Genomic DNA, 288,358 nt, shown 5'->3' with positions numbered 1-288,358 from the left:
CCGGCAAACTTTAACAAAATAATTCAATCGATCAAGCAGTCAGTTACCGTACAAGGCTGCATCAAATCGTGTCTAGGGAGGGTTACTTTTTACTTCCTGAAACCACTGACCCCACTTCCTCTGCGATTTCACAAAACAGCCTGCATACCACACACGGGCCATCCATCACCAGCGCAGACAAGATCAAATGAAACACCCTCCGTGCACACACGTCAGAGCAAGAAAGTAATTTTGTGCACCATGATTAACGGCCTGCACTTTGGGAGTGTATCGTTTAGATTGTTTTCATGTGGTCTTATCTCACAATTCTAACTGTTGGTACACCGAGGCTATTCAGAGATGTGCACAGTAAAGGTGTCGCCATGAAATACTGAGGTCAAGCAAAAATCTAAAACAAAAAATGAACTTCTACTATAAGGACAGCTGCATTGTATGTGGCTTATAATGACAAAGATGCTTCTGTGTTTCTCCAGGAAACTTGAGAGATATAAACACAGAAAAAAGTAGTACAGCACTTTCACTGGCGAAGTATAAACTTATTTAAATCTCTTGAGCTTGCTTGATTTAAAGGTTAGGGTGGATCTACATTCAGATATGACATCACAGAAGATTTTTGAGAATTTATTATGCTACAGTAATGGAATTAAAAAAACTCTTATTTTTTACCACATTAGAAGGATAGTGTGTTAATTAAGCACTATTAAAAAATGTGCAATCTTATCTGAAGGCGGTTTCCAGTTCCTATTCCCAAAAACAACCATTATGTCTGCACTATTAAAAGCAATAATTATTCTGAACATTGGATATTGAATCTGTGACCTACAGTAGCAATGTTCGTAAAAAGTCTGGGTTTCAGATGACTCAAAATTAAGAAAAAATATGATAAGCACAACAAATTTACCTGGCAAATTACTGACTGACTCCGAGTCACATGAAAGCTAAAGTTTTTTCACCCAAATTTACTGTATTCTATCAGTAGTCAGCATCCTCGTCAACGTAATAGCTGAACATCAGCTTTGATCCCTGTGAAACAGTCTACCCTCGTACTTCCTTCCTCAGACTCTGAAGATCAAGGACCTAATCAGTCCAAATATACCTTCCAGACAGCGGCCACATCTTTCTGTCAGTTACTGTCACTGCAAGTAACAGATCAGGACACTTTGTAAATCACTGTTAGACATCACACCTGTAATTCTGGAATCAAGTAAATAGCAGACAGTGTAAATACACTGATGCAGCATGACTGTTAATGAATCCCAGACATTTGTGCATACAGTGCTCATGTGCTGTGAAAATCGGATTGGAACCCTGAAGCATAAGGCTTTTAAAAAAAAACATTACCTTCTGCAATAATTCAACTTGTGAATCATTTTCTATAATATCTACATATATGTGTAATTGGTATAGCAAGTACAATAATTATTTGAACGAGTATCACATAACAGGCTTGCATGAGTACTTATTTTCCCCTTATCTGCGCCTGGAGATGGTTGCGTAAAAACTTACTTTCGCGAGCACAAAAGGGCAACGCCTGCAGAGAATGGAGTACACAGCCACTGACGTGCCGGCTGCCAGTAAAACAGCAGAATCCGCTTTTCCTCTCATTGCAAAGTGGCACTCAAGCTCTCTATGAATTCACTCACCAGCTCTACTACACTGCATTCAGAGGGAAACGATACAATAACAACTGAAGGTTTGAAGGCGAGCACCGTGTTCGGAATCTCAAAAGGGTGGAAAATACCATTCCCTTAACACGGCCCGTTCATTGCAATCCGCAGCAGAACAGACGGCGCAAAACACTAATGTTACAATTCAGAAACAGTCATTTTTAATACATCTTCAGAACAGCAGCTGAAAGCATGGACTGAATCTACTTTGTGTGCAGTATGTACACCTGAAACGAGTAATGGCGTTTCTCCTCTAGCTGTTTTTTTTATTTGAATGTTGCAGTTGATACACACTGTATCCTGGCAAACTATTACAAAGCTACAGCACTTTGGAAACCGATTAAAGTCACTTCATTGGCATTGGTAAACATTCTGCGTTTCCTCGTACTTTGTAAAAATCATTGAATTAATCTTGAACACAGTTGAAGGGCACATTTTAAATGGTGGTTTAAGCCTGGGATAAGGATAGGGTTAGAGTTTCCCTGAAATCTGTTCATGATAGATAGAATAGAAAGAGTGTTCCCATGGTGTTATGTTTAATTTTTGTTCTGGATGGGTCAATGTTGGACTGTGCCTTTAACTAGGCAAAATACAGCACACTAAAAAGCCTAATATACAAATCCTAATGCACTTTTCTTAAATCCCCCATGTGACTTACAACCTTAATGCTATTTCAAGTCAAATATTAACAATTCATTACCTTTCACTAAAACACATTTTTCATAACTGCATTTGAACAGCATGTGTACCTTGAATTCAAAATCTTCTGAAAAGAAGTGCTACACAACGTAGCAAGAGAGGAAAATGTTCAAATCAAATGACGCTATAGCCGTTATTATGTAATCTTACAAATCATGTAAGGGAATGCAGATTTAAAGGTCAGTGTTCCGATACAATTTCTGCATTGGGACAGCCTTATTGTAACTTATATTGAACTATACAGTAGAATGCAAAAGAACCCCCTCATTAGATCACCCTCATCTGGAACTTTCCAGGTGACCTAGAAGACTTCATGGTTTGAGGGGAAATCTTTTGTGATAGGAGAAAAGCAAAGTGGAGGCACTTCTCTTCTGACACGGCCTCCTGTGAAGACGCCACAGCTTTGCAACGACGCGTTTCCAAGAAAAAGAAGCAACCAGATTCATACCTTTGGTTGCCTGAGTGACTTCCCAGTTCAAAAGCCTGGGCTGCTAAATGAAAAGGGCTAAGGGCTAAATTTAAAAACGAGGTTAAAAAGTTAAAAGTTAAAAGGGGCTGTTCACTGTTGAATTCACAAAGAATATCACCATTGCTGTCAGAGCAACTGACTGCAAAATCACACACTGCCACATGAACGAAGCACAAAGGGAAAAAAGAAAGAACAGATAAAAAAGTTTCTTGTTTTAGCTTATTCTTCACTGTGTAGAATAAAGAGAGATGATCTATCTTTTGGAAGCAGAACTGTTTGGCCTGCAGCATAACGTTTTTGTTGCGTTTGACATACAACAGCTGCTATTTTTTCTTCTTGCTCTTTCTTCCCCCCCTCCCCATCAAGAGAAACGACATCCCCTGGACTTACACTTCACAGCGTGTATGAGGTCCTGAAGCTGCTGCCTGACCAGGGTGTTCAGCTTATCTTCAGATATGGACCCCTGAGACAGGTCCTGCAGCAGTCCAGCATCTAGACACATTAAGCACAGGCTGTCAACGCGAGCCTGCCAGAACACTGCAGGAAAGGAGAGTGAATGTGATTCCAAATAAAACGTTCTGCGTGCTTTACCTCCGCTGTCATTCAAGATGAACTCCACTGGGTTGCTAACACCTGTCGCTGAGCACTGAGGCATCACCAGGATGACTTTAGCCTTCTGTAGCCGTGGGTCTGTGGGCTCGATATCTGTAAAACTCTCAGGGAGAAGCTTTACATCTGTGAAGGAGATTGAGAGAAAAAGAAAGAGAATCAGTCTGCCTCAGTGATTCCAATGACTGGTGCTAATTATTTTGCCACACACAGTACCGTCTCCCAGGTGGTTGACTCACCCAGTTGTAGAAAAATTGATAAACTGGAGAATGAGAAAGAGAATTGTAAGTCAAATTGCAAATTGTGTGGAACCTGCCTCTAAGTACTGTATACTGTACATCATGTCTCCGTTTTAAAGGATAAAATAGTTTGCAAAATAGAACTCACACTAATCAGTAAAGTATGAGTGAACAGCAAAAATATATTTAGAGTGTATAAATCCTGTATTAAAACTCAGAACTGAATAAAATTCAGGCAAAGCTATGAGGTAACTTATTTATAACTGCTCAACTGCCGAGGCACCCTGGGAAAGCAGTGCGTCGATTTACTCCACTTTCTACAGGCTCTTCATTTTCAAGGTTGCGATAACTGGATAAAGATGATTTAAAGGGAGAACTGCAGTCCCAATTTCTCAGACCGGTTATTAAATCTCAGTGACAAAATAACATCATTGATGGTACTGAAAACTTTTACAAATCACGCATTAGGCACACAAATCGAAAAACATTTGTGAAGGGACTATAAAGTTGCCATTGTCGTCAAAATCCGCTGGTCTCGCCAGAGCGAGTTTGCGCAAACTGTGACATGAAGCGGCCCTTCCTGCTCACTAGTCACCGTCATGACTAATGTCATGTAATATGCAAGCGAATTAAGCACAGGTTGTGCAGCGGACATGCAGAAAGTTTCGATCTGCATGCAGAGTTAATAAGTGTCATTTAATATCAAAACCGTCTTGAAGTCAAGAGCAACATTTCTATTGGATTAAAATATTCATTACAATTCTATTGCTTCTTTACAATGTAACAGGGCCACTTCGCTTCACCAGAAGTTTTGATCCCTCCTTCAAATCGCAGAATATGGCGCTGCGCAGACCTGGAACTTGTGCCTGTTTTGTGATGTAAACTGGAACAGGTTTACCGTGGTTTGAAATGCACTCCTCAAAGCTGACTCTTTCTAACCCCCAAATATAAAAACAGTGGCAGTTCCCCTTTAATGGTAGTAACTGTGGGCTCATACTCTTGCACTCCATGTGTGAGAGGATCTCCTGCAGCTCTTCTCTGGCCTGGCTCACTCCACACACCCACACTCTGCCCGTGCTCAGCGTGCTCAGAGCTGCCATGTGGGCAATGGTGTAGCCAGAGGTCAGGTTCGCCATGATGACATCATCGTCGTCGGTCAGCAAGGCCTTCACAGAGTGAGCAGCCAGACTGCGGGACTTATCCTACACATTCAAAAAGAGAGGAGAATTTGTATTTGGAGATTTGCTCATTTCCCTGATGTTTTCTTATGTATAAAAAATAAAGTTGCTTGACGTTTTCCCATCAGCAGGAATGCCTGCTTCTGTAAGATGTCTTCGAAACAGGTCATGTGTTTTAAGGCAAGATAACAAAAGCCCTTACAAGACATTGATATCTTAGATAAAATGCACAGGAATTTCTTTAAAACAGCAGGGCGAGTGAGGGAGGTGATGAGGTGTTGAAGTGATTGCAGATGTTGGAGAATAAGGAGGCAAAGCTGCTGGATCAGACAGAAGGAGGGGGAATTAAAATACAGAACAATGTACAGTACAGAAAGGCACAGGTACAGTTTATGGTGTTTCAGATTGCTTCTGAGTCAACAGAATTGATATTTGGCACCTCTGCTCACTCTACCTGTGGAGAGTGGATGAAATTCAAGAAGTTTGAATACTTTTCAGGATGTCAACAATTAAAGAATCACAGGAGAGGAGAATATCTAGTAAAGACTACTTTGATGTCAGCAATACTATCGAGTGAAACCACTGTGACAATAAATAGGACATGATACAATAATAGAACTGTGTACCACATACAGTATCTATCACATAGCTAGCCAGTACACGTGCAAAGAGATAACTCAGACTGTGTTAACTTTCACAAACTGCAGACAAAAACATGTTTAGCATTTAATCCTGAAGGTGGACGTCACAGCACAGAGGAACGAGGCTGGCGATAATATGCCATTAAATTCACCCGAGTTTGTCTAAGCCAAAGCAGTAAAATGTACCCGGCTTTTAGATGTTTAATCCTCAATTTAACAATTTCACACAGCTTTTAAAGAGCTTTGCACTCACTGAGACAGAATTCATAAAACATCTGTGTGCCAATAAATGCCGAGTGGCTAAACACACTTGTGCTTTAAGAAAAATAAAGCAATTAAAACTCCCGGATGAAAGTTTTCTAAAACGGTCTTGTCTTGTGTGCATAGACTACATCTTTAATAATAATAATAATAATAATAATTGCTCACACTTATATAGTGTTTTTCTGGACACTCCACTCAAAGAGCTTTACAGGTAATGGGGACTCCCCTCCACCACCACCAATGTGCAGCCCCACCTGGATGATGCGACGGCAGCCATAGTGCGCCAGAACGCTCACCACACATCAGCTATCAGTGGGGAGGAGAGCAGAGTAATGAAGCCAATTCATAGATGGGCATTATTAGGAGGCCATGATTGATAAGGGCAAATGGGAAATTTGGCCAGGACACCAGGTTTACACCCCTACTCTTTTTGAGAAACGCCCTGGGATTTTTAATGACCACAGAGAGTCAGGACCTCGGTTTTACGTCTCATCCAAAGGACGGCGCCTGTTCACAGTATAGTGTCCCCTTCACTATACTGGGGCATTAGAACCCACATTGACCGCATGAGCGCCCCCTGCTGGCCCCACTAACACCTCTTCCAGCAGCAACCTTAGTTTTTCCCAGGAGGTCTCCCATCCAGGTACTGACCAGGCTCACACCTGCTGAGCTTCAGTGGGCTGCCAGTTGTGAGTTGCAGGGTGATATGGCTGCTGGCATATCAACTTTACTCACAAATGGTGCTAAGGGTTTGGAATTGCCACACAAACTGAACAACCTTTCCGCCTAATTCCAGTCTTTAATGACATTCCAGGCATTAATGAAAAGCACAGTGCTGTGGCAAAACCTACCTGAATAATGAGCTTGTACTCCGTTAAGAGCTTTGTCCTGTAAAGGTCAGCTTTGAGGTGTGGAGGAAAAACTAACAAATCCTGACAGTGAGGGTCCAGGCAGAAAGTTAATCCTCCGAGCTGGGAGATTGATTTCACCTCAGAAAATCCCTCTTTCTCCAAGGTGCAGCACACATCTTCAAGGCTGGTAATATAAATCACACAAGTTAAATCTCTTATTTCTTTCCAGGTGAAAGACAGTTTCATTCTGTAACCTTCCCCAATTCAAGAAAAGAAAAAAAAAAGAATTTACAAAGACATTTGTAAACAATAGAACAGTTCCTCTGCAGCTTACAAAAACACCCTAATATTGTCAATGTCCTCAAGAGAATCTGTACCTAATTACAAGAAAACAAGATCTGTTCCTATATATTTGATATGCCCTGGCTCACAGAACAGGCAGACCACATGATAAATATTAAGATTGGGAACACGAATTGCAAAACACGCAAGAAAATGAATTAATGTGTCCATCAATTATTAAATGGCATTGTGGTAATGTTTTCAAATAAATTTCCGATGTGATTTTTCTCTTTCAGCAGATATGTTAAAAAACAAAGAGAAGAGCACCAAAGCATGCACATCAGACATTTATTACAGTATTATAGTGGCTGTTTTATTTCCTTTGATCTTCTTTGTTATCTATAAAAGCCAGGTTTTGCTGTCTAAATTAATTATATGCACAATGATACATGAACAAAGCATTCTTTCTTCAGTCGTGTGCGTTCATTCATCAGTGTTCTGTGCCAGTGAATTCTTAGTCGGTCTTGATCTCCTGGTCATGCTGTAGATCAGGAGACAGAACTAGCTCTTTGACAAGCTTTTACGTTTCATTTTGTTTTGGTTTTTTTCTTCGAGAGACAAATGCCTTTTCTTCACCCAGCTGGCCCACAGAAGACTTTTTTGGCTTCTGTGCCACAACAACTAAACTTGTCCTCCAATATCCACATTAATTAAAAACCGTTGGATCGTTTGATAAAAATCAATTGCATTTGTACAATTTAACCATTACACTAATGAGAAACTGTATTACAAAATCAATTCTCATAAGGAATATTTAAAAATCTGCAGGACTGCTTAATCGCTGATGACCTGTATCTGTGATTCACTGTACTATAAAAAGTGATGGAAACTTGTATTTGAAAACACTGAAATTAAGCTACTAATGACTCCACGTTTCCACAGAAGAAATCTAATGGGACTATTACTCACTATGTGAGAAACCTAACGTGCTCCAGTAAAGTTGGCTAAAACGCATGTTCTGAGTCATGTCACTAGCCGACTGTGACTGGGATTCCCCTAGCAGCAGAAAAGGAATGGCTAAGCGCAGTTGGGGTCAGTGCCAGGCCGACTCCTACAGTTTCCCAGATGCCAGCAGGCGGGTGGTGATATTAACTACTCTTCCAGTGGGCTCAGGGCCTGTGACGTGTTGAGAGCTCCGTAGCAGCTTGGAGGAGCACTGTTCTTTCTTCCCCACAGGAAGTGTTGCTGTGATTCAAAATGGAAAGAACGAGCAAACTCCAAATTAGGTGGTTATATAATAAAGTAATTGGCCATTCCAAATTAAAAGAAAAATGAACTGCAACTTAACTGCAGTTACTCAGAGGCACATACAAAATAAGACAAATTTGCCACGGATTAAAAAGCCTTGAACATTATAGTGTTCATTTTTGTTCCAATGGAATCCAAATTTCAATATTCCGAAAAGCATTTTAATAAGTGCTCTCAGCCCCCACATACTCTTTCTGGACAAGAGATAGTAGGTAAATACAGTAGGACCCAGTTGTTGCCATGAACTCCAGAGAGCCGTGAAAGCACTTTCTCCTCAGACTTGAGAAGTAATGGCTGGAGAGAAACACGCTCAGCGGCACAACACAAATGACATTGTCTAGAGTGCAGCACATACCAGGTACACAAGACACAGAGCACTTACTGTAAATCCTAGGCTCAAACCTGTGTGAAAGTAATGACCTTACCGTTTATGACACTGGACTGGATAACATCTGACAGATTTTCAATAACGGCAGAGCCCATACAGCCCTGACTGAAATGGATCTCACATTTCATGAGTTTCGCATCACTCCTTAAAGGACGAAAACATGGCCCTGAAGGACAACTGGATCTGCTGCTCTCGCTCGGGAATGTGATTTCTAATGTTTCTCTTTTTCAACATTAATATCTAGTTGTTGATCCCAAGTAGGAACTATTCTTAATGTCCTGAAGGCCATTAAATTGCGTCAGTTGGGGTTAGTTAATAAGCTTGCTAGCTAAGAATGCCCCCTGCAAAGCACATAAAAAACAAGGCCTTTCCTGTCATCCGAATCCTGCTGACTCAAGCTCTGTAAAAACATTTATTTTGTAGCCAACATACATAAATGACTGGGGCTTAACAGAATTAATGTCTGCAGTGAGCATAAAACACGCTGTTCTTGACAGATCAGAGATCAGAGAGCGAACTCCTTTCTTAATTTAAACTTGTTCACAGCACTGAGATCCCAGCAACACACACACCTGCCAAAGCGTCAAGAGGTACTTTAGAAAAATAATTCTCAGATATGATTGATGATCCCCAGAGGACCAAGCAGGTGAAAATGGCCTCAGACTCAGGTAAGACTGTGAGTAAAAATAACCAACACAGAGAATGTACAAGATACTAACTGGAAAGCAAAATGCCTGCATGTGGTAGATAACTTGCTTTATGTTTGGTTAGAAATTATTACAAAGTCTGTTGTGTGATCAGCTAGCCTCTTTGAGGACTGGTGGCAGGCTATGTTAGGTTATTTTTAAGTACGCCCTCTCCCCAATTTACACAAGATTCAATTTGTGCAAGTTTGACTTCTTAGAAAGCTCCCATTGGTCCCATACTATTATTTTCTAGATAAGGAGAGTTCACATCACCTGCATAAAGAGCAGGTAGTGTGGTGAACAGTGCGGAGCTTAATGCTCTTTTATACTTAAACCGCGCTCCTCCTTCAAGTCAGTGTGATAACGTCTGCATATTATCTCACTCTGTCAGTGAATTATGTGAGTAACGCATATTGGAATCACTTCAGGGAAGCACCCAAGTGATGTTATTATTTGTACTATTTACTGTGTGCTTTATTTCCTGTTTAATTACAGAAACGCACAATCCAAGGTAATGAACAGTACAATTTTGGCTAAAAGCTCATTCTCATTTGTTTACGGTACTCAGCACTTTTAAGTGTACGCTATATTTGGTATTTCATTATTCTAATTACAGGGTTTAAAAACGTTTTTAATTCATTGGGATTTCATTATTCTCCCCCTATTTAAACAAGGTAATTTTCCAATCCTTTTCTCTCTAGCTCTCTCGCTGCATCTACTACATTCTCTCTCTTGCCCTCTGATACCCGTTAACCATTAAAGGAGAATAAACCCCAGAGAGCCTACAGTTCTGCTCTCCTGTCCCTCCTTCCTCTCTCCCCTACACAGCAAGGGCAAATATCACCAGTGGTAATTATCTGTATGCATTCACACAGTGGCTAAGGGCTGTTTCCGACTTGCGTACTGTAAGGTGAATGCATTTCTTCTCTGGGTTTTGCCTCGATGTCCTTTCTTTCTCCAATTTACCTCATGGTGATCCGTCTGTGTTTGCTAGGATGAGTTTGTTTCCCCGACCACCTGGCCACCTGCATTCAACATCAGTGCTTCAGTGCTGCTTCCTTAATCGCCTTGTGAAAACGCCAATGCTGTTTCGACTAATTAACCGTTCCGCCTCATCTCTTGGTTGTGTTCCCAATTTTCTAGTCTGATCTGTTACAGTTATCTTAAACAGTCCATTAAAAAACGAGAAAAAAAGAGAACTGATAAATAAGAGCACTGTGCGTTGTAATGTGAAAACTCCATTTACTTTAGTTAATGAGATGCTTTGACACTGTGGGTTTAAAACAGTGGTCCAAATTCGAATTGCTGTAAGTTACAAATACGGAAACAAAAAAATGTTTTTAGCGATATTATGCAAAAGACCAAATGAGCTCCCATTTAACATGCTACGTATGGCTGCCAGGAATGAGGACGCCGCAGTGGGGCATGCCTTTATGTACTGTAGGTCAATGAATGCAGAAAACATCATTACTGAAAAATTACTTTACCCTGCACCAAAACTCACCCACAGCTTGAACCGACCTGAATAACATTATTTAATGCATACGATACAGGACTAAGGCACACCTCCTTCAGAGCTGTGGCACGGCTTTTCACATCAATGATACAGGAAAATTCGCATTTTATATGCATCGTGATCGCTTCATTAAAATCGCCCTCTTGATCCTCAGAACCCAAAGTGTCTGTAGGTTTCTTGGTGTCGATTATTTCATCACTCTTTCATAGCAGTCATGACGTTTCTGCATGCACTGCATGAAAGTGTCTGAGGAGCGAGGGTGACAGTGAGACGAGAGGTGCACATTCATGCTCGTTTCTCTCAAAAGCACTGCTGCTCAAGACTCAACTTATATTTTATTGAATTTTCTGATGGACTTGGGCACGGGATTAAACTCATGAAATTAAGGAATTCAATGCGATTAGAAAACAGACACAAACGAGAGGGGGCTATGGCCTGCTTGGCAATTAGCACTTAACGGATCAGAGCCGTTTCTTGAAGAACGGATCTCCAGAAATGATGAGAAATGCCCATAAATGTTGTGAGTTCAGAGTAAAATGACTGAATACCAAGGTGTGGAGTAATAAATGTAGCCGTATATCACGTAATGCTAAATAAAAATAAATTACCTGGTTTTCATTGTGTTTACCCAGGCATACAGGGGGAGAGTGCTGGCTCTCTCTTGCTTTTTTCGCACAGACTCTGGTAGAATGTAGTCAATGGTGAGAAGATTGTGTTTAATTCGACATCGAGCCAGGGCAGCAGCAAGTTTAGTCCTGTATCTGTGCAGAAAGGGAATTGCAAACGAAAGAAAAATGACTTTGAGAAACACACGTAACAATAACGAACCCCACGGAGCACTTTCTCCAGGACGCAGCAGTGCACAGTGGGATTCACTACAAAGGCACTTCTACAGAAATGGAATGAGTTTTCCTCCACAAATAGTTTATTGACTCTGCAAAACCACAGTCTTGTTTACCAAGCGTTCAGTTTTCCATATACAGCACGTGTCGCACGTGTCTCCGAAATTCCAGTATATGGGCTCAATGTTTTGTTGGTTATATTCTCTAATATTGTTTCTTTGTTATTTGTACAATACAAAACGGTTGAGGCTTACCCCATGAATCTACCACAAAATCAAATTTCCAAATATTAACGATATAAAAAATGATTGATTTTTTTAGACTAGTCAGCATTCCTCAGTTTCATACTCATTCAATTGCATTGTAGGTAGAAAATTGATTCTGTGAAGGTTCTGTGCAGGGAGACATTTACTGGAGTAAATTCCACTTCCAATATCACAAATTGTATTTTGAGCTGAACGGTGCTGATTTTCTATCAGGGATTATGCAAGCCGTTTGTTTTTACTGGACTGAGGTAGCATTATGTGCCAGTGCTGTCATCACCACATGGACAGGATGGGATAGAAATCGCAGTTCTGGGAAACGGAGCGTGTGGAAAAGGTTGGCAGTGGAAACTGACCTCAGAAGACACTTTTCCACGTCTCTCACTTCCTCAATCTCCTCTTCCTCGGGGCACGCTCGCGGCAGGAATTTGCGATCCTGGAAGTCGTACAGCATGACCACCACCAGGCTGGTCAGGTCGTCAGGCTGGAAAAGAGAGTGGCACAAGTATAAGTCACGTGCGTACTGTACATGTGCGTAATATCGTTACAGCCCAGCTACTGTACGTGGCTGACCAGATTCAGATGCCACAGGGATTGAAAATGGGCAGTGTCCACTCTTTTCCACATGAAAAAACCCTCTCATCCCTTTACCCTCCTGTTTCCATCATTCAAGAGTTTGTCCATCAAAGATGAGGCCAAACCTTAAATGACTAAATGGGTTTCCATGCTGCAACCTGAAGATGCCACTCCGGTTGAACTGATGTGAAGAATATTTAAGCAGTCAACACATCAGATACTGAGTATTTATAAAAATGTGTCCTAAGACTAATGGACATTTGAGGCCCAGCTCCTAGGAAAATGTACTAAGCACTAGCACTACAGTACACTAAAGTATTATCATCAATTTCCCTACGGGATTAATAAAGTATTATCTATCTATCTACAGATGCACAAGAATAAGCATAGGGTATTTCTGGGGGGATCATATAATTATGGGTTCTTTTATTGTTTCTGAAGATATAAGCATAGACAAAAATCATCTATCAAAACCATACTTCAGCTGTTTTGGATTCCTCCAGTTTCATTTATTTTATCTGGGTGCGAGAGACGATACAGCTCATTTTTGTGCAATGTTGATCTACTGTGGATAAGCTTTATCTTAAATTCTCACAGTAGATGAAACACTGTTTTAAAATGGGAATTCTTCTTCAAACTAATACATTTACAAAGACCCAGTAATTCTGAGAACTTCATAAGCTTTCTTCTTGTCATTTGTATGGTCTTCGTCTCGCATTATGAAAGTACGTTATATTCCCTTTACTTTTTTACACAAATCAATTAACATTAAAACCCCATTACTTTCCTGACGTATTCTCACACAACATTATTGATAAATATACAACTGTAGGTAGCACTTTATAATTAGCATATTTGTATGTAAACAGGCAGAATCCAATCACCTCTTCATACTGTAGATATTTGATCATAGTCCAATATTATTATTAACAAAACTGTTGAAATACTACTTGAATAAATATCTATTACCTCTTAGACTATTACCGAGTACAACATGAATTACAGAACGCCATAATAAGGACCTTATCTATGATGAATTTTTGTTTTAATATCCGAGACAGTTTCCTAATTAAACTCAGGAGGGATATATTAATTATAGGATGAGTTTAATTATTCTTCCTTGGTGTACACACCAGAAGACAGTGATCACATTATTAGCAGATGGTATAATCACAACAGATCGCTATCACTCATCTGTAAAGGTAATGACACGGAACCGCGGTGTCTGATTAGTGCTTTCTTTACATTTTGTAGAAGTCATTAATTGAACAAAGCCATTTTCATTTTCTGCAATGATCTGTGTAGGTGTGTGACAGCGGTGTCTAACTGCAGTGAAACCTTGGCCCAGAGCACTGATACCGTTCTTTAATATGGGGTTAAACTAACAAAGCTTGCAAGGAGGCCATTCGGCTCATATAGCCCCGTCTGGGTTTCAGTCACTGATTCGGAGATCTGATTCGGCCATTTGATAAGATAAGATAAGATCACTTTATTGGCCATATACAATTTCTTGCATTTGGGATTCGTCTTTTCGCATACCCCAGCTCGCTCTCCATGAGACACACAGACAGGGAGAGAAGCTTGGGGTCAGAGCGCAGGGTCAGCCATTGTACAGCGCCCCTGGAGCAGTTGGGGTTAAGGGTCTTGCTCAGGAGCCCAACAGAGTAGGATTCCTCTGCTGGCCGCGGGATTGTAACCAGCAACCTTCCAGCCACAGCTGCCTGCTCCCAGTTTCATGTGCACTTCCCCTCGAGCATTTGTGCCCTCTGCTTCAGGCTTCCCTGCGCGTTCTGAAGAAGTCCACTGGAGCGACGCTGTCAGTGCCTCCGTGGATTTCAAATCAGCTCAAAGCAGGTTGCCTCACGGTCTTCTCTGTTCAAGGCTAAAACATGTTCAGCTGTTTTTGCCTGTCGGCGTAGAGACTTCGTTTTCAGACGGTACTGGGAGGCTCTCTTCTGGATAGATTCCAGAACAATACTAGAAAGTCTTATTAGTCTATTGTACTACTGTAGCGTGACATACATTGACTTGAATTCTGTGCTTCAAACTATAGATCCTAACCTTCCCTTGGCTTTTTATTGCCTAGAAAACAGAAAAAGATATTATTATAGGTATCTGCTTCTTCTTTTGATGGGTATGAATGTCAAATTCTGCACTTGTATAAATCCGTAGAAAGCAAATGGCATGTTTTAGGCTGGTGGTTGACTTAATCTAAACCCTCTAAAGCAATGAACAGAGTCTGGCTCAAATGCCAATGTGAGACTGGCTGGAAGAGGAACAGAAAGTCCATGAGGAGTTTTCCCATACAGTTACCAAACCTTACTCGAACTCGAACTTTATTGACTGTATTTAAAACTACTTGACGCAATAAAACAAAAACTAAAAAAATGGATCATAAACTGAAAATGTCATAGTCAATTTATCTTTGAGGATCAAAATAATAAAAAAAACATAATACAAAAATAGTACTTTCAAAATGCAGGCATAGCCACCATACAAGGTCTCTAAATGCTATAGAATCACCATATAGTTTTCACTACACAATCATCCATCTTTGGTCCTCGACAAAATATACCAGACTTGCATCTACTGTATGTTTTCAGTTTGAATCTTCTTTGTGCAGCAACAACATAATCCTAGGCCAAGAACAGCGCAACTTGCTAAGTCACCAAGCTGAGATCCAAGACCAGCACTGATCCAGGATGAACTGAGCATCCCTAAGCACACATAATGTTCCTCTTCCCTGTGTGCTCCTGCAGATAAAGGGTCTCCATGACTTTCACTGTGTCCCCTTACAGCCTCACTGTTTTCACTGTAAATCCCTAGTCTCCCACCATAAAGTGAACTGCTTCACCAAGCTCAAATAACCCTATTTTTTCCAATTTTGTATTTTTCAAACGAGAAGATACATTATTGCTTCTTTTATTCGAACTCGTTAATTCTGGGCTGTGCCAGGTCCTGCACCTCTCAGGATTATCTCCCAAGATCTTTTCATTTTTTCTTTTGGGAGAGAAATTAAAACTGCTATCTGCACTCTTGCTGCGCCCCTGCAAGAGTTACGATCTTTACTGGATACCGGGATATCTTCAAGGCTGAACTTTATAACACCTGGTGCAATAAAGGAGCAAAATGAATTTTAAAGAGCAGTTCATTGCATCTGAATTTATTGTTATGCTTTAAGGATGTAGAGTAACACCAACATAAACCTACTGACTATGAGCAGCGTACAGGTTTATAAAGGTTCGGTAGGCTTAATGGGATTATCTAAAGACATTTCTACGCCTCAGATAATCACACCCATGGCTTGTTTTACCTTACATTATGTCTTAATGAGTTTCATCTCAAGCAAAACTGTTTTCACATCTCATTTTATTTATGATTATTTCTAGAGTGTTGTTGCATTGGACATGCTGGAAAGGCCAGTTTAGTTTCATGTTTGTGGAGGGCCATTCATTCATTCTGAAGAAAAAAAACATACGCTGCGCAAAATCAATTATGGTTATCATTTTAAACATATGCTGATTCCAGTTTAGTTCCTGGATTAAATGCTATCTTGCTCCGAACCCAGTGTTTGACATTATTGCTGTGCATGCCACCCATTCACGGTTGATTAGCACACCTCCGTCTTCAACAATATTGCTGAACCACATTCTGAATGCAATACTGTATTTTTCCATTCTGATTTTTAAACCAATTGATCTCTCCAATAGATACAGTAAATATATATACGCATCAATCATATATTTCACATACCAGCCCGAAGCAATAATAATAATACATAAAAATTACAATATTTTTCCCCCCAGAGATTCTGTCTGCAAGGCTCAGCCCATAACCTAGCAGATGGTCTAGGTACACAGACAAATATGAAATAAACGGATTTTGGATTTATATCCTTCTCAGTGCGCAGGTTTGAAAGCTGCAGTTCATCACGAGTAACAAAAATATTTCTGGGCAGCCACAGGATAATTTCCACTCGCCACCGGCAACTGTAGGGCAGGACTGATAGAGAACACAATTCCTGATGTGGGGAAGAGGATCTGAGCCAAATCTTGTTGTGTTCCAAGCAATACCCTGCTCTGCTGCACAGTTCTGTGAGCACACTGAGGGCTCGCTACAGACTGCATACAGCAGAGTAATTAAGCACTACCTGGCACTTCTTAATACTAAACCTCACCTATATATTACAGCATTGAATATTTTTACGAAAATAAATGCTGCAAGACCATTATTCATATGTGGTTTTCATTTTGTTTACATATATTACAATTAATTTTAAATTTAAGACAACCTTTTACGAGGGTCTTTTTCAAAAGCTTTCTGGGAATCTAAATATATAATGTTGTATATATTTTCATTATCAAATGCACTGTTAAAATGCTAATGTTTTGTAAGGATTCTTCTAGCTATTGTTTACTTAGCTTTACTAGTACCCTTGATTACAACCTATTTAAATTAAATTCCGCTCCTAAAAGAGTTTTCAATTTACTCACAAATGTTCGAATTAAAAAGGGGCTGTTAGCGATTGTAGAGGTTGTATACATTATGAAAGATATTTGATTAAAAATAGCAGTCAGTCCTGACACAGGCTTGAGTACAAGCACGTTATACCAGTTAATACTAACACACCCCCACTGGGCAGTGAATACTCAGTGAGGTCACGAGGCTTCCTAATCAATAGGGAATCATTTGGAGAGGGAGAACAAAACAGACAATACCTTAAACTGCAAATATTGATGAAATATCCTTATAAACATAAAATAAAATACAAAGACTAATATTACTAATTTTTTTTAATTGCAAGCACCTCTGAAAGCCCCATACCTTATATTCTATCTTCTCCCCTACATCGCTAACATTAACGCAGTCAGAAGAAGGCACAAGGGGAATAGGACTTCATTCATAAACTAAATTACCATCCCCGTATGACACTTAACTGATGCCGAAAACACAGCCTTTGATTCTGATTGTCAGGCTGACAAAGGAAACTTTAATAGTTGCACAAATTTGAAAATACAGGTCCACCAGTGCACAGTACCTCACAGGTTTCAGTTTGTCACGAAGGAGCCAAGTCGGGGGGAGTAGGTTATACAAAGCTGTAATTTGTTTATAGTTTTTTTTGTTTTATTGCCTCATCCCTCCTGCTACACAGTATTATTTCTAATTTTACTGCTGTTCCTTGCTGTCTGTCTTTCGTATGTACTGTAACATGGTCACATACACTGCTGGCCATCTTCTGAAAAAGCCAACCTCAAAATTTAGGGAAAACTTTTCATCCAAGACCTCCGCTTTTTTAACACTTAACATATCTGCTCTCGGCGATTGTAGCTCTGCAAGGTGAGGTACAATAAGATCACCTGCCCACCCATTCATACTCCGACTCATGATCTCACAATCTTACTGTACGTGTGTTTGACCTACAGGTAAGCACACAACAATATTTTATCAGCTACAATCTACAATGGGCAAAGATTAAAACAATGCAAATATTTCTAAAGCAGAATTCATTTAATTTTATCATTAAAATAGTATTAATTAAATGTCAAATTATTAATAATAATAATCAAAATATCATCATCATCAAAATAGAAAATGATTAGATACAACTGAGGTTCAATTCAACAATGATGAGCTCAGCTGGAATAAAACCCAGCTAACCATGGGGGCACAGGAAGGACCTGGACTGGGAAGTTCTGCTCTAGGGATTCTTCACCCCTGTGTAATGAATGTGCTTGCAAAGTTAACACGGGCTTCGTACTCACAGCTCGTTCTACAGAAGCAGCCGTCGAATCATTCGCATGCAGTTCAAGATCCACCTCACAAGAACCTAGCGTATTACTTTGGAAAACGCAAAGAGGATCGCTTTTACAAGATGGACTGAAATGAAACCAATGCGTGGGGAGGTGTCATAAGCAAAGGAGCTGAATACCACTGGCTGTTGTGTGGAACTGTTTGCACCAGGGGCCCAGCTGTGCAGAGCAAATCACGATGTTATTTTTCTTGTGTCCCTGGGTAAATGGGGAGACTTAAGTAGCAGTTATTTAGCCATTTAGCAGAACACAATATGCACTTAATTCAGTTCCTTCTGCTGCACTGAAATAAGCGATTGTTTTCCGCCTCGGATTATGAATCGCGTGATGAAGTACCCGAGCTTTCTTTAGACCCGGGAGAACAAAGCTGCCATTTGAAGTCCAGGTGTTTCCCTGAGCGTTTCTGCCTCCCAGTGTTTACGGGATTTAATGTTCTTCTCATCTTTAAGGAGGGCAGAACTGTGAAAGGAAACAGCTGCTCACACCTAAGATACCTAAGGTACTTGGAGGGCCACACGCACATAACGCTCGTAACAGTCCCAAGGGACCCAGCACACACTTAATGTGAAAATGCAAACCCACAAGCATCCTTTATTTTAATTACATATACTGTACGTTATGGGCAAAGGGTTTTGAGGAGCTCTATCATTAACAAAGTAGACATTTTAGTTTACTTGTGCAGTTTCTCGGGGGTCATAGTTTGCATCTTTGAGGACCACAGATGACCTATAACAATGATCTGCAAGAAAAGCAACAGTACTCAACAGCAGAAGGGGTTCGTCCTGATGAGCACAGACCTGACAGAATTTATAACACCAAAGCTAGTCTGTTTGCATTAGGCTTAGGGTGAGTACACCACAAAAAAATGAGTCCTTAGTTAAATGCAGATGAGAAAAAGAGGTCATTCCTCAAACTTAGTAAGAAACCTAGAAAATAATTTTTTGAATGTTGCTCGTCATGTCTGGAAATCGCAGATTTGATATTCCTGCAAGTGCAAGAATAGTGGAAGCAGTCAGGGTTTGACAAAATAGGTTGTTTTGTACCATAACATAGAAAACCCGTTCGCAATTAGACGTCTTTTTCTTGTCACTGAACCTGCTTCTTGTTAAAATATCAGCCTGAGACTTATCATTAAAGAAACCGTTGGTACAATCCAATGTGGGATAAATTATGCTAAATTAATCCGTTGCATTATGCATCATAAAGACATGTTGCACGTCTTGGGACACATTACGCTTCTATTTTGTGTCCTGTAAAGGTATCAAAGTATGTTGAATGCAGTTTCCTCCCCTTGTTCCTGTTTCGATGAAGTGAGCCGAAGTAGAGCTGACAAATCTAGTATATACAGCTTTTGAAAATAAGGCAAAAGTAGATTAAAAGATGCTGACATTAAGAGTGGAATATCAGTATTGCACCTTAGTGCAATTGCACTTTAGTGAAACAAAGCAATGTGCCAAAGGCTGTGGTTCAATGCTTACGAGCTTCTTCCATTCACTTCTTGGTAGTATAACCTGATTAGGCTTCTCAGCTGGAGCAGGTTGTTCTATTGCAAATACTTTGCACAATAAAACAACAGACGGTGTCATACAGATTTCAAAACGGGGGGAAAAAAAAGCCTTAAAAGTATCCATCCCACTGGATGGGCTAAAAAGCCTCCTCTCGATTATAACCCTTCTCGTGTTTCAAACAATCACGAAAAGCAGAACATCCACCGGACTGCTTGTACTGCAGTGCTCATCTGCATACTCACAATTGATTGAGACAGGTAAAAGCAGCTGTCAATCATTATGTCTTCAAGTAAGTCCTGATCTGCAAAAGTAAGGAAAGCAAGTGTTAAAAAATGAACTAGAACTGAAAGCTGCAAAGAGAAAACATTACTGAGTGAGAGAAAGAAGTGTGCACATAGATCTTGTAGATGGTATACAAATGATGCAAAGGAATCCATGTGAAGGGACTGATCTTATTCTTATTTGTTTTCCAGGAGACATTTTTCAATTAGAGAAGACCGTTACACTTCATGGTTATCCAACATGTTATTATGCAATATTTCACATATTTATAACATGTGTAACATTATTTATAGTATTTTATAACAGTTTAAATACTGTTAAGGCTTCATGCCTTCCCGTATACCATAAACTAGGTCACAAAGTGCAGTCCTGCACTGAATTCCACTTAAATCTTTCTGAGACTACTGTAGGTATCCCAGAGGTACACAAAGAACAAGCCTGAAGTCTTTAATCTCCTGTTCCAGGCTTTACTAAGTTAATTGTGGTTATGAGTAATAACCAAAGTATTAATTACATGGTAATTACACAACTACTAAGATGATTTTGGCTAAATCCATCCAAGTATTGGCTACGGCTTCTGTAACGCTTGCCCAGAAGACATTAAAGAGTTTGTAAGAAGATCGACTTTAAAAAGACTGTTTCGCAACCTTCACATCACAAGAAATTATTATTGTGTCCCAGGCCAGTGGTTTGTATCCTTTCACCTCCGATTGAAGTTATTTGCTAGGTACTGTATTTATGACTTTTAAAAGCTCAGCTGGCAGCCATATAACATCCTAAAGCTTTTGCATTGACAACGCCCGGTTTGAAATCTTACTACTGGGATTTTCAGCCAAAGGTATTAGGAGGATAGCTTAATTCCAGTTCTGGAAGTGTATAACTGGTGAGCTTTCCGACATAGCTTCCATGATCATGCCAACAAGACCCAGACACCTCCTGCTCGGCAACGATCATCAGGTCTCTATTAAGCAGTGGAGGAGATGACAGCTGCACCCACAGCCAGGAAATCCATCTTGCGCTCCTGGGAGACCGGGACTTTAAATCATACATGACTGCACTTGTTTGGAGACACTGCTCTAGTGGAAAATCGAACAGTTAGACCGCATCGGTGCAGCTGCCAAACCTCTGTCGGCTAGGACATCCGATTGTCTTTCTTCTTTACAAATCCTGTTTGACAAGCTCTTACCTTTTAATTGTGTTTTTTTTTTCCCCCGTTTTCCTTTATGAGCTTCTTTCTTGTGTTGTTGGGGTTTTTTTTCTCTGTTCAAAAAAATCAGATCAAGGGCTTCCACTCAGAAACCGGACCGCAGTCGGCCGCTCCAGTCCTCGGCTGTGACTGAGGCTGTCCTCTGCCTCCTGACATGCATGGAGAAGGTGTCTGCTGTGATGGTTAACTGGCCAACTGACCAGCTGGGATATTTATCCCCCAAATCCTCGCTCAGATCAATCATTCACAAGAACATAACAAGGACACAAATGAGACGTGGGGCGTGCAGTCCATCGCACTAGATTGGCTGGATAATGAGCCAGAAATCCACAAGGCCATTTCTCATAGGATCCAGTGAGTTTCACCAACCTAGCAAGGGAGATGGGTCTAAACCTCTACAATCTCCTGTGTACAGACGTGTCTCCTGTCTTCTGTCGCCAGTATTCTTCAGCCTACTTTTCTCTTGTGTGTTTCCTCACCCTTGTTGCTGATCATGACCTGCTGTAGCTGATGCCCTTCAGGATCCTGAATACTTTAATCAAGTCAACACGTTTCAGCCATAAACATTTCAGTCCCCCTTTATCTGTCAGAATCTGGCTCTCCTTCACACCAGGAATTAGTGCCTTTTAAATATATTTCTAAAAGCATGGTGGTGACCAGGACTGAACAAAAATTTCCATTTGAGATCTAACCAGTACCTTGTAAATTCTCATATATCTACCTTTGATATAAATATCACATTCCTAATTAGAAAGCCAACAATTATGTTAGTCTTTCGTTTGCTTCCCCACAATCACACTCTCTATATGACGAAAGCAACAAGTTAACGTAAATCGTCATTTTTTTTCCATACGATAGTTTTTGTTCAATGCGACCCATGTTAAATTTAAACTGTGCATTCTGTTTTGCCTGATTGTAATGCCATCCATTCATTGACATTAAGTTTAATTTGCCATGTGTCTCTTCACATAAGTAAAACACGCAGCCTTTCTGTACAGCTTGTGCTGCTGATACAGTACCCTACTGTAACTCCATCTGTTATGGCTTTATAGAATATTACCCAGAATCTAGACCAGTGATGCAAACTGGGAAAGGCAGTAATCCTAAAACTGACCGCTGTGGTGCCTCTCAGGAGACTTCACTCCAGACGGAGGTGATTTCTTAATCCATGTGCGTACACCACCTTGGATTCTTATATTTCCGAATTCATAGTGGCACATCATCAAAAGCTTTCAGAAAGCCCCAATAAAGTACATTAATAGAAAAATGCACTGATGAAGATCTAGTCTAGTATTTCATCACAGTCCATGTTGTATTAATAAGTGCTGACGAGATCTAGAAGATAATTTTTGTTCAAGCTGAGTAATGTTCTGATTGTCTCTAAAAAGGTCTTCTATAACCTTGCATTCGAAACCTGAATGGTTTGTAATTTCTTAATTAAGTTTTTTTTTCTTTTTATCCATGGAATAACACCTGTAAACCTTATTAAACAACATCAACAAAAAATACTGGCAATGGTTACCTTTGATGTATCTACTCATGTTCACAATTGCCCTTATTGATATTTATTTAAGTGCTTTTCTAAATATCATCCTTAGCGACCAATGCGAGCTGTAATGCTTACGGATTGTGCTAACAATGGCTGCTAATAGATATCTCTGGGTATTATGTGAACATTTACATAAATTGTCATAATAAAGTTCAACATTTGCCTCAAGACAAGTTTCTTGTTTGATCAAATCTAATAACCTTATTTGCTCCATGTTTATATTTGTGAAACGTTCTGTTTCAATCGATTAGTACCTGTCTACGTCAACTCCTGTTTATTTTGAAGCACGGGAGAAAAAACCACAGGCAGAGAAGACATCAAAGCTGTCAAAACCTCTCTGACTAGGGCATGGGATACAGAAAACAGTTTAAAGAAGGGATAAGTGTCAAGTGATTCATGCCTTCCACATCAATAAACACTCCTTACAGTACACAGCAATAAGCAACTGCAATTATCAATTAACTTCATGATGAAATAAAAGCTTAACCAACACTAAAAATAAAGTAGGTCACCTGGTAAAGGTCATCATGTAAGAAATACTAAAGATTTACTGAGCAACACAGAGGGCAGAAAGCATTGCTACAAAATTTCAGCAATTCTTTTGCCTTCATTAAATACACATCAAGCTCCTTTTTTTAGTGTAAATGCCAAGTAATACACTGATGTCAGAATAATAAAAATATCTGAAGCTTATGTTCAGTGTTTAGGTATACTAAAAATAAATACAGTATAAGAAATGAGGAAAAGAAAAACAAACTCAGTTCTCTGCACATATTAAGACCCTTCACAGAGTCAAATATGTATTTTTGTGTGATTGACTGTGAGGTTGCTTTAAATGTTGTTAATAGGTCTATACTGTACGTTGTGAACCACTTTCTCAAAAGGCTTGTCAGGTTCGATAATCATTGCTGATCAAAACTTCATTTACATTGTGCATTTGAGTGTAAAAGTGTAGGATGGGAATAGAGCAAGATGGGGATGTTAATAATGCAAGGTGAATATCCTATAAACGTGGGCACAGTATAACACATTATGAGAAGGAAATAAAAAATGGCAAAAAGAGGGATTTGAATCTCACCCCATGCTCATCTAATAAAAGGGCTGCAGATGAAAGGTGAAGATCTGTGACTCTCTGAACCTTTTCCGCAGAACACAAATCAATGCCTCTGCTCCAACTGTGCCTTTGTAATTACAACATAAGTCACAGCACAGCAATCTTTACACTTTTATGGCTAAAATAATAGAATAACATTAGCTTAAAAAACAATCCAATATCACATACTGCCCAGGACGAACTTGAGCATAAGAAAAAATAAATGACTTCACTAAATTCCTCAGTAGTAGCGTCTGAAAGAATCAATCTCACCAAGTTTTATTCTTGCTTTCAGTCATCGCTAAGGGGTTCTCCCTTGAAAGAATAGCTTTGTGGTCGCTTGTTCAGTGGGAAATTTTATTCAGATTTCAAACAAAAAAACTCTGCTCCTGTCAACAACATGCCAACAGCCCATCTATAATAAGTGGAGAGCTTATTAAAATCTCATAATGCATCTCCGATGGAGTTCTGAGATAGAACACAGAAGTGATTTCAGCTATTCTGAAATGATCTGATCAGTGCAAACAAGCAGCGGCTCTGTGAATTATTAAATCAATGGGGAAAAGATTCATCTGGCTCTATAACCCTTCAGTTCAAAAATATATATTGGTTTGGTTCTCAATTTTCTTGGAACGTTCTAGGAAAATGGAACTTTTGCCCACAAAATAACCTTATTCAAAAGCCTTGCTTTCAAGAAGGCGAGCAGAAGAGGAACAACTCATTTCTTTCTTCGGAGCACACAAGCATACGTTCAAATGGGCAAATTCTAAATGCATGACTTGGAATCGGCATCTCTTCAGTTTAGCAAGAAAGCTCCACTTAAAACAGATCTAATTTCAACTCTTAGGCACGGTGTGATAATCCACAAGCAAAACCTATTTGAAATAAAATACACAAAACACCCTTTTCAGAGACGGGCATTTCTTCTTGAACAGAGGAAGAGATTTAGAGATTTCACTTTTCAATAAGAGTCTGACTACTTTACTAAGACTGCAGCAATTCCTTAATCGTGAAGGCATTATAGTACACTTATTTCTTAAGCTCCAACATGATTCCTTCTGAAATCAAAGCATGATAATTATTTATGAATTCTGCAGGTGTCTGACTGAGATAGGAGGTCTGCACTTTCCAAACACAGTGGACATACGTTTTGGCTTTATAAGGCATGGAAATGGCAACCACACAACTAGACCCACCCCAGGTGTGCCTGAGTGCATCGGTCATCAATGTGATTTTGAGAACAGCGTAAGGCACATGGTTGTGATTGTGGAGGTGCTCATTCCCATTTTAGAGGGAGTTGTCAGGGACCCATCACTGGGACAGGCGTATGGTCATGTCTGCCATTGGCTAACTGTCCAAAGACTTTTATTTTCGCTCAAGCCAAGACATCTAAGCCTAGGGGTATAGAATAAATTAGTATTTGACCTAGCTTAGGTGTCCTGACTGAAAAACAAAACATCAGGAACACAAGAAAGATGAAATCTTTGCTTGTAGCTTGATTGGTTGAGTTTGCCTGTAGGTACCGATTCATAATCCATGAAGCCATGTTCCCAGAGATACTAGAAAATCTATGTCAACCACATGGTCAGGTTGTTTGTAGAGACACCCACATCCCTTTGTGTAACAGGGTGTCTCCTGTTTTCACTCGTCTGAATAGCCTTTTGGTTTCTACCTGTACCTGTTGGCTGAAGTAAGTCCCCTGGTTTGACTCTGTCAAGATCAGAAACACTTGGGTTAAAACCACCTGCCGCCTTCACCAGTACGACAAAGTAGAAATGAAAACTTGTTGCAAAGGGGAAGGGGGCAGCAGGCCAACCAGGTTGTCTCAAGACACATTGAGGACTTTGCCAGGCTTGAATCAACGCCTTCTGCCTGCTGAGCCAAAACGTCCAGGTGAGTATATTAACATAGACTTCAGTGAAACTACAAGGTACTCCCCGCCATCTCTGTCTACAGAGAGTCCAGCTTCTTCCTCAGGATCCACACATGGCCAAACGAAGATCACCTTGGTCAGATTACACGAACACTGACCTGAATGGACAGTCACCTACACTGGTGCAGGCCCCTGCCCATATTATGAATGTAATGTCTGCGTTATCATGCTCAATTCAGCCAGATGCTGAGAGCCTCAAAACACAGGTTACCTCCGTGTGTCTCTGTCTCTACACAGGACGATTACATGTAAATGACATTTGGCATTACAAACACACCCCCCAGCCCGTTTCGCAGTGGGTGAAGAGGTTAAGTCTCACTGTACTCCCTCCTCAAGTCTAAAGAAAGTCACTTTCTTCAACCTGTCTCTTTGCTTCATGTATTTCTCTCTCCTAACAAAGGCGGTGAAGTGTAAGATGCTGGGACAGGTGAACGTTTTTTTCTGTTTATTCTGATATTCCCCAGAGGTAATGATGTTTCGTGCTAAAATCTGTCACACAACAAAATCTCATACGCAGTTATCAATTGACAGTTTTCAGTATTGTTCCTGTGATGAGCAGACAAAATGTTGGTGGTCTTTATAAGGGGCTTCTACAGCACAAAGAAATTTGATGTTGTACTTTGCTTTAGTTCTTTAGCAAGATAAAAAGTCATTGGCAACCAAGGCAAAAAAAGAGAGGCAAAAACAGAGAATCAGTTTGGTAAAAACATGGGAAATCTACAAAAATACTATATCAATTTAATTTAACCTGGTAAGCTTTCATAATAGAACCACAGCATCATCTATTTCTGCAGCACATCTGGAGATCTTACTGGTTGCTTAAAGGATTACAGTAATCCACTCACTTAACTTTTAACAGATAATAATAATATGTGTTCACTCAGATCATAAAAGTTTAAATATTTGCTGTTTTTTTGTTTTTTCCCTTAGAACAACATAGAAATAGAGCACACAGCACCACAGCAGTAAAACACGTACGATAGTGCAAGTTCTCAAACCTATCTGAGCTCCAATATTTAAAACAAAATGAATGGGGTAAAGGTTTTTTTCCGGGCTTCATTTTGAATTTCATGTACACTCATTACACAGGTGTTAAGATTTAACCTTAAAATAACCTTATCTGGGTCATCCTTAGTGAAGTACAGATGTATATTTGTGCACAGCTATAAAAGATGTACATGTAGACCACCTTAGTTTATTGTTTTTGTTATTAAGAACATTATTCTTCTTGTTTTTGCCAAGAATTAGATGTAAACTGCACTGCAAGAATCCTTTATATTCACTTTCAACTGAGAGAATATTATTCAAACTAGCAAGACTAGCTAGTGAAGCACTAGCACCTGAGAAAGAGGAGTGGGAAAGAGCAAACGTTGAAGGTTAATTTCTGTCACGTCACGTTCCCTCCAGAGTCTCCCTGGACTGGGTATTGCTTTTTTTTAATTAAAAACTACTCCTTGTAGTTTGTCGCTTTCTCATAGCTGTCTGATGAATATGTGCTAAAGTTATATTTTTTTCCATAAGGAAGACTCCAATCAAGAGCAGAACAAATGAGAATCATCAGATAATCAATACTGAATCTCACTGCCATTCAGTAATGGGGGTGCAGTTGAGGTTTCCAATGTGACACAGAGATAATGTTTATTCTGCAGCAAATAACAACCCCGCGGCTGGGTTTGGCTGACAGAGCTGTGGTTATCGATTGTGCATTGCAAAAGTGTATTGAGAAAGCAGAACGGACACAGTGCCTTGGAAAATGGCTCATTTTCTTGAAACAAATGCAGTGAATATTTTCCATTAAAACTCGAACGCTCAAACTGCATGCTTTTCTGGGTGAAAGAGAGTAACTGTCGGCAAAAACTGCAAGGAAAAAACAAAACCTAAATCTGAGTTCCTAACTGAATTTGAGAGGGATAAGACAAGATAAGATAAGCCAAAACTCTCCCACTTGTTTTAAATTATAATCATTTAATCATTACCAGCTTTTGCTATATATAACTCCTGCGTGTATTTCTGCACTCTGCACTTTCTACCTTGACCATCACGCACCTACTGTCCTCTGTGTTTATTGTTCTGTACGACCGGTTGTGTGTTGTTGTGCTATGTTGTGCATTTTGGTTGGCTGTGACTGTCATTATTATTTACCGTTTTGTAACGTACTGTGCACATTGTGTGGCGTTGCCTATTGTACTGTGCACATCTGGAGAGAACAGCGTGAAAAAGAATCTGAATGTACATTTATAGAAGGCAAATAAATTCCTCTTTCTCATTTTTTTGGTATTCATCCTGCCTCTACCCCATCTCCACCTTTGCAGCTGCCCTTTGGTTAACTCCTCTCTCTGAATGGGGGTTGAGCCTCCTCATCCTATGGCCAGGAGGCTCTTAACCCAACGGGTTGAAGCCAAAGCGTATTATTCTTAAATACTCAATAAACATCAGCAAAACAGCTGTTGTCCAACAGAAAGGAAGACAACCAGTACCAGTGTGGAGCAGTAGAAAAGAGCTCTGGACTCCAGAGTGAAAGGTCGTGGGTTCAAAAGCCAGGTAGGATCCTGCAGTTGTAGCACCTTCTAAAGAAATCTTTCCCAGCTTTGCACATCAGGAGTTGTGCAATGTTCACTGTTGTTCTTTTGCACGTTTTCAAACATTGTGATGTTCAAATGGAGTTTATGTACCATACGTCTTGCATTCCAAAACGGTCTGTGCAAAAACCACGCAAAACTGTTTCAGAAGATAGAGGCAAACCCCAATAATGCAAAGGTGGGAAGAATCTCTATTGAGGACTGAGCACCAGGCTGCAGGCAGAAGGAACCCCCCACACCACATGAGCCAATGAGCTGCTGCACAGGGAATGGCAGAGGGGTGTTGAACACCGAGAGACAGTGGTCTAAAGACCTGTATTTGCACGCAGAAGATTGGGATCGGCCAAAACTGGGTCTTGTAATCCTCCCGAACCTCTGTTACTAACTCCATTCAAATAATACTCCTTCAGAGAAGGCAATGCGTAAACGTACAGGAACAGCGCGGCAGTGTGCATAGTTTATCACAGACGTTGAGGGAGCAGGAATGAATTTGTCTCCTTCTGTACACTTTTCAAACTCACATGTGCCTTCGTGTGACACAGAAGTGTCAAGAAATCCGGCAACAGAGTAGCGTCGTTTTTGGTTTATTACTGAAGTGCCTTCATGGTCTCAAAGAGAAAAAAACATGCACGTCACCATCTCCTTTCACGCCAGCTTTCTCCCACTCCACCCCCTTCTGAACCTTTGCCTCTCACAGTACTGTACAACTTCCATACAGAACTTACTGAAGGGCAGCAGTGTGGAGCAGTGGAGAGGGTTCTGGACTTGTAATTAGAAGGTTGTAGGCTCAAATCTCATAGGAGACACTACTGTTGGAGTCTTACTTTGCCCGAATTGTAAAATAGTAAAACACCCACCTGCATACTGTATATAGGTGCAAATGCAAGTTGCCTTGGACAAAAGTGTCAGAAAAATAAATGTATAAAATTAAATTCTGAAATAGTGTGACAGTTCTGTTTTATATGCAATGTTTGCTTGGCCTTTGTTAAATTATCTAGTATATCTAGGCTCCAAAGACATGATGGAGTTTGATTTCATTAAGACTGTACAAAGTTCACAAGTTAGTCAAGTGTACTTGTGTTTTGTAGGGAACATGTTTAAATTAACTTGTGTTTCAGTAAGTCTATAATAAGAAGAGGTCGACAAGAAGATCTTACACATTAATAGGGGGCTTTCACAGCAAGCAGAGCTTTCAGCAACACAGAAATCACAGCCTGAAGTACATGAAAACCATGACAGACTATATTAACTCCTCCTGAGCTCTCTGCCTGGAAATCATGTGTGCACATCACTGCAATGAGCAATTCACTCACTTGTCCAACAGAAAGGAAGAAAATAGCCTGGGTCACAGCCCTGCCTATGTACTGTGCAATTATAAAGGGTTTTAATAAGAAAAGCTCTTGTGGAACCGAGTGTTGCAAGTCCAGTAAACTCCAGTCACTTACATTTCAGCGCGTTGAAGGCCAGCTCATGAGCATAATGCTGAGCGATTTCATTCTTCGCTTCAGGCACCGAGAAGCTGATCTGGTCGCCGTACCTCACCAGCCTTCGGTCAACGGGTTTCTCCACGTGGATGGTGAAGAAGATGGCCGCGGCGTGGACGTAGACGTAGTCCGGGTAGCCACCGCTTTCAGCTGAAACCGCAGGGCTCTTCTTGGAAGGATCCACCTTGTGAGAAATGGACAGGTCTCCGAAGCTGGAGATCTCCGCTCCGATCTCAGGACTCTGAGACCGGGGCTCCATGTTGCTCTCCGATCTGGGTCACAGCCGTTTTCGACTGAAATGACAAGATCGACGAAGAAGGTGAATGAATGCAGGCATTACAAGTCATATTGCCTTTCTTACTATTTCTTTCCAAAGGTGAAGGAGACACCTGCTAGTATCTGGGACACCTAAGGTTTGAATAGAAGGGTTAGCAATGCTCCCAATGTTGGCAAGTATGAATAAAGTCTGCAGGCTTGCCAGTAACTGTCCGAGAGATTAGGAAAAGCTGATCTGGCCTGTTGTGATCCCAGCTTCTTCCAGCCAGCCCTCAGAGCTCATAAGTCAGACTCTCCACATTGCTTTAAAAGGTACTTACTCAATGAAAGCCTAATAATATCCTAAAACATGAAGAAACTAGCAAATAGGATACTTCTTAGAATCTAGATGGCTTAAACTAGAAAACAAAAATTCTTAACGATTAGCACTGAACGTATGCTGCAGGCCACCTAATGCACACATGGGTTTAGTACATTGCCTTGCAATTGTGTTTACCTCTTTCCAATGACGTTCCATTTTGTTTAAGTACACATGATGAATATGCATTTTAATGACTATTTCTAACCAAAAATTGAAGGCTGGAAGTTAAACAGCGTATGGGTAAAATTAGTTACGTTTCAACACAACCTGCAAAGAAAAATCATAAAACTTAAGTATGTCGATTGCATACATATCCATCTCCTTTGTTATAGGACACCTAATAGAATTCAGGTGCACAAAACTATTGTCTGTGTCTGTGTCCAGTAATAGTGTTTTCCGGAACAAATACATCCATTTCCGTAAGGTCCCCTCGGTCAGGTAGTGAATGTCAAGCAAAGATTTAACCACGAAGACCAAGGAGCTTTCAAAACACGTCAGGGATAAAGCTGTAGAAAGGCAGAGATCAGGAGAAAGGTGTGAAAAAAAAAAAATCTCATTGTGCACAGTGAAATCAATCATTGTGAAGTGTGACAGACCACTCAGACACTGGCGAGGCCATGCTGAACAGCAGAGCAAGAACACTGTTTAGGGGACGCCACTGCGAGGCCCCCGGTGACTTCCGAGAAGCTACAGAGTTCAGTGGCTGTCAAAGGACAAAATATACAGCAATATCACACTCACTCCCCAGAGGTGGCCTATCTGGCAGAATGGCAAAATGCGAGTCTAACCACCTAAGCAATAACGCCAAATTGTGGCAAACAATTTTGCGAAACGACGAGACAAAATTAGAAGCCTTACACGTGGCACAAACCCAATCCAGTCTATTACCCAGTCAACCACATCCCCACAGCCAAGCTTGTCAAGACTGAAAATGGATGGGAGAGGAAAACCTGCTTCAGTCTGCTAAAGATCTCAGACTGGGACAGGAATTCGCCACTCAGCAGGACTGCGACCCCAAGCTACACTGGCGCAAGAAGAAGAAAGCGAAAGTCCTTCAGCGGCCCATTTACTAACTTGAATAATGACAGAAAATCTGTGTCAAGGCTTGAAAATGATTGCTATCCATCAGCAGTCCCCAGCCAGCCTGACGAAGCTTCGGCACGTCTGCGGAGAAGAACAGGTGAAAACTGCACCATCCTAATGGCAAAGAGACTTCCGGCAAGTATTGACTCAAGGGAATTAATAATTATTGAATGAGCATATTTTCATTTTGGACTTGACCGTCTTGGCTGACATTTAACTTCCTTCACTCTATTCTATTCAATCAAGCTGAGCAATCAAGTTTTGAGTAAAGATAATTTAAATATTATAATATTGTATACTGTAGTGTAATCCGGGACATCACTTTTGCAAGGCACTGCACTGTAATTAAAGTTTCCCTATAATTCACACCTTTAATTTACAGCACTGTTTAACAACAGAACACGGGTAATTTTGCTTGACTTTGCTCTCACCTTTAATAAATCTCAGGAAAAGTTAGATTAAAATGGGTTTTAAGTATGATTTAGTATGGCACTTCAGTTCCAGTGAAAGTAGAACTCTAATGTGTTGTTCATAAAACAATCATTTGCAGCTTCTCCATTATTTAAGCATGAGTGAAGATTGTGTGATTGGCCATTGTAAATAATGAATAGCTGAACTTGAAAGAGGTTGAGGTAGCGAAAACAACTGTCTCAGTCTAAGATGGTTTTTTCCATGGCTTTACACTAAAACACACAGACACACAAGGGTGATGGTACTTCCGGATGGAGAATGTCAATCTCAGACTTGGCTTATATTAGAAAGTCCAAATTTCAACCAGTAAAGCCTCTTAAAATCACATTTTCCAGCCATCCATAATTTGACCATGACAGAAAATTTCTTCTTCACTCAGCACTGCTGGGAAATCATTTGGAAATCCTTAAATAATAATGAAACACAATTTAGGAACCATTTCTGTACTCAAAGAGTTGTGGGTATTGGGAATACTCTCCCAGCCAGGTAGTTAAGAGCATCTGGACTGGATGAAATTTTAGATTTATTTAGCTACTAAACTGTAAATCAAAGTTTATGTAAAAGCAAAGAAGGCAAAGCTTCATAAGCTAAAGCGATAGAAAATGTTGTCAAAAAACATAATTATTTTTCCTTAGTAAAATCAATTTATAAAGGCAGACGACTGTAATTTCATTTTCTAGACAAAATGTATCTATCCATATATCTCAGAAGTCTCTGGGGAGAAAGTGACTCTCTATAGTACCACAAGTCATTACAGAGCAGTTCTTATTGAACCAATGCAATAAAAAAGTGATTTTTTTTTTTTACTCATGTCCAATTGTGTTGACAACCAATAAGCAGGACTAAACGGAGACTGAAAATGATTGTTTTCCCTTCTGATTATGGGAGTTTACTGGGCACAACAAGCTGCAAATTTTTTCGACACTTCAAGAAAGTTTGAAAAAGCAATTCATCACCACCCAGCCAGGAATATGACAGCAGGCAAGGTCAAAGCATTGTGGTTTGACAGCAGTGCAACCTATTTCGTACAGAAACTAAAAAAATGGTGTTTTAATATACATGGCAAGTTAAGAAGAGTGTGTAGAAGTAGTAACACTGGAGAGGGGTGAGAGGCCATGAGATTAAACACTACAACACAAATACTGAAGCTGACAAAATTAGAGAACTTTACAACCAGTCTAAATTACTTTAACTTCAAGCTTAGAAATCAACTGCATTTTTCTTTAAATTCAATTTAATTTAATTGCTGGATCTTTAAACTTAGTCTATAATGTCTATCTTTTTCTGGGGTCATCCCACACCAAGTCAGAGCACCCCAAGCATGGACCGGATGGTACTGTGTGCAAGTTTTAATTGGAATTCACTACAAACAACACGTTTCCTTTAAGAAGCAGAACACAAGTTAAAGTTCAAATACAAAGTGCAACAGTTTAGTTTACAGACTTTGTAAGTTATTTAGTTAATTCCCTGAAAAGCTTGACTACCACTTGCTAAAATAAGGAAAGACATCACTAAGAATTGATTGGCAAGTAATTGCCAAAAATGTATTATTATACAGTATCTCATAAACCATTAACATTACAATGGCAGGTAACTTCGTTAGAAGGGGTGGGCGCCCATGCTTAATTCTGTGAATTAATTTAGAGGATCCCAGGACTAACAATGCACAGTCATAAAGATACAGTGACATCATTCCCCATGACACTTTCCATGGCAGGGGGCTGGCCTTTTAGCATAGTGGGTTTGGCACATGTGTGGGCTTTCGAGGTCAGACTTTTTGAAGTACTGTAGCTTCATTAGCAGCAATATGAATCTGATGGACAATTGCCTATGCTTCATCGGTACGTGCCATTCCCTGTCCACTGGCTGCCTGAGTTAGCGCCCCACAGGTGCGTATGAACTGGAACACCGACAAAAGTGTAATCTGCACTTTTGTCCCACTCCTCCTCCGCCCGTCTGCACGTCAAAGTTTAATATTCCACATTTTAAAAATACAAACAGTTCTGCCGCTCATTTGTTACCTTTGTTATTCAGCTCCTGAACTTAAAAGAAGTCTTTGGCAAAGATGATCACAACTGTATTTAAGTGTTGCCACTAGTCTGGGAAAAACGGGGAAACATTTACACAGGAGGGCAGAGTCGTCCCTAACATTTGGCTCACTAGTTGAAAATCTACGCCTCCATGCCGGAGGTTCTGCACCAATTGGAGAAGAGCTGTGTCCCTCGCTGACAGCACTACATCTGCAAGAGCCTGAGAGGCTAGAGGGGCAGCCGAGCTGAAGAAGAGAGCCTCAGCCATTTAAGAGTTGCTCTGGTCAGTTATTTCCCGGCCACAGCCAGCCAGTGACATGACCCAGACTTCAACTGGCGCTTGGGCACCAGTCTTTACCAGTTGAGTCACTTAGTGCCTAAAAAGCTTGTGTCGACCCTCTAGAACTCAGACTGCAACATTATTAACTGGCTGAAACTCACACACACATCCATACATCCATTTCCGAACCACTTCTTCCAATCTGGGGCCAGAGGGGAGCTGGCAAGCAATGGGCACAAGGTGGGGTACACCCTGGAAGGGGTGCCAGTCCGTCGCCTGGCAAACACAGACACAGACGCGTCCGCACTCACACCAGGGCCATTTTTTCAGAAGCCAAATAACCTTCCAGTATATCTGGAAGCACCTGGAGGAAACCCACTGGGAAAGCAGGGACAACATACACACTCCACACAGATCACTGCGCCACCATGCCACCCACAATCACACACATAGCAAAAATCTGTGCCAGTCCCACCTGCTGCTCTCACAGGGAGGTATAAAACATGAATTCACACCTGAAGAAGGCTCCACAGCTGAAACGTCGTGTTTCTTGTCTTCTCTTTTCAGCCTAGAACAAACCTTTACTTGTTCCCTTGCAGCCAACACACGCTGACGCAGCTCCCACCTTGAACTAAAACACGAATGCTTTTTTTTTTTTAGAAAATAATATGTCTCATTTCATTGGATAATATCGGTTAGGCCACCAGCCCTACTCTGCATGTGACAGAATTATCCAAGCCAGACTCTTCCATGATAACGTATTTTACTGTCAGACTCTGGAAGACAGCTTTAGAGAAGTCATACTCCATATTTACCTTTGTTAACTTGCTTCAAAAAATGAACTGGCTTGCTATTTAAGAGATGTGCCACAAGTCTGCTGTAAATGAAAAGAAAAACATCTGGGAAAAGGTTGTGATGCTGTCTGGAGTCCCAGTAGGAGCAGCCTTCGGGTTATTTTGGTAGAGTGCTGTGTTGATCTAAGTTGCTGAGGCCTATATGCGAGCAAATTGGAATTTAACTTGTGCAAGTGGATTTGAAGCAACTTTTTCAAGGCAGAGTAACAACTTTCCCATACCTGTGTGTGCATAGCCATATATTTTGACATAGAAATTACTACGGACGTTAAAGTATACGTCATCAGCTGAAATCAAAGTACAACTATGTCACGTTTGCTCGCTTTATTAATTACCATACCAGTTAAATTACAATAGGGAAAATATTTACCGTTCCTAACCACTCTATTTATTTCCTTGTACCGTTTCATCGGTAAATATTGAATGCAGCCCTTATGAGAATAAACCGAAGGTATATCAGAAATGTCACGATTTTTCTACAGAAAAAATATTTGCATTTGTATTAGAATTTCTAAAGAATCCTACAGGTTATGTTGCTGTGGGTTCACCGGAGAATTACAGCACAGGAATCGCTTTTGTTCTGGTAGTATAGTTTTCAGATCCAAATACATTGCAGTTTGAATATGTCAGAAAACTTACATGACGATCCCTTTTCTAGTACACATAGTTGTTGCTTTAATTGGTCTTAAAAACAAGAATTGGTGGATTAAGAGATTCACACACTAGAAATGTTCAGACAATAACAAAACACTGGCTTACATATTGCTCAGAGTCGGACAGCTACCTGTAACTTGCACAACTCTTATTATTACTGACGTAGTGTTATCATTACAAAAATAAACTTTCGTCACAGCTGGAACAGTGAACACAAATGAGGCAGCTTTTTAACTTGAAGTCCCCTTTTCAGGTCTCTTTGCACGAGATTTTCCAAAGCCTTACCCAGACGCGTATCTTCAAAAAGATCTGAGAAGTTGACGCAACTCGGGTGCTTCAAGTGTCAGTAGCAGCACTTCTCATCGCGCTGAGCGGAGGCTCCGCTAGGCGCTGAAATAAATCACGGCCGAGCCGCTGCTCCTCTCGCAGGTGCCGGAGGGAAGGGACAACCAGCCCCGCCCCGCTCCCTTCGCCGCGCTGGACACGGTATTATTCAAATACAGACTGCTCCACTGCGCCCTGGGGTAGGAACAACGCCACGATGTCGGGCCACGCATGCTCGCGTGACAGAAGCCGTTCACTGAGTCCGGGTACTGGATTAAGTTTTGATTTCTGAAGTTATACCTGCTAGCCCTAGAAGAGGGTCCACAGTTATTTTGTAGGCTGAAGCAGTTCAACAGTTTTGGAAGCCCCCCCCCCCGTTTTTGCCTATTGGTACCGTCGAGCTTCCAGCGCTATGGAAACAGTCTACAAACCCAGCCCCCCCCCCTCTCCGTCATGTACGAGATGGGAGGGGCCTAAGGAAATAAAGTCTCTTAAGTTTCCAGTTGTTGTCTATTGAGTTTATCCTTGCAATCGTTACATTAAACTACAACATTTCAAAACAAATGCCGATGATCTTTGAAAAGCGTATGGATAACACAATTTAATGTTGTGTACCTGTATCTGTTGACTGAATGCCTAAATATGTAATTCGACAACATTAAAATCTATTTTAAAATAATCCAACAAAGAATAAGAGAATAATATATTCGCTTTGGCACTTTTCTTGAAAAACTCTCTCAATTTTACCAAAATTACCGAAAGCACAGCGCATCATATAGGCTACCATTCGATATTTTATTATTTGTATGAAGATACTACGACGAGCAAGACATTGTAAGCTTTATGTAAAACAAACTTTCATGTGGCTAGTTCACTGTCGCACATTCAAATCTTTGAAATAAGTGTAAATCCCTCCCTTCACAGAGACCTTTGATGCTCTTGAGTCAGATTCTCCAGCTATGTGGCATCTGACTCCCTGTGTTGCTGAACCATAGCTCCATAGCAACTCCTTGCATGGCCTTTCAATGGGCCTTGTTGAACAGTGATGTTAGTGCTTAACACCTCACCCTCCTTATCCAGTATTTGCTGTTTTTTATAAAGATTGCCCCATTACCCTTTGGAACAACAAGAGCAAGAAAAGTAACTGGGGAGACTTTCCAGTTTTGCACAGTATTCTGTGTTTGTCTGTGCCCTGGACAAATTAAAAAAAAAACAGTTTTTGTTCCAGTTCTAGACACTGAGTTTAATGTCTTTCTGTTAAAGCTCATTGGCTTATTCCCAAAGTTAAAATGCTTTTGTACACTAACTGTGAGCACTGTAGCAGGAGAGAGAGAGTCCTGATAAAGGTTTTAATTCAGTTTTCTTTCCAATCGCTGACCTCAGAATGACTGCCAAGACCACCAAAATGACTCGACTTCAGAGACAGAAAAAAACACAAAAGAAGAAGTATTTTTAAAATTCCTTTGCAAGTCCTTCACACAACACATATACTGTAGCTGTGTTATATTTATTCAAAGTTAGTCAAATAAATATGTTATCTTTTCCTTTGGAAACAGTGGTTGGGCGAAATATTTACAAACCACAAAAAATCATTCCAATTAGATTCACAATATATTCACCTCATTAAGACTCCATAGTCTAAATGTTGTTTATTTTTCTTTTGTTTCTACTTATCAGCAGTTATTTAAACTCTTCCTGCTCCCTTACAATATATTCACACAGAACTACTGGACATTAAAAAGTCTTCTGAATACATTTCAGAACTCAACTTTAGCTTCTAAAACTGGGCTTGCCAACCCGGCTTCTGCTGGCTTTCATTCTCAAAATAAATGTTCAATTTAAAGTGTTGTCAGCTCCTAACAGAGAAGCTGATTTCATATTCCTAATCATTATGCACAAAATTATCCACAGTCTCAGAACTCAGAAAAATGACATCTAATTTGCAAAGTATTAGGTGAAGAAACGTTTTGGTTAAGCACTTAAGAGCCCAGCTAGAAAGAAAACCAGATGATATCATGGTGCCTTGGACCAAAACTGTCCAACCCCAGTCGAAGACACTCATTTAACCATTAAAAGTCACTTATCATAGTTTTTGGCAACCCTGACTTCATCTAATAACATGTCGGGCAGCAGATCGACACACAGTTTAAGCAGAAGGTCAAAGTTGAATAGTTGTTTCAGAGTTGTTTCTCTTACTGGGCAACAGCTGTAATTGTACTAAAGTTCAAGTGTTACCATTCATCCTGGAGGGGTTAAGATTAAGGCTGGAAGTTGCAGTACCGATGAACTCCAAGCATTCCTGAAGAAATGTCCTGTGGGTCATGGTGAGCCACGGACACTATTTGGAGAGTAAGGGACAGTGATGAACAGCCTGTCAAAGAAACTGTCAGTGTCTGCATGTTGTCAGTGCATGCTGTGGTCACAGTAAAAACACCTGAACTTTGACAATGAACCTCAGTTGGAAAAGGTTCAGTGTATATCCTGTTGTTAAAAACACAATTGTGGGAGCTTCTGTACATTAGAAAATCTTGAACAAGCAGAATGAAATCTTTCCACAGACAATGAAGGATAGAAAGTTTGCGTACCTGTCAGGTGTACAAGATTTGCACCGATATAAACAATAAAAACAACACTGCCTTGTGTTCTGATGACTTCCTAACAGAATTATAAATCACTGGACATACTGTACTTAACATGGCCTGGCATACTGAAACGGCAATTGTAAAGCAAGAAGCATTACAGATATTAAAGCATATTCCTTTTTACAGAGAGTGTCAGCGGTGTAGAAATGCTCACAAAAGTTTATTACCCCTAATCCTTACAGGGATGTGCTAGTCACGGAGAGTGTTGCAGATTGTAGCATTTGCTTGCACCACATGAGCCATAACTAACTCGAAGTGTCATCCTTCCAGACTCAGTTTTATAGGGGTGGGTGGAAGGGATATAGTATCCCCTATATAGTATAGTAAGGGCTATAGCGCCTAGTATTAAGAAGCAGTAGTGGGGGTAAGTGGGAGGACTAGAATATTAAATCAGACACAATAATTAGCCTTCACCTTCACAGAAGGATTTTGTTTTTCCAATTCCAATTGACGGCTGCTGCTGTCATGTAAATTGCAAGCGCGGTTCAGCTAACAGATGTGTGCTGCTGCTCTCTGCTTTTGCCGAAGACGTAAAAAGCGAATAGGGCAGCAGTGCCTTTGTTCTGCCTTATTGACACGCATCGCCTGCCTGAGATCCTCACGAAGCGCAACACAAACAAACAAACATGGAGATACATCGCCGATCTTAATTGCGGGGACGGGCTGCAGGCTTTGTAAGCGGCGATGTTGTGACTTGACAGTTATTTGGCTTTCCTCTCTCGGCACGGTGCCGTCAAAGCTGCCTAGCGAGAGATGGAAGGGGCAAAGCTTGTTCACAGATTGCTCAAAGATGAAGTAACACGCAATGGGATTTTCATGGCTTATTTTTTAACGCTGTGACATAAAGCACAGAATCTGACCTACAGCAGAGGCAGAGAAGTTGTACAGCAAGAGGTTACAGGAGATCTTTGCCTGATGCCTATATTTAAAACAATATAAAGACACAGTTAAGACATGCTTTACATATAGTACTTACTATATACAGTATAAATACATACAGTATATCTAACTATATGTAACTATACTGAGAGGATATATTATCCAAAAACAAGTACTGACACTGTTACATGCACATTAATATTCACTGTACTTCTTTTGCTTATCAAAAGAATATTACTGGGTAACTTGTTGTTGAAAGTATATTTATAATAGAGTTAGTGCAGCATCCTTCTTTTATGATAGAAGTCTTTATTATAAATCTTTATCACAAAACTATAGAAGGGGTATCATGCCAGTCAGTACGTGTCATGTCAGTAGATGAACCACTTCACTGTTCAGATGACTGGATGCATGGGACAAGTCATTGCGTTGAGTTCTTTACAGAAATGCGCTGGAGTCGACAAAATTGGGTTGCCGTGCAGAACTGAGTGTTCAGAACTGATGGTTTGAGTTCTCAAGTCTGCAGGTCCACCTGACGCAACTCCTGGAGCACAGATGTGTATGACACTCTGGAGATAACTAGTTAGGAATGTGCCTTTAAATGCTAGACCCTTTGCACATTCCTTATCTTTTCTACCTTTGACATCAGTCACATTAATGTTGTTTTATGTGGGCATTAGACCAAGAAATTTATAATGCCTTAAATTGTAAGCCCCACATTTATACAAGACAGCCCATATAAACACAGTAGTAAATGACTAAAACAATAAAAGCCTGCAAATGTATCATGTTAGGGCCATGAAAAGCAAACTCGTGTCTAGACTCCTGGTAAGAACTTGAAGCAGCTATCTGCTAATCACAGGGCTCTAATGAGGCTCTAATGGGCCGTTCAGACATCAGGGGGAACAGCAAACTGTGTGATCAGGGTCTCTGCACTGCAATTACCTGAGTGACAGGGTTATTAAACCCAAGTTTAATTTGTGCAGCAAGGTGAAATAAAATGTTCAGGCATATTCTTAGTCATCCAAAACCTATTGATCACCTTTTTTTCAATATCCAGACAAACGTGTCAATTTTAGGTCATGAAAACAAAGAAAAATAACAAAGAAAACGCAGGGAAATTCAAAGGGAAGCTCTCCTTCCCTTATCTGATCAAGGGGTGCTGTGTGTGCACAAGCTGCACAAGCCAAAGAGTGACACCAGACGTTTGTCAGAATTCGAGAAGGGAAAGATCTTGTCAGTCATTATTAACCCTTTACCAAATATACCATGTTACACGAGAGAGGAGCTTGTTGCTGGGAAATACAGTTGTGTAAAACAGACAGAAAGAAAAACCTCAAACAGGGGTTGATGGAAACAGGAAAACCTCATCATGGGTGAAGCTTAAGACAGCGTACTGTAGCTACTTCAATCATGTCTTTCGGCTAGAGACATTTCTCCTCACCCCCGGGCACAATCCATCTGGAGCTTCTGTGGGATGAGCTTTGAAAGACACATTTGTCAAGATGGTTCCTGTATTTCCGTTGCTGTGCACCAGCCAAGTGAGAGACCTGGAACAGGAGAATTTCATTGCTCCAGGAGCCATTCAATCCTTCCTGGAGCCTTACAGCCCCATAAAGGGCTGACATAGAAGTAACAAAGGTCTGAAACTGAGGATATTGAGTCATGAAGCACAAGTAGCGGGTGAAAAAATTGAAAGAGACAAGCCAAAGCATTGTTCGGGTAAACCAATTAGCAATTTAACTCAGCTGCTTTTGATCAAAATGTGTATTCTTTGGAGCCACGTTGTCAATCTTAGCCAAAACGATCAAGTTCTCATTCATAACCTACCTGATAAAGTGCCAAATTGTCATAAAATGTGTTCTGTTTTTTTTTAATGAAGCTGACCACTCCTCCACACGGTGCGCTGCTGTGGTGACTGCAGATGCGCGGCTTACGAAAAAACAAAAGAAGGCAAATGATTGGGTTTTCGGAAACGATCGCTTTTTGGTCTTTGATCAGATGAGCCTCGTGGGAAAAGGGGAACAGGAACAGGAATGCCTACTCCCCATTTGTTTTGTCATGCAGGCAACAGGTTAAAAATCCGTTATTTCCTGCTTCGGTTGTGCAGAAAGAGGCAGATCATTCCAAGTGAAGCGTTGCACTTGTCTGGTCGCCTCCCTCAGCTGAGGAATTAGCATTCCTCCACAGAATGTGTCTGCCACCACAGGAAGCACATCTGTCACACCTGTCGTGGGAACCTGACAAAATCCCTCCTGAGAATTGCTTTCCCATCCTTACTACAACAGACTTAACCGCTGATGTAGAAGATGACCCTAATAAAAACGGTATAATTTTAAAGCCTAAACAAATAAAAGACCAGTTAAATGTGTTTGCATTTAAAAAAAAACTAGGTGTTTAAATGAACATGCATTTATTTGTGTACGAGACAGGGAATGCCAGAAATGCCTATCCATTTTGAACAGCAGTTAACAGCAGCTTTATCAGGGTTGTTCTGGGCACACCGTGAATTCATTCTGGTGAGGTTTTTTAAATTTGATGTGTTCACAGCACCGTCAGGAAGGTGTTTCATAGCCCACTGACTGCCAGCTCTGTGTGCTATTACTTCGCTCGCAAGCAACGCAGTAAAACCTCGAGACAGAAACGTGCTGTTGACTAGGAGAGGGAGCAGAGTGAAGGGACATTACACGTGATGTCAAGGCCATGCTCCTCTGCCTGGAGGCCTTTGCAAAAATACACTTTCATATAAATGCAAGGAAATATTTATGACATGTAGTGCTTGTAATGTTCAGTGCGATAAGAAGGGTGTGTGGAGTGGGCAGCAGGGTACAGACGCCTTCATGGTTGCCAGGGACTGTATACAGCGTATAAGCAAGCAGCTAAAACCAAACTGTGATTCACACAGTTGGACTGAGGATATATGACACGTTATAGTGTGACTAAGCAGAGTTAAGTCCTCTGGATTTTAACTGCAATGTCTGTAACCTTGTATTGCACATCTAGAAACATCCCACGTAATGCTGTGCATTGTATTGTGAATTAGTCATCCAGCAGTTTATCTTTTGTTACAGGTTTCGAATTCTAAAGACAGGATATTTGCAAGTAATCATTCATGAAAAACCTAAACAACTGACCTTAAAGAGCTTTTTGTGTGAAAGCAGGTCATTTAAAATTCTGTCATGTCTACTTGAGCACAAGCATGACCCCGAGGAGACTAGGGTCTGATTGCTGGGTGGAAGAAGTGTTTATCATGGAATAAGAAGCTGGAAGCAGAAACACACTGGATGACCAGTTACATAAACATTCAGAACCAGTTGCAGGGAATGTTGGGTAACACTTTAGTCTAGTTCTCAGGTTTAAATATATTTCCATGCACAATAGCTACCACTGGTTCCTTCAGTTTCCTGTTTCACTGTTCATTCTGAAAACTGCCTCCTGTACTAAGTTTTAAACGCACTTCCTGTAGTTTGTACTTGCGTCCTCTGGTTTGTGTTTGACTGGTGATTCACTGGGTTGACTTTGTCAATGCCTTTGGGTATATTAATACTTCGTTAATAAACCTAAGGTCCATTTATAAAAAGCATTTGTGCGCCAAGCACTGTTTAAGAACAGTGTAGCATAGATTAGTACAATTATTTGCTTCTATGTCTTATTCACCCATCAACGAAACTTAATCAGTCAGCACCTGTCATTGCAAGGATCCTGGAGTCCTCAATGATTAAACAGTCAAGACCACGGTTTTAACATCTCATCTCTGTTGCCAGTTGCCACACTGGGACACTGCCTTTTGGACATTTTGGTCCAGTGGGAAGAGAGCCACCTACTGGTCCACCAAAACACTTACAGCAGCGGCCTGGTTTTCCTTGGTCGCCCATCGTAGGAGTGACAAGGCCCAGCCATGCTTACCTTCTGGATCTGAATCTCAAGACCAAGCTAGAATTAGGTATTGTAACTTCCCCCACTGCTAGCCTATCTGCCCGTGCCAACCCATGTAGAGTTAAACCCTTATTGAGTTTTCAGACAGGCCAGCCAAGAGACACAAGTGGACATTGTAAGGGAATATAAATGCATTTGACCTCAAAGGCTAAAAGGCTAAAAAAAAGATCTGAAATCGGTATAAAGATAATGTTTTAGTGTCTATGCTGCATTACCTTTCAGGAGATAGATTCCATTGATTACAAATCAAATACTGGAATGGGGTGTGAAAATAGACACAGTAGGATTGAAGGATTAAGGGCTCAAAATACAATTAACAATGCAACACAATTTGAGGCCAATTGATCATTCTGAGTCCCGAGAGCACCAGGTCATTCACAATCACCTGTATCTGTTAACCCACTGTTTAGGCTCATGAGACACAGAATAACCTGAAGAAGACAATGTAAATCTCAGTGTAGAGAAAAGGATAAAGCTGAAAGTCCTTTGCTAACAACAGACTGAGAATTGATCAGTCAGCCTTGTCCTCTTCAATAATATGGGAAGTGCAAAGCTAAAACAGATGGAGATTGCGTCAGTTACATCTGTGATGAGGACACCTAGATTCTTGACTACATTCCATTAGAATGGGCACTGAAAGAAGGAGCTTTCATAAAGCCCACAATGATGTAATAACCTAATTTTTTTTTTCAAAATTGTGTGGGCACAACACAAAAACCTCCTGAGCAACAGATGTCCTTCAGAACTTGAGTGGACCGCCCAAGTCCGAGATCTCCAGAATCACAGGAGACTTTGAACAGCTGGCTCTTTAGCTGAGGGCCTTGTGACCCATTTAAAGTCGGACACTTTGAGTCTGGACAGGGGTTGGTGTTGCCCCTCATGTAAAAGAACTTTAATGTACAAGTTAGCTGTAATAGTCAGTCTCTCCTCTACTAGCCTGACACACCTCCTGCGCAGTCTGTCTTTATTGTATTCAAAGCTTCTGAGTGTCTAGTCCAGAGCAAAAGTTTTCCCGTTTCTTTGATGTTTGAAAAAAAAATGGACATTTTGTGGTGGTTTGTCTTTATATTTCCATTAAAAAAAAAACAGTTTAAAGGGATGTCTAATTTTACTCATTTTAACTCTCGACTGACCAGTACTGCAACAACTGGCCAAAAAGTCATATGCACATCAAGCATATTCCTAAAGTGGTCAAACTAGTTGTCTATAAGAACCTGAACATAATAAAAATTAATCAATGCTAAATAATTAATTTCTTCTGACAGAACACTGACTTTTGGACAAGGGTACTTTAGTTATCAGCACTGGTCACAAACCAACAGTAAAGCTGTCATTTCTGTGAAATACAATCAGCTCTTAACAGTGTTTTAAGTGATACTCTCAGACCAGTCTCGATGCAATGTATTCAGATCTAGAGTTTGCAATCAGAATTGATTAAAATGACTTACTAAAATGATCCTTATTACATCTCCGTTTATAAACCTGTAATGCTTTGGTCTGTTGTGGTTTGAAATACATTTTGAATGAGGTTGCAAATGGACTTACCTGTATTTTGAACCAAGCAGTTAAACAGGGCAAAGATCTTACTGCGATCTGGGATGTGTTAATTCAGTTATGCCTCACACTGGAAATCAACATGGTGTTCATAGACCATATCAATACAAATGGGTATAAGTAATCAGCAGGGTAAGACGTTTAAGTACACCAGGGTTCTGGAAAGATTTGAAATGACTTAATTAAGACAGTGTGAGGGGCTTTTGCAGGAGTAACCTGAAACTTTGACGTTAGTCAGGTGTCAGCTTCTGCAATTACAGCTAGTAGTAATACTTTTTATCAGCCATCCAGGAAATTGAAAGGAAACGCAAAACACCGAATCATTTCAATCCTAGCTGTAACATTATTGGAACCCTATATCTACACAGCAGATGTGTTGAGAATGTTTATTAATCTACAAGCATTTTGAAGAGCTTAATTAAGACATCTTTTGAATTTGTGCGTGGGACAAAAGGTGTTTTTTGAGGAAAGGAGACGTGCAAGTGAGATTTTCAAATTACGACAGATTATTAACACAGATGATACTGTATTCACACTGTCCTCAATTGGTAGGGCAGCTCTGTGCGATGCTAGACGCAACCACACAATCCCAGAAAACATTCCATACACAAGAAAGCAGCTGAGGGACAGATGGCAGACAGGAGAATCTTTTATCTTACGAATTTGAGCTAATGACACAGGGGAAGTCAGGTATGGAGTGGTGAATAGAAATTAGATGCTTGCTGTGACATCTCTTTATGTCTCTGGCTCACAAAGCTTGCTGCACCTCCGTGTAATGTACATAACTTTGTTGATAATGCTGTGTGTAATAAAGAGAAATCTGAATATTCAAAGGTATACAGTGTCTATGTATCTCAAGAAAACCCTGTCAGCACAAGTTTCAGAGTTTAGACATAAGATGAGTTCATGATATCCTGATGGCTGAGGAGTGTTCATCTCACAAAGGTTTTCACAGGCAAAATAATTCAAGGCTGCAAATTGGATTTTTTTTCACGTATTTTGCTTTTGTAACTGACTTACATGAACTGTAACTTTTTTTACTTACACTATAATGTATGGCTGTAAACAGTTGTAAGTAGAACCAATCTAAAATCTCAGGCAACCTTCGGGTCAGAAGAGAAAGCGCCTTGGCACTCAAGCGCAAAAAAAACAAAAATTTTGAAATATGGCTTCATATAACTGCGGCTGCACAGGTTCTTCTGTTTGTGAAGGTAATTTCCTTTTCAAACAGCTGTCGTATTTCAGCTGTACTGTAGCAGGGCTCAGCTCACTAACCAGTATGTCACAGCAGACTGGAGCAGGCCGCCCCCTGCTGGCCCTGAGTGGTAGTCACCAATGCCTGAAGCCAGCTATACCAGTGAAGTAACTAAAGTAACTAAAGAGCTCAACAACCCAGCCAGAGCAGCTCTCAAAGGGTCCTTGCTTTATTCATTTGTAATATTACATTCCACCCCAGCATACAATACAGTAGAGTTGCAGCATGGTGTGATAACAGAGAGTCCCCTGGGTTTTCCTATTTATAAACACTCCTGTTAAATATGGCCACTGTCTTTAATGTTCTGCAACATTTCAAGTAACAACTTTAACAAAGGTGGCCAACCTTTGTCTTAGAGAGCCACAATCCAGCAGCCTCTATGGATAATTATAATGATTTAATATGTCACCCTTAAACCATAATTGTTAAAACTTTTGGAAAACCCTTATTTTCACAGAATATGCAGGTACTGTAAATTGAGAACTAAAACATCGTAGAGATTATTTGAAATAAAAATATTAACCCCCGGGCTCTCAAGCACCACAGTTGACCATTCCTGATTTAATGGACCCAATTAAACTCTAACCTGCTCAAAGTGCGCGTGTCACACGTCTTTATACAAATTCCTAATGCAAGAAATTGTATAGGGCTAATAGACATTATTATTATTATTATTATTATAAGTTGTTAACAGTAACCTCTTAGATCTACTCCACTGCCCTGCCCCAACAGTACCAACAGTACTATAAGAAATGAAAAGAGCCTGTTTGGTAGCTAGTAGCTAATTAATAGATAGAGGACTGACTGAGGACCTTATCCGGCTGTGTACTGAAAGAAGCCAGCAGATTGTTCCACACTTCCACAACCCTTAGCGTAAAGACACTCCTCCTATTTCTGCTTCAAAATGCACTTCCACCTACTGTAGTTTCCGCTCGTGCCCTCTCGTTAGTGTTGCACCGTTCTTCGGCACGAAGACATGCTGCTGAGTCGACGCTGTCAGTGTCAGGTAAAATCAGTCTGCCTTTGAACCGCGGAAGCAGAGGCAAATGAGAGAAAACGAGACAGCAAGTGGTGTAAATAGTTAAGCGAACGTTACCTCCTCGTTTCCTGGGCTCTGTTAATACCACGCACTTGAATTTCCTCGCCCCTTTTCGAGGCTGCTGTCGCAGGGTTTCCATGACAGGAGACATTAGGAACTCAGGAACTCAGGAGGGGAGAAGAGGAGTGTCTCTCCATGCATCAAGGCTGCTGTCAATGTGATACTCAGCCATTGACAGAGCTGTCTGATTTCACTCCAGAGCCTCTACTGTGTGTATTACCAGGACAGAACTGATAGGAGTAGTGTTCATGAGCATCTACAGTCTTTATATTTATATATAACACAAGGTAGATTTTTTAAATGCACATAGTATATACCACATACTATACGTGCAATATTAGGCTTCTTTGAGCTGCTGGTGTAGCTGTAGCTAACGTTTTTCTGCCTGTAAAAGCTAATGGCATTTCACAATTAAAAATTAATGAAATAAAATGGGCTTTTACTTGAGCAGTTATCTAAAACATGGACAGCAAACTGTAGCTTAGGGCAAGAAGCAGGCATTTAACAATTGAAGATGCTAAACTAGGGCAGGCAGTTTAATTATATAGAGAGCTTTTTAAACCAAATAACACTTTCATCTGTAGTCAGGATTGGCGCTTGAATCCCTTCTAACAAAGGTCAGCTGTTCTTCAGGAGTTGATGCTACCTTGAAATACTGTACGTTATAGTGCTTCTACTTCACCATGTCTATTTCTACCGATACCCTAATTTCCTTTCTTTTTGAACACTTCTTGTTTTTGAACATAATATCACATAGGCGTAACAAAACAGTCTGGCCACCCAGCACAATCTGCTCCTCACCCTATCAGTGCTACACGTTTCCCATCACATAATGCCTGAACAGTCTGCACCTCAACGTTTTTCCATATAATGTCTAGAAAAACCAAGATGATGGCTGGGAAGAACTCAACATTTCAATGAGGCGCACAGCCACTGCCAAACAGATTTGTTTTCTGCCGCACTGTAGGACAGTCATCGAGTGCACCGGCTGTAAGCAGTGACCGTGCTTTCCTGGATAGATAGATAATACTTTATTAATCCCGTAGGGAAATTGATGGATCAGTGGACATAAAAAGACCAGTCTCCTAACACGGCCACATGTGGGCACTCCCAAAACAAGCGTAATTAAGTGTCCGCGGCGCCCTTCTGTCTCGTAGTACAGAAGGGACGACGAGAGCGTGTGCACGTCTGAGACAGGCGCTCGCCATTAAATTATATACACCATGATATGTCGTTAAAACGCAATCATTATTGCGGAATAATGCCGTGATGTTTTTCTCCATTCTTATCATCAGCTGGCTAGTTCAAGGTGTTTTTGGACTCTTGAAGTTCTCTGTGCAATTGAAACGCCACGTCCCGTACGTGCCTGAACCGCAGTACGGTAAACGGTTGATTATTCACTCAAGCGAATCAATATCCAGAAACCGAAGGGAGATAATCCACAAGAGGTCAGTATTGGACAAAGATTAGAGTTTGGAAAACGGATTTATTTTTTTAATCTTTTTTTTTAAAAAAAATAAAGCGGCCAGGGTGCTTCCTACCTTGCGCCCGTTGCTTGTCGGGATAGGCTCCAACTCCGTGCGACCATGAATCGCTAGAAGCGGTTAGTAAATGGATATATGGAAGAGAAATAAATACCTTTGAAAAAATTGCAGAAATAAAATTGTCTACAACTCTTAAAATATGTCCCCATGGATAGTGACCATTAAAAATTGTAATAGGTGTGAAAATGAGTATTATTACTTTTTTGGTGATGGTATTTGAAAATTGAATAACTATAACTTAATAAGTATAATTAAACGTGGTCATACAGAAAGATGTCAACACAGTCTATATACAGTACATTACACATTTTGCCTGCTTTCTGTATCTAAAGTTTCTACTTCACTTTTATTTAGTATTCTTTTTTTTATTCACAGACCCACATATCCCAAAATGTTCCCCCTTTTCTCCAGAAGACGACAGGTGTGGTTTCAGCGCCGCAGAGTTGTGCGGAATGAAAGTTAGCCAGATTGGACCATGAACTCCAGAACCAAGAGCTTCCTGGAGCCTATTAACCCTGTGCGCTTGCAGAAGATGCTGCAGAAGTCATTTACATTTAACTCGTGAATGTACATTTTTTCCATGGGTAATTTAGTCTGAGGACAAATTAGATAATTTGTTGAGTTACAGAATTGAATGGATAATCCATCCATTTATTTTCTACCTGCTTCGTCCAATTCATGGTCACCAGGGGACCCAGAGCTTCAGCAAGCAATGGGCACGAGAAGTATGTCTTTGAAACTAGAGTTCCCAGAGGTATCCCACACAGGACACAATTCAAGCAGGGCCCACCCCAGATCCAGAAGTGAACTCAGCACCCCCATGCAGCAAGACAGTTATGCTAACCACTGTTCCACCACCACCAATACAAGATCCTGAACCTTACTTCATGTCGCAATAATAATAATAATTAATAATAATAATAATTGCTTACACTTCTATAGCGCTTTTCTGGACACTCCACTCAAAGCGCTTTACAGGTAATGGGGACTCCCCTCCACCACCACCAATGTGCAGCATCCACCTGGATGATGCGATGGCAGCCATAGTGTGCCAGAACGCTCACCACACATCAGATATCAGTGGGGAGGAGAGCAGAGTAATGAAGCCAATTCATAGATGGGGATTATTAGGAGGCCATGATTGGTAAGGGCCAATGGGAAATTTGGCCAGAACGCCGAGGTTATACCCCTACTCTTTTCGAAAAAACGCCCAGGGATTTTTAATGACCACAGAAAGTCAGGACCTCGGTTTTACGTCTCATCCGAAGGACGGCACCTGTTTACAGTATAGTGTCCCCGTCACTATACTGGGGCATTAGGACCCACATGGACCGCAGGGTGAGCGCCCCCTGCTGGCCCCACTAAACCTCTTCTATATACATACTGTATACTATATAGCAATACTATATACATACTGCTGCGTGATGATATGGGAACAATAACCACTTCAGCAGGCAATAAATGCTCAGATCGCCTGTTCATTAAGTTTAAGTCTATTAAAATTCAAATCCTTTAAGAAGGGATACTGTGTTGTGTCTGTCGGTGCTTGTGTCTCTTGTTGTCTGTAAACCTTTCTTGCACGTTTCTGACCATTGTTACTCTCACATCTCTCTTATTAACACATAACAACAACAAAAGTAGCAAAACACCAGTTATTCTTATTTGATAACCACTAAAATACTAACTCCAATAATAGATTAGAATGATAATACTATACAGAGACAGCACCCCAGGAATTGAACACAGGGCCCCAGCTACCAAGCAGCAATGCATCAGGAGTTACAGGTAGGACCCTGTGCGTAGCTGTCTCCGGTGGCGTCTGGTCAGGATGTTATTAAGGTTCCGTATCAAACAAGCCCAAAACGCAATGCAAAGTCGTGGCCGAGAATGGAGTCCAAGCCAGCAAGGACAGAAGCGTCCTTCTGGAATAGGAAGTAGTAGAAAAGCTCGGCGAGGAAACCACGATAGTGAGCGAGGGTGAGGTGTTTGAAGAGGAAAGTGCGGTGTTAACCGGCGTGTGGACGTTTACGGTGAACAGTGCCCGTGAGAATGCGGGGGCGCCGGCGCGTTTGCGTGCGGTTCGTGACACGATGCTAACCACTGCCCAACCATAGCACTCCTGAAGTGTCATTTACAATAGTAACATCCTTAAAGCCTTAAAATGTATATCATCGTATCTTCAGGAGTCCCACAGTTGGTCGACAAAATAAAAATGCAACGAGGCAGCTGGGTGGACATGGGAAGTTTTTCACAGACTCCTTCCATCAGCTCCGATTTTAAAGCTGGTGATGGACAGACGGTCAATAGGGACAGGGGGACTGTCATATATAACATTACTGCGTATCAGTTCAGGGAACGGCAGCTGGACGGAGACGCAGAAAGGTCCCTCTTGACGTAGATGGAGCCTCTCTTTTGGTACTATACTGTGTTCAAATGTAGAGTGACGGTTTAGTGCTACTATAGGCAGGATTGGAATCTGTGGTGTTTGCGAGGGTGTTGTTTTTTTCGTGTTTGAAGAGTAGAGTACTATAGGTTTAAAAAAAATAAATCTTGGGCAAGTGAAAGGAGATGTTTTGTGATTTTTAATTTAATTTTGTTTTCCTGAACGAGAATAAATACAACTTGTAAATTGGACCCTACATCTGAAGGGATTTAATCTTTACAAATATGATTATGTAATAGAAAGGAAGATGAAAACCCTCTGATCCTTGATTTAGAGGGTTTGGGGATAAAGGTACTAAAATATCATATAACTACAGATCTGCTGTGGTCTCTTTCCTGAGTACACCTGATAACAGGTTGTTGACTTCAGGCTAACCAGAGTGCCCTGGGATTAGTGCCACACCTCCTGAACGCTGAGCAGTGACTAGTCATTGGAAAGGCTGTTAATGTCCTGATATCTGGAAGCCTGGGGGCCGAAACAGTTTGCTGTTTCTGTTTCATTCACCTGGGGAATCCAGTTAAACCTGATGTCACTTCAGTATGGCGGGGCCAGGGGTTGCCTAGCAACCGTTCCAATGATACGAGCGTGTGGGAGGGTATGGCTTTGAGACAGCACCTCTCTTTCAAAGGCCGGAGGAGTGGCTCTCATTGACTCAATGGGTATTTCTTTATTCTTTTTGCTACGTACAGTGTCTGCCTCTCAATGCTGACTGAAGCGATTGGCTGCAGTAAACATTCCATGTGCATTACTGCAACACACCTCAGACCTCACCTTTTAAAGAAACGTCCTCCAGCGAGGAGGCGTGAGGAGATGACGCCAAATTGAATTTCTGTCAGTCCTCTATGCTGTGTGTTTTTTTCCCACCATTTTGTAAGTCTTTCCTGGAACGTATACATTTAGTAAGAAACAGGATAGTTGCTGTTGTTTTTTGCTTTGTATTGTGTCAGATAAATATAAGACATAGTTACAACACAACATACAAGAATAAGTCAATAAATTAAGTGAATTTTACTTTCAATATTAGTTAAGGCCTCAGATGCTTTTGCAAGCCTGCAAACGCAAAGTCAAAACACAAAAATAAAGAAAAGGTTCGATTTTCACAATGGGTCAAGGTCTGCTGCAACATTTAGGACAATTCTAAGGTGCCCTCCAATTAGTGGAGGGTATGCAATGGATATGGAAGTGTCTTCCATATCCATTGCATACCCTGCCAGTAGCTAAAACACCAAAACATTTTTTTTCCGGTGCAGAAAAATCAAAGATTACTTTTTGATTGTTAAACAGAAATTTGGGGGAAAGTCAAATTGTAATCCCACTTTTCTGCTGTCTGATGTTTGAATACTCATTTGCTGAGTACCCTTTGCGTGTATCTTTTCTGGCACGCCTTCCTCCACCCCATCTTCACTCTTACAGCAGCCTCCCTGGCTCATTCCTCGAGGGTTGTGGCAGATATGACCTTACAACTAGGAATGTCATTTCCTCAGCCAGGAAAGTTAACACCAAATATTAAAATATTAAGTACCCTGTCCCTTTATATTCATCTTCTTGTCTCATTGCAATTAGTATTTGACCAAATTACTGAAATATTAGCTAGAGCACAATGAGATTTATATTTGTTTGCCAATCCAGCAGGATGACATGGGTATCGAAAGCTGCACTTAAATCTAGGAGGAGTGAGTATAAAATGAACCAGAGACAGAAGCCATCAGCAAATCATTAACTACATTAACAAAGGCTGTTTCAGTGCGGTGTCTTTGTCTACATCCCAAATGGAAAGTTACAAGATTAGATTAATTGCCACTGCCGGTTCCAAAATTGTGCTTAACAAATTGGAAATAGGATGGTAGTTGCTACATACTGGGAGGCTAAGGCTAATTTCATAGCACAGGTGTGAAAGAGGTTGACGCTGAGAGCACAGGTACAAGATCAGATTTCAGGGATGTAATGATGACGTTAGTAATGAATGGGTACTGGGTAAGGAAGCTATCTTTGAACTAGGGGTGTAGGAATTGGATAAAAGATACAGGATGTACAGTAGCTTGCATTATAGCCACCAACTCAGTCATATGTATATCTCATCCTCAGCAGTTAAAACTGAGAGAAGCCTAAGCCTATAAAAGCAGGAGTGGATGGCTGCATGGGATGAGGTCAAAAACCGGTTATTAATGCAATGTGTTTTGTTGTGAAAGAATAGCATGAATCTGTTATAGTGTTCAGTAGAGGCAGGAAAAGCAGACTGTTGGAACTGCTTCAGACATTTTATTAATGGCGGAGAGAAAGGCATTTGGAATTCCTGTTCAATTAGACTGGGAGAACGGAGGACGTGGCTGCATTAAGGCCGATGATGATGCGAAACGAGACACATTTCTGCTGGAGCCTGATTGTCAATGACCGCCACAGTTTCACGAGGACGTGCGTCCTCTCTAGAATTTCGTCCTGGCCAGAGCATTTTATTTCAAAATGAACACGCTGCGTTTTTCAACAACAATAATAGTTCAGTTATAGATGGTCTCTTTCTTGCATCATCACAGCATTTTACCAAGTTTCTATTTTTCTTTTATGCTTTTTTTAATTTACACTGTGCGTTTGCCTCGGGTATCATTTTTCCTGTCAGTAAAACCTTTGCATAATGAAAGTGGATGATAACGTTTTGGTAAATGTCATGCGACAGATGCTTCAAGCCTGATACGTGGAATTTTGCTCTACTGTTAATTATATCCCAAAAGCCTTGTTTCTTTACATTTCCTTTCTCTTCATCATTGAAGTCCAGCCTGTGGTTGTGCAACAGAAAAACGTATTCCATTAACTAATTTTCCGTGATTTACAAACGAACACTCCTGAAGACTGTAGGAGAGCTGAAAGAACTCTTCCAGAGTTGGGACCCACTGCTGTTGAAACAGATTGCGATCGTTCTGAAAAACTGTTTGACAGGTCTTTGAATAAATACACTCCCAGGAACCAAAAACACGGAGCAAACTGAATATGAGTCAAGACTTCTTTTTAACTATATTGTCATAGATCTCTTACATATTTATCTGTAACCGAAATGTCTGCTGAAGCAGTGACTTTCCTGTTTAAAGGTGAACCATGAGCACAAACATGCAGACCTAATTAAAACAAACACAAGACGGTTCACATTCAGGCTGGCCAGAGGGTCAACAAAGACAACATAAAAAAGCTAAAAAAATGACCAAGCTCACTGCTGTAAAAACAATATACACACACATGCAGTTTTAAAATGCTTTTATTGACTAACTTACCACTATACAGACAACAATCCTGAATAAGCTTTTAAAATAAAAAAAAACAATAGTTATAAGGCCTAAAGGTAAAGCACATTTTGGCAATGAGGCACACTACAATGTTTTATTTTCTTATACTATGCACATCTTGTTCGTTTAAGTATCTAGGAACCTATGTTTCAAGTTACAATACTACTCCTGTAGTGTAGATGAAATGGTTGAAATCAAGGTTGTTTGGAATAGAAAACCTGCTAGCTCTACAACCAGCATTCCTCTTAATTGAACCTACATATTATCTGAGCAGTGAAGCTCTCAGCCACATTAGGGTAACTGTGCTTCCATTTTGTGCACCAGAAAATCAAATGTCTGGAAAATACAGTCATATTTTATCCTCTTTAATAAACCCTTCAGCAACATGCGTATCTTTGTGAGCAATGTTGCTGAGCTCCTTTATGAGCTCAATTATGTTCTTCAGTCCTCTCTCCCCAGATAAATTTGAAGTGTTTAGCTTCATACACAGCACAGATAGATGGCAAAATCAATTTGACTTATTTAATCATTAGGAGGGGGAATACCACATCTTAGTTACACTACTGCATTTTCTGTACATTATTATAAAGCCTTTAAACAGGCCATAAGCACCGCATAAGGATCTAAGTTCCTGTTCTGACATTTCTGTCTTCTCAGGTAACATTGAAATAAACTGGTACAAGACAGTGGTGATTCACATGTGGCACTCAACCATTAAACAATGCCTGTGTTTTACCACTTATTTATATTTCATATTTTATGTTTCTGTACAGGCCCTCATTCCCTCAGTCGGTACAGTGTTTTGTCCTGGGATATGTCAGAGGCTGTTTTCCAAGGCTTTCTTTAAACACAAATGTTAGCCTTTGTCCAAAACAAAACAATTAAAAAAAAAACAATTCAACATAAAAAAACACCAATAAAACATACAATCCAAGACTTGCTTTCCCCCTTCGCTTACAAGTTTTAAAAATAATAAGTGAAACAAAAGAGCATTAGAAATCAAATAACAGCTGCAAAAGGATTTCAAGTTAAAAGCATTGCTTTGAGTTACCATTTGTGTAGCATTAAGGTTTGCTTTTAGTAAATTGCTTTAACAGTATGGCCCAGTTCGAGTGTACAGATAATGTGCAGTCTTTTCTGTGTTTGCCACTATTTGCCTGTCACTTGTTTGAGAGTGGATAGTGTATTGCTTACTAAAAAGTAGACCCATTATATGGGCAAACACACTACCATCCCAGCAGAGGAATCAAAAGAACATCAGTGTCATACAGCAGGTCAATCTGGACCATAATAGTCAAGACTTCTCTAAGCATTAAAGTCTCTTATATGAGTGAAGAACAGGCCACTAATTTTGCTCTCAGTAGTCCTCTTGGTAGACATTTTGCTCACTTGGAAAAAAAAAACAGCCCACTCCAGTAACACGCAGGTTGTGTTTGTGGTTGAGATGAGATACAAGACATTACACCATTACACAGAAGAGAACAGTATGAGTGCACTTCCATTTCAAGTCCTTCTCGTTTACCATCATTCCCGCCGAAACAAGCTAGCCAAAGTGTTCAAACATATCTTTGGAAATTTTTCACTGGATTCATTTAGCATGACATTGTCAGATGTCTTGCAAGAGCCAGCTGCGGACTGCACAAGAATGGAGTGTGCCTTTGTGAGAAAAACACGGAAAAACAATCAATAGACCCCATCCACTCATGATTTCAGATATGGTTTAGTCAAAGCTATCCGAGTTGTGGGCAAGAGGAGAAGTTTTTTCTTGGATTAGGATAAAATATATATTTATCAGTTAAAAGGAAAGGCAATCCCAAATGGTAAACAAAAAAAAAAGACTGAATGTATTTGTCATCATTGTGTCTTTGCAGCCATTTTGCTTGTACAGCATGGAGTGTCTGCCCCACCAGCAGCATCTGGGTGCAGCTATGCAGTGGAGGGGTCAAGTCCTGGCTCAGGGTATTCTGCTTGCAAAGAGTAAGCTTCCTATTCTGGGCTTGCCTCCTCCGATCTCCACTTAAAAAATAATAAGTCCAGCAAGCCCTCAGAAATTTTGTTTTGGTGACTTCCAAGTCTGTCAAAGATAACGCCTTCCAAGACATTTGTTAAAACACAAACAGCAAACCTAGATATGCATTCCATAAATCCAAAAGGTAAAATAAACAAGCTTTGTCCTCTGATCCAGCATGTTTTTAAATCCAGGTGGACAATACTCTTTTTATTCAATGAATTGATAACCGATTCTGTTAAAACAAATCCGACCTGAATCTATTTTGTATATTCACATTCAGGTGATAATGAATTTACTTCGTGATATTCTGAAATAATACAGGTAGGTGTTACAAAGTACGTATTCACCAGAGGGTCCTTCACCAGAGGCATATTTGAGCAGCCTTTTGCTTTTCTTTGTCTGGGATTTTACAAACCTGTCAGAGATGTCATTGTGCCTGCAGGGATTTCAATAAACAGAAGCTTTTCTCCCCTAAGTTGACATGTTTCTTGAGCCACTGTGCAGTTCTACAAACTCCGGTGATGTGTGTGGCATGAACCCCTCTGTATTTTGTACTTAATTCTGCGAACACATTTAGGGTCACAAGCAGTGCAAACCATGAAGAAACTTTAAACTTGCCATCTATATGAAAGTGATAGAATCTAAGGTCTACATGTACATATATTTTACCAATTTCACATTTTTATAACTACCAAAATATATTAAGAAAACTTAGTGCTAATATAAATCCTTCATCTGTATGACAGTATCCCTGTTGGGAAGCTGACCTCAACAGTATTTACTCCAGTAACCTTTGCTGTTTACATACACTGTATTGCTGTTGGTAAGAATAAGGTGTCCTGGCCGAAGTGCTCTCTGCCCTTGCACAGCGTGGATGCCGTGAGGTTCCCCCTAAATTCAATTGGGGGTGCAGTTCACTATTCTCACCCTGAGCTGTTGCGTAGTGGGGCTGCGTGTAAAATGTTTTGGAATCTGTCAGGATGAAATCATTATGCCAATGTAAATAGTCATTCTTTATAATCTTCCAGTCATTTTTAGCAACGTAAAAAGTGAAATACTTTTTTAATTTGTCAGCTTCCTTGCCATCCAAATTGTTACCTCTCAGTCGCCATATTTTTGCCAACCTGAAGCTTGTCCTTAGCCATTGGGTCATATTGGATTGGCGAAGTTTAAGCTGGAAGGTACTATGTTACATTACGTCTAAATCACGCAAGATGAAAGGCAATATTTCTCTAGAATTGCACTCGCTGTTATTGTTATTGCTGTTATAAGGCTCACAGGGCCTTTGAGAAATTTTCATTTCTTGTCCAAGGAGAAGGTTAATTTATCTCTGATACAATGATATACAGTAAATCCTGGGTTGCATGCAGTAAGTACATTGCAGGATCTCTGTAGCCCATCCCCAAAATGATTTGGTGCGAACTTCCCTGGGTCTTTTTCTGAGTTGCCAGAATTTTCAGAGCTCTTAACCTCCTCCTCTCCTCTCTAAAACCGTTACGAGTTGCACAACTAGAATGGAAGTATTTCCTTTCATTTTGTTTTTGGAATGCATTGTTTATCATAAAGAGCACACCCAAGGTGAAGGCACACCAGTGCTCGCAAGCATCACCAGTGGTTTCCTGCAGGATGGAGAAACTGGTTTTCTGCTTTCCAGGACAGGTTCATGTCTTCAGGTGCTGCTGTCTGTAGTTGTTTCTTTTACGTTTGCTCTCAAACACAAATCTAACACACCTCAAACATGAATAACAATAATAATAATAATATTAATATAAACAATAATAAGAATAATAAATGCATAGCTATAAACGTCCTCTTTTAAAGTTGCAGACGTAAATGCGTATGGACGGAAGATATCAATGCCTAGAAGTTAATAAAAGCCATTTCAAAGTGTTTCTATTAAAATTTTCTAGATAGAATATGAATATCAATAGGTTAACCTCATGAAAAATCCTTAAAATATAACTCTGTTCAATAGCTTTAAACTCTTTTTTTCTTTAGGAGTAAAGGCAAATAGCACGTTAAGTCTTCAGTAGTCTTCACTTTTTCACTTTAATTTTCGTCACAATTTTTTTTTTCTTTTCTTGAACAGGAGTCTCTTCTTTAAAAACCAAAAAAGAAAAAAAAAGAAAAAACCAGACGAAAAAAGGACATTCTCCGCGGAGTTCGCTCTTCATAAATACGAAAGTGTTCCTTCAGTGTTTTGGGAGGCGGGTCTTCAGTACGTCTGGTACACATCGTGGATGGGGACCTGGAAGGTGGCCGTGGGGAAAGCCTGAGGTACGTAGCTGGCGTAGCCTCCGTAGGCGGCGGCGGCGGCGGCGGCTGCGGCGTTCTTCTGCAGGGCCGCCAGCGTGGCGGTGGATGCGGGCGCCGCGATGGGTACGTAGCTCGCTCCGTACAGAGTGGTGGCGGGGATCCTCTGGATGTTGTGAGCCATCGTGTACACCGGGGTGATGGGGCGGCCCTGTGAGGGGGGAGTGAGTAAACACGTGGAGGACTTCATTGTGGTATCCTCTGTGCACAGGTATTTACATGTGAATTCTAACCCTCACCCTTCCTCTGACCCCTAACCCTAACCTCAAACTACACTTCAGAAAGTTGACTAGAGAGCCAGCAGCCATATCACCCTGAAGCTCACAACTGGCAGCCCACTGAAGCTAAGCGGGTGTGAGCCTGGTCTGTACCTGAATGGAAGACCTCCTGGGAAAAACTAAGGAGGTCTGGAAGAGGTGTTAGTGGGACCAGCAGGGGGCGCTCACCCTGCGGTCCATGTGGGTCCTAATGCCCCAGTATAGGGATGGGGACACTATACTGACTTGGTAGCGAGGTGCTGGATCCAAGTTTTACATTTGAATCTGAAACCCGAGTGTCTGCCTGTGTTGTTACCCACCTCCCACTGATTGCGTTAGGCTGCCTGGGAAATGGACACCTATTTGCTTTCATGCTCCGCAAAGAGCACAAATGCCAATTGCAGGGGTCAGCAGCCGCGCAGTGATCATTTCTAGCAATCCATTCCACATGTCAAAAGGGTCGGGAAGAGTCCGTACCTGAAATGGCGGGGGCGTGGAGACAGCCGGCATGACAGCGGCGGCGGTGGGGGCCGCCGAGGGGTCATGCTGGACTGCTATGGGGTTCATCAGGTGCTCCACTGCATGGATCTTCCCGTCCTCCATCAGCTTGGTGGCTGGGCCTGCAGAGAACACTGGGTACTGGGCGCCTAGTGTGGGCAGAGCCACTGGAAACACACAGACACCAGATTAGGTTGGCAAGAAAGAGCAGGTCCACAGTGTGGCAGGCAGTATGTATACTCAACGACAAAACTTTGCAAATGGTGCCCAGTACAAGAACTGTCTGCAGCTAAAGAACAAGTAAAGGTTTATTCCATGCTGACAAGAGAAGAAAAACACAGTTTCAGCTGTGGAGCCTTCTTTGTGTGTACGCTAGCTATAGTTTCTTGTTTGACACCCGAAGAAGGCTCGACAGCCGAAACGTTGTGTTTCTTTTCTTCTCTTTTCAGCAGGGAATGGAGCTTGTTCCTTTGCAGCCTACGCACGCTGACGCAGTACCCTACTGGAACTGTCTGCAGCTAGTTTTGAGGATCCCCACATTGTGAGGAATACACAATCCTTCACATCTGAGCTATAAATCTTACTTTAGCAGTGCAGTCTAATTGAGATGAAAAATGAATTAGGACTTAAATTAAAATATGTACAAGGAAGTGAGATCTAGATGACATATGGGATGTATTTTTAAGAAGTCTCAGTGTTGACAAAACATGCAAATAAAAAGGACCTAATGGAAAATTCAAGTTATCACCCAAACATGGCCATATTAGTATGAGTCAGCTTTGAGAACAACTGCTATGAGCTTAATACATTTAGCAGTGTCCAAATAAGCCTTGAGTTAATCCATTACTCAGCAAAAAAACACCACTGAGCAAACAGCAAGTCCTCCTACAGATACTAAAATTAATTCCCTTTAAAGGTCAATTGATTCTGGTGTTGACCAAAAGACGGAAGCACATGTTTTGTATGGGGATACTGATAACAACAGTCCAAGCTTGTACTAGGAGTGATTCCAAATGGAAATCCCATGATCACATACAATTGGGTTAAGTGAGACAGAATGGAAAGCTAGTGCCACCTAGACCCATTCCATTTACGAGGGAAGCATTCTAAAGTGTCTCAGAAACACTGAAAGACAATCAGCCCACCTAGGATCCCCAGATCAATAAAGAACAATATTAGCCAGAGAGAGATAGCCCAGAGGACAGATCAAATATAGGACAAAGTCAAAACAGACACATAACGGGAGAAAAAGAGAGGTTATGGATGTCTGAGTAAGGGCTAATGGATTCCTTAATGGATAAGGGATATTGTAGATAATGGATCACAACTAACTTGTGCCAGGTTTAATGCCCACTGGGTTGACTGCAGTCAGTTCCAGGCTGGGAACAAGCTCGTAGGGTTTCTCCTGCTGTTGCTTGGCCTTCCCTTCATGGTATCTGCTGTAGATGCCACGGCCTGCAGAGTATCCCCCCAGGTATGAGCCCCTGGGACCTGGGGCCCTATTCCCAGCTGCCCCGCGCCCTCTGCCCCTTACAGTACCTGCTTGAGATACAAACGAGACAGGGACGTGTTCAGAATCATAGCACTCACTTCCTAATCGGGGCGGTCATCGTGTGTGCAGTAGTGATACTGAACTTTCAGTTCCCTGATTGAAAGGAAATGCCTCCGTTTCAGGGGTAGCTTACATCATCTGCGCCTTCCCCTAATGCCCTGTCTCACTTGCCCCCCGTCCTGTTGTGTGAACTCTGTGCAATTTGTCAATCTCAGCGTTTCTGATTATCGTGTCCGTGGGACATCATAGTTCAGACGTTTGGTAGAACCTGACGCACGAACGTGTTGCATTTAATGCAATCACATCTTTAGGGTAGGAGTCAATAAGCAACATTTTTATTTAAAGAAAAAAACTTGAGACTTTGTCTCTTTAGATTATACTGCATGTAATGCTTTATAATTAGGGCTGAATAATTTGTCTTACACACTAAAAGGGAGGAAACAAATACATATCATGACTCTGGAGCCCTCTAATTGAGCTCTGTGCCCTGATGGCCTGTACTGTGCTGATATATTTTATGAACCCACTGTTCAGCAGAGAGTTATCTTTTGGGTTTATGCTGGTTTACTCCACAGGAGTATTAATTTAAACAGAACCACAGAGAGTGCACACAATAGGTTGCAGAGCAGGCAAGTGGAGACACAGAAGCAAAACACAGATATACAACTGCACTTGGATACTTAGCTACACACCTATGGTTATAACACTCTGTGTCTGACATTACTGCTGGCATCATTTATTTTAGACAACTTCTGCTGAGACCTACCATGCATTTTACTTTCTTATTTTTAAATGGGGAAAGAACCTCTACTTGTTCCTCTGCAGCTTGCACACTGACGCACCTCCCCGCTTAAACTTCATTTGTTTATGCATCTATTTTTGCCATTATGAATGGGGAAATTTGCTCTAGGTTAAGGTAAATTAGCAGCAACTGTGTGCCTATAAGGACTTTAGAATAACGCACAGCAATTCAGATTGTGCTGTGGTCTGAAGGAAAACAATAATGATCTAGAAGGGGCAATTGCGGGTTATCTCTGAGAGACACTGAGAAATTCTAGATGTCAAGTGGTAGATTTTGTCTTAGGAGCTTCAAACTAAAAATGTTTAAAAGGTTAAAAAACTTTGGTTGTCATTATACTGTATATATGCTCTGTTTTCTGCAAAATGTTGAAAGTATGGTTAACATTGTAAAGTTAATAGTGAGTAGGTGAGTAGATTTTCTTTCACAAATATGGTTACTAAAAGAAAACAGATTTTAGATGACCTTTGATCTTTTGTTTACATGTCCCATAGTACTAAGATGCTGTTACCGCCTAGGAAACAACAGCAGAAGGAAAACCGAAAAGGAGCTGAAGATGTTCAGCTGAATCATGGCCAGATTACATACAGAGGCACTGAATGTCAAATTGGTGATGTTACTACTATCAGGTGTATATCTTTTAATTAATGTGATAATGCCTGAACCACAATTTAAAAAGGAATAATTTACACAAACAGTAAACCGATTTTCCTATTGATTAAGTCAAAATGAGCTATTTTGAAGGGAAAAGAGTTAAAAACATGAGTTTCGTTGCTCGAAAGGTTTTCCCAGGCTTCAAGGAATCAACATGCTGATTACAAATCAGAAACCACTTTTAAAAGAAGGCATCACAAAAAATAGACTTTCCCTCAAAAACATGATTGGGATTTCTAACTTGGAAAAGCAATCAACTTCACCTTGGACTGTAACACAGCTGTTATATTATTCTAGTACAAGGAGTGGTTGTTTCAGGGTATCCCACAAAAACAAGCAACACCAAACATAGAATCAAACAGAAGAAGTCTAACCTTTAACAAAGTAATCTCTGTTGGGTCCTATCAGCGCGTTGTAAGGGTATCCGTAGTAGGCTAGTGTGTAAGGGTCGCACTGGTAAACGTAGTTGGCTTGTGGGGTTTCTTGCGTTGGCGTTACACCCTTTGCTGCTTTTTGGTATCGTGTGTATTGCTCCTTGTCCACCGGCTTGGCCAGAGTGACTTCAATGCAGGACCCCTCCACTTCCGATCCATTGAGTTTGTCCATGGCGTTGACGGCGTCGTCCCGGCCGGTGAAGTGCACAAAGGCATAGTCACGGATTTTCTTCACCCGCTCGACGCAGCCCGGGTTGAACTGGCTGAAGATCTTCCGGATGGTTTCCTCCGAGGTCTCGATCATGAGGTTCCGGACGTACAGGATCTTGACCGTCTCCATGACGTCCTCGTCCACATCGATCTCCGGCTCGGCCCAGTCCACGGCGATCTGGTGGCCCCAGAGCTGGATGCGGCCCGGCATGAGTTTCCTCCGGGCCATGGCGGCGGCCCGGTGGCTCTCGTACTCCACGAAGGCGAACCCCCGGTTCTTCATTTTGTCGGCCGCGCTCGCGTACACGATCACATCCAGGACGCCTTCCGTCACCTTGGAGATCTCCTCCAGGATCTCCTCGCGCTTCTTCGTCTTGGGGATGCCCCCGATGAACAGCCGGCAGTTGTCCACGCTGCTGCACACTCCCAGCAGCCTCCCGGGACGGATCTCGTAGTTGTTGAGCTCCCTGACGGCCCGCTTGGCCTCGTGCTTCTGCGTGTACATGACGAAGGCGTAGCCCCGGTTCTTGCCATCAAAGTCCATCATCAGCCGCATTTCGTAGATGCGCCCCACGGACTCGAACACGGGCACCAGCTCGTCCTCGTAGACGTCCCGGGGGATCTTGCCCACGAAGATCTCGCAGCCCCGCGGGGGGGAGGGTCCCTCCCAGCCCGGGGGGGGGCCGTATTTGCGCTGTCCGTTCTCTTGCACCATGCCGTACCCCGTGCGTTCCATCAGGGCCAGGAGGGCGCTCTCGTTGGGGGCTCCCGCCACCCCTTCCGGCACCTTGCACGCGGACTTGTTGGAGGAACTGTTACTCATGGCGGCAGCGGAGTCCTCAGCAGTCATTATGCCAAAACCATTCAATTTGTTCTGAGGCCTGCAGAAAGAACAGGGAGGGAAAACGGAAGGAGGTCACGTGGTGTTGTCCAGCAGCCTTTCTAATAGAAAGTGCACAAAAGGCTCATCCATAACCTGCGGCACGAAGTCATGGCGTACTTGTGGGATAATACACATCACCTAGCTAATTCAAGCTAAATCTGGGATCAGACAGAGCCGGTCACCACTTCGCAGGCTGGCCTCTACACATGAGTGCTGACATTCCAGGGAGGGGGATTTCATATACAGAATATCGTTGGTTGGGTAACACTTTCTAATGAGGTGCCCTAAACCTTTACCAATGAATATAATTGAAAGGCACACGCAGTAATTAATTCACGACAGGCTACAAATAGTTTGAAATACCACGCTTAAAGATCAAAGTGGGGAAAGGAAGAGCGCTACATACAAAAATGTCAAGTAACTGAAAGTTAATTTACCAAATATTATTATCTTGCATACTACAGCTTACTGATAGGACATTATGCAAGCTTGGTCTTAGTCTGATGTCTTACATAAATACAATGTTTAAAGCATGACTAAAAATCTAGCAGAAAACAGGTGTTCAGCATTGTGGACAATTAAGGAGTAACAGATTGAATGGGTTCTTGGTGTGTGAGGTAGGCAGCTGTTTCAGTTGTTGGAACAGTTTGGAAATCCAGGAGCCTTTATACAGAATTCATTATGTGTTTATTAGTGCTTATTTTAAAGTATAACTGAATGACTATCATCCAAAGGTTTACACTTAAAGCTGTGTGCGTTTTGCATTTTTCTGTAGCTGGCCCAGCCTGCTCTAGTGAAGCACTCTGTTCAAAGAAAGCTGTGCTTTATGCCTTTGTGCAAGCACACATCTCCTGCAGGTTCTGAAGGGCTACCTCACAGGTAGCATTAACAGCAACCTGATAGAAAAGAAATCGAGTTGCACCTGCAAGATGTCATAGTGTGACCTTCAAAGTAGGTTTCAAAGGCAAACAAACTTCACTGAGCAGACAGATTCCATTTTTTCAATTAATGATATAATGTAGTGGCCATATCGCTAGAACTCAACACAAAAACATGCATGCCGAAGAATGTTCCTTCTGTTATACAAACACTTGACAGGCACCTACAGTACTTACTATATCAATGTTTAATGTATTTCTCCTACGTTTTAGGTAACTGCCCGGAGTTGATAAAACAAGTCTTCAAAAGAGCTCAGTTCCAAATCCATTACATTGCAAGAATCAGTTTTTATGAGGTGAGAAGGTCTCTCTGGGTGGAACAGAATTATATGCCAATTCTTTTATATTGAGGTTTCTGTATAAATGTTTTTCAGATGTTGGCCTTCTAGGATATACTACTGGTAGAAGAAATTTCCCTTATCTGAAATGTCCCCTGAGCTTTTCTTATCTCAAATCACTTTATAGACTTATTGTGTGGAACCATGTGGTATGATTATTGACCTTTCCATTTTATGTACAGTATGTTGGGTAATAAAACCCTTTAAAAATACCTCTGTTTTGGTTTATTCCTATAATCCAGACCACACATCTAAAAACCTATCACTCACGAAAAGGTCTAAAGCTGACAAATATCAGCAAACATGTGACAGTCACCACAGTATGTTTTGTACAGTCAGCTGCGTAATTGCAAACCAAGCACTTACATTTAATAACTTTTACCACTAAGGTTTACGATGGAGCATTTTCACACTACAAGGATGAATCTGTAAAAGATTTACTGTCTCTTTCAGGAAATTATTTGTGATCTTAGGCAACACTTTATCTTAAATAGCTGATTCAGGACAATTCAGATGTCATTATTGCCTCACCCATTTCTGCTTAAAAAACTGTTGTTACAACAGTTACAAACAAGAAGAGACTATGTGGCTCAACTGGGTGTGCCTATCTGATCCGAGGATCTCATTCACACATTCCTTGAAAACAAATCGTGTGTCTGCTTCAATAATGTGACAGGGTAACTTGTTTCAGACCCCCACAACACTTTATGTCAAACCTGCCTCTAGTACTAAGTTTTAAATGCAGGTCCTTATATTTTGTTCTCGTGTCCCCTGGATTGTGTTTTGCTGTTGGTTCCTTATGTTGAATACCTATTATCAGTTCAGTTCTCCTCAAAATCTTATCTACTGAGGTCAAATAAGATCCAGTTCCTTCATCCTTCAGTGAAGGACATTCCTTTCAGTTTGTTATCCACCTGGAATCATATTGCCATACCGACAATTCTCTAGTTTAATTTTAATTATTGTTTCTGTTTCTTTACATAACTTCCATGTGTCTGTAGAAGAAAACATACTTGTACATATAATTAGTTTGGTTTTGTCAGCCTTTTTAAGAATGGGAGCTACATCTGTGCAATTTTCCAGTCAATGAGCACCACCCCTGTCTTGAGTGACAGTTGGAAGGGATTTATTAATTGCCAATGTATTCTGTATCATTAACAGAATGCACATCAGGTCATAGAGATTTGTTGATCTTAAGTGTTGCCACTACCTGTAACACATTAGCCTCTTCTATTAGAATATTATATAATATGCAGTTCCTCAGCTTGAGACATGTTCTCCATTTTTTCTTTTGAAAATACCTGACTCTCATTTAATATCCTGTAACAGTCATTTCCCTTTCCTTAAAATGTTTCCTATTAATTCCCAGATACTTTACTATATCCTCTTCTGTTCTTTCATTGTTATTTTGAAGAAAGGCCTTTAATATTTATTTTAACTTTCATTTATTTTAACTTTTATAATTTGATTATGACTTATGTACATGAATGATTGCGCTCAGTGCTTCGGATAGGATATGTTAAACTCTGTTTTCTACTTGTTATGCATCCTGTAATCTTCGTCTCATTCCTTTCTAGCTAGATTTCATAGCCTGATTTGCACAAGAATGTCCTGCTGATTAAACAAAACACCCCCAACACTTTTTTTTTCAATGCAAAAGATTAATACTTTCAAACAGAAATGCGTTGCATTTAGAATTCCATCTCCCAGAAAAGAAACAAATTAGGGTGGTAAGGTTCTGATGTGATGAGTGATGACATCAGCACTGTATCTGCGAATCTCACACAATTGACAAAAGTAGCAGATGACTGATTCATTTTCTTGATGGCCTTGCCATGCCACAATTCAATACTTAATACCAGAGGAGAAAAGGTACAGACTGGCACAAATACAAATAGTAAAGCACACAAAAGTTGGGAGTTTTGGAGATTTTACAAAATGCATTCTTGTCATGGAGTTATTGTCAGGAGGGGCACTGTGGTACTGTTTCATCTGCAATGAAACTGAAATGGCAGAGTGTCATAGTCTGAAGAGGAAAATTACTCCATCAGATGTCCAGGAAATCTCAAATTGTGCCTTGAGGAGGCTTCTTGTAAGATTAATATGGAAAAAACCTTTGTTAAAGAAGTAATTTGTTCTTCTGCAAAGCTAAGTAAAAGATCGGCCCTGTGCAGTTCTGATAAATGCAATCAGGGCTGCATGTCACTGTTAACCTTCAGGACGGCTGTGGAGATGATGTCGTCACCTGTGTTGGTACAGTCCCCTGGCTGTGATTAGCACCTTGGTAACAGCACCACGGCAACAATACCCTGTGTGACCTGAAGCGGGACAGATATCTCACTCCTACACACATCAGATGAAAGCCGTTTGCATAACCGTAGCAGCTGGAACTTGCACCGTCTGCAGCTCCTGAAAGGGATGAGGCAAGAGCCAAGAGATAAAAAAAAGGGGTTGTGTGGATGAGGGATGGGAGCTGGTAAAAACAGCATGTGACTCATCCCCTCTTGAAACCTGGGCTCAGAGTGTGTGTGGCTTTTTTCCAGCACTGTAGCATCTTCCATCCATCCGTCCATTTTCTAACTGCTTCTTCCAACTCCCAACGGGGAAACCAGAGCTATCCCAGCAAGCCATGGGGCCAAGGTGAGGCACACCCTAGATGGAAGGGCATGCACACACTCACACCTACAGTAGGGCTAGTTTCTCCCAGAAGCCAACTGACCTACCAGTATGTCATTTGGACTGCGGGAGTAAATTGGGAGCACCCGGGGGAAACACATGCAAACACAGGGATAAAAAAACTCCACACAGATAGCACCCCAGGGCCCCAGCGCCACTGCAGCACCTTTTGAATCCAAAGCAGTGGCAAAGCACTCAAAGGGACAACATGTTCTAATGAGGAATAACAATACCCCGCAAGCAAATGCCTTCAGGGACGTTTATTGAGGAGTTAGGCTGAGGGTCAACCGCCTGGCTGGAGAATAAAGAAGTTATAAGACCCAAATGCAGAGTGGGGGGTCAACCAAGGTGTAGCTGCAACAGTGGAGAGGAGGTGGAGGGGGGAAGCAGAGAGACAGACGCACGAAAAAAGAGAGGGGTAGTATAATCCCTGAGGTAATTCGAGCTGTTCAGGAAGTGATGTCACGGATGAATACGAGTTATGAGCAATGATAGCGCACCAGCTGCACTTCCCAGGCTACGATACTGCCACTGCGCACAAGGGAAGCACAACTTTGTCGCCATCATCCCACTCAAACTTTCATTAAAAACTCCATGAACTAACAGTCTTGCAACAAAACAAACAATGTACTGTACTGGAACATAAATGAGGGAATAATGGGAGATTGTTCAGAAACTACAACACATACACTTACTACGGTAGGTATGTACACACACTTACACAGTTACTAGGTATTCATGCACATTTACACAGTAGCCATGTAGGTATAGACAGACTTCTATACTAACTGTATTATAATAATAATAATAATAATAATAATAATAATAATAATAATAATAATAATAAACTTTATTTATAGAGCACCTTTCCTACAAATAGCAGCTTAAAGTGCTTTACAAACCAAGCATAAAAATAAAATCTTAAAATTAAGAGAAAATTTATACTTTCAGTTGTAAAGGAAAAAAACAGTAATACAGTAAAGCAACATAAATGTCAATGTCAAGATAAATTGCGTATTCACACACACTTACACACTACGTATTGACACATACACTAGCTATTCACACACATTTATATACTTACCAGGTATTTACACACACACACACAGAAACACAGCGATGAATTGCGAAACTTATCCACAGGCTCTGCAAATAAGGAAACTGTTTTTTTTGCATAGAACTTGTGGCTCCAAAACCAGGAAACACTTCAACAGCAGTTTCAGGAACTGTGAGAACTTTAAATGTATTTCCATTGAAACATGCCAGGATGAAGCTTCATACTAACAAAACCTTTTTCATTGGGTGCTCGGTACCCACTAGAATTCCGGTTCTGATATTTTATAAACACTTCTCTCCCAATTTTGTTTATATTTTAGTTAGCAGAGCGAGTATCCCAAACTTCTAAACAAGGAATCAATATGACTGATTGAGAGCCTCTCACTATAGAGTTTAAAAATCATGTACTATAGACTTTTAGTTGTTTTCCAGAAAGTGAACTTTCTCAAGGTTTATTTATGAATCACTGACAATGTAGGGCTGCCAGTCTGCCAGACTAAACAATCTACGTATTATGAGTAGATGTATATGTATAAAAAATGTTTTCTGGTATTGCAAGTAAATTTGTTTAATTTAGTCACAGGTAAAAGCAGTTGTATTCTGTGAACACAAAACAAAAGCTCCGTTTTTCTGTTCCCACTTAATGGAGGTCACAGTGTTCTTCATTCAAAGCACTGAAACCTATTCAGCTGTGATAACAACACAGTAGGAATTCAGAATAACATCTGAATGAAATTTGCAAAGTGATGGTCTGTCTTCTGTGTCGCTTTTATTTTTTCACTTTGTGGGTCAACAGTCTGACGTTTTTAAGAAAGAGGCTTTACCCTGTTTTTGTGCAGCCCTAAAGATTTTAATTCTGCACTTGCGGGTCTTGGTTGTCGACACACTCAAAAAACATTTTTAAAATTATGCAACCAATTCAGGATAATGCAAAACATAAGAGTCACTTTGGAAAGATGTACAGAATAGGTTTTTAAGGGAAAATTAGAAATATGCTAAGCATACATACATATGTTAAGCATAAACATTATTTGTTAAATGCCTTTGAGCAACCTTGCTGTGAAAAATATAAAATATAATAAAAATAAATTGAAATAAATGAAATATATAAAAATAAATTTAATTGAATACATGACATAGCAATGTCTAAGTATTAACAGCTGAAAGCGGCTGTTTACCTATAGCTGAGCTTTTCCATAACTTGAATAAGTGCAAACAATATTTGCAACTGCAGAATTCCTGCTATCAAATTATCTTTAAAAGAATATGACATATTGCTGAAGTGGGCATTAGGTTATTTTTTCCAAGGTCACAACAGTAGTGATTACGCTGTACAATGGCTGAATAAGCTGTCTTCGTATGGACTAAAGGTTATTAATAAGTCATCTTCAGTGAGGAGTATGAATGTGTGATGTTTGTCATATATTAACTTCAAAACACTAGAAAAAAATGTCAAGAGCTACCTACATCAAATCCAATATGACAATTCTGAGAAAGCTTAGGATATACAGTATGTTACACGGGCTAAATAAGATACAAATAAAAAAAACTGTGCCTCTATTGATATTCCAACTACAGTATTATTACCCTTGTGTGTGATAAACGCATAGACCAGCACCTCTTAACTGGTGTGCCTTTAGACGTTTATTTGTATTCTGAAAAATCCACTAGAAAATGCTAAATGAATAAATGAAGTATTTTTTATAATACTAGTTTGGGTGCACGTTCGGTATACATTGAACAAACCCCACGCTCTCACGCTGTACACGTAGGAATGCGAGCTGTTTGTCTGAGGTCGTCGGTCTTAAAATACGCAAGCAGACAACAGCGTGCTGAGCAGACTGCTCCTGAGCAGAAGATCCGTGTCGTATTGTAGTCAGTCCCTGGCAGGATATGGCCACTGTGCACTTCGAGGCAATACCAGATCAAACACTGAAATGCGTTTTGTTTATAATATTGATAACGACGTGCAGTATACAGTATACGCGGAATTGGAAACGCCGAGAAACACTGGCATAGATTCGATTTCACTCGAATAGACACAGTTTTAAAATGCTGGCCTCAGTAGAAGAGTTTTCATACGCGCAGCAAAACTTATCAGACTGAAATAGTCCGTCCATATCCTTTCAGAATCAGTGTGCTACCTGCGCGCAGAGCAGTTCTTATCCTACACAACCAATCTGCTTCTCAGCAAACTCTTGCAAAGCACTGAACTGAGTCAGCAGCCATGCAGTCATGTGGTCCGCGCAGGAAATTCTAAAAAGTCTTGTGCAATACGTACAGATACACCCAGCTCAGAGCTAGAATTATTGCCAGACCTGGCACATTGAAAACGCCCTAACCTCCCCTAGTTCCGTGACTAGTTCCTTGAAAAATCTGATCAGGCGTTAAATTTGTTCAGATTGTGGTGTGCTACGCTAGAGCGCGGTAAAAGCGAGGTAAAAATGTCGCGCAGCACTCAGAAATCATGACAAAAAACATGGAGAAGTCATTCTGAGGGATGTTGGCCAGCGGTGGAATGGATGAATTGTTTGACTAAGGGTCAGAAGAATTCAAGATCATCCCCTGGCTGACACCTTTTCCCAGCAGTGTGGTGTGCTAGGTTCAGTTCTGGACTCACTGGTGGGTTGTGTGGGTTCAAATCCCACCGAGACAGTGCTGTTGTCCCACTAAGTGAGCTACTGTACATCACCTGAATTGTTTGGGGAAAACAGCTGTATAAAGGGGTGAAGCTGCTTTGGATAACAATGTCAGCGAAATAAATCAGGAAGCATGATATAAGCCCAAAACCTCTCCCTCTTCAGAAATGCCTCCTACACCCTGTTGAAGGTGTTTCTGTTCGCAAGATCCTAATAGGCTTATTTTAAGGTCGGTGTACAGTACCTCACAGCCCATTGTTCGTGCTGCCTCAGTCTTCATTGTTTTACTGCTCTAAGACTATGGCCAACAATTGGAAAGTAACCCGAGCTGTTTGCTTTCGATCAATTGTCTGAGAGCATTCACACGCATTCAAAGACACATCATCACTTTTTAGGTTTGAGGCTGCCTCGATACAAGAAAAAAACGGTCTGACTCCTGTTCGATTTCAGGATTTGCGCAGGTCCTTTTAAGTTATTTTACTATGTTTCCCAAAGAAGTGTGCGATGGAAAAACGTCAAGTTATCCCTGGTGAAAAAGAGAAGAGAGAATTCCAGAGGTGGGCAAATTCATTTTGTCCTCAGTGGTGACCGTACAACGGCAGGATTATTGAAACCGTACTACAGAGTAAAGTCATCGCTCAGAACTGGCTCACCAAATCCTGCTGGCAGCCTGTGAAAACATATACAGACGCAACTGTACTTTAAAAAAGACAGCTCTGAACTTGAACCTTATATGGCATAGTTCACAACTATTCATACTCTGGGATGTGGGATGAAAGTTTTGGATCAATTAGCCACTAAACAAGAGAGCAGGAGGGTCTGAATGACCTTGTCTCATTGTAACACTAGTGCTTATGTTTTTAGGATTAGATACAAGTTTCACCTTAACTGTCCACAAGGACGGCTGGAGCTTTCTCCTTCTCCCTCTTGGAATTTTACTGACACTTTAAAATGAAGTGCCTTACATTTCCACCACTGAGGTTTTTGGAGAAATTGGATTTTGTGGGTCATGATTAGATTGGAACAATTTTGGGGGGGTAGTGCAGTAAGCATTTCATCGCCCTTGTGCTTATGACAATAAACTGAACTGAGCTGATAAACCGAGCTGAATATCATAAACGTCAGAAATTCTAGGGCTGTCCGAGATGAAATAGGCTATAATTCTATTCAGAAAATATTACTCTGTGAAGAGGAAGTGCACTGTCATGTTTTATTACTTCTGCTACAGTTTCACTGATTTCATGCCTATATAGACATAGCATTCATGAACATCCAGGTACTCCCTCTAATGTATATATATGACACATTGTGTTGGTAATTACATGTGTGCTTTTGTGTAATTACGATGTTATTATGCATAATTACATTTTCATTAACTGTGTCATTTCTTGTACCTGTTCTTGCTGCTACACAAATCATGGTTATTACAAAGTAAAGTTTGTGGTTAAATATACATATAACAGAATTTAACTTGAACAACATTTTAACAATGCATTTCTTTATATTTAAGAGTAAGTACATATAGTATGTGTGTAGTGAATAATTAATTATACATTACCGGTGTGAATGTAAACACAATGTTACTGAGTTGGGTTTGAATATATGGGAAATTAAATTCAAATTAATAACGGAGCATGCTCTGTCAATTCATATTCAGTCCTATCATTGTTTTTTGCATTTAAATAATTTTGATTTTCAACAGATAGTCACTTACAATACAGCAATGGCAGCAACCTGAATAACATTGTAGTGCACAAGCATGTGATTTAAATGCAAAATATGTGTTCACCCATACACTTTTTGTTTTCCTATTGTGCTGTTTAATGAAATACCAATTTTAAAAAATGCCCGTCCAGGTGAGTTTCTCGTGTGTCTTGTGTCTGTTTGCAGCAGGTCATGTGATAATGACACAATGTCGTGCGATTAGCTCTGTTGTTGATTTGCGAGTGTGTGACTGATTTTTTTTAAAGCCGTTTCCTTATAATGTTTATCTCTAAATACCTGAAATTCAATACCTCTGCCTTTGGGCCTTTTATATGAAATTCCAAAAAAAAAGGGAAGAGACAAACTATATTGTTTATTCATACTAGTCCTGCAATGTCTAACACCCCTTCTCTACACTCACCAGTAGTTGACCTTTGAATAATGTGCACCTTGCACTAAAGAAACCTGAGGCACCATTTAGTTGTTCATTAACGACAGATAACACCATCTGACTCTTACAAATCACAGCCCTTAACTGAGCAGATCAGGCAACACCAGCCACAGACAGACATGTGAGAAAAGTAAAAAAAAAAAAACTGCATTTCTGTCATAGCTGCAGAAAAGACTGGAAAAGTGACACATTTATTCCTGACCTCTGAAACTCAGAATGTGCCAAGAACTTTGCTCAGCTTAATTAATAGATGTGTGTGTGTGTGTCAGGGGTGGTGGGGAGGGAGAAGAGAGTTGAGAAATCCTCATTTCTTGCTTTTTCTGCTGGTTGAGGAAAAGAAATGCTTTTCGACCTTTGCTTCATGTTAATCAGTTTTAAAGAAGGGAAAAAAAAGGTGTAACTGGAACATGTAGAGGGGGTGGTGATGTTCGTTTCCTTTTACAGGGACCTTTACAGGAGTTAATTTTTCATTATCTTATTAAGTTTCTGGCTAATACTTTTAACCAAAGTAACTTATTTATACAGCTAAGTATTTTACTGGAACAATTCAGGTAAAAACCTTGTTCAATGGTACAACAAGAACATCTTAACAGGAATTTGAACCCACAATATGCCAGTTATGAGGCCAGACTTTTAACTGCCTCTCTGATGTATTTACCTTTATGTTACAATGCAGTATCTGCAATTAACATGACTAAGCTGGAAAAATACGCTAAGTGTTATTCATTGACTGGACTTTACAATAGCCATTTCCATAGCAACAGGACTGAGATACAGCTTATATGTTTTTTAAAATAACTTCAGGGTTCATACTGATTGTGGTGACATGTAAATTGAAACAGAGTTTATCCAAACTTAACTGGAAAAACAGGCGTATAGTTCATTGTGATATATTTTAAGTTAAACAGGCTTTTTCTCCGCCTTATCAAGTATGTATTAGTGGGAGTACAGAAAGTATTCTTGTTCCAATGCCACGAGTAAACAGGCAGAACAAAGGATTATATCCACAATGACCTCTCTCACAGTAAAGTTCTCCCGTGTGACTTTAACCAGGCAATTAATCTGCAATCTCTCTTTCTCTGTTCAGCACTGTCAGACCTGGAATATCAGTCTTTTTTTAAGGGGAAGAAGATGGCAGGAACCATAGACATTTTAAAAATCTGAATGCCTCCAAAAAGTTTGGTGAATTTCTTGAATAAAACCACAAAGTCCCAGCAGACACTTTGGATATCTTTTATACTGGATCATTTTTGGCCTGTCAAAGCTTTGACCCTGAGTTAAGAGCATCTTCTTTCACTGAGAATTTCCTGGCAGTACAAGCAGATAGGTAACCTTTTATTTTTCATTTTCACGACACCAAGACAAACCAAATAGAACTCCTTGACTAACACTTTCAGAAGCACTGCACAGATGACTTATTGCCTTGTTAGGCCTTAAAGCAGCGTGAAGTCATGCCTCCATCAAAAAGAATAAGCAAGCAAAAAGAAAGCTAATCAAAGTCAATTGTATTGAATATATCCCTAACAGCAAGATGACAAGGGACTTTCAGTGAAACCGTTTCACTGGTGTTACCCCACCTTAGACCAACAACACGTTTTATCCAACTCCTTATCTAATCCGACGAAGGAAACCATTTGATGTTGACTAGTTTAAAAATATGCACATCAGCTTCCAAAATGAGAGGTTCAGATTTTAATCCTCCCAAATTGATTGACTTGGTTCTGAATAAATTGCTTTTTCTTTTTTTTTTAAGTGAGATACTACACCTCTCATTAAAATTCAAAACGGCAGTCAGAAGGCAAGCTAATTCTGTGTGTGCACTGTGTTTGACCTGTCTGAAACAGCCCTGCTGTTACACTGTGGAGCTGAAAAAAAAAACCTAGAAGATTTACAAAAGAGAATTACGGAGAAGAACTGGTTAAAAGGTATTAATGTATGTGTCTTATTTTCGTGTCATTTTATGATGTTTTTATAAAGTAAAAAAGAGTAGAAGGTCTTGTTAACATGCTTCAGTTAAAAACCTGCTAAATAGATGATATTATATTAAAGTATCTTAACTATGATCAGCGGTTGTCCATCAGTTTAGCAATCAAAGCTGACTAAACACAAACATATGAGCATTCGTTTAGACGCGACTTAATTTCGTTCAACTAATATTCCAGTTTTTCACATGGATGTCAACCTCTCCAGCACTGCAATTCTACAATTTCTTGACATCAAATTTAAAGACTGTAGGGTTCATGCCTGGTAAAACTCACAAGTGAAAGGCTGCTCTTAATCCAGGAGATGCAGCTCTTGTTTACACTATACGCTGTGGCAGCATCATGATAAATTCAGAACTCGCAGAAAAAAGCGGAATATCGGTACGCTCCGTGATGTCATTCTCCCAGCCGAAACTCACAGCTGTCACAGCAAGCAGTAAAAATGGAAAACATATTCTGTTGTGAGGAGCGACTTCAATGCTGACAGCTGCAGCCTGGTAAAGTCGCCTCCCCTTTGTTAGCTGTTGGTGTTTCTGAGTGTTGAGCCCCGAATAAGTTCTTTTGAAGTTATGCTGACCAGTAACACAAAGCGAAAGCACTTGTCCCTTCACATGCTGCAAGATGTTGTAAGAATCTCCACTGTACCTTTATCAAGTTTCGCGGTCCTCATGTGCGCTGGGGAGACCAGGGAAGACTGCTCTTTCGCAGAACCAACTTTAGAACTATTTATCCCCACGGTCATGGGAGCAGAAAAGCTCTGCAACACCTGGTCTGTTCGTCCTTATTGTAGCAGGCTGGTCAGTGGAGCTGATTGAGAAGTCATTTGCTGGGAGAGTTGGGTGAGAGGCAGGGGGGTGGGTGGAGCAGAGGAGAAGGTAGAGGGGGAGGTTGTGCTGTACTACCTGCTGCATAAACCTATGACTGCTTGGATCACTCTGGCTAACCCAGGTGGAACTAATGGATTTTCAGAAGTCCTAACCAAGAAATAGAGGAGGGCTGGCTCCTGAGTCCAGACCCGCAAAAACAATGTAATTCATTCCTTCCCCTTTTTCTTTCAACTTTTAAGTTAATTCATATACAAATACTCCCAGAGGACTCCGAGGCTCTGGAACTGGGTGTGCATACAGTATGTGTGTGCGCCTGTTTGTGTTGTAACGGAACAGATAAGGAGACTCACGGTAATGTAAGGGGGGAGTGGCGGAGACCTGTCACTCAAACGTGCTGGTGTTTTTTTCCCCCTCTCTCCTGTTTGTTATCTTTAAGCTGGGCCTGCGAGGCTGGTAACGAAGGGCCGAGCGGTTTGCCATTAAGACACGTTTGTGCCGGGACACAGTGTTGTGTTTGCCTCAGTGAAGGACTGGAGGCAGGCATAGAATGTGTGGTTCGGACCGTTAAAATGTTGTGTACATAACAACGGGCAAGGAGCTCCCAGCAGCACTGAGGCTAAGCAAATAACACACCTTGTCAAGCAGCTAAGGGCAGGAACAAAACACAAAACGTACGACACGGCATGGGGGATACAGTCACATCAAGCATCTTTTCACTTCAGCAGGAAGAAGGAAAAGCCCAAAGCGAGAGGAGAGGAAAAACCTCCAAAACATGGTACAAGATTGGCTAAAGTAATACAAGCTCCATTACTGACGTAGAAAGGTCTTCATTACCAATAAATGGAGGCCTTTTCAAATTTTCTTTGTCAGTATCCTATCTTTTTTTTTAGACCACACAGACTCTGTCACAGATATCTAAAATTGAAAGTATCATCAGGGTCCCTGAAACTGTCTTCTTTAAAACATCTGTATGAGTGAAGAGATGACAGCAGCAGGAAACCGGAAAGCAATGGCTCTTGAGCAGAGCTCATAAATATTGTGCAGGAATAAATCCATCGGCCTGGCAAAAGTTCTGTAGGATCTCAAACAGCAGAAAACCACCCCTTTCTCCCCCGTTTCACACACCCAAATAAAATGCATAAGAGTTCATTTACAAATCAGGACGTTTGCTTACAAGATGGCACAGTATATCTTGACTTAAACTGTTTGAACTATTTTCCATTTTTCAATTGATGATGGTGTAGATCTGCCCTTAAAAACGTCCACTCTGGAATATCTGATCTAGTCTTAAAAGAGACAAACTGTGGGGATTTTACTAGTTCTGGGCTAACAAAAGGCAGTAACATCTTAGGTCATTTGGTTTCCTGCAAATATTTGCAATCTGTATTAAGTCTGTTAAAAGAGCCAGGTCGCATTATTCAATACTCAAACATTAAGAGTCGTGTGATTTATTGAATCATGATCAACATGCAAAGGATGAAGCCTGAATAAGGGGTATGGCCAGTCTAGAGTTCCATGACTTGTGGCGTTGAATGAACTCAACATAGGCTATAAGCAACAGCACCTGACATAGCCTCTAGTGTCTCTTTCTATAATGGACTTAAATATCCAGCAACTGTCCTACACGGTGAAACACAAATCTTGACAACACAAACTAAAAAGTATAGGTGGAAGTATATTTGGAAAATAAACCTCAACAGGAATAGCATTGATAGCATAATTGATAGATCCATAGTCTCGTTCAAATTTTAATTATAATGAAATTGTATTTCTCCATGCACTCACTGTGATGAAGGAAGCGCTTTTCGTACAGTTGAGCAAACGATTTCACGCAGATTTCCTACAGTATGTGCTTGTCTTCAGCCCTGGCCCCAAGTGATGGGCCTTCTTGCATTGAAACCTATTGCAAGGGGTTCTGCATGACAAAACACTGTGTTTATTTTCTCTGCAAGGCAATTACCCACCCTGGTGATCAGACCGCTAAAAGAGTCAGCTTCCATTAACTTAATGAGTCTACAGTCCTCTTTCTTTGCTCAGTCTGTTGCAGAGTGTTCTTTGAGTTCCAAGGAACCCGTTCCCTGGTTTTCTCTCCAATTGCTAAAAAGACACTGAATCTCACCATATCCCTGCCCTTTCGTACATTAGAGTGCCTCACACATCTTCCTGGAGACAGAAAGCACAATGATAATGATTACCTTACAAGCAAGAATAGCACCTACTGTATAACACCCAATGCTATTTAAGAGCTCTTTATATAATGTGGCTAAAATTCTGAAACCTGGACTCTTTCCCTATAAAATGCAACGTAATCTATGTAAGAATTTGAAAAGGGAGAACGTGTATGTCCAAGAATGATTAACAGCGTGAATATATCACAGAAAGTCTTGCTCCTTTCACAGCCCAACTAACTTCTCTTTTCTGTGTACTCTTTGTTATCAGGTACATTATCAAGGGAAAGTTTCTGCGTGTTGACAAAAATGCATAAGGAAATAAAGAAGCAGAATGTACAGTAACTTGGCCATTACCACTTCGCACAAGAAGAATTTGGGGGCTTAAATTCCACCTGTAATACTGTAAACCAGGCTTTGACGAACCTTGATGAATTGCCTAGATTGTGATGTGATGACTAACAAATCAAGTAATTCAATGTGTGCATACATGGCCCACTTTTGCTAAAAAATCCACTTCAGGTAAATATAATTTCTGAGAATTTCTTCTGCACCTTGCCTTATTTGTCCATCAGAACAGTGGGAGGGTTTGTAGAGCTTTCATCTGGTTAGACTTTGTTAAAACATTCAGAGTTTAGCCTACTCAACGGCTCAGATCAAATCAATTCACCTGAGGGAAAAGGCTGAGAATATTGGTTGTATCTTTCCGTATGCCTGCCGAAAAACCAAAGAGGATCTATAAACCACCAGTTAGCCGCGTGAGAACCTGCCCTGCCTGCCTTAACCCTGAGTTAAATTCACCTCTGGAGAGACTAGAATTCATGGTTTAGCCTCATGTGCTTTATTGGGCACACGTTCAATATGAGTGATAAAGATCATTAGAGGTGGTGTACAGTAAATGTGATAAGATTCCTGTGAACAGGAAAGAGATGTTCAAACACAAATGTGAAGGGAAGCATGCTCCTGTCATTAACCTGAAGTGGACTGCAAAACTGTGATCTGACAAAAGACAAAAGACTGTGCATTTTTATAAAACTGAGAAAGTCAATGGCAACAACAGGTTCGTTGCTTTGTGTCGAATTAAAAGTCAATTTTCTTTATTCAACTAACAGGTTGACTTTGATGAGTTATTGAATAACATATTTGATGCCTTGAAGTCAATGCGTGACATAAACCTGGTCACGGATTATACAACGAACATATCACAAACTTTTGGAAATTCCTAAGAGGAAAAAAGACTGTGAATCAAGCATGCTACACTGCATGGGCTACACAAAAGAAAACTGCAAATTAGGCTACAAGAGTGACCTCCTTCAAATTGGGGTCACTATACTGTCTTTGTCTTGCACATTAAGGGGAGTCGTGACTAGCTAGGAAACCTATTTTACCAGCAGCACAGTCACATGAGGAATTCATTCCCATATCTGACTGGCCCCAGTTGTTCTAGTATTTTCACTAAGATGCTGTCTCGTGTGATGCTCTCTTCCAGTACAAACCAGACCTCCTCCTTGTTTCATTTCTGCTTAGAACTAATCACACACAACTAGTTTAACCACGCCACACCCATTTAACCATCAATATGTGGTGTATAAGCCAAGTGACGATACTTCCTGTAGCTTTTGGCAAAGGATTATTACTCCTTACTCCTGTATTGAACCCAAACGTATTTATGTTATAATTATCGACGTTTGTTGTTTTAAGGTCCTACAACACGAAGGAAAAGAGATAATGAGAACTGAATCCAAAGTTTAAGGTGCCTGGAGCACTCACCCTGTTCTTACCTGCAGTGTCTGAGCACCCTCAATGAAGTACTGGGCCGTGAGCTGGGAGCAGAAACAGCAAATGAAATTTGAAAAGACTTAGACAAAATTCAAGACAGGGCAACAGTCCAACGGCCTCCCCTTGTCTGAAACTGACCTTATGTTGATAAGTACAGTACTTATGTTGAGGAATGATTATGATCAGCAGTTCAGACCATGAACCAACGCCGGTGACCAGACTGACATCTCAGCCACAGGAACTGAATATTAAAATATCGGTTTCTTATAATGTTGTTTTTTCTTTCAATTCCTGACTAGACTAAAACACACCCCACGTTATGAAATCATTATGAAATTGTGGTCATGCCAAACTGCTTAACCCACAACATGCCCATACAATTTGTTGGCACTTTTGTTGGCACACTGCATAGAACTCAAGAGGCCCTAAAATCCTAGAGCGCGTCAGCCTGCTTAGGGGTTTCAGCTGTGAGTTTGCTAAAGGTAGTTAGCACCCTGTATCTGAAAAATTGATTATTTGTTTAAATACCACACTTATTTGTCAGGGATGTTAATGTCAATGGTTTGTTCAATAACCATTCACCATAGCAAATAGCAAGTATAGATATTTACAGATTTGTATGCATGTATTTTACCTAGGCATTAGCTAACCAATTAACTAGTACATCTTTCTTATCACAGCTTTCTCATAGTGTCCAACACAACTATTGCAGTGTCTTTACAAAGTTGAGAAGGTGACTGATATTTTTCTCTCCCGTCACTATCAGCTGGTGAAGTGAAAATCACACAAGAGGTATAGAGGAGATAATACCGAAGATGTTTAAGGCTTTGATGCCAAACCAGTGTAAAATACCTAGCTGAAAACCATAAACATCATCCCATCATCCCAGAGAAGATTCATGGAAGACCAAAATAGAACAGCAAAAGGAATAAAAAGCATGCCATAGACAGACAGGAGGAGCTTTTTCACTCATTCATGGAATAAACCAGTTTTGTTGACATGATTAAAGCAACCAGCCCATAGTTACACAGGAAATCAATCAATAAAGGAATCAATAACCTGGGATCAATACATATAACTAGTGCCCTGTTCGAGCTGGAACAAACACGTAGCAATGCTGGATCTGCCGCTGGCTGGAAGGGGCCATCAGGGGAAGATCCTGTTGTCCTGGGCCGGTAGGCCACGGGTGTTGTTACTTCCTTTCAGCGCACGCCGAACAACGCAGACGCACATTGTCTTCCTGTCCTTCACGGCCTGCCATTAATGATGTTACAGCCAAACGGATTTATTGAGATTTGACGTCTTTTCCAAGCTACAGGGTGCACACCGTAGCTCCAGCCAGGGAGAATCCAGCACAGGAGGACATGTTTGAAGACTGAATGGAGAGAGAGGCAGAGCAGAACCTGGGGCAAGGCTCATTAATCCCAAAAACTCACAGGGATTCTCGAACAGCAGTGTAGATCACACCCCAGAAGGGCTAATGGACTCTATTGGCATAATTTTCCCAATTGCCATAAGGAATTAAATTCGAGAAACAAATCAAAGTTGGGGTAAAACCAGAGTTAGATGGTGCAATGCACAGGAATGGAAACACAGCACAAATATCATCTACAATCTAATGTATCTTAACAATCAACCATATGAGTTGGGTGCAACTCAGAAACCCACTCTCCTACTGAACATCTTGAACTCAAGCAAATCACTCCCTTGAGTCCCCTTCCTTGCTAATAGGAGGGTCAAAGATCAGCTCAGCCTCACTGACCCATGAGGAGTAAAGGTCTGATATGAAGCAGCACATTTACCTGATGTATCGCATGTTGGCGGGTGGAGGAGGGGATGCCGTAAAAGATTCAAGTCAATATTTAAGCTGGAGGAATGAGCTGGCTTTGCCATTAAACAATAACCGACTTCTTCCTGCTGTAAACCTTAACACTCTGCTGAGTGAATTGAAGGTTTTAATCTCATATTGTTTTTTTACTGCCACAGCTATCAGTTTCTTTGGGATTTCTATATGTAAAAATGCTTGGGGCGACTTCTGAAAATAGAATAAAACCCTTGTCATCATTCCCCATACCTACAGAAGAGGTTTTTCTATTTAATGGGGGGTTGTCTCCTGTTAGATTTAACCTTATTCTCTGCACATAGATGGTATATGAATTCCCTAATAATTTCCTTCAGCATTCATTAAAGATCTAGTCATAGTTTACACCTAGACGACAACATCTGATGGAAAGCCAAGATGTACATTTTCTTTTCCAGTGAAAGATAAATACCAAATGGCAAATGACTTTTTTCGCAGATAATTGCTCTTAACAATGTGCACAAAAGCCCAAATTCAAAATGAAAACAGATAAATTCCTTACCCTGTCTGCTGTGTACAGTAAATGGCCAAGTTTAAACTGTCAGTTATCTCAAATGCAGGAAAAACTTGTGATTCGCATATTATATAAAGATGAGAGTGTCTTTACAGTTCTTCACCAAAAAAAACATGCCATAGGAAATCCTTTATGCTACAACTACTCCACTCATTTCCTGTCAGTAACAGTGTTCTAGCCATCTTATTTGGTGTTTTAAAAGACAAACAGCACACATTTGGCAGTGCACCTGTGGGGAAACTCTTGCATCTGTGGAATGTCAGTGTAATTGACTGCATTAGAAGACTTAGTCTTCTGTTGAGAAATCTGTAAAGACAGGATTATGAAATCCGGTGTCTAAATCTGCCAACAGGCAAATTTGTTTGTGACCCCTGGAATGATTGAGCACTTTCTGGAGGAATTAATTGTTATTAATTGTAAAGCATTGGGAAAGGATGCGAGAATCATTTTCTAGACTCTATGTGCTGCTGCCTCAGCTCAAAGATGAGCCAAATACTTCCCTAGCAACTGGTTTCATTTCTCAGCTCCACTGGTTTCATTTCTGTCAGGGGATGGCTGCGGCCTGCCTCAAGCACTGCTGAAGTTTGGATTGAAGAGTCACTTTTTGACCAGTGTTTCTTCATTGTACTGCACTTCCCCGTAGCAAGTATCATCTGCACCTCTCCTGTCGATGAGGGTCCCCCCCACAGCATGAAATCATCTGGCCTCAATGCAGAACATGAGCTTATATTATAACGTGCCGTCAACGTTTTCTGCTGTGATACTTAATGTTGTTCGTGTTAAGTCAATGAGCAGGTTTTGCTAGAACCACTAGCCGAGCAAGTTTGTGTTTTGAGAACTTCATGGAACAGTGAACCCCCGCCATCATAGTGGTTCCCCACAGCCTGTCAAAGCTTCTCTGTGTTCCTTTAAGCAACTGTTCCACTCATAAACAAACGACAGAGATGGACTGAGCGGCTTTGTCGCCACAGCAACGTCTCTTCAGTGTGTAAACCAGGTCTTTCCACACTGCCTGGATCTGATGAACTCAAGCACCGAAAGGGTATGTACACAGCACCGCAGGGAGATAACAGTAACTGCCATTTCATGGAGCTGTCCATCAGCTAGGAATCGGTTGCATACTCCCGGGCAGAAATGCGCAGAAGGATCTGTTCGGAACGTTTTCTGAAATGTATTTCCCTGATGATTTCACACTTCCCTGTTTGCATTATTACATTTACACCATACACATTTTTCTCACCAACAATTTCCCAGTTTATAACATTCTTTGCCAACCCACATGCTTGATGCAACAAGATTGGAATTCTACCCTGATTAACTTGATTGATCTACAGTATTATGTAAGTCATGTAATAATAATACTTTACAACTCATATATTTTTGGACACTCCACTGAAAGCACTTTACAGATAATGAGGACTCCCTTCCACACCACCAATGTGCAGCCCCACCTGGATGATGTAATGGCAGCCATAGTGTGCCACTACACTCACCACACACCAGCTATCAGTGGGGAGGAAAACAGAGTGGTGAAGCCAATTCATAGATGGGAGTTATTAAGCGGCCATGATTGGAAAATGCCAATGTGAAAATTGGCCAGGATGCTGGGGTAATGCCCCTGCTCTTTTCGAGAAACACTCTGGGATTTTTAATGACCACAGAGAGTCAGGACCCCAGTTTCTCATCCGAAGGATGGTGCCTTTTTACACTATAGCTTCCCTGTTTTTATACTGGGGCATTACAGCCCACATAGACCACAGGGTGAGCGCCCCCTACTGGCCCCTCCAATACATCTTCCAGCGGCAACTTTAGTTTTCTCAGGAGGTCTCTCATCCAGGTACTGACCAGGCTCACACCTGCTGAGCTTCAGTGGGCTGCCAGTTGGGACTTGCAGGTTGATATGACTGCCGGCTATGTAGTTTCCAAGGACCATATTTAAATGGAAGACGTTTAAATGGTATACGTTGATTCAAAGTGTAGTAGCCCTAAAAAGAAGTGCAATTTGCCCTTTCAAATCAAGCAATTAGGTCAGTTTAGTGAGTGAATGCTTTGCTGCTTTAACAGACAGAAAAGTCTGCAGTCCTCAAGGACCTGATCTTGATAGCCTTAGTTCAGATGCCTAAAACAGGCACTGAAATGAATTATTGAGTTTCCTCATACCAAAAAGACTCCAGAGAAGCCTGTTGTAAATTAACACTGCTCACACAGGTACTAACAGTTCTCATTCTGTTCCTGTATTTTATTAGGTAAACCTACCAACAACAAACTCTCATCCCACCAAGGATTTTAATCCCCAACCCTCCCATAGTCCAGAATCTGGAGCCCCAGAAATTACTTCAAGCTGCCGCCTAAATGGTTAAAGTGTTGGAGGTATGAGATTTGAAAAACTAAATAAATACAGATACTGTATGCAGAAGCCCCTTGAGGGCACTGGGCTGTGTAAATAAAAGAAAGGAAATTAAAATGTCTCAAAACACAATTAACAAACCATAAAACGAATTCAGGGGACACCAGGATAGTCAACAATTGGGCTAGCATTAACTCCATTAACACACAGCAGGGGGGTGGCTGACTGATGACCTGTGACTCCAGAGTTGCAACAGACAACAGGTACCAACAAATAACAATAGACCCCAGTTGATTAACAAACTGAAGGACTTAAAGAACCAAGTTACCTCAGCTTCTGAGGATTAAAAAATAAAAAGAATATAGTCTTAATTGAAGCTTCAAGAAACCCCTTGCTCATTCTGTGAAAAAAACTGAAATTCAATCAAAAAAAGCCACAGGGCCATTTTTTTTACAATTTGCCGTGTTTGATAAAACCTTCTCCAGCTAACCTGCTGATCCAGCTGAGCAGCTGATCAAAACCCTATTGTGTTTGCTGTGAAACCCTGGCTGCTGGCATACAGACCAGCTCGAGATAAGGTCTGTGTACCAGGGTAATTAGATCTATAGTCTTCACACCCCGTGACGCTGGATATGTGATAGTGAATACAATGAGAAGAATCCTTTAGTCACCACAACGATGAGCTGCTCAGCGGGCTCCATGTATCTTTTGGACTCTACTGGATCTTACTGAGTGTCTCACAGTGGCTTTTGAGTGTAAGCCATGTAGATAATGCTGTTTAAGGCTCTTCTGCATTCTGCTGCCCACTATCAAAGCCTGAAAACATTAAATTATCCTTTCATGGAAATGGAGAAGAAAAACAAATCTTTAAAAGACAGCAGATAATACCTTTCTTGTGGTAACAATAAAAAATGAGTGTGCTCTGCAAGGAGGTTCATGAAAAAGTATTTTCCTTTCTTTATCATCATGGATGACTTTCTAAAACTAACCATGGATGATTCAAATATAATAGGATCACTGTGCCCCTCAAAAGTTTTTGGGCAAAAGGTGTTTTGTCAGAAGAAAATATATCCGTTAATAAACAGCAATTAAAATAACTTTCAAAACTTTTGATACTTGCATTGGTTTAACAGTGAGTGAAAGGGTAGTTGTGCAGTGTGCCATATTGGAATTTGTTTTTTGGGGGGGTACAATTCATGGGGCGTCTATTTTTATATCTATTCAAATTGCACATTGCTATTTTTCTTTTACAAAACCAAGGAAGCAAATAAAAAATACACTGTCCTGTAATGAGAGGTGCAGTTTGCATTGAAATTATTAAGGACTCAGGAAGAAGAACTTGAGAGATCCCTATTAAGGTATGGCAGGATTGGGGGCTGTCAATCCCTTTAAAGAAGCAGCACTCAGGTGAATTATATCACAAGTCATTACGGGTACAGTCCCACCGCATTCCTAACAATTATAACAGACCCATCTCGCCCCTCGGAGCACCTTCTTCTTCACTGCCAAATCCAGCCCCGCGCCCCACTGCTGCCAACTGGCCTTTTCAAGAGAGCGATACTTCTCTTGTGCAGCTCTTCACTTAAAAAAATCATCTCCTCTGTCGCCACTCCATCATCTTTCTCTTCTTTGTTATCTCTCGCTCCTGCACTCTGAACTCTTTCACCCTTCTCTCTACCTTTGTATCCAGCTAGAGTGATTCACAGGAGAGGCCTTCACCATAAAAGTCACGAATGCTGTGTGAGACTGGAACGCTTTTTATAAACACTGGTTTTCCCCCAGAATTCTTACCCTGTTCTTCTACAGAATGTATAGAATTACATACCCAGATAAGTTAATGCAGGATTCGTAGTTTGTATTACTATGTAATTGTTAATCCCCCTTGAAAAATGATTGTTCTCCTTCCTCAAGGCCTGGAGTGAAAATGCCCTTCAGATTAGGTACTCTGTTCTTCTAGTAAATATTTTACAAGGCACACAGCAAACTCCCTGGCCCACCCCTAGTGCAAATACAGTTAAGAGTAAGAATCACAAGGACAACTCCACACAACCAGGAACTCCCCCACCAACAGAAAAAAACAATATACAGTACAGTAAGGACATTCAAAGACGAATTACCTGTAAAAGTATCACTTTCTTCTTAACTTTGCCTCTTAACCAAAGACGGCTTAATTTATATGCACAAAACATTTTCTATACTCAATATTCAGTATTGTTCAAATGATGTAAAAACATTCAGCTAGTAAAAAAATAAGACATACTGTATATAAGCAAGACCAGTCACATTCACACCTAAATGCTAGAATCTTAAAGGTTATCTAGAATAGTAGGTAAACACAAGCACAACAAATTAATTAAATAAATAAAAACTTTTATACAGATCTGTAATGGTCTCCTACTGTATATCCATCTCCTGTAATGTTTTGTTATGCTAGAGCAATAACACAAAAGACATGTGTTAACTATTTTCTGTAACTGCAGAGTGATACCGTTTGAACTTTGGATTGAGAGCGAAGGAAGCTCAGAAACACACACGGCGTCTCCTTTGCAGGCCTGCCTTGTTGCGCAGTACATTTCCACACCGCTTTTGACACGATCGATGTGAAAAACGGAATTGTAAGGCAGGCTGAATTGAACGAGATTCCAGCTCTCCACTCTGGCATCCTCAGAGGTGCTCAAGTCAGGCATTTGCAAGTCAGTCCTGCCACTGACATGTAAGATACAGTATATTTTGTACCATTCCATTGGTCATACACCTCCGGTGAGTGCCACAAGACAGACTTTCGAACCCCTGTCAGTAACTGGAACCTGTGCTTTCAAATCCTTTTGTTTTCAAATGGAGACACAAAACTCCCCCCCAAAAAAAGAGATGCCATTCTCTGACCCTTTTTTTTTGGGGGGGGAGGGGTGTGTGCTGGTAATTCCGTTGCGACGCGATGTGTTCGATTACGTGGTTGGCATGCCAAGGTTATGTGAAGGACACAGACGCCGTCAGCAAGCCAACCGAGGTCTGTGGAACACGCCTCGTGACCGGTCTGGACAGAGATCGCCAGCACACCCTGCTCTTGAACGCTTGACCTCTAGAGTTAACACGGACCACTGAGGCCCGGGAAAGGACAAGCCCTCCTTGAAAAATACAGTCACTGAGGAAGCATAAATACAGGAGCAAGGCTCCAGTGAATGCCGCTGTAAACCTCGAGAAACTATCAATGTCACAGGAAACCAAGAGAAAACCGGTACCATACCTGTTCCCACAGGACTGACACACACAGGCTTTCTGGGCTTTGTGCTGCGCACCTCTCTCAGCCTCTCCAGCCAACCAACCTGTATCAGCTGCCCACAGGCTTCAAAGAGCCAAGGTCCTACCTTGTTGACACAGTGTAAAAAGAGGTGTGGTTTTTTTTCTTGAGGCCGGTCCGCCCCCCACTCCCCTCCCCTCCCTGATATCAATGAAGGACCAAAGTTCTGAGATTTGAGGAGGAGGACATGTGTGTGTAAGGGGAGGGAGTGATGCTCATTCGCTCTTTTAAGTTTCTGAAGGCATTTCTTGACCCAACGGGTGAAGGAAAACACAGCACTGTTCATTTTAGCGGTAGACCTCTGAACTCCAATGGGGACCAGCTCTCTGACCTGAAAGTGATAAGGCGATCTGAGTGGTGTCGATATAATCCCTTCAGTCCTTTCCATTGTTCTTTTAATTATTTCCAGAGACAGTCACCTTTAAGTAGAATACAAAGGCGGAAAGTGCCTGGAAGAAGAGCCACTTTGCTTTGAATATGTGTTTGGAAGCACTTCACACCCACAAACATGTGCATGAATGAAAAGCTACAAAGAAACAGCTGCTGATATACAGTAGAACACATTGTGCTGGATTCCCTTTGCCAGCATGTTGAGTGTGTGTCCTGAGTGTGTGTCTTGCACACTCTTTATGTCATGAACACGTATGTCCAGGAACACGTTAACAAATAGGGAGGGCCTGAGTTACTGGGATTATGAGCAACCCAATCCCATACAAAGTGCACAAAGACAAATACACAGCACAGCCTTAATGGATCATAGGCTCAAGATCTATCCCAGTTTCTGTGGTGCTGCATAGGCCCAGAAAATACTCCCCCAGAATAGGGCAGAATGGTCCAGGTTATCCCACCCAGCTGTGTTTGGCCCTGTTTATAAAGCTGGGCTGTTGGGCCCCAGTCTCATGCTCAGGAATCAACATCATCGTGTGCACTGGGAACTGGGGATTTTCTAAGTCCCTGGGGCAGTCAGTTTTGTACAGTCTCTAACAATGACAGAGGAAACAGTGTAGGAGTCAGTCAAGACCGGCCTGCTCTGATTTTCCACACATTGTTCCACGTTATTTTTCATTATTTATTTTCTGTAATCGTATACAGACTGTTGGGAAACTGCTCAAGGTTGTAGTTGGGATACTTTTTGTGATATTCAACACAAGTAACAGAAACAATGGCACTCTTGAAAAACATAACTAAAGAAGCATTCTCGGTGGAGGAAAACTATTAGAACAATGGAGTAAGTAATGAGAAAGCACTGTTTGGGCTGAGAGAGCCTTCCAGAGGACTAAAACATTGTGGGACAGTCCCATTACTGTGCACCATTTACCCCTCTCCTGGTACTGGAAACACACGGGCCACTCAGGGTTACTATTACCCTATGCAGGGCTAATAATAATAGGGTTAAAGAACTGAAACTCTGCACTGGGGCAAAACAGCTGGACACAGTGAATATTTTAACCTGTGAAGTCAACGGCTTAATGACTTTCAATTAAGTAATTAGGGCCTCAGGTGGATCAAATTTCAGAAGACTCTGTGGCTCTTCAGGAGTGAATAACTACTTCAGATCATTCATTACAGCATAATGTGGAGCTGATGCTGGAAATGAATGAATAGATTATCTTGGGGAGATATCATTGTGTGCAATCCCATCTCCAGTAGATAGCAGATACAGCACATTAAATGACAAGTTCATTCTCACAGTAGGCACTAATCTGGTGGGTCTGACACCGTAATGTTCTTTGAGTGTAAATAATGTTGCTTAATCAATTTTCTTACTTTACAACTAGTAATGAAAAGTGTTTTTTTTGTTGTTGCATTGGTCTGCTCACATTTTCCAAGAATCCTTAGTGTCTGCCGTCAGGCAGTGCGCTAAGGCCAGCACTCAGTAGACCGAATGGGTGAAAGATTAACAGGCTTGGTGTAAGCCCCTTCCTCCATGGAGAACTAAGCATTTGCTGAGTTTGTGAAGGGAGCAGACTAACACCTAGGAAATACAGAACTGAAATCATGGCAAAAATGTGATCAAGCATGGAGAGGTGTGGTAAAACATTATCCAGACTGTGGGACAACCAGGGACAGGTAAAGTAAATGCATTGTATAAGCATGGTACTTCATGACCATAGAACATATCATGCAAATGTTGCATTATGAACAGTCGTAACAGGGGTCCCCTGCATGGGAGTGAAGAGGGAGTAACTTTTTTTAAGTGAAATTAAATTAAGTGCATCTAATTCTTTTAGATTAGTGACTTCCTACAAGTGATCAAAACCATTTTTGATCCTTCTTCCTCCTTGCTTTTTTTAATCCCAACGAGCGTGCCCAGCAGTAGATTCATGCTTGAGGTGTAAGCGAGTGCTGACACCATTAATGAGTTTCTGTTCTCACCTAATGTCTCCTAGAGTAATAGACTTCGTATCGGAAACTGACTGTACTTGCATGTAAATCAGAATCAACTGGGGTTGTGCCCTGAGGTGTTTCTTTGGTGACATGAGGAGAAGGGGCTGTTCTGATCTGTAATCGCTGCCTTTTCCTATTCCTGGCGCTCCAAAGGCTAAAAGCAAAGAGTGGCTCCAAACCTCATTGTGTAGCAGTTTCACACTATGAGCTGGCTTGACATGAGATGCCATGAAGGTTCTGCTTAACCTGTAGAACAGCCCAATCGAGAATAAGATAAGATTTGCATCCTCCTCAGTTCTGATTTTCTATGTTTAACCGTAACTCCTGCAAGTTTCCCTCTAAGGCTGTGAAATGGAAAATAATAATAATTAATAATAATTGCTTACGCTTATATAGCGCTTTTCTGGACACTCCACTCAAAGCGCTTTACAGGTAATGGGGACTCCTCTCCACCACCAATGTGCAGCATCCACCTGGATGATGCGACGGCAGCCATAGTGCGCCAGAACGCTTACCACACATCAGATATCAGTGGGGAGGAGAGCAGAGAGCAAATACTCAAGAGACGTGTTCCCTTTACACTGAAATACGCTGAAGAGAATTTGCTGCACCTAAGACAGTCTCACAACCTTAGACAAGATGGAAACGGAATCTGACGCTGGGTGGACTCTTTTGGGGATTTTTCTTAATTGTCACGAAAGACCAGAGGTAAAAACAAAACACCGCAAAAAAATTAAGAAAAACAAGGAAAATACAAATCACTTACAGTTATTACAGATCCTTCTTTTAAACATCAGTGTTTCCTTTCCTGCCACTGATTTGAAGGAATTATTTTCTTAGCTGCCTCTTTATTCATATGTGGTTCACTGGACATGGAGTTTGAAGTGGAATGTTTTTTTTAACTCTCAGCTCTGCAGAACAAAGTCCAGTGCAATGGAGCCACTCGGTACTTGGCTGAGAAGATCAGGGAGGCCTGATAAGGATAAGCAATGCAGTTCTCTTAACCTCTGCACCTTATATTGCTTTATTGTGCGGTCCCAAGGCAGTAAGTCTGTGGAGCAGCAGTGATTTATGCCTTGATGGCACACAGTAAGACATACCCAGTCCTTGAATAAAAAAGCCGTTCCCACAGAAGCAACCATTTTAAAACCAGTTGTGTAACTGCAGATGGACTACCAGAGCTAGTAGGTACTTGTTAAACGTTCAGAGATGACAGCGCTGGGAAAAAACAACAACTTTAAACATTGTTAAAAACATGATGTGCTAACCGTCTTGCAGTATCAATTCAATTCAATCCAGTTATTTTCCATTATAGGTCAGGACGCAGCTAAAAAAAAAAGGTTGTTCTTATCAAGTGTTCATATTCTCCACAGCACAGCTTGTAATTACATCTGCTACATTTCAAGCAATGTTATTCAAAAAATGCTGATCAAAGTCTAAGTACAGAACATACTGAAACATGAAAGCACTTTCTCAAAAGTCCAGTAAATGAACCCAGCCTGAGAGCACAGCAGTGACTTGAATCATTCTCTGTACCCCACCATTGCTACTGTGTTTTTGTTTTTACAGCAGTTGATGCACAAACATTCATGACTTCCGCAAAAATACCTCCTGGTTTCACATTCACGTTGCTTGCTGCTTCTTAATGCCTGAGCTTTTATGGAAAAATTCATGACATAGTTTTCATTTGTCAACTCCTCTTTGTAATCAAAGAGCGCCATTTTAATAGGAGCATTGTGCTAGCACCTGAGAACCAGTACTGCGCAGGGCACCGTGGTGAAGAGAAGAGAGGTGCTCAGCCCACTGCACAGAAATGAATACTTTTTCCATCATTCTCCTGTTTGAAGAACGACAGACAGCGGATACTTGGTTTGCTTCAGCAGGGACTGTAGTGTCTTTATCTGGCATAACGGCCCAAGCCAGCATCTCTAGTCTATAGCAAGAGAAGTCGTTTTACTATTACTTTGCTGGGGACCCCAGATATTTTGAATATACTGTGAAAAACTGACACTCCGGGCTCAGGGGAGTGAGTACTTGCTCTAACACTAGAACAACATACAGAGATTTTAATGTCAGTGTGCATGAAGACTAAAGAACATTTGTGATAAGATTTCCGACGTTATTCCCTGATGTTTACTCATGATAATGGACAAAAGGGTTCAGTTGGCTGTTACAGAGGTCCCACGCTTCAAGTGAAGAACTACACGACTCATGAATACCTGTGCTAAAAAGCAAAATGATGCACTGAAAGGACATTAGACAAAACACTGGCGTCCGTGGCAACACTTCATCCCAGACTCTTAAAAATTGGTTATCCTTAGGAACAACACTAAACACAACATTGTTTTCATTTTGCTCGTGACCTTCAAGGCATTAATGTCTCCACTGCATAAGTTCTTGAATGACTAATGTAGTCCAGAGTAATAATAAGTCCTTGATTGTACAGTGCATAGTGCTTTTCATCCCAGAGCACTTAACATACAGGAAGGGAACCACTTCATCCACTGCAGACATGCAGGACACACCTGGGTGACATGTGGCCAGCAGCCCCACTGCACAGCAGATCAGATGGAGAAGCAAGAATTTGCCTCACAAATTAAGTTAGGGTGGGTTTCCAAATCAAGCGAGTGCACTAACGAAATGAACACCCCTGCTCTTGCGAACAGGGTGACAGGTACTTCAATGATCAGTAAGTCCAGACCTCAGTATCATGTCTTTTTCAAATGACGGCACCTCCTACACACCATGTGACATGGCCTTGGTTATCTTCTGAGATCAGAAGAGATCGGACTAGACAGTGATAATGCTGCTGCTGGGAAATATGGTAGTATGTTGTTATTTTATCAGCAAGCTATGATCAGAACATGTCGATGCAATAAGTCAAACTGCCCCTTTTCTTTCAATTCGGAAAGTGAGAAAACTTGAAGATAGACAACTGTTTAAGCAATGTATCTTACCTTAAAGGGATTTTCGTCCTGAGCAGTTGTTGTAACTTTGTAACTGAGCTCCAGCTTAACAAGTGGTTTTTAGTCTTGAATTCCCTTATAACTCCATAGCTGTTGACTGAACCTTCAACAGCAGTTGATTGGCTGTTTCATCAGGCTTGTCTGAGTCATATACTTTAAATACAGCTAGGTTTGTGTTAAACCCAATGAATGGAATATTCAAGGTATCCTATTCTAACTCTAGCTTTTAAAGGATTTGCAAATTAGAACTGATATCAGGACTCAGTGAAACCTAAACAAATTATTTTTAGCGATAGTCAAAGCTTGCTGTCTGTTGGGTCTCGTTATTTGGGCTATCGTTCGTTCGAGGAATTCAGACTGCCATGGTAATAAACTTCCCTTCTACAGAGGCTTCAAATAGATAATTAGATGCCTCCTGTGATTCAGATAGGATGTGGCAGCCAAATGGTAGCATGACTTGAAAGAGCAGAGATACAAGCCAGTGGAAGTTTAGCTCCAGCCTGCAGAAACCTATCCTAGAAACAGGGAGGCTGTAACAATTCAAGGATACTTAAAAGGGGGCTCACCATGATGTTTGTGGAAGCAAGTAAAAAAATGTCTAAGGTGCTAAATACTCCTTAGTGCTTACATACATGTATTCCATCACCATATAAAACAAATCCAAACGAATGTAAGAAAGGTGGTTGGCCACCTATCTCCCACAGCCTGTGCAATGCAAAGATGGAAGTGGCACAGCTCACATTATCATCGCCTGGCCAGTCACTGGATACTAACCTTGTCGAGCAGATGTGGACTCTCTTTCATCCAGTTCCTGCACAACGCAGCCAAGGTAACCTAATTTCTATTTAATCAGATATGCACTGCTGATCCTGCACATGCAGTGTGTCAGAGAACTGCTGCATCAGGCTAAAGGAAGCACTGTATAACATTAGCCCCGTTTTTATTTGCTTGTGCTGTTCAAGGAGCCGGCCAGGATAAATAGTTGCTCAATACACCATGGATTTCCATTTACTTCCACTGATTCTCTCTCCTTCAGTCTCTTTTTATATTTTGCATATGCATGTACTTACTGTAAATGTGTTTGTGTATGTATAATACATTATGTGCAGTGTGTGTATTAGGGATGGATGCAAAATACTACACCGTGATAGTTCTTCCCACCAAAATACGTCTCTTGGTTTTGTTCAATATTTCATCTCACATATTCCTTGAATTGGTCAAACACTGAGCAAGCCCTGGGGGGATTGATGAGTTTTCATTTCAGTTTAGGCCTTTTGCACAACTAGGTGGGGTGGAGATGTTCTTGGTTTCACTGTACCACAGGTGTGAGCAGCCTCCTCCTCTCTTCTCCATCACTCTTTCTCTCTAAACGTGTCCAGTCTCTTTGATGGCCACCTGGTCAGCCCAAACACAAACTAATAACTAATTGTACTCTCCCTGCTTTTAAAATCACACCATCTTCTCTTCTCGCTGCACAGACTGGAGTTTACACAGACCCAGTAAGAACCTCCTGTCACTAATGAAACCAGTTAAGGCCACATCGGGGACAAAACTGTTTCCCCAAACAAGGAAAGAAAGAAAAGTAACTGCAGACATAGACTCCGAAACTGCACAGTAATCCCCTAACACACTGTGGAGGTAACCTAAAGCTTAAAGGTGACACTACAAATCAGACACAGCATAGTTATAACAATTAAGAGAATATCTTTTATGTTTCAAACCAATTATATTTCCCATTCTGTATCATTAAGATAATTTCACAGCTTAGCCTGGTATTGCAAAGAGCCCTTTTTGAAATGAGTACATGTAATGGTAAAATGAAATTGAAAGCCTAGATTAGATTGAGTTAAGGAAAGTTGAGATAAAAGAAAAACAATTGTGTCCTCAACATGTTAGGTCAAGCATAGAAAACTGATCATTCTGAGCCGTGAAGTGCTCAGATGTATGAAATCTTCCTGCTGGGAACATATCTGGGTTTGCCCAAAAGAGACTGTCTGAACTGGGGTTACATATCTCTTAAACTGGCACCTTAAACCTGCGGTGGACGAGAAGCAGATCTCTCACTTTTTTTAGTTGTGCTCTCCGCTGTTGTGCAAGATAATACCTCTTCAGTTCACCCTGAGAGGCAGAACCTGTTTACCGAAGCACGCACAAAGGCAGACATTTCATACAATCTGTCCTGCGTTCACCAGCTTTTGACTTGGCCATTCTTCACCCCCCAGTGACCACAGCCTGCACCCACTACTGGCACCCACTACTGGTGTAAAGTCATGACCAGGGCTGTAGCCTCAAGAAAACTACCCCAGACGAACCCCAGGGCAGGTGTACGCAAGGGCATGAGGAAGAGAGCTGGGACACACACGTGGGAAAAGCTGTTTGAGATCGGATTTAATTCTTTCTCTCGCAGTTCGCTGTGATGTGACAATTAATCATGGTAGTTAACAGATCAAACCAGTATGACTGGTTTGAGAACAGTTTCTTTTACTTGAACTGTGGAGGAAAGGTGGTTTCTTACCCACACCGTCTCTCTGAGAGACATCAACTAGACAACGATAACCTCTAAAGACTGAGGACGTCTTTATTAGCTGTAAGTGGGCACAGTTTAAAAGTTTACAGAGCACCCACTGCAATCTTCCCAAACCTGCCACAGCATTGTTGTTATCCCTAATTAAACCACATGAATGTGACCCTATGATATTTTTAAGCAATTGTTTTTGTTAAATTTGAGTAACGATGTGCCTAAATGATTATTTGAAATATAAAAATGTATAATTTCTTGAACAATTGTTTTAGGTAAATACAGTATGAGTTAAGCATAGAATATCAACACATAAGGAGAAGAAGGGCATCTCAATTAACCTTTAAGAAAACTTTGGATTTGATTTTTCAGAGCTTGCCCACAATTATGCATAAATTAAAACTTGTGGTCCATTAATTTAGCACTTGACAGGTTAAGGAACTTCTGAGATAATGTCATGATGAGATACCACATTAAATATTTTTTTTCCTGTGCTTCCGTAAGGAACAGAGTACTTCATAAAGGTTTACAAAATAATAGCTGATATTAGAGACAAGTTTCTTTCAGCTAATCCAGGCATGACAGTACCTATTTTTAATACTATACATACCAGCCAGGCATAACAATTCTAATAACACCTCACTGGGGCACCATCCAGTAAAGACCAGTCATATGGAAGGAAATCTGTTACTTAAAACGCCACTCTAGATTGCATTCCTAACAAAATCATTTCTTTTAATTACAAATAATCCTCCTCTAACGACTGACACCTGTAGTGTACACATTGAGAACTGATTTTTTTTCCCAACAGGAAAGCTCTCTATAGGGGTTAATACTGAATAGGCTGTGTACAACTGTAGGATTAAGAGAAAAATTGCCATGTGCAAGGATAATCCACTCGTGACCATCTGAAACTTCACATGTACTATTCGTTTTTTCAGTTTAGAAAGCTTTCAGTTACAATGTACTAAGAAAAGTGCTACCTAGTATGTTTTGATTTGGTTTTCGGTCAATGTCTTTGCTTCACCTTTGTTTGTGAGCAGTTGCTGCACGGAGTTTGAACTGTATTTAGATAAGCAGGAACATGTTAGTCGCTATAAGACACTCCCACACTCTCCTCCTCTTAGACAGGAGCTAATTGAACCAGTGCTCAACACATAAAGGTAGAGAAGACAGCAATGTTGCTTTAGCATAAAAGGAGAAGAGAAGAAAAATTAAAACCTTCTAGCTTTTTTTAACCTAAACAGATATAGTAGTCAAATCCTGTAAACCTTTCTAACAAAAAATTTTAAACTGTGCTTATTGAAGACTGGAACCCAGACCACCATGAGAAATGGCTGGTATCACAATAATGTATTAATAACAGTACTGATGTTCTTTTCCACTGTGGCAGAAGGAACCTATGAACTCAAAAGACAGAGTTGTGGTTGCAAAGAAAGCCTAGGCACTAAGCTGTTCTCTAAAATGCCTTTACTTTGACACAAACAGCCTATCCAATGAAGTTTGCTGGGACCATAGATCTTGAACGTCTTAACCACCCAGAACTGCTTTATAGTAAAACAACATGTCCCTTTAAAAGAAAATCCCAGGGACACAGACTACCTCCCGATAACGTCAGACTGCATCAACATTCATTTGGGTTAAGTGCATTCTTTAAAGCTGGAATCTGCTAAAATCCAGACACACAGCCTGCATGCACCCAATATATATATATACAGAGAGATGGGATAAGCACTTCTGCTTGGTATGGATCATGGTGGTATTTCTCTCAGCTGAAAAGAACCACAAATACAAATAGGTTCTGGCAGAAACCAGCCCTTAAGAGTCAGAAAATATATTCCTTGACAGTTTTGTTACCTTGAGATTATCTGTTCAGAGATCAGGTCCAGATCCCAGAGGTAACCTAATTCAGCTTTAAAGGGATTCCTGCTTCCCAGTCACCACAAACACTCCGAACACAAAAACACACTATGGGGTTTGGGCCATCAAAAGTCAATTATCAATGATGGAAAGTGACATCTAGGACCCTGTTGTCTAGGACTTCTCCATGCAATAAAAGTAGCCTAATTAAGGATCAGGTTGATATTTATTTGTGGTTTATAGCCTAAAGTGGATCTTTACAGGTAATTCAATTTGCAAATGCATGAATGTTTCAAGAATTTAATTATTTCATTTGTAAAGTGGTATTTGAATGTAAATTTATGAATGTAAATAAAATGAAGTATAATTAATACAGTGAATAAAATTCCTTGAAAATATGTTTTTCCCATTTTCAGTGATTCTGTGACAGCATGCACTTTGAGATTGATGCAACCTAATGAAGAGCAAGATATTATTGGGTCTTCTGTTGTGTTATGAAATTGAGCAGCTTAAGCTGTGTTTTAGGCAACTAAAGCTAAAATACTCCAATTAGCATTGATTTTTTGAAGATTTTGTGTCCGGCTTCCCTTAATATAAAGTTTAGAGAATAGAATAGAGATTAGAAGAGATTTAGATATTAAAAGAGGATAGTTTGTAAGTCTTAGTGACATAAAATTCAAAGTGCACTTTGTACTGTTCTCTATGAATTCTGCACTAGTCTCTCAACATCTTTCAGGTGGCGTGTCCTTCACTTTCAGACAGCTTGCCCACAGCCATAACCCTTCGCTCACCACCCACACCGAGACGCACTGTCCGCTTCCTTTACAAATCACGAGCTCCACAGCAAAAACAGTGAGATCGATAATCAGATGGAGGAGCTATTGCACTGAGGGGCCCTTTTTAGGAGTACTTGAAGAGATCCCAAGTTTCTGTTGCTCAAGCTGCGGCAGATCTGGTGCGAATGCCTGCACTTCACCGGCGTGCAAGCAGCCCCACGCTTTTCTCTTTGAATCCTCCAAACTGTAACACTTACTGCTGCTCCTCGGATGCTCAGAAGGACAAAGACAGCTCAGCGTGACAGCTGCTCTCATTACAGGGCCCATCCAAGTCTCGCCGGTATCACCTCCAGATTGTGAGCACATGGCCAGACACAGAGGGTAGGAAATGACAGCAGACTCTCCCAATCGTGACAGCACTTAGATATTTGTGTGCTGGCTGCTGAGCATTGGGCAGTCCCAGTAATAGCTGGCTGGAGACCTAGCCCTGGTGACTCCAAGCAATCTTTGCTCTGTACCGTCTCACCTGTGCTTCCTGCAGAGACGTGTTCCGGTTGGAAAACACAGTAGTTTCTCTTTTTGATATTTGGACACAAGGTCATGCCGAACATGCATTTGTAAAACAACACAAAACTTGCTAAGTCCAAGAAAAGAATAGCAGTACAGTATCTGGACACAGAACAGAGCGTCCTGCAGGGTGAGACCAGAGTTGTATTGATACAGCGTGAGCATTGCATAAAAAAATGAATTAACAGACACTGGTGAGACCTTCACAAATATGGGCCAGGTTGCAGCATGTGTAGCATCATTGTTTATCTTCTTTTCTTTGAAACAGAAGCACAACGTCACTCTGAAGTTGAGAAAGTGAATTACACACGGCAATGAACTGACAACTTAAGCAATGAATGGCTAAGTCAACTGCTCACTTTCTTAAACATGACCTCTGAGGTTTCGCAAAACGTTATTGCCTCATCCTAGGTTCTGTGTCACACTTTCTGAGACTTGAGTGTAAAGAGAAGACAGAAACACGTCTTCTCTTTGCGATTTTCTGACAGATTCTCCCTTTTCATGCAATGCAGTTGTTTTTTTCCAGCCTCGTCCTCTGAATAGAAAAAGCACTAAGTGGAAAAATGATCGTCAATTTGGTGGAACTAATAAAAATCAGAACTGATAAAATTGCCTGTGCTAACTTCTGTCACTTTTTTGACAGTGAGATTCACCATTGCTGGTGGTAACATCAGTGTTTTTCTAATATTAAATATTGTTTTTTTTTATTTTAAGGGGAGACTTGGAATCACTGCATCCATCCTAATCTCTGCCACGCTATTAGGGGGTCATTCTGCTCCAGATAATTCCATCATTACAGAATCAATGCATGTGACTGAACTAATTAAATAGTTTAGCCCAAACAAGCGCTTGTTTGTAGAAACTTTGTGAAGGCTAAGAGGATTAGGAGTTTCCACGACAGTGAAAGAACCTATAGCTTCAAGAGTGCAAGGGGTGCTGCTACGATCCAAACTGCACATAACCCAGATCAGAGAGGACTGGGCCTGTTGTGATCTGGGAGAGCCGAGTCCTCCAGGCAGCCGTTCAAGGCAGTCAAGACGCCAGAATTGTCATCAACTAGACCACTAAGAGGACGTCAAGCCCAAACGGGGATTTTATCCCTCATTACCTGGGCCTTTTAACACCAGGAGGCTGGGAATGTAGCTAATTTACACATCCTTCTCTTCACACAAAACACACATTCCTCAGACACTGGGGAAGACAGCTCTGAAATTCTGTCGATCTGAAAGTGGCACCTGCTCCTGCTTCAACAACACCATCCTGCTTCACCATCACTCGTAACATTGGCACTGTGTAGCCTAACTCCTGAAGCACAGCCCGAATTTTATTTTTTAATACAGTATGTGGCTCCCTTTCATAAACACCCTTCTCTCCCTTAACAAAAACGAGCATCCCAAATGTTTTTTTTTACTTTTTCAAGAGGTCTTTGTTAACAACAAAAACGTCTACCACAACAGTGTATGGGAAAATATGAATTGCGATGAGTTGCAAAATATTTGAAAGATATTCAACTTTATTTATTGCTTACATGTCAACATGTTTTCGTGTAAACAGACACCGAGACTGCATTGTTGTGGTAGCTGTGTGTTTGAGGTTTCTACATCTCATGTTCTGTTTTTACCAGCCCTTTCCAGGAGCACCAGTACCCATCAAGTAACTGAGAACACAATACTTTGGCAAGAAGAGTGCACAGATTAACTAGCACACAACCAGCCGCTTAACAGAGACACAAAATCTCCACACCGAGCCTCATAATTCAGGCTCATCCTGTACAGTGCTGTTATTGAACCCTGGTCTTCGTGAGCTCCATTCCTACGTGTTTTACAATTTCAATCAGGGCAGTTTGAGAAGAGTGGTGGAAACCAGTAAGGGCACTGATTCCTTACGACTAGTGCGTTCCCAGCCCTAGTCCTAAGGGACTTTGTCTTCTGGTGTTTGTTGCAACTGGGCACTTCCTCAGCGGTGTTAATCGACTCGTGTAATTGAGCTCAACATTACAACAATACAAAATACCCTAGTTAAATTGTGTTCTTTCGAGCAATGTCATCATACAGAACTCTATGCTGTCTCTCTTCAACTTGATCATTGAATACTTTGCCTTGTTTATGACTAAAGAGTTCTTAATAGACAGTGGAACAGGCTCAGGTGGGAATGTATTTCTATCAAAATCTCATGAGGAGTGTGTCTTTCCCTTCTATTTAAATCGAATCCATTACATTCTAGCTAACACCCCTGAACTGACTCCCGACACCCTTTACCTTTATAACAGCTGATTGAAAATTTTAAAACACACCTAAAAATAGAACAATTTAGCTGTGATTAAAAAACTGTCAATAGCAAAAACCAGAAGACACAGTGGTTCCACCAAGACCAGCATTGAGAATTACTGAACTGGACCGTTTCCACCCCAGTGCCTAGTGAGTTCCAACCCAGCAAGATTTATAGCTGCGTGTACTTTTAGCTCACCAATCTCAAAAGGCTTGGAACAATTTAATTGTGATAAACTGCTGTGAATATGTTAAATAAAGTATTACACAGATCACTAGAATCACAACTCTTTAACTGTCAAGGACAAGGGCTTCCTTAATTGAACAAATTACTTGTTTAATTCAGCAATAGCTCTGTTCTCAATCTTTATGAAAAGACAAGGGGGTGACCTATAAAACCTATTGGACCAACACTCTCCAGGATCATGGTTGGCCCAAAATTACAGACTCATCTGTTTGGGAATACTTTCAGCTACGACACATTGAGTCTGCAATTCTTAATTAATTCTGCAAGCAATTAATTTCATTTAGGCGCCTATCGTGGCTTTCCTACTGACAATGCTCGGTGTCTTAGAAAAGTCACTTGTATTTGTCATCTGTGTTTGAGAACAAACATTGTAAAATGTCAGTGCGTCTGCCCCTCCGGGACGACGAAACCCTTCAGTGTCCTTTATACTCTAAAGCCTCTTCCTGTTTCTAACTGGTTTCAGATCCTCCCTGTACGAGTTTGATCAGAGAGTCCTGGTCATGCACCTTACCCCGATCTTGTCTGCAGGTACTTCCTTGCTGGGCAGGTGAGTTAGTATGTGATCCAACACGTTGTGCAACAATCTCCACACAGGATCAGCACAACAAACAATGGGATATAGAACACATCTAAAAAAAAAACGCCCCTGCATTTTTCATGCCGTCAGCAGAGACATAGATATTGTTTGAAGGAACAACATGGCTGACACTACGGCCGATACTGCCAGGACACGTAGAGACAGGGCAGAGTTTTACAGCTGTCCCAGATATGAAAGAAGTGAGTAAATACAGTAAACTAAATAAACCCCCCCAAAAGTTATAATTTCATTTATTATCATTAACCTCATTTGTTATTTCTTTGTCTTTCGCTGCTTGTTTTACCTGATCACAGGCAAGGTCTCCTGTCCCACAGCAACATGACCAATCAAGTGAACCCACAGGCAAAAAAGTTCAAAATGTAAATAGGGAAACGTGAACACACGTCAATTCCTCAGTTTCTGTGGTCCTTTCAAGTTTATTTTAACATCCTAGATGCACTCAGCTCTCAATTACAGTTCAGTTTTTGTACATTGTGTGCTGTGAAGTTGAATAAGTACCAGAGGAACTGGACAGACACTGTGCTAGAGTGACTGGCTGAAGAAAAAAAACAGGTTTAATTTAGGCAACGCTATCACAAACATGCTGTGAAAAATGATTACCCTGTTTTAGTATATTAAAAGCTGAGTACTTTTCTGTATACATACTGTACAAGCAGTAGGTCCTTTTATAAACCCAACAAGTTCTTAGCTGCCTAGCAAGCCTCTATTCTAAGTCCCCAAATGTTGAGAAAATTCCTGAGTGTATTATACACAGCAGAGCAGTGTGACAAGGATAAAGAGATTAGAACGAATGTAGGTTAACTCTTTCAGAAACTTCAGAAAGAAGGAACTTTTCGGCCAGCTTGCTGGGATGTACGTCCTCACTTTGCACTCCCAGAAGGACTAGCTGTAGACCACAAAGCAGGTGGGGGTGAGACACTCAGCTTTAGCCTTGTCCTCGACTGCTGATTCTCTGCCTACCCACCCTGGGGCATGTGACCAGCGACATCTTCAGCACAGCTCCCAGGAGCCAGCAAACCAGAAAGAGAAGGCTGACCTTACAAACGCCTCCCTGAGCTGAACTTTGCAACATCTGCATTCCCTAAAGCAGGACTATCCAGTCCTGCTCCTTCAGGAGCTGAGGGCTGCTTGCTTTTTTACCCCTGTTGTGCTCTCCATCGCTCAATCCCCTCCTTGAGGGGATGTACTAAATATGACATGAATGTTTTACAACTGTGACAGTTAGAGACGTCAGGTGTGCAGGGAAACCGTGCTAAGAGCTTTGAACACATAGCTTGAGCTGAAAACTATTTCAAAGGGTCTGAGCGAAGTCGTTAACACTGAAGCAAAGTAAGTCTTCAGAAGAAAAGAAGACACTGGAGTCTAAGAGGGACAGGTCCGGGGAATGCTACTCTGAGGTGCCTTCCTGCTCCATCCAGTCCAGAAGGTGTTCTAGTCTGAAGCAATTCGTGGTGGTTGAGGTGTATTGAGTCTGTATGGTCTGAGCTCCAGCTGGACTGTGACTGTGCTCCAGTCAGCCCTCGAGCTCTGTCATTAGCATGAATGCACAGAGGCTGGGCTTGAAGTCCAGATCTGGCATGGTGGGACCACATCCACAGCCCCAGATTTGAGAAGAAGTCATTCCTGTGTCATTTTCTCCAGTGACGCACACAAACCGGAAAAAGAATGAGATTTCAACACCATTACACTCCAGGAATGCAATCACAAGTTATCACACCAGGTGACAACAATACAGTTCTGCTCTGTTCTGCTCTCAGTACAGTGCTGTAAAACTAGACGCCTAATCCCACCTTTATACAATAACCATTGGTAACACTAGAAGGAAAATCAAGGCTTCAGTTAAGAAAAGTTTCTTACGCCATATTTAAAAGGTTAGAAAGAAGTATAATACATTCAGAATAATAAGGCCTCTTAATTTAGCCAATTAACCGGATCTGGATGTATGGCATCCACAGTGTAGAGCCCTAATAGGACTATGTCATTATTGCTGCTCAAGGTCATGTACTTTTATGCTATTTGTGTTGTTCTCATTCATCTCAAATAGGTTTAAGTGAATAGTACAGTGTTTTCTGTTGACAAATTGACAAAACTTCAGATGTGTCAGCTGTGATGGCATATAATCATTCTTTTCATATTATAAACCTTGAATCCCAGTCTTGGACTCCAAGAAAGGACACAAAATAGCTATTATAACATATTATGCACAGTTTATAATGATATATATGACACCGTTAAAGTTAATAACGTTATGGTTGTGAATTTGTCTTGTTAAAAGAGAAATGAAATAGGGGTGAAATTCAAATGGAAATGATGGGTCTCTTTGTTTTGTGGAAGGAGATTTCATTTCTGTTTGGGTTTGGGCAGAAGTCTTCACCAGCTGTGTCAGGTTCGGTTTTGTTGTGTTTTCCATGAATGTGTGGTTTCTTTAATTACTTAATTACCTTATTTGGAGCCTAGAAAAACAGCTCTTTCTCCCACCCCGCCTAGAATCTGTTTGTTACGATGTGGTTATTTCATGTCCAGGCTGTTGATAAATTATAACTAACCCTTCTCAAGGTTGCCCCAAAAATGAAATTTCATTTTACGGTCCTACATTCCTCGCAAGTTAAAGTAACACTATGAAAAGGCTCAGCTGAGGTCACAGACTAAGGAAAGAAATACTGAACTGTTCCATGGGAGGTAAAAAGTTTGGGCTGAGGCACTTGTGTGGTTTAATAACAAACCTTTCTGCTCTGCTGCTCCTGCTATGTCACTGAAACCTGCCTGGGACACAGCGCACAGAGATCTCATTGTGAGGACACGTCTAGTGAAAGATGCCTCTGTTTCAGGGCTGGTTCTAGGTGTTTGGAAGCTACTGTTCAAGGTTACCGTATCAAGTGCAAAACCCCAGGTTTTTTCTTTCTGTCTGTGTCACTGCTTTGAAATGTCTTTCCCGGCCCCACCATCCGTCCAACAGCTAAAACTGAGCTCTCTGGTATTATCAGCTGAAAAAATGCAAAACACATTCGGCTGTCTCCTCCATGAATGCAATTAATGGCTGTCTGCGATCCCTTCAGAAAGAAACAATGTGATACCACAGCAGAGAAAAAAGGAAGAAGGGAAGTGAAATGAAGCATTATAACAGCATTAGGGAAGAGTCTAGCCAGGCTGAGAGTGGCTGCTTGATTTTCTTATTATGGCGCAGGCTGTAACAATGCCAAAGAAGTGTGACTGAGGGGAAGGGGGCTTGATATTTTCGAAAGTAGGCCCCAAACGTGGTCTTTCATCGAATTAGACCACTTATATCTCCTAACACCCCCTGTTTATTCCACACCACTGACATACGTAAGTGCACGCCATCCATAATCTGCGTTTACATTGTTCGCCACATGTCTCCATGGGGAACCCCTGTAAATGAGCCTTTGGTCTCAGCTGGTCTTTCCTAATAAGTCGTTATTAATTAAATTAAGAAATAAAGACTCCTTTGTAGGAAGGTTTGCCGCAGTACGCATTTCCGAAAAGCTTTTCAAACTGCAGCACAGCATAAAGAGAGCATTGTACAATTCAGGTATGCATGTTAAAGCACACAGAGGCATTCTAGAAGAGGAGTAAATTGAGGCGAATCGGTGAAGTAGCACAATGGACAGAAATGCTTGATGTACAACTGTACATACAACTGGTTGACTTTTGCAAAAATGTCTGACTCTCATTTCTTGTTTAAAACCAAAACCTTACTTCCCCAAATCTCCAAGTTATGTTTTTTTTTTAAAAAAACACAACTTCACATACTCTTCAAGTCAAGTCCTCTTGAATAATAAAACACATCTGACATTGTGTTAAAATTCTGTGCAGGTCAAAATATTGATTTGTCTGGACCAAACTAAAAGTGTCAGAATACTGCTTTCCGCTGACACCTAATAAACCACTGGAACCCTGCTCCTCTCCCTAAGGCAGAAACCAGAGGGAGACAGGTGCACTCATACCGGTGGTCTGTATTGACCACAATAGGCAGACATGGCCTTCTTTCCCACAGTGCACCACTGCATCTAAAACTACCACAAGTGAGCACAGAGTAACGTTTGTCCTCAAATCAAAAGTGGAAAAAGGGACATATTTTTTGAGCACCTTGGAGGTCAACATTTTTACAGTGACAATTCCATTAAGAAAGAGGCACTTCAGGGAACCTGACAGTGATAGTAACTGTGAAAATCTTGTGCAGGGCATAAAGGGCCTCTTTAAAAATACTAGAGAGGTAGAAATGAGATGAAGCCATCAGACCCAACCTGCAGGTTTATATATCCTTTGTCATGAATGTTGTCAGTGATATTTGAACAGCATGTGGAGTCATATTCACAAACTGTGTAAAATACAAGTAGGGTATTGCTATTGTGGCCTAGCATTTCAGTATATATCTTTAAAATGGATTCAAAAGAACATCCCCATTACATTTTTACCCATTATCATATTATTCTTTCTCATTAAACCTCTTAACTTAACTGGATCTTAAAGGATCTCTTAACTGCTAAGTCAACAACAAGCAGAAACAGTGTCTGATTCCCTCTGGACAGGAGGTGTAACTCGACTGACAGATGTGGACTTACTGCAAGGAGCTTTTGAGGCAGTGCATTGTGGTACATTAATCTGTGCTGGGCTCCTGGGTTTAGGATCTTCCTTTTATCAAGTAATTGAGGCACTTTAAAGAAAACACTAGACAAACAATCACTAAACAAAATAAAAAACTGAGACTCTTTCCAAAATCTAGTCTGTAGGACACATTGTCCTTATCTCCCTCTGGGTAAACTGTATTAAAATGCTCTATCAGTAATAAAAAAGAGAGATGAGCAATTTTCCTGCCATTCAGTGCACACACAAACACTATAATTCCTGGGTTTTTTTTTGTTTCCACTCTCATGGATTGTTTTAACCCCTCAGAAAATTTAACTATTTGCTTAATGATGTTTAAAGTACTAGTAGGAAATCTGCTCTTAAACAGACATTTCAAGTTACCTGCTGTAGTATACATTACAGCTAGATTAAAAAATGCCAGCCTTTTAGCAAACAAATTGTTAAAAAATATACATTTTAACTGAACCGAATTAAATTAAACTAGGCCTCAAAATTCCTATGTGAAGACTTTAAAAATAAAGATCAGATAAAAAATCAGATAATTGCAATGAATACACATCAAGAAAGTGTTTTCTCCCCTTTCTCACTTCTTATCCAAAAAACTGAACTGTTGGCCTGTCCACATCAACACAACCGTGCGTAGACATGAGATTTTAATCCAGGGCACACAAATTCCAGTCCACAAGTGTCTGTTTTAGTGCTGAAACAGTGTACATTGTAACAGCAGTTTGTGGAGAATACCATGCAAACAGCCTATCACAGGATTTTAGGCGAAAGAGTCCTTCCTTTTAGATTTTAGCTCCTCCTGTACTAATCTGTTTCCCCCAAAACTCAAAAATGCTGCCATGGTTCAACATCTGACACTGTAGCTCCTCAATGGACTTCTTTCAAACCACGTTACTAAGTAACCACAGTTATTACTCACAGAACATGAAGATCCGGGTGTTTCTACACATGCAGATGACTCTATTATTTATTTTATTTGGACAAGATCTGCACCATGAAAGCAAAACTATTTTGACAGAGACATGTAGAGGTTTTTAACAGTTGAAACAGTTTTAATTCTTGTTCAAATTGTTTGGTTCTCCAATTTCCCTTGTGATAATCTCTGAATAGGGTCCTTTGTTTCACTTATTAGATGAAGGTCCTGACTACTCAGATATCAACTTTTCTATTTCCTATTTTCCTAATGTATGGTCCTATATATTTCGATATATTTTCCTATTTTCTGAAGCATTTGCGTGGTAAACAATGTGCAGTATGTACAACATATGGCCACCCTAAGGAAAATCCCATGACTGTTCATACTGTACACCTCATTCCAGGCAAATAAAACTCATTGCTATATTAAGATCCCTCTGCAGACTGGCCTGCAGATGATTAAACTCATTCCTGCGTAAAAGGAGATATGGAAATATGGCTCTAAATTCATTCAAACACATACAGCTCCTTTCAGGACTAAAATTGTGTTGAGATTATAGTTCCTCTATCCTGGAAGTCAGTTTGGGTTGTAGAAAATATCACACATGTCAAAGGACAGCCAAGGTCACTCCTTCACTTCTCTGTTAAAGCCATGTGATTTCCCAGTTCTCTCTTTCAGGAATCTGACCAGTAAGTTAAGCAAGACCTCTCTTACATTGCATTAACCTTTTCGAGACAAAACACTGTTAAAATTAACAGTTTTTACCATTCACAAATGGCCTATTCCAACCAGTTCCTACAAAAGTGGAAGGAAATCAAGGCTTGAAAGGAAGAGTATAAAAGATTTAAAAATGATCTGTAATGACCCTGGCAACTCTGTTCTCTAAGAGTGTTTTACAGAGGAATACCAAAGTAAAGATGAAAACATTTACAACTAAACAGAAAATCCTTCCCTAGTTCAATTCCAAAATACTGTTCACTGAAATCCTGTCCTGTTCGGGAACATTTATTGGTACTAATTGTGACAGTACAGTAGTGCTGGCCTGGGAAGCTTTTCTTCACTCAAAAAGATCACCAAAGACTAATTAAAGAAAGAAAGGAGAGGATTTTTGATGTTGCCAAGTTCTCCCTTCAGAACGTTAACTGAGACATCTTTGAAGTTCTGTGAGCTTCCAGTAGTGGCCATCCTCATCATTATCCTTCTCATCCACCCCAAATGCACCGTGAGAAATCAGAACAAACAAGGCAAAGGACCAGACAGGAAACCAGATACTCACAGAATTGTCATGTGTTTTGCACTGTGTAGCCGTTATCTTCACAACGCTATAAACATGCAAGTTGCTTGCTTGTTCAGATTGTGTTATAGATATTGAGAATCAGAACAACTGCTTAGCATCTCTTTAGCTTAATGTTGTCATTTTTTAATTTAATTCCTATAATTGGAAATTACTTTTTTAGTTTTTGTACCGGCACCAAGTTAAGTTCAATGTCGGAAGCCAATAACCTCTTCAAATGGATGTGCAAATTACTGAGGTCTGTCAAAGATTCCCACCAGCACTTAAATACCCTTTAAATCTACAGAGCCCTTTAACGGTTACACAGGCAGTGAGCTCAGACGCAATATTGAACACATATCCCCACAGGAGTCCATAGTTTCCCTTGGCTCACAAAGTTCTTTGGTAAAATCTTTCAGCTCTGGTGGAAAACATGTTTTTTTTTCCACTTGGTTTTGTTACTGGTCAATATGCCCCAGTGTACCTACGACACACCTGTGTGCAGCTTGCCTCATTTTAGCTTCGTGTGTACTTGATTGAATTCTGAGAAAACAAATCTGTTTGAAAATAAAGTTTCTCTTACTTTCCTTCAGCTTGTCTGTGGAATACGATGCATCTTTCGATGCGTGTTCCAGTCTGATTTAAAAGCGGTTTGCCGAGAACAGGGCTTTCCAAGAAATTCAATGAGTGTCCTGCACAGTCCCACAGGACACGTCCACATCCCAGATTGTCTTACTGAGCCTTACTGAGCTCCTAGTTTCACTTCCAGAAAATCTGACACATTCAGTTAGTCTACCTGTGTCTGTGTGAGCTGTTTTTTTTTTTAAAAAAAACGAAAAGACACACAAAGCCCTTTCAGAATTTGTGAAACATTTTAAGTTATCTAGTGCTCTACACGCCTTCACTTCAGTGCTCTACACTTCAGGGCACCTGAGAGAGCCATTTCACTGTGGAAATGCTGGGATAGGGCTTACAAGCATAAAGGCCTTCATTAGAATCCTAAGAAACGGGGGAAGGCCGTTGAGCCAAACCTTGTATATCTCGGTATGAACATCGATTTTACTTTTTCAGTGCCTTTTCGAATCAAAAAGAATTGGAAAATTCTAAAATGATGTAAAATATAAATCAACCAAACGCTACAGTTATAAACATCATGTTACGTCAAACAGAAATGTCACTTGGCCTGATGGATCTGAACAGACCTGGTGACCACAGCTGACATGTAATCTCCAGCTAACAACAAAGGATTACCTGGGCCATCGCACTGCAAAGCAGTTGTACTCGTGTCCAGAAACAGCTGAGCTTATTGAAAGGCTAGGTATGAAAGACTAGCTCTTCACAGGGCTATTAAAAATCTTATAACACCTAGCTGGCTTTGATTAGGAGGCTACAAGGATTTTCTTCAATGCTGTTTTTAAGTTAACTTAGTGCTAAGAAATCACAGTTCCTTTTTGAGCACAAAGGAAAAACATTCTGCAATAAACAAAGAACTAATATATAACGTTCATCATATCTTATAATCTTAGCATGCTCTGCTGGGTTTAGTATACTGCACTCTTTTGATAAAGGAAATATAAATGGCTTATGTTGCCCAGTTACAAAAGAATTGTGCAAATGAGCCCATGGGAAATCTTTCCTGTCATGGGAGGTTTCTGTGATAGTCCACAACTGGCTTGAATTGGTTCCTTATTAGGAAGCTACAGGTGTAACCTCGCATACTGGTATAATTTTCCTGAATATGAGCAATACGTGTTGTGTTTCTCTTCAACTGAAACGCCAAGTTAAAAATAACTGCCAGAGTGTCTTCTCCTCGTTCCTAACCGTTCACGACAGACAAGGTGCTGTTTACTGTAATTAAAGGAGCAATACCAAACCTGCCAGACCTACAGCATTACACAGGCTCAGCCCTCTCACCTTTCTGATCTGACAACTGCTCCGGCCTCCTTACACACAGAAGGGAAAGTAAAAGAGTGCTGTAGGCTGCACCTGTCCCTGCCAACTGACTCACATACTTCCGCAGTTTTAGGTTTTTTTCTGCTGCACTCCTTCACTGAAAATGTACCACGTTTTGTACTTTTTTCATCGACGTGACAAATCGTGTGTTCCAGCAGTCGTGAAAAAAATCAAAAAGCAGCAATCTTCTGAATTCTGTTCACACATATTATTGATTGGCTGTGACATTTGTACATTTTATTGCATATTTTCAGGACACTGAAGCAGCTGAGCGCGTATTGCGCAAAACTATTTACTGGAGAAACAGCTTTTTCACTCCATACTGTGAGGTCATTCATTACCTTGATTTTCGGATTGTTTGATTGTGCTTCAGTGCGAAAATTCTTTTCACAAAAATTGCAGATAAAACACCTACAGCAGCCTATATCCAACCTAGGTTATGCATAGCCGAGACAAACTCAAGCCGGAGCCATTTGAAACAGATGTAGTCATGCTAAACTGTGTCTTTATTTCTAAGTCAAATCGCACTCCAATGCCTTCTGCCTGCTTCTTGGTATCACAAGGACATGACTGACAGTCCACATTAATGTGTAAAGTGGCAAACTGTTTCAAAGGGCACCGTAGCAAATAAAAAACGGACAGATTAAGAAATGCTGCCTTTTTTTTTTAAATGGCTGAGCTCCAGTTTACTCAGGTGTTATCATGCCAGGAGGCACGCAGGTGACATTCTGCTCATTCCACCTGTTTCCCAGGCGAAATGTTTCTTCGCAAACTTTCCTGTTTAAGTACAAAGAGTGAAAAGAAAAAAACACATCTAAGCTGTCACCTTTCCCTAATACACTGCGAAGCTATCTGCATGAAAGAATCAGTTAGTCAAAAGGTCTCCAAAAAACAAAAGCTGTCTTACCTGTTTGAAGTTTCTGAGGAGAAGGACACGTCGGCCACGGTCTGTGATACCATTTACTGAGGAACGTCGCGGACCTGGAGAGCACACAACTGCATCTTCTTGGTTTCTGGAAGGACGGTCCAGCTACAGCCCCAAATGATCGTTTATGGGAAGATTTCACCCGCTCAATGCACAGAGTTCCTTCTGCTTCTCGCACTCGGGCAAGTCTCAGGGAGAAGCTGGTAATTAGTACTAGCTGGAGTAAAATACCTGACTCTCACTGACATAAGCTGCACATTCCACTGCACTGAAAAAAAAAGAAAGTTCTTAAGGAAAACTAGCTAAAGCGGACACACTCAGAGTCTTGATAACACTTTCCAGCTTTACACGTCCCACTCACTGAAATAAGAAGGACGCAACCTCAGGTGTTTGGGAATACAAGACAAACTAATAAAAAGAAAGAGAAAACAACCCAAGGCAGGATAAAGTAACCCAAACCAGCACGGCAAGTGTGGGAAAAGTTTAGTCTCCTCTCTGCCTTTCTTCTTCAGTGCCTGTCTCACAGTAGCAAGGTTGTCTCTTTGTATACTCCCTGCCCCGAAACTCACCAAACCAGAATTCTACTCCTAACACCAGCAACTTCCCATAATTCTAAATTGAAATTTTATCCCATGTGTTGAGCCATGCCTGGCTGAAGGCCAGCTCAGCATTCCTGTTGTTTTGGGAGTGTAGGTACGTTTTTCTTCCCCCTGAAATACACAGAGATTAAAGAGGGCGGGAGGAGTGAGACTCTTTATGCTGAATGGAGAAAAAAAAAAAGAAGAAGAAAAGAAACGGACTTGTATAGCCTTGGGTGATATTTGTGACGTGACATGGCCTTCCAAAAGTGCGAACTTAAAAACTGCCTTCATCACTACAGTGCTCCTTCACACTGCCCGCTATGGAAGATCAGATACCAAGCACATTTTGTTTGATTGCTTTCACTTAGCACCTATTTTCTATCCAGGCAAATTACATAGAAACCCCTCCCCATAACTGCTTGACTTTGCACTGCTTTCCTGAAATTCTATTATTATTACGTTACGGTGAATTTTGGAGTTGTTTCAGATTTTAGGGATCTGTTATACCCCCTTCAGGTATGTAACCATTGTAGTGTTAACATTTTATGTACTTGAGAAAGTTGCTGGAATGTCTTCAAAAACAATAATGGGGGAATTGTTGTTTCAGAAAAACTGCATTTAGAGCTTCAGAAAATCAAATGATAATAAGAGTTTGTTAAAGTCATAAAATCTAATAATAATAGTTTGTGAAATTAAGTTTGACGGGTTTTGTAAGTTAGTTTCAACATCCCCCCCTGCTCCCCCCTCAGCTAAGCAGTGTCTTAGCAATACAAGCTCTGATTCTCTCTCACCTGAAACAGAGCAGGGGCTCAGTGTGGGTAAACTGTGTCGCTATTGGCAACACCTGACCTTTCTTCCTGCTCTAGCTGTGACATCACAACGGCTGTGCTGTTCGCCATGGAGCCCAAGGACTGATTGCATGGCCGCTCCGACCTTGAGTAACTGTTGCCTGCTGACAAAGACAAAAAAAGAGAAGTGACAAATCATTTTCAGTTTCAAGAAAGGCTCACAAGTCTGGGAAGAGGGAACAACAGAATGAAAAAAACCCGTAACAAACCCCCTTCCCTCATGAACGGAATGTACCCCTGGTTCCTTTCCCCTTCAGAGGTGCTCAGGACGAGGACTAGGGCTCCAGTTATCAACTGCACCTGCGAGAAGCTCTGGGCTCGAGACTGCGTCTGAGAGAGGGCGATACAGATCACACAGCGAAGTTCAGTTTTCTGCCCGAGTCCGGCCAAACCTGGAACAGGAAGCTGTTTCTGACAGAAATCAGAGAAAAAATGACTAACTCTTTTGTGTCATGTCATGCGACAGTGCAACCTCCGTATTAACCCTTCATAGAGTCAAAGCCCAAAGTGATGGGCAGAATCCTACTGAAAAGTCATCAGGATTTATTTCTTGCCTCAATGTTCTAGTCTTTGTGTCTGCGTTTCAGACACACCACTGATCCGTCTTCCCTTTATTATTGGCAAATTCAAAAGACCTAGTTTGGGTTACACTGGGACTGCTTCGGAAATACACCAATCTCATAAAGAAGAACACCTCTAAGGGGTCTTTGTTGGGTTGAGCCATTTTTGACTGACGTCAGCTGTACACTTTTCACAACAAATCAACAGACAAATCGAGTGATCTAAAGCAGTGTTATGCAAGAGTAAACACATGAATCTACGAATAACCTTCTGAATATGAACAGCAGAAGCTGCAAAATGAATGTATTAAATATGGAAGTTGAAGTTGATTTACAAGCACCTTCAGAACCTTAATTAAGAGCCTGTTTCCCTGTCCATTTTCACATTGTTTCAGAACTTGTTCCCACAATGACTCCACTCAGTGTGGGACTGAGCCGGCCCAGATTATAGCTGTAGTTGAACTTGAGAATGTACATCTTGCATTCCTTGTTGTGATGACATTGATGCGGTACATACAAAGGATCGTCTTGACGTGGAAATGGGAAGAATAGGAATCTGGCTTCATAAACAGAATGGACACAGAGTGAAAGCCATGTTAAACATGTCAACTCAATCACATGACCCATTTAGGCTCAGTCTGCGTTTCCACGTGTTTGATTATAACTGCGAGTCCCCTTACCAGTTCTAGCTTGATTTCTCTAGCCTGGCTTTATCTTCTGGGTTAATCACTGAATTACTGTGCTTTTTACAGCCACTTGGTTGGTAACCCTTTCAAAGACAAGCTCTGAGCTCAGATCAACAGAGCAGAGAAGCAGAGCAAACCAGCAGGCTGTGAAAACAGATGGGATCCAAAATTTGTAGGAGTTGCCTCAACTGATGTGGAAACTCTTCCTTGATCTAAACTCCAGAGAGAGAGAGAGAGAATTCTGTTCGTCACATTTTTGCCCGGAGAAAAAACAAACAAACAAACGTTTGGAAACTAGTAATTATGAACAAACAAAAGAAACAGGGACAGAAGATTGGAGCTGCTGAATTCACAATCTGGAGATTTAAATATAGAGTGTGGGATGCATGGACCCAGGCCTGCATTTCAGTACGTGTGAACAGCAATCCAAATAGTTAACAATATTATTGTTCTCATGTCTAGTGATTATACCACTGTTCCACTAATTAAATGACCTCTCCCACTGCCTTCTGTGTGTCTCTTTCTCACTTTTTTACTGTTGTCTGCTGTAGTGTAACCCCCGGATCCCATAATGCCTTCTGCCCTGTGTGTAACAAAACTAAGGCACTGCTCTCCTCAAACAAAGCGCTGTTCACAAACCTAGTTTTGAATTCTGTTCCAGGCAGGTCTTAAAAAAAAAACAATGGAGGAGTTTATAGGTTAGAATTGAGATTCTGTTGTTTCTGCGGGTTAAATTCTGATTCTTCACAGGGTGAAAACGTCCCATGGATAAAAAGTAGCCCATTTTCACTTGAAAATGTAATATTCTTCAGAAACGTTCCCGTGACTGTCTCCATTGCAGAAAGTGGATGTCACAGACACTGCCTTTCCAGACTGTACCTGTTTTTAACACAATTAAAGTGTTGCCAAAGGTGTGATCCCGAGAAGACATTTAATGTTTTTATGTTTTCTAGGAGTGTTTGTAGGAATAGGGGCGACCCCCACCCCCCTTCAATCAGTTACAGAATCTCTGGATAAACAGCATCATGTTTTCATTGTCTACTGCGAGTGTTTTCACAACATGCAGACCAGCTCCACACTGGACAAACAGGTCTTCTCTTGCCAGTCACCATTGTAAGGTGACATATTGCTGCTTAGCAGGTATCCAGCAACCATATCACTCTGCAACTCAAAACTGGCAGCTCACTGGAGCTCAGCAGGTGTGAGCCTGGTCAGTACCTGGATGGGAGACCTCCTGGGAAAAACTAATGTTGCTGTTGGAAGAGGTGTTAGTGAGGCCAGCAAGGGGCGCTCACCCTGCGGTCCGTGTGGGTCCTAATGCCCCAGTATAGTGATGGGGACACTATACTGTAAACAAGCGCCGTCTTTCGGATGAGACGTAAAACCGATGTCCTGACTCTCTGTGGTCATTAAAAATCCCAGGGTGTTTCTCGAAAAGAGTAGGGGTGTAGCCCCGGCGTCCTGGCCAAATTTCCCATTGGCCCTTACCAATCATGGCCTCCTCATAATCCTCCTCTATGAATTGGCTACATTACTTTGTTCTCCTCCCCCACCCCACCCCCCCTCCGACGGCAGGCGGAGCGACGCGCCGGTTGGAGTATTTCTTGGTCGCATTTAATGGCAACATCGGCTCAAAGATTTGGTTCAAACCACCAAATGGAGACTGGCGTGCCGACAAGCGGACCCTGCTGGATGAGAGAGAGCAGGTATCCAGCAGTCTGCTGTTTGAAGGAGAGGCTTGCCACACATTTCTAAATCCTCAGGGAGCAGCTCTTTAACTACAGCCAGCTCCCCAATGTTTGTGTATACTGAAACGTCGATTCAAGCAGGAGTAAAGCTTCCAGGCGAACTAACAACTCGTTTCACATCATCTGGCCCATCTGTCTGACCTTTGTTAGTTCTGTACTACCGCTTGCTAGGATGAATCGGCTCTCAAAACGAAACCTCGAAACGAAATCCGCGATGCGATAGTATGTGTGAATAATATTTTATTCATTTGAATCATTCAAATATATGATATATAGATCATAATATTTATCAAAAGTGTGTGTGTTTTGCATCTGTATTGGATAAAGCAGTTAAGAGATGGATGGATGGAATATTTAGGAAATGGAGTTCATAACAGACGTTCAGGAGGAAGGTCAGATCCTAATCTCACGCGGGTCTGCTCAGCTACAGTATGTGTATAGCTTTCTCACCCAGGTCTTCCTGGCCTTACCATATACTTTATACATATCTCCTCTCTCTATCACATTCAACAAATTAAAATCTAAAATCGAACTAATAACTGAAAAATGAAATATTGAATAATGAGACTTCCTCACACTTACATAGCGCTTACAATGGGGACTCCCCTCCTCTCCACCATCAATGTGTAGAATCCACCTGGATGATGCGACAGCACCAGTACTCTCAGATGGGGATTTTTAATGACCACAGGGAGTCAGGATTGCGGTCCTCGGGCCCCAACACTGTACTGGAGCCTGAGGACCCACACAGATCACAGGGTGAGCACCCCTCTAACACTTGTTCCAGCAGGAACCTTAGCTTTCCCAGGAGGTCTCCCATCCAGGTACTGACCAGGCTCACACCTGCTGAGCTTTAGTGGGGCTGCTAGTTTTGAGTTACAGGGTGAAATAGCTGCTCTTGTTTCAGATGAAGGGTGTCTACATTTTTGCCTGCAACTGTAACCCCAGTCAGTCTTGAAGTCCAAATCAGTCTTAAAGTCTCAGTTGATTTTCAAGCTCAACGTGTGAGCAAGGGAACAGCATTTTAGGGTTTATTGTATCATAAAGAAAAAGTGAAAACAGATTACACTGGACAAAATCTGAAATGCAGGTAGGCACCACACCTGACACGAGACTGAAAGTGAAAGCATACTGATTCCACTCTTCCTGGAGTGTGTTGATCTGACATGCCTGCAGAAATCTTTAAAAGTGTAAGCATAAAACATTGCATTTTTTTTAATAATACAAAGATGTTAATACTGGGAAAATCTAACAAAGAATGCAGGGATGAATAAATGAACTTTTTCTACTTAAGGGGGACAAATGAATTAAGGAGGGCACCTTTTTGAATGAATGAATCTATATGATGTTAGAATAATTCATAGAGAAAAGAGTTGGGAGAGTTTTATAGCAATTCATACTCAAACACAAAGCCAATAGCAGATACATTATTTTTCACATGCTTCTCCCAGGACATTTAGTTCCTCGGGTTTATACTTAACATTTTTTTTTCTTGTGAGCAATGTTGTGATGGCTATGTTTTGCCTCTGAGGAACATCTGCTCCCATGACAGATCTGTCTAAAAATGCTTTTTCCTCTGATATGACTGACCCTTCTGTTCCTATATCATTCCCAGGCCAGCACGGCATAAAATCTGTCTGATTAACACCAAAGGGGGGAGGTCATTTGACTCATCTAGCACATTTGTTAGTTAGTAGTAGTTAGTATGTTAACTAGTAACCTAGCAGGGGGGTTATACACTAACCCACACACACACACAAAAATAACACAGAGCTTGTCTGAGAACACCAGCAGGCAAGTAGAAAAGGGAGAACTGGTTTAGAGACTGACCTGCTGTACAGACAAAACTGACTGAGGTATAACACGTTTGTACCAAACAATCTCGACAGCTTGGAGAGTTTCCTTTCTGAAGGCATTTCTACACCTGGAGTCTCAAAAGACGCGCCACACAGTGTTCTGTTTCTCAACAGCCCGAAACTTCGAAACGCCAGCTGTTAAGTACCTCACTTGTACCTTTGCGCGCTCCGCTCTGCTTTCACACACGTACTGTGAAGCTCTCCACTACTTTTCCACATCCTGAGCCCCACAGAGCCCACAGCAGAATTACCATTCAGCAGAGGAGGGACGCACCTCTGACAGGCAATACTACAAGTTCCCAGATGAGCGACAGGTCGCGGAGTTAGCTGTCGACACAGCTGGCCCAGGGAATTCTCATGCCTTTGACTCACGCGTAATTAATCATGAGATTAATAGATTAACAAGTCTACCATCAATTAAAACGTATCTTATGCAGTGCATTTCGAGGAAAACAGCCTTAACAAAGTGCTATAAATGAAAAACAGTTGATATAATGTGTAACAGAGAAAGCTTAAATATGTATAAAAAAGATAAGACAATCAGTAAAATAGAAAAAAAAATACTTGGAAGCATGACATTTCCTATGAACGAGGATAATTACAGTATATGTAGGGGTACAATATCAACAGTATAATGCCCAAAACAAGAAACGGCACCAGTCAATTTTCCTATCACTTACCCTGAACTTTAGGAGACGACTAATGAGACTAAATGAGAATAAATTGGGTTTATCCTGAATTTTTAGAAACAATTGTTAGGAGCACTATGAAGACAAAGCTCAACCAATCCTGGTTGCTCTGGGCTAGTTATGCAACACCAAATTGGGAAAAATATCCAGTATACCCACATGTTAACCAGCAACGTATGGACTGTAATAAATGGTTTCATATCATTTTCATTTTTAGGTATTCAAAATGAGGACTAGCTGAAAAGTTTGGTACTTCTCTGAAGTTGCCTGTCCCTGTTTAAAGTTCGGAGCTGTGTCAGTGTCTGTTGGCTGTCGAAGAACACTCAACAGCTGAAATATTTCTACTTTTCAGAGTGGAATTATCTTTTACTAGTTCTTTCACTGTCATGCGTGTCACATTTCCCCTTCATATTCCACCTTAACACCTTTCCATCCAACTAGTGTTCTCCAATCAAAATGAAGGAGTGTTTTCGAGGGGTCACTTATTTAGACTTATTTAAACTCTCCTGATTTCATTAAATACACCACCAGCTAGACGGGTCTATATCTTACATTTGTTACCAGTCTTTGTAAAATCATCTGTATCCTCTAAGAGCAAATCTAATAAACTTTGACTTGAATAAGATTTTAACATAAAACAAAGGGATTTATTTATAAGCAATGCTGCTATAATAAACATAGTCAACACAGTAATGGAGAGGAAGACACATTGACCACTGCCTTCTTGATGTTTTCTGCTCGAGAGTAATGTGCCAATTAAAAATAAAAAAGCATTTGCTGAGAAGAACTGGTTTATTTTCTATCACCATAAAGAGGAACAGAAAAAGAAGAATGTTTGACTTTAGTAGCAGTAAAGTCAGGGCGTGAAGATAGACTATCTTGCTGTACAAGGAAGAGGCTTTGATCCATATTACACAACGCAAAAAGCAAAATCCACCACTGTAAAATGATACATCTTATATAAGTTTTGCATTTCTTTTAAAATATTTTCACTTTCTTTTTTGTGTCCTTTATGGAAACTGCTCAAATACAGGACAGAGAGGGAAAAAAACAACTCTAAAGGTTTAAATATAAAAATGAAAACAAGGTTGTTGAATGTCTCGTCGAAGGTTACATGAATAATATTTTATCTTGACTTAAATGAAAAAAAAGTACACAAGGCTAAAGGCCAGGCACAGGGAGGCGGCACAGCAGTTATCTGCGTTTAAAAATCCTTTCAGGCTGAGATCTCTTCCTCTCCCAGCCTGTCAGCGCCTGTAGGTTACTTAGACTTCAGAGAAACCTGTCTGAGAGCAAGCTGGCTTCAGCCCCCACTACTACAGAGGCCTTGTGAAGACCACTGTACCTTTTAAAACATCGCTGCAGAGTGCCACTGAAACATGCAGCCAAGCATAGTAAATCTTGGTAAAAGAGGTGAGAAAAGTAGTAATGTGTACCAGAACCTAGGGAACCAGGGTAAGACGGAGCAAATGTAAGCAAGGTGAAAACAGGAAAATGCACAGCACATTCGCCATGGCAACACGTGTTGAAAAGCCACCCAAGTTTTGACACAGGCCTTGGCAACTGTCAACTGTCTAACTGAGTTAGAAACAGGGAGAGAGAGCACATGGGATCTGTATTCATAATGATTAGGCAATTATTACGTAGTTTAAAAAGGAAAAACAGACTCCTACTGTTCAATACATTTTACAACAAATCGGCATGAATCATTAACAGTGAATCCTGAGACCCAGGCAGCAGTGTGGACTGGGGAACAGGGACTCCTGACTCTAGGGGCTCATGGGCCCACATCCTGGGTGAGACGCTGCTGCTACTCTGGTACCCTTGAGCAAGGTATTGTACTTCACCCAGATTGCTCCAGGAATTGCTGCTATATAAATGACTCACGTATCAAAACTGGGACAGTCATGGAAATTGAGATTTCTTCTCAGGTAAAGTATCTGATAAAATAAAGGAATAATAAAAAGGCAGCGATGTACAGTAAGACTTTAGGACTTCATCGTGCGCTTTTTTTTTGGGGGGGGAGCAGGTCTAAAATAACCATGGCTGATGTTTACTTTATAGATGTGGCCCAAAGTGCTCTCACAGGATGGAAAACGTTCTACACCCACATTACTGAAGCACTTTCGTGTTTCACATCAGATTGTGTGGGCAGGGCTTCTTACCTGAAACACCTAAGCACTGTCAAGAGCTCTGCCCGTAGCTGCTGAGGAGTAACGCCCAGGTCACAGAGCTACTTAAAGATCGGACAGGATCATTTTGAAAGGTGGGAGACTTTGCACCTGAGTCAAGAGGGTGGGGCCCAGTTCAGAGCTGTTCTAGACTAGAGAAACACAGTTTCTCCTGTTTTTGCGCCCGTTGTTTCAGTTTTCAACAAAGGCTTTTGTCGTGGCAGAGCCAGCTTTGTTCATTCACTTATTGAGACTCTTAACATGGCCTAAATGCAACCTCACTGTTTGAGGGGAAAACAAAAGGGTGGATGGTGCCCTCATTTTGTGCAAATTACAGTGAATTTAGAGCACTGCCTAGTAGTTAAATGATTTGAGCCAACCTTCATCTTGCTGAAATCTTCTTCTTCTTCTTCTTTTTCACAGCCTTAGTCCCAGACTGTCCTGGGGTCAGCTGCTTTGGTTGCTCTTCTCCACTTGTCTCTGTCGAGCACATCCTCCTCACTCACTTCACATACCTCCATATCTTTTCTCACACAATCTATCCATCTCTTTCTAGGCCTGCCTCTTCCTCTGTTACCTTCCACCTCAAATTCCATTACCCTCTTTGTTACTTCCTCAACGTCCCTCCTCATGATATGTGGAAATGCTTATTTTATTTATTATTTAAAATGCATATCTTGCTGAAATGCAATTGAAAAAGAGTCACCAAAACTAATTAGCCTTTGATAAATTTCTCCCGAAATGTAGCGACTTTCTCAAAAGGGGCTGCCACTCTTACTGGTGGGGGCCGGTTCTCAGGTTCAGAAATTTGTCTCCTTCAGTTTTGAGCTGGGCAACTGTCAGAAAACGGTTAAAACCTGGGAGTTGTTTTGTATCGCGGTCTCATCTAAAGCATGATCATCTCACCCATTGCGAAACATCCTCTTCCGCCACCTCGGAAACAGAGCAGAGATTTTCTGCTCCCCTGTTGTGTCATCCTCCCTGATACCAGGGTGCTGTGTGACACTGACATCGCTTGTACCTTTCATTCTGTCACCAGGCTCCAGCTGGTACAGTACAAAAGACAGCAGTCAGAATTCTGACTGGTGACAGGTGGCACAAACACGTTATTCCACACCTGGCTTGATTAGACTGGCTTCCTTCCAGCAGGATCATACATGGCCTCTCACACTATCCAAGCATCGGCCCACCGGTTCCTCTCTCGATCTGCTTGCCTCCTCTGTTTTCAAATCCCCCGAACCTGAATTCCTCATTGCAAAGGAGGCTCACTGCCCGCCCAGCAACAGTGCACATTTCCTCTGTAATGTTCTCACAGTTCCCTCAGAACAAAAACTCCCCTCGCCTCTCACTGGCGATGTCTAAACCAAAAGCACCTCTCTATTCCATGGCTTTCTCTTCTCCTGTTTATTGTGCCACTGCGATGCATGTTTTCCTTCCTATTTCTGCTGATTTCTCCAAAAACAGGAACAGTCAATATTTTCATTTTGCAGCAGTTGTTTGTAAGCCACAGTTGTGTTCCTTGGAGTGCAGAGGCTTGGGTTGTCAGTTAATGTTTGAAGTATTTAAAACGTTTTTTATTATTTTCTACAAATTTATATCTGTTTAAGACTGAGAGAGAGCTGAGAAGTTTTAAAAGGGGAAAGCAGCTGGCCCCAGTTATCAGATATAACCCTTGATACAAACAAGGTGGAACAGCCTTACACACATGTGCCTATCTTATTACAGTTTGCATCTGTACATAGAGGGCGTTACACATGCTTTAGAAAACCAAGAGAATTACAGCCTTTAAAAAGGAATCTAAAAAATACCTCATCTCCTCCTTCTCAAAAGAAATATCCTATTGTTCCAAAATAGGTCACTCGAACATAACAAAGCCAAGAGAGGATGGAAAAATGCTGTACTTAGCCTAGACGTGTGATCTGATCGATCCAAATCACATTTGATGAAGACGAATGCTACATCGCAGTTTCAAAGATTGCACACCCATTTCCATAACACTTGACAAAGCCATGGATGTCATGATTTTCTGGGACTGAAGGACAGCCCAAGGTAAGTTTTTGCACATTCTGAACAAATGGGTTTGTCTCTCATCAGGCACACTCATCCCACCATTTAGCAATAAGAGTCAACAAGCAACAACAAGATGATCACGTATGGAGCTATTATTACAAAATCCCATTCAAAGCACAAAATTCCATTTACCCACTTAGAGTGATATTAAAGTGGTCATTTTGAAATGTTATAATAAAGACCACTCCTACACTTGTAGCATTCAGGTTGAGTAATGAGACAACCGGAATGGGTTAGCCCACAGTAACAGCTAACCTTGACATTTCTGGAATCAGAGATCTTTCCTTCTGGAGAGCTACTGCTGCACATTCTGTGGGAGAGGTTAGCATTAAAAACATATGCCCGGGACATATCCTCTGTGTAACAGACCAAAGGTTGTCTAAGGTGAGATGATCCATAACGATTTGTGCTTCTTGAGTCCGGAAGCTGCCATCTGGAGAAACGAACCCACCACCACCTGATCTTGAACAACAAGCACAAGAAGATGAGCTGAGGTCGTATGAAACTGTGACACTATCTCCATCTACATGGAGATCAGTTCCGCTGGTTGAAGTGATGCCTCCCCCAATCAATCACTGAAGGAGGCAAATACCTTCCTCTCATTTTTTGTCAAGGCATCATAGTGACCTGCAGTTGTATGTGACAAACTGGGATGTCTCCGCATTTATTGTGACATTCCCAGTCAACTGGAATTATGGCTAGAAACATGATCCTTGGCTGACTGAGACATTCGTTGGGGTTCAATACCATGCTTGGCTCCTCTGACTAACCTTGCACCAGCTCTCCTTCTATCCTTCCTCTCTCACTGGATTAGATTTTATTAGATAAATCCGGGCCTCAGTGCTTTCAGTCTCCTCTGGTTTTAATTCCACCCCTGATCTTGATTGCTGTTGAGCTCGTTATCTGCATAAGTCAGATATCACGCAACTTGTTATTTTTTTCATCACTGTCTTAATCAGAGATAATGAAACCTACCCACAAACCCACTGGACTGGGGCTGCCAATTCCTGCCACAGACAGGTGTAAAAAAAAGTGATTGTTACTCAGATATAACTAAACAAATCCACAATGAAGAAGCAAATGAAGTTTTAATGATGAAGAATTAAACTGAATTAGCCTGCCAGTTTTTACCAAAGCAACTTACGCTTCTGTTCATTTACAGTATACAGGTGCATAAGCCATCTGAGTGAAGACTCTTGCCCAGTCCAGGATTCAAACCCATAACCTTGCAGTTACAAGTTGGGAGAGCTGACCTCTACTCATATAATATACAGTACATACTGTGTATATACTCATATGTATTTCCAAGATATGTGCAAACACAGGGCTTAGAGCTTAATTCCTTGCTTTTGCAGAATCCCTTCACCATCAGTGTGGCAGCCTAACCCAGACAGTGACCACAGGCAGTTGATGTATTAGGCCAGTGGAAGAATCGAGTGATGTCTCTACCGTTTTCGGTGCCTTTTGTTACATTATTGTAGTGTACAAAATCTGTACAATAACTTGACTACTGCTGTTTTAGCTTTGAAAGAGAGAAAAATTAAAGTTTCTCACGGGGAAAGGAGGGGAAAAAAGAAAAATGTGTATGAAAGCTAAACGATAAACGACAAAAGTTTTAAACCCTACATTTGGACAAATATCTGATTCTACCTTTTCTAGTTTTTACAAGAAATACAGTCCAGTCTCCACTAAAGTGAGGACTGCGCTCCACAAATTGTTGGAGAATCCTGGAATATTTCACTTCAGGTGGTAGAAATACAGGGCATTGTGACCTTTTGTAAATCCATAGCCGCACATGTTTGAATGTGTCTTCGAAAACAGGGACACTTCATGTTTGCTCCAACAGTGTAAAATCATTCCTATCAAAACTGGTAGCTTGCTGTAAGTATGCAGAGCAGCTAGCAGCAGACAGCAGATTAATTCAGTTGTACAAGAATTACACCTCCATTTTGTTCTTCTGCAGTTTCACTGCACTGAATCCTGCATCCCTCCATTTACTGGAACAATCCGTCTCCGCTAGCAGAATTCTCCATTTACAGTATCCTTTCGATTAGCTTGGTAATGCATTAGAAGCAAGACTCCATTGTTTTGTTTTTTCAAGTGAAGGGGACCAGGCCGGTGAGGGTGGGGGGGTGTTTTTCCTAATGAGTACCTTTCTTTCTTTTGCCCACTGGAGTTAAAGCCTCTTGCTGTTAGAATGTTAATCTGTCTAAACCCATTGAACTCAGCTGATCGTTGAAGTCAATCGGCTGCTGTTCGCATAGCAGAGCCGAGTTAGTTAAGAGAGTCTTGCCCACTTCCTGCTGCGCTAGGTGAGCAGCTGGACACAGCCCCCCCTGCTGGTTGAAAAGCAGGGAGGTGCCGTGATGAAAAACCTGACCAGAAGGAATTAATCCCCTCTGGCCTTCTGGGTATAACCACACAGAAAGGGCTCCAGGACAGAACTGAATGCAGAACCCAAGAGGCATGGGGGTGGTGTGTTGTCCTTTAATTTGTGCTAAGAGACCTGTATGGAACGAACATTGAAATGAAAGGAGCAATAATTCCACTGAACACGTTGTAGCAGGAGCTTAGCAAGAAGAGTCTGGGATGCCAGTGTAAAGAGAACTGAACTTCATTACGCGGGCCTAGGCCCAAACAGAATAGAGAACGTAACCGTCCTCAAGAATTTCCCACCTGAAAGCTCCTGCACTCCTACTTTAGGGGGGTGGGGGGGGGTAGGGATGCCCTGGGGTTACCAGGGAAACACCCAGTTCCGCCCTCCTCCCCCCTCTGGAGCAGACAGCACCTTCCAGTGCCAACCAGTCAGCCAGTGCAGCCCCAGGGTGCGCCCCTCACAAATACCCCGTGGGGAAACAACGACAAATAGCACAACTTCCATTTCCAGTCTGGAAGATGATTTCCAGTCCAGTGGCTTTCAAAGTCTTACGTACTTGGCAAAGATGGTAGAAAGAAACCGGCAGTGTATGCTTTTACAACAGACTACAAAGATTTGATAATGTCTATTGTTCGATAATCCGATGGCCCTTTAGGTATATCCTCTCTGTTCTGTATCTGGAGACCAAAACATATTTCACCTTCCGTAGCACTGAGGAGATATTCAACTTAACGCATGAAGAAATCACATTCTGAAGCCTTGTGTAAGAGCAGACCTGACATGCAAAATTATACTGTGGAAAAAGGATATATGGATATAAAAATAAGAGTTAGGAGTCTAAATCACATGGACAAATTCTTTATTTAAGTGAGGACACCTGAATGTTGAAGAAAGAAAATCAGTCAAAACCACCTGCTGCCGTGAACCTTATATGAATTAAATCTGAAGCAGTAAATTCTATAGGGTTTATAAAAGGGTAAGTCTTAATTCTAGTTCTTTATGCAGGGCCACGCAGGGCTGGTGCCAAAATGCGTTTTGTGCCGAAACATTCCAAAGAAAAGTAGCGCTGTTTTTGACGGAGAGATGTGGTTTTCCAGCGCAGAGTTCAGACACGTTGTTGTCAGGCGTGCTTCCCGGGAGAGTGGAACTGAAGATGGCGTCTTTGTTCTCGAAATCGCTTCTATTTGGAAGGAAGCGCGAGAGAGAAGTGGGCCACGGTGCGGTGTGTGTGTGTGTGTGTGTGTGTGAAAGAAAGAGACAGCAGCAATGAGAAAACCGTTTCCTTCACCCTGAGGTGATTCAGGGACAAACAATCCCCACATTCTATCCAGTAGGATGTGCTGAACAATTCTAAACTATGTCAAGTGACAGAATCGCTTTGCTCTTCGGAGCCTGGAAGTTTCACAGGGTCAAACAAATAGGCTGAGAAAATCTTCTTCCATTTTTAAAAACATAAAAATGGTTACAAGTGAGAGGAGGCCATTTGACCCATCTAGCCTGTTTGATAAATAGCAATTAATGGACCCTAGAATATCATTCAGCCCTTTCTTGAAAGAAGCCTGTTCCCTGCTTCAGAAACTGTTCCCTACTTCCACAACTTTTTGTGTAAAGAAGTACTTCCTGTTCTCAGATTTAATAATAATTTACAGCACGTTTCTAGACACTTCACCCAAACCTCTGTACAAATTATGGGGACTCCCCTCCACCACCACCAGTGTGTAGCTCCACCTGGATGATGGGACAGCAGCCATAGTTCACACATTACGCTCACCACACATCAGCTCTCAGTGGGAAGAAGAACAAAGTAATGATGATGATTAGGAGGCCATGATTGGTAAAGGCCAATGGGGAATTTGGCCAAGACATAACACCCCTTCTCTTTTCTAGAAATGTCTTGGAATTTTTAATAACCGTGGAAAGTCAGGACCACTTGGTTTTATGTCTCATCTGAAGGCAGCACCTTTTTACAATATAGTGTCCCCATCACCATATTGAGGCAGTAGGACCCACACAGACTACTGGGTGAGCACCCCCTACTGGCCCCACTAACCAACCATGACCATGACCAACCTCAAGCTTTCCTAGGAGGTCACCCCTCCAGGTACTGGCCAGGCTCACACCTGCTGAGCTTCAGTGGGCCGCCTGCTGTGAGTTTCAGGGTGATATAGCTTCATTTAAACATACTTCTACATTATATTTTATTTTAAACGTATTGAAAACAAAATAAAAACAACATGCCAGCACATCTACCTTAGCTTCATTCATTTTGATTTTCAACACATGGGCTATGGAAATGCTCTCCCACATTCACTGTTCTTAGAAAACAAAATTATTGGTTTTGTATGGTGATGTGTCGGGATAATTTGGAACTTGTCATCTGGCGATCCCAGATTTCACGCCATTCTGCCCTCAGGCATTGAAGAGAGAACTCCCATATTCATTTATGCTACAACATTATCCAATCCTTAATAATTTGTACTGCAGCACTTAAAGGGACCTGGTACAGGAGAGAATTAAGCTATGGGAAATACATCTAGAAATCAAAACAAAAAATAAAAGATGTAGCATCTGTTTTCTGAAATCAAAATGGATTTGAAAGAGGTACAAATGGCTTCGCAATCAACCAGGGTGACCAATCTGTGAGCTTTTACTGGCATTTACAGTTTTAATTCACATTAAACAAAGAAAACACTGAACTTAATTTTAGAGAAATTCATGTGTAGAGGGAAGTTCAAAAGACTGGTCTGGTCCTTCTTTCATAGACGGGCCACTTGTTTTGGAGCTAATCTGTATAGGACTTGACAAAACCAAAATACTTGAATGTGCCAGTCATTAGAAATCAAGAGCTTTGAGTTCCTTGACTGCAGACTCAGCCAAAAGGACTATATTGAGACACGATGGACTTGTCACTTTGAGATGTATTAGAGATGAGATCATCAATAAGAAGTGACCTGTTGTACTGTATGTGTTCATCAATTACTTGCAATGTTCTGGATTTCAATATCCACAAGACATTGGACAAATCACCTTACTGAGTGCCTGTTTGTTTTCCAGAGTGCTTTTATTGAAAACAAATGTTGTTGTTTTTTGCAGGCACGTGCAATAGAAATTAGAAATGTCTCCTACACAACGATCCCACCACGTGCTTTTTCCATTTGCCCATGAGCGAGCCCCCAGCGTCACAGCACAATGTCACAGAGCACAAAGGATAGTGGGAGTACAGCTGGCCTCAGCAGTGTCTTTGGGGTTGACACTCCCCAATAAATAGTAATGAACAGGATGCAATCTTAGCATTTCAAATCATGCAGTGAGTATGATAAAGATGTGTCCGGAAGAGAAGGACAAAATTGGGATTCAGGTGACCAGGTGGCCACAGGCATCCAATGCAGAGAGGATAGAAACGGACATGCAGGGCTGTCTTGGCATATTTGTGTTGCTTTGAAGTGTTTGAATGTAGTGAATTTGAATGTAGGGCGTCCACACCATTCTTTCTGTCTCAGTACGGAATATTTCATGTTATGGGGGCTTTTACATCACCAAACTGACACTGCTGCCCTGACATCAGCTCCAAGGAAGGCAACTGGCCTTCAATCAATGTCTCACACAGGCACATTACAGGAACCGAAACTCACATTTTTAAACGTTCAAAGGTACCGACAATCCTACTTCAAGAGCAATGAAGTAAGAACCCTAGGAGACAAGTGGATTAAATGGAGAGTAAATGCACTTAAGACTCATTTTTACACAAAGCGTTGTGGGGGTAGGGAACAAACTGCCACACACCTTCCCTGAGACCCTTCAAAGTGAATAAGCTACATGCAACAAAATGAAACTACATAACTGCATAAGTCATAGAAAAAGGGACAAAATAAGTGTGCTGGAAACACCGTATATAGAGGACAAAGAAAAAATAATGGCTTAAAAACTACTATGAGTTAATCACAAGATAATACTGGTTGAATTCTTTCAGCAGAAGGTAACTAACAATCCGGCTTTGTTTTTACTCAGGGTCAAGATTTTCTAGGTCATAACACTGTGTACAGTAACTGTGTTCCTAAATACTGGTCAGAAGACTGCGAGTTTCTCCATCTCGTATGAAAATCTAGTTAACATCGATGTCTTTCAAAAACAGGCTTTGTAGTATTTTTGTGTGAAATGTGTTTATAAGCCAGCAACAAGTAATAGGATTAGAGTACTTAGAAAACACCTGGTGCAGGGAAAGTCTTAATGCCTTTATGATTTTGGTACCAGTAAGTGTGAAACCAGTTAACTGAATTAAAAAATTAGTATATATATATATTTGAAGAGGGACTTCTGTTGTGCACACATCCTCTTTCAGTTTTGGAAAAGAGCTTTGTGGTTTGCGGAGGTCATTTCTTTTTTTGTCAGGCACTAGAGGGTGAAAAAAAGGCACACGTGGCCTTTAAGTTCCTGATTTAAGACAAACAATTGTAGGTCTTACTCAGCAGCTTCCTGTAAAGATTAGAACTTTATTGCATAAATTCCAGATCAGCTTACAGCCTTACTGCCATTCAACTGACAGCAATCACTAGCACTAAACTATTACAGCACAGTTACAGAGCAACCAGAAACCTCTCTGCGTTACAGTGAACCACAAGGCTCCTGCATTTAATCGCGCAGGCTGGAGTAAACTACAAGAGATGATCTAGTGTATCTTTAAACAAATGACCGTAATTGGAGTTTAAAAAAGAGAAGAGTATTACATGTGTATTCAAGAGGCAGTCTGTCGCTTTTGGCTGTGGTAACTTTCCCAGGCCTGTGCACAGCGCACGAGAGACTAATTGAAAACGATGTTATGAGGAGCTCAGTGGAATGTGCTGCAGAGATGACTTTGGAATTCCTCCACTAGTCCTTGCAAGTAACCTTCGCTGTCTCGGTGAAATGACATGTGCTGCCAACTTCCACCTCTGTCTCAACACACTTGGGACGTGACTCCTCAGTGGTCACTGACTGTGAATTTAACCTTACAGCATGATCCTTTTAATCCGAATGAGAAGTGTGTCGCCTCCATAGAGTTGATAAAACACGCTTGCTGCTGTTCATGACTGCGACTGCAATAGCTATAACAAAAAGGTGGGCAGTACAGTGGTGCAACCTAGCAGTGCCACGGCCCTGGGTTCAGTTTCAACCCTGTGCTGCTATCTGCATGGAGCTTGTTTCCCAATCCCCATCGTGAAGGATCCATCAATCACTCTAAATTATCAGTTGGTAGAGGTACAAATTGCAGGTGGTTATCACGTCTGTTTAGACTTTATTTGTTCAGTTAACTAAACAACAGTCAACACTGGGATGACTTCAAGCAGCACGATTATGTGTCATTTGACTGGGTTTGTCAATGAAGAAATTAGCATTTACACTGATGACCTGATAAATTCTCATTCATATGGCAAGCCATTTACTGGATTGCCTTAAAATACTGATACTAGCCTTTATTTAATTATTTGATTTATTCAAATACCCTTGTCATGATATTACTGTACTGCCTTATTTACTGGGATGTCTATTCAGGTATTAAATGATCTTTGGTGGTGAAATCTGATATCCAGAATTCAGTAGTCTGTATACTAGTTAAAGATACTCTGATTCAACATATAACTCCTGTCTTGTGTAATTCGCACAGGCTCTCTTTGGAATTTAGAAGCTAGTTTTCAAAAGGAGCCACATTCCACTGGAGGCTACTCAGACTAACTTGGGTTTACAGGCTTTCTTAGACCAATTAATGGGTGTTCAATCCCTCAAGACCACACTATTTAAACTGTGTTATGCCACTGATCTGGTGCTCTGTCATTGAGATGGTTCTAGACCTTGGGAGTGCACTAAGCAGTACTAACTGGCACCACCGAAGTGCCCGAATCCACCTGAATGTCTTTCATGACCCTGAACCACCTGTCAGGAAGCAGTTTCCTGCCCATCACCTCCATGCTTTACCACTTCGGCTCTCTCTGTCGGTCTCTGTGTAACACAGAGCCCTGCTGGGCTCTTGCTCTTGGATTCTCGGCCTGTCCGCAAGACGCGGCTGTCTCTCTTGGCAAGCCACGTTGTAACACCTATTGCATGAGCACAGTCCAGCCCTTAACCCTAGATCTCCAGAGACCAGGCTCCACACAATGGGATACAAGGCCTTCTCACACGCAGCACACAGCTCATTACCAAAAATCATTAGAGACTCTGCAACTGTCAGCCTTAAAGGCTTATCTGTCTACTAAAGAGTAGAATGTATAGTGTAGTCTTACTCTTGGCTTCAACAAGTCAAAATGCTATGTTTTTTTTCCACTTCACTCTTTTTACTTGTGTATTGTAGGTTGTATTGTCCAAAGTTTGGATGTTCTTGAAAAGCTTTCATGAATAAAATGATGTTAATGGCTTATTTTACTGAAGCTTTTATCCCAGTTGGAATCTGAGCCTGCAGTCTGGAGTCCAGAGCCTTAAACATTATCGCACACTGCTTCCATCTGCAGCCAAAGGACCCACGCCTTTATAAAAATTGATCTTTTAAAACATACCAGCCTGTGGCCCTCCAGTGATGGGCTGCAGAGAGCAGAGAGTGATACCAAGTCCTACTTGTTTCAGATACTGCAAAGAGTGGGAGTTGCTGAAACTTCAACCACAGTAATAGGCAAATAAGTTCCCTGGACAAGCAACTGACACACCTGCAAGGTGTAAACTGTATCACCCGAGGTGAAGGCGTCAAACTCAGATCACTATCTCCACGCAAAAACCCATCAGCGTGCTGCCAAAAGACTGGTAAGGCAGTTCACCAGCTCCTCCTCATTCCATGAAAGTTCCATTAACGAGTTTTCACGTTAATACATCTGTATGAATCATCGCCCATCCGTGCTGCTTTATTCATGTATGGTCCAGTTTTCCATTCATACTGCATGTTGGTTTTATTAGTCCTGAGTATTCTCATGTGACTTCTGGAACTGTACCAGGGTGTGTGCACATTGCAATGCCAAGTGAGACATGGTTTCTCACAGCTGCATAAAGAGCAGTGGACAGAATTATTGCAACACCTTCATTTGGTTGATATTAGCTTGTCATTGTGATCTAAGATCCTGTGGCATTACATTTCCTGCCTACGTGAGGATAATCCACACATATTCAAAGGCATCATAAACACTGACAAGTAACACCTAGAAGAAGCTAGTTTAATTACCCCAGATCATACTGGGAGCGTGAATGTGTGCTTTGGCTGAGAATCTCTTAAACCCACTGGGACATCTAGGGTGAATAAATTTTCAGTTTACCTAGAAGGGGTATAAACATCAAATCAGGACAGCTTAATAAACTATAGGTATTTCTCTTTATAAATTAGTTCATGAGCTGGCTTCAGATACATATTGCCCACAATTACACTTGAAACTACTTTCACTACTACTCCCCTTATGCAGGGCTTGTTAGAAAACAGGCAGTCTTACCATAGTCTGGTCAAAGTGGTCACAGTTACATAGGTCTCCCATTTCAATAAAGGTCGTCTTTGGGCTCCCTAACTGACACTGTCACAGTTCCCTCTAACCTGGGTTAGCCATCTATCCATTCTTTAATCCGCTTATCCAATTCAGGGTCGCAGGGGTGCCGGAGCCTATCCTGGCAAGTACCGGGTACAAGGTGGGATACGCTCTAGATGGGATGCCAGCTCATCGCAGGGAACACACAGAAACAATCATGACTCGCATCAGGGCAATTTTATAGACACCAGTTACCCGATCCGGAGGAAATCCATGAGAACATGAAGAACATACAAACTTCATGCAGATGGGAACCAGGGAACTGAACCCCAGCAACGCTTACCATCACGCCACTGAGCCAACCTCCTGGATTATCAAAGATCCTATTAAGCAGTTAATACAGAGCGACATACTTCACACGTGAGACTATGTCTGTCACGCCCTCTGCAGCCAGAGGGCGCTCCTTCTCTGTCCTGTCCCTAGTTTCCGGTCTGCTGTCCTTCCTGTCCCTCTCTTTCCCTTGGGCTATATATTTCCAGGTCTTGCACTCTGTCCTGGCTCAGCATTGACGTTCGGATGTCCTGAGACCCGCCTAGCACCAGGGCGCCCCACGTCCGCTCCCTGAGGGCACAGGTTTCTATACGGCATTCCTGAACTCTTTGCACTAATGAGCCCGGGCCTTTTTCCCGTCTCGCCGCTACGCATTTGGGTCTTTTTCCGCTCTCCTGCTCCCCACGGTTAGCCCCTTTGGAAGTCCGTGACAATGTCAGAGGTGGAGTGAACTGTGATCTGGGCACCAGAGCGAAAATTCCCAAATCTTGGACAAGTTGGAAGAGTACCACACAAAAGTGTAGCGGGTTTATTTTTTGACATCCCTATGGCCAACTCGTTGTCCAACAAGATTGCCCAGATTTAGCATCTGATGCCTTCCATGATTTCCCAGTGAAGTTTAGGTTAGGGTTCCTCTATCTGCCTGTTGGCTTGATGGCTTTTGCTGAATGCTGAAAGAATATTCTAATATCTTAGAGTGGGTTTTTTTGTCATCAAAAAACCTATTAATAATGTCTTTATTTGCTAGTCACACTACACAACAGGTAAAATGAAGAACTTTAAAGAAAGTGCTGTTGTTTAACAGAAGTTCAGGAGAAGGTCAAATTCTATTCTCGCACTTCTGTTCTCCAATGTATGAATATTCGCTGGCTGCCCACAGCTCTGCACAGCTTTTCTAGCTCCCCTCTCTCCACCCCAGCTGCACTCCTGCAGCTGCCTCCCTGGTTCATTACTCATGAGGGAGGAGGGTTGTGACAGCTCTGACCTACAGACAGCCCTGTCATTTCCTCAGCCATCCCAGTTATTGCCAAAGTATTGAGTAGGCTATCCCTTTATATTCATTGGGTTGTTTAGTTGTAATTCGAATTTTACAGAACTGCTTAAAGAAAAACTATTTCTTGTACACACGTGTATAAAGGAAAAGCTCATACTGGCAGGACTTTGCCCAGGGACCAGCAGACAGAATCCTTTGTCTCTACAGCACCTGGTCTTGTCCCATCGTTATTTGTTGCCCTAATCTACATAAAGCAGAACAACAGAACCAGACCTGTTCATCATCAAGGTAATGTGTAATAATAATAATAATAATAATAATAATATTTCTTTATTAGCCCTATACAATTTCTTGCATTAGGAATTCGTCTTTTTGCATACCCCAGCTTTTCTCCATGGAGACACAGACACACAGACAGGGAGAGAAGCTTGGGGTCAGAGCGCAGGGTCAGCCATTGTACGGCGCCCCTGGAGCAGTTGGGGTTAAGGGCCTTGCTCAGGGGCCCAACGGAGTAGGATTCCTCTGCCGGCCGTAGGATTTGAACCACCAACCTTCCAGTCACAGGCGCAGATCCTTAGCCACAGAGCCACCGCTCCGCCCAGGGTTTTTACAGCAAGACCTGTCTTTTAACCGTCAGTGACCAATAGTCCAGACAGCACCATGGCTACGTGCTTCCACACAACTGCTTTAACTGGGCCGTCCCAGAAACTGTGAAGAACAGTGGCAGCTGCATTATGGCTAGAAATATCACATTGAGTGGGAGTTACATGACACTGCTGAAGGCCAGTGGTTTGATAGTTAGTCACGCACTGTTGCAAAGTGTATTTATTCAGTAACTAGTTTCTTCCCAAAAGTACGTGCATGGTGAAAATCTTGCCTGGAAAGCAAAGCTTGTGAAAAGCTCGTTTGTAGCCGTTTTCCTGATCAATACTGCTCCCATGGACTGTAACCCGTTGTCGATCGATCTCAGGGGGATTCTCCACAACAGAGTGCCCTGGGTGTTCCGCAGAAAACTTCGCTCTCTGAGAGGTCAAGGTGATAACTTCAGTAAGCAACTTTTAAAGTATCCAAACCCCAGTCGCAAGCTTTCGCCCACACAGGTCTTTGTGACTCAGCGTTCCTCTGTCAGGAACTTTTAGCGACAGGCTGCTCCAGCTACGGTGTTCAAGGGAACGTTTCCGCAGGTCTTTCCTCCCGGCGGCTGTCAGGGTGTATAACGCTGCCCTAGGCTAGGACTGTTAGCCCTTCATTTGCTCCTCTATGGACAGCATGTTGCTCCATTGTATTTTTCTGGACACTCAATCTGTATAAACCTATGCACATTTTGCACATATTTTATTGTTTTTACAGTGACTATAATCATATTTTGCACACACCTATGTATTTATTTGTATTTATTTACTGTATTTTATATTTATTTTGTATTACTGTACATATTCGAATGTTTAGTCTATTCTGACGTCTGTCTTTTTGCTTGTCTTGGGCTGCTGTAACACATCAATTTCCCTTCAGGATCAATCAAGTCTTATCTATCTATCTTAGTGTCCAAGTGTTAAAATGGTAAATTCAGGTAGTTGCTTTAATTTGTTTAAACAAATACCTGAAAACACATAGCTTTAGCATCACTGTGTTTGACACTGAGCAACAGCTGCTTAAATTGCACTCCTTTCTACAGCCTCCAACAATCCATTTTCTAACCACTGTATTCATTACAGGGTCACAGGGGAGCTGGAGCCTAACCCAGCAAGCAATGGGCACTACACACACAAAACACAGAAAGCCCAAGTGCACTTTATTAACCTATGCATTAAAGGTAGACATTCCAATCCCTGACATTTTTTTGTTTGCTGGACTCAAAATACCATAACAAATCACTCACCTCTGAAAGTGAACCTGTTTAAGGCGATTTTGGCATCTGTAATTTGCTTTCACCCTCTGAGGTCTGGGAGCTGTTCCGAAATAAGAAATGAAAATGAATGACTAGTAAGCCATTTTTGTATTAATTCTAAAAGTCGGTTGCACCCCAACTCACTTAATGTATTAGTAATTATTATGAGTGGAAAAGTCATCTTTTTAGCCTTCTTTTTAGGGAAGGGATTCATAATCAAATGGATTATGCTGAAAAGCAAAACCACCTATATGTATCTGACGATGTCCTGGCCAGATTTCCCATTGGCCCTTACCAATCATGGCCTCCTAATAATCCCCCTCTATGAATTGGCTTCATTACTCTGCTCTCCTCCCCACTGATAGCTGATGTGTGGTGAGCGTTCTGGCGCACTATGGCTGCCGTCGCATCATCCAGGTGGGGCTGCACATTGGTGGTGGTGGTGGAGGGGATCCCCATTACCTGTAAAGCACTTTGAGTGGAGTGTCCAGAAAAGCGCTATATAAGTGAAAGCAAGCATTATTATTATTATTATTATTATTATTATTATTATTATTTAATACAGTGGAGGGTGAAGAGCTGTATACAAGTACTAAGAATATAAACTACAAACCTGGGCAGTCCCTTAACCGGTAGCCTTCTGGAGGAAGCAATAAAAAAGGCAAAGTTAATATATATATATTTAAAAGTTTAGAATTTCAATCAAGGGTTCTAACGTCACAATTGCCCTTTGCACTCATAACACCCCATTTTAGGACATTGTGTGCAATTTAGATCACCACGCTCTAGAAAAGGTATCAGTACTCTGGAGTGGGTTCAGAGAAAAGAAAATACATTCTCGTGCCTTTAACCAAGGAAGGTCCTGCACTGACAGCTAAAAGGACTGAACCCCTTTTTAGTCATGAGCAGAGAAGACTACAAGGAAATTGGATCCAAGTGTTCAGAATCCTCAGAGGTACTGACAAAGTCATTCCAGTGGACTTCTTCAGAATAAACAGCGAAACACAAAACAGAGGACACAGGTGGAGAGTGATCAGCCCTGGCTTTTGTCAAGCACAGATTGGATGAGCTCTCCGGATCACTAAGCAACTGTCAACAGAACGAGTCAAATGAGCCAAAATGTCTCCTCTTGTTTGTATGTACATATGTTTTTTAACTTCACCGAATAGCCTTTTTTTTCAAGTAAGAATAATTCTACTCAAGTTACAATTTGGAGCACTTGTGCACGTCTACTAGGTACTGAGCCAGATCTACTCGTGTTTCAGAATAAGAGTCTCGTCAGCGCTGAAATGAATACGCGAAAAGATTTGCAGTGCCATCTAGTGGATCGAATTGAAAATGTCTGTATTAAGCAGTCTGATCACAGGTAAAAAAACAGATTCCCTTTAAATTCGGAATGAAGTTGTCACCGTGTGGGGGGCAGGAGCTTTTTTCACAGACGTCATACTAAGACGTTGTGTTAAATTAGTCTCGTGTGGACCACTGGACACTCTGTACTGTATTCTTTATTTATCCAGAGTTATACACTGTATCAGCGGCATTCGTGTTAATCTACCCAATTTTATCTACTTTCTTATTTTTTGAGAGAGAAAGCAAATCGCTAGAAACCACTGTGATAATATCACGTCTCAACGGTGCTATCAAGAAACAAGCTACTAATGCAAAATAACTAATGTACAGGCATGCAATGGCACTAAATGTTAAAATTAGTTAATTGAGAAATCCAGACAACTGATCTTTATAATTGAGATATGTATCATGTACAATAATAACAAGTATAATTATTTCAATTACAGCTATTGTCATTTCAGTGAGCAGTGAATACTTGTCACCAAATTTGGGAGGAGGTGAAAAGTCAATGACTGCTAATGACCAATTTAGCAGTAGAAGTAGACCTTGAGAAAATAGTGGAAGATACGTCATCCAAGTGCATTCAATCTTATTTGTGCAAATGTATTCTAGCGTGGAAGAAAAAAAAAACTAGAGATACATATTTACATTTTTTTTTTTCCAGGAAAGATTCAAATGAAGTCCTGTCTGCTAATCAGCAGTGACGCACCTGCGTCAGTCAGTCAGCAACAATGTGATTAGATTCAGGGTGATTCACTGAACGATACTTACAGGTTCTGAGTGTGGTATTCAGTGTCTCCAGGCCAGATTGGAATCTAGGGTCAAATATGTCGTGACCGGCATTCATTTGTTAGCTCTGGAGAACAGAACTTGCTGTTCTTCATGGTTCAGCAACAGTCTCTTCTGATCACCCATCCATTTTCAGTGACCATTTAATCCTTAGAACTGGGTGTAATGATATTTAGCAACTTAAATACATTGTAGTACTGTACTGATGTGAGTAGTGTGTGGCGTCCCAAGTTGCTTTACGACACTATTACAATGGGACAAAAAGTCCCGTGAAGTTAGGAGAGCACTTGTAAAATAAACAACTAGCAGAAGCTTGCTGTTTGTTAAAAGCTGGTTTCCTTATTGAACCATGAATGAACATTACACTGGGTTGTCAAATTCAGGTCCTGGAGGGCCTTGAGTCCCTTAAACAATTAACAATTAACCTAATTTGTTTCTTAATTTTCTTTTCTTATGCATACATACAATATATGTCTACAGTGCTCAAAACAATTCTTTAAAAGTACAGTTACAGTACCTGCAATCGCACCACAGGGCTGGGTTTGAAACATTACTGTTAATACAAGCTACGAAACGATTACACCAGCTCCTTTACAGAACGGCAGAGAACTAGGAGAAAAAAACAGAAGACGTTAGGTCATCCAGCTGTAATGGAGTTTGTGTCTCTTGCCTAAGAGGGCCACAGTGAGCCAGAGCCTATTCCAGCAGACACACAGCAAAATACACTTTGGAAAGAGGCAAGAAGCCACCACAGGCCAGATTCACATTCAGTCATTGTGTTGTGTAGACGCCTATACAGGATATAGATGTGTAGTGTATATATAACATTACTTTATTAACCCTTTACAATTTCTTGCATTAGGAATTATCTTTTCGCATACCCTAGCTTGCTCTCCATGAGACACACAGACAGGGAGAGAGCCTGGGGTCAGAGCGCAGGGTCTGCCATTGTACGGCGCCCCTGGAGCAGCTGGGGTTAAGGACCTTGCTCAGGGGCCCAACGGAGTAGGATTCCTCTGCCGGCTGTGGGATTTGAACTGGCAACCTTCCAGCCACAGGCTCCGTCCCCTGTACCATCCTTAGTCAGATCTACCCTAGCTCTAGAAACCTACTTGCAATCTGCAAGGTGTTGCGCTGTAAAACATTGTTTTTAACACTCTTCTTGACTGCTCCTACAAAACAAACAGGTTTCCAGGTTACACTAGCAATTCCACAGCTGTTTCTTTATGTGATTTAACACATGTAATGGCTCAGGTGGTAGAAATGTTCTCCTCCCTGTAGCTTTTCTGTTTTGTTTTTTTTGTAGATATCAGGTTTTGTTTTTTTAAGTCTATCCACACATCACACACCTGTCCAAAAACTACTGGAAAGATATACTTTTAAGGTCTAATTCGATCCTTTAATCAGAGTTTAGCTGAATACAATTTTGTCAAATGATGTACCAAATTGTTTTTGTTTCATATAAAGTTGAATCGTAGTGCATATACTCTAGTAGGAGTTTAATCTACACTGTGGCCTGTGGTAGTGGGACACTCCCAGCACAGTGTAGTACACTTGGCAGCAGGTCTCTTGTTCCTTACAAGGAAATTCTGGTGTTTCCATTGTGTACTTACAGTGTCCCATTTTGTTGAACTACAAATGTGTAGATTGAATTCTCAATCTGAACACTTCTGTGGGTGGAAGAAGTTGTTTATCCCTGAATTGGACAACAGGCTCACATGATTTCAGAATACAGTTCTATAAGGATCCTCAATAAGGCGGTGAATTTTAAGCAAAGATTCAACCTTGAAGACCGAGGAAAGTTCTTGGGGATAAAGTTGTGCAAAGGGCACAGATCAGGAGAAGGGTATAAAGATTTAAAGACGCTGAATATCCTTTTGAACAGGTCAATCATTAAGAAGTGGAAAGTATGTCTTACCATCCAAACCTTCCAAACTGAACAGCTGGGAAAGGAAACTGGTCAGTGATGCCACTGGCAAATTTGAAAGAGCTTCAACATCAATTTCTTAGATGGAACATTTAGCCCGTACTGAAAAAAACGTTCTTCTTTCTTCAAAACGTATACCTCGAAGTAAACGAAATAATGCTAACTGACCTCAATGAGCTTGGTTGAGTGAGAGCATCTAAGATAGACAGACACTTTATTGATCTGGTGAGGGAAATTGCAGTGCAACAGCAGCTTAGCACAGTCAACACAGCACAGTGTTACGAAATGATACAATAATACAATACATACAAAAAAATATATTTAAATACAATACTTAAAAAAAGGGGGCGGAGCAGTGGCACTGTGGCTGAGGATCTGCACCTGTGGCTGGAAGGTTACCAGTTCAAATCCCACAGCTGGCAGAGGAATCCTACTCCGTTGGGCCCCTGAGCAAGGCCCTTAACCCCAACTGCTCCAGGGGTGCTGTACAATGGCTGACCCTGCGCTCTGACCCCCAGCTTCTCTCCCTGTCTGTGTGTCTGTGTCTCATGGAGAGCAAGCTGGGGTATGTGGAAAAATGCAAGAAATTGTATATGGCTAATAAAGTGATCTTAATACAATACATTCCCAGAGCTGAAGCTGCCATAGAATGTAGTTTCAAAATTAGTTTCTTTTTCAGCAAATATATGAATGAGAAAGCTGTGGCGATGGGTGAAGAACAGACTTGGAAAGGTATTTCTGCTTGTAGCAGCTCAGCTGTCATTTTTTACCTACTTGTAAATACTGCAGCAGTCAAGAATAGAATGTAGAGCTCCACATGGAAATACCAAAAGAAATTCCCAGTGTGCAGTAGCAGTACGGCAGACTATGAGGTTTACCCTGGGTAACTAGCTTTTATTGTTAGTGGACACTTTTCCCAGAAGGCATTCCAATACACCTGAGTTCAGCAGAGAACTCTAGGGAAACAGCGCCTCCCTGTGGAGAAAATCTTTGATTTTACTGGGCAGTTTTATTCCACACATCAGTTCACTCCTTTGAGGTTATGAAAACCCTGTACTTACAGTAGCAAGGCTTTGTCTTACATGAAAAGCCAAACCTGATACTTCAGTATCATACAGCTGTCAAAGACAAGAAACTATCTTTACTTTACTTATGGTAACGAAATCAGTGTTCATTATTTTACAGAAGTGAACAGTGGATCGTAACCCAAGCTGGTCCAAAAGGAGAATTTTGTTTTACTCTTTGTTAGCACAGTAGCAGGTATTATGTCACTTATTGTACTTTTATAAGAGGATACATTTATTTTCATGTTTTGATTTGTGACTGACGCCTTCTGTTTCATGAAGGAAAGCGTCTTACCACAAAACTGCAATTTTTCAAATATGAATTGTGCAGTCCTAGCTGAGATTCAAGGCGAAAGTGTTGTAGTGAAGGTAAAGCAGAGCCACAATGCAGTTCTGTGGACTTTTGAAGGAAGTGGGGCCCTGTGGAGAGCCAGGTCCAGCTGCTCCACAATGCCTCACTCTCCACACAGGGCTGTAGTCAGCTCAATAACGACCTGAATTTGCAGCAGGTGTATTGTCTATAAATGTGAAGGAATTAAACGTGTTATACTGTGAAATTGGGTCATTTTCTTCTGAGATTGAGTAAGCGATGACGATGACTAAAGTAGTCAATGTGGTTAACAGGCTCTTTGTGAACAAGACTGCAGAACTTCCTGATGCAGTCACTTCCTTCCAGCCCCAGATCTGGTGTGGGGGCCTGCCTCTCTGAATGACTGTGAGCCAGGGCAGAATACAGGCAGGTGATTTAGGGCAGAGATCCTCTTACATTGACACCAGGGGGCATCACCCTGTACCCCTCCCCCTCGTCCAGAAACTCCCAGGGGCTCAAGACACAGGGAGGACACATAAAAAACGAACAGTTTCTTCAGACAAAGACAATTAAAAGTCATTATATGAATTATAGTATTTATGTTCGATTTAACATTATGTTATTGTAACAGCAACTGGTCTATTATAAGTTATTAAAGTGAGTAACATTTATTTTTAAAAATGAAATTCATGCAGGATTCAATTTTATAGGACACAACTTTTTTTCTAGCAGCTGTGCAGGGTGGTGAAACATACAGTATATCCTGCAGAAATGTCCTTATTCTATTAGATGTTTGCCTTGTTTCATAGTTTCTAATTTAAGTTTTATTCCCCATGAGAAAGGGTGAAAGGGTTTACACAGTTGTGCAAATATTTTATATAATATATTTATCATAAAGATATTATAATATAAAATGTTATTTATTATACTTATTATAAATTATATGAAACCTGCTTGTATGACTCTGATTGGTATTGTATGTGTCCTTAGTAAACAAAAAAAGATAAAGAATCCATTTCACACTTAACAACTATCTGTATTATTACAGAGCTAACAGTGATCTTCTTATGCTAGGCAGTGATAAAGTGAATTGAAGAAGGTATTTTAACATAAGAGTCCACCAAATGAAAACATGAGCAACAGCTGGACAGCTCACTGTGGCAATGAACCAGTATATCACTAAAGAATCTTACTTGCCACCTTTAAGGATGAACAAATCTAGAATTGAGCAGAGGTGTCAGTTGAATTTAGTTCCAGAAAGCTATGCTAAGATTAAAGTCTGCAAAGGTTTAGAAATGTGCATACTGAACTGACAGCTTTGCAAGCAACCCAGTACGCCACTTCACAGTTTTGATAAAGATGTGCTTACTCACAGTGGTCACACGCACTCAAATGTTTCCTTCCGAAGTTAGCTATTTCCGTATCCATTCGTGGACGTGGCGATGCTGAGTGTGAAGGTGACTAAGGTGTTCCAGCTGTAGAAATGTCAAAAGACGTCAGTCCCCCCCAAAGCAAAAACTACAAGTAGTGCTTCCCAGCAACACCCATAGATTTGTGCACCACAAATCTATGAGGACAGTCACTTTATACGCCCGAGGAAAGTGTGCTACAATGAGGCATTTCCCTCAAATTCCTCAGAATATTTTAGAAATGTATTTGCCTTTTCTTTGATTAAAGCACCGGGCCGTATAGTAAAACCCGGAAAAGCAGAGTAAACTCATGACGTAAGAATACAATTTTGATCGCCATGTTATATTGAAGGTATTGCTGCTCTGGGATACAGATACAGTACATTCTGGATATGTTAAGGGAATGTCCATCACCATTAAGCTGCAGGGACTGATCCTTTTTTATCTTAAGCAGGGAAGATTAGGATGAGACCAGAACTGATGCCTCACAGAGCTGGGGTCCTGGGTTCGATTCCGGACTTGGGGTGCTGCATGGAGTTTGTATGTTCTCCCTGAGGGTTTCCTCTGGGTACCCCAGTTTCCCCTCAGTCCAAAAACATAGGCACCAGCACCCCCACAATCCTGTATCAGATAAAGCATCTTGAAAATGGATAGAGGGGACAAGACAAATGGAAGAATTGCAACTTTCGGTGATACATTTCATAAGTGATGGCCTCTTAAAAAACGACCCATATCTCTTCCACTGTGTGTTATGGAGAGTAACATGATAAAGAGGAGTTCCTTCAGTGGAGACGTGATGGGTTAACCCTGCCTGTACAGGTAACATTGATAATGAAACAGACAGATAAGCAAACTTTTTCATAAAAAATCTGAGCTCCAGCTGTCTGAAACAAGCATTGGGACAACCATCACGGCAGAATTTATTGCTCAAAGTCCTGATATTTGGCAAGATATTAACCTGTATAACAACTAAGTTAAAAAGGCTTACCAAGGATGCAATGAGTACTTATTGGCTTTTGTTAAACACCATACTGTCGATATCATTAAGTGCATTATTTATGTGCATTTCCAGTAGATGCAGATTGACTTACATCTTACACCTGGTGGAAACAAAGCTGTTCATGAAAAATTCACTGCATCATTTTGAATAGAAAATATTGTGAGCTCTGACCTTCAAGCAACCTCGGTAGCAGAGAAGCTCTGGTTTCCCCAGCTAAACAAGATATGCCTGCTTATTGCCACTGTCTTGAACTCAAATAACAGGGGGACTGCAGACACAGGAAGGTTTAATCCACTGCATAGAGTTAAAGCTGTGTAAATGCTGTCTAGCCTTTTAAAGCAACTTTTCAGCGTGTGGTATATTCATGGTAAAAGCAAAGAAAATATTAGAAAAGCATCATGGCAAAGTAGATACAGAACTTTATACAGAACAGAAGCTTAATAAACTCTCTGGACACCTGCAAATATACCATGCATATCTGGAATGGAAACCTTCTTAATTGCACTCCTGCATATACAGTACGTTTCATAAAATGTACATCAGTATAGTGTTATAATGTAAAAAATACAAATTATAGTCATTCCACTACAAATTATTTTGTAAAGACTTAATTCTGTGAGAAAACCAATTAATTGCATCATATTGCCTATACTGGATATATGTCAGTACCTACATAAGAACAGCAGTAAGAAATACTGTAAGCACATTAATAAACCACGCATAAAGTGTAAGCACAGAGAGAGGTAACGTAAAGCAGAATCTTTAAAACAAGTGACTTTTTAGGCATATCAAAATGAACCGTAGTGTTTTGGTAAAAAGATCCTGAAAATGACAATGGCTGTTCCCTGAAACTAGTAGAGCAAATTGCCCTATCCTTTTCTGAGAGAATAGGCAGGAAGTTTGTATGTAAACCCTCTTACATGAATGGGGCATGAAAACGGGGAGTGTACTGTAAAAAAATCAAAAGTGAAACCATGTGAAAAACACCAGAAAGCAAAAAGAGGTGTGATGATGCCCAAAAAACATAGTTAACCAGCTAGGAGCTGGTCTGTAAACTTTGTTAGGGTGCTTCCTTAACCAGTCGAAATGACAAAGTCTGCGGCTGAAAGTAGCAGCTGCTCACTTCGTTTCCCCGTGGCCTGGCTCCAAACGAAAAGCGGGTTGTCCCCCCCCCCCAAAAAAACGGACTTGGTTGACGTGTGCCGGCTGCCGACGACTACCTGGGCGGGTCAGGTGGCCTTGCCGATGATGAGGATGCTCATGAGGAAGACCATGATGAAGAAGACCCACATGAAGAACCTGTCCATGACCTTCGCCACTTTTTTCCACTCGGCGCCCTTCGCGCACGTCGCCCTCTGCTCTCGGAAGCAGTTGGCGATGTACTCGATGTTCTTGACGACGGTGCCGTGGCGACCACAGGCGCAGGCCTGGGCCTGGGCCTGGGCCTGGGCCTTTCCCGGGCAGCCCAGGTCCTCTTTCGGACACCCGTTCACGTTGCCGTTCGGCTCCTCCCCGGCGCAGCGCTCGTAATTGCTCTGGCAACCCCTGGAGGTGCCCGACTGCGTCTTTCTTCCCGGCGGCTTTCTGCCCTTCCCGGCGGCGGCCTGCTCCTCCGCCGGCACCCGGACGTCCCGGCTCTTCTCCCCCTGCGGGGTCGTGCAGTTCTCGCCCACCTCGTAGACGAAGAAGATCTTGGACATGTAGTCGATGATGACCACCTTCGCCCACTTGGGCACGGGCTTGGCCTCCGCCCCGCAGTGGTGGATGTTCATGATGAAAATGGTCAGGGCCGTGGAGGCGGTGATCATGGTCATGGTCGCAATGTAATACTTGCCTGCAGGAACACAAAGCCAGAAACACGTTTTCCTCCCTGCGAGGCTGTGGAATGGGGCTTTCGGTACAAAGATGAACGGAACGGCATGCGCTTCTGAGGGCAAAGCATCGTAATCCACACTGATATTATTACCACCTGTGAAACATGGGTGTGCATGTATCTCATACTGTATTAAAACTCTTAATCCTTTTTAAGCTGTACTAGAAAACCCTTGTGACCATTATCTGTATATAAGTAGTCCCATTCCATATTATTGCAGGACATATGTAGACATGGCAGCATGGTGGTGCAGTGGTTAGCATTGGTGCCTCATTGCCCTGGGTCCATTGCTGGACCTTGGATTGCTACCAGTGTGGAGTTTGAATGTTCTCCCCCCACGTTCACATGCGTTTCCTCGAGATGGACCCTCCAGTCCAAAGGCATCCTTGCGGGTGCGTGTCTGGGTTTGTGCCTGCGGTTGACTGGGCACCTGCCCTGCGATGGACTGGCGTCCTGTCCAGGGTGCACCCAGCCTTGCGCCAGCTGCTTACCAGGATAGGCTCCAGGTAGGCTCCCCTGCCGCCCTGAACTGTAGGCAGCGATTAGAAAGTGGGTGGAAGATATGTAGATAAAAATACACAGATATATTTTTATATATGTAAGATTATGTATGGAATTATATGGATAATGGATTATATGGCTATGGGAGATTTCCATATATATATAGATATATGGAAGCATCAACAGTGCATATTTTATTTCCATATAAAAAGAATTCTAGAATGAAAATCAGGAGACCCCTTGATCTCGTGCAGCACAGGAAGTGTGGCTGTACGCACAGGAAAAGTCTTTCCTCACACCGTCCCCGAACGCAGCAGCTGAGCGGTCGTTCTCCGCCGGGCCTGGGGCCAGACTCACCAATCAGGGGCACGTTCTCCGAGGGCGGCATGCTCTCGGCCACCATCAGCTGGAAGACGGTGAGGGCCAAGAGCACGGTGACGCCCAGGGACACCTTCTCCCCCGAGTCGGCGGGCAGGTAGAAGCCCAGCGGGGCCAGGAAGGAGATCATGACGCAGGGGATGAGCAGGTTGAAGATGTAGAAGGAGGAGCGCCTCTTGAGCAGCAGGGTGTAGGTGATGTCAGGGTACGGGTCGGAGCAGCAGCCGTACATGATGACGTTCCTGGTGGCCGGCATGCCGTGGCACTCCCACTCCACGTTCTCCACGAAGTCGGACAGATCCCCGCTGTCCATGCCCATGGTGATGTCGACCTGGTTGCCGTTGTAGGTCCAGGAGCCGAAGGTCAGGTTGCACTGCTGGTCATCAAAGGGGAAGTAGGAGACGTCCACCACGCAGGAGCTCTTGGTGATGGCGGGGGAGTCCCAGGTGATCTCCCCGTTGGACCTCAGGACCACGTTCGTGTCCACGGGGCCTGAGAAGTCGTCGTCGGCCCTGCAGGCGAACACGATTGGACGCAAACGGTTACCGCCAGTTGTACCAGTCCACGACTCAGGACGGCGTTCTCCCCGAACCTGCACCCGAGTTTAAATGATGCGTGCACAATGCTCAGAGAAACAAACTATTTTAAAATACTAAGCCATACTCGTGAAAATGAAATTGGTTTCAGGTGCATTACAAGCGAGTAACCTGCCCCTGCTTGAAAGACCTCAAGCTTTGGATCCCTCTGAGCAGTAGAATGACAAGCTGTCACCATGATGTAACGCTTGCTGCAGCAGTTATCAAAAAAAAACCCTCTTACTTATTGTAAAGCACGATGTCGGGTCTCCAGACCAGATTGCTGGGAATTCGGATTGCGTCCAGGCCATCGTAGGCCTCCTTGTCCCACTTGAGGTAGGCATCGTACCAGGTCTGTCTGATCCACAGGTAGGCTGTCAGGATCTGATTCCTCTCATCCTGTGCCCACAGTGTGGAGGGGGGAAACAGGTCAGTTGTGTGCCGAAGAAAACAAAATGATCTCACTGTGCATTGTGGGGGATGCATTCCACAAAACTGATTTCCCTGTTCCCAAAGCAAAAACTTCCCCGGCCAGATTTCATTCAGCAACAACAAAACCTCTGTCGATCTGTGGTTTGTTTTTTTGCAGAGAACTTTTGGTTCCTCCTTGCACGCCTGGCTTCGTACATGAAGGCCGTTTTTACATTTTACCCTTCTGACTGCTCCCCCCCAGGTGAAACACGAGGTTGTGCCCTGGGGACACACCTTCTGTGTCAGAGGAGGCAGTAGCGCAGCAAGCAGTATGTGGGCATGAGAGGTCTGGCCAGACTCTAGAAAAGAGAAAGCTCCAACCTGGACTCCGCCTGCCTGTGAAACACATCCTGGAGCTCACACCTCAATCACAAATACGACACAAGGCTGAGGACAGTGACAAGATGCTCAGGTTTTCACAACAGCTGATCTCTTCAGCCTATTAATAATAATAATAATAATAATAATAATAATAATAATAATAATACTTGCTTACACTTATATAGCACTTTTCTGCACACTCCATTCAAAGTGCTTTACAGGTAATGGGGATCCCCTCCACCACCACCAATGTGCAGCATCCACCTGGATGATGCGACGGCAGCCATAGTGCGCCAGAACGCTCACCACACATCAGCTATCAGTGTGGAGGAGAACAGAGTGATGAAGCCAATTCATAGATGGGGATTATTAGGAGGCCATGATTGTAAGGAAATTTGGCCAGGACGCTGGGGTTACACCCCTACTCTTTTCGAGAAACGCCCTGGGATTTTTAATGACCACAGAGAGAGTCAGGACCTCGGTTTTATGTCTCATCCGAAGGACGGCGCCTGTTTTTTACAGTATAGTGTCCCCGTCACTACACTGGGGCATTAGGACCCACATGGACCGCAGGGTGAGCGCCCCCTGCTGGCCCCACTAACACCTCTTCCAGCAGCAGCCTTAGTTGTTCCCAGGAGGTCTCCCATCCAGGTACTGGCCAGGCTCACACCTGCTGACCTTCAGTGGGCTGCCAGTTCTGAGTTGCAGAGTGATATGCCTGCTAAATAATTAATCGACCCAGGTGGGACTCAAACCCACAATCCCCATCTTATGGGGATTATTAACCTCTCCCAATTGAAGCCCGTTTAAAAAACCCTGGCCAAATCTCAAAAGTGAATACAGTCATATGGTCACCTTAACATTAAATAGCTATCATGTCCCAACCATTTATGTCGGAAAAATTGCGCATGGCAATACTAAAAAAAGCACTACAATCCCTTCAATATTATCTGAATATCATGTTCATTCCCTACCTATTAACACATATATTATCCATGTCCAGTCCAGAGTTTGGAGACTGCTCAGCAATTCAAAATGGCTATTAATAATAATAATAGTAGTAGTAATACCAGTTATTATTATTATAATTAAAATATTACCTAACCTCCACACTCATTCAGCATATAATATATAATGCCTCGTAATGTTTTCATTATCACAATTGGCGTTCACATTTTCTGATACTTTTTATGTTTCTTGAAGGTATTTGAACCCACGGAACTTGAGTGCCATCTTTTTGTTGCGCGACGGTGTTTATTTTTCATACCCACGTTGGCGTTGCGCCTTTACTTTTGCGTCGTGGGTTTTAGTAAACTAATTGCAAATTTTGCACCCTTGAAATAAGCTTTAGAAACTACCTCGTTAGATATCAAGAATAGAGCTCACAAAGACATAACTGAATGTCCCAGTGAAGATGTAAAACTGGTCATTTGAGCCGATAGTAATCCTGTCGCTAACTGGTTGCGTATAACAGCTATAAGTCTAACTGGCCCAAGAATGAGTCAGACTTGCTAATGATAGACACAGGGGTCATTAACAGGTAGACGTACGACTATTGACTATTAACCTCAGAAAAAAAAGGACAAACCAATGAGACACAGGCTTGTTTCTTTCCATAACTTATTTATTAGGTCGCATAATGTACCGATAACAAATCGCTTCCATTTTGCAAGTTCATTTTTTGCCTGACCTATTAATTGCCTAACTGCGCGGAGGGCATGGAGCTTTTCTTGCTCAATGTGGTAATTGTCAATGGAATTACCTGTTCATGTTTATATATAAAACATCTTTAATTCATAAACCACCACGATTTCGTTATCTGCAGCGAGGAGACCCATCGCAGTCTCTAGGTAACCTGACTGCGGGGATCTATAATAACAGGCGGGCGCTTACACTGAACGCTCCCAACACCTGAAAGTATCTTGCACCGGTGTTAATTAACCATTTTCTTAGATAACCCATTTAATATACAATTTAGTAGAAACCTGTATCAAACGCTCGGTGTTTTATTATTTTGCTTTTTTGGAAGTAAAGTGTAGAAGTCGTCAGCTGATTAAATTAACGAGGCACGAAAGGATCATTAGTTGAGTTGCAACGGGACCTTCAGCTTTCGGCAGTGGCGTTACTACAGGAAATCCAGTATACCGAGATGTATTATTGTTACAAACTGGGTAAATACTTTTTTAAATACATATATATTGACCTGTGGTCTGGCCTTTATATATATATGGAATATTTAATATTACATATTTATTAGAGGGAATAAATGGTTTAATTCGATCATATTCATACACTTGGAGGAAAAAAAAATAACCGTAAACGACTACATAAACCGTGTCAAAGAATGCTCACAGCTGCCTCCCATCTCAGATTAATTTGCCAGGCTTCCCGGAAGGTGGCAGTGTAAGGCGTCTGATGTCTGAAAAATTCAAAAAGGACGGCGGCACCTGGATGATCATTTCTGATGGGTGTTGCCATCCCGTAAGCTGTCCTTGAATGTAATTATGGATTACATCACAGCCAGTCGGAAGAAATGTGTCTTGGCCATTTTAAAACGTGAAAGAGAGACCGTGAAACTTTGGTTCGCGAGTTAACGCGTCTAATCATGGAAACGTATTAGCACGCCTCCCTCTTGTGAACGCGCAGAGGTCTTTCACATGAAGTAAAACTCTTTTTTTTATTATTCGCTTATACTGGCACCTCTTTTCTCTAACGAATAAAGCTCAGAAGTATACTGCAGCTGAGCACACTCCATCTTCCAGAGCCGTGCTGCTTCTTCGCCATCTACACTCACACTAAGCTAAAGGCTATTAGACCAGCGTCAAGACGCACCTGTTTAGAGAGCACTTGTGATCTATCCAGTTTCACTGTAGTTACCACCTTCTTCCTCTACGTAAGACTCGTGTTTCGCGTTCCTGACCCACCTTCGTTGCTACGTTTTATACCTTCACTCAGTATTTAATGAAGTTAATGATGCGCCTGCCGAGCTTTATTGCTGGTCTTATGATGTACTAGATTTGTACTAGCATAGTATATAGTATTATAGTAATTCAAGGTACACACACTAGGGCTGCTTTCCCCAGAATCCAATTAACCTACCAGTATGCTTTTTGGACTTTCGGGAGCCCCTAGAGGAAACTCGAGCGAAAACATGGAGAACATGCAAACTCCACGTAGACTGCAGGCCAGGTCCGTAGTCGAACCCAGGGCCCAGGCGCTGCTAGGCAGCGATGCTTACCACTGCAAAGCCTGCAGCTTTATTAATTTGTAAGAAGTATGCCTGTGCTCAGTGTAGGAAGCTTTATGCCCAAATCTCCTAATTATTTCCCAATTTCCAAGTTCTCTCCAGCTTTATGTCCCGACGTAAAGAAAGGAAAACAATTAAGTGAGGTATGTGATCGGCAACGTCTTACCATGTCTTTAATTTGCGAAAGGGTGATCTGCAGGGTAACATTCAGGGCTTTGTCTGTGTCTTCTACCGGCCTCAGGGCGTTAGAGTAATTCTCCAGCAGATCATGAAACAGCATCTGGGCGTATTTCCCTTGAGCGCAGGAGGCGACTGCGGGCACAAACCAGAGACGACTCTGGAGCAACGTCTCTCAACGGACAGGAATGGATATCACCCCGACATTCTTACTCATGGGGTCTTCGGGACCCACGTATATACATATGTAAACCTCTCAGCTCTAGCTAACAAACGCGCTAGAGTACCGAAAAATATAAATTATAAGCTCTCTTAGAAGCACCCCCCCACACACCTGACACAGACGTCTTCTGAGGTGGTGGTTCTGAATAAGGTTCTATATTAAGCCGTCACCCAGTCCAGTACAGACATATATACAATTAATATATGATTTCCCCTCCTTAACTTTAATTTAATCTTAATTGGGGGTGCTCGTCGAAAGTGATTTCTTGAAAGGGGCCGCCCCATCCACAAAAGGTTAATCCCCCGTTATTGAAGTTTAACTGCAGCCGAGCGTTTCCTTTTCCACCTTAAGTTTAACAATACAGCACATTCTCGAGGACAAACCACTTTTTAAAAAAAACAACAACATTTTTTTAATTCTCTCGAGATTATTTTATGCTACGGTAGTCAGAACAGCGCAGTCGTCGGTTAAACACAGTCTAAAAACGCTGTAATGCTTTAATGCCAGAAAGCAGTGGATTCTGGCGAAAGAAAATAAGGCTCACCTTGACACAAGACGGCAAAGCCCAAGATAAATATGCTTCTCTTCATTTTTGTTTCTGCCCTCTTGAGCTCGGTGGCAGCGGTCACACCTGCTCACACCTCTGTAGCTCGTAAGACAGATGGAAAACGCGCGGTCTGCCCCGCCTGCCACATCCAGCGGGCGGTTCACACTCCGCAGCAGGACGGGCTCCCCACACCGGAGGTTCACCTGCGCAGGGACTGTGCGCCCAGCTTGTCCAGCTCAAGAGTGCCGCCGCTGAGCTGTGGAACAAGAACCGGGCTATCACGTAACGCGGAGGCCGGGGAGAAACTGGACCCGCTGAGTTCTGGTACAGGCCACCGTCTGCTAGAGACTCTCCGCTGTCACGGAAAAAACACAACAACAAATATCTATCTTTGCCGTCGCTCATTCTTTCGGATAAAAAATCGCTCCTGTTGCTTGCGCTTGTAGCAGAGATTTCGCCAGTATTACGAAAATACACCTGTTAATAGTGATTAAGCACCTTCTAGCAAGATGATTTTAGAAGTGTGAAATATCCTTTTAACAAGTCGCAGCGAAATAGTCTGTAAGATTGTGTAACATACAGTAAGTACCCCATGCATTTTAAAATGTCCATAGCATTATATGTTAACACAGTAATAAAATATTCCGGGATCGATTTCTATTCTTAGTATTCAAGCCTGTCAAAACGGTTTTGGTAACAGACAACCGTTTCTACATTAAATGCGGCAATATTTTAGCTGGACAAAGAGAGCACTGGTAAAGGAAAAATAACAGCACTGTGCTGCCTAAATTGCGCCTATAGTCACCTAAAGTTCAAATGGATGACACTTGGGGAAAATTTGAGCTGTTCCCTGACGATTTATGCCCATACTGCCCCTTTGTGGACACCTGATGAATTGCAAGTACTGTCTCTGAGACGATCTGACAAAACATCACCTTGAAAGTCTAGCGGTTACCTTAGGAGAGATACAAGTTTAATTTAGTTCCCACAAAGGACTTATAATGTAGCACTTGGAAGTTCTCGCCTGGGTTCAGAAGGAAAAAGAGGCAGGAATTTGGGAATGAATGCTTAGCTGGAAAAGCAGACCCTGACAATGTGCAGCTCGGTGATCAAGCAGAGCTGGCTACCCAGAGTGGACAGACTGCACACACTGCCGGCAAGGGATAAGGAGAGACAGAGAAGCGCTTTCTGCTACATTGTAAGAAATAACTAGACAAATATTCTTCTCCAAAATAAATCAAATCCCAGAATTCCCACACCTGCCAGACGATTATTCCAGCTGAACTGCAGCTCAATATGCGATCTCATGTCAGTCTGAGGAACACACAATGCGTGTCTAAAGTAATTGCTGATGAATTGTTTTACATTTTCTAATTCTTACTGCTTAGGGTTCTGTATGCTTATGAAGTTATGCGGGGTCCTGCACAGGAGTCTTGAAACAGTTTGGAAACCTCCCCCAGCAAAACATCAGCACGATCAGCCGTCAAATGCGAAAAAAGAAGAGCAGGAGGAATCTACATATCTTGGAACCATTTTCATTTAAAAAAAAATCTTAAAGCAAGAGTCGAAATCCAAAAACACACAGCACATTTTAATAAGTTTGACCAAAATGGAGAAAACGTGCTAGAACCAGCCTTTTAGGACACGTCAAAACAGCACCTCTGTTCTTCAACCTTAGCGCACTAAACTCAGAATCCCTTTTCTTACTTTCAGTCTCTAAAATCTATAATAAAAATAATAAATAATAATAAAATCTCTCAAATAAATAAAACAGTAAGGACGTTTACTATAAAGTGGGTTAAAATACAGAAACTGCACCACTAAACTGACAACAGTTCAGCCATTAAGGTTTTCGGTACCACATTTTATTTAAAAAAAAAGCTTTCAAAGGCATGCCAACGAACGACCGGTCCCCGATGAGGGTGCCATTCGTGTGTGTGTGTGTGGGGGGGTGTTAGTGAATTTGTGAGTAAGAGAATTTACATTACCTTGAATTATCGCGTTCGGGAATGGTACAGTTTTGATTATTACAGTCCTGAGGCTTTGATGAGTCGTGTGAATGAGTACATGGTGTGGGAGGAGGTGGGGGAAAGGTTTATTGATTTGCCCTCAGAAATGACAGATTACAGGTACAATTATTGAACATAAAGTTTTTTAGAGGCCTTAAGTTTAAGCTGCCCGTGTTATGGGCGTTAAGTTTAGAGTTAGGGCAGGGACAGGGGGTCAGTTAACTTTGTTCCATGACCATGCCCTTGGACTCATATAATATTAATAATTGCTTACACTTATATAGAACTTTTCTGGACACTCCACTCAAAGCGCTTTACAGGTAATGGGGATCCCCTCCACCACCACCAATGTGCAGCCCCACCTGGATGATGCGACGGCAGCCATAGTGCCCCAGAACGCTCACCACACATCAGCTATCAGTGGGGAGGAGAGCAGAGTGATGAAGCCAATTCATAGAGGGGGATTATTAGGAGGCCATGATTGGTAAGGGCCAATGGGAAATTTGGCCAGGACACCGGAGTTACACCCCTACTCTTTTCAAGAAATGCCCTGGGATTTTTAATGACCACAGAGAGTCAGGTTTTACATCTCATCTGAAGGACAGTGCCTTTTTACAGTATAGCTTCCCTGTTACTATACTGGGGCATTACAGCCCACATAGACCACAGGGTGAGCGCCCCCTACTGGCGCCTCCAAAACATCTTCCAGCAGCAACCTTAGTTTTTCCCAGGAGTCTCCCATCCGGGTACTGGCCAGGCTCACACCTGCTGAGCTCCAGTGGGTTACTAGTTGTGAGCTGCAGGGTGATATGGCTGCTGGTCTCTCCCCTGTCCGTGTTCATAAATTGTTTGAATTGGACGTAGTATTTGATGACCTTCATGGACATTTTCTCCCCGGCAGACCTGGGTTCGATTCAGTATTTGAGCACGTAGCGCATAGTTTCACTGTCGTGGACGTTGAGCCAGATGTTGTTTGTCCTGGGGGACCAGCTGTAGGTATTGTAGAGAGCCAGGGGGGGTTTGGGTGTGATTGTTCTGGTGTGTGTTCTGTCAGTTCGTAGATTTCTGGTCCTTGGGGCCTGACGTGATCAGATACTCAGACGCTAGATCCCTAATTAGTTCAAAATCACCTAATTACTTAACACCAATCACCTGCTTAGCTGATCACAAGAAAATTGTTCCATTCGTTTAGATATTGGTGATTTCTTTGTGTGGGGGCAACACTGCACTAAGACTCTCTAGAAGCAGTTAAATTAACCCACCCACTGAAAGCTGTGTAAGACAGAGGTCCTTAACACAATTGCTGGAGCACCTACAGTCTTCTGCGTCTTCTGGAGTTTTGAATATCCTGTTACATGAATGATTTATTTTTTTATTCAGCTGGGTAATTGTGATACGGCTATCCAAGAAAATCCTTATATAAGACTATTTTAGGTGATAATTAGATTAATTGTTTAATTAACTAGGAAATTAACCCAGGTTAAAAAAAAAAACAGAACCCTGATATAAAAGTTTGAAAATGATATAGATTTAAACTTGTTACAAGCTCTACTGTTTTTCCACTTTAAAAAAAAATGAGAGCAGGGGAGCTTCGTGGAGACCGCCTGAAAATGTTTTACAGAAACCCCTCACCACTGCTGCAAAGGTGACATTTCAGGTTTACCGGTTTCTTAATCATATCAATACTTTCGTTTTCTCTCGCTTCGTTTCACAGATGGGCCACCACAAGCACATCTGTAATAATAGGGGGTTTTCTGATCAAAGACAGGTGCGTATTTGATGATATACCATGTCCGTTACTTCACCTGTTAGCAGCTGTTTGTTTTTTTTTCTCGGGGTGGTGAATTTCGTGTAAAAAAAAAGATGATTAAACAATTTCGTTGCAGAGGAAATAGCCTGGCAGGTTTTCTCGATGTAATTGTAAAAACATTTTACGTGGAAAAACTACTTAGTTCAGCGCTCCGGGAAAAGCATTAATGTGTGCCAATTTGACTTGACAAAATCTGGAAAATATTATCATTAATATTCTGCCGTGTTAAAGGAGGAAAGGCGCAACAAACAGTAATGTGTTTCCATAATATTGAATAAAAATAATTTAACCTGGAACACTACAGGAAAATACTTTGTGACCGATTAAAGGTTACCGTTGCCTGAAGTAAAGAGTGAAATGGTTATTTCTCAACTAAAACGCGGTCGGGGTTATTAAGTGACGCGGGGATTTCGAGTTTATAAGATTTATTATCTCTGTATCATATCCTTCTGTATTTATTGCGTTGGAGAAGCAGTTGTTGCAATTTCTACTCTCTGCAGAGATGTGGCGCCCTATTATTATTATCAATCGTCGTGCGGTTTTTTTTCTACGAATAATCTGTAAGGTTTTAACTTGTAATACTGTGTTATTGCAATCAAGGTTAACCTCCTCTGAATCTTAGTGTAGCCTGCCTTTACAGTTGCTAATCCAATATGTTTTATATCATTACTTAATTTCCCAAATATATAATTCATATACTGTGTTTACTACGTTAAGATTTTATTAAAAATCCCAATTTTATTTTTCCGAAAAGGAATTTACAGTACTAATTCCAACGTGGCGACGACGCGTATCGATTGTTGACCTTTGATCGATACGAAACGCAAGAAATGGAGTTTTTGAAAGACCATTTATTGTGGAGACCGCACCCCTTCTTAAACACATTTCTCTCATTTGTGTAGCAGTGCAAAGATGACGCGTTTGGTTTCAGATCTCAAATAATATTTTAAATGTATTTTTTGCATATAAATACGGATTGCAAGTATCGTTCGTTTTATGATGCTCCATGCAATGCCATACGAAAAAAAGATTGTTATCCAAACATTAGTCATAACGTATATATACATATATATTAAGATATTTCTCATGATGTTCAAGAAGCTTGAGGACCACAGTCGAAAGGTTATGCGTTGGAAATAATTTGCTGTGTTAACATGCTAATACAGATTTGTTGTTATTTCTCGGATTGGAAATTTCTCAGAAATTGGGGTTTTCTGATTAATTCTGATTTTCTCACTTCCTCATAAAACGAGAGTAGCTAAATTTGTCTGAAGTAACTTGAAGGACAAAAGCATTACTACTGTTTTGGGTGGTATTAAGCAGAATTGCCTATGTTGCCTCCACTGCGTTCACAGCGGTCCAATACGTTAAAATGTAAATTTCAGCAGTCCATTTAATAAAGTTCAGATTCCCATCCATCACAATGGCTATGTTTTGTGAGAGACTTGGAGGGGTTAATGGCTTCAGACCTTTTTCTCATTTGATGAACTTTACCCACTGAAAAACGGAAACAGTTTTAGTTTGAGTTTTCCTTTTTTTCTTAATTTGTTCAAAAAAGTTTTTTTTCCTGTCTTGAACAGTTTTCACACTATTCATGAATTTAATTTGTTTTAATTCTAAAGAAAAGCAGTCGTACAATAATTATGTACAAGACAGTACTACGTTGTTATCACAGTTAACTTAAAGATTCTAAATGTAATCTGTCATTATTTTTGATTTGTCAGATTTTTTTAAAATGGGTATTTAAAAAACCTTTACCCTGCAGACTTATTAATGACATAAGAAACAAAGAGTACCATATATAACATACTGATGTGACTTCCCAGTGTAATCTTTACCAGAGGAGCGTTTACAAAATATTAATGACAGGGGTGTAAAGAACTTAAATTATGTGACAATCATGATTTCACAATTTAAATTCTTTAAGATAAATATGACTTTGCTCTATTCAATGCCTATAGTATTACATGTTTAGAAATTATTCAAGAAAAAAAACGTAGTTTGTATGTTTTTGTGGTATATAGAGATTTTTTTTTCAGATTTCATAAGGAGAGTGATTACATCTGGAGAGCTTTTTACATAAGCTTAAAATAGCATTATAGTATTGTTTTTTCGTGGCTCCAAAAATGTACAGGCTGCATAAATTTATTTTGAAATGGAAAAGTCTGAGAGACCTGATATCATCTGTTTGAACACTGCTTTTTTGTAAGTACTGTAAGCAGAACAAATAAATATAATGTTTTTAAATTAACAGTATCATAAAGATTTATTTGTTTATGAAAAAACTATGAGCTTCAAGTTAACACTCAATCTTAGACCTATGTACCAAGCTAAACTTAATCATTTATAGTTTGACCCTAATATGGAGTATATTATCATATAATAACAGTGACATTCTTTAAATGTCTAAAAGATTCACATGAATTTGGGCTCAGGGAGTGAATCCAGCAATACATTAATATATTTTTTTTAATTCCTGGAATTTACAAAAGAATGTACAATCATTCCATTCATTACTTGTATACATTTTCTATCTATAAAGATATATAAAAACATATTGTAGGATTCCTTCTTGTTATCCGAGCTAAATTTCTCACACAACGAAAATAAAATGTAATAATTTACATTAGATTTTCTATGAAGGTTTTAAAGATTCGATCTCAAGAATGTCAGTGAAATCCAGAGAATTTTACACATTTTCTCTTTCCCAGACTGCAATTCAAGTGAACACGCGTGCAACGCTTTTCTCAGAATCGCAGTGAAATAAAGGCGCCGAACAAACTGAATTTGAATTTTATCTGATTTTCTGGTGAAGAAGTGGTGATCTCATGTGAGCATGGCAGCCACTTTTGAATAGACTTCTGTGATGTCTTCAAACACGCTTTAATCATGTAGGGTTTAGATGTTCAGGAATACGAATTTCTAGAGGAATTCTGTCCTCGGCCCTTTGCAAAGTTTATGAAACCACCATATGAAAACATCAAAAGCAGTCTCCACAGATTGCAGCATCTGGCATTATGGCCCTGCTATGACGTACTCTTTTCTGGTGGTGTAGTTAAGCGTACAGGCGTGAGAACTGAAAGTGGTCAGATTCCATTCTGACCTCCTCCATCGCCTTAATCTACAGCTTCGCAGGTTGGAGGTGAAAGGTTAAAGGACAACACCTTTTGTGCTGTAGGATGAGGTGCAAGCAGAGGGAAAGGAGACAAAGTGGAGGACCACTGCCTGTCAGAAAATCTTCAACATTGACTAGGACTCAGGTCAGCAAAGATGCACCTTTCTACCAATCTGGAGACTGTCCTTTCTGGCAGAGAGAGAATGCGAACGGCTGATTTATTCTGTTTCTGTCCAGTTTGCATCGTAGCGGAATATAAGAAGGTTTGCAAATGAACGTTTAGCCTGTATGGGCTTTAGAAGTTAATTGATAGAAAGAAGCCTGGATATCAGCTGGGTAGCCTCTTCCATACTTTCGGCTTGTGTGCCCTAGTCTGTGTTTCTTCTTTAAGTCTGAAAAAATGAAGAAGTCCATTATTTTGAACTAAAAGGAGCTATGGGATGATTCTGAATACTTCGAATCAGATCTCAGATCCCTTCGTAGTCTTCTCTGTTAAGAAAGACCATGACTAGTGCCTAAAATGATTTAAAATATTTACAATACCTCCCTTGAGACGTTAATTTTCATACTCTAAAACTCCACAATACAGTCTGAACAACCATGTTTCCACAATCTCCACAAATCCACATGCTCCCAAAATACAAATGAAACCGTTAAGCCTCAGTGAATTCACTAGGAATGACGACAGGCAAGAATTAAGCCTATTGAATGGTTTATTGAATATTTTAAGTTACTATAATTGTCACGATTATAGTGCCCCCTCCTTAAGGGTGCTCCAGCCCTTTCACTTGAGACTTTATTCTGCGCACCTGTTTCCTATTCCCAGCCCACCTTAAAAGCCAGGCGCTGACGCTCATCCGGGTTCTCCATCTGATTTCCGTATCGTGCGAGTCCGGGACCTGGAAGCGCCTGGTCCCGTTAAGGTTTTAATCTTGGTTCCCGTTCCTGTTCCCTGTCCGCCGGTTCCGACCCGGCCTTCGTGTTTTAATTCCGCGTTTTGATGGATCCCCTGGTTTTGGACTTACCTTTGTGTTTTGGATATTCCCTAAGGACTTCTGTTTTGGATTGTTCGCCTCGGCCACACCTCCCCCGTGCACCAGCGCACCTTGGACACGCCCCCCTGTCTTCAGCCCCGTATTCCTGCATGACGTTTCCCCAGTGTTTCCCCACTCCGTCGGATTGTGTCGTCCGCATAGGGTCCGGAAAGAACTGTTCGTTACAATAATTTGGCTTAACCCTTGGCTTAGGTGAGGAGGCTGAGACCCTCAGCAGAGTTACCAAGGGGCAGCCACAGAAGTGGAGAGGGGGTGGAGGAGGAATGCAAAAGATGTATACGAGGGAGAGAAGGGGGGAAAGTGTACCAAGAAAATTACATCAGGATTGATTACAAATTACTGAGGCTGATTGAACTTGGCTGTTGTCATTCCTCCCGAACGTTCGTTATAAACTCCATTAATACAGTATGCAAATTTGAAATGTACTCAACAATACGCACACATTAAATCAAGCTCCAAAGTGGGGTCAATTTAGAACATGAAATCTGGAAAATTCAACTTAAAGCAAACCAGGAATGTGGACTGAATTAGAATTATGTTCCATTTTCTGTGTAGTTCCCATGTAAGGAGAAATTCTAAATGGCATGATACTTCTCACCATTTCTAAGGAACTTTCCATTGAACGTTTTCCCTTATTATGAATTAATAAAGTGAAACAAGCCTATGGAAGTCTTCTTTGCTATCTGTACCCAAGTATAAAACTTTAATGATTTCTGCGTCCTCAGTGAATAGCTTTTGAGTAACAAGGTAACGGCACCTCTGTTACTTTCACTTAGCACACAAAGTTAAAACTGACCAGCTGGGTCCTGCAGGTTCAAACAGAAATATTGTTTCATTGACAATTGAATTACAGTAAGCGACCTTTTTCACCGCAGCGTTCAAGATAAATGCGGTTTTTAATATTTCTAGAACACAACACGTTTCCAAAACTACGTAGGATTTAAAAAATATATATATATAAAGACTGGCATGTTGTGGAGATACAGTCCCGAAAAGAGCAAACAGATGCGTTCCTGAGCTTGGAGGCATGCCCAAGACTGACATGCTACAAGAACTGAACACATTTAGTTTTGAAGAGAGAAGACTACAAGCAGACCTGATCCAGATATTTCAAATCCTCAAGAGCAATGCCAGTCGACCCAACATACCTGATCCACTGGGAAGCACAAACCAAAGGACACAAGTCCAGAGGGCGCTCCTTCTCTGCCCTGTCTCTTGTTTCCGGTGCTTTGCTATCCTTCCGGTGTTTCTCTCTCTCTGGGGCTATTTATTTCCGGGTCTTTCATTCTGTCTCCGCTCAGCATTGACGTTCAGATGTCCTGAAACCCGCCTAGCACCAGGTCGCCCCATGTCCACTACCTGAGGGCATAGGTTTCTATACGACATTTCCTGAACAGCTGAGCCCGGGCTAACCCCTGTCTCGCCGCTACGCATAGGGTCTTTTCGCTCTCCTGTCATTCCACGGTTTGTCCCTTTCCTACATCCGTGACAACAAGGGGAAGCTAAGACAAAGTGCCGTTAAAATCGAGAACAGGAGGAGAAACCGTTTTGACCCAAAGGCTTGTGGGAGTGTAGAATGAGCCACCCAGCCATGCTGTTTAAGCCAATAACCAGGCTTCGTTAAAAAACATCTGGATCAGATCCTCAGATTAATTAGCAGCTCTCAAACAGAACTAGATGGACCTTTTTCTTTGGGCTTTAACTTTTTCAATAATTTCGATAGCACAGCACAACTCACTGTGTTTCTGTGTTTATGTGAAGGGGTGACTGCATTCTTCCTCCAAATGGTTGAGAGGCCTGGCCATGAGCACAAGAGAGTCAAGCCTCTCCCTTTTGAATGAGCCAAACTGCTCAATGGCATGTAAAGCCATTGAGATATGAATATCTGACAGAATCTGTGATATTCTTGGACGGCTACACATTAGAATATGCATTCTGTTAATTGGTGGTTCAAATTTTCCTATGCCATCTCTGCGCTTTTACAATGTATGTTTTATATACAGTACGTGACCCATGCTTGTCTTGATCTTTATGGAGCACAGAAGGCTGGATGGAGCTGTAGCTGATTAAATTTAGGGCATGTTTTTGATGTTCTGGGCTGTTAAATAAACTCATATCAAAACTCTAATGAACTGTGCTGTGAATTCTTGCATGCCTGAAGTAGGAAGGAAGGATTAATGACTGAGGTTTAATGAGGAACAGGATGATAGTTCAGTGAATGGAGGTGAATTTAATCTAAACTGAATAGTAATAACATATGTTGTTGGCTACCTCACAGTGTTGTACTGTTGATCGTGCTTTAACTATTGCAATAAAGTCAGTAGAATGCTACACTGAAAAGTTGTGAATTTCACAATTTGGAAAACCTTAATATTCCAAGCCCTGGTCAGTATCCCCATACTGCAGGAACCTGTTCCCCAACCCTGATCTGTGCCCCCAGAAAGAAGCTCCAACACTAAATGTGAAATTTTCCTGGTATTTGATATGCTGGTGGTGATGGGTGATGGCATTTGAGATTTTTTGAAAATGTGTTGGTAGCACCTTTAATACAAATGAATAAACAACAGACTGTAGGTTATCTTGGTGCTACAGCAGTCTAAATCTTTAATGTCAGTGGCTCTGGAATGCACAATATCAGCATTTAAACTATTGTGTTAGTATTTGTTTTTGTGCCAAAATGTCTTCAAACAAGAAAAAGAAGAAATGTGGAGATAAAGCTTTGTTTCAGGAACTGTGGCAACATCTAATTTGGTGGCTACAACTAACACAGGTGTTTCCTGTATAAAGAAAAAAACTGCATACTGTGGTCAGGCAGCTTGACTTATTTTACATATACATATATTACTGTAGAGCTGAGAGAGAAAACCACAGGTTTGTTGTTGGTATTTCGGAAACAGACTTCAGCGCTCCTCACACAAAAGGCCCAGCAGCAAAATGCACGAACCATAAAAAAAACACCTTCAGGAGGTCAGGCATGCTATTAAAAAAATAGTGTTTGTTTTTCTACCCTTCACTCCCAATAGATTTTCAGCAAAAATTAATTTGTTTTATAAGAACATTTGAAAGGCTACAAATCAGCTAGGCAGACTGTTTTTATAAACACATGCAATTCATTACATAAGCATTCTTTTTGTTGTTTCTTCGTGAGTTCTAAACATAATCCATTGGCATATTTGTTCCTGCCACCCTGTAGCCTGATCTTAAGCAAGGCTGAGCGCAGTGAGTACTGGAATGAGAGACATCAGGTTAGCTGATGTACGTGGTGCTGGTGCACCGCAACACTGTCTCTATAACTCTGGACCAGAACTTCCAAATCGTTCTGCCCACATGATGGTGGATCCTTCAGATGAGATGTTAAACCGATTTCCTGACTAGGAGAAAAGGGAGGTTGTACAGCAAGGGCTCTTATCAAACCCAAGCCGAAGACTGCTCCCCATCAAGAATCTGTAAGCCTCGGCTCATTTGCGTTTTCCCCCAGTATAGCTCGCAATTTCCAAACTGCCAGTTGTTAATTTGCTCCATCCCTCAGTCCCCGAACTGCCTTGAAGATGAAGACATGACTTTGTCCTTCGAATGCACTTCCTCAGGCCACCTGCTCTTTCCCGGCTCGGAGTGCACAGACAGCTGAACACACGACGCCTGGTTAACCACAGGGGCCATTTCTGATCGCAAGTCAAGTCAGTCCTCGCCATCTTTGAACCTGCCCGACCCCAGCGCCAACTGGACACGTCTGAACCTCTGCCCCACCCCGGTCTTAATAGACTTTGATAAAGGACTTCTGGTTTTGAGTTCTGACATTTGTGGCGATGGGTACTTCCATTAGTAATATGTTGGAGGTGCTTGCACATGATATTGTTATTGTATCATCGTTTTTAGTGCTGGGACATATTTTATATGAGAGTCAAGAAATCAAATTGTATTATGTTTAATAATTCTATTTAAAGGTAAAATCTCTGTGCAAAAGGGGTGTGAAAGCTGTCAAAGACTATGCATGTAGACCTATGTATACAGTATGTTGCCATATTTTCAAATAATATGTCTTTCAGTGTCTACGGAGCGGTGGACAACAGCTGTAACATCCAATAGAGCCAATGAACTGGTGGTAGTTATTACTGATCAAAAGGCTCCAGGAAAGAGACAAAACCTTTTTCGTTTCTTTTCTTTTTCTCTTTTTTTTATCTCTACCGAATAAAAGGAGAGTTACTGTGTGCTTGTTGAGCTACATACAGTGCTGGGATGTGGTTCACAACCAACAGAACTCAACATTCTCCATGAACCACATAAATGAAGCATCGCAAACGCTCCCAGTGAGCTGAGCCCTTTGATGGTGACGACTGTCTGCTTTCTTTACAAAGACCGACAGTATGCAGTTTCATGTTGAGCTTCAGATCTGTGCAAGACCCTTACATCCACTGGGCTTGAATATCGTGCACCAGGAAGAAAACTAATACGTGGAAGTGCACCTCGGAAGGAAATGTTGATCAACGTACTTGTTTAATTTGTGTTCGCTCTTTAAGTGTACCGAATCCTTCATTTTGACATCCATAATGTGTGCGTCTTAGGTTGTTTTGTTTGCTGTATAAGTCGATTATGCGTTTGCTGTAATCCAAACTGCTATACCACTCTGTTACATGTAACATTTTTAATAATATAATTTTAATAATAAAAATTAATAATAAAGATAATTGACCCTTTTTAGACATTTCACTGATCACCGGGCTCTGCTGCCCGAGTGTGCTTTGAGCAGGGTCTGTCTCAGGTCGCGTCACGCGTCCTGCTCTGGGTGAGTCACCCGTCCTCAGGATGATGATTAACATCTGAGAGCCGATCAGCGATCGGCGCTGTAGCTCTTCGGTTAACCAGAGCTCCCTCAGGGAAGTGCAAGCCCTGCCTTGTTGGGCACAGCGAACCAACACGTCACAAGCCACTAACCCGTTTCCTGCCCCCAGTGAGCAGCCGAGGGCATTCGAAAGGTTACAAACGAGAGGAGACCATCTGGAGAGGGGACGTCTGTCCTGTTTTTGTAGTTGGTGGCCTACTGGTCACGGGATCTCATCTAGTTGTGTCTTGAAGAGAGCCCGGGGTGTTGCACATCATGGCTGGGTAGCTTGTTCCATACTCCCACAGCCCTGTGGATCAAGAAGTGCCTCCTCCTCTCAGTTTTAAACACACTTCTACGTAGTTTCCACTATTTCAAAAACAAAATATTCAGAAAAGGTTAAAAAAGGTGGGTGTAAACTCGACTGCTCCAGCTCTGCTTTGAATTATTCCTTTAAGGTTAATGGAAAATGGGGATTTTTTTTTACAAGTTTGGCACTGTAACAGAAAGAAAGTGCTATTGGGACATACCTGTATACTGATCTTTTCCTGTATATTAACATAAACTCCTTTTTCCAATCGCACCGGAGTCTGGCCACAGACCTGCAACTGGAAGCACACTCTACACACTGTGCTGTTGAACAATTTCCGATCAGTCTTCAGGTCCAATGAGTTGGAACGAATCTGGGGATGGCGATGGCGATGCCTCGTGTGATAAAAAGCTGATGACTGGTAATGACTCTAACTCAGATCTTGATAGGTCTCAGAATGAGGTGAAAGTTTGTATACAGACGTACTGTAGATATGTCCGTGTTTGCATTTACATTTCTTATTTCTGTGCAAGATCTGGGTTCAGTTCCTAGGGTGTTATCTGTTTGTATGTTCTCCTTGTGTTGCCTGCACGGTCTTCCTCTGTACATTCAATGTACTGTGTTCTCTATCCAAACCTGTCAATGGACTAAACAAGAGGGTTTCAATCATTCCATTCCACATTGCTAATTATACCTAGTGCAGTGGCACTGATTAGGTATACCAAAGAACATGGGCTTAGAAGCGATACTTTGGAAACTTGATCCACCTCACTTGATGTGACCTCAACGTTGAAAAAGCTAAGTTGATTTTTCTTATTGACAACAGAAGGAAAAAGACTCCCCCAGCGTACCACTGGTCACGAGGGGTCAATATATAGGAACAGTTGATCTTGGTGTGATCATCTCTATCAATCTTAGACAGTGCGCCTGCGTTAATGCAGCTATAAAAACTTGAACAACTGAAACGCTTTGGTGTGAAGCATGTTTTATCAAGGTAAGGTCATAATCTAAAAGTTACAATGTCTCGAACTGTGTCTCACCACGCCTAAGTCTACTGATGTTGATCAGTCCCTCTCGGACTATCATCTGTTTCTTCTTTTTCCATCTGTGAGATTAATTATATAAATGAATGAAAAAGAAGCTCTAGCCATTTTGAAAACATCTTCAGTTCTCATCCTTCTGATAAAATGTATCACGTTAGTGCTTGTAAAGTACTTGAGATGTACGTAATGTGTAGTACAATGCAAAATGTGGGTCCAAATTGTTGTGTGCTACACTGAGCTGGTCCTGGGACACATGAGGTATGTATCTGTTTGTGGCCATGTGCTAGAGTCATCTTAGTATCCTAGTGCACAGTTTTTCAGCTCTGAATCAACACTGTAGTTTTCATTGGGATTATCAGGGCCTACAAACCTCATCATCGAATGATCAGGGTCTAACATCAGCCACTGTCAGTAAAACAGTAGAACAGATTCACCCAACCTCATCAGCGTCGGCTGTTTGATTTTTAAAACGATGACATGACAATTTAACGGCTGATCATTTTTTATCACAGGTCGGGTGAGATGAAATAAATGCAGGCAAATGCGCGCAGACTCACAGCTGCGTGCCCCTTGTGAAAAACACAACTAGAAAGTGCTGAAGCTGCGCCACAGACTGGCAAAGCTTGAGCAAGCCCTGATCAACAGCCCCTGCTGCAGCACAGCACCGCAACAGAAGACTCAGCCAGCCCGCTGCTCTGCAAGGATGAGCCAGCACGCGTTCTGATGTTATTAACTGTTTCCCAGTTTAAGACACAAGATCAGTAGCGTAGCACAGGGAATACCCACCCAGGTGCTTTCAACCTTCCTCCAAGAATTTTCCTCAAGTGCTCCAGAGAGCCTCCTCTGCTTTTATAAACATCCTTTGTGGTACACCGTGGCGAAAGACATTGTGTCCATAAAGCTTAGAGATGAGTGGTATCAGCAAGAAACGGTACAAACTGCAGGAAACTATAAAAGCAAAGCAAGACAGATGCATAGATTTTGCCTGGAAAAAAGCATGCAAAAACAGCAACAGTACCATGCCTTCCAGATGAGCTGTGAGAGAACCAGACAGTGGTTGATTACGAAAGGGAGTTTGTGGTGTCAGGTACTGCAAGCATATACAGTACGTCAGTAGAGCACACAGGACATGTATCTTTAAGGTCCCTTAGGCAGGCTGTGAATTTCAAGCAAAGATTCAACCGAGAAGACCAAGGAGCTTTTAAAACATGCTAGGGATAAAGTTGTAGAAGGGCACAGATCAGGAGAAGGCTATAGAAACCCTTTAAATACCCTTATTATCTCTTTGAGTGTGGTCATATTTATCATTAAGAAGTGGAAGGTACACATACAGTATGTAGCCTAGATTAGGCTGTTCTTCCACGCTTTGAAAGGACAAAACTAGTTTTGCCACCATGAGGCCAAAAGACTTTGAAAGAGCTGCGGAGGTCAGTGGTTGAGATGGGAGAAAATATCCATGACTCCACAGTATCGTGGTCACTCCATAGGGGCAGCTTGCATCTGACTGCCCATAAACATCTCAAACCCCGAAACAGTAAGACCAAGAAAGTGAATTTCCTGGAGTGGCCCAGACTTTAATCCTATTGAGGATGAGACCTGAAAACTGCTGTTCATGAGTAATCCCCAAGCAACATGGGAGAGAGAGCCTGAGTGAATCTGACAAGAAGAAAGGACAAGAGCTGCACCAAGCCACTAGAACCATCCTCATGATACTTGTAGCTGAAATTGGCAGTAGTGGTGAGGGGTGTGGACTGCAGGATTGCATAAGTCCTTATTATACCGCTGTTGTACCCTTTAGCAAGGTACTTCACTCAGATTGGCTCAGTAAAATATGTTTCAATGAGTACGGGTGTAAGTCACTGTTTATAATAGTGTCAAGCAAATGAAAAATTGAACAACAAAAATGAAGTAATTATGCATCTAAGCATTGTCTTAGAGACAGAAAAGAACATGTAAGGAGGACACTAATATGTCTATAATAAAGACATTGACAGACCAATCTTGTGGTGTTATGAAAGAAGTGGTTCAAAAATATTTTGTTGAGATCAGTTTAATGATTTTACCTGAAACATGCGGTATGACAAAAGAAAAAAGAAAACAGATCTATACAAAATGATGTTGTGGTGAAGTATAGCAGAGCTGTGGTATCCTTCAAGACCATATTGGAAATATTATAACAGCAAATCGTTCTGATTTACACACATAAATAGTGACAATATGAGAATGTGACAAAAATATCTGTACACAGTAACGTTAGAGTTACATTAACTAACTCACTTATAAAAAAAATACAGCAAGCAACATTTTTGTCGATTTTTAATGTGAAAAAGACAAAAAGAGCTGCTACTACCATAAATATAGTTTAATTTTACTTCTGTGACATTAAGTGTTTTCTTGCTGATGTGTTGAAAACTAGGACATGACTGACCTGCGACAGAACAGACTCTTTATCTTACAGCAAAGAAGAACCATGGTTTAAAGCCTCTGTAAAGATCAAGCATGTGTATGCGTTGTGTGCACGAGATACACAGCGGAGCTGAATGTCAGCCTTGAAGAAGATGTTTGAAAATCCATCTTTGGCTGACGCAAGCCTCTGCTGCCCATATCATTGACCTATCTGGCAACCCAAGCCTACAACAACAACAGACTGAAATGCTTTTAAAGCCTTATAAACCCTACATTTTAACATTGGAAAATGAGGAACGCAGAATGTTCCATGCTGTTCACATAAATTTAGTCTGATAAATGTTCAATATTAAAACACCTTTTTCAGTGTGCTAGAAATTCCATATTCCTTGACACTGGTTAATTTACATGTCCTTAAAAAACGTCCTCCATCCAAAGCCGAAATCCGTAAAAGTCTTTTAAACAGCACCAGTTCAAAGTCAAAGAACCACATTCGAGCATTTTAGCTTCTTGAACGTTAATGTTACAATGTTAAATTCTATTAGACAATATCCCTAGTTCTGATATGAGGCTAACGATAAATATCATGGTGTCAAACACAATAGCTGGGAGGTGTAAATTAGTGCAGGGACAATGGCCACAGAACTTAATACAAGAAAGAAGGGATGTGTCGAGTCTACAAGATACACATCCGTATAGTCAGTCCTCGTTCTGAAGGATACACCGTTGATGATATTCTGAAGGGAAACAGTCAAAGCATGAGACTCCTTTACATATACAGTTACAGACATCAATAATATCTGGAATTACAGCTGGTGAATTAATGTACATTCTTATAAAGTACCTTGAATTACCTGTCTAATGACCGTGGTCTATTTTACATATATTGCCTCGCAAACCACAGTTTACTGCATGAGAACATAAAAAATGATTTTCCAATTCATAAAAATAGATAGAATATTTTTTTGTTTGCTGCAAGTCCATTAATTTACTGTTCCTTTTAAATGTCATAAAACACGTATGTGTAATCACAGTAGTGCTGTTATTTTTCTCACTAACAATATTGCCCCAAGTCATACAAAGGCAGTTTAATCAGAGCAAGTCGGGACAGGTCAGATTTCTAATGCAAATTTCGACGAACGTCTGACGCCGCGACGTGGAATTCACACTACGCACGAGCCTACTTAAACTGATGGAACGATAAAAAGAAAGTTCCGTTTTTCGGTCGGACTTTTTTCGTTCGTGTTTAAATCTGTGTGAAGTTTATCAGGCTCGTTCGGCGGGGTGACGACTGCTATCTCGTTAAATAAAACGCGAAACGGGGCGCTTCCTCTTCCTCCGTGCAAGTCACTCCACTGCCCATCGTTTCTGGGGCGGCAGCTACTGTGAGCCAGTCTCCGCACTTCCCAGATCGGCACTGTGACCTGGTACATAGCCCTCCCCTCAAGGGGCTGGTTTGGTATTGGCAACGGAAAGGAAGTCGTTAAAATATCTTGCACTGGTTCACGTCGAAGAACCTCCTTCTGTTTTGCTTTTTGGTCTGGTTGACAGCGGTCCGCACCGCGCACTCGAACACCTGCTGCACCCCCCGGTTGCTGAGGGCCGAGCACTCCAGGTAGCCCTTGGCTCGGATGTCGTGGGCCAGCCTCTTCCCCTCAGCGGAGGTGATGCAGTGGGCCCTGTGGGGCCCCATCTCCCGCTGGTCCGTCTGCGTTGCCACCACCAGCACCGGGGTCCGCGGCAGGTTTTCTCTCACCTCGCTGATCCACTTGTGGCGCACGTTGACGAAGGAGGTGTGGTTGGACACCGAGTAGCACAGCAGGATCACGTCGGCCTGCTGGTAGGACATGGGCCGGATGTTCTTGAAGGTGTCGCTGCCCGCAGTGTCCCACAGTCCCAGGCTGATCTGTATGCCGTCCATGAACACTTCCACGCCTGTGTTCTCGTACACCGTGGGTGTGTAGCAGTCCGGGAAGGTCTCGGAGGTGAAGCGCACCAGCAGGGCGGTCTTGCCTACTGCCGTGTCGCCGACTAAAACGCACTTGATCGAGTTCATGGTTTGCTTGCTCTGCCTGGAGTCTTTCTCGCGGAAAAGGGGGATGGAAAGGGGACAGCTCCAGGCACCTGAAGGGCTGGGTTATCGTCTAGCGCAGTACATGCACTCCCACTGTGCTTCCTTGGGCCTGGGATTGAACCGTGAAACTATCACTCCGTTAAGATATTCCACAACTGGTCATCCAGAGCAGGAACATGAAGACACCTGCAACAAAATTGAAACGCACATTACTGTATGAACAAGAAGCTCATCTGTAACGCTGGCACTGTCTAAATCTGGTAACTTCAACTCACTGCTCTTTGTCTGCGTACTATCCCATTGAGTGTACCATACAGCAGGGCGCCTCATCATTTCTCATCAAAATTAATATAATTTGCCCGTAGACAACAAAGTGCGGGATAAACTTCATGAGATATATATAACCGTCTGTATTCTGTTTCTGTCTGGTGGTGTCCTTTGTTCTTATTGTTCGGTTCGGAGTTGATTTTCTCGTTGAAAATGTCATTTTCGGTTTTGCGGTGTGCTGGGAAAATCCGAACCCTCGCACCTCCACTGTGCAAGGGCATGCAAATGAACAAACCCCTCGTGTGTATTAGTGCGGCGCAGCGCCCTGTCACAGAAATCCTCGGTGTTTTCAGAGGGAGTCAGTATGTGCAAAACGAACAACTACTCCGTGGAGCTGCTGGTGCAGCAGCTATTGCAGTCACAGCAGGCCCTTTGAAACAGTATATAAGAGGACGAGTCGAAACAGCTTGGTGCAGATACAGGCCTTGAGCAGCTCACACGCAAATCTACAACACACTCTTGTCACCACAGCTCAGGAAGTTACCCTCCGGACATCGAACGTGAACATACATCACAAGCCTTAATTCACAGCCTGTCACTAATCCCTCTGCAGCAGGCCTTCAGAGCTCACGTCTGCTGATTATTTCTTTTTTCAATAACAGTAATACTGCAAACAATCAAAACGCAGTTTTCTGTAAGGATCCATACTTCAGAAGGAGGCCAGAACAGGATAGGAGATACATTATGAACAATATTAGCATCCATGCATCTGAGTGGTACAATAATCGTATAATAATTTTTAAGCAGCCACCAATAAAAGGAAATCGTTTTTTTTCCATCGTCAGGCATTTATTTCTGTGGTTCACATCAGTACTGTATTGGAGCATATTATTATGTGCGAGAGCGAACTTGTGGAAAGAGAGATATTCTATCCACATTGACAGTAAGTGGCACATCCTCTTAGGTCGAACAGTGGCAAGAAAGATGGTGCTGTATAGATGGCCCTTAAAACTAGGTGACTCGAGCACAAGGGTTACAGAATTGTGAGGAGAAGCCGCAGCAGTATTTTCCCCCAAAGCCAATTAAAACGCTGTGTTCATTCCTAACCCAATCCAGTCCAATGGCACACCAGGCCTGGTACATCTCTAAGACTGACTGTGGTAGTCATAATGAACAAGGAAGACTTGTAATCTGACACTGCTCCAACTGTGTACATCGGTGTTTTCCTTTCTGGTGGCCTGGTAGACCTAAGGCTGTGTGGGGACTCCTGACGCTGAAGCCGGAGGTGGTCAGGCGATCACGAAACCTTGTGCCCCAGTTGCTGTGAGCAGAAAAGTGCTAGAGGTCAAAGGTCCATATCGCCTGGTGTGCAGGCAGGGGCCTCCTTTTAATGCCAATGACTTGAGTAATTAAAAACGATTCAAAACTTGCCCCACCTGTACATTCATTTTTCTTACTAGGGTTTTGATGATCAGTTTGATAGATCCATCTATAGTTTTTGAATTGAAATGGTTTCAAAGTTGAAGAGGGTTTTGTATTCTTTAGGCTGAAAATTGACTTCTTATATTCCCCTCAATCAGTTCCACTTTGGTAGGAAGTTGCAACAGCACAGCTCGGGGCTTGTCAGGAGAGATGGGGTTTCTTTGTCTCAATAATGACAGAGGAGCTTTTGAACACAACAGCACAACGTACATACTTTATCTTATTACTGTACAGGCTATCAGACAGTTTGGTTCCTTAAATAATAATTACATGATCTTACTCTGTGACACTGAATATTGAAAAAGAAAAGTAAATATTTCTTCATATTAATTCAATCGCTTCGTACAGTACCACTTGCACCTACAAATACGCATGATTCCAGATATTATAATTATGGCATCAAGGAAAACATCTAGAGCTGTGAGAAAAAAATAATTTCATTTTCATTAAGAAACTATTTTTGCTGCTTCCACTTATGCATTTTTATATATATTTTTTTCCACACAGCAACATAAAGTGAGATGGCTATGTACATAGCTGAAGCAAAAAGCTAATACTGAGATTAAGAAATTTGAAAGGAAGTTCAGCACATTCAAATACTATTTGCCTTCACCAGACAATTGTGTTGCAATATCAGCGGGCTTTACACTGGCAGTTCAGAAAGTAACACCGCAAACCTTTCTCTGGAAACAAGGCTTCCTTTGGTGAAAAACAAGACTACACATCGAAATGACCCAAGAGTATTTGAATTGCCAGTGTGTTGGTGTAACTGCAAAAAAGCAAAGGGTAAGAAATACTGTAAAAAAATAAAACCACGTGGATGGTTTTCCTCTTCAAAAAGAAACTGACACCCGCATCTGAACCTGAACAAAATGTGTTGCTTCATAAACTTTCTTTTGATAAGACTTTATCAAGCCTTTTGGTTTATACCGAGTGTTTCAGATGCACTTGGTTATTTCCTCCCTAGACCTCGTCTGACCACTCCACACCTGCAAGACTTACGCCAAGAGCAGCTCATTCTGCTCTTTGTTTTCATTCACACAAAACCGAGATGAAACATAGCCCTACCCGATGTACTGTACAAAATGCTTTTCAAGTTTAATACTTCATAAAACAATTCATAAAAAAATAATTCAGTGCCTTTTCATGATACTTTGAATACATGTAACCAAAAGGTGTACGGCATTAGCATATACTTTTAATGCCACATGAATTAAACAGAACAAAAAAGTCATTCATCCTAAAAAAGTCAAGTTGATATTTTTCAGATGTCTATCTTAATAATGTTTCAGGTCCCTGTGTTTTTCAATAATGTCAGTTAGGGAAATGTTTGTTTTACTTACTGTAAAGAGATTTATTTTGTCCAAATTGTAAACCTAGGTCTTTTCTGTACAAACATCACTTGTGAATAACGCCTTGGTAGTGGAATAATTCAGAAAGACTTTTCTTCCTAACAATTAAAAGTAGGAAATTTAAACCTGTCTGTACAAAAAGTTGTATGTGCTTACTGGCCTGTAAGGTTTTTCTCTGGACTCTGTGGTCCACAAGTAGAAATTACTGGGATTCATTTCTCTGTGGAGCTGAATTGTACATGAATTTATTATAATTTATAATTTTCTTTTCTGACTAGTGGCACAACTACAAATAGTGGCGTGATTTTATTTTACTTAAGTTCTGACATGTTGCTCAAAAGACTAGAGTCTATTTCCAAGCATCTAAGGCAAACCACCCCCAATTATTTATAACATTTGCTGTCAGAAAATCATCATGCTAATTTTAAAAAATGTTTCAGTTGTAACTATCCTTCTTGTTTATAAATGACTATCATACATTACTTGATATAAATATATTATGCATCATGTTTTTTATTGCTGGTGGGGCAAATTGCAATATCGCTACTTGTCAAAAAATGATTTTAATTTAAGTTCTTGCAGCATTCGGGCTTGTGTCAAACTGTATTACTTGAAAGTAAATATTTAAAACATTTTACACACTTAGTAAAATATTAAGTTTCCTGATCAGGCAAGAATATGGCATGTTTTTCTAGAAAACGATGTAAAGCTGGTAAAGTTTGTAAGGAGGGAAATTTCACACAGGAATTCACTCTCTCTGGGTGCCAATTTATCAGTTAACCCAAGTGAACCTCATTATTACAGTTTTTTTAAAGTTTGTGTTTAGGTGTATTGAATGGTGATCATTATGCTTTTTTTTTACAATATCAGTCCCATTATTAGTATAACAAAAAACACTAAAAATATAAAACAGCAACTGGTTAGTAGCTTATTCTTTTTCACCTGCATTTAAAAAAAATAGCTGTTCTGTGCTGTTCTGTTGTTTTTGACCTTTTCAGGGTTAGTTTTAATATCAGTTTTGTTGAATGGGGCTAGGCAGATACAGTATTAGTGTAGCTGTGTCTGCGTCAGCTTCAAACACAATGCTGTACTACTTGAAACCACCCGAAATCTCCCTTAGAACCTGTCCCTTAGATTAAAAAAAGAATATTGCTGAAAATTGATCTTCAGGAGCCTGGTTTTGAAACAGGAGAGCACACACTTTTCAAAGTTTAAAAACAATAACTGTTGTTTGGTTTGTTTCAATTCTTTTCTGTGGGTATAACAAAGACAGTTGATTCATGAAAAAGAGTAAAGAAATTGACAGTTCTATCCCTGGAAAAATGTTAAAATGATTTTCCGAAAATGATTTTTTGGACAATGTTGACCTCAGACTCTCGCTGAATAACTATACACAGCAGTTTCCAACCAATGTACAGCACTGATGGTATCTAACTGTATATCTGGCCATTTCTCCACAAATAAAAATAATATTTGTCTGTACTGCAATTGTGAACACGGCCTTATAGAAGAGCAGGCAAGACAAGTGAAATATAATGAATATATATCCACACCCATCTGAAAACAAGAGTCACTTGCACTCCACACTGTTTCAGAACACAATCTGCTGTGTTTACTGGACAGATCAGGAAAGAAACACATCATGGTTTGGATTTATAAAAGGCTCTTATACAGAATTAACTTAAACTGCACCAAGATTCACACAGCATGCGTTTGCAACACAGGCCACACTGTAGTAAAAATAAAGACGAATGGTTGGTTTCCGTTGCTGGTGTGCTTGGTATTGCAATACATGCCTTAAATCTTCAAACTGACAATCTGGGAGATCAGAAGTTTCCCAATTTAAACAACCTGTGAGAGAGGCTCCTTGTACATTCAGAAGTACCAACAAGGTGATTTAAAAGTCTTTTTCACTTCGTTGTGAATTCTGCATTTCATCTCTGAGCGAATCAAGTCATTCATCTGGAGTTATTACAAATGCAAATGACTAGTACTCTTTTTTAAATTCAGGGTACCAGTTTAACAAGAGCAATATTGTTCGCCTAGCTTTCTGGAGATTACTGTTTAAAGATGCACTTCTGCTTAAGTGGTTTGGCAGTCTTAGTGGGATTTTATTTGGAGATGGACACAGTGGAAGAGATTCTGCACCGGAGCATGAATCTTTCAAAGCTGCCCAGTGCCCAGAATTGCATATCTTCAAATATGTTACCTAATAAGCCCAAATGTACAGTTCACATGAGCACAGTGCACTCTTTCATACCCATCAGACATGTCTAGAGTTATGTAACTGCTTGAATAAGGACACTGAACAAATAGGTCACCTCTGTATTCTAATATTGTAGAAACATTCATTCTTAAAACAGCTTAGTCTGGGTGAGAAGAAAACAAACTTGTTATTTAGAAATGTTTCATTTTAATTGACCTTCCATCCTTCATCTAACTTCTTTATCTGATGCAGGGTTGCAGGAGAGGCTGGACAGGAGGCGTCAATCACAGGACAGACACACACACACACACTCCCAGCTGGTGCCAGTTTTCCCAGAAGCCTATTAATCTAGCAGTATGGGCAACAATGCTGACCACTGCACCACCATACCACCCTGAACAAACTGTCCAAAACCTTCAAAAACTTGATCACAACTACTGGGGGTAAACTATACACGTGTAACTACTGCACAATACTGTAGGAGATCCTTCTCATTTACCAATTACTGTAAATCTAATTGGGTCAGTGCCGGGTTTCCCTTGTCGTTAACTGCATTTGTTCCACTCTACACATCCACATGGCTTAAAGATGACTTTTTGTACTATGAAGTCCAGATTTATCAAGATTTACTGTTAGCTTAAAGCAAAATGGCAGAAGATTGTCAAATGAAAATTGCCATAGAGATGTGCTTCTGCATAGAGGAAACACATTTAGTAAAAAAGAGTAGAAAGACACACAATGTCTAAAACCTTCTCAGAGCAGTATGTGTAATGATGTACTCCACCCAGTGAAATTCACTCTAGGGACAACTGTATTTAATTTTGCATTCAGCAGCAGTTGCAAAGATAAAGAAAGTGTCAAGAATGTCAGCTCTGAGATTATAAAAAATAAAATGTGTGGTTCAAGGCTTTGTGGATGGTGTTCACTGATGACATCACCTATCTCTTCTTGATACCCTTCACCTCAGACTAGCAACCTCTTCTGGTCTGTGTGTCAGAACTAGTGCCTGGGGAAGTCAGACACCTCACAACTTTTTTGCATCTACACACCACAAAGCATTTTTTTTTTTACAACTCTCCTGGATTAAAACAGAGTTAGGCGGATAAGTCGATGGGTTCTCCATAGCCGTGTCACAAGCATCTGGAGACAGAAACGATCAAGTCAGGAGTAACACAGAGGTCTTCTGCTTGGATTCCCTCTGTTTCAGCACAGCAAGGCACTGTCAATTGAGACCAGCGGGAGGGTGCAGTAGATACTGTAGCACAGATGCGGGACAAAACAAACAAACCAGTCATTTCAAATCAAAAGGAAGCTCTCTTTCTTCCTCAATTGCCTGGTCTGGGTACACTGTATACTTGAAGAACGTGTTTCAAGATCACTTTTTTGCAGCAGGCTTTGTTGAAATCTTTTAAACGTCTTTTTCAATCGCCACCCCAATGAACAGACCTCTCAGCCATGACACTCTGAGGCGGAAGACATCTAAGACAGGGGAGCGATTTTGTATGTTGTGTATGTTTAGTGAACCTCTAATCTTTCTCTTTGCTTGGTTGCCCAATCTGGCAGTTTCTCAGTTTGCTATCACCTGTTATCAAGGGCTCTTTACCAACAGGGTGGAATGTTGATTCCCACCTGATTTTTTAAATTTCCTTTAAAATATTCTCATTTACGGTCTCAGTTCTATACCCACCTTCAGGCACCTTCACTCTGCACAGAGATCCAGAGGAATTTAAACCAGCTATGCAAAAGCTTTTTATTTATGTAGAGTAAATGGGCACTGTCTTTGACTAAGTTTACGAAGTTTCAACACTGCGACTTTTTTAAGCTGCATTACTACAGTCGCAAATTATGTATTACCAAGAACAAAAGGCAGTTTTAAATTCTCATGGTTCCTGTTTTCTGCACTTATTTCCCACCCTTATCTTCTGTTAAAATGTACATAGTGGTAAGTGAGTCTCGACTACATCCGCATTTAGTATAAGTTGAGTTCAGGTACTTTTGGGTACCCTTTGAGTTTAGCTTGAATTTATCAAATGGAATCATCATACGCTACATTCCACAGAAAAGAAATCTGTCTGAACAGACCACGTAACTGCTGGAGAATGAACCCACAACCACAAAAGCCCACTTTGGGCTAACCGATGAAACTACGGAAATGAAATGCAAAGTAAACAATTTTCGGGACTGGTGATCAGTGACACCACCAAACTCTGCTTGAGGGATTGAAGACGTACTGCTCAGTTCTGGTACCAAGTGAAAAGCGGTTCATCTTGCTTTGTAAAAGGCCAGGTTTCTAATTTTTTTTCACTAGGAACCAGGACTGGCTTATGTTCGATTTTAAGTTATTTTGTGTTATCAAAAATGAACGCTGAAAATGAAGAGCCCTATAATTACTATTCAAGCAGGACATTGTAACTATTGTGAAACTGGACATTCCCATGCCTTAAATATCCTCTACTACAACATTTTCTAGTAGCAATAATATAAAGCTTTATTTTATATAGTGCCTATTATATTAACTTCTCAAAGCGCTTTACAGTGAGAAAAAAGTTAACAAGTAGAAGACGTAACAAAATTGTCACAATTAAACACAAGGGTTTGGAATGCAGAAGAAGACCCACGGGCAGAAACTGGACCAATTAAATAAAGGTCTTTCTGAAGAACAAGGTTTTGAGCCTGGATTTGAAAGAGCTCAGTGGAGGTGACTCTCTGATACCCTTGGGGATAGACTTCTAGAGTTCTGGGCATAGCAAGAGAAGGTCCTGTCACCCATAGTATGAAGACCAGCTAGTGGGATGAACAGGAGACCTGGGTCAGATGAATGAAGGTTGCAAGGTGGGGAGTAGGACGATAATACCTCCTGAGGTGCCAAGCCTTGCAGAGCTTCATAGGTGAGCATGAGGATTTTGAAGTCAACACAAAACTTGACAGGAAGCCGGTCCAAGGACTTCAGGATAGAAGCATGCAACCAAGTCAGGATTCTGCCTAATTCTGCAAAAAGCATAGTTTAGTTGTGGGTAATTCACTATTTTAAAGTGAACAAACAATGTAACAATGTAGGGGTTATTTTTTAATTCAGATTCGTCTTGCAGCATATGTCTGGTCTCTGCTGTTATATGACATTAACTGACACGTTACACAAGTGAATCCACCTTATTTACAAGGTGCCAGCATTTCAGCTCAGATTATACTTGTCCGTTGCGTCTGCTTGATTCTGAAAGTAAAGAACTCCTAAACAAGACTAACCAGTGAACAACCTTATGACATTAAGGATCAGAGATATAAAGGAAGATTTATTGATTTTGTTGGTTGCTTTGTCTTAGTTTTAGGATGATTTTAAAGAGTTGCTTTCTTTTTTAAAACAAAAGATCTTGACAATATTGTTAAGTACAACTTGAATTATATACTGTATACCTTGGGTCACTGGACTCTCAACTCCACTGACCAAATCATCTCATGAGCATCTCCTCTTCATTTACAATATTTATATGTTTACATATAAAAACACAAGTAAAACGTTGACATTTCCTCGATTTTAAACAAAACAATTCCATATTGTTCAACTTTAAGGGGCCACCGTACAGAAGCTGTGAAATGCTTTGTTGTTAAAAGACTGTGATCAATTCCTAATTACAAGGCAAAGCCTTCTATGCTGAGTGATTTATGCACTACAAAAGAAAAGGGAGTGTTTAGGACATAGAAGAAGGGAGAGAATCGTACTCAGGGCCATTAATGGAGTCTTGCATCTACAGATTTTTGGTGATCTTGTTCTAGACAAATATATTTATCAGATCCAGAAACAGAAATGTCAAGCGACAGTGTCATCAACTGGAACCTGAATTCTGGAAGGCGGGTTTGTCTACGTTACTTAGAAGCAGAAACCAACTTGACACGTATTTGAGACGTCTGAGGCCTTGTCGTGAATGATAATATACAAACACATTTATTATAGACATAACATCAACAAACCAGACCTAAATTGAAAATAAGCATTCTTAAGTCTCCTGTTTTAGTCCCTAATAATAGTAAAAATAAATCAAATAACAATCCCAAATAATACAGTTAATATGTGTACTGACCTATCCAGCTGTGTCCAATTCATTACACAAATGTGTCAAAGTTATACGGTTGACAGAAAACACCTCATTTTAGCCTGGTATGATCTGAGTGAACATGTCTAAATTAAATATTTTTAACATAAATAAGAACTGCAGCCTGAGACCATCTTCTGTGTTAGCCCAGCTAGCAGAGAATAATCATGACAATATTTCCAGTTTTCAAATGTGTTGTTTGTGTGATTAACTACAGCGCAAAAGGAAAGCATGAAATTAAAAAGTAACTGCAAGTTACAATATGAAGAAAGTGATCAATTACAAATACTGCTCTTTTTACACTACCTAAATATGGGAAAGTAAAAAGATTAAAAATGTTTGGTAGCTGGTTAAAAGTGAAGTACTATCAGTGCAGATATTTACATTTAAGAATTAATAGACTGCTTTTAAATTATATTACAAAAGTAGTTAATTTAATGAACTTGTGAAACAAATATCTTTAATTTTCCCTTTTGACTTCTATGGAAAAGTTTCACTCAATTCAAATGAAAGTGTGTGATGGAAAGCATTGCTTATAAATAGCACAACTCAAAAAGATTTTCACAAGATAAAAAGCTTTTACTCAATACTTATGATATGTGTGGCAACCGGCATACAGTACATACAACCAATTTCTACATATTTACAGGAAACCCAAATGATTTTTTATGACAAATTGAAAAATGTATTTACAAAAAAACTAAAAACAAATTTACTGTGCCACACATTAATTATTGAACACAACTGAAGCAGCTGACAGTTCCTGGCACTTAGCTAAATGTAATGTCTAAATTTCACTGCCACTAAAATCAATTTTAATATTGTTATTAATTCAATTCAGAGAAAGAGTGTCTTACTGAAAGACTACCGCAAAAATGATTTAACTGAACATTTTTTCCCAGAGACAAGTAATTTGATATAAATTTTAGATTTATGGTGTCAACGTGATTTTAAGATTTTCATTCCACATTTATTATTAGGAAAGTACTGAGCTCAGCAATGAGTTCCCAAAGTTGTGGCTGCAGATGTTTTAACTAGGCATACATTGTCCCTCTAATCAAAAAAGTAACTACTTTCCAAAAAGCAGTTTGTATTGTTGTAAAACTGTTCACTGTACAATTCACTCAGTGGCTATAGGCCTTCTAATAAATAGACTGTCAGTACTGTAATGTCCAGCACAGACCTTATAAAAGATAAACGTTTACCATGGCACACAATGGTTACAGCAGACCGGAGTGCAGTAAAATATGGTGAAATCATAGTAAACTATAAGGAAGCGTGGCCTAAACTGTTGTACATGTGATTTGCATGGTGTAAATATGGAAAACTATGGGGAAAAAAAAATTTGCTGTGCAACTTTCTCAGGCAAGCCTTGCACGATAGGAGAAAAACTGAGGGGCATGTACAGTAGTTAGGAGAATATCTACATTCAGCCTCAGGGTCACTGCATTCCATTCTGGGAAACAAATGGATGACTACAGTAGGAAAACGCTACAATGAAAGGCAATCCTACATGACACATAAGGAGACTGAACAACGAGGGAAGGAGGTGTTAAACTAGGGAGCATATCGTTGGACTGTGGAAACCTGGGACAAAAACCCACATGGAAATGGTGGAGAACGTGCAGACTCCTCACAGAAAACCGGCACCAAAAGGCAAACAGCACTGACTGCCACTCCACTGTCCTGCTCTGAAGAGGTTCCATGAACAAACCCAGTTTAAATGTTGAAATTCCCGCTTCACTTTGCTTGGTGGATAATGTCAGAAACCAAATTAATATTGCCTGCTCCCAGTCAAGCTGATCTTCATTTTATCAGGGTTTCTTGTACAAAGACGCCCAGCTTTGCGAATACATTACATAGTCCGTATTTTCAACACCTGCCTTTTTTTTAAAAAAAAAATTGCTCTTTCGATTTTTAATACTTAATTAGACCATATCTGTGCTGGAGCTGTAACTGTTAGCAAAGGTGTTTCACCCGACGTTATTGTAACGGTTCCTCTCAGGTGTGCCATAGGGGCGAAGCGCCGCCATTTTGGGCCGAGATAACGAGAGAAGTTTCTTTATAACTAAAGAGAAAAAAATAAGCTCAGAAACGTGGGTACCGGTACATCACTTGACAGTTTTCGGGCTATTAATTGAAACGTAGCTCACTTTTCTAAATCCATAGCAAGGGCACCCACAGGTTTTGACAACAAGCACATGGGGAAATTTTAAAACCACCTCCACATCATTTGCAGAAATCTGAGTACGTGCAGACTTCCTTTCGAAACTGTCTCAGAACTACACAACAGGCTCAACAATACACGCTACAACGTTACACAGCCTGTGAATTATTGTATCACTTGAGACTTATAGTATAGTCCTACGAATGATAATAATTTCTTTAGAATGTTTGATGAGACTTTACGTTAGAAAAATTATTTCGTTCACTGTTTCAATTTTCCTACCTGGAGTATAGACTTAACGAAAATACGGACTGTAATAATTTCAAATCCTCCCCTTATCAGTCGTTCAACAGCAAGACATGTTAGAGCACAGGATCTTTCAAGATGGTCTTATCCATCCTAACGGCAGGGGTATTTAGAAACATAAATTTCAATGATTTTGTGGAGCAAATGTCTTAAAAGTAATCGTTTATGATATTAATATATGTTGACCACAGCAGCATAGATATTGCTGAGACACTCTATTAAAACCATTCTCAGAACAATTATATTAATCTAGTTTTGTTATCTAAGGGTTACCCCCAGAGCGTAGTAATATAATATAATTACATATTACAATTTGCCTTCAGTGCGAGGAAGGTGATCTGAACTCAAATTAATCTCAGTAGAATAAAATACGTTCATTTTCTTAAAAAACGCCTTCAGCTCCCTAAGCACCCAACACTTATCTTTACCTGTATCGCCACTGAAATTTTTAAAAAATGAACATATAATGGCAAGCGCCTTACCGTTTGAGCGACGGTTCCAAAACTGTAGCCCGCACAGGCTGCCGGAGGCGAAGAGCGGATGCGGGGTAACAATGTGAAGTTATGTATCTTTCCACCCTTCTCAAAAAGAAAACACTTCTGTATCGAGATGTACGACTGAAACGAGTTTTCAACCGGAGCGGCGGGGGTCTGTTAAGGATCACAGCGGCAGGGACGCGGCTCGGGCGCTCCGGTCCGGCCGGTGTTGTGAGCGAAGGATGTCGAGCGGGCTGGAGGGCGCAGCTGAAACAGACCCGACACTCGCAGCATCTTCCTGTCTGTGGGGGAGGTGGCCTTTACAGATCCGCGGCACCTTGTTCAACCGACGGTGCTCTGCTGCTGAGGTCATGTGCAAGTACAGCGCACAAGATACGGAGGATGAGTCTTCCTGTAAGCGTGCTTGCACAAGGAAACAGGCGTCCGGTGCGACATCATTCCTTAAGTGACAGGTGTCCGGGGGAGGAGGTTTTCTGCACATTCAGCAAGGTAACAATATTGCTTTCCTTTATTTGAAGGAAAGCGGCCCTTGCATAAACTAAATAAGTGGCACGGAGAAAGACGCGTCACATTACTTTACAAGTATACTTTCAATTAAATATTTCAAAAAGATGTACCATATGACTACAGAATAGCTGGTAATTGCCCCTATTAAACCAATTTAAAAATGACTTTTGTAGAGCAAGTGTGTATTTTGTCCAAAGTCTTGAAACATGGACTATTGGCAAATATTGATCTATATTTATTAATACATTTAAAAATATTGAATAATCATTTTCAATCATTAAGCACATCCAGATTTGTTTTAAAAAATGTTAATTACTTAATTCAACTAGTTATAAACTAATGATAAAATCGAGTCAATGCCTTTTGTGACAATACATTTCTCGCTGTGAGGCTGAGAAGTAGCATTCGCTACATTTTCAAATATCATCCCAACAAGAATATTTTATTGTATAAAAAATATTTTTGAAACTCAAGAACAATTAAATATAACCCAACGTTTTGATAGAATTAGAAATATTAGTATTTACAAAATGAATGTTAATCTGTTTTACTCTTTGAGCTTTTTGGTGGGCGCCTGGTTTAGAAGTGTCTGTCAAAAATGCTAGAGAGATATTTTTGTTAGAAACGATGCAGGGAATTGTTCAAAGACTAAACGTCAAGAATGATCATTATTTAAACACGGTTTATTAAAGAAAAAGGACACAATTACGCTTAATATGGTTCTGGGCAAAAATGGTTCCCTAAACATTAACCAATTGATTTATTATAATTTAAGAATTTAAATGATTTGTTTTAAAATCGCACGCCCTTTAATTTTATACACCATATACAGCGCTGATGCAGAGAACTGAGTGTTCTTACTACCGATTCTGTGCAGTTGTCAACACTTTCACGATAAAGAATAACGTTAATATTTGTATTTATTAACTGAAATTAGTATATTTTCAAGCCACAGTACGGTAGAATATTATATTATATTAGTAAAGTATTATATTTTTTATTCAACCTGTTAGCGAAGTGGACATAAATCATTTATACAAATCCAGCAGGAGCTTTGTCAAAGCTAGCCCGTGTCAGGGTCTTGCGAGGTTTAAGGTAATTTAACACTAAGACAAATGAAGAACAAATGTAATCGTCAAGTTTTTTTTTAATAAAGACACAAAATTAACTGGCAAATTAACTTTTGGAAGGACCTAATATAAAACTTTTCCAAATTACCAGACGCAAATTTCCGTGAGGCTAAGAATGTCGATGTAAGACGAGCACTTTACGCTGCTTAACTACCAAAGCATGATCAAATTTAAAGACTAAATAAAATAAGAGAGATCTCAGCGAGAAACCACAGATGGCAGACTGCCAAAATATTGCGCGCAAATGAAAAACTTCGGCTTCATCTCCTGACTGTCAGTCCAGTCGCACAGAATACGCCGCAATGTAGTCGTCTTGAGATATTTAAAGGAGCTTTAAAAAAAATACAATATCTACTGCTTGGAAAAACAAGCGTACTGAGTTCAATTCCAAAGCCACACCACAAGTGTTGAAATAGGACACCTTTACTAGTATATGTTGGAGAATCTCCCAGAAAAGACAAAAGATAATAAGAATCAAAAGAGTTTGTAGTCTGAAATTGTTCGGTTTGTGGCAAAGGTCTGTCACGGCGCATAAAGTCGGCCTGAGGATTTCATTCAGGACTGATTTTCCCAGTGCTGTTTTAAACTTCCATTGCGGGTATTATTTTAATACAGTGAACTGGGTGATCAGCCGGCAGACATTCATTCTTTCATACCAAATACGATTATTTTCATCTCAGCGTTGAAGAAGGACACATTTCTTCTCAGCCCTCGCCTGCTCCACACGACACTCTAGACGAGCTCTACAGGACGAAAGGTGCAAACCCTAACCTGAATTTGTTTGTCGCTACTTCACCGCGGGTGTGAGCTGACATGAAGTCACTCTGAGCGTGCGGCGCGGCTGTGTAGAGCTTTTCAGAGGAACATTACAGCAGATAGCCACATGAGCTTCTAAGGTCTGTCATTTCTAAATGACGAAGAGAATGAGAAATGCAGGTGAAAAGTAATGCTGTATTATGGGCTTTTGTACTGATGCTTTTATTGTCAGCTGACGGAGGACATGTTTTGTCCAAATCGCCCTGACTCAGTCCTTCACAGCTGCGCTCAGGATGTGCCTGGGACCTACTGTACGCGCACATGTCTTGCGGTGGTGTCCTGTGTAGTCGCACACGTAGGCCGGGGGGGCTGGATGGCGTGAATGCACCATTGAGCCCTCGCTCCGCTGCTCCAGATCACTGCCGGTTTCCTGCCAATGCTCGCCTGTGAAAAAACGGTGGTCGGACTGTAGCTAAAATATTGGCCTTATGTGGCTGCTTGGAGCCCCTTGGTGGCATCCGTTCACAGAAAGCGTGTGAAAAGAAGACAAATGCAAAAACTGTGCCACCGCTCTTGTTCTAGTTTAGAAAACGGAAAGCAGTTCAAAAAGGGTTTAGACAGCAAATAAACAAGCCTGCTTCGGCCGCAGAGCTTGCACTTGTAACGGTCCTTGGGGTTTGTCTCTCACTGCCCGGGCGCGAACTCGGATCGCCGGCATCACGCAACAGAGAGCTTAGCCGCTGAGCTATAGGAGACCTTCCTCAACCCCGCTGGCTGAGAGCGCTGTTATGCGCAAGCAGGGGTATATTCGTTACACAAGCTGCGGAAAGTTATTCTTAGATATTGAAGAAGTGTAGCTGGAACGTATACTGTATGCGTGGGAAACAAAAGTCAAAATAATATTTAATGGGAAGCTGTATGTGCGAGACGAAAACATGTCGGCTGTTAGAGTATTTTAACCCTTCTTTAACCCTGAATGCACATGTTTGCAAATGTTTGCTTTCTACCCAAATACACGATTATAATTTGTATATCACTGACTACTCCAGTTGCCAATCAGCTTTTGATTGCCAAAGCGGCAGACGAAACGGGCCACTATCTTCAGCACTTAAGGAGATCATGCGGAAAGTAATTCTTAAAAATTGAAGATGTTTAGCTGGAATAAAATACGCGTGGGTTTCCGCCCTTGACGCTCCTGCGCTACTAACTTGGCTGGACGCGAACACAGATCTCCGGCATCACGCAACAGAGAACTTACCTGCTGAGCTATTTTAACAGATACCTGCTTACAGCACTTAAGGAGACCATGACTGTCAGAGTGAAGCACGGTCATTTCTCAAAAACACTCTAACAACGGACTGTTAGAGTAAAACCCGGACTGTTTTCTTTATTTTATCTGTTTTTTCTCCTCTATGTCTTTGTACATTTGTAATGTGTAATGAATACGCCCCTGCGCATAACAGTGAGCATGCCGCTGGGGGTCGACAGAGATTTCGTATAGCTCAGCGGGCTGGTTCCCTGTTGAGTGGTGCCGGAGGCCTGGGTTCGCGTCCCCGTTGGTGGTGGGGATTGGTGGGGGTGGTGCGGTAGCAGCAGTGAGTGTGCACGCCCACATTAACTTCTAAGTGCTACAATATAGCTAAGTGAAATGTTGTTTCAGTCAATAATAATATTAACAGTAGGAGCAGACTATTCCTATTAGAGGGAAACCTGGACTGGATCAGGATCTGGACTGCTAGAGGGAAACCCAGCCTTCCAGCGGATCCGGACTGTTAGAGGAAAACCCGGACTGGATCCGACATCCAGCGGATCGGGACTGCTAAAGGAAAACCCGGACTGGATCCGACTTCCAGCGGATCTGGACTGCTAACGGAAAACCCGGACTGGATCCGACATCCAGCGGATCCGGACTGTTAGAGGAAAACCCGGACTGGATCGGCCTTCCAGCGGATCCGGACTGCTAGAGGAAAACCCGGACTGGATCCGACATCCAGTGGATCCGGACTGCTAAAGGAAAACCCGGACTGGATCCGACATCCAGCGGATCCGGACTGCTAAAGGAAAACCCGGACTGGATCAGCCTGCTAAAGCCTTCTTTAGCAGCCGGACTGCTAAAGGAAAACCCGGACTGGATCCGACATCCAGCGGATCCGGACTGCTAAAGGAAAACCCGGACTGGATCAGCCTTCCAGCGGATCCGGACTGCTAAAGGAAAACCCGGACTGGATCAGCCTTCCAGCGGATCGGGACTGCTAAAGGAAAACCCGGACTGGATCCGACATCCAGCGGATCCGGACTGCTAAAGAAAAACCCGGACTGGATCCGACATCCAGCGGATCGGGACTGCTAAAGGAAAACCCGGACTGGATCAGCCTTCCAGCGGATCCGGACTGCTAAAGAAAAACCCGGACTGGATCCGACATCCAGCGGATCCGGACTGCTAGAGGAAAACCCGGACTGGATCAGCCTTCCAGCGGATCCGGACTACTAGAGGAAAACCCGGACTGGATCAGCCTTCCAGCGGATCCGGACTGCTAAAGGAAAACCCGGACTGGATCAGCCTTCCAGCGGATCCGGACTACTAGAGGAAAACCCGGACTGGATCAGCCTTCCAGCGGATCCGGACTGCTAAAGGAAAACCCGGACTGGATCAGCCTTCCAGTGGATCCGGACTACTAGAGGAAAACCCGGACTGGACCTGACATCCAGCGGATCCGGACTGCTAAAGGAAAACCCGGACTGGATCAGCCTTCCAGCGGATCCGGTCTACTAAAGGAAAACCCGGACTGGATCAGACTTCCAATGGATCCGGACTGTTAGAGGAAAACCCGGAGCGGATCAGACTTCTAATGGATCCAGGGTGAGTTTCCTGAAAGCATTGTAGCTCTTAAAACATCGTAAACTCGATCTTAAGATCTATCATTAATTTACGAGTGTTTCCCAAAACCCATGGTAACTAAAGTAGCACGTTAAATCCTTCGTAATCTGTGTGCTCCCCGACTCACTCGTTAATCACTAAGTGCTTCTTAAACTGGCTACCTCTTGTGCCAACCTTAGCAAGATCGCCAGGCAGAGCACATTCAATTCACATCATTCTCTGGAAACTTAGAATACTCAAGTTTTATATGAAGGATTTTTTATATTTTGTTGTACTATATAAGAAGGAATTTGGAAAAAGAATAATTATACAGTAATTTAAGAGTAATTCTGGGTAAATTTCATATTCATAAGTCAAATGGTCCAATAATACTCTCTCTTTTAGTACTTTTGAGTTGAAATGTTATTTAAACTCTATAAAGAAAAATGCAAAATCAAGGAAAGCATTTGATATATGTAAAAATATAACTTGGTTACATAAATATTTACCTCATCACCACTGCCAGTTAATTGGTTTTTTGTTCTGTTGATGTTTTCCTTCATTTTTCTTTATTTTCTCCTCTATTTGTACTTGTAAATCTGTTTTAGTGTCACGAATAGCAAAGGGCGCGGGTGAGGGTGCATACCCACGCGGGCCCGACAGCGCAACAATAAGACCAAGTAGAATGTAGTTCCAAAACATCCCAAAACTATAAATTGCCGTATTTTCTCACGAAACGCTGCGATTCCTAACAGTAGAAGCGCGCCCAGATCATTCTGGCTTTAAATCAGCCCCGCCGGCTGACTGAAGTCTCCTCCAGCTCAGCTGGCAAGTTCGCTATTGCGTGAGGCGGGAGACCCGGGTTTGATCCCACGCGGTGGCGAAGATGCCTTCCCAAGAAACGCCAATCCGTTATGATATTTCATTTTAAAAAATGCTCGGATTTACACTTGACTAGACTTTCGTGATGAAATTCAGTAATGTATTATTTAAGTTAAATCATTGGGCCTAATATTTATTTATATTTAAAGTTCGAATACCGTTTTATGTTCTGTCGTGGTTGTTATTATAATAATAATTATTGCTTACACTTATATAGCGCTTTTCCAGACACTCCACTCAAAGCGCTTTACAGGTAATGGGGACTCCCCTTCCCAGTGATGGGAAATCAGCTCATTGAGGACTGATTTTCCCTGTACTGTTTTAACCTTCCTTTGCGGGTATTATTTTAATACAGTGAACTGGGTGATCAGCCGGCAGACTGTCATTCTTTCATACCAAATACGACTATTTCGTCTTAGCGTTGAAAAAGGACACATTTCTTCTCAGCCCTCGCCTGCTCCACACGACACTCTAGACGAGCTCTACAGGACGAAAGGTGCAAACCCTAACCTGATTTTGTTTGTCGCTACTTCACCGCGGGTGTGAGCTGACATGAAGTCACTCTGAGCGTGCGGCGCGGCTGTGTAGAGCTTTTCAGAGGAACATTACAGCAGATAGCCACATGAGCTTCTAAGGTCTGTCATTTCTAAATGACGAAGAGAATGAGAAATGCAGGTGAAAAGTAATGCTGTATTATGGGCTTCTGTACTGATGCTTTAATTGTCAACTGACGGAGGACATGTTTTGTCTAAATCGCCCTGACTCAGTCCTTCACAGCTGCGCTCAGGATGTGCCTGGTACCTACTGTGCGCGCACATGTCTTGCGGTGGTGTCCTGTGTAGTCGCACACGTAGGCCGGGGGGGGCTGGATGGCGTGAATGCACCATTGAGCCCTCGCTCCGCTGCTCCAGATCACTGCCGGTTTCCTGCCAATGCTCGCCTGTGAAAAAACGGTGGTCGGACTGTAGCTAAAATATTGGCCTTATGTGGCTGCTTGGAGCCCCTTGGTGGCATCCGTTCACAGAAAGCGTGTGAAAAGAAGACAAATGCAAAAACTGTGCCACCGCTCTTGTTCTAGTTTAGAAAACGGAAAGCAGTTCAAAAAGGGTTTAGACAGCAAATAAACAAGCCTGCTTCGGCCGCAGAGCTTGCACTTGTAACGGTCCTTGGGGTTTGTCTCTCACTGCCCGGGCGCGCTGTATGCGTGGGAAACAAAAGACAAAATAATATTTAATGGGAAGCTGTATGTGCGAGACGAAAACATGTCGGCTGTTAGAGTATTTTAACCCTTCTTTAACCCTGAATGCACATGTTTGCAAATGTTTGCTTTCTACCCAAATACACGATTATAATTTGTATATCACTGACGACTCCTGTTGCCAATCAGCTTTTGATTGCCAAAGCGGCAGACGAAATGGGCCACTATTTTCAGCACTTAAGGAGATCATACAGAAAGTTATTCTTAAAAATTGAATGTTTAGCTTGAAATGTTACGCATGGGTTTCCACCCTTGCTGCTCCTGTGCTTGTCTGGACGCGAACGCGGGTCTCTGGCATCACGCAACAGAGAACTTACCTGCTGAGCTATTTTAACAGATATCTACTTGCAGCACTTAAGGAGACCATGACTGTCAGAGTGAAGCACGGTCATTTCTCAAAAACACTAACAACGGACTGTTAGAGTAAAACGGACTGTTTTCTTTATTTTATCTGTTTTTTCTCCTCTGTCTTTGTACATTTGTAATATGTAATGAATACGCCCCTGTGCATAACAGAGGGTTTAGACAGCAAACGAACAAGCCTGCTTCGGACGCAGAGCTTGCACTTGTAATGATCCTTGGGGTTTGTCTCTCACTGCCCGGGCGCGAACTCGGACCTCCGGCCTCACGTAACAGAGAACTGATCCGCTGAGCTATAGGAGACCTTCCTCAACCCCGCTGGCTGAGAGCGCTGTTATGCGCAAGCAGGGGTATATTCGTTACACAAGCTGCAGAAAGTTATTCTTAGATATTGAAGAAGTGTAGCTGGAACGTATACTGTATGCGTGGGAAACAAAAGTCAAAATAATATTTAATGGGAAGCTGTATGAGCGAGACGAAAACATGTCGGCTGTAAAGGAAATTAGTAGTATTTTAACCATTCTTTAACCCTGAATGCACTCAGAATGTGAAGCAGAAGCACAATCGACTAGGATATAGGTCTGCAAATGTTTGCTTTCTACCCAAATACACGATTATAATTTGTATATCACTGACGACTCCAGTTGCCAATCAGCTTTTGATTGCCAAAGCGGCAGACGAAACGGGCCACTATTTTCAGCACTTTAAGGAGATCATGCGGAAAGTTATTCTTAAAAATTGAATATGTTCAGCTGGAAAAAATACGCGTGGGTTTCCGCGGTCATTTCTCAAAAACACTCTAACAACGGACTGTTAGAGTAAAACCCGGACTGTTTTCTTTATTTTATCTGTATTTTCTCCTCTATGTCTTTGTACATTTGTAATGTCTAATGAATACGCCCCTGCGCATAACAGGGAGCATGCCGCCGGGGTTGACAGAGATCTGGTATAGCTCAGCGGGCTGGTTCCCTGTTGAGTGGTGCCGGAGACCCGGGTTCGCGTCCCCGGTGGCGTTGGGGATTGACCTGAGGTGGCAGCAGTGACACGCTCCAACAACTTCAAAGTGCTACAATTAAGCGAAGTGTAGTTTCAATCACCACAAATAAAAGCAGTATTTTCTCCTGAAACACTGATTCTTAACAATAGGAGCAATTCTTGCTTTAAATCTGTGCAGACTTTAAATTCCATCTCTATTAGAGGGAAAACCCAGAGTGGATCAGCCTTCCAGCGGATCCGGACTGCTAGAGGGAAAACCCGGACTGGATCGGCCCTCCAGCGGATCCGGACTGCTAAAGGAAAACCCAGAATGGATCCGACTTCCAGCGGATCCGGACTGCTAAAGGAAAACCCGGACTGGATCCGACTTCCAGCGGATCCGGATTGTTAGAGGGAAAACCCGGACTGGATCGGCCCTCCAGCGGATCCGGATTGTTAGAGGGAAAACCCGGACTGGATCGGCCCTCCAGCGGATCCGGACTGCTAAAGGAAAACCCGGACTGGATCCGACTTCCAGCGGATCCGGACTACTTAAGGAAAACCCGGACTGGATCGGCCCTCCAGCGGATCCGGACTGCTAAAGGAAAACCCGGACTGGATCGGCCCTCCAGCGGATCCGGACTGCTAAAGGAAAACCCGGACTGGATCCGACTTCCAGCGGATCCGGACTGCTAGAGGGAAAACCCGGACTGGATCCGACTTCCAGCGGATCCGGATTGTTAGAGGGAAAACCCGGACTGGATCGGCCCTCCAGCGGATCCGGACTGCTAAAGGAAAACCCGGACTGGATCCGACTTCCAGCGGATCCGGACTGCTAGAGGGAAAACCCGGACTGGATCCGACTTCCAGCGGATCCGGACTGCTAGAGGGAAAACCCGGACTGGATCGGCCTTCCAGCGGATCCGGACTGCTAAAGGAAAACCCGGACTGGATCCGACTTCCAGCGGATCCGGACTGCTAGAGGAAAACCCGGACTGGATCGGCCCTCCAGCGGATCCGGACTACTTAAGGAAAACCCGGACTGGATCGGCCCTCCAGCGGATCCGGACTGCTAAAGGAAAACCCGGACTGGATCCGACTTCCAGCGGATCCGGACTGCTAAAGGAAAACCCGGACTGGATCGGCCCTCCAGCGGATCCGGACTGCTAGAGGGAAAACCCGGACTGGATCAGCCTTCCAGCGGATCCGGACTGTTAGAGGAAAACCCGGACTGGATCAGTCTTCCAGCGGATCCGGACTACTTAAGGAAAACCCGGACTGGACCAGACTTCCAGTTAGACTAAGCTATTTTTTTCAGTAAGTTGATGGGATGGTTAATTAAAAACTAAGGTTGCTGCTGGAAGAGGTGTTGGTGGGGCCAGCAGGGGACGCTCACCCTGTGGTCTGTGTGGGTCCTAATGCCCACAGTATAGTGAGGGGGACACTATGCTGTAAAAAGGCACCATCCTTTGGATAAGACGTAAAACCTGATTCTCTGTGGTCATTAAAAATCCCAAGTTGTTTCTCAAAAAGAGTAGGAGTGTCCTGGCCAAATTTCCCATTGTCCCTTCCCAATCATAGCCTTCTAATAATCCCCATCTATGAATGGGGATTCATAGCTGATAGCTGGTGTGTGGTGAGGAGCGTTCTGGCGCACTATGGCTCCCGTCGCATCATCCAGGTGGGGCTGCACATTGGTGGTGGTGGAGGGGAGTCCCCATTACCTGTAAAGCGCTTTGAGTGGAGTGTCCAGAAAAGTGTTATATAAGTGTAAGCTATTATTAAACTCTGCTCAATCCCATTAATGTGAACAAGAACAAAAGATGTGAGCAAAACTCAAAGATTTGCAGTTTGTTTTGGGTTGTTCTGGAAACCATTGTCTATACAACGGTAATTGTTTAGATACTATGATGCTCAATTACATTACTTAACTGTAGAGGGATTATGTGTTGTGGCACATGATGAAAATCGCTGACTTTACTTTTAATGACATTTGGTTTCAGGCCTCTCGTCGGTCATTGAAGAACATTTCGAATGGCTATTTCCAAATTATCTCTCACATGAAGCATTTGAATATTAACGATGGTCATTGTATGGCTAAGGAGCAGCAACATACTGTAAAGCAACATCAAACATCTTTAAGGCCTATGCAGCATTAGAGGGTTTTCCAAAAATATGTGCAGCACCAATATGGGTTTTCTTCAGATATTTCAATTCACTACCAATATTATAAAGCTGTCACCGTTTGAAGAAATCTGGTCTTGATTAGAGCAGTAGTTGTCTGGATTATGCCAAGAAAACATGTCTGTGTTGTCATTGTATTGCTAAAGCCTGATCCAGGACGTTTCAGACTTGTACCAGAACTTCAAGACATTTACAGCCATGTGGCCAGCAGCCATATCACCCTGCAACTCACAACTGGCAGCCCACTGGAGCTCAGCAGGTGTGAGCCTGGTCAGTACCTGGATGGGAGACATCCTGGGGAAAACTAAGGTTGCTGCTGGAAGAGGTGTTAGTGGGGCCAACAGGGGGCGCTCACCCTGCATGTGGGTCCTAATGCCCCAGTATAGTGACGGGGACACTATACTGTAAACAGGTACTGTCCCTCGAACGAGTTGTAAAACTGAGGTCCTGACTCTCTGTGGTCATTAAAAATCCCAGGGTGTTTCTCGAAAAGAGTAGGGGTGTAACCCCAGCATCCTGGCCAAATTCCCCATTGGCCCTTACCAATCATGGCCTCCTAATAATCCCCATCTATGAATTGGCTACATTACTCTGCTCTCCTCCCCACTGATAGCTGATGTGTGGTGAGCGTTCTGGTGCACTATGGCTGCTGTTGCATCATCCAGGTGGGGCTGCACATTGGTGGTGGTGGAGGGGATCAACATTACCTGTAAAGCGCTTTGAGTGGAGTGTCCTGAAAAGCACTATATAAGTGTAAGCTATTATTATTTGTTCTGATACCCTCTGGAGGAGAGCTGAGGAAACCACCTTTTTCACTGTAGTTTTACAATTTCAGTGCAGTACATAACACAGAGACTAGAAAATCATGTAGAAGTGTACAGTATGCTTCTCCTCGTTAAAGATCACACTGTTAGCTTTCATGTTGAACACTGTTGTGTTTTAATGTTCGGTTTTATAAAACAAAGTACAATTTAAAAGACTGAAGTCAGTTCCTGTGTTAAATGAGGACAAAAACACGTGCTCACACACATTTCCTTTGCGAACGGTTTCAGTTTTTGCAGTCACGAACACATGCTCTGTTAGCTCTTCGGTCAAAAACACACATCGGTTTATCAGAAGTATAAATGTGGAGGTGAAAGAATGAAATCAGCCGCCAATAAGTTCAATTGCTTTTATTTTGAACAAATCACAGATCAAAGTAAAAAAAAAAACAGTGTGCTTCAAAATATACATTCATTTTTCAATTTCATCCATTTAAAAATATTCTAAAGAGAAAACACAGACAGGTGCAGAAACCCAAGTGTCTCTGCGTGGTGTACCATTTGTAGACTTGGAAAATACTTTGTGTCCATAGCTTCACACAGTGTGGTTGCTAGATGTCTGACATGTCCAGGATTGACTTAGACTGAGTTCATAACAAGCAGGGAACCAACATGGCCTCCACTGAATTGATTCCTCTCGTTTAACACAAAATACGACAGAACGATTTTGCGTTCAGCCTAAACCAGATCATGTGGGTCCTGAAAAGAAGAATAAGATATTTTAAATGGCACTTCTAATCCTTCTTGGTAATAATACTGAGGTATCAAAGCTCATGCCTTAAAAACACCAAGTGAATTTATTAGAGCTCTTGAGGAGCTGCACAACATGAACAGAAAAATGCGTAAAAACGGAGCCTCGTGAAAGCAAAATGGCTGGAATGGCGTGGTTACGTGGCGTGATGAGCTTTAGGAGCGATTCCTTAAAGACTTTCTTTCTGTGGGGTATTGCGTTCGTTTTCACAACCATGAACTGCATGCCTGTTTCAACAGAGTCCTGCACAGCTCTTGCCAACCATTGTGTTTCAAGTTCTGTCTTGGAAATTTTCATCAGTCTCTCATTATGACTATCAGAAGAGCAACAACCAAATGTGTTAAGTGACGTCATCAGAGCGCCCGCTTCTACTCTGGGTTTCACTGCTGCTGAAGGGCAGTGCAGGACTGCCTGAAAGACGCCTCAGAAACAGTACAGGCCAGAGCAGAAGTGACACCATGACTTCTACTGACATCTTTAAGTCACAACAAGCTACCTGACATGACTAAATAGGCAGATACATTTGTACATTTAATTAATAATCTTTCACAAGTACCATTATGTTTTGCAAATCAGAAGAGGGATAAGAGGGCACACACAGAATTTGACACACAAGTGATTTTTAAACTTGTCGTGTTTGATCTTTAAGAACGCGGAGTTAGTTGGTGGCCATCCAGCACAGGTAGTTTTTTGTGGTTTCTTTGACTGCCTGTTCTCTGGCAATTGCTCGCCGGTCTACAGAGAAACATGTTCTCAAGTGCAAAGTCTGTTGACAGCGCTTTTTCTGTTCTCTTCAGCGGATATCACAATGTTTCTGATGGACACTAACTCCACCCGGACCAGGCTGATCGAAAAGCAATTCTAAACGATGCCTTTCAATAAAGCGTGCCACCTTAGAGAACAGCTTAGTACCGAGGGACATTTTCTAAAAAATAATACAAAACTAACTGGCTTCGGAAAAGAAACAGCTAAACTTCCCTCAAAGAGATCATCTCTGTGAATCACCGGTTCGAATCAGATGCTTGAAGAGGCACTATGACAGACAGGAAAGCAGAAATTTTGATTGAGATGCTAATTACTTTTAAAGATCCTTCCCTGGGCAGTTAGGATTTCTTCCACCAGGGAATGTATTACGAACGAGCACATTACCACTAATTTCAACCCCTCTCCCTGATGGAAGACTCAGTCGATGGTGCTGGGAGCTATTCTGAGCCTCCTGCCTTCTGCCCAGTGGAACAGCAGAAGTATGAAGAGAGACCTGCAAGATGCAACAGCAAACAGTGTGTGAACTGCCTTCTTTTTTTATGTGCTACTGCCAATCTGTGTGCAAGCTCAATTAGCAGCCTCCGACAGGCATTAGGGATGTAGATACACACATTGTATGTTAGAATACTTACAGAGGTATTTAGATGTTTTTACTTCAAGAGCCAGGACTGCATTTAACAAAGGAGGAGGCAGCAACAAAAAAGAACCCTTCTGAAATCAAAACCAAACCCTATTTTTGCATGAGAAACTGCCGAGAACAATGAGAAAAGGAGAGACGCTGTTCATGAAAATGGAGGATGTGTCATTAATGGGGTGTCTGACAAACAAGCCGCAGTTGTGAGTATTATTCCCTGAGATCTGGGACAGAGCGTGCTGCTACACTGACTATTCATGAAGGTGTACTCAGCTAAACATTCCCATCTGTTCTACTCGAGTGTCCAAATCCGTGGAGCTGCTCCTGGCCTTCCTTGCTAAATAAAATCCCGAATGGTCACAGAGGTGCTGACAATTTTTATCCACGTTAACCGTCTTGTTATACAGCAACCAAAACAAATTCTGAAAGTACAAACAATTCAAAAGCAGCTAACGTACTAAGACTTAAATGTTTCTTTAATTAAAAAAAAACATATTAAAAGCCACCCCAATTTAAAACCTCCAAATTAAGACGGCAATTACTGTACATTTACACACAAAAAAAAAACGTTTTTAAACCGTAACAGTGATATGATAGGAATGTTAAAAATAGATGTATTAAAACCTGCAATATCAGTTTGGTGTGTGTAAAATCTGGACTGCAGCTGCCTTTTAAGAATTGTACCCCAATCAAAATAATAATAAACTCATTAACAATTTATAAAAAAAATAATACAAAGTTTTTTTTAAACTGCTTCACATATTAAAATGTATTCATAACATCATTATATTAGTATTTGGTCTAATGAGTACTATAAAAATACAGATGTATAAGCATACATGTCCAAATATATACAAATACGAATGCATATATATATATAAAAACCATGTATGCAAGTAATACGATATAAATACACGTTAAAAAGAAAACACATTGTCCATTGCACTTCACAGCCGCTCTTCTGTTGCACTGTCAAGATGTCTGTTATCTGAGAGAGATGAGCAGGAGTCCTGGTTTGGGTTCCGTGAACCTGAGAAAAGTCGAATAAAAAAAAAAAGTTTAAGGTGAGGCAATTTCTGTAAGAACTGAAATAGTTAAAGAATGTAGTTCATGTTTTTTTTTAAAAAAATCTGTGCACACTGAAGCTCCGGTTCCGTGAGAAAGCGTTCAATCGCTCTTGAAAACTCACGATAAAAAAAAAGCTCTTTCAGTGAGGAGCGAAATTTTGAAAACCAAAACCCCAACTCGCGCTCATATTACAAAAGCAACGACGAGCGGGCTCCTTCGCTGTACAACAAACCCCAATAAAGCCCTGTTCGCTGGCGGGAGGTAGTTATCTACAACAGAAATCTGCAGCTTGCCGGTGGCTGTGGTTTCAAACCTTGAGCTCACCAGCTCTCCTCGGCTCCTGCATCTGTGCGCCACACGCAGAGCCCGACAGCTAACTGAAGCGCTGCGGATTCACTGACTCGGGACGCCCGGTCTCTCTCTCTCGCTGGCGACAAAGAGCCAGCTCCTGCAGTCTGTGTAGGACAGGCCAATAGACTGTAATCCAGCCCCTTATTAGAAATCCCAGGGGGAAAAAGAGCATTTCCCCCCTTTTTTTAAAAAAAAAGGCCTGAAGAAGTCTTTTTCTTCGTCTGAATACAACGCGACGTACGCCGCAAGCTGCTCTACCCTGCGTGACCTACATAGGCAAACTATTTCATTTTCAGTTCTGCACAAGGTAACGCCAGAAACAGTAAATGGATGATGTATAAGAGGGGCAAGAGACATGCTGCTCCTTACTCTTCATTCTGATGCGCAGGAAACTGAAAATCCAACATTTAATGCCAACAGCTACTAATAATTCATTCCTTTGCCATTATATGGGGCTTTTCACACCAAAGTGCTTTACATATATGAAGGGACTCACTTCAGCCACCAGAAAGGCCAGATTGTAAAAAAACCCAGAGAGTGCCATTCAGGTAGGATACTGGGGCAAACACCTCTCGTAGACTTTCGCTTTAAAAATGCAACTTGGCATCCACAAAATGCACACATTTACTAATTAAGGTAGGTAGGTCCCCTTTCAGGCCATAAAGGCCCATGGGGAATGGGGGGCAAGGGCAGCCAGTGTTCTCAACCACCAAGGTGATGTGGTCAGCATCACCATCCGGCTGGCCTGTCACCCCCAGAAGGATTTAACCCCCCCGGTTCTCATTCGGAAAGCAGGGCGAGTGGACCTAGGAGCTGTCTGGAAGGAATTAGAGCAAGCTACATCGCTTGTCCTACCTGGGGTCGAACCCGGGACCTTCCAGCCAGGAGCTAACACCCTTGCCATCTGAGCTAACACAGCTCCAATTACTAATTAAGTGCCCGATAAAAACGCTGGCATTTTGTGAAATCAGAAAATCTGTTAATCACATATCCGGCAAAATTAAACCACAGCTCTTAAAATACAGAGGTTTCTGTTCGGCTTATTGCCACATTTTTAGTTTCCAGTAAATATTCTTTGTTTAAAGAGGTATACAGTATATTCACAAATCCCTTAAAACTACCATCTGCTCTCACTTACAAGCCACCACTAATAATGATGACAATATCTCTGTATACCCTTCGATCAGCTACTTAACACACACTGCTCCTATCGGCCATCTCCTACTGTATTTAGTTTGCTGTTCTTTACTATTAATGATTCAAATTCAGGCTTAGCTGACAGTGCTCAGGATGAGCTTTACAGTTTAAGGAGGAAGCACCAGACACTGACAGGAAGCCAGAATCACAATTCAATGATGCACTATACCTCTGTGTAAATCCACAATACTGCTGTGTCAAGAAGGTTGAAGAAGTCCTAAATTACAGAACGAGACCCTCATTTTAAAGCAGCTTAGTCCATTCTGGGGGTTTACAACCTGCAGGCTGCAGTACTTGTTTTAATGAATAATTAAGTAATGAATATATTAGTGTATCAAAGATACGCAATAAACAAAAGTCATTCACTTCATATCTGAGCAATGCAAATGGGTTAAAAAAAAGTTTAAAAAACAACAACAGATAAATCAAGTAGTCGGTGTCAGCTGAAATGCTTCTAGAAGCTGAACGTGACACGCAGCTGGAGTCTCAATGCGTTCCCTGACTACTCTGGAAAACCAGAGTGCTGCAGTTTAACGGACGACGCAGTGGCCATAGGTGAGCCCCTGAAGCTGACCGTGCGGTTTGTGGAGCCAGCAAACCTCTGCCCCCCAGACTCCCAGAAGCCCCGCACAGCCCAGCAGCGCAGGCCTGAGACCGAGAGGGGGCGGCTCACCTGAAGTCGTGGTGAGTGAGGTAGTCGATGACGGCCGGTTTGATGCGAGCAACTCCTCCCTGACTGCGGTTTCCCCTTCCCGTGATCACAGAGAGGTGAGGCTTACCGCCACTGCGCTGGCACTCTAGCAAGAGAGGAATCCGAGCGGTACAAACCCATGCCATGCCAATGTGCATACACACACACATACACAGTGCCACTCACTGTGGCGAGCTCTGCTGTACCGAGGATGGCTGAACAGTTAAAAAGGGACACCTGCTCCCTGCTGCCCCTTTGCCTGCATAGACTTGTGGGAAACAGAACATCCTGCGTGACGGATCGACGCAAGGGTTTTTAGCACACAATTCTCTTCAGCACTATTTTTCCTTTCTGCCTCTGGAGCACCTGGAGCTTGTTCCATCAACGGGGCTTTCCTGTTCCTGTTCCTCTCTGTACTCCTGCCAGATCATGCCACGCGGGGTCTGTACGTCTCTCTGTACCACATCCATAAATCCCTTTGCACCACTACACTTTAAAAATGAAAGGCCAGCTCCCCCTTCAATAAATTCAAAATTCAATTTTCGTTTTTTTTTTTGTGTAGAGCACAATTTATCTACTCCTGTCACCTCCTTTCTTTTTAATGTAACTACCCACAACCAAGGAAAAATGGGTTTGGAAACATGCTGGAATGCATTTTGATTTTTTTCTTTCCAAATTGATTGATTCAATTGTTTTCTTTTAAAAAAAGTTTTTGGACCGGTACACACAAATCGAATTGGCTTAAGGTTATTTCAGCTATTAGCACTTGGAGGGACTTGAGTGACAACTCGTCGCTGCGTGATTTCCTGTTGGCAAACGTTTGTAAATGTTATTAAATTATTGGATTGTTCTGTTAAAAAATATCTTCTGTGGAGGAGTGGGATATCAATGGCGGACCACTAGGGTAGTGTAACAGATCTGCTTCTCTTTTGCATTTCCACTTTTTTCAGGGCTTAATTCTACACTGAGGGTCAGAATGATAAATGATTCCAAGAAGCTATAACCTGATGCTGGCTGATAAGCCACCGTTACTGTGTTCAATCTTCTTGGACAGACACAGATTAACACACACTCGATTCCCCAGTGAAGGGGTAAGGACACTCCTGAGTTTTAAGGCCACAAAATACATTTCTGTACATTTCTTGTTCACTAAGTGAGGAAGGAGTATTCTATTTAGTCGAACATTTTAGTCCATCTGATACGGTAAATACAAAAAAAAAACCCACAACCCAGCTCTCATTTTAATTCAAGTAAGGCACTGGAAACTCTGTTAAATAACCAGCTGGAAAATACTGAATGTTTTTAAATTGTTATAAATAAATGTTACTAAAATTCAAGACCACTGAAAAAAGTCTGTTTCTTTTTCTGATTCATGCCTTGGGTCCTAAGGGCATAGGAGTAAAAAGTTCTTGGTCTGTAAAGGACATACAATTTCATAAAGATGTCTGCAATCTAGTTTTCAGTAAATATTCATCAGAACGTTCTTCTTCTGCACTCTTTTGGAAATTTTTATTTGGTAACGTATGATGATGGCTTCTCATGAACATCCAATTTATTGTATATTTAGTGTGATGGATTAATGGTGAAATGGTTAATTGGTTAATTGGTACAAATTGAATGCTAATTAAGCATAATTTACTTTGCAAGTCTCCGGTCGCCATACTGCAGCACTGGTTTTGAATTTCTGAGGGCCAGAGCGCCACCTATTGTTCCACCAATGCCACTTACTGACTTCACAAAAATGAAAAGAATAAAAAAACAGGGAGATTGAGATTTGTGGCTTGCTTTTGCTTTCAGTTCTTAGCCCATATTTTGATTTCAGCTAGATATAGCTGGCAGCCTCTTGTATGTCAAAACCTTATCATGTTTTCTGAGGCATTAAATTGTTGCATTTTATACATTACGAACGTTAAGATGCACGTTTTCATGCAAGATGTACATTAAATACATTTTCAACTAATCAAGAAACTCATTTGTGATAACATATAAAATTTGTGAAACCCAAACTCATTTGTGAGAAAATAAAAAAACACTGACACTCTTTTACCAAAATAACATTTGCAATTCATTTTGACAGAAAAAAAACAAACAAATCTATATTTAAACTTTGTTATATGTGGATAAAGAGAAAAATTCTCAATGCCCCAAGATTTTGTCATGACTGTTTTGAAGCTAATACAGCTCTGAGACATGTAAAATAAGTATTTACCGCAGTCTCTTTTCAAAATTTTAGCAACCTGTTTTCCCTGCTAGAGAAGAGCCGCCCTGTGGTGCGCGCCCAGCCCCCTCTCTGACCTGCCATCTTGTCCTCCAGCACGATCTTCAGGTGGCGAAGGGCCTCGTCCACGTGCAGGCCGTGGAGGTCCAGGACGTTCTGAGGCAGCAGGGAGGAGTTGACTCGTTCGAAGATCCTCAAGGCCGCGCGCCGGTGGGCCTCTTTCATCCTCTGGCCGTGGAGATGACCCTGCAGAGAGACAGAGAGGACAGAGAAGGGAGCCACATGAGCAGCTGGCGACATACTGGGCTCACAGGTCAGCTCTGAGATGACAAGCCGCCTACGGCGCCATATACAATACAGTAATAATATTATTTTCACACGAAACCTGAGCGAAGACATAATATTATTTTCACACGAAACCTGAGCGAAACAGGATAGCGTTTGGGGTGCAACCCCAAACGCTATCCTGTTTTCGGATAGCGTTTGGGGTTGCACCAACGCCTCCAACACTCAAGTGACAGAGACGGGACAAATATAACAAATTAATTTATCTTGATCTGACAAATCATCCAATAGTACAGAGCTGTCCTTTCTTTTGGCTCCACAAACCGCACGGTCAGCCTCAGGGGCTCACCTATGGCCACTGCGCCATCCGTTAAACTGCAGCACTCTGGTTTTCCAGAGTAGTCAGGGAACGCATTGAGACTCCAGCTGCGTGTCACTTTCAGCTTCTAGAAGCATTTCAGCGGACACCGACTACTTGATTTATCTGTTGTTGTTTTTTTTACTTTTTTTTAACCCATTTGCATTGCTCAGATATGAAGTGAATGACTTTGTTTATTGCGTATCTTTGATACACTAACATATTAATTACTTAATAATTCATTAAACTGCTTCACTCAATAGGTCATTCCTTCCTTTAGCAAACCACAACAGCGTGAACGTCTTTCACGGATCCAGCCCTTCGTTAGAGGGATCGCAGCCCAGCCTCTCTCTCGGGCCTACCTGCTGGGCGTAGAAAGTGGCCACGTCCTTCATGCCCTGCCTGTAGGCCTCCGCCGCCTTGCTGAAGCACTCCTGCTGCTTCCGGTGCTGCAGGATGGCCTCCGCTCGGAAGTCGGCGTAGTCCGGGTCTTCCGTGTCCTGGAACAGCCCGGCCGCCTCCGTCTCCCTCACCGCCTTCTTCTGGGAATCGGAAACGGACGATGGGCATCTCTCACACGCAGACATTCACTCTCATCCTCCGCGCCCAGGGAAGGGAGAGCTCCCAGACAAGAAGCGGTTTCCCTTAGAACGCTGGCTCTGAGTAATTTCCACCCACCTGAACCACTGAACACAGATGCCTTTAGTTCTCTGAAAACTAAATCCTTGTGGAAAAGGAGGCAAGTCATTCACTACTGTGGCTGAGGCCTCCTTGAGAGACTCATAAGCATGAACAATCTGCAGAGCGTGACGCAGTAAACGACGTGACATATTGAATACATGGAGGTAGAGAATTTATAATGTTATTTCAAGGTTCATGGAAATCTGTGTGAAGTATTACATATCCTAAGCACAGCAACACTTTGCTTAGCAGTGAAGATGTGTCCCAGGGAATGAAGCCCCGTAGGAATCAGAGCAAAAAGAGGAAATGATCAATGGGAATGTGCCCCCCCAGAAATGCGGTTTCTCATATTTGAGCAAAGTGTGAGGGTTTCACTGGGGCATCGGTGATATTTTTACCACAGGATACAATTAGAAATCAATCTTATACAGAAAGGACTGCCTTTTTAAATTCTAGCCGCAGTAGAAATCCATGAAATTGGGCTCTGCATCAATACATTGAGCTGGAGCTTGCGTGGATTAACAGCTGTCTGGCTTCTCCCAGACTGAGGCTCATACTGGGGGACTCAGCACCTGTCCAGATCTCACTGGCTGTATAGTAAACCTACGCATCATGCCCCACTCTCATTGGCTAGGAACCTGCGTGACGTTTTTCATTTCACTCTGCCGTCAGCACAAATACAGCCTGTGCTGAGCTGAGCGTGCTCTAGGTGAGCTACTGTCAGTTGGTCCCATATAAGCAGCAGACAGATAACATGTACTAGGAGTAATTAGAGTAATGCACAAAAAGTAACATGGTCAATCGGAGCTAAGCGAAGTGTTGCTATATTAAATAAGGATCATTTTCCTTAAGTGGTTTAATAGCTACAATGTACTACTCTATACCACACCCTTATATTAATATATGCCATAAGGTGTATATATATCTTATATACCACACCCTTATACCCAGTCCAGCCGAAAGCGTTTCACTGGACTGATCCCAGCTCCTGACCTGGATGGCGGAGGCCTACCTTCTCCTTGACCAGGGGTCTCTGGGTCTCAACACGCTGGGCGACATCCTGGGCCACCACTGTCTTCACAGGGCCCTCATCCAGCACAGATTTCAAAAACTGCTCCGTCTGTTCCAGAGAGTAGCTGTGAGGGGGCAAGACGCACAGCGCGCAAACTGGTCAGAGTCGGCACCGCATGTCGGCCATAATTTAGAGCCAATCTGGACGAGTGAGCATCAGACCCGCTAAACCCACATGCCTGGTTCTGGTACATGGGGTGTGAATACTATGTCACTCTTTTCTCTCTAACACACAAAGAGCCTTGGCCTGCTGTGAGAGGCTGTACTCTGAAAGGGTTATTATATATGCAGTTTTCGTTAAGATTGCCATCAAGTTCTGTTTTTTCAAGAAACGTTGGATTTCAGTGAATGGAATGAGGCAACTGCACGAGCAGCCCACTGAAGCCCAGCAGTTTTGAGCCTGGCCAGTACCTGGATGGGAAAGCTCCTGGGAAAGCTACAGTTGCTGCTGGAAGAGGTGTTAGTGGTAGCAGTAGGGAGAGCTCACCCTGTAGTCCGTCTGGGTTCAAATGCCCCATTATAGTGACGGAGACACTATACTGTATAATAAATGTAAAAAAGGCTCCGTCCTTCGGATGAGACTTAAAACTGAGGTCCTGACTTTCTGTGGTCAGTAAAAATCCCTGTGCGTTTCTTGAAGAGAGTAGGGGTGTTACCCCACTGTCCTGGCCAAATTTCCCCCTGGCCTTTACCAATCATGGCCTCCCAATTATATCCATCTATGAATTGGCTTCATCACCCTGTTCTCCTCCTGATTTTTCTTAAGCATTTGGGAATAAGAACCTTGTATTCATCTCAAGAGCTCTTCGCTGAGTACCTGCAGGAAGAAATCTTATTTCTGACTGACAAGCAGCCTAGCATGGTGAAATGTCCCTTTTCTCTCTAAAATATGTGTTCTTAAATACGTGTTTTAACAACACAACCACCCTCAAACAGGAAGTCCGAAATAAGAGAGATTACTATTAAAGTTTTCTGCTGCAGTCCTGCTTTTTCTAACCCAGTTGAATATAGTAAGGTTCGTGATAATTGCGTGGGAAGTGATTCACGTGGAGTATTCTAGAGAGCTGTGTAAAAGGTTAATCCTGTTAGATAATCCTAACCCTATTCACCAGGATCACACTCTTGCATGGCTCTGTGGAATACTCCAGGTGTATCAATCCCCTTGCAGCTGTCACTAATGTACTATGTAAGTTACAGTTCATTTTCCAAAATAAATCAACATCATTTCTCAATGACACACCTCTCACAGGATACACATCACAGAAATCCTTACTTGTTGTCCCTGAAGATGTCCAGGAGAAAGTGGCGGTCTATCGCAGGAAACATCTTATAAAGCTCCTGCTCTTTTAACAGGGCGGCTCCGTTTTTTCTGTCCAGGTCCCTGTTCAGCTTTGACTGAACAAAAAGAAAACGACAAACGAGAAAAGTTAATGTGACTTTTTCTTTCCATGGAGTAAATATGGGATGCGTCCAACACACAAACTGGCAATTTGCTTTGCCGTTGGCAATTGGCAGACCGATCTCCGATTTGATTTAATGCAGGCCACAAGCTGAAAAAGACAAACACCAACACGGAAATATGCAGAAATCATGGAAGGATTTACCTGGTGGTGCACAGACATGAAGTTTATTTGACCACAAGCATTACGCGTTCTATAACGCAGAGATCTGCTGCGCACGAGACCACGGCGGGCCTATTACCACAGACTTAGGAGAGCAAACAGAGCTCATGGCTGGGCTGCCGGCCGCTGTTGTACCTTCTCCAAGTGCTCTTGCAGGGCCTGCTCCTCCAGCATGATGTCCCTGAGGGAGACGTGGGGCATCGGGGTGCTCCAGTGGTCCATGAACAGAACGCTGTCCGGGGGCTCTGACTGGCCAGCAGCCCCGGGAAAGACAGGACTCCAACCAGTTCTCCTTAGTCTGTCAGTCTGGGAGTCGATCCACAGCCCAGCACCTGGAAAACAGGACAGGAGGTAGAGGTGGCTGGTGAGGACATCTTGTGGGGAGAAGTGTGCCTTTCCTCCCTCACCTCACACGGCACTACATGCAGACAGAGCAAGAGCTACCGACCCACTCAACTCTTGTCTGGGCTTGCACTTGCCTCTGGGCACTAGTGGTACAAGTGATACAGTGAAGCTCAGAGTGTACAAGTCACTATTGGATTGCACATCCTTCTGAGGCAATAACTGCATGCAGACTGCGGCCCAAACTCACTGGTCGGTGCTCCAAGGAGTCCGGAGCTTATCCTGGAAGCACAGGGTGTGTGGCAGAATTAATCCCCGGATGCAACACCAGTCCATTGCGGAACACAAGTACTCTATAATACCCAGGGAAAACCCTCAAGGAGAACATGCTTACCTCACACCCAGGACCCAAGACCCATGGTAGTGTCTATTAATAAATGTGTTTTATTCAACAATAATAATAATAATTCTGCACACATAAAACCAAGTTCCCTTGAATCAGTGTGTGAAGCCCACTGTGACACTGCAAAGGTTAAGCAGTGGAAAGTCATGCACTGGTTTTTCTTTTTCGCAGAAACAGCTAAGCCATGTCGTTTTTTTGGCTCTCTTTTGCATCTGTGTTTGTTATAAACGTGTGCACTTTGAAGCTCGGTAGCTTCAGGTCTAAAACGTTTCAGATCTGCTGTCTCACTGTGCCTCCTGCTGCTCTGATCGTCCACCATGATAACGAAGTACTCTAGTGGCAAGCGCCTACTGAAAAGGTAGTTTTTTTTTCATAACCTGCTTTTTTGAGACACGCAACGACAGGAAATAGGGGGGCAGAAACCCAGAAACAAATGATACTTCAATTGAAAAGGCAGTAAGAACCTGCAGATTTCAGAGAAAGAGAGAACCATTTTGACAAAAACTATCCACGAGAAAACATGGGAAGGTTCCCAAGGCTTTGTTTCAACTGCAGAAAGTTCTGACTTTACTTCCCCTTAAGCCATTTAGCATGGTAGTGAGAGTTCCAGGCCTTGTAAGCAAATGGACAAGAGTTACTAAAGGGAACCAAAACAAGGAAGGACACAAAAGGAGATCACTTACTTTCTTCCAGCAGCTGGTAGGAGAGAGCTGCCTGCCTCTGGCGCTCCTGGGAAGATGACAGAACGTTTTCACGCACACAGAAATGCAAACTGCAGGGCCTGCTGGCCCCAGGAAATCACCCTACCACATCAGGGTCTCTCACCAGGTCAGTGAATTTTAGTACGTAAAGAAGTAAGTGGGGGATCACTTGGAATGAACACCTAGACAACATAAAGCAGTGCAGTTAACTAAGCTGATCGAAACTTTACCATTCATAGGACAGTGAGATACGAGCTCAATATAGTCAAGGCTGGTCTATACGAAACAAGACCAGATTTCAAAGTTAAGGATCTTTCCCTGTTCTAGTATCAGATATCGAAGCGTGCATTTTGACCATGCTGGATGGATCACCACCTGAAGCGATTTTTTAGCAATCCCCCCCCCCATTTTAAGCAGGTCATGGTACGTGCTCAGCTGATGTTTGCTTCGACTGCATGGAATAACTGGCGGTAAAAAAAAAAAACATCACGGCTTCCTTGAAAATATTGACATTGTCAACGCAATTCCACAGACAACCTGAGAGGAAAGGCAGAGCCATGAACTGAGGTGTTGCAGAAGATGGCGTGACTGAAGGCCAAGAGGTCAGTGCTGCACATTCTGAGGCCAAACCACTCTTATCACACAGCACTGCAGCAACCTGCTCATTAAATATTTACATAATAATCAGCAGCATCAATACATTGATGTATATATACAGGTGATACACTCATTATTTCTCCCTTGCTTTTGAACTTTTTGAATATATTCTAAACAAATATGGTCAAATTTGACATTGAATACCTATACGAGAATATTAAGGAGTGTTTTTTGTAACATTCTGAACAGAAATAAAGTTCAAAACGAAACAATGCTCGTCTCGTACAAAACAAAAACTCCCACCAACCTGAATAGTATCCTTCCATTTCTGGTGCAGCAGTTTTGCCAGGTTCAGGTCAATTTGGACAACACAATCTTCTAAAGATAAAGCCCCTTGAAAACAAACCAAAGGCAATGTACAAAGCTGTAAATGTTTGCTGAAACGAAGGCTAAAATACCTGTTTGGAGATAACGAGATCAATCGACACAAAATGCATCTGACACCTTCCTAAAAAAATCAATGCCTTCATTTATTAACTGGCTTGGTCCCCAAACACTTTTCTGATAGAGGCTCTGCACAAAATGTTGGATCTGCGTTACCTAGGACCCTGATGACTTGGTCATTAAAAATCCCACCGAACTGTTCATAAGACTGGGGGATGTTAATCCTGTGACAATGGCCTTAAACGATCTACCCCCCTACATCTCCTCCTGAATTGAACTGGTGAAGTAATTCCTTGCTTCGCCAGCCAATCTGTCGTGTAGTGGGGCTGCTGGTACGGACTGGTTACCGCGAGTCACCCAGATGGGTGCTGCACTTCAGTGGTGGATGTAATGTGTTCCCTTTCTATACATGAAGCTTTGGGTTGAAAGGAGCTAGACAAAGGCAAGCAGTAATTATTCATTACAAATACGTCCTCCACCAACCACACCCTGGGACACATCTGGGTTTCCCTAAATGTTTCCAAGCCTGCGATATACCGTACGGAAAACTCAGCCTTCTGCAAAGTGTCCTGCGTGACATGCAAGCACTGCTGCGCTGGGGATCTTGGTATTATCTTGGGTGTGTCAAAGATGTTCATGTTAATACACCCACAGCAAGCACCACCGAGGTACAGTACGGAGAATAGCAGCTCAACTGAAGCACACGGAACAAACAAAAGTTTCTATTTGTTTTTCCATCACACGATTGTAATGTTTTATTCGTTTTTGTATCTTTGCAAATTTTGAATGTGCTTTTTCCCCCCCAAGCGCACTTCGCACATTGGTGCGGTTTTGTCAGGTCGCAGACTTTATGCTGCAGAAACACGCTTCAGTTCACCCGCCCTGACTCTCCCAACTCAACACAAAGGAGCGAGTCCTCCTTACCCGGGTCAATGCCCACAGATCCAAACAGGTCGCTGAGCTGGAAGGCCAGTTCAGCGGGTAAGCGCAGCTCCAGGGTCTCGATATCAAGCGCCTGCTGCGTCCTCTCAGGTGGCTGCTTGGCCGGACTGTGTTCTTTTCTCACTTCAGGGGCCGGAACAGAACTAGGAGGAGCCAGGAGTGCCCCTGCCTCGCCCCATTCCTCCGGCACCGCCCCACAGCCCTCTGCCTCATCAAGCGCACCCAGGCCTGCGCCCAGATTTTCATGCAGATCTAGTATTTCATCCAGCTCGCTTGGATTCTGAGTCTTGGATTTGTCCTCCCTTTCACCTCCTCCCTCTGTTGGCGTCAGCTCGGGCGGCTGCTCACGGTCGCTGGGCTCAGCTGTGGACTGACCGACAGAATGCTCTACTGCCTCTGTGGGCAGCTCACTCGGGCAGCCCTCCACAACTTGCCGCCAGCCCCTTTCCCCGTGACAGCCTTCATCCAGAAGCTCCAGAGAAGACGCAAGACCAGGACTCCCTTCATCCTTAGCATCTCCGACATCACTGCTAGTTACCTCTGCCGGTGTTCTCGAATGCTGGTCACCAGGGACACTCTGAACGCTTGAGTCATCCCACTGCGCGCGGGGCCAGGCATCAGAATCTGAACCTCCCACGGACCACAGCTCAGGCTGTCTCCTCACCTGGTCGGGACACAGTATCTCATCTTCTTTGAAAAGCTGCTCACCGGAATCTAACAGCAAATTAGTGGTCCACTCCATGTCCTGGTTGCATTTCTCGTACAGGTCCTTCAAGACGTCAAAGGACACCAATTTAAAGTGCTCACTGAGGATTTGTAGGTTTTTCAGCTTGTCTTCGGTGCTTAACTCGGTTTCTTCCACTTGCGTGCCTTTATCGTGCACAACCCTGTAGGGCACTTCCTGGCTCTCGAGACTCACCGCGGGCTTTGGCTGAAAGTTGGTGGAATTCCCCTGAAACACCACCAGCCCAGAAACATCCAAACCGTGTTTGTTGGCCTTCCAGAGCAGAGTGAAATCGTGTGGCATCGTCTGGGTCGAGATGCTAGCAGTGCTGTCTGGAGCAGCACTGTCAAACGGGGTTGCCCGAGGAGAATCTTTCGAGGATTCTGGAGAAGCTGGGCAGTTATTCGGAAACGTCGGTGCCAATCTGCACATTTTTCCTCCTCTTCGGCTTTCCGTTGATTTTCGGTCTTGGCTATCTGCAGGCAGGCACTTGCTAGCTCCAGGCGGGGCTGGCTGATTTTGGCAAGAGATTTCAGAGTGGCAGTCCACAGAACTCCCAGTCTCCTCTGTTTCTCCGCTAGCTACATCTGTTTGACCTTCTTTTTCATCAGTTGTCCCAGTGTTGCTTTCCCCAGGTGGCCATAACTCAACTCTTGCCTGCTCCCGTGTGATTGGACTCTTCCCAGACTGTTCTACCAGCGGCGCACTGGTCAGCCAATCCGCAGCAGAGTCCAAAAGCTCTGGTCTCGTGTCGGCGACTGGCTGGGTGTAGACCGAGTCTGTCGCACCCACGTCAAGGACAGCATCGCCACCTGGCTCTTCGGGGTGGGGGCTGGTTTCCAAACTCAAACTTTCAGAGTGGGAGTTCTGCGCAAAAGCCTCCAAATCCGGGGAACCTGGCGAGAGGGTGTGAGGGTTTCGGGTCCCGTCTGGCCCCGCCCGCAGGAAGTCCAGCAGATCCAGAAGCTCTTTCCCTTCTCCGCCTCTCTCTCTGGAGCTGTCAGACTCGTCACTCGATTCCTGTGTCGCCGACGCCTTCTTCGGCCTTCGCCGCCGCTGTTCCAGTACCGGTCCCGAGGGCCAGTCCCCGACGAAACTTAACAGTTCTGGCCTGACACCCTGTCGATCGGGGGTACCTGCTAACCCGTTTCCTCGCTCGCTCCCGCGCGTCCCCTCAGCAGCATCACCGCCACCGCTCACATCGCCATTCTGCCCGCCCTGCCGGCTCCCTCTCTTCCGCCTCACTCTCTGTCCGATGGATTCGAAGAACGCCGTCGGAGGCTCGCGAGCATCCCACTCCACCACACCGCCGCCCCATCCCGTCTCGGCGCGCCTGTTGCCGACGGCCTGACTTCCACCTCCGCCGGCCGACGACACGGCCGCCTCGGCTCCCGAGGCAGAGGCGTCTATCGGCCCCGGCGACCGCAGATCTGGGCCCATCGGGTCTTCCATCCGCGCACGGGCCTGAGGGCCGAGAGAATGGGCGGGCTCGCACTGGCACAGGCCCTCTTCTTGGGCGGCTCCTTCTCCCGCGGCAGATGCTTCGGGTCGGGGGAGGGGCTGCAGGTCGCTTTCCCCTGAACTTTGTTCGGAGTGGCGCTCCTCCGCAAGGTCAGGCCCCGCCTCCACTTTCGCGGCTCTGCTTGACACGACACAGAAGGGGAAAGTCGTCAGGACGGCAATTTGGTTTTACCTGTGACGGTCAGGACCCGCCCAACCTGAACTATTGAAGGCCTCTGGTAAGTGCCGGATTTGTGAATATCTGTATCCAACCCTAAGTGTTGCATTTAGCTTATTTGCGCAATTCATAGTAACAAATATTCGTCCTATCTGAAGTTTTCTGCCTGGTTATTACTTCATTTCCAAGCTGTCCTGAAGAAACCAGGAACGCATGCGGAGCGAAACGCTCAACTTCAAACTCCTTTTTTTCTCCTAAAAACCAGAATTAATTCATACGATTCAAACCGGAACTGCACCAGTTAAAATACTCACAATGTACCCAGGCTTCCAATTCAGTGATTCACTCTGTAATTTCTTATTTTAATCTGTTTTGATACTAAAACACTTTGATGCTGACATTAATTTAACACTACTTTAAAGAACATGGAAAGAAAAGATCAGATATCACCTCGGCAAAGTGGTTTAATATTTACAGTTGAGATTTATGTACAGACTGCCGGTGTCTATGATGTGTTAAATTGAACTACAGATTCTCCTATGTCTGCTGTGAATATGAGTAAAGGCATCATCTTAATCTCCTCTTTGACACTGTAAGGCTGTACTTCCGGCTACAACGATCATTTATTTGACACTTCTTTCCAAACTGACTGACATCTGCACCCATCTATACGGTTGGGTATTGTACTGGAGCACTGTGGGTGAAATACCTTGTTCAAGTGTAAAGCTGCAATATCTCACCTGGGATTTGAACACCTTCACCGACAGCCTTAAGTCCAGTTTTTGTACAATCACAAATAATTGCTTGACGCTAAAGAAGGAAATCACAGTTTTGACTTCACTGTCCCAGCGAATACCCTTGAAGGGCACTATATAATCATAAGCCTGATATAGATGTAGCTGAATAATAATAAATGATCCGATTGAATCATCTAGTTTTGCAAAGCTATTGAAAGCATAAACACAATACATTGTAGGCAGAAGTCTTAAACGCTTCACCACCTGGGTTTTGCCCCACTGACTACCATCTTGTACAAGTGACTAAAATATTTAGATGAAAGAAAACGTGATAAAATGTAAGACTCTAAACCCCCAAGGAAAGCAATGGCCGATACCCTGGCTTCTTCCAAGAAATGGCTGGACGACTCTGGATCCTACTCGGATCATCAATCCACTCCCTTTCCAAGCCGCGAATCCAGTACAGGATGGCGAGGGGGAGCTGTGGGCACCAGGCAGGATACACCCTGGATGGAACGCCAGTCCATGGATAGATCGATTGCGTCCAATTACCTGGCTGATCAGTTGCAACCCAACAAGCAAGAATAGCCAGATGACCTCCCTTCCTTTCCAGCCCTTCGTGCCTTTTCTGGATAACTGCAACACAAATAATCCAGCCAAAAAGGGAAAGCACTCACTCAGGAACGGAGGTCTCTTCCTGGGAGAGAGGCACACTGTTTCTCTCTTCCTCTCCACTGGGAGGTTCAGAGCCCATGATGGTCTGCACAGTGACGTAGCGCTCGTAGTGCTCCAGCATCCATTTGATCTTCTCCTTTTTCACCCCGTGCTTGGTGCGTCTAAAAAACAACGCAGAAATGACAGGAGGACACAGCAGGCTACAGGTCTCTAGCTAAAGCAGCTCTCAATGAAGAGCTCGGCAAAGTCAGGTCTGCAAGCACCGAAGTTCGAGTCAATCACCTTTTTGGTGTTTTTAATTATAGCCCAGATGTTATAATTATCCATGTTGTTATGGAACTATGGATGTTCAATTCCTACTGCATGCTGCTGGAACTGGAGCACCTGTCTGTTCAGTTTCTCAGCTACAACTGTCAATAAGGGGAGACAAAATGACCCAAACCGAAGCGTTAACCAGGCTTGACGATGCGTGGAAATGTTTAGGCATCAGACATTGCCAACAGGGGATCGCTCGTAAAAATCCGAATGTGGCCTGCATAGTTTACTAATCTGCTGCACATAAATGGATAAACCTCCAGAAAGGTCCAGATCACACAACAAAACTGCAGTTTCACCGATGCTCGTATTTAATATTGGGGACTGTATTTGCATCTAATTTATCGAGGTCAGTATTCGATATCTGATGCTTGAGTCAAATTTAAGTCAAGTGATCTTGACTTCGGATGAAATGTAAAACCGAGGTCCTGACTCTCTTTGGTCATTAAAAATCCCGGTGTGTTTCTCGAAAAAAGTAGGGGTGTAACCCCGACATCCTGTCCAAATTTCCCATTGGCCCTTACCAATCATGGCCTCCTAATAATCCCCATCTATGAATTGGCTTCATTACTCTGCTCTCCTCCCCACTGATAGCTGGTGTGTGGTGAGCGTACTGGTGCACTGTGGTTTCCGTCGCATCATCCAGGTGGGGCTGCTCACTGGTGGTGGTGGAGGGGAGTCCCCATTACCCGTAAAGCGCTTTGAGTGGAGTGTCCAGAAAAGCGCTATATAAGTGTAAGAAATTATGATGATAATTATTAAGTGTAAGTCTGTGTCTGCGTGTCTATGGTGCAAGGAGAAAAAAAAGGCTTCACCTTTCTAACTCTCGTGGCTTGGTCTTCCACCAGTTGTCTGGCTCCCGGAACATGACTCTGTATTTGTACCGGAGAGCCTGGGAAACAAAGCACACATGCCCGGCACTTCAAACCACAGCTTCCATAAATAATAAGATTTTACGAACAAAGCATACAATTCACTGCAAAATACTTCTAACAGTCCTAATACCAGAGGGGATTTGTAAAGAGAGGTGCCGGCTACTCTAAGTGCCTCTCTGAATAGTGTTTTTAACTGTGTTTTAGCCTCTCAGATATTAGGAAAAACCAGGAGGAAGAGTCTCTTCCATTGCTAAGACGAAGTTCCCTGACTCTACTCTTATTAATCCACACCTCAGTTCAGTGACAACTGCTTCTGATGGTGGATCTTACACTCTGACACAGTGAATCACAGAACCTCACAGGGGTTTTTTGTTCATTGTTGACACTTGTTAAGTTTATCCAATTCCCTTTCCCATGATGCATCAAACTACTGTATTTATTATACAGCCAGAAATGTAATGTAAGGCACTGCACCACAAAAGGAGCAACTGCATGTAGTTCACGTAGGGGGCTGCATCAGCATGCGCAGGCTGCAAAGGAACAGGTTTATTCCATGCTGAAGGAAAAAGAGACGCAACGTTTCGGATGTGAAGAAGAAGGACATCTGAAAAAGGCTCCACAGCTGAAACATCTTGTCTATTTTTTTCCCCTTTCAGCCTGGAATAAACCCTTACCAGCAATTGCATGCAGTTGCTCGTAAACGTTTTGCCATTTAACACTGCAGTCTGTGTTGTCCAAGCGAATTCAACCTCTGTAATGAGAACACCCAATGAACAGTCATGTGTTGTTGAGCACTAGGTTTCACAAAGCTTGGACTGCCTTACAGAAAAGCAGAAGATGCTGTAAAGCACGGACAGATCCTCGAGAGTATTAGCAAGAGAGGTGATCTTCTTGCTTTTCAGCTCCAAAGCATTCTGGTAGACACACACGACACTAACCATAGCAACATACGGTTTCATTTCCCAACCTTGCATGTTCGTGTTATCAATTATGATTGGAGAGACTCCCTTTTCAAACGCTTCTTTGGCTGTAAAGAGGAAGAAAAGGAAAGGGATAAAAAAAATCAGTTTCTTGCAAACAAAAATCAGTAAGAGGTGTTTGTAGCCATAGAGAAGCACTATGGCTTAGCATATGCAGCTAAACTGGGATGACAATATATTAAAACCTATGATCTGTCAAATACGACAAACCTGAGTATTTGAAGCGAATGACTTCTGATCCTTGTCAAAACACATATGACATGTGTATGGTCTATGATTTCACCTGAGGAAAACTTGACCCAAATCACCAGTAAGAGAGTGGTCACCCTAGGCTGAGATGCTAGAGTAAAAGCATCATTCAGCACCATGGTACAATTTAGCTAAACAGGGATCTTTAAAACACTGGGGAGCAACATGAACTGTGTGGAGTTAAAAACCGCTGCAAGAGTGCAATTAAAAATGGAAAAAAAGCACATCTAATTAAATACTAAGTAATTCTTACAGATTAACCGGGGGTACCTTTTTAAGGCAGTAAAGGGAATGCCTTAGTGGGTCACAATTCCATTATTCAATCTGTTGACATGCACGAAACAACAGGAAAACAGCCTGTGAAATTGGGAATTTCTAATACCACCTTGTTATAAACGGTAGTGAATCTTATACAATTTATTTTACATGTACAACAAAGGTTTGCGGTACTTTTGTACTATTCTGAACTGTCTGGTCTCCAAGGACCACACATGGCTCACTACTGCTTTAAATCATCCTGGGAACCTCAGCGGTCACCTTCCACCACTTCGACTGAAATGAAAAGACTTCTGTGGTGACCAAGGACCTGAATTGGAGAACTTCTGCCAGCCTTTTCTCCTTCAAAACTGTTTTACTGCACAGCGACAATTCTCGCAAACTTTTTTTCAGTTTACCTTAAGTACTCCCCGTTTCAAGGGCCGCTGGCTTGACGGCTCTCGACTGGCGGGGCAGCTTTAGCAACCCCTCGCATGTTAGCTCAGATCTGGAATATGATCAAATAAAAATGGCAGCTCCCGATTCCCCACGCTCCCACTGTGCGGCGTAAGACACTGGGCCCCTCCTGGCCAGGTCGTCGGTGCGAGTCACAGTTTGTCCGCACCGAGCCATATCGCACGGAAGACCGGCGTCCCCTTTTACCTTGTCTGTGGTTCCACTCGTGCGCCTTCTCCAAGGAGGAGGAGTTGAACCTGTAACCTCCGTTGCGGCAGAAGTAGTCATCTGTGCTCAAGACGACACCCCCGGGGTTCTGTTCTAGAAGGTTCCTGGACACAATAACACCACAACACTGCTCACTCAGGAGGAGGTGGAACAACAGCACCGGCACACTCGGGTGATTTTCTAGTGACCAAGGCCAAAGCAACGCATCAAATTACTTTGTGTCCCGAAGCGTTGCACAGCTTAATCTCTTCTGATACTGATTGTTTTTTTTTAGTTGCTTCTTAGCTTGAAGATTTTAACTAAAGGGAGTACAGTTAAAGACTACGCACATGATGAACAGGACAGATTGAATCAATCACACCTGAAGAAGGCTCCACGGCCGAAACGTTGTGTTCTCTTTCTTCTTTTTTTTCAGCATGGAATAAACCTATTACTTGTTCAGATTGAATCAATTGCATTTATGTTCTCGCATCAAGACACAAGTGGCAAACTGCTTTATATTGTGCTCAGTAGTCAAGTAAGTCTTAAACAACATTTTAACTCAAGAGAATGATTTGCCTGCTCACTATGGGATGTGCTCTTAGAGACTAGTGAACTACTGTATGCCGAAAGTACCATTTTAAATAATGTTGAACACTTTATGGTTTGAAGTTTTGGTTTTGTATAGACAAAATAAGCAGTGCTCATATACTGTAGGCCCGTAGGGAGGTAATCTCTAGCCTGTGACCTCCTTGATTCTGCAGCCTAATGTCACTGTCCACTGAAAATCTTCCCTTCCTCTTATTTGAAGACCAAATACTGACCTCATCGACTTTATCTACTAGCATGAGTGTCAGGTCCCAACAGGTCACAAAGAGCAAAAAAAGAATGTTGTACAGAAACCCATCTCCCAATGCTGACTGAAGAATGCGCTGGCTTTATTTTGAAAAACTTGTTTCAATAATGAGAAATTAGGCATTGTGTCTAATTTCTTAGGGCATTAGGCATCGTCCCTGGAAATACCTGTGGGCCTACAGTTCTGTCCTTATCTCATCACACCGTAATTTCCACTTATCTCCTGCCACTCGACACCCTTGGTCTCTGTGCTCAGCTGAAAAAGACTGTTTTTCAGAAAAAAAATTCAGACGACACCCTGTTGGGTGGTGTGAGCAATATGTGTGTTAGTGCTGCCTGGAAAGGATTATGAGACGATACAGATGGTTTTCTTTGGATCAAGGATCACAATGACCCCGACTGAAGAGACTGGCACAGGACAATCCCTGCGCACACGCCTTTGCAAAGCTAAGCAATTTATCGGAATGAAACAATTCTCCAAACGTGCGAGCTGACCCGGCCACACACCTCCACGCTAGCAGTACCTGGCCAAGGTGGACTTTCCGGACCCGGGCGCACCCCTCAGCAGGACGAGAACCCGGCCCACCAGGACCGGTATCTTCCCAGAGCCGTGCAGTGGAGGCCGGGGCGGCGCCGGCAGGGCCCGGGATGCTGGGATAGGGGCGGGCGGTCTGAAGGGAGGCGCCCGGCCGCCGGCTCCCGGGTCGGAACCGGGCCTCCAGTGCCCCGGATCGGCCGCCAGGGGGGTGACGAAGGCGGGAGCTCTGCTGCGCGGCTGGAACTCCGGGGCCTGGGTGTTCCAGATCACGGGCGCGGCCGGCGACCTCAGGGACCGGTCCGCAGCGCGGGTCTCCGAGCCGTGGCCCGTCCCCTGCTCCGCCTCCCCCAGCTCGCTCCCATTCGGGCTGCTGCCCTCCCCACCACCAGCAGGGGGCGCGCGAGGAGGTCTGGAGCTCTTGTACGCCTGGAAGGCAGAGGGTCTCCCGCTATCCCCCAAGTCCAGCGCCGCTTGCCTGCTGCTCTCAGGCTCCAGCGCCAGGTGGCTGAAGTCGAGGAAAGTGGTCTCTCCGGGGCAATACCCTGCCCCAGTTAAACTCAGCCCGCTCGCTGGGGAACAGCTGGGCACAAGCTTTTGCTGCTTGGGGCCCTTGCCCCTGTCTTGCTGCCATTCTGGGGTGGACCTGCTGGCTGTGCCGGACATGATCGGCCCCGGATGCTCGCTGCTGACCCCCGAATCCTCGGCAGGCTGGACAGCGCCGTCGAACGGCTCCTTCGCCAGAGCCCGGAACTCGCTGTCTATCAGCTCGTCGAAGTCCTCGGTCAGGTGCGTCCCGATCGCGTCCAGGTCCCGCAGGCTAGCCTGTGAGGCGGCGGCGGCGGCGACGGCGGGGGGGCTCGTCTCCACGGCTCGGGAGGCGTGGGCCCCAGCTGGGGGGCCGGGAGGTAAAAGCGCCGTGGTGGACTCGAAGCCCGGGGGGCAGCAGGCAGGGGACGCCCCCTCTGCGGCGGTAGACAGCATGAGGAGGGAGTCCATCGCCGCTTCAGCTGGGAAACAGGGGAACAGGAGGAGTCAGCCTTGTTAACCGTTTGGGTAACAGCAGCAGCAATAGTGTTCTTACTTAGGTTATTCGGTGCTCGGCTGGGGTACAAAAGAATAATGCAGGGCGATTTTCTAGACCATGGGAGCAAATCGTAAGGCTTTATGTGTAAAGTAATAAGAATTTCATTTCACACATTTTTTCCCTTATGAACATGAATCAAGGAATGGCCGTATTATCCCTTCAATAACTTGATCTCTGTACATGCAACCTGTAAGTATCACCTTTTGCCTATATAATTCGCAATCCTCTGTGCCACTGAGCTATGCATGTTGACAGGAGTTTAGTTATGGACCCAGGCACATTTGCATGGATTTTAACATTTGGCAAAATATAAAGGTGTTACTTAACTCGGAAAAGACACCTTCATGCTTCATCTGAGTGGAAATAACATTGTTCCCCGCGGAAGACCCTAAAATAGCTAGGGGGTTGTGCTTTTGAAATGTCTTCATTTTTATGTAAAAAATTCATATTATCTAGAAACGCACAATGCTATTATCTTGTAACTGTACCGATTTTTAAATTGTATGTAAAAAACATATAACTATTATTGAAAACTGCTATTTGAAACAAAGTATCGGTCCGTCAAAAAAAAAAAGGCAACACCGACAACTTCCCATTAGATGGTTGATTATATACAGCTGATAGGGACTGACCTGATCCCTGGTGTTAACACCTCAACTGAACAAGCAAGCACCTGTTTCTCAATTCTCCGATTTCAGCATTCCTGACACTGACCGATAAACTGCGGGACAACAGCCTGAAATATGTGATTTGAAGACATGCAACATGTCCCACTGATTTAATGTCAAATGCAACAGTTGGGATAAATACAGTAATACCCCACATCTCAAACAACGTGGACAGTCCACTCATAATTTTCCGTTCCCGAAAAACAGTGCACGGTTATTGCAAAGTGGGACAACCTGAAACTCTCTTGGATGGGACAACTTAAAACTATCGTTACTGTGCTGTTGTGGGTTGAATTTGACCATTTGACCAGATAAATCTGAGAATACTCAGATGTGGTCATGAAGCGTGCATGTCCGTGCGAGCTTTAGCGAAACTTGAAGTCTGCCGAGACGATTTATATATATAAAAAAAAAACATCTACTGCCGGATTGTAAGACTTGTTTACATTGCAGTGCGGGGCACTGCTGTCAGAGGGTGGAGGGCAGCACCGGTTAGGCCCCGTCCGGGCCCTCAGCCTCGATTTCCAGGGCATGTGCGGCTCTCCCGTGGGGGAGCCTGGGTGCGCGGACGTGCCCAGCGAGGCGCCGCGCTCACCTTGGAAATCGCACTCGGACAGAACGATATAAATGACTTCGGGGTCCAGGTGCCAAAACATCTCCCTCATGCGGTTCAGGATTTCTTCTCTGCCCGAGCTGGAGCTGGGGGGCTCCGTGCCAAACCTCCGCGACATCGCTCCGTCTTTCCCCGTAACGCTGCCGCCTTCGCCGGCGCTCGGGTTCGGCACCCTGGCCGGGCTCTGGGCGCTTTTCTTCTTCCGAGGCATTTTCCGGGCGCACAATGCTAACTTTCACTCCTTCTGGGTTGTACGGCAGCGGAGGCCATCAACACCACGATCAAAACAAGCGTGTGGCCTGAAACCAGACGTGCGCTTCGACTAGAGCGCGCCTAGCGGGGAGGTGTGAGCAAAGCGCCCTGTAGCTACACCGTATCCAGGATAGAAATATCGACGCTTCTCTAGTTCAGGTTATCATTTCATGTTCATAAGGACATTGCAAAGCTTTTGCAAAATTAGGACACTCCATCCCACGAGGAAGCTCGTCGCTGTTAGTCACCCGGTCGATTTTATTTATCAGGTCTGAACAGTGTTTCGGTAAAAGACAGCCCTGGTTATCGTTTTGCAGGGGAACCCGAATACATCTGCACGCTTTCACAGCTGAATTCCTGATTTTATTCCCTGCTAGTCAGCACATTAAACTCGTTTAGGCCTTTCCGCTTTCGGATCTGATTGTGTAACGACGTACAGAAACAGTATATTTTGTGTATTTGGTATGTGAAAGACAAAGACACCATAGTGTTAGAATCAAACCATCAAAATTAGTCCTATTTGGTTTAAAACTGTAATGATCAACTCAGATTTGAATGATGTGCCTACATATCCCTATAGCAGTGAAGTTATACACTGCCGTGTCCATTAGTCGGCGCTGTCACTTTTTTCCTGAGGTGGGACTTAAAAGGTTTGTTTTTAACACTTGGGATGGGCGGTTCGGTGTACCGTGTAAACGGACAAAGAAGCGAATTCATAAAGTTTTTCCACAAAAGTTTCCTCCCAAAAATAACACCCGCCTACATTTCAGACTAGTCCGAATGTTATCAGAAGAAGAATTTATAATCAGCCTCTTCGCATTAAAACGTGATGGGTGATTGAGCAGTACCAATAATCGTTCCGTAGGTGTACAATCAACACTTGGGGCATAGTGTGTGTACCGATTGTAAAATTTGTGTTATTGCGTGTTCAGAAATGTATTATGGACGTTGTCTCGGATAACACCGATTCTCGAGTGCTCCCGGGCTCCTGCGAGTTTCAATAAAAACAAAATTGACTGGTGGGTCTAAAAATTTCCTTTGTCAATATGAAACCGCTCGAAGACTTCAAGAACAACTTGAAATTGGTCCAGTTAAATCATTAAGGTCCGAGATGCAATAAAAACCACGGTGGGGGTGGGGAAGCCTTAGTTATTTTAAGGGTGTACTACGCCAGCCGGCATTTTTGTCACAACATGAGACCGTCCGTAGGTGCAGAAATGCTCAAAACCTGCGTCCCAACTTAAATAGCGCACTCGGGGAGGGTTTTGGAGCGCAGACAACGCACGCCGAAAGTCGTGCCGCCTGCAGTTTTCGGGGTCCTGCACTGCACTGCGCGGCGGGCGTAGCGGAAAGAGTCGTGCGCTCGTATGCGCGGCAGTACGGTAGCGGGCCCCGGAAAGAAAGGGGGAAGTTTGCGTTGACGTCACTCGGCGGAGAGACTCCCGCCTCTCTCGGCCCCCCGCCCCGCCTCGCTCCGCCGCTGGGTGGCGCTGCGCCTCCGTTCTCACCCGGGGAGGGGGGACTCGAGAGCGAACGGGACCTGCCTGCCGGAGCTTTTGTTGTTGGGACTGGAAAACCACCTCAGACCCGGCTCATGCGCTAGCCACGGCACATCCATGAGGTAAAACAAACAACAACACCATAACACCGGCGTGCGGGGGTCTCGCTTTAGGGGAGAGGGGAGAAGGGGGGAAAAGCAGCGCCCCCCCCCCCCCCAAAAAAAAAATGTCTCGATTTTTCTTCCCCGGCGATGTCCCCCGAGCAGGCGCGTGCGGGGAGGGAGGGCGACGGTGCCCCTGTGTGGGCAGAGGCAGAGACTGCGGAGCCGAAGTTGAAGAAACAAACAATAAGTAAATGAGTGGTGTTTTCCCGCACAAAAATTAGAAGTTGGCGGCCGTGCCACGGAAATAAGGCGGCGATACACCCGGCGCTCCCCCCTCCAGGGCTGGCGTAAGGGGGCCAAACAGCGCCGCGTTCTTATTTTTGCCGGTTTTTTATTCTTCGCTAACGTGTGTAATTTGAATAGTTTTGCGGCCTAACGCCTAGGCCCAGTATTTACCAGGACGGGGCTGGCTGGGGAGCTCCCCTCGCTGCCTGCCGGAGCGATTTGGGCGACCGGCGCCGAAAATCTCAATCGGGCGCCTGTTGTTGGGGGTCGGGTGCGGGAGAGTGCATTTTCGATCACGTTTCATTGTGAAATGTTTACTTTTCTACCCTGATTGGTCGCCGAGAGGGAATGAAAGAGGGAGCCGGAGCTGCTTCCCGTCTGGGGGCTTTTAAGGATGTTTTTCCTTTCTCAGGGAGGGGGTGATCCGCGGATCCGGGGCTTGTGGAGAATCCAAGGGGCCTTCGTTGGCTTGATCAACCGTGTGTTGTTTCGTTTTGTGGAGGAGGGGGGGGTGAGGCTGAAAATGGGGTGAAAAGTGCGGTACATTCGTGCTGGTGAACTTTTGTTTTGTGACCGATAGAGGCCAGTAGCGCGCTGTGCAAGAGACGCCGACAGCATGGAGTTCCCGCAGCAGCCCAGACCCGCAGACGGCAAGATCACCTACCCGCCCGGGGTGAAAGAGATCACCGACAAGATCACCAACGATGAGGTCGTCAAGCGGTTAAAGGTAAGCACTGGGCCTTTCACCGGCGTCTTGAAGAAAATAAAAAGACTGGTTCAGCCTGCTCGCTCTGGACTACATCGCAAAGACTACATAATTACATAATGCAGCATTACGTACACGTGTGGAGAGGATTTCTTCATATACATGTCCATTTGTAACGTGAAAGTACTTATTTTTGCAGGCAACGCACTCTGCAGATGTACACGTTTAATAGTAAGAGAAGGAATCGTTTGCAAAAGAGTAGACAAGCTGTCTGCTCAGGGAGGTCAAAGGTACTAGTGAATCTAGGAGTTTCTATGAAATATCAGCAGTATTATCCTCCCACCGGTACTGGGCTTGTGTGTAGAAATAAAGAAGCCTGTATACTATATGTATAAATGTCAAATCACTAGAACCCGAACAGTTTAATCAACGTTTAGTCTTTTTCCACTTTCCCGCATGAGGAGATTAATTACGTTGTAATGCTTTTTTTCCCCAATTGGAAAGCTTTAACATGCGACAGAGGCTGCTGCCGAGGAATTACTGTCGTTGAATGGGTGGTTCGGTTCGGTTAACTGTCATGTGCACAAGTGCGATGAAGTGCTTATTTGCATGTACTGTATGCTCCAGTATAAAGACGTTAAGGAAACGCCAAAAAAACATAAACACAGAACAGCAGCAGCAGCAAGTTAAATAACATCCAACTTAAAAAACCAGCAGTGTGAGCCCAGGGTGGCGGTAGAGTTCAGTAATCTGACGGCTTGTGGGAAGAAACTGTCTCGGAATCTGCAAGCTTGTGCCTTTATGCTCCTGTAACGCTGACCTGAGGGAAGGGGGGAGACAAAGGAGGAACCAGGATGACTGGTATCCTTAGCGATATTTCCATCCTTCCTGAAACAGCGAGTTGTGAAAAATGTCCGAAAGAGAGGGGAGCTATACTCCGATGATGGACTGGGCTGTAACACCTACCGGTCAGACAACGAGCTGACGAGCTAAACCACTCGGCACTGTGTGTTGAATGTGCTGTGTGGTAAATTCTCTTCCTGGCCAGTGAAGGTGTCTGGGTGGACGCGATCGTGTCTCTGCACGGTTTAATAGTGACTCAAAACGGCAGTCGCATGAAGCACCTTTACTGGGGTTTGCTCACAAAACCACTTGGGCTGAGCCAGTTTGGAGGAACGTTGCCTGGTCCTCTCTCGGCCAGGTTACCCGGAGTCTAGGGCTGCAGGTGGCTGTCATGGCACCCAAGGGGGCTCCCACGGAGAACAGGAAGGAACCTGCAGTAAATCTCGGTTAAACATTAAGAGTGCAGGACCTTTGCTGACCTGTTGTTACTTCGGGAAATAGCTGTGTGTATGTGTATGTACTGGGCCTAGTTGTGCTGCACCATGTGATCAGGTGCTACAAGGCTTTGCCTTTATATCGATCTGATCATGCGAGAGAGTCTTTGAAGCACTTGACGTACAGGAGGGGACCTGCTTCATCACTGAAGTGCAGCACCCACCTGGGACACACGTGACTATGTACAGAGCAGGACAGGTGGATACGTTTTCAGGTCCTTCAGCCTAATTAAGGAGAGAGCTTGAGGCAGGCAACATTGTACAAGGCCCAAGCAGAGAGGGTTAACGCCCCCCTACTTTCAAAGAGTGCCCCGAGTGTTATTTGGTAACCAGATGAAGTCTAGATGTGCACCTGTCTCAAGAGTTGTGCAGCTCTCTGCCCGTGGCTCTCTGAAACTCATGTCTACAAATCGGCAACCACGAGGCTTAACATGGCGCAAACATCAGGATCTTCTCTACTGATGGGTGTCTGGGGATCTGCTCTCGTTCCGTTTAATGCACCTAGTTTGCATTCTCTTCGACTAAACTGTTTTCGGATCTTTTGCAGAATTTTCCCAATTTGTCTTGAAAACACTAGTGCGCAGCCGGAGAGCTTGTGCCTGTTCATAGCCGTGTGTTTTGTCCGTCTTCATAAAGAAAAGAGTTCCATTTCTCGTAGCTCTTTGAAGGCATTGCAATGCTGCTTTTGATAGGTTTCGGTTGTCCTGGTAAATTAGAGGCAGACCCAATCAAGACCCGTTGGATTTTGAGTTTTTTAACACTGGACACTTCGGGTCTGCCTCGTTGGCGGGAGTTTATAGCAGGTAGTGTTTTCCAGTGTTGTAATGGTGACCTCCATGGAATGATCATTCAGATTCAGTGCAGGGTTCAGTTTTCTTTTTTTATTTGAATTGCCATTCCAGACGGGTAACAACCTACCGCCGGCGTTTTGACCGGTAAATAAAAGCAGGAAGTGATGGTTATTTGTATTCGTCCTGGACTCCCTCACCAGGTGAATCGTATTTCTCTCCTGCTATGAGCGGTTTTTCCAGCTCTGGTTCTTGCCCCTGCTCTTTGGGTTTAAGAGCCCTTCAGCCCAGTTTGTAAACCAGAAAACCCCTCTGCGTGCTGGCAATGAAGATTTCACACTGCTCTGGGTCAGCATTGCTCAGCCCACTCCCCTTCCTGTCCATTCCAGTGAATGCAATGCAGTGCGATGCCCATCACCTCTGTGATTCTCCTGCTTATCAATTTAGTAATGAAGGAGCCAGTTAAAGTGGAATTCTTCAATGGGAAGGGCTGAAGGTGCTCCGGTTTGGATAGCTGTGCAAAGCGTTGTGGATTTGTTGGCCCTGATTATCGAGCAAGTGGCCTTCGTGCCACGCGATTAGACTGGATCTGCCAGGCCGTTCTCCTTGCACTTACAGTTTATTGAATCTAGAGTGAGGTTTAAGTTATAACTGAATAAACGGGGCCATGGGTCCCTTGTGGCTGGTCCCAAGAGTGGCTTCTGCACTTCAGTATTGCAGCGATAGAATGTGGTGAGAGACTTGCAATCGAGCACTCAGCTGTCTGTACATTGTTCCACTTGTATTGTTTCAGCCTCGTATATATTGCCACCTATACACAGATGTCTGCCTCAAAAAAAGATTCGTTATCATATTCATTGTTACACTGCTACTCAATAGCAGCGAACAGCTGGCAATATCAATAAAAACAGCAGATGAGAACGTGTCGTATAATAAAAATAGCAGACTGTATAGTATACTGGTTTAAAGGGTAAGGAAATAAAACTGAGATATGTTACCACTAGGCATGTGTTGTTCAGACAGATCACAGCCTACAAAAGTTTTCTATTTAACAGTAGCACAGAGACATCTAACTAACTTTCCATTAATGTTTTTATCAAGAGTGGTCCAAATCAATTTTTAGACATTCTTCCAGCTGGGCCTTTTACAGAAGCAATCTGAATGAAGTACTTGCTCACAGGGACAGTGCTAACCCAATGGATTTGAGCCCTACCAGTCCAGTACCTTATCCCTAATCCACACCGATGCCTGAACACAGCATTGTAGTTTTTGCATCCCATACAATACTAAGAAACGGGAGTTGAATTACACGTTTGTAGATGTGATACCAGAACAGAGACACTCTTTTGGAAAACAATCAGTGCACTGGTGAATAAAAAATAAAACTGCTTGTATTTTCATTGGTAGACTCAACAGGCACACATGTGTTTTCCAGAAAACAATAATATGGTGTGTTTGGGAGGGGTGGGGAACTAAAAGGATCACTCTGTGTCAGTTCAGCCAAGCATGTAATTACTCTGCTTCAGAACTAACTGTAAGAAATTAAATTGGAGCTAACTACGAAGTCGTTTTTTTTTTATTTATTGATTGTCTCCTGATAAGGAATATCATATTTTGGTGTTCACCCCAATTTTGAGTTTGTGGAGCTGCAGAAAACTGCCAAGCTGTTTTTAGAGCTACAATTTGGATGAGACGTAAAACCGAGGTCCTGACTCTCTGTGGTCATTAAAAATCCCTGGGCGTTTCTCGAAAAGAGTAGGGGTGTAACCCCGGCGTCCTGGCCAAGTTTCCCACTGGCCCTTACCAATCATGGCCTCCTAATAATCCCCCTCTATGAATTGGCTTCATTACTCTGCTCTCCTCCCCACTGATAGCTGATGTGTGGTGAGCGTTCTGGCGCACTATGGCTGCCGTCACATCATCCAGGTGGGGCTGCACATTGGTGGTGGTGGAGGGGATCCCCATTACCTGTAAAGCGCTTTGAGTGGAGTGTCCAGAAAAGTGCTATATAAGTGTAAGCAATTATTATAATTATTATAAAACACCCTCATTATTTTTCCCACAGTGCAGTTATGGGCCATGTTTTTTCTCTAACCTCGTTCTGTTTACTGGTCAGAGGTGATGGTGTGGTTGGAAAGTAGATGTTGGCACGAAAGCCTGATAGGAGCGTCATTTTCACGATTAGAGTGCCGCTTATTCCTTGTGTGGATGCAGTCTTACCCGGGAGCATGAGGGGCAGGACTACAGCAGCTACACCCTGGAGGGGATGCCAGTTCATCGCGGGATAGACGTACAAGCACACTGGGGTCATTTGGAGACGCAGTTAGCCTAGTCAGTCTGACTTGGCAAAGGGGAAGGAAACAAGCCCCTGGAGAAAACGGTCGTGAGCACAGAGATAACCAGCACGATCCGAACAGAAGATTCACCAGTCCAGGTGCAGGATCCAAGAGCTGTGAGACTGTAGCGCTGGGTACCATGCCAGTCCTGTAAGCTGCATGTAGGAATTGAAAGATGCCTCCAGCATACCAGTGAGGGGGACATCAGTGAGATCCCCCCACCCCCCCACCACCACACTGCATCCTGTGTTGCTGTAACACCAGGCTAGTTTGGGGATGTTCCTCATTCTGAATAAGAAATTAAAGGATTAACAAATTTTCAATGCACTTGCATTTGAGCAAAGCAGGGAAGCTACCCAGGGAGAAGAAGTGGAATGTAAGGATTACAAGTGATCTCCTTCAGGTGGATTAAAAATTATTTCTGCCAGCCAGGCCTTCTCCTTCCCAAAATTGTCCTGTATCTGATGATGAAAGGGGTCTTTAGAGGAGGGAGAGAAGTGTGAGATGGGTCTGCTGTAGCCCTGCACATAGAGCATGATGCATCTTAAAACACAGAGAAGCTTCTGAAACAGTGGCAGTGTGTGAGAAGAAACTGTTTTTTTTATTTTTTTATTTCGTTTTTTACAACTAAGGATAAGGTATCGTTAAGGCTACCAGTCATCCTGGTTCCTCCTTTGTCTCCCCCCTTCCCTCAGGTCAGCGTTATAGGAGCATAAAGGCACAAGCTTGCAGATTCAGAGACCGTTTCTTCCCACAAGCTGTCAGATTACTGAACTCTACCCCCAACCCCGGGCTCACACTGCTGGTTTTTTAAGTTGTATGTTATTTAACTTGCAGCTGCTGCTGTTCTGTTTGTTTTTTGGTGTCTTTATTTTGGAGCATACAGTACATGCAAATAAGCATTTCATATGCACTTGTGCACATGACCGTAAACAGAACTGAACTGTTTTTGTGAACTACTGAAGGCAGCTTCCCATAAGATAAGGACTGTGACCAATCCTGCCTGATGCAGTTTTGACCTGGCGAGGCGATCAGGACCTGACCTGACCTGTGCAGGTTTCCATGCAGTATTTGAGCTTTTCAAGGACACTACTTCCCTTTATAACAGCGGGCTCTTTCCATTTCATACTGGTCTTCCTAAGGAAGACAGCTCCTTGGGAGAGATGGAGACCCCCATGGATTATTTGGGGGGGGATGAAAGGGGCGCTCCAGGAGGTTTTAATCTACGCTTGTTGAGCTTTCTGAGGAGCCAGGAGCACAGGTCTTGCTCTCCAGCAGGAAAAACCGTGTTGGAGTGAAGCACAGCAACCCCGCCTCCACCCCTTCCCATCCCCCTTCCTCTCTCCCTGTTGGCTGCTGCTCAGGCTGTGGAGGGTTTATCAGCCAGAAGAAAGATCCTCTGGGTCCTAAAGCCCTCCTAATAAGGGTAATGATTCACCCAAGCGTTATCCTTAGGCTGGGGTGAAGCCTCAACCACTTGACAATGAAAAATCCGTTTTCTGAAAAGCCCCGAGACCGTGAGTAATCGGGCGTAAAGAAAGGGGGAATTTTTACCAGATCCGTGCTTTGCCGAGCCCCAAGCGGGGTCCTCAAACTGGTTCTGAAAGCCGGACACAAGGAGTTTTGGCTCGTCTGAAACCTCTTGACGAGGCTGAGGAATTGCCAGTGCGCACAGTTCCCTGCCACACTACCATCTGCCCTCTGCCGCGGAGACACACGTCTGCGCAAGCAAGTGAATTAGGCCCTGGGCCGCAATGCTTAAAGACCAGGATACTTGGTTAGCTCGTTAGAGGGCTAGAATGCATCAGGGAGCAGCGTGCTTTACTGTGGTGCTTTCAGGAGGAAACTAGCTCTCGCACTGCGGTTTTAGGACTGAGCGCTTCCTAGACAGTGGTGGGGGGAAAATAACCGGCCAGTATACGAATAATTGCATACCAGTTTAAAGACACTAGCAGCAGTTTACAAATCTTTTTTTTTTTTTTTTCAAATACTTTCCAGAGTAAAAGAACCCTTTTGGAGCCGTGGGGTCTGTTGTCTGTGTCTGTGGACGCAGACCCCAGCGAGACGGCCACAGCTCGGGCGCTCTCGGCTGACACCGGGTCCGTGCGGACTCCAGTCCGGCAGGGGTTCCCAATCCTGACCCTCCAGGCCCTCGTGCCTGATGAGCTTAATTACCTCCTTGAAGCTTAATTGAATGATCAAGTTGCTTGATAGAGATAGTTTCAAGTTTTTTTTTTCCCCAACAAAATACAATTAAAAGGCATCCTCTCAACAGGTTTAGGATCTAAAGGCGGTTCAGATTTATCCTACTGTTTAAGTCAGTTAAAGATTCAGTTGTGTGATTGAGTGCTTGGTTGGAACGGGAACCAGCAGGCATGTTGGCCCCCAAGACCAGAATTGGGAACCCCTGAGTTAAGACAGGCAACACACAGTGCAATGTAAGACTCACTGATTTTAAACTGGTTGGTTCCAGCAATCCTACTGTCTTTGGTCAGTTCAGCTTACAACAGTCCATGACTTGACTGACTGACAGCAGAAGATTAAGCGGTTACGTTTGAGGATGTTTTTGATTGTGGGAATGATTATGACTGTGGTGTACGGTTACTTTTGTCTGTTTAGTCTGTTGATTGAGCGCTGAACCCTAACTGGGGAAAACCCCTGCTTACTGGCTCAACTGTTACAGCTGTTGTCTTTAGCTTTAAACAGACTGTTTGCAGGATTGGATCGTCTTTGTTCTTCAATCATCGTTCAATCGTTGTTCTGCCATATGTGTTTAGAATGAGTTACAGCACAAACTTAAACTGGATAAGTTTCTATCTGGGGCATTTTTTAGTCACAGGTTTGGCCCGGCTGTGCCTGACGTCTCCACCTTTTGGTATTTGTAGTTTTAGAACCAATTTGATCAGCCATCCTAGGTAGGAGCTATATCACCCTGCAACTCACAACTGGCAACCCACTGAAGCTCAGCAGGTGGCTGAGTCTGGTCAGCACCTGGATGGGAGACCTCCTGGGAAAAACTAAGGTTGCTGCTGGAAGAGGTGTTAGTGGTGCTAGTGTGGGTCCTAATGCCTCAGTATAGTGATGTATGCAGTATAATGGCCTATTATACCATAAAAAAGTGCCGCCCTTTGTAAAACTAAGGTCCTGACTCTGTGGTCATTAAAAATCCCAGGGCATTTCTCTAAAAGAGTAGGGGTGTAACCCCAGCGTCCTTGGCAAAGTTCCCACTGGCCCTTACCAATCATGGCCTCGTAATAATCCCCATCTGTGAATTGGCTTCATTACTCTGCTCTCCTCCCCACTGATAGCTGATGTGTGGTGAGGGTACTGGTGCACTGTGGCTGCCGTCACATCATCCAGGTGGGGCTGCACATTGGTGGTGGTGGAGGGGATCCCCATTACCTGTAAAGTGCTTTGAGTGGAGTGTCCAGAAAAGTGCTATATAAGTATAAGGAATTATTTTTACCCGTCCATCCTTTTCCTTGCCAGTTTATCCAATATAGGGTCGCAGGTTAGCTAGAGTCTACCCTGTCAAGCGTCGGGAGTAGGGAAAGATGCACCCTGAGCAGGATGCCAGTCCATCCCAGGGCACACACACTCGCACCCGAGCCAGTTTTACAGATGCCAATTAACTCAGTAGAGTGTTGACTGTGGGGTGGGGGGGAATAGAGAACAAACCACTCAAATAGCACCCGAAGACCAGAAGTGAACCCTGGACACCAGCACTGCGAGACAGCAATGTCTCACAATGTCCCACTGTGCCTCCCCTGATTAGATCAGTTCTTGAAGGATGTTTCTGCAGTCTGGTGGTTGGGTTTTCCACTGCAACGATGCCGCTGGGCCAGGAGACCCCTTTGTCTAGTTAAAAATAGGGCTGATCAAATGTACGCGCCTGTCTGTCTGCCCGCCAGATGGTGGTGAAAACGTTTATGGACATGGACCAGGACTCGGAGGACGAGAAGCAGCAGTACCTTCCCCTGGCCCTGCACCTGGCCTCCGAGTTCTTCCTCAGGAACCCCAACAAGGACGTGCGCCTCCTGGTGGCCTGCTGTCTGGCTGACATCTTCAGGATCTACGCTCCCGAGGCGCCCTACACCTCCCACGACAAGCTCAAGGTACGCTCTCCCTCGCGGTTTCAGCTGACGAACAGCTGCCGCTGCAGTGTAGATGCCCTGTTTCTGAAACAAGGCAGTTCTTGGATTTTCTGAGCAGTGCCTGGTCTAGGTTTGGAAAGCACTGTATAACACTGGTACAGCTACAGGCGTACTGATGTCTCTTAAGATGGCACACAGCATCATAGCATCAGAATCCAATTTATTAGACTGTTCTAGATACTGGCCAGGGTAATTGTTCCTTAAACATATTGCTCATTCACTGCTTCAGCTTACTGTACGTCACTGTTTGAATATACACTTTTACCTCATTTTACACAGGAGTTCTGTTCCTGGAAATTCCTGTGGTGGGGGAAAAACCGCTTGTAGAGAATAGTGATGATGATGATGCTTGTAAAAATAGCCCCTACTTTCTTCTTGAATACACAGTACTTACAATACAAGCCAATGCAACACATCCGTTTTGCTGCCTTTTCTGAGTAGGATTCTCTTACCGAAGCCGTGTTTCCAGTTATTTTCGAGAAAATTGGTTTGTGAAGCAAGGCCTTGAGTGCACTGAAAGGCAGGGAGATACCAGCGCAGAGGCTAGGGTTGGGAGCCTGTTACTGCAGGCGCACATCATCAAAACAGAAAAAGAAAGCCTGAACGGCTTGAATGTTGTGTAAGGTAATTGCTTGATGTTTCCAACAGATGCTTGTGTCCTAAGTGTCGGATTTTTAATCCTTGATGCAGTGAATTGGAAAGCGTGTTCTCAGAGCTGAGGAGGTTCTTATGGAATAGTTGCACCAGCCTGCTCGAGTTTTGCAGCAAGAAGCGATCAGTCCAGTCTTGGACCCCCCTGGTGTAATCTGGTTGCGTGGCCATGAAGGGAGACCCCGGGAGTCATTGCTCAGGACTGGCTGCCAGGTCCTGGCTCTGGGGTACCTGGGGCTCTGCAGTTCTGGTCACTTGACCGTGTTGTTTCTCTCTCTCTCTCTCCAGGACATTTTCTTATTCATCACACGGCAGCTGAAGGGGCTGGAGGACACCAAGAGCCCACAGTTCAACAGATACTTCTACCTGTTAGAGGTGCGTCCAGGTGACACCATGTGTGCCCGTTCTCTTTTTCAGGCTGCACACAAGGACCACAGGGCTGAGATGAAGCTCATACTGAAGACGTGTTAGAGTTTTTATCAATCCTACTTTTTGATTTGGTTATTTTCACAATGATGTTTGTTGCTTATTTTCTATCAGTCCTTAAGGGTGGATCAAAGGCATCATTGTACTTATAGGACTAGTTTGTATCACTTTTGTTCCAGGGTGATTATCGAAGCTATACACTAAACCTGGGTTACTCAAGTTACAGCCCTTGCAGTGCACTTACTGTAGAGTTTTTAAGCAGCTCCTTAATTCTTAAATCCAGGCTTAGATCAATATCCTGATTTCAGTTCTGCACTGCGATTGAGAGCAGAGAGGCTGCAGTTTAATAAATGTGTCGGATACAGGAATGGTCAATGTACGTGTGGCATCAATCTCTTGAGTGTCAATGCTTGGGCTTACAAGGTGTCAAGTGCAGCAGAGACCATAGAAAAATATAAGTTATGCTTTATCCATCCCAGGAGGCTTTTGACAAGGGACTCCAAGGGTACAAAAGTAAATCCTGTCAAAGTACTTGTACAGTGTCTTTGACAGAGTGCTGTACTTAACAATCAACACCAATAAAGTGTTCCACTGTATCATTAATATAAACAATACTTAAAATATATCTCCGGGTGATAATTTAAGCGTAAGATGGCTCTTGGGTTCCCAGTGGCACCTGTGTCCTGTAACATTTGACCCCATGCGCTCTGTAGATAAGGTGATACTGAGCATTTGGAGACGCGGTGCAGGTGATATCTGAAAAAAGAGACTTTTGCGCATTAAAAGAACAAGATTGGCATGTTCATGTAATGAAAGCGTTCTCTAGCGTATACATATCTGAACAGATCTAGATCAGTATTTTTTAGGCTTTACAAATCCAGAGTGCTGCAGCAGTAAGAAACAAATCTTAATGAAAAAGTCCAGTCGTTTTTTTTCAAGTATTTTTTTATGCTTTGCCACTGCTGTAGGTCCTTAAACACGTCTCATTTTTCTGTTCAAGAACTTAGCTTGGGTGAAGTCTTACAACATATGCTTTGAGCTGGAGGATTGCAACGAGATTTTCATTCAGCTGTTTAAGACTCTCTTCTCTGTCATCAAGTAAGTTTTTTTTTTTTATGCCACCTCTCGTTTTTGCATTCTTTATCTCGTTTTGCATTGTTTACCGATATCCCTGTTTTACTCCCTTTTTATTCCACTCTTTCCCTTTCCCTCCCTTCAGCAACAGCCACAACCAGAAGGTGCAGATGCACATGTTGGATTTGATGAGTTCTATCATCATGGAGGGTGATGGGGTGACTCAGGAACTACTGGATTCCATTCTCATCAATCTCATTCCCGCACACAAGGTCGGTCTGCTCCCCAGCTCCACCATCTTCAGTCATTAAGACTTAAAACACTGGAAGGACACCTGTCCGGAGTCTGTATAACACGTTTCATGGGAAGCCATGAAATAAATCCTCTTTGCCTGGCGAGAAGGAGAGAGGAAAGGGGTTTTCACCACTGCATGCGTTTTGTTTGGTGCTCCAGATGAGGTCCAAAATGGATTATAATTCGAACACTAATTTTCATTTTCTTGTATCGTTGGAATAGCCAAGGAAAATTAATGCTGGAGCTCCTCTTCAGCAGGTTCAATCCCCTTATTAGACTTAGTCCAAATCATTCAAAGCAGTTTAGGAAGCTCCAGTCCCTTCTTTATAAATCTTCTTTGCTGAGGGGGGGGTTTATTATTGTGTGAAAGCCTGACCCAGTCACACGTTGTCACATCATTCAGTGACCACTAGAATCCGTGACTGTTGATCTCTAATTACCCTAATAAATTGTTGAAATGCAATGACAGCTGTGATGGGAAAGCTGTTGTATATGTAGCTGATGAATAATAGGAAAAGACTGAGTTTCATCACCCCCTGCCAGTGTCATGATTGCACAAGAATATGCTTCCTATTGAACGTAATGCACAAGAAGTAATTTTAATATATTTCATTCGGTTCGGGACTGATTTTGTGTGAAGTCTTGCAAACAGTTGGTGGTTGATGGCTGTTTTCTGCCCACTGAATGGGTGTCACAGAGGCACTTGCCGGTAAAACGAAGTGCTAAGATTGCTTATTGCTGACAGCATTAAAACAAAAACTCTTGACTCAAGTGAAGTGCGGCACAAGTTCCACAAACCGCTGATTTTCATTCAAATGTTACTTGAATTTAAGTGCTAATTAAATTGCAGGGTGTGCATGCCGCACGCCCGCCTCAGGTGAAGTCCTTGCCTTATGAATCGTTAATCAGCGTCAGACTGTTCTGTTATTACCTCAACAAGAGTTGCTTTTGTTGCGCCAATTACTTCAGGTACTATACTACTGTTCCAAATATAGATTTGTTGCGGTCTGCCTCCCCCCCCCCACACACACACACACTTTTTGTGCCACACTTCTTTCTTGAAATGTTGATGTGGTCTGACGCCTCGATCTCTCATCTTGCAGAACTTAAATAAGCAAGCGTACGATCTCGCAAAAATCCTCCTGAAGAGGACTGTGCAGACGATTGAGACGTGCATTGCCAACGTGAGTGGTGACCGTGTTCATTCTTTCAAGCAGCAGTATATTGTTTTATATGCAGAGGGGGCTTGTATTACTTCCCTTCTGGATAAGCAGAGCACAGGCTGCGGCGAGTCCTTTCTTTAAATCAAGGTTGTTTTTCATTTAAACTTGTGAAGTATCATGTAATTTATTATGCATTAGTAATTAAAATACTAATACTGTACTAGTGTACTAATACTAATAGTGTAGCTTAAATACTGTAAATATTTGACGTATAGATTAAACAAAAGGGTCAAAATGAAGTCGTAACTATCCATATTGGTAGCCAGGTCTTGTGCAATTTGTGGTACCTGATCTACTTCGTCTTTCAGAAGAGTATTAGACCCACAAGCCATGAAGGTTGAGTAGTTCTTCTCTAATGGGGGGTTGTTTTAACAGCGTTTAGGCAGAGCTCGGTATGACCCTGTGCCTGTGTTGTGCAGTGTGTGAGTATTATTCCCGTGTTGTAGTTTTTTAATCAGGTTCTGGTGCTGGGGAAATCCTCAGTCAGTGATCTGTCCGAACACGTGTTCGACCTGATTCAAGAGCTCTTCGCCATCGATCCCCTACTTCTCATGTCTGTGATGCCACAGCTGGAGTTCAAACTGAAGGTCGGAGGTTTTTTACTACAGAGTGAATAACACTTTACTGTAACGCTTTTTATTTTTACCTTTTTCTGCCTTTTATTTCTGCAGTACATCAAACCTGGACTTCTCTGAAGGGTTTTCAGTTGTTGTCAGCATCCAGTTTGTTGTATTGATGAGTTGCAGTAGCGCAGTTCAGTTTTAGGAGTCCTCAAACTGATTAGTTTCTGTTGGCAGTCTGTTTTTGCCTCGGGCTCATTGAAACGTAATGCTCGTCTTATTATTCTTGAACGATAATTTAGAGCAACGATGGTGAGGAGCGACTGGCTGTCGTCCGCCTGCTGGCCAAGCTGTTTGGTGCGAAGGACTCGGAGCTCGCTACCCAAAATCGCCCACTCTGGCAGTGCTTTCTCGGGAGGTAATGGATTCCTTTCTTGGTGATGTCCTCCTTTATTTCTCAGAACCTATCCTCATGGCTGAAATATAAAATCCTTTTCATGTGGTAGAATTTTTAAAAATCACTTTCTTAAAAAAGCTTATATAACAAGATCCAAAAAGGACTCATGTCCCGAACGTATTGTTCACTTCTGTTATACTTTGTTGTCATTTCTGCTTTTCTTTGTGGGATTTCATTAAGTGAGTAACTCTGCTGTACTGTGTTTATGGGAGTACATTTTAATTAGGATTGAATGATGCCTGAGCATTTAGCTCCCACTGCCTATATGGCACAGGTGTGCAGTCTGTTTTAGTTTCGCTTTGCCGTCTTCAGGTTCAACGACATTCACGTGCCTGTCCGGCTGGAGTGTGTCAAGTTTGCCAGCCACTGCTTGATGAACCATCCAGATTTAGCCAAAGATCTCACAGGTATGCCGGCCTTGCATTTCACACGAGCAGGGTATTTGCCATACACCTCAGCCTAAAAAATACAGCTCAAATGCAAAAGTCAGTTTCAGGTTTCATTGCAATATCATCGTGGTATAAAAGGTTTGTTTTAAATACAGAATTAACAATGCGTGAATCGTTGGGATGCCGGGAAAGCCTTAGACTTGCAAATCCTCCTTCTGCTAAGCAGCAGTGGCCTTTCTGGGAGGTGACTTGCCAGTGTGATTGAAGTGATGCATGTGAGGTTGTCTTTCTTTTTCCTCTGATGTCTCTCATTGGCACTTTGGGCTCAACCTGTGGAAAAAGCCAGATGGCCATTACAAGCTCAGAGGCAGGTGTTTGGTTTTCTTCCTGCTGTACAAGTAGGAAGGAAATGGTAGCAGTGAGCAGAGGTGGCCTAAGAGTAAGCAGGTCCCAAATTTATGAAGGTCCAAAAAAATCACCACAAGTGTCCCTGCGCTCCTCTTTCCAGAGTTTCTGAAGGTCAGGTCTCATGACCCCGAGGAGGCCATTCGGCATGATGTGATTGTGACCATAATAAACGCTGGCAAGAAGGACCTGTCTCTAGTGAACGACCAGCTGCTGGGATTCGTGCGGGAGAGGACGCTGGACAAGAGGGTGAGTACTGCCTGAGACCGGCTGGAATACGATGAGCAACAATTACCGTAAGAAACCGCAACAATGTGCTCATTTAAACCAGGCACGGGTGTAATGTTTACCCGACACAGTTTGGGGTAATTCAAGTCTACTTGGCGGTCACTGTCTCTCTCCCGAGTGGCTTGGAATCGATGGTCTTGATTGAAGTGAATTTAGAGAGACCTTTGCGTGACACTGCACTCTGTGAAGAAAGAAACTCCAGCTTCGTCCTTTTTGGGTGACATCTGTCTGCCTGTCTGTCTCGGTCAGTGGCGGGTGAGGAAGGAAGCGATGATGGGACTTGCGCAGCTGTACAAGAAGTACTGTCTGCACCACGAGGCAGGGAAAGAGGCAGCCCAGAAGGTCAGCTGGATCAAGGACAAGCTGCTCCATATCTACTACCAGAACAGCATCGATGACAAGTGAGTTCGAGTTCGACAGCCAGGACGCCTGAGCCTCTTCCTGCTGTGGCTGGTGTGGTGTGAACTGAGCTCTGACCCAGAACACCAGCGAGCACAGCATCTATGTGTGTTAAGAGAATTGTGCCGTAGCTCGGGTAACTTCAAAACTGGCAAATACTCACACTTGGAGCTTAAGCATGAAAGTCTATATAAAGACTGTGTATTTAATTATATATTCTGATTAATTGAGATTACAGGTTACAGTCTGAGCAGAATCGTCTGCTATATGTGACTGGGTTTCCTCACATTGCGGCACTTGGTTGGCCAAGAGCCACTGGGTTTGGGCGGCTCATCAAGGATATTTTTGGCTTACAGTGCCCTAGCTCTGCTGTTGGCACTGTGGGCATTGCAGTGTAAAGAGACCTGACAAGTCGTCTCTGAAGACATCCCCTGTAGTTGTATATAGGTCACAGCATTAAGGCACGTGTATTAACAGTTGATGGTTCCACATTTGGCAGGTGGTTTGAAATAAATGTACATAATTAATTTCTATTCTAGATTCAGGGGAGAAAACCGACTTCCAAATTCTTCTTGATTTTATTGCTTGCGCCATATTTTGAAGAAATTTACAGGTCATTGGTCATGGATCTTTTCATCAACTTCCTAGTTTTTAGCTTAAGCTAATAGAGCTCCAAAGCTGGCTGAAACTCTGGCTCTTGGGCTCAATACTTTAAACGGAGATTGAACTGCATTTCACAGACTGTGAAATCTTACCTAATGGTCTTTTTTAAAAACACTGACAAATATTAAAGCCCAAGAGAAAGTGTAGTGAACAAAGTGGAGTGAAGTTGTGTCAAGAGCTGTGTGATGGGGTTCTCAGGTTGAACTCTTACACTTGAGTTGACTTGGCAAGCTCAGTAAGAGAGCTTTTAATGGGTCAGACAGCATTTTGTTCCTTTTATGGATGTGACTGTAATGTTGGGAATATTTGCATGAACATGTAATTGGAAATGAATTCTTAAAAGTGGCTGGATATTGTCGACGGGACCACGGGTGCTCGGCAAAAGAATGTAGCATAGAAAGAAGAAGCTGTTAGATGTCTGAGTGAAACGTTTTTGTTTTGGCCGTCTTCCTGTCAGGTTGCTGGTTGAAAAGATCTTCGCCCAGTACATGGTCCCCCACAACCTGGAGACGGAGGAGAAGATGAAGTGTCTGTACTACCTGTACGCCAGCCTGGACCCCAACGCAGTCAAGTCAGTGCTCTCAACGTGACCGTCAGCAGTTACCACACGGGGGGGCTCGTGAGGCGCAACAGCGGGGGTTCTCACTGCTTTTCGTTCTGCTTCACAGGGCACTGAATGAAATGTGGAAATGCCAAAACATGCTGAGGAGTCACGTTCGGGAGCTTCTGGACCTACATAAGCAGCCGACCGTAAGCCGACTCTGCACCTGTTTCCCGGTCCTTATGAGTTTAACGCTCGTCTCGGAAAGCTCCTTGGAGATTGAGCCTGGGGTCTCATCCTCGCAAAGCATGTGTTCCACCACTGGATGAAATTCTCATCCCACATCTTCCATCCACATCCATCCATTGGCTGGCCTGGCGTGTTGGTCTAACAGAGCTCCACGTTCTGTACAGTGGCGAAGACCTGCATGGTACACAGAGCTCACATGCTGCTTAAGCCCCGGAATTGCCTCCCATCCCACAAAACTGTGGAATCTCAGCTTCCTTCCCTCTTTGTTTCCTGCAGAAGCACCCCCCCCCCGACACGGAGAGGACGGTAGGGGTGTGAGGTGGTCTTTGTCTTAGCGATGACACTTAGGAAAAAAATACCTGTAAAATAACCTTCCCAGGTACCTGGGTGTTGCCACAGAACCTCCTCTTCCAGGTGCACTCAGCTCTTATAAGCTGAGCTGTTTTCTCCGGTAAGAGGACACGAAGCATTGAAGGGTCACCTCACGTCCTCCAAAATCTGTGTTGCTCATGGTCTGCGGAGGAAGCAGCAGTGTGGGGCAATGGTCAGGGTCCTGGACTCATAACTGGAAGGTTGTGGGTTCGAATCGCAGGTCCCGCACTGCTGTTGTACTCTTGACCAAGATACTTCACTTGAATCGTGCCAGTAAAATTCCCGGCAGAAAAAATTGGCACAATCGGAATTGCCTTGGATAAAAGCATCAGCTAGATAAATTAGTACTTGTAGGAAACAGTATATTTTCCAAGAGGGGAAGAAGCTGATACCTTCGCTCTGAGGCAACACAGATTGACAGCATGGGTTGGTAGGTCCTGGTGGTGCAGCACAGGCAGCCTGCAAATGAAATTGCGATAAAAAAAAACCCATTTCCAATGTGATCTCCCCCCCCCCCCCCCCCCCCCCCCCCCAAAGTTGTCAATGACAGTTAGAATTAAATAAGATTTATCTCTAAAGCTGCCTTCTCTTCCTTCTGCAGTCGGAAGCAAACAGTTCTGCCATGTTTGGGAAGCTGATGACAATAGCAAGTAAGGGTGTTCTTCGTTTCTCTCGCTGACACTTTTCTCAACTTGTACTGATAGAGGATAAGGAATGCATTGCCACTAGTCCCTGAGATTCACATAGTGTACCAGGAGGCAGGAGAGGCTGGATTCGGCCATGATGTACGCAGCTTACAGCACAGCATTCACCCGTTGCTTGGCAGGTGTCTGTGAGCTCATATCGGCATCAGTGAGACACGCCTTTCCTCCCTCGGGTACCCTATGGCTCGTGTTGGTGCTTTGTAAGCGTGTTAGATTGAGGGGAAAGGCCACTCAGTAGAGAAACGCACAACTATATTTTCATATTACTGTTTAGAAAAATGTTAATACAAGCATCTCTAATGAGACGTCAGGAGCTGTGCTTACAAAGTCTTGTTTGTAGCTTAAGTTAAAATTCTGTTTTCCAGAAGGAATTTGCTTTGTCTTTAATTACCTATTACTTAAAACAGTCTTTTCAGTTTTCTCCTGTTCTGTAACAACACTGAGGGAAAAAGTTGGAATCACTTAAATAATCAACTATAATCCCTTATGATACAAGTGTTAGTTGCTATGGCATTGCTTACAGGCTCAGGTAGCTGTTATAATGTGTACTCATTAGAAGGTGGAACTAGGAGAAGAGAGTGATGACCATCCTCTGATGCAGTATCAAAACTTAACATTGTGATAGTCACAGAATTTATAGAAAGGCTTCCACACTCTCTGATGCTCCACCTTTTTCCTTGAGCATTGTCAGATAGTTACTGCTTGATTTCAGGAATTGATTGCATGATTTCTGACCCTGGGATATTTATTTCTGTTTTACTCCGACGTGAGTGCTGGGTAATACGAGAAGGCTGTTTGACCCTTCTTGCTCGTTTCGTTGTTAATAGCTAATCGATCTGTGGACATCAGGCGAGCCACACTTTTTTCTAGTTTGCTGCTCAGGTCTGATCTCGGGTGACAAATTCTAAGACAAAACGTGAGCATTACTTTGTCCCATGTGAAGTACTGCCAGTAGCTGCCACTGAGGCGGTGCAGAATTCCTCTCACTTTTGTGAATCTGATTCACTTCCCAGGAGAGGTTTTTCCTCCCAGGGACCAGTGTTTCTGCATCCCTTTCCTTTTTGTCTTCTGGGCAAAAGCAAGAAGACTACCGACAAACTCCTTTCTGAGCTTTCCGGTTGTTCATTAGGAAGCGTGTTGTTTCTCCCAGAGAACCTGCCGGACCCAGGGAAGGCCCAGGACTTCATGAAGAAGTTTAACCAGGTGCTGGGGGAGGACGAAAAGCTGAGGGCCCAGCTGGAGCTGCTGATCAGCCCCACCTGTTCCTGCAAGCAAGCGGAAGTGTGTGTGGTAAGCGTCTCCCTCCCTGTCCCGGCACACTTTGGAGAAGTAGGGAATAACCGGATGTGTGGGTGGAGCTAGGTCAAGGCTGACTCCGTCTTTGACGCGTCACAGGCTATGCGTTTCCCGTACTTGAGGTCCGGTGCTGCTTGGACAAGAGTTGCGTCTCTAGATGACGACACCCTAAGCCTGAACATGCCTAAGAACCCCCAGGGGGTTGCTGGGAGCCCCACCAGCCCTGGTCAGCTGTCGCCCTGGGATATTTAATGACCACAGTCAGGACCTCAGTTTTACGTTTCATCCAAAGAATGGCGCCATTTTACAGTATAGTGCCTCCGTCACTATACCGGGGTATTAGGACTCACACAGACTACAGGGTGAGTGCCCCCTACTGGTCCCACTAACACCTCTTCCAGCAGCAACCTTCGCTTTCCCAGGAGGTCTCTCTCATCCCAGTACTGACCAGGCTCACACCTGCTGGGCTTCAGTGGGCTGCCAGCTGTGAGATGGCTGCTGGCTGAGGAATTGTGGCTCAGAACATTGTGTGTGTGTAAATGCCGCCTAACCGAGTAGAGATTGAACAGGGTTTAAATACCCTCAGTGCACCTGGTACAGTGAAGCTCTCGCTAAATTCGGGTGCTGTCTCTCAGTCTCTGCGGTGATCAAGGCAGAGTGCTGGTGTGGCTGCCAGCCACTGTACTGCGACACACCCCAGTGGAGAACAGCGAGGGTGTGAAGCGGAGGGGCAAACGTAATGGTTATAGTATGAGCCAGCTCAGCAAGAGCCTGATGTCCACACAGTCTGTCAGCACGTCCTCCCATTGAGCTGGCCATGATCGCACATGTCATTGAATGTGGTCGATGCAGGATAACAGACACCCACACAAATCCAAAAAGTCTGTCCTAAGTACTTTCCAGAAATGAGTCATTCTTTTCATAATTGAAAATTCATCAGTCGTAATGGTAGTGGTATTGTTGATTAAAGTTATTCATTAAGATGAACGTTTTGAAAATGCTGCGTGCCTTTTTAATCCGGTGTATGACGCATCACACGGTTTTTACTAGTTTTGAAGGTGTAAGACTAAAACCTGCTTGGTGTGTTATTTAGTTGGTGCTAAGATTGGTTACATCAAATGTATTTCTTTTAGAGAGAAATATCCCGTAAATTGACGTACCCTAAGCAACCGACCAACCCGTTCCTAGAAATGGTGAAGTTCCTCTTGGAAAGAATCGCACCTGTCCACATCGACTCAGAGGCCATCAGGTAAGGCACAGCAGTCCTTCATCGTACCTGCTCGTACCTGTCATGGGCAGAGCAGGGCACAGCCCTTTTAAAATTTACACACAGAAACCGATTCAGCATGATCACAGACTTGACAGGCCTGCCACATTGGCATAGCTCCGAACTCCCTGACAAGAGGAAAGTGTTATTTGTTTTTTAAATAAATGTGAGAATTAAACGGGATCCTAAAGTGGCCATCTCTGAGAAAACCTCAGGGATGGCCAATACAAGGATTAAAACACTTCCGAACAGACGTTTGGCCCATTTTCTTGTTTAGTTTTTGGAAGCTCTTAGGAACTCGTATAACTATTTTTAAAGAAGCAGTGGTCTCTTCAACAGCACGTCTAGGTAGTTTGTTCCCAAATCCTACAACCCTTTGTTTATGTGCATGGCTCCATGTTTTTGGTTTTTAAAAGCATAGCCTAGCAGTAAATATTTGTATCCTCTGGTGTTTCACTGTCAATTCTAAGTCATTCGTAGAGCTGACTTTGCCATTGCCTTGAGGATTTTGAATACTTGAATTAGGTCCCTTGTAGTCTCTCTACTTTTCTTTTAGTTTTGAAAACTAAAAAGGTCTAACTCTTTTAACCTGTTGGTTATTTCCTTTTATGCTGTTTCCTTTTATCCCAAGAAAGAACCTGTTTGCTCTCCTTTGGACAGATTCCAGAACAGGGATATTTTTTGTTTTCCAATTCCAAGCCGTATTACAGCTAAACTGGTAGGCTTTTTAGGGAGTTAATTACATGATAATGTAAAAGCAAGATCAGACAATATGGAGTCTTAATTCTGTGCAAAAATTAACAGTTATGTGTATAGGGATTAATCATCTGTTGCAGCACAAAGATTGCCCAAGTAAAGCAGGGAGACGTGCACTGACACCTAGTGTCAGCATGCAGCAAGTGCAGATAGTTCCTCCTTCAGGTTCAGTGCAAGAAATGTGCTTATTTCCTGTTCAGTGGCCCAGTGAGCTTTTTCCCTACTGATTTGTTTTTAAATTTCCCCTTGTGAAAACAACCACTGGGCAAGTGTATTTTAATGCGTGACTTTCATCTTGGGCTGTAGTGCTCTGGTGAAGCTGCTGAATAAATCGATAGAGGGTACTGCGGATGACGAGGAAGAGGGCGTTACTCCTGACACTGCTATTCGGTCTGGACTGGAGCTGCTCAAGGTGAGAATACAGCACAGTTTCCATGCTCTCTCTCCATACCTTTTCTTCCCCACTGTACTCTTTTATATGCTACTTAAAGGACCTCTCTTCTAAGTTATTTTCCCTCACTGTGTTTTCCTGTATTGCAGGTTCTGTCTTTCACTCATCCCACCTCCTTCCACTCGGCGGAGACATACGAGTCCCTCCTGCAGTGCCTGAAAATGGAAGATGACAAGGTGGCTGAGGCAGCTATCCAGATCTTCAGGAACACGGGACACAAGATCGAGACGGAACTGCAGCATATTCGATCGTGAGGGCGCCCTTCATCCTCCGATCCGAGTGATGTAGTTCATGAAGAAAAATGACAAATGTCTCGGCAGATCAGAAACTAAATTGTCAACCACACAATCCGGAAATTTGTGTGATTGTGGTTTGATGCGAGAAAATTGCATTTCAGCCCTCAGGTTTTACATTTCAGAAAAGAAGTGACGAACGAGAGGAGAAAAAATGTGACCTGCCTAGATCCATGTGGTTTTTGGTAGCTTATTTGTCCAAGGGTCTGGTCTTTAACATTCCATTTAAATAAATGGCGTGCATGTTTTTTGTAAAATAGTGGATGATTTGGATTTACGTTTATCTTGCAAAGTCAGATGTGCAAAGCCGAGATGAAGTGAGCTCACTGCAGTTATATTTGAAGATGCACATCATGAAGTCAAGGGTGGGATGCCAGGTGCCAGGACTCCTCTCTGACTGCTGTTGGGGAACACGCTGTCTTCCTTTGTCCGCAGAACCCTGATTCCTGTCCTGCACCAGAAGGCCAAGAGAGGCACTCCACACCAGGCCAAGCACGCGGTGCACTGCATACACGCCATCTTCCACAACAAGGAGGTGCAGCTGGCTCAGATCTTTGAGGTAAAGAAATACACTTGGTTTCAGATGGACAGTGGCACAGGCTTTACGCTCCTGGAAGATGAAGGCCATGTCTTTTAACTTTTTGTGGAAGACTTGTAGGAATGTGCAGACGAGCTGTAGTCTGGAGATAAATGAGAAAGGTTGATGGTCTTAATGAAAAGATTCGAAGACCAAATGTTATTGTCTACATGATCAGGAAAGATTTTGTTTCTTTAGGGCCCGTCTTAAGCGTGCCCTGCGTTTGGCATTAGAATAAGGGTGTACACAAATATGTAACTGTTAAGTATATTTGAATAATAAAGTTGATAGAACATTCGGATACTTGTGACTTGTTCAACACCAAGTAGCAACGTAAAAGAACTCTTTTCACAGCCTCTGAGCCGGAGCCTCAATGCCGATGTGCCTGAACAGCTGATCACTCCTCTCGTCTCTCTGGGACATATCTCCATGCTGGCCCCTGACCAGTTTGCCTCACCCATGAAGTCCATCGTGGCCAACTTCATCGTCAAGGATCTGCTGATGAATGATCGGGTAAACTCAGACACAGAGCTAACAACTCCCTTGAAAGCAGGCGCCACTGAGACCACAGCTCTGCCCGAAAGACTGTCAGGGTCATGTGGTTTATTTAATCAAGAGTCCTTTAAAAATATTTAAATACTCCTGCTGTCGATTCTTTGCTGATATATATTTTTTTTATTCATAGCTTAATCCTCATGTCCACTGTTTATTACAGCTGTAATTACAGCAGTCAGAGTCAGGCTTAAGGTAGAGGTGTAAATCATTAAGTAGTAATTGGATGACATATTAAAAACAAGAAGAATATCCTAATCGTGTTTATCCTATAAAAAAAGTAGCATATGCTAAATTGAAAACCAGAATTAGGGCACAGGTAGCAGTATATAAGCACACATAAGAAAATACTCATTTGTCCTTGATGTTTAACACAGTCCATAGGTAACAAGAATGGGAAGCTGTGGTCTCCAGATGAAGAGGTTTCCCCAGAGGTGCTTGCAAAGGTGAGGATTGCAACTGGGAATCGCATCACTGTGCTTCTATCTGGGATATTTCTAACCTGGTCATAAGAATTCCAGCAAGAGGGACGTGCAGGACAGAAAAACGTTCTGTCAGACCCTTCTGTCAGCTATCAGGTTTGAAACTGAAGCAGGAAACATTACATTTTTAAAATTGCAGTAGAAACTTCTGCCAGTAGAGAGGCATAGGGTACTGCACTTGCACATCAAATCATCAATGCAGTACTGAGTTGACGTGTTCTTAGTTTAAATAGAGATTTTCCTGGACTTCCAGTTTTAGAAAAGAAGAGCACGTTCTTAAATGTTCCCATAGTGTTCGATTTACTTTTTATCTGAATGCCTCTAAAGAAAACCAAGGTGCTTCTTTCTTGCTACCCCTGAGATTAAAAAATCGCTCTGGTTAAAATGAAGTACAGCGCTCTCTTCTGCGAGTATTCCCATCAAACGTTCACCGTCAACTATCTTACAATCATATGCCTTTCTTATTTTTCTCATCTTACGGACACTTTTGAAGATTTTACAGTCGCAGCTAAAATTAGATCTTTTATTCCCTGTTAATTTGCAGGCAGTTGGCACCCCTTAATTAACATTTTAATTAAAAAAAATACATTCAGAAATATCACGAAAGGCTCTTGTGAATGGGACTGGAAAAGGTTTTTTCTAGTACATTTTCGCATTGAATTTGCGGTGTGGATTTGCTGGAGTGTGCTGTGTGCCGTATTATGGGTAAAAAAGAATAAGACACGGTCAGGATAAGAATTAGGCACAACTTTGTGAGCAGTGCTGTTTAACAGTTTAATTGCCTAGTTATGTCTCCACTAAATTAGAAATTATTTTTGATCATACTTCTGCTGATGTATAAATCTAAAAGTTGTGAATCTAAATGAACGGTCTTCAGATGTAAACAAGCATCATGTAGTAATGGTAATAAGCAAACAAACGTATACAATTCAGTTAAAAATACACTTACATTCAAAAAGGTTGAGTTTAACTATACATAGAAATCATTTTAAATTTTGAAGAGTGTAAAAGATATTGACAGGCTGCACTGATATGATAACTTGTAGTGTTAAAAAAAAGAAGATGGTATTTTATTCTTAAGTGTGGGTATTAAAACTGAACAGGAAAGATAAGGATGAAAATATAAGCATTATAACAACATGTATATGCAGCATCACCATTTATTAAAGGCAAATATTGCAAGGACTAGATCAGTGGTTTGGGGTTACAAAAGATTCACCATATCCTAAATAAGCTCTATGTGAATATTGAGGAAGGGCTTGTTACAAGGAGAGTGCAAATTAAAACCCACTGTGAAGAATGTACTGAAGCTGCTTGTGCTCTATCCTTCCAATGAGGCATCAAACCTCAGCATAACAATTCCTAAATCCAGTCTTCAGCTTTCCACCTGCCTTACCCCAATCCCCTGTGTGGAAACCAGACCAGCCAGCTCTGTTTTTGTCTCCAGACACTGATGTGAGACCTGTCATGTTCAAACTATATTGAGCATCAAAGGAAATGTCTCTTATAACTGTAATAAAGTTACCAGGAAGATGAAAATCGTTTTAAACACACGTGCAAATACATTATTCAAGTTGAACATTCAGCATCAATAGAGCATCATCTGTAAAAGACACAGGCTATTAAAGGTTATACTCATAGTGTGTGCGTGTGCACCATTAGATAACATACACGCTGACCATCTGTGATACTTGCTTGTCCACAAACTGTTTGTTTCTTCCCTAAACTGCCGTGTTTTGATTTCTAGTATATTTTAATTAATTACAATTCTGTCTTCATTGATTTTACTGTGCCAAACATAGTTTTACAACACCTTTGAACTTAAACAACACTAAAGAGAAAAGTCGAAGAGAAATTTAAAGTGCTCTGTCCATCTAGCTTCAGATCTGAAAATGTACAGTGTTTATACTTTTTTAAATCTTAAAATGATTGGTGCAAGATGATGAAAACCTTAACACAGATAGTTGACATCAAAAGGTTTGGTTTCAAGAGGGCAGGTCACACTTCTGCTTTGTGGCGTACATTGTGCGAAACTGGTGGGTTACAGTGACACTGCTTGCTCACCTCTGAACAGGTGCAAGCTATCAAGTTGCTGGTGCGCTGGTTACTGGGCATGAAAAATAACCAGTCAAAGTCGGCCAACTCCACGCTGAGGCTGCTGTCGGCTATGCTGGTTAGCGAGGGGGACCTGACAGAGCAGAAGAAGATCAGGTGAGTCTTGACTCCTCATGTGGATCCGTTTTTTTACTTACTACACCAAACATCTCATGTCCTCAGACCTTGAAATAAAAGTCATTGTGTTCTGTTAGCTTAACTTCATTTAACTTTGTTTTATTTTTATATGATCACAAACTCAAGAAAACAGTGTTACTGTTGTTAGACTCCTTAATGACAACCACAAACATGTTCTTTTGTTGCAATAAAGAAGGACATACAAAGTTAACAGGTTGACCCCGTCTCTCACCTGCTTTTTCAGTCAGAACAACAGGCTTTTATTCCTCTTGAAGATGAACAAAATGTGCATTCGAAAACATACTGACCAATCATTAAAATGTAACAGTGTGTTGCCTTATGAGGTGTAAACAAGGTCAGAGAGTCATGCAGTTAGCTCAGGTCAGCCTTGGCAATAAACCAAGACCCCTGTTCTTTTCATGTTGCTAAATCTCAGCGTAGGATACACGAATATCCTCTCCATTCGAGAGATCTTGGCCAGCCAGGAATCTGCAAAACAATAAAACGGTTCTTAAAGACTTCATTGTTAACTCATAATAAGGCATAGCTTCCTTCACTGCGATGTGTTAAAGTCTAGGTGCTTTAAAGCAGTTAACATCTGGTTTTGTCATCAAAAAGATAGAAGGCCAGGCAGCTACAAGTAATAGTCATTGTTGACCAAGGAGTGTTTCCCATTCTTTCTCCCCGTGAAACTGCAGTAAGTCAGACATGTCCCGTCTGCGCCTGGCAGCTGGGGGTGCCATCATGAAGCTGGCACAGGAGCCCTGCTACCACGAGATCATCACCCCAGAACAGTTCCAGCTCTGCGGCCTGGTCATCAATGTGAGTCGTTTTCCTTAATTTTACTGGAGTGAAATTGCAGGGCGCTCAGACCTGTGCCCAGAGGGTTGTCCGGAGTAGTGGAACCTATTCTTAACATTGTGTCGACTCTGCTGGCTGCTGCAACCCCAGCTCCAGACAAAGGAGAGTGGGCATCTGTGACCACCATCCTTTCACATGCCCACTTGCCAGAGCTGAGTGCCCTTTGACTTTATCGAGCTCCGCAGAGCCCCACACAGCAGAATTGGTACTGTTTGTAATAGCAGGCATGAGTCTCACTGAGATTCCTGCAATCTTATTGGTGCCCAACAGGTCTCGAAGGTTTTTTACACCAAAAGCTGAGGAAGCTCTTTCCAATTTAGGTTAGCCCACCTAACCCAGCCAGGGCTCAATGCCCACTTGACGTTGAATCCCAGGCTTGGACCTGCAACACCTGGGTTATACAGTAGAATCAGCAATCCAAGTCGTTGCATTCGTTGGTTGATTGTCTTGGGAGTCCTTATGGTTTTAATTTAGATTTAAAGAAACCTGGATGCCTTTGGACTTTAAATAATTAAACAGAAATTGAAACTACCCAAAAACAAGCAGAAGTGGTCACATTCATGCAAGTGATCTGATGCTTGTACTCAATTTGGCCTTTAACAAAGGGGGCACTTGCAATTTTAGGGCAGTTCCCTTGAAGAACTTGGGGAATCTGCATCACATTGTCTTGAATGGTTTATACCAAACTCGGGAAGCGCGTCCTCTCGCAAAAACTGCAGTGCGTTCAGACATCAGTGCCTTTCCTCTTGATTTCCACTTGTGACTTCTATTGAATTGCCGAGCCTGCTGCTGTCCAGAAGCTGAGTGGATGTTATCGTGACTTCCTCTGACCCTTCTCTGTAGGATGAGTGTTACCAGGTGAGGCAGATATTTGCACAGAAGCTGCACATGGCACTGGTGAAGCTGCAGCTCCCTCTGGAGTACATGGCTGTGTTCGCCCTGTGCGCCAAAGACCCCGTGAAAGAACGGCGAGCCCACGCTCGGCAGTGTCTGCTGAAGAACATCAGCATCCGCAGGGAGTACATCAAGCAGAACCCCATGGCTAACGGTGAGAGCGCGCCCCGGCATCGGGCTGCAAATAATCTGAGAAGCACTTTTTTTCCTGAGGGAAAACTGAATTCATAAATGAAATGCCCATTGTGTCTGGGATAAACGGAGAGCACGTCATCGAGTTCAGATTGGAGTCCCCGTTTCGTTTGTGTGCCACTGAGTCTGTCTGTGTTTGTCGGGGGGTTAAAAATGAATTTTCTTCTGTGAAATGATTGAATGTGTTTTACACCCTCACAGGTCCTTCATGATTCAGAAGGCCAGATTAAAAGATTAATTGCCATTTGTGTATCTCTACTTTTAGTAGTAGTAGTAAAAATAATAATAATCTGTTAACATCAATTAAGGAAAAGCTTTTCTGAAGGCCATGTAGAGCCTTATAGGTGAGCATGAGGGTTTTGAAGTTGACACGAAACCTGACAGGAAGCCAGTGCAAGGACTTCAGGACAGGAGTAATGTCTTGCACGTGACCTGGTTCTTCTCTTATGTCCTGGTGCTTATAATGAGTATTCAGTTAAAAATCCATATTCCTCAGCTCGGCTTCGTTTCCTTATTGCTGCTGCTTCTTTCGTCATTCAGAAATTTAAATTTTCAAACTCTGCCCATTTGTTCATTGGAAATAAAATTTTGCTACAGAAGCGCCTCTGTGTGCATTATGATAATATATCGCTTTCTCTGAATTCCAGTACTTTTTGTCCCCCCTCAGTTTATATTGCACATTTAGGAAAAAACAACGCGCCGTGCTCTCTCTGAAAGTCTCTGTTCTGCTGCCTCCTACACGTTCTTGACATCCCCTGTATTTTTCTTTCGTTCTAGAAAAGCTGGTGTCTCTCCTGCCAGAATATGTTGTCCCCTACATGATCCACCTCCTGGCCCATGATCCAGACTTCACCAAACCTCAGGACTTTGAGCAGCTGCGCGACATCAAAGAGTAAGCGTCCTGCTAGCCACAGTTCTGTGTCCCCCATCTGCGCTTGCAGGGTTACCCACATCAGGGGGCTGAAATCACATTGCAGCCAATCTTCCCATCACATCTCCCAGTTTTAGGCACTTTAAACTCTACAGTTTACGCTCTACTGTCATGTACTAAGTTGAGGGACCTATATGTCTTTTTTTTTTTTTTGCTTTGAACAATGGCCAGTGTGCCTTTGATTTTGAGAAAGTAGGACTTCTCAGGTGTTGGTATACAAGACACTGTAATCTTAAACTGTAATAATTTCACCACCTTCCATTAACGCCAAATAGTGAGATATCAGAAACGAGAAACGTGTTAACAGTTGGCAGGAGTATTTCAGTATATATAAGGAATACCTCCGATATAATAATGGCATGAAATCCATGGCAAACCCCTGGAGCCAAGACAACTGGCAGTGTAGTCCACCGGACAGCTGCTTCCTCTGGAAGGTTCAGCTGGATCACGATCTCTGGATCAGGCCAGGGCTAGGGTGTGGGTGGTCCTCAGCTACCTGCCAGCAGCACTGCGAACGCTGGTGTAGTAGGCCGGACGTGGTCTGGCAGCTCAGGCAGTGTTGGTCTAGCGATCCAGTATGTGACAGTAGCGCTCAGTGTTTGCCAGGGCCAGCTTTGGTCCTTTCTTGCTGGTACTGCAGTGAGTGAAGGGCCCTGAATAAGGCAGTGATGGTGTCACAGCATTTCACCTATGTTTATCCAGCAAGATGTTTTTTCTTTCCTGTAACACCCTTGTTTGGGTTTCAATGTGACGCTTCGTCAGATGTCACTATAGACGGAAAAAAGTCAGCGTTCTGAACTCTCTGCTTCGCAGGTGCCTGTGGTTCATGCTGGAAGTTTTAATGACCAAGAATGAAAACAACAGCCACGCCTTCCTGAGGAAGATGGTGGAGAACATAAAGCAGACCAAGGACGCCCAGGCGCCGGACGACCCCAAAACCAACGAGGTGAGTCGCTGGAGCCTCACGGAGCGCTTGGGCTGGTCTCTGGATTTAGATCTTCAGACATGGACGTTATTTTTCACTCCCGGCAAGAAAAGGAGCTGCTGTTTCCAGGGTTTCATTTTGTTGTTTGTTGGACATTACAGACTGTGCATAAATACAGTTCCTTCCAAAAGTATTCCCACCTTTCTAGTTTGTTGAGTTACAAATGATATTAACTTTTTTTTAAGTATATATTTTTATTTAAAACCTGAATGTGAAACCTGAACACTTTTAGGAGTGAAAAATTAAATATGTGCAAGTATTGCAAAGGAAAATCTAAAAACAATGCAGGTTAATCTTGTTTGCCAAAGCGGACCTAAATTAGTTCAGGTGCACAAAATAACTTTGACAGTTACACAATTAGTTGAATGTCTTCTATGTGTCATAGTAGTTCACTGATGTCAGAGTTGTTGTTTTAAGGGTAAGTACTAACACTTTACACTCTGGTGTTTTTATTCTTTTGTGTTACAGAAGCTCTATGTTGTCTGTGATATCGCACTGTTTGTCATCGTTAACAAAAGCACAGCTTGCCATTTGGATTCGCCGAAAGATCCCGTATTACCTACAAAATTTTTCACCCCACCAGATAAAGTAAGTCTTTTCTCACACCGCCCCTCACATTCGGAAAAGACACTCGAGTTTGAGAGCACGAGTGTCTATTTGTAATGAGTAAATCCGTGATGTCTGTTTTGGTTGTAGGACTTTGTCAATGACAAGGATTATCTGTCATTAGAAGCCAGGACGGTCCTTTTAACAGGAAAGGTAAGAATCCATGCCTACGGGTAACTTCTGTATTTACAATGTGTTTGACGCACTCTGGGCAGGCGAAGTGACGATTACTGCCAAACTGTCCTGTGAGGCAGGAGGTCGGAGAATCACCAAGTTTCTTTTCTTATTGATTTTTGGCAATTATTTATTTTTGGGATCCTTGATTTTTGAAGCAGGGAAATATTCAAAATTGCACCTGTAGAGCAGCTGTATTTGCTGTGCTTTAATTAGTATACTTGGTCTTCTTCAAGAATCGGATGAGCTGCTGTGTCTGTATTGGCGCTCACGGGGCTGGGAGTCTCTGCTAGCAGGTGGTATTGCGGTTCCACACGGACAGTGCGGAAAAGGCTTTCGGGAATGCGTAGCCCACTTTCGTGCCTTATCCATCTGTAGCCCAAGCCGGCTGGCGTCCTCGGCACCGTGAACAAGCCGCTGTCCGTGGCCGGGAAGAGGCCGTACACCAGGACGGGCGGCTCGGAAACGGGCAGCAACGTCAGCGGGAACTCGGAGCCCAGCTCCCCAGCCGGAAACAAGGGAAGGTGAGGACTTCGGGGCCGCCCGGCGCTCGGTCTCCCTTCCGCAGCTCTCCAGCTTGTCCCCGGTGGCCCCCCCCGCCGCTCGGCTCTGACGACGGCCTTCCTTGTGTTTTTTTTTAAAGGGAGCCCGGCGCAGAGGCGTCCGAGACAGGAGCCTGCGAGAACGAGGAGAACCCGGTGATCCTGATCTCGGTCACACCCGGTAAAGCTGAACCCGTGAAAAAGGTAAGGGGCTGCCGCGCTTTCTCGCCGGATTGAGCACAGTCCATCTACTTTGACACAAACCCGTCTGTGGGGAGAGTTAGACCGCCGATCAGGACGGCACGAGAGTTTGTAGAGGAGTTCATTGCCGTGTGGACGTGTACATTGGAATTCTTATTCGCTCTCGGGACGCGCGCAGTACAGCAGACGACACCACCCAATGTAGGCAGTACATAAATAGCAACAACCAGAACAATAAAGATGTTGTAGAGAACAATATATATTTGGTAGTGGGGAAAAAAGAAACATGGTAGTCCAAGTCAAAAAGTGCATAGTGCCAAAGTGCATCGAGTTCAGAGATATTGCACAGTTAGCCGTTCAGGATGCGTGCTGCCGTAGGGCAGGAGCTGTTCTTAAGCCTAGTGATCCAGGCCTTAATAGTGCGCTTCCGCTTGCCAGAGCGAACAGGGCGAACAGGCTGGGATCCTGAATGATGGATTGGGCTTTATTGCGACGGTGGATGGTGTGAATCTCGCTCTCACCCTCACCCTCTGTAGCACGTCTTTGTCCCGCGAGGTAGTCAATGCGCACGTGTAGTTTCTGTTCATTTTTGCCTCTCCACTGCACGAACTGAGGAGTGTAGCCAACGCCAGGCTTCTGGCTTCGCTTTGCTTTGAACCGGGGACGGGGATGGTACAGAAAGCGCAGAGCGAGTGGTGGCGATGGCTGGAGTAACCCGGGCGCGGTCTCCGCGCCGAGAGATCCGCCGGGCGATCCTCACGTGCGCTCCCTCCCCTCGCCGCAGGAGACCAACTCGGAGCAGGCGGCGCCCGGCAACGCCAGCGCGGAGCGAGGCAAGAAGCGCGCCGCCCCCCCCGCCGACGGGGCGGAGAACATGCACCAGAGCGCCGAGGGGAGAGCCTCGGACGAGGCCGGGGCCCCCGCCGTCCCCAAACCCCGGCGGGGGCGCCCCCCGAAGACGCAGCCCGCCGGCGGCGGCGGCGGCGGCGGCGGCGGCGCGGAGAAGGGCGCGGAGGCCAAGAGCGGCGGCCGGGGCCGGAAGAGGACGGCGGCGTCCCAGGACAGCCCAGGGGTGGTGGAGCCCATCACCATCAAAATACCAAAACAGCAGAAAGACGCCGAGGTCAAGAGGGCGGCGCCACAGAGACAGATGGATTTGCAAAGGTAGGGGGCGCTGCAGGCTGCCGGGCAGGGCTGTGTCCGATCGGTCCCTTCCTGAAGTTCAGGCACGTCCTCTGTGTCGAGGGAATCAAATCGGACCTTAGAGCAGGACTGTAGATCACAAAGGTGTTGGACTTAGACCATCGCATTCTTTGATTAGAAGGTATTAAATATAATTTAGAAGGGTCTCATTGGTATACACTCATTTTTACTTGTTGTGTTGCAATTCTGTGATTTTCTTCTGCAGTTGCTGTGTAGAGCTCAGCAGCGCACCGCTGCAGTGCCTTTAATATATTCCTACACTTCCGGCTCTGCTATTTGAATTTCTGTACTCCCTTTCAGAAGTTCACTCCCCTTCCGAAATCACGTCCCCAGGTTTTCTTTGGAAATGAGATTTTATTCTTGGTTTGGAGATGCAGGTTTGCCGACTCAGTCCCTGGCCTCTGCCGTGAACGGGTCGCAGGCAGCGAGGTCCAGTGAATGAGAGTGCGAGACCAGCCTGCGGCTCGCCGTCTGAATTGAGATGGAGATTGACAGGCAGTGCTTGAATCTTTCAGCAGCGAGGTTCTGGGGAGCGATGGCAATTCCCTGTGGGACGTAGAGTCCAGTCCAGACAGCCTGGGGAAGGAGAGGAATGTGTTTAGGAGCAAGAGCAGCTTGGAGGAGCTTGAGAAAGCAGACAGACGCCAGGGAGCCCCACTTAAGGTGCCGCAGTGAGCAGGGACAGCGAAGCAGGGGGACAAAACACTTCTCCACACGCAGACACCTTTTCATGACTTCAGTTTAGAATTCCCCGTTTTTTGTTACACCTGCCCGATATTGAATCGCCAGCCGTATGTTTGTGCCAGCTCATGGCTGAGAACCCTGTGACCACACGGGGGAGGAGGTGGAGGCGGACCCCTCTGACAGTCAGGGTTTCGCACGCCAGAGGGCAGCTCCGATTGGAGGAGAGGCGCGTCTCTCACTCTTCAGCTCCCCCGCCCGCCAGCTGACGAGTCTCGCCCATCCCTCAACAGTGCCCGGCCAGTCGTGTGCTGCTGCTGGGGAAGTCCCAGTCACAGCTGGCTAGTGGCGTCATCCGGGCTCGAACCCGCAACACCTGCCCGCGGGTGAACATCTTTCCCAGTTGAGCCACTTAGGAGGTGCTCTTTAAAGAGCTACTGTTTGTGCTACTACTTAGTCGCAATTCTTTTTATCACCTGTTGCTTTTACACTGACACTCGGACAAATTCAGTTTGAGTGTCACAGATTTGTTTTCTTGGTTATTTTTGTTTTTTACAGACATTGTAAAATCATTTTAGAACAGTTTTTCCCCACCTCACCCTGACTGTTTGGGAAAACATTGAAGCACCTGCTAGAATAAAAAGAATCAAATATTTTTCCGAAAAAAACATCAGCCTACACGTAACTGTTTTCCGCTCTCCACACGAAGGCAAGATTAAGTTTTAATATTTGAACTCATTTTTTTAAATAATTTGGAAGCAGAGCTGTAAAAATGTTGCCTACGTTTTGCATTGTTGAATATTTGATTAGTGGGTGTAGAGTTGTAGTTGTAGGGGTAGTTCTGTTCAATATTATCTGCTGATCAGAGGTTGAGCAGATTCTCCAGGCTCCATCAGGTGTGGCGTAGCCTGGACCAGAGTTTAAGCCAAGCGTGGGTTCAATTTTCCTCCAGTTATTTGGGCAGGGTGGTTGAGGCCTTGAACTGCAGTGAATTATGCAGGAGTTGTACCATCCTGTAGATATTATATAGCTACCCCATTCCCATAAGAATCAGAATTGCCTATCAAATTATACGAAACAAGGAAGGTAATTGTTTCTCTTTGGTTTCAGGTAAAAAGAAAAGGTTTCCGAAGACAAAAAAGTTGAATGCCTGGTTCAGGACTTCAGGATTAGCCACCACTGTACAGAAACTGAACTTGACTGTAAAGCTCTTCGCCCTGAAAAAGACGAGACGCGGCACTGCTTCCAAACGCTGTTTTTGAAGCAAGCTTTCTCCTCAGCGATAAAACAGTTCAAGCTCTTTGAACGGTGGTCTGTTCACCCCTTTCTGCTTCACTGAGACTTCTTTTTACAACTTTTTCAGAAATCGGTTCAGATTCCCGCAATGAGTTGATTTCCAAGGCTGATGTCTTCTCTTCTGGTTGTCATGGCCTTTTTTATGTTTGCTGAAAGCAATTTTTTTTTTTGTTTTGTTTTGAACCGGAGTCGCCACATTGACTTTAAAAAGAAATTTAAGCCAAATAGTCTCACTGCCTGCTGCTGCAGATGAATTTTTTTAAGTTTTAGCCTGAGCACTGTTGGGTAGAGAATGGCTCGCTCTGGATGTTCAGTAAACACCTGAGCATTCCCAAAGGAGTGCGCCCATGGGACGATCGAGCCATTTCTTTTCAAAGCAGATCGTTTCTAGATTTTACAGATCTGTTCAGATTTTACCATTCCCTTCAGATTTTGTCTGAGTTGTTTTTTGCAGATTTTAGTTCTCGCCTACATTGTGAACCACGATAAAACATTGTAAAGCTCTAGCAGGTAACCTGGTTCTTTTACAGAGGCCTTTTATTTTTAACTTGGGGCAGATTTTACATTTTTGTAACGGAATGAAAGAGGAGAGTGTGCACAAAAAGTAACATTTTGGGGGGTAATATGAATTACCACATAAAATGATGCTTACACAAAAGTTTTAAATAAAACAAACCTGGGTTTTAGATGCCTGCAAAAAAATAAAACAGTTGAAAACTGTTGGTAAATTTTGAGTGTTTTTAGAGATTGAAAATATTTTTCAACATGTTTTGCCAGTTTGTCTCCCTGTTTCCAGCAGTTTGTTTTATTTTAGTGAAATACTTATAATGTTGCATTGATTATTATGATTCCAGGCATTGTTTTGGGGATAGCTGTGTACAGATTATGTACACATGACCATATTTAATTTTTTTGCATATAATAAATGCTTTTAGGTGTCACGTTGTGAGTTCATGACTTTTCTAATTCCACTCTTGCAAATCAGCATGTTAGTACTGTGATGAAATTATACTGCTTCCGTCACATCTCTCTGGGAATTGAAGGTGCTGGTGTGAGAAATAATGTAAAGAGATTCTCCATCCCAAATATAGCAGAGTTTCCAACCAAGAAGAAAGCATTTGGCTAATCCAGCCTGTTTAAGCAGTTTATTGATCCAAAACTCTCACCCAGTTTCTTGAAAGAAACCAGTGTATTCTCTTCAACAACATGACCGGGTCGTTTATGCCACTGAGCAAGGACGTGTCTCCTGCTCTCAGTTTTAAATTTGCTTCCATACAGTTTCCACTTGTGTCCTCCGGTGAGTGTTTCCCTGTAGCCGTTCATTGACATCTCCCTCTAAAGGTTTACTTGCATGGGACAGTGGGTATAGTGCTACTGCTTTGTTATTCCTGTATACATGCTCATAAAATGTGTTCCTTTTGTTCAGAAGATTGATAGTAAAGTAGACTGACAGTATTATCTCATGGGCAGTATCACTTCTCAGTGCTCAGATCACTTGAGGGGAATTGCAGCACTAACGATGACCGTGTGTAATGCATTATGTGCATGCAGTATTTAACAGACCACCAGCTGGCTTTGTTAAGGTGCTGCATGTAACTTCCTTGTTTTACTGCTTAGTCTTGGTTGGCCTGTGAAACTGACAGGGAGGTGGGATAGAGGGAGACTGCTTTACTCTGGCGCAGAGCAGGCTGGAAAGCTGAGGTGCACTTGCTAGGCAGAACACGAGTAAGTAAGAGCACTTTGTAATACTTGCGCATAATCTTGAGAAGCTGCACTGCTGACTGACATTTTGCTTTTTTCACTCCTAAGTGGTCTGAGCATTCAAGTTTTGATTACAAATATATATATGTACTTTTCACATTCCACAAAATGGCACATCTGGAAGGGGGTGGATAATAAGGCACTGTACATGCTCCCTGTGTTTAGAGAGACTCCTGGTGTTGTCCAGTGAAGATATAGTATGTCCTAGTTACTTCTGAGCATCAGGAGTGAGAGTCCCAGTGTCACTTTGCTTATTGTTGAGATTTAGACTCAATTCTGTTCACATACAGCTGCTGTTTCATGATTTATGACACTTGTACCCATCGTGGCACTGTTTCTGTGGTCAGCAACACCGCCTGAAAGGTCTTAACCATGGCAAGTGGACAGCCTGCATAAATAAGTTCAAAGGAGGTTCGATGCAGCATAAAGGATCCATCTGCTTGTTGGTCCTAATGCACAAAGGTTTTGCAGTAACGCTAAATCGCTGCAAATGAGGAGTGAGCTGGCTGGTAGGCCTTCATCAGACGTGAGTCTTGTGAAAACCCAAGATCGTCCTCACTCTCGAGTAGCACCGCAGCACTGCTGGTGTTGGGGTGTTTGTCGGTGCTTCACGGACAGGTAAAGGGTGATGATGGGTGGGAAGAGGCCATCAGCTTGGACCTGGCCTTTCCAGTGACTGACAAGTGTCAAAAGGAAAGGGTGCCTCTTGGTTGTAGGTTCTTGACTCTTCAGATGGGTTTGCCTCCAACAATATTCTACTTGCGTGGATCACAACCCACATGCCTTTGTATCTGTCGGTATGTGGAAATTGAGCTGGATGGTTTCTGATTTGCTTTATCATAATAATAAACTTTATTTTATATAGCGCCTTTAAAGGTGGCTTCTCAAAGCGCTTTACAGGATGACAATAACAATAAATAAGAAGACAACAATAAATAAGATTTCACAAGATAAGACACAATTACAATTAAAACAATACAACAATAACAATAGAGGAGACCGTGGAAGGTGGTACTAAGAAGAGCAGAGGGGTGAAGAATGGAACCAGTTAAGTAAAGGCTTTTCTGAAGAAGAAGGTTTTGAGTCTGGATTTGAAGGAGTTGAGAGAAGGTGACTCTCTGATATACTTGGGCAAAGAGTTCCAGAGCTTGGGGGCATAGCAGGAGAAGGCCCTGTCGCCCATACAATGTAGACGGGCTTTGTACTGTAAGTATACATTTCCATCTATTACAACCCCCCCCCATAGTTTTTACAACAGGAAATCCTAACAGTACACTCCTTCATCCTCCCGTTAAAACATCAAAAGCATTTGCTTTATATCAAATGTTCAGGAGCTGTATCACCTTATAGCCCCGAGTACAGATGTGCTTCTCGAACCTTAAAAGGGGGAGAATACAGAATCGAACTGGGTTTAGAACGCTCCTGTAAGCACAGGAGTGAACTGTAGGTAATAGGTGGTATGTTGAGTTTGCTAGTCTGCTCCACTTCGTCTCATCACCTTTTCATCAGCATTTAACAAAATTAATGTAACTCAGGTGTTGGTTCTAGGAGGGATACTTCAGTAAAAAAAAAATTAAATACCAGTAAACTTATTACAATAATATGGCAATTTTAGTTGCTTTCCTGATTTGCAATTAAGGGCCTGTGCTTTGCAATAAATATATATATAGAGAGAGAGAATAAACACTTTGGACAGTCTGCCTCTCAACTTATTTTAACACTATAGCTATCCAAAAGATGCTTGGAGAACTACAGAACATTTTCTTAGCCTACTGATCTTTTCCTTCCTTGCAGCATTTATTGCTACCAATGTAATCAATCCACCCGTACACAAGAGGTCACAGATTCGTTTTATTTGAAATCTGAGTTGTTGCTACATGTTGTACACACCACATGCATTTTCAATCAATGGTGCTTCAGACGACGTGGAGAACTCCTGTAAGCTGGACAGAGCCAGTTGTAAGTCTATGCCGTAACCCGACTGGCCCAAAGATTGTTCAATCAGCATGACTGTGGGCGGCCCGAGTCTCGTCCTCGGTCTAGCTGGACCCTGCCGGGCTGCAGTGCTCGGTGCGGACAGCACCAGATCAGTTCAGGCACGGCTCTGGGTCCATGGGACTTGACCGTGAACCCCTCTTCATCTGGGGGTGACATCGGGGCTTTTCAAGTCAAGTCGAGTTGGTGGACAAATTACAATCCCAACTGGGCCATGTATTTAAAAAAGGAAAACGAATGGGCTTTTCATTAAGTCAATATAAATCCCAGTATATACATCAGCATATGTATTGGCCACCTGAATCTGTAATGGTTGTTGACCAATTCATTGAATGATCAACTGCTGTTCATACAAGATACAAGCTACTATCTGAACTTTCTCATTCAGCACTGTAATGGTGGAGGGTCAATACTTTCTTAACGATGAGGGATTCCAACGGCTGCCTACTGCTTGTGTAGAAGTACAGCATTCAAACAACAGCGCTACGACCTCCTTTGGCTGCTACAGCAACCTTATTGTTTCTCCTAGTATTTAATACTTCATTGCTGGAAAAGGGAGGAAAAAAAAAACCTATACAGCACCATCACAAATGTGTTTTAATGTGAAGATCATATCTGATGCGTGACTAAAACTTGAGGCAATGGACAACAGAAATCATCCAATCATACCAGGTCAGCTAGATTAACTCTTTTTTTGCTTTGACACTGAATAGCATTGACAAAATATTAAGCCAAAGTTAAAATTGTATAGTTTTTGGTGGACATGTTTTCATCTCGGGCAATGAGGCTTAATCCCCTTTCAAAAATGCTGAATGCAAGACATCCCAGTGAAAACGGACTTGTTCTAAAAATGTTTCAATTGCCTCAGCTTCAGCACTTCCTTAAAACACATCCCTCCTCTTATTACAAGTATTTAATTTTTGGCTTTTGCAAGTGTTATGGATCTCCACAGAACCTAGCTTCTGCTGCGGTCGCACCTTTGTGTAAATGACATCATAAATTCTCTATAAAGGAGCTGTGTAGCTCACCAAAGAGGAGAAAAAAAAAGTATTTTGCTGAAGTGTGGCCTTTCTCTTATTCTTTTAACCAGAAATATGAGTTTGACAAGAACCATGCAGTGCTGCTGCCTTTAATTGGACTTTGAAGAAGACAGGAGAGTCAAACACCATTTTCAGCTCTTTTCTTTACTGAAAAGCAGAGTGGAAAAGAGTCAACTTCATACCTGTGAAACAGCAACCATTTTCGTGCAATATTGATCATACCAAAATACAACAGGAACAAGAGAAAAATCATTTTCATTTTTTTTTTTACAAAAAATAACTGCAGCCATCAATAGTGCATTCTAAGATGAAATGTCATTTTAATATGAAACGTGTGTGGCTGTATGTACAAGAGAAATAGGGAATCTTTTTTTTTTTGCTGAAATAGCAGAACTGTGGCCACTAGCAATTGTCTGTGCATTAGATCTTAAAGTATATACAGGTGAAGTAACAGCATCATCACAACCCTCCCAGAGTGCAAGAAAGAAAGGAGATGAGACCAAGCAAAATGACGAACATGTACCTGATAAGCAAACCCCACTTCAATTTATCAACTAGAGCTAATTGGGATCAACTGAAGGTTATGAAGTCCTTGAGTGTGTCGTAGTACGTGGCGGAAGGAGACAACTAAAACAGGGATAGTCTCTGTATTAAATCTTGAGAGAGAGAAGTGTTTTATAACAGAAGAGCTGGTTAGACTTGGCTAAAATTGAAAGTTTACCTTGTAAAATACACACTGGATACTTACAGTGTGAGCGCAACTAACATTTTCTCATTTAACATAAAAAATATCAATCTGTAGGATGGGTGAACTACAACTGCAGAGCTGTCGTCTGGCTCTTCCTACTGTCCTACTAGGCTGTGAAGGAACGGTGGCTTCCTTACAGCTGGCAATTTAGCTGTAAATGTCCAGTCCAATACAACGCATTTGGGGGAAAAAAGTGGTTAGTAAGCCCATCACCCCTCCAGGAATCTCAGGATATTCTGTACTTCTGGAGGGAACAGGGATCTGCAGAGCTGGATGAGGTGGGTCCCATTCTATTTGGGATGAAAAGCGCTGTGTAGATGCCACAAATTAGTAGCTCAATTAAATGTTCCCCTTTCCCCCTGACTGCATGCCTGCATTGTACCATGCATGCTGCTGGGAAACAAAGCAGCTTTAACGCATGAACTTGAGAGTCGCAGATTCCGCATGATTTTGCAGGATATTTCACCGATTGGCACCTTCTGGTGTGTCACTCTTTTTGAGTTACCCTGAATGTTGTGAAACAAGTCCAACTCCAGGGTTGTGTTCTCAACAACGAGTCCCGAGTCCCCTCCCTGTCAGTCTGACGTGTGATCGAGTAGTTTAATACCCACATGGCTGCACACAGTACCATACTGGCGTCCTCACTTATATGAAGATGTAAGATTTACCACATAAAGCAGGATAGGTTTTAAAATCAGGTGCTGGTTAGACCACAACTTCCGACTGGCAGACAGATCAAGAGCCTGATGTGTTGCAACATTTGGCTTTGTGCAATGTAAGACGACTTTTTGTTTTTGACAAACCATTTATCGAGGTCCTTGGCGATATTAAAACCCCAGAGCAGAGTACCTCCTGGGTCAAGGATCCAGTCTATGTGACCTCAACACATGATCTGCGCTATTCCACCAATTTGCTATGTGAGTCAATTCAAACAGGCTACTGCTACAGAACTAACAGTTAAGGATCCACAGTGATAACACCGTGGAGATCAGCTACCAGCGAAGAGACAGGAGTAAATCTATGACACATTCAATACATACCTGTTGAAAAATAGCGGTACATTGCAGTTCTGGAAAGCAAAAGGAAATTGAGAAATACTCTTACAAGTATTGGTCACATTGTCTTTACATACATATAAAAAAATCTATAGGGTTAGTTATCTCAACCGTAACCACAGTTCAAATTTATAGTGATTCTTTACAATATTACGTAAGAAAAAAATTAAAAGTATTTCCCCGGTTTTAATTTACACAGACTTTAATAGCTTTATTTACAGAGCAATTTGCGTTTTTTTTAAGTTTTGTCTTTTTCCAGTCTCAACTTGCAGCTAGTTAGCATTATCAGGAATTACACAGTGCCGTGTTCTTTTTAAAAGGGAACCTAGATGTTATACTAAAAGAAAAAAAAAAAGAAAAAACGAGGGCAGATGGGCCAGTTCGAAGGAGGGATGGGGGGAAGGGCAAGCCTACAGGAGCAGCCTTCATGAATTGCTCAGTTACTCAGAAGTAGCTCTGTCGCACTCTCCACATCCCATGATTTCGAAGACAAGGCCACTATTACTGCGTTCTGTGGGGAGAAAAATAGAAGAGGCAGGAGTTATAGCACTAGTACTGCAAACACTACAAGGTTATTTTTTCTACCAGTGCCAAAAGTGCCGTTCGCCCTGAGTTGTTTCTAACCCATCCTGGAGGGGGCGATAAAGAAACTACCCCAAGCCCTACAGGACCCCAGTGAATTTGGGCGGACATGTTTGAGGGACCCCAGGACCCATGGAGATACAAGAAATGCAAAAAAGGATGTATGACATTACAAAAGTAGCTCTGAAGGTGCAGAGCATAACGCTAAACAGTGACTTGTCTGCAATTTTATTTTTAGAATCACCCATTATTTGCCTTTGTACACATTTCTCCATTTTGGAAATGGAGAATTTCTACTCAATGAGATTTTCTGCTGCCAACAGGAGACAGTTAAGAGCAAGAGTGGGCAGTCCTGGTCCGGATGGGCCCCCGTGCCAGCAGGTGTTCATTCTAACTCGGCTCTTAACGAGCTCAATCAGTTCATTACTGGGTTAATGAGACCCCTTTTAACACCCCTTTCCAGCCCTTCAAGTGTTGGTGCTTTCAAGAGCCCTAGGAATCCCACAGGCACCTCGCGGGAAGGACAGGTGCACAGGAACGGCACTGGAAGCAAACTGGCCCAGTCACTGGGGTTCACTGGTGCTCAATCAGGCTGAAGACAGGCTGGTCAGCTTCAGAACCAGCCCAGCCCCACCAGCTGTGTGGTGAGAATGTCCACAGCGTTTCTGTCATTCTTCGATTACCGAGATTCTTTTTCAACAAAGGTCAGGGAGCATTGCCGCACGTTGTGCTTACTTTATCGAAGCCCATTGCACACAGTTTGTCTATTTTTCGGGTGTATTCGGGACTGGAGACAGGCGCCCCAGCGTACACGTGCGCCCAGAGTCGTGCCGTCTGTTTAAACATTTCTGGATTTTGCTTGTACTGTGAAAAGAGCAAGAGTGTTCATTAAATACCAAGGAGAACTGTGAAAGCTGACAGACAGGAGGGGAGGGTACTGCATGCACAGCACTCTCTATATCCCACATAGCAAATCCTGTTTTTGGTGTTTGTGTGTCTTTAGCAGAACGTTTGGAAAATGCTGACATTTTTTTTTTTCATTAAAAGTCACGCAGACCTCAATCATACAAAATCTGAGTCTGGAATCGCACCCAGACAACAGGGGGGAGGGGAGGTGGGGAACAGGGACAGAAACACAAAGCCTGAGGCAGGGCAAGACCGAGATGGCAGGAGATGAGGACATGGACAGGGAGGGAGAGGGTGACCACAACGGAGGCGGAGAAAGGGACAGAGAGAGGCTGGAACGGCGAGGGAGGAGGACGAGATCACTGGTGGGTACAGAGAGACAGAGAGACCGGGGACGGACAGAGAGACAGAGCCCGAGAGCCCTACCTGGTTCGCCACCACTGCGTCTTGTGGATCGTCTGGCTCTGCCGCCGCAAGCAAGGCTTGTAACGATAATAACACTGTCCTGAGGGTCATTGCAGCTGCCCTGCAGGGGTCAGAGCAAAGCATTTGACACAGGTCACTTCGCAGGCACTGCGGCAGCAGTAGTTTCAGATCGGACGGACCAGCCCCTGTGCAGTGATATACTGTATCAGAAATATACCGTTAGGGAGCATGCTTTTGCGACACAGGACTCCAACGAAGAACCTGATGAAAAAGATTTAGCCACTCCTACTCTATTCCTCATCATCCTTACCTCATATAATAAAAGGAAGAAAAATGGGCAGCATCTGAAGTTTTGAGAGAAGTATGGAATCACTTGAGTGCAATACTACTAAAACCACACAACATACCGGTATATCTGCATCTAGACCACTCATCACTGCGTTACAAGCTGCCATCTTGAAAAGATTTCTTATGACGGTAACAGGAAACAGTTCCTGGTGTCAAAGGAAGATCACCCACAGATCGGTTAAAGGAACTGGTATCCCTTCAACAGAGAAGACCGCAAGGGGCTTTGATTCAAGTACTCAAAGTCCTGGAAGGTGCCGACAGCGCATGGGGACCACTTCAGGCTTCACAATAAAATAAAATCTGACACGAGGTCGCAATTTCTAAATTAAGAAAACATGCGTTGAAGGCGGAACTACTGTGGTATTTTTGTATTGCAGGGTTAGAAAGAATCATGAGTAAATTTCGAACCACAATAAAAGTCAAATGTACACAGAAACATGTAAAAAAACCTCCAATTGACAACACAAAATAGATTCAATTTCCTGTTACTTGCAGCCTGCGACTCAGAATGAGGCAACAAAACCTCCGGTGAAGTGAGGCAGCCTTATTACGTTGTGAACAAGCAGGCTTGTGAAAACATCCCTTTTAATCCAACAGAAATATTGCTCTCGACTTCAAGACAGTTTTGCTGACAAATACTACTTGCTTGTTAACTCTGCACACAGATCACCTTTGTGGGGCGATCAGGATGTGCTGCACAACCTGTGCTCATTTATTCGTACATCACGTTACGTTAGACATGACAGGGACTAGTGAGCAGGAAGGGCCGCACCACGTCACAGGTCATGCGAACTCTCGCTCTCGCCGTGGCAAAACCAGTGGCTTGAGACAATAGAGGCGATTGTATAGTACTGTCACAAACTTAATTTTGTGCTAAATTCGAAATTTGTGAACATTTTCTATACCATCCATGATTTTATTTTGTTATGAGATTGAACAACCATCCCTTTAAGGGAAGACAACACACCGTCGGGATGCCTATAACAAACTGCACTACCTTCAGCTTGTACAAAGAGCTTCACATGATCTTTGCCCCAAAAAAAAATGAAACCAGAGAAAGCAGCTTGTCCCACCTTATACTCGGTGAAAGCTTGCTTTAGTTTTGCTCCAGAGACTACTCGGTAAAATGTCCTGCGGGAATTCTTTGGGCAATCGTGGTCATTCTGAGCTCCCTCCCATACTAATTATTCTGTAATTTGGGTTTCACAGAGGTTTAAAAACAAGATTTAAGGTATCAAAAGACAATCAAAGGTCCATCTGATCAGACATGTCAAGAGAAAATGGTTAAACAAACCAAAACAACCGTAGAATTGCTCAGCTAATGCAAAGAAGTTGATCTTTTTCTGAATTCATTTGCCTCCTAGAGAATTTTATGGAGCTGTGTGAACGTATTATTTTTTCCCAAAACAAACTTTGTTTGAACATAGTACACCAGGGTACAAAGGCGAAAAGTGAAGTGGTGCAGATTGAAAGAGCTCTCTTTTTCTTTAAAAATCCAGACCACAACCAGATTTCACGGGCTTCTACAATACTGCCCAGTTATTCTGCATTAACCTAACAGTCACAGAACAACACAGCTATTGCTGCTATGCTGAAAAGGGATTCATGAGAGGCTCTTGATTTCTGGGATTGTGGCCAAGGAACCCTGCTGATAATCAATTACAATTCCAGGGTGATCCCCAATGAAAACCTACAGAGGAACATACAGCGAGAGAGTTACAACTATATCCAAACAGATCCCCTGTAACTGATATGTTAATAGCTAACGGGGAAAGAAAATTAATACCAGCAAGTAAAGGCTAGAGTTATTTTTCCATGCTATAAAAATATCTTCCAAAAGAAGATCTTAAATATGTTCTAGGAACTTACCATTGATCTTTTAGAATGTCCAAGCATATTGCACCAGTGACCGAGCTAATATTTGGATGCCATATTTTAGTGATAAATCGAACCTGAAACACAAGGAAAGACAGTTACACAGTCATATGTACAAAAAGTCCATTGACATTGAAATGCACAGATCTGACTGTGGAAGACGTAAGATGTACAGTACTGCACTGACGTTTAACTTTCATAAATGAACTGGTCCTCAGCTGTCCATAACGCAGACAGCTTTCAGGCTACAAATGCAGCTAAAAACACTACTTGCAAAGTGTCTGATATGGACTTAACCCACATAGTTTTTGGAAGAGGGTAAATCAGTCAGCTGCCCAAAGACACAAAACGTGTCTCTCCTAAGTTGAAGGTGTTGCTTTAACTAGACTGTCCAGACACTATTTTCTGTTCAGTCAGTGTAGTTTAATTATGTTCCATGGTAGTTTAATCATTTCTGATTGCCGGTGCTCTGTGTCTTAGCTGCAGAGTCAGGCCTCACATAGAGCAGGCTGGCCACACTCCTAGAGGATACAAGCGGTGATTTCAGAACATACGATTTTGGGGTTCCCCCTATACTGTACGTGCAATAAGCAAACTTCAATTCTCTTACATCTGGGCCAAAAAAACTTACAAGCATCAGAAAAAGCATAATACCTTAGGTGACAGTGTGAATAATCACCACTGCAAGCTGCAACAGACTGCCTGCAAAGTGACTTAAACCCTCACATGACCGGGACTGGCTGAACAGGACACACTCTGTATTTACACCTACCTTTGGAGGATTAAATGGATATGTTTCTGGAATTTTTATTTCTAGCTGATATCTACCACCTGTCGAAAAAGCACAAGAGAAAGGGGAGGTTCGGTTAATGCACGCAGCTATAACACCTATGCATTCTCAAAAAAAGAATTCATGATGTATAAAAATGTTGCTTAACATATAACCACCCTGCCATCACATTACAACCTCATCGGATCAAAGAAGCTCAGCAAGGCTGGGCCTAGTCAAGTTCACTTTGATTATTGCTGTAAATGGCACTGTTAGAAGCAGTACGTCCTTCCTTTTAGACTAAAATAGGTGTCTCCAACTCCTGGTGTCCTGGAGAGTCTCAGTGCAGTTCTTCTTACAGGTCACCCTAGATCCCCTGTTATTTCGAAGACTGGGAACACTTGTTTAAGCAACTGATCAATTCACAAGAAAAGTTTCAATGAAGGAAACACCAGTCCTTGAGGCTGAACAAGTTCCAATTACATGTAAGGTTCTCAAAACAATTATTGGACCAAACTTTTGGATCAACTATGAAAAAGTATATCCTTGGGAACACTCGACATGGATTTAGAAAAGGAAGGTCATCCCTAACCAACCTGCCACGGGTTCTTTAAACAAGCAACAACAGCAATGGATACCCACAGGGCATATGATGTGGTTTATTTCGATTTTTGGAAGGCTTTTGAGAAAGTTAATCCTTAACAAGGAATTGTCAAACTACGGAGAACAGACATTCAGGGAATTGAGAGTATCTGGATTGAGAATGAATTAGTAGAAAATGGATAAGGTCATGATTAGGAATGAATATGAAGTTAGTGGAGTACCACAGGGATCTATTATTGGGTCTGCTGCTTGACCCAATGATCTAGATTCTGATACAGTTAATAAACTAGTCAGATACCAAATTACCAGGATTAGCAAACATTATAGGAGCAGGAAATTAAATTTGAAAGGACTCTGATAAAATCCAAACCTGGGAAAACATTTGGAAGATGATATTTAATACAGACATGTGCAGATTTGTGCTTGCAGGCAGCAAAAATATTAACATAAAAATACATCATTTACATATTTTAGACAATGTTGGGAAACAAACAGGCAAGCAAAATATTGTAATATGTAGTTAAACATCTTCATTTGGAATACTGTGCATTTTTGTGGTCGACAAGCTTTAGAAAATATATTGCTTTTCTTGAATTAGTCCAGATACACTGCAGGATTTAGGAACGTCCTACACTGACTGGCTGAAGGAACTGAATGTTTTTAGTTTCGGGACGATGATGGACGGACGTGATACAAGTATTTAAAATCCTCAAAGACACTTAGAAAATCAACCCAGATTTCTTGAGACTGTGCAAGGGAACACAAACCTGAGGACAGATGTGGAGACGCAGTAAAAAAAGTGTCGTTTCCATTGAATCACCTCAGTAAACACAACCTACACCGAGTGAAACCTGCGCATGATACCTAGAAGGATTTGGTTGAATTTCAACACGGGTTACAGACAAACGCCTCAGTGTGGCACTGAACATTTTTTCAGTAAGTGCTTCCAGTCTGTGGGACTATTTCTCAGTACGTGTCTGGTCTGGACAGCTGGAATTTCCTCCTTCTTATTTATCATCCAGGGCACACCTTAACATAAAACAAACATTTATACAATGTTATGTTAGAAATATAAATAACTCTAAATATAATAATGCTAATATATCACAAAGAGTGTGCCTCTCACGCTTAACGTCTTATTCTGTGGTTCCTAGCACTTTCTATGATGTTCTGTATTTCACTCTACCTTCTTAATTTGTCTGGCCTGCTGACAAATTTCAACGCAGTCCTTGACAGCAGGCGCGTTGTATTATTCTGAAGAGTACTGTGACAAAATCGGTGTCAACACACATCAAATGGAGGACGGAGATCAGATGGACACAGCCAGCTTTCCCCAGTTCACCACCACGCCGCCTTGACTGAAGCAGGGTCCAGTCCGAGACACAAGGGGGCGCCAATCCCACCTGCAGCTACACGTGTCGCCCAGAACAAGGAAGTCGAGAAGAAACCTGCCCTCCCCGACTACTACGTGAAGCAGGCAACCACAAAAAAAAAAAAAGGCAAAATGGTTAACAGGAAACCTCTGTCCGTGTTCACCCGGACATCAAGAGACGCAGAGCTGATGTCGGAGCTGGCTCGGGACACGGGACAGAGCAAGTCGTGTTTCTGCTCTGCAGGAACTGGCCCGTCTGGGGGGGGGTCTCTGCAGCCCCCTGGTGGGAACTGACTGTGAGGCTCCAGCACAATAAGATAAGATCACTTTATTAGCCACATACAATTTCTTGTATTAGGACTTAGTCTTTTCGCATACCCCAGCTTGCTCTCCATGAGACACACAGACAGGGAGAGAGAAGCTTGGGGTCAGAGCGCAGGGTCAGCCATTGTACGGCGCCCCTGGAGCAGTTGGGGTTAAGGGCCTTGCTCAGGGGCCCAACGGAGTAGGATTCCTCTGCCGGCCGTGGGATATGAACCGGCAACCTTCCTTAGGCGCAGATCCTTAGCCACAGAGCCCCCGCTCCGCCCCATGGAGTTCCCAGTGGAATAAATGTGCACTGCAAGCCGTGGGAGGTGCATTGCTGTGGTCACTGACCGAGCCCCATATTTACCTTTCTGCCTGAGTGATCACCACTAAAACGCCCCACTGTCCAATCACAAATGAATTTGGACAACGCGACTTTCAAACACAGTTCGTTTTTAGAGAGCAATGGCGTTAATTACTAGTCACAAACTAAATCACCTGTTTGAAGAACACATTTAGAATAGTTAAAAAACGAATTGCCCGGCAGATCAGGTGGAGAAACGAGAAAGTGCCCCACCGACTGAATTAAAGGGAAACATTACCCAGGCCAGACTGTTCAACCCTGAGAGTTAACACGTATTCTCTTTCAGCACGTCCCCAGTCCCCACACTGGTCTGGAAACACAGGCTCAAATGGAAGAGTGCCACCTACTGGTTCCCCTTATTGTAGCAGCCCGGTTTTCTTTACAAATCCCCATCCCGTCTTGTGAGGCCATGCTGAAGGTTGAAGGTTCAAATACAAAGCAAGGCACTGCTGTAGCTCCCTTGAGCAAGATACGTCCCTGCTCAAGCAATGGGGCCACCATCTCAAGAATAGCGTGGGCACAGCAATACAACTTCCATATGCACAGCACCCAAGGGCGTCGGACGGGATCTTCCCTGTGTTGCCTCTATTTACAGCTGCCACACGAAGCGGAAAGCTGGGGTGTCCACAAACCCCTTCCAATCTACTGTTTTAAACTTCTCTGTTCGGGGAGGAGGCTTCAGAACATCAAATGCAGTCTTGCTCGGGGCCGAAATAGCACCTATCAAGAAGAGGCCATCAAGCACCTGAGTATGTTGTATGTGTAGGTGTGATGCGTTACGTATCCTGTGTGTCAGTGTGATCTGTGTTGTTTTGATCTGGGCTGCACTGGAGCAAATTCCAAACAACTTTGTTGACATGGCAATAAAACATTGAAATAAAATACCTAGCTGTATAAATGGTGCAAACACAAGTTGTGTGTCAGCCACATAATAATTCAGGCTTGCTTAGCTTCTGAAATCTGAAGGAGAAGACTAGGCACCAAGGAGGTAATGCTGCTGTGCCAAACGTTTTGAAATTCTTGTTCTGTTACTGCTGTAACTTTTACTGCTAGTGGTATTTAAGATGCGACCTTTAAGCAGTTATCGTCAGTGCTGCTGGTTTGTCATAATACTTGTCGGCTCTCGGCCTCAAAGGTTGTAAAGTCAATTTAGTCTCTACTCTTGTGGGGGCCTCTCATCTGATGAGGTAGCCCTGACCCCGTGCAAATTCACCAACAATCTTATCTCCTTTCATCCAGACATTCCCATCATTCTGGCAGTATGGCAGCTCAGGAGAAATAATCAATACGGATATCCAGTGCGCCAAACAGAACAGAAACAATATTTCTGTAAAGCACATCGTGTGGCAATACTGTCTTGTATTCATTTGCCACTTCGCTACATTTCTATTGCATCATGGACAGCGAATAAAAAGTCAAAACAAAAGTGAAAATATGCAAAATGTTTTTATTACAATCTTCTACGGTTTCAATATCGACACATCATTTCTGGGACTTAAGTGTAAGCTTGTAAAAAAACGTGTCTCTTCTCACCAACACTTAATCTGCAGTCAGTGCATTAAAATCACATAACAGTCGAAAGACTGTGAGCACGTATTCTGTTCATCACTACTTATCCACTAAGCGAGTATCCACTGTTAAACCATATTTAATATTTAAAATGATGCAAGAATTTCATACTCTTACATGACTTTAGGCCACCACTTTAACACATTAATGAAATCCCATTAATCCTCTAAACAGTGACATTTTGAAAAACGAGGTGTTGGTGACGGGGTGCTCTCGTTCTTAAAATGTCTCCCTGGTTAAAGCGCAAAGCATCTTCCACAGAAGAGACAGCTCATTCGTCCACTACAGGCCTACACAGGTCGCCTGGAGAAAAGTACTGCTGATGTTGCTTCTACTGGACACATCACTTCACAACCCAAGAGTCGGCCCGGCGAACTAGCAGCCCGAGAGCACGGTAGGTAAGTTTAATCAAGGAGGGAAAACACCGATTTTCATCTGCATTCGAACACAGGAAAACGTTTTCAATGAGTTACGGTGTGATAGATGACCGTCTGTCTGCTGGGGCCTTATACCATGTTCACGAACCTTTCTGCAAACCTTGCAAATCGCAAACTCAATATCTGAATACTCAGCCCTTTAAAGCTAAGAATATTTGGGTACCTCATTGTGTGAACCTCCTTCATCGAGTGGAAAGAATTAAAAAGTCGGAACTCTGTTTGAGACAGATGTTTCTTTTCCTTTGTAATCCGCCCGTTCCGTGTTCCTGCTCCAGCCCTGTGACTGCTCTCTGCTGTCCAAGCTGTGATGAGCATTCCTCCGCAGAAGAACGTCAACAGAGCCGCACCGCAGGAGAACAGTTACATTTTAACTTTCATCTCCCATGGAAAGTATTCGCAAAACACACATGAAGCAAACAAAAGGCTATTATTTCCATTCTTTTTCACTGAGAATAACCGATTACTGCAACCTTTGAAGCTCAGTTCTCAGACAACCTCCTTCCTTATTCACACAGCCCGCAGGTATGGAAAGGAGATGCAGGGTGTCCGAGGAAGGACAGCACACTTCAAAACAGCTCACACAGGCCGGGCAATCCATGAGAGTCACTGCTGCACAGCAAGCAAAGAAAAACCCAGCCAAGTCTACACCCGGTTAACCAAACAGATCATAGCCAGGCAGAACCACCGATGTCCGAACCACACAGACCTATCAACCGTGCTTCGAAATGTGCTCCTTCACTGCTGAGCCTCTCGCCACGAACATTTCCAGACACAGGCGTCTGCAGAGAGAGAGAGGGCGCTTACCTTCATAAGGTGTGTCAGGGGGTCCTGCGATTTCTCCCCGGAGTTCTGTGAAATTCTCATCTACAAGATCGACCTTTATCTGATTCTTGCTCGTCTGCAAGAGAACATTGAAAAGATGAAATGATTTTTCTGTTTGTATCCAACTTGCATTCCCGGACTCTGGGGAGCACTGTGTATGTCTCTTTTCTGATGCAGACATCCCTGGTCCTGTTCAGCCAGACCGCAAACTATACTGGCAAGGTTCTTACTATATTGCATTGTTACAGCCATTCAAAGAGTGCACCACATGGGCAGACTATGGCACAGTCTTCCAAAAACACCGTTCAGCAGATTATATTGCTACAATAACATTTTCCACTCTTTCACCTGTTTCCTCTGATCATTCTACCATAATGTCTTCATATGGCCCCAGTGAACTTTTTGTTTCCTTATAGGAAAACCACACAATGGGTTCTGACATATTTCACATTTTAGAGTATGGACTGAAAAGTCCCTATGAAGTCTATGCCCCCTGAAGAACCTCTATCCGTCATGGTTTGTAGGAGTCTTAAAAGAGCTGCTGAAGATCACTTTGACTAATCTGGAAAGTTTAAATTCTTGAGAGCTGAGCTAGAACAAAACGAAAAAACAGAAAACACTGTGGCTCTCCAGGACCAAAGCCACCATTTGAATTTTTAATTGCAGTTTCTTTTTTTTGCAGTGTCTGCCAAGTCTCAGTTTGAGAATACTCAATCTGATCTGATCGCAAGGTTAATTCCGAGATCAAACCAGCGCATGTTTGTACTGAATCAGAGACTCCTGTCGTTCCTGCATTTCTGGTCAGTAAAGCCCTTCAGCAGCTAACTCAACTATCACAACGCCTGCAGTGGTATCGGCACAGCAATCACTACTGAGTTTCTGGAATTTTAAATGACCACGAGACGTCATCATATCCATGGCTGACTCTTTCCGATGATGCACAGATGACCGGGAGCTCTGCGCGGCCTACACCTAACTCTTACTGGGGATCCAAGATCTTCATTCTTCCACACCTCAGTGCAGCCGTCGACTGCAGGCAGGTGGCTTTTAAGGATGTCAATTCACTGGCAAAGCAAGTCCGCCCTGCTTTGTCCATTCAGGCTCTCCGTCACTTTCCATAAATGGAATCTCCTTCTTTCCTCCCCAGCTAGAGGCCGAGACCTTTCAGAACAAAATAACTCTGCAGTCCCTGGAAACTGGCAACAATCAGCTCTCAAGCCTTGCAGTCAGTTAACTCTTAATCTGTGTTGAATACACTTTTCTCCTTGACTCAAGAGTGAGGACTTCGATCTGCTGGTTGAGCTTTAAGATTCTTCTTCCTCGTGGTCAGTGGTTCTGAATTAGGCTTTCTATTACAAATTCAATTACAACTATTACTCGTTGTTATTGATTAAGGCCGACTGCCTGTATCCACTATCTTGATATATGTGATCAGTGGAGATTTTAGAATTCTATGCATTCTAGATGTTTTTATCCTAGACGTTTTACTGGATATTTAATACTATTATTGTTTGATCTTCCAGTCACAATTTTCTTTGCCCAGTTATTTTTTTGTCATGTTTTTTTCAAGCGTTTAGGTACGTACTTTTTGTACATTAGCGATAGCTACATTGGGAAACATCCTATAGCACCGTAATCTTATTTTTTCTTGTTTGTACCCTTGATGCAGACTTTGGCTTTATTCAGACTTTTCTAAACGTACATTTTAAGGGGGAGTTGAGGTAGAGACTTTCACTGTTGGCATATGATGAAAACCTCCAATGCCATCATTGATGAACTGCCATTTTCGTGATGTTTCCCCAGATCTCATTGCTTTTGTTTTAGAATACTTTTTTTTTACTATTCTGTAACAAGTGGAAAAGAAATTACACAGAAACACTGTATGATGAAAATGTGTTTCTAACATGGCCCAGTTGAACTATCGGAGCTTTTTAAAGCTTTAAACACAAACAAGAAGAAATATGATAAAGCAACAAATTACGCCTGCCTGTCCTGATGCACACTGATATGTGCAAGAAAAAAACGTTTGAACCCAAGCCCACGATGGATCCATGGATCCAATCAGCACACTGCTCTTCTTTTTTTCAGTACCTAACCGATTCTGCTGGGACTCACATCAGAATCTGTTCAATACAGTCAAACAGTGAAGCCCTGACCATCAGTCTTGTTTCAGAGATTATACTGATCTCTCAAAGACAGTCTAAACTTGATGAATATTCATTCATCCTAGAAAGCCATAATTCACGGATCACCGGATCAAACTATTGGGCAACGGGGTCCGATTTGCTTTCCCATGCTGCAATAACAGGAAAAAACGGATCATATAGGAGCACCAGCATAATGCACACTGTGCTTCCTACTTGTACTGGATGGAGGACATTTCTGCTACGAATAAAAATCAAGAAAAAGGTTTTACTGCAAGATGTGTTGTCTGCTGAATGTGAATATGTCACTGGAAATGTTCTTCCTCTCTGTGTTGCATGTCCTTGCTGGTGATCGCCGAGCTAAATTAAGATCAACCCCAAGACTAAAAGTGGTTGTTCAGAGATCCAGCAACCAAGACATTCCTAAGGAGGTTTGCTTAGGGAAGGGAAGAATCAGCCTAACGCAGGCTGTTAACTCCTAGCTGCCTGTGGAAAGTCACATCCTGAAGCTGGCATCACACCTATGAGAATTTGGGACCTTCACACGCACAGTAGTAAAGAACTGTCTTCGTCACTTTCTTATTTTGTCCGAGACGGCTTCTCAGCCAGAAAAACAAACCTCCCAAATCGTGACAAAATCACTTTATTGTAAAGAGTGTTTGTTCAATGCATGCTCTCAGATGGTATGTGTCAGCTCATGGTAGCATACACGAGATACTCCAAACCCCTTTTCTAAAAGAGTAATGTATTGCAATTTTCTTTTTTAAGTGATCTTTAAACAAATAAAATCTATTTCCATCTGAAAACACTGGCGACTAAAGCTGAAGGTAAATACAGGCCAGCACTCCTGACTGCCTCACAAAATAGGCACAGAGTAGATGTTGGCACAACAACCATGATGGAAAATGTGTCTATAGAAAGAAAAAACAGACTAAAGAAAAACAGGGTCACACTGGAGAATATGGAATTTAAAACCCTTCCTGCAATTATAGGATTCAGAAAAGAAACCATCCAAGGCAAAATAAATGATTAAATCAAAATAATAAGGGGATTTTATTCAACCAGACAATTGTTAGAAAATTGAGATCTGAAGCAGATTTGAGAGGTGTATTTTCTAAATTTTTGTCTATTTCAGAAGCAAAATCACTTCAACAAAAGTGATGGCCTGGAAAAGAGGCTTCAAGCAATCACATCAGGATTTATGGAATACAGCGAATGCTTGAGGAAAGACAGTGAAGGTTTTGTTGCAAAACTGCTCAAAGAAGAGGGGGATCAAACGGAGAGACCCTCAACACAATTCAGACATAACAAGCTCTCTTCCCTGAAACCAATGATCCCAGAGCCCAGCCCAGATCACTGACGGTGTAGCTCCTGAACACCAGCACCAGACAAATGGTCCTGTAAGCAGTTTAGGCAAAGAAGGAAACTAGACAGAAGGCACCAAGATAGATTTTAACCAGCGCTTTTCTGCAATTACAAAAGGAGCCGAGCCTCTACAAAGTGATGTGAAAACAAATCAAGCACGATCACATTCAATCCTGAATTTCAACTGCTGCAATTAAATAGAATATAATTATATCCTGTCCAGAAGACAAGATGTAAATGTACAAGAACCCTAGATCATCAGCAAAGGGCCTGGATGAATTGACAAGATGAATTCACAATTCACCTTGACCAAGCCAGTGATTAGGGAGGACACAGGGAGGAACAGTGCTGGTTTTGATTTAACCTCTGAGAAAATGTATTTCAAAGCTCACTAATCTGTGTAATGAGCATATTTTCAACGTTTACCGTGTGTTTTGGTAGAATTCTTTTGAAGTTAAACAAAGAATCTGAGTTCTTCTGTTTGATGTCACTATACTATATTATAATATTATTATATTATAGTGTATCGTTGTTGTTAGCAATATGAGGGACTGGATATCCACTGAGAAAATAAGTAGAAAAGGCTTTGAAAAGTTTACATTTGCTGAATGTGTGTAACACACCAGAAGATGCACAGAACGTGTGTAATGTTACAAAACTATTACATGGTGAAACTAAAGAGGTAGGTCCATAACTATTTTAACTGGAGGTTTGAACTTAGTAATGGTCTTGAAATTAGATACCCAATGCTATGTAAAACACAAATCAGATAAAACAGCGGCCAAAACAGGATAAAAAATTAGACAGTAAACGATTTTGGCTGCCTCCCACAAGGAGATTTCCCTTCTGAATCGTTTAAATGTACAAAGCACTTTCCAGAGTAGGGAGAAAAATCATATGGGATATTTAAAAAAGTAAAAGAGGAATAAAAAGACCGGCGTCAGACAGATAATGGCTCTCGAGAAGACGCATAACACCAAGGGAAAGGAAATGAAAAGGCAGGGGATAGAAGGCAGCTTCACAGGTGCCATCAGCATTGAGAGCACCCTGGTATTTGCCAGACACAGAAATGTTATTAATGTGAGCCAAAGACCTCCAAGCTTTCAGCTTTCAGGCTCAAAGAAGACAAATCCCCTATTCCAAAACCAGATAAAAAAAAAGAGCGTGCAAATTTCACCAGGGAGACGTCAAATTTCATCCCGAATTCTACAGCACACATGGCGTGGAGGATACATTTTCAAAAAACTAAATTCACCTGAAGTGACAAAGGAGCAACGTTAACGAACGTGCCTGGCTGCAAACTGAAGGCAAATTGAGAAAAACATTTACACAGCTCACAACAGAGAAACATTCCGTTTCAAGTGACAGATACACTAACGGATTCAATACTCTGCCTGAAGTGTCTAGTTGGTCTTTAGCTACTGAAGCCACGGGCTTATAACAAACAGACCATTATCTAATAAGACCTGATGTACACCTGATTTTATTAAGCACTCATTTGGCTGGTTCAAGGCTTCTTAACACTCCAAAGACTTCACATTGTACATTATGAGACCAAGGTTTTTTAGTATCGTCTCTCGACTTTGGAATATTCTTCTGACCATATTAAAAATGCAGTTTCTTTTGACGTTTTTAACGTCTTACATTCTTAATCTTTTGCTTTAGTGTCTCAATTATATATGATTTTATTGTATGTTCTGTACACTGTACTGATGTTTCTGGTCTACTTTCTGTAAAGTGGCTTGAGAATGCTCTGTATTGAAAGGCACTATATAGGTATAAAACTGATTGATCACTATTGCCAGAGCTAGAGAGGGAGTTCCTATAACAGAGGAATCACATAAGGACACTTGGTCTGCAGGCAATCTTGTTAGATATACCTAACACCCAACAAAATCTGCATCTCTCCTTTTGACTGTTATTACACAATACAGTACATTGTCAGGAAGCACACTAAAGGAAAAACACAAGCAACGGCCAGAGAACCTATACCAGAGGAGATTAAAAACAAATTCCGGTTAGAATTATGGGACGGGGTAAAATATTTTAAGTAACACAATACCGCAACATGTGGAAGATGTAAATAAGTGCAATTGTGATGAGCCAGAAAATCAAGAGAAGAAAGACTGAAAGAGATGGCAACAGATATTGCTCTTGGTCAAGGGAAGGGCTGAACCAATAAGAATGAACATACAGCAGTTATCACCAAAAGATTTAGTTCTCTTCTGAAACGTGACAGCGGTGTGCTGTTGGGTGAAGTTCACAGCCACCCAGCCTAGCTCCATAACATCAAACAGACAAACGTTGCAAAAGACTGAAATCTGACTGTAACAACCTTACAATTAAACAGCACAGTACACTAATTAGCATGACTGGCTCAAATTGCCAGTCAGCACTGAGGGGTAGAAAGGGTAGTTAACCAGGGAAAGGTTCGGAAAACATGATTTCGGAGCCTGATTGGGGGATTTGTTCAAACTGAGAGGGTACACACTTGTCTTTGGGGAACAAATGTTGTGTACTTTTAATGTTCTGCAGTGCGGAATTTCATCTCTTCCTACTACACTAATAAAAGAAGAACAGACTGTCCGCAGAACGTCCACTGGTATCCTGGGACATCACCTCTAGCAAATGGTGGAACGGGGAAAAGCAAGAGTATGCTCAACGCCCCTTAACACAAGGAAACTTCGGCAGTCATACCTTTGTTGTCTCGAAGACCCTGCTTAAGTATAAAAGTGTTCAATATCACGAGCTAGCTCAAGTATTCCAAATGTGGGAAACGACAGGAATTCTTTCTCGGGTTGTTTGTTTCAATCTTGAAATCCCGAAGTGCCACATCTGGGACTTCAAATGTCTTCTGCCTGAACTGAGTCTTCCTGAGGTAGAACAGGAGACCCAGGCAACAACACTGACAGGACACGTGGTAGCACAATGGCTGAAAAGGCACACCTTTAGCAAAGATGCTCAAAACATGGTATAATAGCTTAACACACGTTTTATTTCAACAGCACCATTCATACAGTATGTGGATAAGAATTTATGACACGTCTGCAGATTCATGTCTATCGAGGATTGTAGTCTGAATCTGAATTGGAGCAGGCACACAAAAGCTGCAGAATTCTAGCTTCTTTTCAACTTTTCATTCTCAGTCCTGTACAATCATGACCTCGAGACTCAATAATACTGCATCATTTACACTGCATTTACTGCAGCAACTTCAATCAAGTACCTTTGCTCAAAGATGCAACAGCATCCTTCCAGTCTTGAACCCAGAGCCCAGACCACTGCTCTACATCGCTGCCTTATTAAACTTATTAATTGCTTAAGGATTCATTTTAGTTTCTTACCGAGCAGGTTGAGGTGGAATCACTGACGTACAGTTTTACCTCGAGTCTAAAGAAATGCACTACCTTGCGGTGGCTCAGCTTTCATTTAGCTTTATAACAGAAGTACATTCAATCATAAAGCAAGACAGTTTTAAAATGTCTATGATTTGTAGAATGGTGACTCTCAGATGCACCATAACTGAGGCGAAAATGTTTCAGGCTGTAAAACAAATTATTCTCCAAACAGTGGCTGCTGACTTCAGACAATAAAAGATGGATATTGGATAGCTGGATTTCGATTCATAAGAAGATATTTTTTTACATGATACGGAAGCATATTCTGACATTGAAGTCTCAAAGCTCTTCTCTCCCTAACAAAAGGACGACGCAAATCTTTATACGCACTGAAACAGCGGAGAAATGACCGGCGGTAATAAAACGGTAGTAGGAAAGGGTTCAGGCTGATTAATAACGTGTTCAGGGTAGCACAATGATGCTGAGTGCCTGATCCGTACAGTGAGACAGGCCCCTTCTCTGTGCTCTACTTTCAATACGTCTGTATGCAGTCAACACACATGGCGTTGTCGGCAGAGCTGCAGTTCAAAATGTGTGAATGAGAAAGGGATGACACCTCTGCAACAGCTGTTATAGTCTTTACGATCGTGCTTTCTCAACATTCAAACCCAATATCGATGAGCTTCGTAAAAATCCCCGATAACCACAATAAAGGAACCAGCTTCTGTGTTTAGCTAAGGAAGCCGCTTCGCGATCGCTGGATTCGTCCGCTTTGTTACATAACTTTGTGGCAGTGAGGATGTGGGTTTGTCCAGAACCGGATCAGGATTGGAGATCACGATCGGGTAGTTAACTGGGACAGAAATGGAGCTCCCGTCTTAATGACAGCCACATTTTGAGTTCTGGTGCAGGACCACGCTCCCCTTTCACGCCAACCTGAATTTCTACAAAGTGATCCAGGACATCTTTTTTTTCCCCGAAAACGAGAGAGGAAGCATGTCACTTTGGCTTAGTTTACAAAATGCACTGCCCCCGTCACACTGGAATTTTTATTTTTTTTAAAAAACCACTATACCGTATAAGCGAAAAGGCTTTCACAAACACAGGGAAGTCCAATCCCACTGACTGGGCTCTTATTTTTAATTTTACTCCCTGCACTCGGCCTAACCTCCTTCCTGATCCCCGGTATTTCCTGAACCCCTCCCCGGCCGTCTCCGTCAGCCCTAGGAGCTGCCCCCTCTGGACGGCCCCGGTCGGGATGACATTAACTTCCCCTTCCCGGGGCCTCGGTAGCCCTTTTTCAACTGTTAAATTACTCTCTATTTTTTTTTATCTGAGTGTCGTGTACGTGGCTCAAGCGTTCAGAGAAGCAAGAATGGCTAACCTCTTCGCTTTTAAGGACCTCTTTGAACTCTCGTTTGATCCTCTGCACTGCGATGTTGGCCATGGCTTTGCCGTCTCCTCTCTGTCGCTGTTTGCTGATACAGGCCTACAGCTGCAGCGTCGCTCTGCTCCTCTTTTTTTTTTACAACAAAAACAGACACCCCCCCCCCCCCCTACCCGCACACAAATGGCGATCCGCGGAGTCTGCGCACTGTGCCAAAAGAACAATATGTTACAAACTGGAATAAAACAACTTCCTTCAGGGATGTGCTAGGTATTCTGAGATGTAATATGTGTCATGTTTTTACGGATTCCGAGGAGAGGAGCTCTGCTTAAGGGCGTTTTCCCATTCCGGGGCTACACAGTCAAAGCTAGGCGTTTTATTATAATAATGTCACTACTCAACTGAAATAGGTGCTGGAGCATAACCTGCTTAGCTTATTTTTGTAATCGATTTGTTTTTTTTCCTTCCAGGTGTGATGTTCGAGATAGGGCCCATCTTTTGCACATATTTAATTTTGTGCTTTTTATATTTGTATTTTATTTACATTTTATTTACGTTTCCACCCACTACATTCACGAACATGAAATTCAGTGAACGATATTTTTGCCGAATGATTAACCGAGTGTGTGGCAATATGTACTACAAATGGAGGAACGCGGGACCATTTTAGTTGTAAAAAAGTGCTGTACGAAATTTTAATGTGACAAGTACAGAGGGGCCTATGAAAAGTCTCATTTGAAAGATTTCGATCTTTACAGCACCTTGCCCCTTCATCTAATAGGGAAGAGTGCCACCTACTGATGTACCAAAACAAGTTCTGTCAGCCATCTAATTTTCCTTTTACTGACGAGGCCAAGTCTTGCTTAGCTTCTGACATGTGACAAGATCCAGTTTTAGTGTCATAAAGCAAAAACATAATCAATGTGACTCATATTTGTCAGAACCGTGGTTCAATTAAGTACCTAAGAAGAGCTCCAATACTATAACTGCATAACGTTTATGACTGGATAAAAAAAAACAGAATTACTGCTAACTACCTCAGACTTAATTCATGTCTCATTAGGTCTACATAGAACAATTCTAGATTGCTGTTTTTACCACTCCGAATAACCACTCCAAACTACTCCCCAAAACATCTCTCTGAAATCTAGGCCTCCAGGAAGTAACAATGGGCTAGAGATTAGTGGTGCAGCATATTCAGCAGTCCATCAGTGAAGCACTGACCTTTTGACCTTGTGCAGTACTGATACACAACACAAAATGGGAAACAAAGAGTACAGCAGGGCAAGTAAGAGAGAACCACCGAGAAGACAGTTGCCAATAATACAACCCCGAGCGCCATATTTATTTATTGTATCCTGAAAATTTCATATGAGCATACAGAATGTGACAGAATAGCTCTGAAGTTCAAACCCTTTAACAATGCTACACAAGTACGGCCCAATCCAAAGTTAATCACAGAGGAATCCAGAATAGTCTCCACGCTGCACACAAGATATGATTCACAAAAGCGACACGCAAACAATGATCATTATTTAACAATGTTACAGAAAAAGCTAACATCTTTCTGTTTTGTTCCTAAGGTTTTGTGTGAGAGCTTCGCTTTGGATGCTGACATTCCCTGTCAGAGCCCGAATTATTACACTTAATAAAGAGTATGTCTGGTCAGATGGCAATGATATCATTTGAGTGCTGCATTGGACCCACACTAAACTCCTTTGATTGAATGTAAAGTTGAAAAGATCATGATTACGAGGAGGAGGCCCAAGAATATGTCCACAGGGGCTTTGGGGAGACCCCAAAAGTTCCGCTCTTTAGATTGTTTCTGTTACTCACGAAAAAAAGGATTTGCTGTTGTGTCTCCTTAAAGGCTCAAAAAAAAAAAACACGGAAGAGCAATTCCTTTGAGAATTATTTTGGAATTTAAAAGTTTAAATTCCAGAATCAAAATCAGCTTTTTTTTTTAAACATCAAGTCGGGGAAACTAGTCTCCTATGCAAAGCCGGCACTTATTTGCATGTGTGGGTCTATGCAGGTCATGTTTTAAACGAAAGCTGCAGTCTGAACTGCAGGCATACTTCCTCATTGCAGAAGAAAAAGGCTTGTTAACGATCTCATGGTTATCTCACAGAAACCAAGTCAGCAGTAATGCCTCCATATTTACATGTACATTATAGCTTCATACTAAACGTGAAAAGAACAAATAGTGATTTCTCACAACACCATCTTGGCCCCTGAATTCACCTTGCTTCATCTGAGTCAACTCTGTAATATTCACAAAGAATTTCAAAGGGCACCTTGAAAACCCAAACTTTGACAAAGTGACTCGTTTGGAAAGTGGCTGGAGTCCATATACACCTGTTTTTGTGTTTTATATTATTTTCTCCTTAAAACAGTTACTACCATTTAAGTCCCTGTTGCTTAGTCTGTATTTTAAAAACCAGATTGCAGTTTAGGAAAGTTGCATCACCCCTGTTTAGACAATACAATGGGCATCAAATTTTTCTACTTCAAATTAACTTATACATACATACACTTATATACTTATATACAGCTGTTGCACCTGCGCTGAGAGTGAAACCATCCACCTAACAGCTCTGGAGTTTCAGCTGTAAATACTATACTCTTATTTTGTTAATGTCACATTCAAATAACTTTATTGGTGTGACTTTTGAAATGCCCTGTTGCCAAGCAATATCAATTAGTAAACATTAACACACATTCCGGACAATGATATAATATTGTATTGAAACTTTCTCTTAGCTCCTCAGACTGTGACAGGAGATTACATATTGGGATACCAGCTCTATTGAATTTCATCCCCCCCTTCCCTAGTTGTTTAGGGTGAATGGAGAAGTGCATGCAAGTTCATTCGGTGAGGAAGCACAGAAAATAACATACCATACTTTTCTCTGGAATGACAGGTCAAGAAAACCAAAAATTATGGAAAAAGCAAGTCAAGTGGAGAAAAAGAGCTTAAATAAAAAATGTCCCTCAGGGGAATAATAATAAATAAAAATCTTATCTTAAACCTACATAAATGGCTGACTCTGTGCTCTGACCCCAAGCTTCTCTCCCTGTCTGTGTGTCTCATGAAGAGGTACAGTATGTTCAAGCTGAGGTATGTGAAAAGACAAATTCATAATATAAGAAAATGTATTTGGCCATCAAAGTGATCTCTTATGTCACAGCTGGCTGGGACACGGCCCTGAGCAGAACTTGCAACAACTTGAAGATCATGGAGAAGCCCAGCCAAAAACAAGACTTTAAACACTAGGACAATGCTGGCAAGAGAAAAAGTGTTCCTTTTCACTGTCCAACCTTCTTCTCTTTGACTAATAAGCCCGAAGGGGCTATGGACCTGTGCCACACCAGCTTCTCAATTGTATGTGACCTGCAATAAATAATAAAAAGGCTGCATGAGCTAAAATCCTGCAAAAGAATGGCTTGATGGATCTTATTTTATTATCCCCGCAGAGGTGACTCACAGAGGTCTTGACCAATGAAAGATCGCTGCATTAAACTTACATTTTTTTATTCAGCTTTCCCCAATTATCCACTTTGCTTTTGCTTTTCAGTGTCATACATTCATATGTCTTCCTGTCTTCTCTCTATTTATAATAATAATAATAATAATAATAATAATAATAATAATAATAATAATAATAATAATTGCTTATACTTATATAGCGCTTTTCTGGACACTCCACTCAAAGCGCTTTACAGCTAATGGGGATCCCCTCCACAACCACCAATGTGCAGCCCCACCTGGATGATGCGACGGCAGCCATAGTGCGCCAGAACGCTCACCACACATCAGCTATCAGTGTGGAGGAGAGCAGAGTAATGAAGCCAATTCACAGAGGGGGATTATTAGGAGGCCATGATTGGTAAAGGCCAATGGGAAATTTGGCCAGATTTTTAATGACCACAGAGAGTCAGGACCTCGGTTTTACGTCTTATCCGAAGGATGTACAGACGCTACTGTACTTTTAAAATGGTTGCCTGAGAACCCTCTGGTCATGAGGAATTTTAAGTAATCCAGATTGAAAACTCCAGCCAATAATTAATTTGCAAGGTCTCAGTCAGATTTTAACTAAATACCTCCGGGGGGGGCGGGGGGTCGCTACGACTACTGTCTCTGTTCCTCTGTCCTCATTTTCGTTTGTCAAAATTTAAAAACAAAAGCACCTGCTCAGAAAGGTGTTTCCTCACAAGTATGCAAAGCAATTCCGGAAAGATGAAGCATGTGACAATGTCTTCTGTCAAGTTCATCGTCGTACTTGGAACAATTTGAAAAAAAAAACACAATGAATGAAGCTTTGTTAGAATTTCGATATTAAGTGATTGGTAAGCGTCATTACCATATTCTTCACAATAACACGCTAC

The 288,358-nt window shown here is 42.5% G+C and overlaps 7 protein-coding genes across 20 annotated transcripts in view; 1 reads left to right on the top strand and 6 right to left on the bottom strand.

The window, feature by feature from the left end:
- The window catches only part of LOC148677677 (protein NSUN7-like), a 55,900-nt gene extending 19,279 nt beyond the window's left edge, over positions 1-36,621 (bottom strand). Inside the window, exons 1-10 of one of the 2 annotated variants that reach the window (XM_088623556.1) lie at positions 36,218-36,621; positions 35,240-35,301; positions 29,885-30,216; positions 20,039-20,097; positions 12,259-12,386; positions 11,406-11,558; positions 6,618-6,801; positions 4,681-4,885; positions 3,427-3,570; positions 3,226-3,327 (exon numbers count right to left, since the gene is read on the bottom strand). In XM_088623556.1, the coding sequence (XP_088479682.1) occupies positions 3,226-3,327; positions 3,427-3,570; positions 4,681-4,885; positions 6,618-6,801; positions 11,406-11,558; positions 12,259-12,386; positions 20,039-20,097; positions 29,885-30,182 (1,273 nt within the window). In that variant the 5' untranslated portion in view covers positions 30,183-30,216; positions 35,240-35,301; positions 36,218-36,621. The remainder of the gene's footprint in view (positions 1-3,225; positions 3,328-3,426; positions 3,571-4,680; positions 4,886-6,617; positions 6,802-11,405; positions 11,559-12,258; positions 12,387-20,038; positions 20,098-29,884; positions 30,217-35,239; positions 35,302-36,217) is intronic. The other variant, XM_088623547.1, reaches the window with a different exon arrangement.
- Positions 36,622-54,836: 18,215 nt separating this feature from the next.
- Positions 54,837-114,749, bottom strand: rbm47 (RNA binding motif protein 47). 7 transcript variants are annotated; one of them, XM_088623401.1, is made up of 7 exons: positions 114,599-114,749; positions 114,307-114,467; positions 112,917-113,644; positions 63,339-64,489; positions 61,292-61,498; positions 59,939-60,126; positions 54,837-59,355 (listed from the first exon to the last, which is right to left on the bottom strand). In XM_088623401.1, exons 3-7 carry the CDS (start codon positions 112,967-112,969, stop codon positions 59,107-59,109), a joined length of 1,848 nt encoding a protein of 615 aa, XP_088479527.1. In that variant the 5' UTR covers positions 112,970-113,644; positions 114,307-114,467; positions 114,599-114,749; the 3' UTR covers positions 54,837-59,106. The 7 variants fall into 7 exon arrangements, with proteins under 7 accessions (XP_088479527.1, XP_088479514.1, XP_088479521.1 ...); XM_088623388.1 differs by having other exon boundaries at positions 61,292-61,501; positions 114,599-114,748; XM_088623395.1 differs by having other exon boundaries at positions 61,292-61,501; positions 114,307-114,464; positions 114,599-114,735.
- Positions 114,750-143,449: 28,700 nt separating this feature from the next.
- LOC148677675 (neuronal acetylcholine receptor subunit alpha-9-like) lies at positions 143,450-154,116 on the bottom strand. Its single transcript, XM_088623374.1, has 5 exons — positions 153,361-154,116; positions 152,583-152,728; positions 148,622-148,776; positions 147,782-148,314; positions 143,450-146,884 (listed from the first exon to the last, which is right to left on the bottom strand). The coding sequence occupies exons 1-5, from the start codon at positions 153,404-153,406 to the stop codon at positions 146,280-146,282; spliced, it is 1,485 nt and encodes a 494-aa protein (XP_088479500.1). The 5' UTR covers positions 153,407-154,116; the 3' UTR covers positions 143,450-146,279.
- A 15,442-nt stretch (positions 154,117-169,558) lies between these two features.
- rhoh (ras homolog family member H) lies at positions 169,559-184,679 on the bottom strand. The gene is made up of 2 exons (XM_088623317.1): positions 184,355-184,679; positions 169,559-172,190 (listed from the first exon to the last, which is right to left on the bottom strand). Exon 2 carries the CDS (start codon positions 171,984-171,986, stop codon positions 171,414-171,416), a length of 573 nt encoding a protein of 190 aa, XP_088479443.1. The 5' UTR covers positions 171,987-172,190; positions 184,355-184,679; the 3' UTR covers positions 169,559-171,413.
- An 11,756-nt stretch (positions 184,680-196,435) lies between these two features.
- Positions 196,436-222,512, bottom strand: n4bp2 (NEDD4 binding protein 2). 2 transcript variants are annotated; one of them, XM_088622604.1, is made up of 16 exons: positions 222,112-222,475; positions 219,751-220,771; positions 218,372-218,496; positions 217,163-217,251; positions 216,165-216,241; positions 215,037-215,195; positions 211,203-213,583; positions 210,142-210,227; positions 209,220-209,265; positions 207,927-208,123; positions 207,443-207,564; positions 206,111-206,234; positions 204,780-204,959; positions 203,852-204,020; positions 201,539-201,662; positions 196,436-199,279 (listed from the first exon to the last, which is right to left on the bottom strand). In XM_088622604.1, the coding sequence occupies exons 1-16, from the start codon at positions 222,338-222,340 to the stop codon at positions 199,234-199,236; spliced, it is 5,175 nt and encodes a 1,724-aa protein (XP_088478730.1). In that variant the 5' UTR covers positions 222,341-222,475; the 3' UTR covers positions 196,436-199,233. The 2 variants fall into 2 exon arrangements, with proteins under 2 accessions (XP_088478730.1, XP_088478803.1); XM_088622677.1 differs by lacking the exons at positions 196,436-199,279; positions 201,539-201,662; positions 203,852-204,020; ... (3 more) ...; positions 207,927-208,123; positions 209,220-209,265 and adding an exon at positions 209,273-209,419 and having other exon boundaries at positions 222,112-222,512.
- Positions 222,513-223,849: 1,337 nt separating this feature from the next.
- pds5a (PDS5 cohesin associated factor A) lies at positions 223,850-259,698 on the top strand. 6 transcript variants are annotated; one of them, XM_088622797.1, is made up of 34 exons: positions 223,850-224,002; positions 224,850-224,996; positions 233,348-233,551; positions 234,530-234,616; positions 235,668-235,765; positions 235,887-236,013; positions 237,139-237,219; positions 237,705-237,845; positions 238,121-238,236; positions 238,588-238,682; positions 239,173-239,318; positions 239,607-239,758; positions 240,877-240,990; positions 241,088-241,169; positions 242,183-242,231; positions 243,436-243,575; positions 244,715-244,830; positions 245,911-246,016; positions 246,145-246,305; positions 246,784-246,907; positions 247,280-247,438; positions 247,855-247,923; positions 250,034-250,170; positions 250,890-251,013; positions 251,896-252,100; positions 252,916-253,030; positions 253,883-254,015; positions 254,523-254,642; positions 254,751-254,813; positions 255,213-255,358; positions 255,478-255,580; positions 256,362-256,741; positions 257,296-257,443; positions 258,572-259,698. In XM_088622797.1, exons 2-34 carry the CDS (start codon positions 224,886-224,888, stop codon positions 258,605-258,607), a joined length of 4,188 nt encoding a protein of 1,395 aa, XP_088478923.1. In that variant the 5' UTR covers positions 223,850-224,002; positions 224,850-224,885; the 3' UTR covers positions 258,608-259,698. The 6 variants fall into 6 exon arrangements, with proteins under 6 accessions (XP_088478923.1, XP_088479151.1, XP_088479232.1 ...); XM_088623025.1 differs by having other exon boundaries at positions 258,020-258,641; XM_088622880.1 differs by lacking the exon at positions 223,850-224,002 and adding an exon at positions 224,105-224,231.
- Positions 259,699-262,356: 2,658 nt separating this feature from the next.
- On the bottom strand, positions 262,357-284,130 carry ube2kb (ubiquitin-conjugating enzyme E2Kb (UBC1 homolog, yeast)). Its single transcript, XM_088622496.1, has 7 exons — positions 283,967-284,130; positions 275,718-275,811; positions 270,266-270,324; positions 269,488-269,570; positions 267,271-267,370; positions 266,674-266,802; positions 262,357-265,867 (listed from the first exon to the last, which is right to left on the bottom strand). The coding sequence occupies exons 1-7, from the start codon at positions 284,027-284,029 to the stop codon at positions 265,793-265,795; spliced, it is 603 nt and encodes a 200-aa protein (XP_088478622.1). The 5' UTR covers positions 284,030-284,130; the 3' UTR covers positions 262,357-265,792.
- Positions 284,131-288,358: the final 4,228 nt, after the last annotated feature.

The sequence above is a fragment of the Lepisosteus platostomus genome, chromosome 1, assembly GCF_059453375.1.
Source record: "Lepisosteus platostomus isolate fLepPlt1 chromosome 1, fLepPlt1.hap1, whole genome shotgun sequence".
Classification (NCBI taxonomy): domain Eukaryota; kingdom Metazoa; phylum Chordata; class Actinopteri; order Semionotiformes; family Lepisosteidae; genus Lepisosteus; species Lepisosteus platostomus.
Note: the sequence above shows the minus strand (reverse complement) of the source record. Positions and strands in the feature narration are given on the sequence as shown.

Bases quoted from the DNA above. Each gene is read 5' to 3' on its own strand.
- rbm47 (XM_088623388.1), bottom strand. From the start codon at position 112,969: ATGGTATCACAGACCGTGGCCGACGTGTCCTTCTCCTCAGAAACTTCA. The intron at 64,490-112,916 runs GTAAGACAGCTT...TTCTTTCTGCAG, and splicing joins TCCTCAGAAACTTCAAACAG to GCCTCAGAACAAATTGAATG. The intron at 61,502-63,338 runs GTTAGACTTCTT...TTGTATCTCAAG, and splicing joins CAGAGATTACTTTGTTAAAG to CAGGTACTGTAAGGGGCAGA.
- LOC148677675 (XM_088623374.1), bottom strand. From the start codon at position 153,406: ATGAAGAGAAGCATATTTATCTTGGGCTTTGCCGTCTTGTGTCAAG. The intron at 148,777-152,582 runs GTAAGACGTTGC...CTGTGGGCACAG, and splicing joins TTTCGCAAATTAAAGACATG to GATGAGAGGAATCAGATCCT. The intron at 146,885-147,781 runs GTGAGTCTGGCC...GTGTTCCTGCAG, and splicing joins GGAGAACGTGCCCCTGATTG to GCAAGTATTACATTGCGACC.
- rhoh (XM_088623317.1), bottom strand. From the start codon at position 171,986: ATGAACTCGATCAAGTGCGTTTTAGTCGGCGACACGGCAGTAGGCAAG.
- n4bp2 (XM_088622604.1), bottom strand. From the start codon at position 222,340: ATGCCTCGGAAGAAGAAAAGCGCCCAGAGCCCGGCCAGGGTGCCGAAC. The intron at 208,124-209,219 runs GTAAGTGATCTC...CCTGTTTTCCAG, and splicing joins CTACCAGCTGCTGGAAGAAA to GTGCTGGGCTGTGGATCGAC. The intron at 199,280-201,538 runs GTGAGCCGCCCC...GACTTTTCTCAG, and splicing joins CTCACTCACCACGACTTCAG to GTTCACGGAACCCAAACCAG.
- pds5a (XM_088622797.1), top strand. From the start codon at position 224,886: ATGGAGTTCCCGCAGCAGCCCAGACCCGCAGACGGCAAGATCACCTAC. The intron at 237,846-238,120 runs GTCGGAGGTTTT...ACGATAATTTAG, and splicing joins AGCTGGAGTTCAAACTGAAG to AGCAACGATGGTGAGGAGCG. The intron at 253,031-253,882 runs GTAAGCGTCCTG...TCTGCTTCGCAG, and splicing joins CAGCTGCGCGACATCAAAGA to GTGCCTGTGGTTCATGCTGG.
- ube2kb (XM_088622496.1), bottom strand. From the start codon at position 284,029: ATGGCCAACATCGCAGTGCAGAGGATCAAACGAGAGTTCAAAGAGGTC. The intron at 266,803-267,270 runs GTAGGGCTCTCG...CTCTTTTCACAG, and splicing joins ACGCAGTGGTGGCGAACCAG to TACAAGCAAAATCCAGAAAT. The intron at 265,868-266,673 runs GTAAGCACAACG...TTCTCCCCACAG, and splicing joins GTGCAATGGGCTTCGATAAA to AACGCAGTAATAGTGGCCTT.